At 41.5% G+C, this 288358-nt stretch overlaps 2 protein-coding genes and 1 pseudogene across 5 annotated transcripts; 2 read left to right on the top strand and 1 right to left on the bottom strand.

Annotated features, from left to right (window-relative positions):
* Positions 1 to 38301: 38301 nt before the first annotated feature.
* On the top strand, positions 38302 to 38847 carry LOC115839441 (ferritin light chain pseudogene; annotated as a pseudogene).
* A 44743-nt stretch (positions 38848 to 83590) lies between these two features.
* Positions 83591 to 206997, top strand: USP47 (ubiquitin specific peptidase 47). 4 transcript variants are annotated; one of them, XM_070046142.1, is made up of 29 exons: positions 83591 to 83853; positions 124812 to 124871; positions 130852 to 130992; positions 134620 to 134733; positions 136142 to 136280; positions 141437 to 141533; positions 145535 to 145680; positions 146233 to 146312; positions 148278 to 148427; positions 172280 to 172375; positions 172461 to 172613; positions 174994 to 175161; positions 177095 to 177226; positions 177670 to 177746; positions 178336 to 178391; positions 180441 to 180553; positions 181575 to 181679; positions 184134 to 184341; positions 186564 to 186679; positions 188703 to 188822; positions 190520 to 191297; positions 196257 to 196432; positions 196795 to 196875; positions 198197 to 198312; positions 198676 to 198794; positions 201040 to 201170; positions 202671 to 202718; positions 202809 to 202939; positions 203765 to 206997. In XM_070046142.1, exons 1-29 carry the CDS (start codon positions 83815 to 83817, stop codon positions 203937 to 203939), a joined length of 4065 nt encoding a protein of 1354 aa, XP_069902243.1. In that variant the 5' UTR covers positions 83591 to 83814; the 3' UTR covers positions 203940 to 206997. The 4 variants fall into 4 exon arrangements, with proteins under 4 accessions (XP_069902243.1, XP_030687265.1, XP_060159483.1 ...); XM_030831405.2 differs by having other exon boundaries at positions 130852 to 131055; XM_060303500.1 differs by lacking the exon at positions 124812 to 124871 and adding an exon at positions 98804 to 98880 and having other exon boundaries at positions 130852 to 131055.
* Positions 206998 to 212485: 5488 nt separating this feature from the next.
* DKK3 (dickkopf WNT signaling pathway inhibitor 3) lies at positions 212486 to 260567 on the bottom strand. The gene is made up of 8 exons (XM_030831410.3): positions 260408 to 260567; positions 259564 to 259810; positions 253201 to 253338; positions 250006 to 250089; positions 217480 to 217572; positions 216207 to 216351; positions 214893 to 215049; positions 212486 to 214068 (listed from the first exon to the last, which is right to left on the bottom strand). The coding sequence occupies exons 2-8, from the start codon at positions 259774 to 259776 to the stop codon at positions 213849 to 213851; spliced, it is 1050 nt and encodes a 349-aa protein (XP_030687270.1). The 5' UTR covers positions 259777 to 259810; positions 260408 to 260567; the 3' UTR covers positions 212486 to 213848.
* Positions 260568 to 288358: the final 27791 nt, after the last annotated feature.

Genomic DNA, 288358 nt, shown 5'->3' with positions numbered 1-288358 from the left:
TTAATTTCTATTTGACAATACTCAAAGGATTTCAGTGGAGGAGGGGAAGGGAGTTCTCACTATGATATATACTAAATATTCAAAACCACCCTTTCTCTGTCTCTCCTTGGTCTTTGAAAAACCAAGAATGTTTATAATACAATAATGAAATAAAAATAAAGTCATTCATCAAGAACCCTGTATTTATTTTCTTTACGTCTGAAGGTTGTTAAATCCTAATTATCCTGAACTATTTTCATACTGCTAAGCAGCCTCCACTTATGATGTCAGTAATTAATATTCAATTTGCCTAGAGCTTTCAGATTTGCATGTTAATTATTGATTTCTTAATCACCATGATGGGTATTTGAGAGCTTTTAGAGAACAATGACATTTCAGTAAATGTTACAGAGTGATCATCTCTGTAGATTGGGGTTTTTAAGAAAATATTTTGCAATTTTCAGATTTCCTCTCCACCTGCAGCTCTGATTCTTTTCCTGAGGCATCAGCGTAAGCTTTGCACTGGTGTTATTGATAGAATTATGAGTATGAATCTGGAAAGGGGCAATGTTATCCTTTATGGTCTCAGCCTAACCATCCTTCTACTATTGTCCTATCTCTAGCAGGCGCAGATTTGGGAAAGTTAATTATAGCTAGTAGCTTTTAAATTGCCTACATGAATCCACTTTCTAAACAACTTTATACAACATTTTAAACTTATTTATTTTTTTATTTTTGGCTGCGTTGGGTCTTCATTGCTGCGCGCGGGCTTTCTCTAGTTGCGGCGGCGAGCGGGGGCTACTCTTGGTTGCGGTGTGCGTGCTTCTCATTGCGTTGACTTCTCTTGTTGCGGAGCACGGGCTCTAGGCACGTGGGCTTCAGTAGTTGTGGCACACGGGCTTAGCTGCTCCGCAGAATGTGGGATCTTCCCGGACCAGGGATCGAACCTGTGCCCGCTGCACTGGCAGGCAGATTCTTAACCACTGCGCCACCAGGGAAATCCCTAAACATTTTAAACTGAGGACATCATGCCTGCAGTTTTCCCAACTCAAGAGGAAGCCACATGCTTGACCGTGTGTACCTCCATTATCAGCTTTATATTCTCTTCCATCCTTTTCCTGAAACATTTCTGCCCCATACTGGGATCTAAGCCTGACTTTGAAGTGGTCCAGCATAAGCTTGATAGAGCAGCCGCTTTTAAATGGCTCACCCAGTGCTCAATCCTGACCCTCTTCTCACTTACCTGCTGTGGGAGATTGTATTGATAGCTCCAATTCTTCATCCTCCCTGGATCTATTCCCTTTCTTTGTGATGTTTCAATCTCTCCTCTGAAAAAGGTAAATAATATTCCTGTGCCCACGCCCACTCTGCCCTCAGCTTGGGTTCTGTCATGTGACTCACTTTATCAAAGTGAATGTGAATGGCCTGAATGAACAAATATTTGAAAAGTGCTTTTTCTGCACTTGGCTAAGAGGCACCGTCTGGATCTTCTGAATCTCTGACATGCCCTCAGCTAACTCCCACCTCCATCTAAGGAATATAAAAAAATTCAAGTTCTTACCCCTCTTGGGGCAGCAGGAATTCAGTAGGGTTTTCTATGGTCTTCTCTGCCCTGATACCCATATTTTATTTTCTTGCTTCCACACCATGGCAGCAAGGGAATTACTGAAAAGCTGCCACCCTCTAGGATTCCCTTGACTCTCAGATGCCTCATATTTTCTAGAGGTTACAGCCCCTTCACAAACAGTTTGGAGCTAACACTGGTGTCAGCTGAAAAAAATGCACAACCTAAAAGTTGAGAGTTATGTTTTATTCAGCAGACAAAACTGAGGACTTAAGCCCGGGACTCAGCATCTCAGATAACTCTGAGGGACTGTTCCGAAGAGGCAGGGGAGGAACCAGGATATATAAGAGTTTTTGCAACAAAGACCAGGTAGTTGGAACATCAAAAGATTACTATTAATTAAAGAAAACCAGATATCTCAAGGTAAGGAATTTAGCACTTTTCTATGTACGGGAAGATGCAAAGTCTGGGCTCGTTGAAATCATTCCTTTGATGGGCACCTCAGCTATCTGGGACGAGTATCCTGTGCTTCTCACCCTGAGTCTCTTCAGAGTGCACCATCTAGGGTGGCTGCAGTGGCTGACTGCTAGATGGGGGGGGGCAAATCCTGCCTCTATCCTGAGTTCCCTCAGGGCTCACCACCAGGGCAGCTGTAATGTGATGGCTGCCACATCCTTTGTTGACTGATACGGCAGGTGGCATTTTTAGTTCACACTGGGGACCCTCAATGACCCTCACCTGCATACACTCTCATCCTTCATTCCCAACTCTTTTCTCTCTTCAAGTACAGAAATTTTTCTTTTCCTCTAACAGTAGAAATACAGAGAAAAGGGAATTGGCTAGCCAAGTATACTTTCAAACCAATTTCTTATGTCAAGATAATTCATTTTGCTTTTGTTTTCTTTCCATGCTATCACCTCCCTTCCCTGAAGGCCAAGGTCTAGTTTCAGTGATGGGAAGGACAATAGAACAAACAAGAGAACTGAGGCAGCAACAGCAACAGCACCAGCAGAAATCAATTACTTCCCCATTTGTTCATTTGTATATCAGACAAATGAGTGCCAACTCACAGACTGGTGTGATCCAGGTGAACTGACAAGTCACCTGAAGTATCAAGCCCAAAACAGGAGCTCAAAAAGAGTATCAGGGCTTCCCTGGTGGCGCAGTGGTTGAGAGTCCGCCTGCCGATGCAGGGGACACGGGTTCGTGCCCCGGTCTGGAAAGATCCCACATGCTGCGGAGCGGCTGGGCCCGTGAGCCATGGCCGCTGAGCCTGCGCGTCTGGAGCCTGTGCTCTGCAACGGGAGAGGCCACAACAGCGAGAGGCCCGCGTACCACAAAAAAAAAAAAAAAAAAAAGATATGCAAGGGCGGGCCAGAGAGATACCATCACGGCCACAGCTTGCCATTTCAACACGCTCATGCCTCAACTGTGCTGAGACCACACTTTCTCCTTCCTAATGCAGCTGTGTTCATAAGCCACTGTCTAACAATCTTGAGGAGTCTGGAAGGGATCTGCTTTGGTCCTCCAAATGGAATATGAACCAGCACTCATGGCTTTTCTGAGTTTTGCCACATTCACGTGTCTTAGGGATGCTTTGGTCATATAATTATAGGTACAAATATTTCTATCCCACCACTCTCACCCGTTATGAGTCCTCTCCCTTTAACAGAACCACCCTGATATTTTGAGGGTTTCAATGATTAGAAACAAGCATTTCTGATATTAATATATTTATCACTTCTACATCAATATAATAAAAGATGGAAGCAAAGCCATATCCCAGCTTACAAGGTCCAACACATAAAAGGATAAAATAGGATCCCCTTCCCCTTCCAAGCCAGCCTCCTATAAGTAGTTGAGGTTTTTCCTTTTCTTCCAAATTAGTCCTTAAAGCCTTGTCCACTTTTCCTAACTTGGATCTCATGACCACTCCCAAGCTTGGTCAGATGCCTCTTCCTTCCCTGTGCTCCGTGACACATCATGCATCTTTCTGTCACTCTACTTCCAATTTTTTTTAAACTCACTGTTTATAAGTCTCACTGGACTGTGAACTCCTACAATGAGGAACTATGGCTTTTCGTCCCTTCTCTATCTCATTCATCTCTGTAACCCCACGACCAACCTAGCACAGGGCCTGGCATAGATTAGATTTTAGGAATACAAAGTGGTGGTCAGAGCACACTTGAAGTAATTGCGGTGTCTCTGATCTTTGCCCAAAAATCTGGATCAGAGGACTTCCCTGGCAGTCCAGTGGTTAAGACCATGCTCCCACTGCAGGGGGTGCGGGTTCGATCCCTGGTTGGGGAACTAAGATCCCACATGCTGCGTGGCATGGCCAAAAATTTTTTTAAAAGGAGAAAAAGACAAAAGTCTGGACCATGACTTTGGTTGGGGACCTCCTTGGTACAGCTGTAAGAACCTCTTAGTGATTTCCTGCTGTTGGCCTTTCCCCATTACCCTGACCATAAACTGAAGCTCCCATGTACTCACATGGTTCTAGTATTGACCTGGACTACCTCTACTCAGCCATGAGTCTCAAAACCCTAGAAGAAATATCTGGAGAAGAGGAAAAGGGAAGTATTTGAGTAAGTACAGCCTGAATACCAGTCAGAGACAAGCTGTGGAAGAATAAACATCTTCCATCTAAAAAATGATGCGCAAGCACTTTGTGCTGCCTCAGCTGTGAGGCAAGTGCAAGGTGCTGTCTGGGTCAAGGATAATCATGATTTCTGCTGTCTGGCCCACTGGAGACAGGATCCATGACCCCAGTGCATCTTTTCCATCTTTGACATATATTATTCCATGAATTTTTGATGTTTCAATCTGTGTACTTTGGGGAGAATAGTGGTAATTACAAAAGAGTACTTTCCATTCTCTTGGGTATGTGATAGATGGCTGGTTTCCAAGCATGTTTCCCTGCAGTAGGGGGACACCGAGGGGGCATTATGCTGGCTGTGAGCAGTTCTTACATCCACCACTTCTGAAAGACAGACTAAATCCTTTCAAGATAGAAAGGTGTGGGTTTGCCTCTTCCCCATCTTGGCAATTATCCTTTGGCTCCTCCATTTCATACAGTTGTGGAGTGGTTATTTGGGATTAAAGGAGCAATTGAATCTGTACCAGAAATAAGTTTGAGATTCCTCGCCTCCCTGACAAACGTGTTATTACTGCCTGCGCAAAGGGGCATTTACCTGTCTGTCAGAAATACACTTTGTTTTCATTTTGTGTGAAATTCTCTTTTACCTCTGAAAATGCATCTGTGAAATCAAATGAAAGCTTCCAGCAGATATTTCCCAAGGGGAAGCACAAGTCTTCACCCTGCTCATGTGAGTCCTGGCCTCTGAGCAGTACCATCTGCTAATGAAATGCAGTCTTGGTCCACGTGTTTTAAAAATAGAACCCCATGGATTGCCTTCATTTCCAAGGTCCCCACTGCTGCCCTGATTCACACGCTACTTAAGAGATTCCTTTCCTGAATGTTCTCCCTAGTTTTTCCAGAAGTAAGTACTTTGCATTTAAAGGGGGGAAGCGTGGTAGCTCTGTGACTACCCTACCTAATTAAGATCCCGGGGCGTGGGTGCTCTCTTGTTTCTGAAATGTGCTCAGAGCTAGCAGCGCATCATCCTCTGGGTGACTCATCCAGTTTTCAGGCTATCATCTCTCACGCTTCATGAAAACCTTGAAAGTGTGTTGTCAAGAGCCAGCTCCAATACGAGTGGTAATACCTACCTAGAGCTTTCGGTCTGCAGACTGCTTTCACATCCACTACCTCTTTTGAGCCTTTTAACAATCTCAGGAGGTGATGTTTTCCCACTTTCCAGATCAGAAAATGAAGGCTTGGTGAGGATAGGGGTCTTGCCAAAGTAAAGAACACTATGGATGGCCTAACCCAGCTCTCCTGAGTCGATAGCCCAGGCTTCTTCCACTGCCAAAGAAAAACCATTACTAATTAGACAAAAGTTATGGGACTGGGGCCTGGACCCAGGTATGTGTTGGGTATGTCCACAGTTTCCTGGGGGTTCTAACATGAAGACAGGGCTGAGACCAACTGCATTCCCCCTTACATCCGTCCTCCAGACTCAGCCCTGGGCTCAGGGATCACAATGGAAGTAATCACTTTTCATGTCAGAAGAGGCTGGGGCTTTGTGCATGCGGGTGGGTGGGTGGGTGTGTTGGGGGAGGGGACAGGAGGGGGGTCTAATCCGCATATGTACCAGAGGAACTCTGAGAAGTCAGAGAAATGGGGTCCCTCTTCCTTAAGTATCTTATGCTCACTAAGAGAAACAGTGAAGGGGTTTTAGAGAAAGGTGATCAGGTTATAACCACAAATTTGACTGACTTTGCATATTGTACATTGATTTTATGTCATGAGTTTCTCAGCCTCTGCACCATTGACACTTGAGGCCAGATAAGACTTTACTGTGGTGGCTGTCCTGTGTATTTTCGGATGTTTGGCTGCATCCCCAGTTTCAACCCATTAATGCCAGAAGCAGCCCCCTCTTCCCCAGTTGTGACAGCCAAAAATGTCTCCAGATATTCCCAGATGTCTCCAGGGGAACAAAATCCTCCTTCCTTGTTGACAACTACTGTTTTATTTCATTGTTAAATGTACACATATCTGTCTCCCCCTAACTGTGGGCTACTTGAAGTCAGGGGCTATGCTGTCTGTACTCGCCTCTCTAATCCCCCAACCTGGCAGCATACAGTAGAGACCTTTCAATTCACAGTGGCCACTTAAATTAACCTGTTGTTCCCAGGGTTTGTACTTCACAGTCCTGGTCCCTTGGCCGTAGTTCATTAGAGAAAAGGTGATGCCTAATTCAAACTCAACCGTCGATTCTCCCTCTTGTTGGAACTGAGACTGATGGGCTCTGTGTCAGCATGGGCTGGTCTTTTGCACAGATGAGTTGGGAGCTGGCAGCAGTCTCTTGCACTATCACATGAACTGAGACACAGAGAAAGCCAATCTTCCAAGAAATAAGAATTAAACCTAGTCAAGCAGAGGCTAGGGACTAGATGCAGCACCTCTGGGTCCATGATGGTTTTTCAGACACTGGCTGCATACCTGTCCTTGGGTTCTAGGAAACATCCCTCCATCTTTATGACAAACTCCCTTTCTGTAAGTAAAATAGCTTGACTTGGATTTTGATACTTGTAATCAAAGAAACCTTACTAATACATGGGATCTGGCACTGCGTAGATAGGCAACAAATTTTGTTTAATTATTTGGTGAATGAATCAATGGGCCAGCAGCCAAAAACAAGAGGTAGTGAGAGCAGCAAGGCTTTCTCAGTCACAATAGCACCACTGGTCACCAGGGGTCCACTGGGACGGAGAAATGGCTCTTCCCTCTAGAATTTGCCTGGCCCTCCCTGGAAGCAGAGGCAGATCCAGACACTAGGAGAGGAGGAGTTCCATGGAAGAGTGAGATGTGCAGTAATAAAACCTGATAGGGTGTCGACAAGAATCCAGTCCTCTGGGATTCTAATTCAAACCATTGAGTCTTTCCAAGCTGGGCTCAGCCTGGGGTAATAGGGTTCCAACTGGCCTACTAAGAATCTAATCATTTACTCAACCACAGCTGCGGCTCCTACAGCACTTCAGGGAAACTCCCATTTCTTAGTTTCCTCCCCCCCCCCACCCCGCTACACCACAATGCAATTTTGTTCCCAGAGCCCTAAGAGTCTCCCAGGATGAGCTGAGATTCCTTCTGGATGTGAGTCTGCCACAGACTGGGATCCGAGGAAAGCTCTCCCAGCCTCCCGTGGGCACACCAGGATTGCATTCAGCTCTAAAAGGTAAAGGACACCTAGTGAGGGGACCAAGCTGAGGTCCTGTGTGACACTGAGGGCAAGCAAACATACCCCTGCATGAGGTCAGGCAGGAGAGACACAGAGAGTCCCTGGCCTGCTGAAAGGTCAGCAGATGAGTCTAAGTGGTGGGATTGATTTCAGTAGTAACCAGCAAGGCTCCACATTACTAAGTAACAGTGGCTACTGACTGTGGCATCAAATAAGTGAAGTCAAAACCACGATGGCTATTATTCAGAATAGCCAAAAGATGGAAACAACCCAACTGTCTATCAGCAGATGAATTGATAAACAAATGTGATGTACACACACAATGGAGCATGTATAGAGTATTCTCCCTTAAAAAGGGATGAAATTCTGGTACATACTACATATATGAATGAACCTCAAGGACATCATGGTCAGCGAAATAAATCAGTCACAAAGAGAAAAAGTTTTATGGTTCCTCTTAAGCACAGTACCTAGAGTAGTCAAATTCATAGAAACAAAGTAAATGGTCGTTGCCAGGCGCTGAGAGGAGGGGGTAATGGAGAGTTGTTGTTTAATGGATATGGTTTCTGTTCGGCAGGATAAAAAGAGTTCTAGAGATTGGTTGCACAACAATGTGAATGTACTTAACACTGCTGAAACGGTTAAGTGGTAAGTTTTATGTTATGTGTATTTTACCACAATTTTTAAAAAACAAAGCATAGTGGCCAAGCGTGTCACCAACATGCCAAGGCTGGAGAAACTAGACAACTAACATCTGCTCACTGAACAGACAGCTCTTTGTGAAAGGCTCTTAGCATAAGGCAAACACTGCCAGCTGAGTTTCAGGAAAGGGACTTCTCTGCCTGGGGAGTTTCTCTTGGACAATGTTTCCCTGTAAAACCTCCAAGGCATTTGCACGGCATGTTTCTGAGTCCGTTCTTTTTTTTTTTTTTTTTTTTTGCGGTACACGGGCCTCTCACTGTTGTGGCCTCTCCCGTTGCGGAGCACAGGCTCCAGACGCACAGGCTCAGCGGCCATGGCTCACGGGCCCAGCCGCTCTGCGGCATGTAGGATCCTCCCGGACCGGGGCACGAACCCGTGTCCCCTGCAGCGGCAGGTGGACTCTCAACAACTGCACCACCAGGGAAGCCCTCTGAGTCCATTCTTGCTGATCTGTTGTACCATCTGAGGCTGTCTCGGGAAGCTGTGACTCAAAGGCAACCCAAAGAGGGTATGTAATCCTCTCCATTAGCCTTGTAGGTATGGGCTGTCTCTGTCACCAGAGGATCCTAGGAGTTGGGGGTCACAGAGCAGAGACAGACAGATTAATGAACTTTGACAATGAAAGTGCTGGATACCACTGAGATCCCAGGGTATCAAGGTAGATGTTACCATTTCCGTATATTGAAGAGATAAATTTTGGTTGTGAAAGCAACCTTTGGTAGGTTGAAAGAGTAGCCCATAGGAAAGTGGACGGTCAGGAAGAAAACACCTCCTTGGTAAGGACTACCATCCAGAACCATGACGGTGGGCAGCCAGTGGCATAAACAGTCTCCCACAGCCCCACTGAAGCCTAGGCAGGAGGATCCCTCTAGGAATTCCTCCTTTGCTCAGCCTTCCTGGGATACCCCCAGAAGAGTGAGCCACTCCTTCCCAGGGACCCCAGCACTTCCAAATTCAACAGCATCTGGCTTGTTCCATAGGAGGGCCTCACAGACGCAGGGATGAAAGGCACGAGCTCTATACACATTTGTTGCAGGAATGAACCACTGAGGAACACAGGTCCTGACAGCAAGGGACACATCTTGGGGGATCTTTGTCCCCTGCCCCAGCTCCCACAAAGGGAATTACTCCAGCTGACCACAGAGAAAGCCTGAAGGCCTACAATGCAATTTTGACACAAGCATTTCTAATGTGGCAAGTGATCTATACCATGTGGCATCTCTGCCCCAGCATCAAAGCTAAGGGAACCAACCATAGAGCCGAGCCAAGCATGGCACAGGAAGTCCCCAACATCATTACACAGAGTGTTCACAAACCCCTTCAGGTCTTGGACGAATAAAACTGAACCTGAGCACCGTGCCCTTTTATAAAGAGGGTTATAGCAGCACCATGCTCTACATATCGAGGGTTCCTGGTAGTGAAGACTCTACATTCCCTCCCAAGGGCCTGTCTTTCCAATACAGCATCCTAGGAGCCTGCCCTAGGGAGGAAAGTTGAGTCTCCCATCCTGGTCCACAAAGAAGCTGGTCTTTTAGAAGAACAATCACAATAAGGCTGTGTGTCGCATGAACTCAAAGCAATGACTTTTAGAGTGAGACAGCTTGATTCCACCACTTATTGACTCTATGAACTTGATCCTCTCTGTGTCTCAGTTTCCCCGTGTGTAAAATGAAGATAATAATCCCAACTTCCCAGAATTTCTAAGTACATTGAAAGACGGCTTGCACCAAGCCTGGCTTATAAGACTCAGCAAATTTCAGGTTCCCCCTGCCCCTCTGGGCTGACTCTCCCTCCTCCCACCCCCTGATGTGGACCCCATATGGTCCTCTAGAGCACCCTACACAGGCTTCCTTCCCCTACCAGGATAGTACTTGTTTCACCGAAACTCCAATTTCCCCAGTTTCTGTCAACAGATAACCATCAAGACCTGAGGCATCCTTGGGACCACAGGTCTGTGAGTCCTCAGCGCTTACCTGTAGACTCTGCACATAAAGAGGAATCACCCAGAGGAGGATGCAGGGGGTGTGGAATTCTCATAAGGGAATATTGGGGATAAGGAGACATTCAGAAACTCCCAGGAACAGTCTCCCATCCCATAAGCACAACAGGACAGCCTTTCAGCAGCGAATCCACAGCTGAAAACCCTTCCACTGACAGGCTAAAGTGATCAGTTTTTCCTGAATTCCCCCTCTCCCATCCTCCTTCTTCCAAGACAGCATTTGAGGGTGGATGACTTGCCTATTTGCACAGTAGTGCCTCCCAGTCTTATTGCAAATTAAACATGCACACATTATAAACAAACAATAGATGCTTCTAGAGCAAATATACAGCTTTCAGACCCTTCATAAATTCTTCAAGAGGAGCTCTTTGCGGTTTATAGCCTCAATACAATTTTGAGTGAGTTACAGCCCTGTGGGGATGTCAGGAAGGAGACCGCTCACTTAGGGGGCCCTGAGAGTGAGATTCTCCACTCTCCCGTCTTGCTGCCAACTTGTTCAGGGTTGGAGTGGGGTGAAGGTCCAGTCTCACCCTGGCCCACACTCACTTTTTCTCCATGCCTTTTGATTTCTTATAAGATTCTCTTTCTCTAGCAAGCTCAGAATTCACCCCTGCTCGCCAAATACCAGGATTCTGGGACTAGGAAAATTGTATCCACTCACCTACTGTTACTGCTTTGAAGTCTCACTTAGGGATACCAAGGCCCAGAGAGGTTAAGAAACTTACCAACAAGCGGCAGAGCCAAGACCAGAACACAGATCTTCTGACTCCCAGCTCAGTCCTCTTCCTAACACATTGTGGATCCAGGAATCTGACTTAAATGAAGGGGCTTTTAAATACTTGGAATACTCAAAACTCTGGATAATCGTGTGCTGTAAAGGGCAGGAAGTCAGAGCAAGAAGCTGAAGCCCAGCTGTGGCAGATAGAGTTAGGATGCCAAAACACAAATCAGGAGCTAATTGGAGGGAACAGAACAGGATGGGGTGTGGCCAGGTTCTCATTCCTGAAGCAGGACATAGGAAACACGTGCAGGACCAGTCGCAAGCAGGGAGATGGACAGGAAGCACAGGGGTTTCCAGCACTGAATCCGGGAACGAGTTTACACTTAGAGCATCCCTCACTTCCATGGACTGAGTTTAGTGTCCTTGTAGAATCTGTACCTCACACCAACAATTTGCTCTGCGTCTTAGAGCAAGTCAACAGAAGCACCATACAAGCAGGTCCTAAGCTCAAGCGGGTGATTTCCAACTCAGGAGATTGCCCCATGCCACACAGAGAATGGCATCTCGAGGTCTTCTGTGGGCCTCATGTGACCCTGGCAGGGGCAGGCTCCAGCAGAGATAGGTAGGTGCTTGGATAGTAGCTCATGCCCTACCTTGTTCAGATGAGGAAACCAAGACTCAGAGAGGCCGGCTTGCTGAAAATAACACAGGTGGAAACCAGAAGACTCATTTAACTCTGGCCTTCAGACTCCCATTCCCGTGTTCCTCTACCCCACCAAGCTTCCCCTGAACTACCTCCATGGCCTTGCTGCCTTCCTAAACTACATGTTATAGGTGATGATGTTTTTTTAATTAATTCAGCTTTATTTTTTGAGGATGTTGTCAGTGTCACAATACCCCTTGAGAACATTGCCAAAACTCTAGAAGTCGTCTCTCTCTAACCCTCATGTGCATAGAGTCTGTGGAGAGGTGAGAGAAAACAGGCAGTGGTAGAGAGCGGAGGTCAAGGTGAGTGAGTGACTTTCCATGCATTGTGGTTGCCTGGCCTTTCCCCTGCTTCTTGTAGGATCACCTCTTGTGGGAGGAAGGAAGCACCATGGAGATAGTTCCTTTGTCTCTTCTTGTCCCCTCCCTGGGTATCCCCATTTGACTCTAGACAGCTAAGACTATCTTTCCATAAGGAAATAATCTGTAATAGTGAAAAAAGCAAAAAGAAAGAAAGGATTCTAAATGACCAAGAGTCAAGAAAAGCATATTATATTATTAGCTAGGATAATGTGTAGCTATTATAAGTGGCATTTATGAAGTTTATAATGTGGGAAAATACAGTCTGCAAAGTCTTCAGTACAGAATGTAACAAATACATGAGAACTAGAAACAGAACTCTGCATAGGGAAAAGGCTGAGTTAGAAGCGTAACTAAGTATTAACCATGGATTGTCTGAGTAGTAAGACTATAAGACATTGTCACGGACAGAATGTTTGTGTGTCCCTCCCCCCTGCCCCCTCCAAATTCATATGTTGAGACCCTCATGTGATGCTAGTAGGAGGTGAAGCCTTTGGGAGGTGATTAGGTCATGAGAGTGGTGCCTTCAGGAATGAGATTAGTGCCCTTATAAAAGAGACCCCAGAGAGTTTTCTCACCCCTTCCTTCATGTGAGAACACAGCAAAAAGATAGGCATCTATGAACCAGAAAGCAGGCTCTTACCACATGCCATATCAGTGGATACCTTGATCTTTGACTTTCCTGCCTCCAGAACTGTGAGAAATAAATGTTTCTTGTTTGAGCCACTCAGTTTATGATGTTTCTGTTATAGCAGCCGTGTCATATTTTTTCTCTACTTTCTGTTTCTCTAGTTTTCAACTTTCTATAATGAATATAAATTTTATAACAAAAAAAACTGACTTTATTTTTTAAACTTTTCTTTCCAAATGGTGCCAAAATTTTAGAGAACATAGAGTATAGTGATTAAGACTCGGCTCAGATAGACTTGTTTGACTCCCAGGGTTAATTGCTTGTTGTTTATCCCTCTGTGCCTCCATTTTCTCTTTCAAACAGTTCGGATAAAAAATAATGCATGCCTCATGTTGTCCTCATGAGGATTAAATGGGATAAAGTATGAAAAGCACCTTTCCCAACACCTGGCACGTAATAGGTTCTTCATAAGTGTGTAGCAACTATTACTGTTGTCGTTGTTATTGTGCTAAGGCCAGTGCACGAGCTGGTGGTCAAGAGCACACAAAGGGTCAAGAAAAGCCTGGGTCCCCCCTGTGGGTGGACTAGACCCTGAGGATAGTAAATGAAGATGGCAGTGCTAGAGCAAGCTTTCCTAAAGAGCTACCGGCTGGTCTGCGGTGAGAAGTTCCTGTGCAAAGGACATTGGCCAGTTAGCAGAGTCACCGTTCCGCTTCACTGTGAGTTTCCTGACTCTGGACCTTCTCAGGACAGAATTACACTTTGTGGGTGGTTTAACTGTATATAAAATTTCCCAAGGAGGAAGACCCCCCCCCAAGTTGTTTTCCAGACACGTACGTGTTCTTTTGATTGGAACCTAAATTCTTACATTATAAGGACTGTTCCTGCAGCCAGAAGCATTCACCAATAAATGATGAGAGATCGGACAGGATAACAATAGAATTCCAAATAGCAGTTGTGTTTCTCTGAAGAACATGACTAGTCTGTGTCCAAGAAGTTCCATTAGCTCTTGGCATTGAGGATATGTGACTTGGAAAATAGCAGTCATTTTTTCCAAAGTGACAGATTTCCTTAAAATAAATGAATGGATTCCCTTTATCCAGGTCCTGAAAATCCTGTCTGAGCAGATTCTAGACCATCACCTCTCTGGTCTGATGATTGTATTATTCATTTACAGACAGTCTTGGATTATTCGATGCATAGAAGGTCCTCCATGGGGGCAGGCCCTCCTTGCTGCTTATAGACCTTAAGTATAAAACCGGTATCTAGAGTGAAGATAAAAATCAGAGGATTTATACCGATAAAGCACCTAAGCAATGCCTGTGGAGACTTATGGGACAGAAAGTTACTGTTTGCAAGATATGTTGATGACATGCTGTTGGTTTAAAATAACTATGAGTCCACTGAGCCCAGTGCTTTCCGCCATTTTTTAAGCTCAACGGTGAGAGGATCCTCCAAATGAGCCTGCATTCCTTCAGAGGTATCCAGGACACTTCGTGCATATGTCAATCAGTGGCGCTCCAACCCATTATTAGGCTATCCATCCCCGTGAGAAACTGAGGGAGCAAAGTCCCAGAGACTGAGGACTGCACATGTCACCTCCTTGTCTTGTTTCCAGGTGGCAACATCTCTGGATACATAACCTCCACCATTTCTCCCATTTCCAGTGCTGATGGAATAAATGTTTATGAAGAGTAGAATCCATTTTATGGAGTGCAGGTTTTAATGAATACAGCTGTGTGTTTACCCCCAATTTATCCGCTGGTTTTTGGCAATAAAATTTGAATGCATCTGAAGGAGATTTTCATAGTTCTATAAAGAAAGGCAGCTTATAGCATAAAAAGCTTACAGCTTTTCAGAGAAAAAAGAAAAATTGAAGCTGGGAGTGGTTTAAAATATTTGCTTGTATCTCCTAGAAGAAATGAACCATCATATCCGTGCCCAGGGTCTTTGAGGTCTGTAGCAGGAAATCCTCCTACTATTTGACGATTCCATTTCCGCGGTGACTGGCACTTTTCAGAAGCAAAGTGATTGCTTTTCTTCTAGATTTCTTTCAGGCATTATCGTTATTATTGCCATCACTGCTAGATTAGGCACTAGTTTTGCCTAAAGCAACAAATCATCAAAAATGCATAGCTTTCAAGGCTCTCCCTAAGTTACCAGTACACCTATAATGAATCTTATATTATCACTGTCGCATTTTTATTTCTATCAGACCAGAACTCTCCAGGGATCCGAAAAACTCCCTCCACCTTTGTGAGCAGAAAAGCATTTCAAGGCTCCATAGATTTCTCCCAGAAAAATCAAAATAGTATTGCCTGGAGAATTCAGACCCCATGTTGCTTTTGCCTGAAGTAACAAGAATATTTCATTCTACATTGCCTTTAATCCTCCTCCCGGCTGTGAGAAATTCTACCATACTGGAATGGAGACCTAGATGCAATGTACAGTGGGCCCTCAGTAATGTGGGTCAACCAGCCGAGGGACAAGTCCTGTGGTGGGCAATACTGTGAGCTTGTGGAGGTAGGGACCCAGACTCACTTGTTCTCCAACCTCCAGCACCTAGTAGAGGATCCTTGAATGCTTGTTGAAACTCAGCGAGCTCAGTTAAAAGAGGCTGGTTCCGGTAAGAGCAACTAGATAGTTGAGGACTCAGGGTCTGACAGGTAGAGTTTGTTTTGCACTGACTTAGGCAAGGCCAGGCCATGATGGAGTGTGATGTGGGGGAAACAGGACAGGGCGTGATGAGTACCAAAATGGAAGAGCTTGGTATTGGGGGAGATGCATACAGAGAGGTGATGGCAATTCTAATGATCCCTCTACTCCTAGCAGGACTTCAGCCGGTAATTTGGAAGAAAGGAGATTTCAGCACCTCTCCACCAGCACCCCTAGCTGAGAGGGGAGAAATGAACTGGGTGTTAAGTTCCAGCCACAGAGAGTTTAAGTCGGGCCCCAGTCACGGAGACAGATTGTAATACAGGGCATGACAGCCAGGCAACTACATCCGATACTGAATCAGGCAGTGCCAGGACTGGTGGCCTCTCGAACAAGCAGAGTTCATCATTGGCCCTCAAACGTCAAGTCTGGAAGCGTGACTTAACTCCAAGCTCCCCAGGGATGGATGTCAGGCTACTAACGTAAGCTGTGTCCTGGTCAGGAATGGCTGAGGATTTATGAGGTCTTGGAACTGCAAGTAGGAGGAGCTGAATGAGGCCAAGACACAGCAGAGAACAACTTGCTGTTCTTCCCAGTTTCTACCAAGGGTTCAGAGGCATGATAGTTTAGGCTCAAATTGAACGAAAACAGTACATTCTGGCAGAATGATTATTAAAAGATGGTCTTGGCCTGATTTCTTTTCTTTGTTAACTGAAGGAAAAGAGCAGGTTGTACGGTATCTTTTTCTAGGTAGCCGATCTAAGGTCTCGATTCCTTAAGTGTCTGACGCAAGGTTGAGGGAGGTTGGTAAGTAGGTTGGATGTGTCTTGCTTTGGGGAATCTTGTCCAGTGTTGACTGTGCTGCCTCAGTGTAACCAGGCAACCAGATGATTTTATCAAGACGGCAAAGGCAGGAAAACTGGTCAAGTTCCACATACGAGTGCTCTGGCGAAAGGTATGCTGGGGGCTTCCGGGAGTAGATGAGGAGAGGAAGGAGGAAAGAAACCACTCACAATGACCATGGCACAGAGAGTAGGAGAAAGAGAGGACAGAGGTCATGATGGAAAGAGGAAAGGAGACTTTCTCATTCAAGATCCCAGGTGTCCAGGGATTAATTATGTATATGCCTCTTGCAGCCAACTGAAGTCTAAAAAAGGACACAGAATCTTTATCCTTCTCTCCTCCCACCATCATCCAACTCTGAGTCTTTAAAGATGATATTCTACACCCATTGTATCAGTTGCGGTTCAATCAGAAAAAGAGAGTCCTCCCAGTTTTCCAAATAGGGAAGTTTTTAACATAGGGAATTAGACACATACACAAACAGAAGCAAAGATCGGGGTAGCAGCTGCCACAGTTCATGAAATGAAGAAGTGGTCAAAGCAGGGAAGGAGCTTCAGACAACCTCCGCTGTCCACAGCTCAGAGCAAGTGACATAGGAGATCTCCCAGGGGTGCTGCTAACTTCAGGAATGACAGAGAAGCCTCAGTCTCAGCTACCTGCAGCAGGTGGATCACAAGAACTCACTTGGAAGTTTCTATAAATCTCATTTTTGCCCCCTTCCCATCTGTCCATGACTGTGCCAGAGAATAATGGCTTCTCCTGCTCTGCTGTCCTCCAACTGTCACATGAATTTACAGAATCTAACCCAGACCATTCCAGAAAGGAATTCTAGGAAATGTACTCACAGACTTCTCTGTAATGATGATGTAACGATGAAGATAATGCAGAAGCAGACAATCTGGCACACCCACTGAGGATGGGGATTTTGCCAGTTTCTTTATCCTTGGCGTGTAACTTGTAGATTTGAAATTTATTGATTCCGTTTTGAGTCTATCTCCCTCCACATTGGGTGCTTGAAAAAGTGCTAGAGATGACTAGCTTATTTATTCGCTCATTCCCTGAATATTTGCTGGACTCTTACTCTGTGCCAGGTGCTGGCCCTGCCCTCAGAGGCTTATACTCTAATTAAAGAGTACGTGACCACAATAAAGTAAACACACTGAACAAGGTAATTTCTTTTCTCACAGCTCTACTGAGATATATTTCACATATCATAAAGTTCACCCATTTTAAGTGAGCAATTCAATGACTTTTAGTAGATTTACTGAGTGGTACAACAATCACCATAAATCAGTTTTAGAACGTTTTCATCCCCATAATAAGATCTCTCATGCCCATTTGCAGTTAATCCCAGTTCCCACTCCCAGCCCCAGGCCACCAAGAATCTATTTTCCGTCCGTATAAGTTTGCCTTTTCTTAACATTTCATATAAATGGAATCATACTGACCATTTCAATTTGAGGTAAATACATGATTTAAATGAACCAGAGAGATGTGATAGAGTAGCTGGGCAGTAGAGAGGTGCACCTTCATTTTGGATGGTGGGAGAAGGCCTCCTTGAGAAAGACCGACATTTGAGTTGATATACCTTTTCAGATACACCAGGCATATATTGTCAAGAGCATGAGGTAGAGACTATGTTAATTGGTATAAACTACACTAAATATATTCAAAAACACCAATACACTAAAATCATGGTTTGGAGATGATGTGAGGGTTACGTGGCAACACTTATGCCCAAGGAGGGTGTGGAGGGCACATGCTGGTGGAGAGAACTCAGGACGAGGTTGAGTGACTCAGAAGAAAAGGGACAGAGGGCTCTATTTTCTTTATAAATGACAAGGTCCTTAGATTCCATTGACAAATGTGGCCCAACACCTACTAGAATATTCAGACATAAAAAAGAGATGGAACCAAACAAAAGCATCTGCCTCAACTCCTCCTTTGCCCCAGGGGCTAAGCCAGGAACAGCAAACTTTCAGCCCTCAGAGCAGCATGGGGGGGGGCAGGGGTTAAGACTTTGGAACTAGAAGTTTTTCCAATCTCAGTTCCTACACTTCCTTGCAATGTCATTTGAGTTGTTGTCTCCTCATCTGCAATATGGGAATAAAAACTCATCTTGTTGGAACTTCTGGGGGATTAAATATGCTAATATAGGTAAGTGATCAGCCCAATGCCTAACACATCATAAGGCCTCAATAAATGATATGATTTGTTATTTTGAAGGGAGGGGCTGCAGGCTCAAGATCCAGGTAGGTAAAAGGTGATGTGAGGTTATACACTGCTTGGTAGATCAATTTTGTTTTAACTACTTTAGCCACCACATTTACATAAAAAGACAGATAATAGTTCTGATACCAGGCAGAACTTAGTAAAAAGACTTGTCTCTTGGAAGCAGCCAGGGACAGGTGAGACTGAACATAATTCTGCAAACTTATGAGCTTAGAATACAAGGTGACCATGAGCTTGAGAAACCCCAACCCACCCAGGGAATGGAGGTCTACTGGGTATCTACTGAGATGGGATGGGGGCTGGAGCCAATCTTATCTTAAGGGTAAGAGACCCAACAGATGTCAGGGTTAATGAACTTGTTGTTGTTGTTATTATTATTATTACCACTTGTTATTTTCATTCCCCCACCCCAGCTCAATTTGGCAGATGAGAAAACTAACCGATAAAAGCTAGGCAGACAAGGAGATTGAAGGTTCAGGAAGCTTCAGACTATGAAAAGCTAAGAAATGAGGCAGGGGGAGGGGGGCAAAAACCAAGAGGTCCCATAACCTGGGGAGTCTGGGGCATAGTCATCACCACATTCATCACCATTTCCCCAAATTCCCTTCTAGGACTTTTTCTGAGAACAGATAAAAACCCTAAAAGGATTGTCCTCAGCTAATAAAACCCAGTAACAGGATGAAAATAGTACCTACAGTTTCTGCGGTGAGTCATGGCTTGCATAGAGTCTTATCTCAGAATTCTACTCAGCAAACAATTCAAAAGAAATAAATACAAGGAAATATCCATCACTTAGCCCCAAGGGTTTCCAAAGCTGATATTAATTAGTACTGACAAAGAAAAACCAGCCTAAGAATTGCCTGCCAATGCAGAGAACATGGGTTCGAGCCCTGGTCCGGGAAGAGAGAGAGAGAGAGAGAGAGAGAGAGAGAGAGAGAGAGAGAGAGAGAGGATGGGAGGGAGGGAGGGAGGAAGGAAGAAAGAAAGACAAAAAGAAAGGAAAACCAGCCACCAACTATCTTTCTGCTCCATTTTCCAAGGGGACTGTTTTCATTTCTTTTCCAAGTCTGGAGAAAAGACTCGGAAGGAGTCTTTTGAGGAGGCCTGCCATGTAAGATTGAGCCTAGCCCTAAAGGAAGATAGCACTGGCCTCCTCTGAGAGGGGAGATAATTGGAAGATGTTCCATGAATAGTAGACACAGAAGAGCACGTTATCCACTTTCAAGAGCAAAGCCTCCACAGGCGTCAGAACGAGGTTTAAATCCTGGCTCTACCACTTAATCAAGTGAGTTAATTTCTCTGTGCCTCATTTTCCTTCTCTGTAAAGTGGGACAAATAAGAGTTCCTGAATTATAGGGTTGTAATGAGAATTAAAAGAGATGATTTATGGAGAGGTGTGGCCAAGATGGCAGCATAGGAGGACACTGAGCTCACCTCCTCCCACAGGCGCACCAAAGTCACAACTATTTACAGAGCAGCTGTCAGTGAGAATGACCTGAAGACTAGCAGGAAAGATTTTCCACAACTAAAGATGTAAAGAAGGAACCACAACAAGACTCGTAGGGGGTCAGAGATGCAGTATAGTCCAGACCCACATCCCTGGGAAGGCGACCCACAAATGGGAGGATAATCACAATTGCAGAGGTTCTCGCCAACAATCGAGGGGCTCAGGCCCCACATCAGTCTCCCCAAACCAGGAGTCCTGTACTTGGAAGACGAGCCCTCAGAAAGGCAGACTTTGAAAGCCGGTGGAGCTTGCCTACGGGAGAGCCAGAGGACTGTAGGAAACGGGAACTTCGCTCTTAAATGCACACACAAAATCTCACACGCTCTGAGTCCCAGTGCAGAGGCAATAATTTGTAAGGAGCCTGGGTCAGACTCGCTTGCTCATCTTAGAGAGCCTCCCAGAGAGGCAAGAGTCAACTGGGACTCCGCCTGGGAATATAGACACTGGCAGCAGCCAATGTGGGGAGCTCATTCTACCACGAGGACACTGGTGCTCGCAAGTGCCATTCTGGAGTCCTGTTAGCACTTACCCGCCCATCAGCGGGTTGGTACCAGCCTTGGGCCCCCCAGGCCCCACAGCAGCTGCTCTGGCACCCAGCCTCATCTACCAGTGGGCTGGCACCAGCCCTGGGAGCCCACAGGCCATGCAGCCAGCCATGTCGGGACCAACTCCACACCACCCCCCATCAGCAGGTTGACAGTCACTGCATGAGGTGGGCCCTGGCAGCCAACTGGGCTGAGACCCAGCCCCACCTACCAGTGCACCCACAGCCCCCATCACAACAGAAGGGCCCACTTGGCCCACATAGGTGGCCCTCACTCCTACAACATATGGCTCTGGCAACCAGAGGTGAGTGCGCTCCTGGGCCCCATAGGACATCTCCTTCATAAGACCACTTTTCCAACATCAGGAAATGTAACAAACCTACCTAACACATAGAAATAAACAGAGAATTAGGCAAAATGAGGAGACAGAGGAATATGTTCCAAATGAAGGAACAAGACAAAACCCCAGAAGAACTGAGCAAAGTGGAGATAAGCAATCTACTCAATAAAGAGTTCAAGGTTGGGCTTCCCTGGTGGCGCAGTGGTTGAGAGTCCGCCTGCCGATGCAGGGGACGCGGGTTCGTGCCCCGGTCCGGGAAGATCCCACGTGCCGTGGAGCGGCTGGGCCTGTGAGCCATGGCCGCTGAGCCTGCGCGTCCGGAGCCTGTGCTCCGCAACGGGAGAGGCCACAACAGTGAGAGGCCCGCGTACCGCAAAAAAAAAAAAAAAAAAGAGTTCAGGGTAGTGATCTCAAGGTGCTCAGCAGACTAAGGAGCCAGATGGATGAACACAGTGAGAAGTTTAACAAAGACTTAGAAAATATAAAGAAGACCAAACAGAGCTAAAGAATACAATAATAGGGACGGGGGAAGAGTTTGCCGGTGGTCGAGGGAGGGAAAGGAATGATCCGTGCAAAGCTATGGAGACAGGAAATGGTGAGAAGTTGGGGTTGGCTAAAACCTGGTAAGGTAGGAAAGTGGGAGGAGAAGAGGTTGGAGAAGCAGGACAGGAAAAGATGATAAAGATCCAAACTAGAGCAGTGGTGCTGAAGGTAAGGAGGAAGAAAAGAAGGTAGGAGATATTTCTGAGGTTGCATCATCAGTTCTTAGCAACCAAAAGACTGGTTAGCAACCAAAAGGCATTGGTTAGCAACCAAAAGAAGGGATGAGAAGAAGCATCAAAGAGGGCTCTCTGTAATCAACCTGGAGGACTGAGTAGGTGGTCGCTCCATTGATGGAGATGAAGTCCTAGTAGGAAGAGCAGGTGGGGACCTAAATTTTCAGCTTAATCTGGCATGTGTTGAATTTGAGATGCATGTGGGGACCTTTCCAAGCCACTGTAGGTTCCCAGGCAAAGATATGTCTAATATGTAACTCTGTTGGAGCTCTGGGACCATGCTGGCTAAGGTTTACATCCTTCTTTCTGATAAGTGACCATGTCCAGTAGCCAACAGACCTGCAGATGTGTCTGGGCTGGACAGAGGGTTTGAGCAATCATCTTCAAAATGCAGTCCCTAAAGTCATAGGGTGGAAAAGGCACTCCTTGTACCCCATAGCTCCCAGCCAAGCGAAGAGCTTGATGAATCACAGCCACTGGGTTGACTGTCCTGGCACCGCTCTCCTCCCTACCCACCTCATCTTTTCTATCATGTTCTTATCTTTCTTCCTTTCATCTCCTCCTGCTTCTCCTTTGCAGCTCCCAGTGAATGCTTGATGAATCCTGGCTTAGCGAATAAACTAAACCCTCTACTTAGAAAACAAGCCTTAGCTTTTATCTTCCTTTGTGGGTTTGGGTTTTGCTAGAATCAAAGTAACATTAGCATGATTTGTTTGAATTAGCATGAAGACTCCTAATCTGCTCCTTTGCAATATTCCATATTTTAATAACTTTAGTAATTACTCCTTCCTTTTTTTAATTAAGAGCTTAGAGACAGAGACCTTGGAGAGGGACCAAAACAGTGGAGTTTAGTATTGTGGAGAAGAGGAAGAAACATTTGCATAGCAGAGTCAATATTCAGAGCCAGCTAAGAAGCATTTGGATTTTATTTAATTCTCTGAGCATTACTGTGGACAAAGCCCCAAATGCTAGAGATACAGATGTAGCAGGAGATTCTTTCATCCTGTTTGGGGTCCAACTAGGATGCCCCAGGTTGCACTCTGACAACAACAGCATAAATTCCATAACCATATCCTCCTGGCAATGTTCCTAGCAGTCTTTAGAGCTTGGGAGAGGCCCAGAAGACCATCCTGGCTTACCGCACCGTTCCAGCTTCAGGGAGGGGCTGAGCAGAAGTTCCTGTTGGGGAGTTGCTTCCACCCACAAAAGAGGCTTCAAGTTCTCAGCTCCAGTAGCAGCCATGTGTTTTAAGGTATGTCTTCTCCACTGGACGCTAACCTAAAGGGCCTAGCTGAACCCTCAGGACCCTCAGGCTAACCTTTTCTCATTTCCCGTTTCCCAGCTCTGCAGAGGTGTGGAAGCCATAACAAAGGAAAACTCTAGCTTCTGGGCATGGGGCGGGGGTGGTGGTGGGAGCCCGGAGGCTTCGCAGAGGAGAGCCTTCAGAGGGGCACAGTGCTGTGCCTGCTGGCACAGGGCTCTCTCTTGAAGCCAGATTAGAGCTCAGAGGTGGAGGTGGGCCTTCTGCTTCTGCTTCTGCTTCTGCTCCTGCTTCAGCCCAGCACAGACACAGTCCTTACACAGCATGTCTTTCTGTTTGCAGCCCTGATCAGGAATAAGCTGCTCTGGGATTGCTTCTGGGGTTGCCCGCCTCTTGGACCCAGACTCACTTTCCTCTTCCCTCCTGGGACCCGTCTTCAAGAATGGAGCAGCTTTTATTTTGAACTCTCACTCTCAGAGTTTTGTTAAGCCCTTTTCCCTCAATCACACTATACCTACTCTTTAAACAAAATCTATCTTGAGTGACTCCAGACGGCTTTGCCTTTCTCAGAGAGACCCTTCAAAGGATTCCACTGCCACCCTGCTAAGGAATGCCAGCCTCAGGGAGTCAGAGGTGGCTTTCTGCATCCCTCCCACTGAAGAAGAGAAAAAAAATGCACAAATTCAATCTCTAGTGAGCTGTACCCCTGGCAGGGATTCCAAACCCCAGAGATAAATCTGACGCACCTCTGCCTCAAAAAGTCACGATCTTTTGAGGAATCTGACATGGGCAATAACACATTTATAAGGTCAGCTGACTAAATGTTAAATATAGTTCAAAAAGTCCTCATTAGTTCTAACTTGTTGAATTGGGGAGAGTTTCACAGAGGAAGTATTTGACCTGGTTCTTTGAGGATAAGAAGGATTTAATAGATAGATAATAAGGGAAGTGGCATTCTAGGACAGGGGTGCAGAATGAGCCAGCCAGGGAAGCTTGAAAATATAAGCTTTACTTAGGGAACAATGAAGGGTTCAGTGTTGATAAAGAGCAGGGTTCATAGCAGGCAGGACAGGAAAAGAAGCTGAAGTGTCTAATGACACAAGGCCTTCGGTGCTGTGGGAAGGAGCTGGGTCTTTATTCTGGAGGGGTTGGAAAAGCTCCATGGCAGGTTTCTCCAGAGAGGACTGATCTGATCCTTCCGCAGATGAAGGAGCTTTAGGAGGTTCAAAGCTCATCCATGGGAAGGATGGAGAAATTAACAACAGGCCACCATCTTGAAAGCTATTGCTACTGGCTCTGAAATGAGAGACAGAACCAAGATAAGAGCAGACACACATAATTCTGCATACCATTTTGGGAGAATTTAAAGGCTCCCTTGAAGCCCAACTAAGGTCACCAAGTTAAGACTTCTACTATAACGAGACCCACCGATGTTCAACACTAAGGCCACAAAGATGAATAAGACATGGTTCCTGCCTTCAGGGGGTTTGCAGTCTGGTGAGGGGGATCAAACATATATTCAGATAGTGATACCTCAGCTAGTCAGTTACGGGACCTACTGTACCATCTCTCCTATATCCTCAAAAGGCCCTGTGACCCCCCAAAAAATGATTAAAAACCACTGCTCTAGAAATGTGTCACCTTCATCAATGTTTCTGACTCTTGGTTTCTGTTTTTATTCCTTCTCTAAGTATTAACTTCCTATTAAAATAAAAACAGAAAAAACAGGGTCCACAACATTAAATGGGTGCTGTGAACATCATTACATTTTATTTGTAGTAAAAACCCAACATATAAATTCAGCTCTGGGTCTAAGTTATGCTGAAACTCTGAAAGACATTTTCCCTGCCCATACCTGACCTCATTCTCTGGTAACACACACCATTGCAGAACCTACTCTCTAATAGCTGGTGCTTCTGTGAATCAATTTTAATTTGGACTTTAGCTTCTGCAGCAAGTGCCTTTGAGGAAGCACCTTCCTGAGAATGCCAGCTTGTACCTTTCAGTTATGGCCAGATAATGAGGATGGAGGCTTGCCGGCCGCCCATTCCATTTCTATGTGGGTGGTGGGGGACAAATGTGATATTTCTGAGCAAATGACACGTTCAACAAACATTGAAAGGGATCACCACCTGAAACTAGTATAATTTTATATATCAGTTATATCTCAATTTAAAAAAAAAGGATTATATTGTCCAAACCGTGGCTGAAGAAGATTATGCCACTTCTCCGTGGAAGACATGACTTGGAAGCCAAACTGGATTTTCTATGATATCCCAGTATTTATGGAGTCTACATAACAGAGTATTTAAAGGTGGGATTGGACTGGAAAACCTAGAACATGTGTTTGCTAGAAGAAGAAAAGAGTCTCTGACTTCAAGAAAATAGGCAGTCTGGTTGGGGGCATAAAATACGCATATAGGAAAAAAAGAACCTACTTGACAAAGGGACAAGGAAGTGTGTGTTCAAAGCAAAGTAAATTATTTACATTAGGGGAAGGGAGGTTGTAGGAATTCTGAGAAAAGAGCTGCCACTGTGTAAGGAAGAGCATAAAAGAGGGGGCAAAGGAAAGAAACGGTGTGCTACACGCCACATACACTCACATTTAATGTAATTTCCTTTCTTCTAACAATTAGGGACTGTGCCAGATATGAGACCAGGTCGTTTCATATATATTTTCTGTTAATCCTCACAACTGTAATTCAGGTAGGGATTATTATTCTCATTTCATGAATGAGGATGACTGAAGCTCAGAAAGAGTAAATAACCTTCCCAGAACACAGAGCTATGAAGCAGCTGAGCCAGAACGAAAGCCCGGGTCTGCCTGACTCCAAACACTAAATTCTTTTCACTTCACACAGTGTCCTTACAAGCTATTAGGACAATGTAGATGAACCCCAAAATTATGATGCTAAGTGAAAGAAGCCAGGCACAAAATGTCACATAGTGTATGACGCCACGTATATGAAACATCCAGAACACGGAAACCTATTGACACGGAAACCTAGCAGTTGCCAGGTGCTGGGGGAGAAAGGAATGGCGGGTAATTGCTTAATGGATACGGGGTTTCCTTTGGGGGTGATGAAAATGTCTTGGAACTAGATAGAAATGATGGTGGCACAGCTAGTGAATGTACTATGTGCCACTGAAGTTACACTTTAAAATGGGGGATCACTCATTTTATGTTATGTGAATTTTACCTGCATTTTTAAAAGCTACCGGGAAAGAGAATTCAAGGAGACAAAACTAAGGAAATGAAAACCCCCTCAGCATATCTGGGGAATAGTGAGCTGCCTGAGCCAAGTGGAACAGCAGGATGGACCAGAATTTTCTTCTCAATTCAAGTTAAGGATTTGGATAAAGGTGTGAGTCTCTCTCCTTAGTTCAGAGTTAAGAGTTTCCAAGCACAGACACCCGTGTTTCTCAATAACGGTAGACAGAGGTGCCCAGGACGGTCCAAAATGACCCTGAGAGTATTTTGGTGTTATGAGGGGTAAAGGCCACCCCGATTGTCGGTACCCTGAATTCAGAAGACACCATATTCTGTTTGATCATTCTCAAGTGACCCCATAGGTTCATGAAATATGGTCATTTCTAGGTTGCTTAGGAGAAACTGAGTTTCTGTGAATCTGAACTATATGGAATAATCTCTTAGCTAATGACCAAGACCCAACCTCCCACCTCAGCTGGGCTTGTTCTTGGCATTGAAGGTATAGAAACTCTCATGAAGGGCCTAAGGGGTCACTTGAGATTTTTGATTTGGATTTACTGCCTTTTATGTGGGAAGTGATAGGCACTAAGGCAACCCATGAAAATGGGGGCTTAGACACAGCCCCAGGCAAGGGTCGCCATCTAAGCAGCAGTGAGCCTGGATGCAGGACCTATCTCAGAGCTTCACTGTCCTTTCAGGCACTTTGGGAAAGGCACTTTGGGCATGTCACTTCACATTACCCTCAGAAGTCTTTGTGCTATTGACAGTGGCTTCTGTTGATTTGGAGTTTCACACAGCAAAATGACCCTTTCAAACCCTTGCAACCTTTCCAGGAGCGAGAAGATGGTGAGTGTGAGTGAGCACTACAGTTCCCCTGCCCATCCTTCCTCACTGCTACAGTCAGCTCAGGGAGCCCTGCAGGAAAAGACATGTTTACCCTGGTAGACTTGTAGCTGAGTTTCCTCCATAGCATAGGCTCTCTTCCTCAAAGGGCCATTGAGAGGGGCTGGACGCAAGAATTAAACTCCTCAGCTGCCCATTTCTACCCAATATTGGGGTCATGAAAGTGCTCAGAAGGGTGCTCTTCCTAAGGATCAGCTCAGAGTTGTGCAGGGTGCCAACTATGACACTGAAAGTCACATTCTGTGTGCAGTGTGGTGGCACACAAAGGATTCCATCTAGAGCCTCATGCATTACCTAGTCAAGTGCTCCATGCAATAACTGCCCTGAGCCCAATGAGGTATAATGTGTTGCAGCCTGGGGAATGCCTGAGAGGACCTCAGCCATCCCAAACGAAACACCTGCTCAAGTGTTCTATGCCATGCTCAGCAAAACACCCCCTGAAGTGCTCTGAGCAGCACCTAGTGAGAGGTCCAACACGGTGCTAAGTATGATGTCTAGTGCCCAGCAAGTGGTTCCCAATGAAAAGCCTTCAAATCCCAGAGGAAGCCTCTCTTCTGCCCACAACACCCCAGGCAGTCCCCTAGGACTGGCCCGCTGGCCTCCTGATGACTCCAACCTCACTGCAGCCTCTCCATAGCATCCTGGGGTCCTTAAAAAGCCACATAATATCATTTGATCAAAACAAGCAACTTGGGCTTCCCTGGTGGTGCAGTGGTTGAGAGTCCACCTGCCGATGCAGGGGACGCGGGTTCGTGCCCTAGTCCGGGAAGATCCCACATGCCGCGGAGCGGCTGGGCCCGTGAGCCATGGCCGCTGAGCCTGCACGTCCGGAGCCTGTGCTCCGCAACCAGAGAGGCCACAGCAGTGAGAGGCCCGCATACCAAAAAAAAAAAAAAAAAAAAACAAGCAACTTGTTCCAAACCTGAAGATAGCCAAGAACATATGAAACCCCAGATACTAATGTAACAGACTTTTGTTTTATTTTGAGATTCTTTTTTACATTGTTTTAAAAATAGCATGCAATAAATACTCATTGTAAAACAAAACAATACAAGCACAGAGTACAGAAATCAAGTATAAAGTGAAATTCCCTGTTTCCTTTCCTCTCCCTCCCATCTCCCATCAAACCTTTCTAGAATTAGCCACTGTTCATTTGGTTTGTGTCCTTTCAGATATGTTCCATGCATTGTTCAAACATATATATGTATATAATTCTCTCTTTTAACACTTATTGGATAATACTTATTCATTCTTCTGAAACATGTTTTTTTTTAATTTAATATAATGTGGTCACCTTTCCACATCTCTGCATAAGTATTTGCTTCATCATTTTTGATTAATGCATATTATTCCACAGTAGAGATGTACTATTATTTATTAACCAGTCCTCTGTTGATGGCATTTAGAGCATCTCCACTTTTTCACTGCTACAAACAACACTGAAATGAACGTCCTTTAAATTCTGACAATACCCTCCAAAAAGATTATAACAATTTACACTTGACACAATTGACAAAAGAGATGCAAATCTTTCCATTGCTCTTGGAAAACCATCAGTCAACTCCACCTTAAAAGTTCTAGGAGGGCTTCCCTGGTGGCGCAGTGGTTGAGAGTCCGCCTGCCGATGCAGGGGACGCGAGTTCGTGCCCTAGTCCGGGAAGATCCCACATGCCGCGGAGCGGCTGGGCCTGTGAGCCATGGCCGCTGAGCCTGCACGTCCGGAGCCTGTGCTCCGCAACCAGAGAGGCCACAGCAGTGAGAGGCCCGCGTACAAAAAAAAAAAAAAAAAAAAACAAGCAACTTGTTCCAAACCTGAAGATAGCCAAGAACATATGAAACCCCAGATACTAATGTAACAGACTTTTGTTTTATTTTGAGATTCTTTTTTACATTGTTTTAAAAATAGCATGCAATAAATACTCATTGTAAAACAAAACAATACAAGCACAGAGTACAGAAATCAAGTATAAAGTGAAATTCCCTGTTTCCTTTCCTCTCCCTCCCATCTCCCATCAAACCTTTCTAGAATTAGCCACTGTTCATTTGGTTTGTGTCCTTTCAGATATGTTCCATGCATTGTTCAAACATATATATGTATATAATTCTCTCTTTTAACACTTATTGGATAATACTTATTCATTCTTCTGAAACATGTTTTTTTTTTAATTTAATATAATGTGGTCACCTTTCCACATCTCTGCATAAGTATTTGCTTCATCATTTTTGATTAATGCATATTATTCCATAGTAGAGATGTACTATTATTTATTAACCAGTCCTCTGTTGATGGCATTTAGAGCATCTCCACTTTTTCATTGCTACAAACAACACTGAAATGAACGTCCTTTAAATTCTGACAATACCCTCCAAAAAGATTATAACAATTTACACTTGACACAATTGACAAAAGAGATGCAAATCTTTCCATTGCTCTTGGAAAACCATCAGTCAACTCCACCTTAAAAGTTCTAGGAGGGCTTCCCTGGTGGCGCAGTGGTTGAGAGTCCGCCTGCCGATGCAGGGGACACGGGTTCATGCCCTGGTCTGGGAAGATCCCACATGCCGCGGAGCGGCTGGGCCCGTGAGCCATGGCTGCTGAGCCTGCGCGTCCGGAACCTGTGCTCCGCAACGGGAGAGGCCACAACAGTGAGAGGCCAGCGTAACGGGAAAAAAAAAAAAGAAAAGAAAAAGTTCTAGGAGGCAGGAGGCTCACGATTCAAGTTTCAGGCTGAGAGTCGAGGCGTCCGTTCTCGTTGGGACTGGCTGTTGCCTTCATGTCTTGCAACATGTAAGCTGGAGTCCAGTTCTTGGCACTTTCCCTCAGCCTGTGTGTCCGACCCCTCCTAGCTGCCAGCAATGAAGGCCTGCCCTCAGCGCATGGGAGGCAGGCTTGACGCACACGGCCATCAGGATTTGCAGGGCTTCTGCTGCCCTTAGCCCTGTCTCCAGAGATCCTGTGAGTGATGGGGCCTCCTTAAGTGAGCACAGAGCCAGAGCCATCTCCAGTTCCCACAGATCAGTCTGTCTGTCTAGCAAGCTTCTGTCCTGGCCCCTGGCTTTGTCTTCAGCTCCCACTTGGAAGGGAACTCAGCTGGCCGTGGCCCCTCCTTCTTCTCCTCGCTCCTCTCAGCCCTGCTTCCTGTCAGCCCAGCCTTAGCACCAGCATCTTCACCACCAATAGTCATGCTGAGATTCTTGAGATGCCCACTCCTCTACCTGCTGTCTTGGATGGATCAGAATTCACCTCATCTCTAGAACTGAGTATTTGGACAACTGACTACTCTGCCTTTTATCACAGCTGCCCAGGCATCCCTCAGCCCAGACATCCCTCTGTGCTCCCCTCCCTCCTGCAATGCCAAGGCCTCACCTCACATTTCATTCATTCATTAAACAAATATTTATTATGTGCCATGCACATTTTCTACCAAATTGCAAAATTCCTAAAATAACTTACATATACATCAAGCTCTGTAATTCTACTGCAATATGGATGGCAGGTTATTGAAATTTTATAAATGTATTACTATAGACTAGACATAATCAGTCCTTTTTCTGGAATAGATGCACTCCTAGGCAGTTACAATTATAGTACTCCATCCCATTCCATTGATATTGTATAATAATAGTCAAGATGTGTTAAGTGCTCAGTTTGTGTTGGTCTAAGATGTGTGCACGCGTTAATAATCCTCACCACAAAAACCCTGCGAGATAAGTACTATTGTCATCCCCATTTTACAGGTGAACATCTGAGGCTAAATGAATCACCTAAGTTTACCCAGGCTGTAATTAACAGAGCCACTGTCCAAACCCAGGCATTTGACACCAGAGCCCGCACTCTTAACCACTATGTCATTCTGCCTCTCCGTAGCAGTTTTCTACATCAGATCCTTGGGCAAAAGTCCAAAAAGTTCATCAATGGCAGCTTTTGGGAAGCCTGAAAGATGAAGGGTCCAGGGCATAAAATGAGAGCAACAGTCCTGGGCTCTGGCCAGTGGGACCCCTTAGAAGTTTGGTGATCTACAGGCAGTGGGCACCAGTGTGTCTAGCATGTTCCAATGATGTGATGAGAGAGATACTCAGAGACTGATGCTGAGGACACAGAGCTCTCTGTGGTGTCCTTCGTCCAGGGGTCCTGCTGATGAAAGGTGGCTGTTCAGACTTTTTTCAAGCCTTGTCATCTTCAAGATTCACTGCATGGTGGTTAAGGGCACACATAAAATTTAAGGGCAAGGACTCTGGGGTCAGAGTGTCTTGGTCCATCCAAATCCTGGCTCTACGACTTTATAGATGTGTGACCTTGGGATAAGTTACTAAACATATCTATGGCTCAATTTCTGGTGTGCAAGATGGTGGAAATAATATCTTTCTCAGAGAGTTGTTGTGAGGGTTTAGGTGAAGGAATTCATATAGAGTACTTAAAAAATACCAATAAATGTGAACTATTACAATATCATCGCAAAGACTGGCTGACCACTTTGGAGCAGCTGAGGCAGTGAACATAAAGCCACAACAAAAAGATTTGGTCTTATATAAGTGTGAGGCAAGGTGCATTCAGCACGCGGGAATATGGCAGTAGAATGGCAATTTGAGTGAAAATAACTGTATTAGTCTGCTAGAGCTGCTTAACAAAGCACCACAGACTGAGTGGCTTAAAGAGCAGAAATTTATTGGCTCTTATTTCTGGAGGATGGAAGTCCAAGATCAAGGTGTCAGCAGGGTTTGTTTCTTCTGAGGGCTGTGAGGGAAGGGTCAGTTCCAGGTCTCTCTCCTAGGCATAGATGTGTCTATGTATATCATCTCTCCTCTATGTATGTCTCTGTGTCTAAATTCTCCCTTTTTATGAGGATGCCAATCATATTGGATTAGGGTCCACCTTAGTGACCTCAATTTTAACTTGATTACCTCTGAAAAGACCGTATCTCCAAATAAGGTCACATTCCGAAGTCCTGAGAGCTAGTGTTTCAACATATGAATTTTCAGGTGATATAATTTAACCTACAACAATGACTAGTAAAAATAGTTATCATTTATTGGGTGACTGCTATGTCACACTATAAACTCTGACTCATTTAAAACCCACAGAAATACAAACAGCTCATGCAGCTCAATATCAAAAAAAACAAACAATCCAATTAAAAAATGGGTGGAAGATCTAAATAGACATTTCTCCAAAGAAGACATTCAGATGGCCAAAAAGCACATGAAAAGATGCTCAACATCACTCATTATTAGAGAAATACAAATCAAAAGTACAATGAGGTATCACCTCACACCAGCCAGAATGGTCATCATCAAAAAATCTACAGGGCTTCCCTGGTGGCGCAGTGGTTAAGAATCCACCTGCCAATGCAGGGGACATGAGTTTGAGCCCTGGTCTGGGAAGATCCCACATGCCGCGGGGCAACTAATCCCGTGTGCCACAACTACTGAGCCTGCACTCTGGAGCCCGCGAGCCACAACTACTGAGTCCATGTGCCACAGTTACTGAAGCCTGTGAGCCTAGAGCCTGTGCTCCACAACAAAAGAAGCCACCACAATGAGAAGCCCGTGCACCGCAACGAAGAGTAACCCCTGTTCTCTGCAATGAGAGAAAAAGCTGGCGTGCAGCAATGAAGACCCAACACAGCCAAAACTAAAATAAATACTTTTTTTAAAAAAAAAGATCTAAAAAAAAAAATCTACAGACAACAACTGCTGGACAGGGTGTGGATAAAAGGGAACCCTCCTAAACTGTTGGTGGGAATGTAAATTGGTACAACCATTATGCAGAACAGTATGGAGGTTCCTTAAAAAACTAAATATAGAACTATCACATGATCCAGCAATCCCACTTCTGGGCATATATCCGGAGAAGACCATAATTCAAAAAGATACATGCACCCCAATGTTCACTGCAGCACTATTTACAATAGCCACGTCATGGAAGCAACCTAAATGCCCATCGACAGATGAATGGATAAAGAAATTGTGGTACATATATACAATGGAATATTACTCAGCCATAAAAAGGAACGAAATTGGGTCATTTGTTGAGACGTGGATGGATCTAGAGACTGTCATACACAGTGAAGTAAGTCAGAAATAGAAAAACAAATATCGTATATTAACACATGTATGTGGAACCTAGAAAAATGGTACAGATGAACCGGTTTGCAGGGCAGAAGTTGAGACACAAATGTAGAGAACAAACGTATGGACACCAAAGGGGGAAAGCCGTGGGGGTGGGGGGATGGTGGTGTGATGAATTGGGCGATTGGGATTGACATGTATACAGTGATGTGTATAAAACTGATGACTAATAAGAACCTGCTGTATAAATATATATATATATATATATTATTCAAGTCATAAAAAAAGATACATGCACCCCAATGTTCATTGCAGCACTATTTACAATAGCCAAGACATGGAAGCAACCTAAATATCCATCAACAGAGGAGTGAGTAAAGAAGATCTGCTACATATGGAATATTACTCAGCCATAAAAAAAATGAAATAATGCCATTTGCAGCAAGACGGATGGACTTAGTGATTGTCATGCTGAGTGAAGTAAGTCAGACAGAGAAAGACAAGTATCATATGATATCACTTATACGTGGAATCTAAAAAAAAAATGGTACAAATGAACTTATTTACAAAACAGAAATAGAGGACTTCCCTGGTGGTGCAGTGGTTGCGAATCTGCCTGCCAGTGCAGGGGACATGGGTTTCAGCCCTGGTCCGGGAAGATCCCACATGCCACGGAGCAACTGAGCCCATGAGCCACAACTACTGAGCCTGTGCTCTAGAGCCCATGAGCCACAACTACTGAGCCCACATGCCACAACTACTGAGCCCACATGCCTAGAGCCCATGCACCGCAACAAGAGAAGCCACCGCAATGAGAAGCCCACCCACCGCAACAGAGCAGCCCCCACTCACTGCAACTAGAGAAAAGCCAGCACACAGCAACAAAGACCCAACGCAGCCATAAATAAATAAATAAATTTATTTTTTAAAAAAACAGAAATAGAGTCACAGATGTAGAAAACAAACTTATGGCTACCAGGGGGGAAGGGGGGAAGGGATAAATTGGGAGATTGGGATTGATATATACACACTACTATATATAAAATGGATAACTAATAAGGACCTACTGTATAGCACAGGGAGCTCCACTCAATACTCTGTAATGACCTATATGGGAAAAGAATCTAAAAAAAGAGTGGATATATGTATACGTATAATTGTTTCACTTTGCTGTACACCTGAAACAAACATTGTAACTATATTATACTCTACTCCAATAAAAATTATAAAAAAATAAAAAAGAAATAAAACTCACAGCAAATCTTTAGCTATCTACTAAGAAAAGAGAGATTCAGATTTTGCCAAAGATTAACCAGTGGAGCCAGGATCTGGTTCAGAACTGTCTGATTTCAAGTTCATGCTCTTTAAATGCCATGTAATAGTGTTCTTTTTCGTTGTTTCCTAACTAGCCAGTGACTTGGGATCATTCCTGTGAAGGTGGAAGGGCTTATCTAATCCCTGTGCCCACCTCTGCAGCTCCTTTGCGTGGAAGGGGGCTTAGTTATGTTCCCATACAGATCCATGGGGACTCCAGAAAGTGATAGACTGCAGAGCAGGAAGAAGCCTGTGATGTCATTCAATCCATCCCCTGCTTTATCAATGAAGAATGAGTTATTTGCACAAGGTCACACAGGAAGAGGGGAACAGTACTGAATCTGTTCTCTACTCAACACTGCCTTAAGCCAGAAAAAATCTGAAATTTGCTAGTTGATCTGATTTATTTAGCAGACTTAAGCCATTTATACAAAATCAGGAGATTAATCTTTGTTAATCAAACACAGTCTGACACCGTACGAAATAGCTGAGGGTAGGTCTGTCATGCAAACATCCTCCAACTTTAATTACCAAATGGCTGGAATGATGGCCAGCCCCTCGCATTTATCACAAGAAATATTAAACTTCTTAGATAACGTATTTTCTATGCCAATGTTTTGAACAATAAGAAGAAAGGGAAAAGGTAATCTGTTCTTGTCACAGGAATTTTTACATTAAAAAAAAAGAGAAACACATCAAATTTCTACATCCATCCTCCAGACCATAAATGTGGTGTTTCTCCATAATAGGATTCACCTTCTCTCAATCACCAGCTCTGGGGTATAACCACCTGGCTGGCATCTAGGGCAAATGTACTCTGCCATGCTGGCTTTCTCTGTCCCAGAACACAGTCCGAGTTTCTTAAGGGCATCAATCAGGCAAAACGTCAACAGAATTGAGACAGCAACACAACTACAAGGCTGGTAGTGACAGGTGTGATTTCATGAAAAGAGTCAAAGATCTAGTTCCAGGCCCAACTCTGCCTCTTAGAAACAGTACAACCCTGGGCAGATTCCTTTAGCCTTCTAAAACTCAATTTCCCCATCTTTAAAACAGGAGAAATAATTGCCTGCATGACAGGCTGTGAGGCTTAAACAAGATGAGTGTTGAGAAAATGCACAGCCCAGAGGCCGACATACAGTAGGGCCTCAAATCTTTTTTTAAATTCGAAGTGTATGGCAAATAATTTTCTTCCCTCTAAAATTGATCTGGGGTAATCTATTCCTTCCCTTATTCATACACAAATAAGGAAGGAATTGAGAATATCATGGGTTCTAGCATGGCCAATCTTTGTTCTAATGCTGCCACCTGCTGCTGGACAGCCAACATCCCATGCTACTATTTCAAGGGGGTGCTCTGAAATACATGGGGGAGTCTATGGGATGCAACTAGACAAATCCCTCCCCAGCACACTTCCCTTCATCTCTGTCCTTCAGATCTGGACCAGGGGCACACCTGACTTATCTGACCTTGGGGTTACAGCCAAATTTCCTTGGCAGGAGGGACTTTGCAGACAGAGGATGACATTTTCCTAATAGGTCGCGTTTTCCAACACTGGGAACATGAGGACAGCCCTGGGCTGAGCCGCACCGAAGTCAGAAACTAGTATGCATAGCACGGGGAGATCACCTTGGTGCTTTGTGACCACCTAGAGGGGTGGGATAGGGAGGGTGGGAGGGAGGCTCAAGAGGGAAGGGATAGGGGGATATATGTATACATATAGCTGATTCACTTTGTTATACAGCAGAAAGTAATACAACATTGTAAAGCAATTATACTCCAATGAAGATGTTAAAAAAAAAAAAGTAGTATGCAGACGTGTTTCACTGAAACTACATAATGTTGGCCCATTATATGTTTCATAGAATTCAAATTATCCACCAATGCTTAAATATCAGATTTCACCTGAAAATGTGAACTTTCAGATTGTTAAAAAATCTAAGGATATGGCAACATGGGACCCACAGTTAGCGGAAGCTGAGTAGCAAACGTCCCTTTAGCCTGGAGCATTACCTCCAGGTTCCACTGCATCTCCTGCTTGGCCTGCCTCACTTAGTAAGGGTACCTTGTTGACCCCTGGCCCGGCTCTGCACAAACTGTCGTCTCCCTAATCTCAACCACAAACCCTGTAGAGAGTAGGATGGCTAAATAGAGTAGGATTGATTTATACTTTCAAGTAATAATAATTAGTAATTAACAAGCATTTAGTCTACGTCAGGCACAAAGAAGAGTATTTTGACCCTAACTTTCGAACTCAAAGATATTTTCATCCCATTGTGCATTTAGATCTGACATCCTTGCTCTATGTATTTGCTTTGTGCTCTGGGCCAAGAAATATAAAGTCACTAACACATCCAATTCATAATAAATATTACTTGCAGAAATAATCTATCTAAAACAAAAATTGCAATGGCAAAAGCTTCAAACAAGAAAATCTATTATTGATTTTTAAATGACTAAAAGAATCACATCTTTTAGGTATTACTGAAAACAGTAAAATTTGAACTCAAAATTTTGATCTGATAATTTGATCCAGGGGAATTGTACTTATGAAAGGTAATGGCCTTGGGAATTCCCCAGCAGTTCAGCAGTTAAAACTCAGAGCTTGGACTTCCCTGGTGGCCCAGTGGTTAAGAATCCATCTGCCAATGCTGGGGACACAGGCTCGAGCCCTGGTCTGGGAAGATCCCACATGCCGCAGAGCAACTAAGCCCATGTGCCACAATTACTGAGGCTACGCTCTAGAGCCTGTGAGCCACAACTACGGAGCCTGCATGCCACAACTACTGAAGCCTGTACGCCTAGAGCCCGTGCTCTGCAACAAGAGAAGCTGCTAAAATGAGAAGCCCGTGCACCACAACGAAGAGTAGCCCCCGCTCACTGCAATTAGAGAAAGCCCGGGCACAGCAACAAAGACACAATGCAGACAAAAATAAATAAATTTAGGGGGAAAAAAAAAAGACTCAGCGCTTTCACTGCCGGGGCCCCTGGTTCCATCCCTGGTAGGGGAACTAAGATCCCACAAGCCCTGCGGTGTGGCCAAAAAAAAAAGAAAAACAAACAAAAAGTTATGGCCAAAAAGAAAACTCACAGTAGCAAAAGTTATAACCAGTCAAGCTAGGTAGGAAAAAAAATGCTAATTAGTTGAGTCTTTGTCGAAAAATATATATGAAAAAAAATTGACCTTCAGACAAATAATTTCAGTAAAATAAAAATTTTAATTGGAAAAAGAAGTAAATATATTGCACAGAAAATTGTTGATGACATTATATTTGGCTTACTAACTTCCCCTCTCTATGCAATACCACAGAAAACTCATGTCAATAACCTAGCGTGAATCTGACCATGTATTTTTCCATATTTATATAATCTCACACCTTCATATTCAGAGTGGGAGAAGCTTTTCATTGTTTCTCTTATAAAAATTGAATCATATTATCTTTTCTTGACTTTTTAAAAAATAGTTATTTATTTATTTTTTGGCTGCATGGGGTCTTTTTTTTTTAAGATTTTTAGAAATTCCATGTAATGTCTGAAACATTTATATTGACATATTTCCATACAAATAACCCAAAGAAAGTTTAGTATTAGTTGGGTTTTTTTGTTTGTTTGTTTTTTTATACTGCAGGTTCTTATTAGCCATCAGTTTTATACACATCAGTGTATACATGTCAATCCCAATCGCCCAATTCAGCACACCACCATCCCCACCCACTGCCGCGTTCCCCACTAGGTGCATGGGGTCTTTGTTGTGGCACGCGGGATCCTTTGCTGCGGCGCGCGGGCTCAGTAGTTGCATCCGAGGCATGTGGGATATTAGTTCCCCGACCAGGGACCGAACCAGCGTCCCCTGCATTGCAAGACGGATTCTTAACCACTGGACCTCCAGGGAAGTTTTCTCTTATAAATATTGAATCATATTATCTACATTTCCTGGCACCTTGTTTTTCTCACTTAACAATATCTTAGTCTTGCAGTGCACTCGGCAGTCCCCCGGCTCTGTCCCTTGCTTCCACGGTGTTTGGCCGGATTAGACCCAGCAACGCCCCTTCCTCTAGCCTCCAACCACCCTCCAACCCTTTTGCCAGTCGCAACCTCGGGAATCAGCCACTCAGCTATCCTCGGCTTCCGGGACCAGCTAACACCATTTTCTGAGCTTAGCTCCTTATTACCCGTTAACATGAGCTTCCAAATTCGTCAGAATTTTTCCCCTGGGGTGGAGGCCGCTGTCCATCGCCTGGCCAACGTGCCCCTGGGGGCCTTCTACACTTACCTCTCTCTGGGCTTCTATTTTGACCGCGACAATGTGGCTCTGGAGGGCATGGTCCACTTTTTCCATGAATTGACAGAGCAGAAGCAGGAAGGCGCCGAGCGTTTCTTGAAAATGCAAAACCAGTGCGGCTGCCACGCCCTTTTCCAGGACGGTCAGAAGCCATAGCAAGATGAGTGGGGTAAAACCCAGGACGCTGTGGAAGCCGCCGTTCTCAGGAAGCAGGAGCAGAACCTGAACCTGAACCTGAACCAGGCCCTTCTGGATCTGCATGACGTGGGTTGTGCCCACGCAGACCCCCACCTCTGTGACTTCCTGGAGAGCCACTTCCTAGATAAGCAGGTAAAAGCCGTCAAGAAGATGGGCGATCACCTGACCAACCTCCGCCGGCTGGCTGGTCCCCAGGCTGGGCTGGACGAGTATCTCTTTGAAAGGCTCGCCCTCAGTCGTGACTAGCGAGCCTCTGGAGCCCAGCGGCCTCTGAGGAGCCCCTCTGGCGTCAGGGCTTCTGCCTGCAGTCCCATCACTGCAGCTTCTCACAGCTTTCTTTTTTTTTTTTTTTTTTTTTTGCGGTACGCGGGCCTCTCACTGCCGCGGCCTCCCGCGTTGCGGAGCACAGGCTCCGGACGCGCAGGCTCAGCGGCCATGGCTCACGGGCCTAGCCGCTGCGCGGCATGTGGGATCTTCCTGGACTGGGTCATGACCCCGTGACCCCTGCATGGGCGGGCGGACTCTCAACCACTGCGCCACCTGGGAAGCCCTCTCACAGCTTTTTAACCGCCCTGTAGCCCTCTCCCAAGCCTTGGACCAAATGGGAAAAATAAAGCTTTCTGTAGCCAAGAATAAAGAGAGAGAGAGAGAGAACAAAAAACACAGTAGCTTACAGAAATCCTTTCAAATCAGGATGGGTTCATTTGTATAAAAGAAAGTCTTCAAGAGAGCGCTAGGTTGAAGAAAAGATATATTTTTATTTTTAGAAGAAGTTGCCAGATCTCTTTCCAAAAGGACTGAAATAATTCATATTTCCTTTGGCAAAGTATGCAAGTACCTTTTTCTCTACATCCCAGTAGTTGGCACTACTGTTTCTTTCTAACAATCAGGTAGAGGTAATGAATAACCTCATTATTACTTTAATTTGCATTTATCTAACTACTAATGAATTTGAGCACCTTTTCGTATGTTTACTGGCAACTGAATTTGCTCTTCCACAAAATGCCTATTTATATGACTGGGCCATTTTTTATGAGATAGTTTATCTTTTGCTTGCCTTGTGTAAGAGTTCTTGGTATATTTCCATAACAAATCTTCTACCTGTCACTTGCATTACAATTATTTTTTCCAAATTCGTCATTTGTCTATTGACTTTGCCCATGATATCTTCACCATACAAGAGTGTGAATTTTTATATAGTTAAATATGATTAAGCTTCTGCTTAAAAGGGTCTTTCCTCATCGCTAGCAATTCTCATAAAATCCGGGAATGTAGTCTCCCAGAATATCTTGCAAGATATTATATTTTAATTTTTTTATATTTAGTTTTTACATATATCTTTAATTATCTATTAAAGATAGATGTAAAAACTATTTATTTATTTTATGTTATTTTATTTTTTATCCAAAATGTGTTTATTAGGATGGTTTCCCATTCATCTTGATTCTGGGGGCTTTTAGTGCTGCTTCATACATAAGATAGGGGTCCAAGTTTTTCTTCCAAATGGATAGCCAGCTTTGCCAGGATCATTCATTATAAAATGTATCCTTTTCCCACAGAACTAAACTATCAGTTTTCTAATACAGATGATGCTTATACATTTCAGGATCTATTTCCAGATTATTTATTTTATTCTACGGATCTAGTTACCTATTCCTGTGCCAATACAACATTTAATTTATAGTATGTTCTGACATCTTGTAAATCCTCTCTCACTAGTCTTTTTATCATATTTTTCTGCACCATCTTTGGGCATTTATTTTTCTATATAAACTTTAATATTATTTTATTGAATCCTCCTCACTCCAAAGCCACTGGAATCCTAACTGCATAAAAAAATGCATTAAATTCATATATTAATTTTGGAAGAATTAGCCATTTTAATATTGTCTTCCCATCCAAAAACATGGTATTTCTATTTGTTTATATCTTGTTTTGTGTCCCTCTATAAGACACACAACTTCTAATGAATTATTTGCTTCATATAAGTCCTATACCTTTCTTGTTAAATTTCTTTTTATTTTATACTTTTGTTGTTATTATTTTTTTAACGTTTCCATTTGTAGCTGTTTATTTTTATAATAGATAAAAATTGCTGATTTTTATATATTTATCTTGCAGCTAGACAGCTAGCCAAATTATCTTATTAATTCTAAGAAGTTTTTTACTACAGCTTCCTGGATTTTCCATGTATATAATCATATGGTCAGAAAAAGAGATTGTTCTTCTCCTCTTTCCCAGTATTTTTACCGATTATTTTATGTTTATTATATTTGCAAGAACCTCCAAGACAATGTTAAATAATACTGGGGAGAGTAGGCATTCCTGTCTAGTTCTTGGTTTGAACTGAAATGGTTTTACCATTTTACCATTTAGGATAATACTTGCTGTTCATTTCTGGTAAATAATCTTTATTTTATTCAGAGTATTTTTCAGAAATAGTTGATAAATTTTCAAATGTCTTTTCAATTGATAAGTTGATTTTTTTTCTTTAGCTTGTTGATTAATGGATTATGCTGATAGATTTCCAGTACTGAACTATATTTGCATTCTTGGAATAAACTGTACTTCTTGGGCTTCCCTGGTGGCGCAGTGGTTGGGAGTCCGCCTGCCGATGCAGGGGACACGGGTTTGCGCCCCGGTCTGGGAGGATCCCACATGCCGCAGAGCGACTGGGCCCGTGAGCCATGGCCGCTGAGCCTGCACGTCCGGAGCCTATGCTCCGCAACGGGAGAGGCCACAACAGTGAGAGGCCGGCGTATCGCAAAAAAAAAAAAAAAAAGGAAAAAAAAAAACTGTACTTCTTTTACTACTCTTAGATACATTAATAGAATCTATTTGCTAATATTTTAGAAAGTTTGCATCTACATTCATACATGATCATTGTCTAAGACCTAGACTAGTTTATAAAACATTTGAACTATGTATTCTTTAAAAATAAGGAAAAAAACTCAATTGTGAATCTGTCTGGTCCTGTTGCCTTCTTCAATCTTAGCTTTTTAATCGCTTTTCCAACATCATGTTTGGTAATTGGTACATTTATATTTTTCACTTCAGTTTATTCCTTTGGGGGATTTATATGTACAGTTATTTTAATCTCCATCATTTCCAATTTTACATACTTTTTCGTCTCCTTTTTCTTTAATCTTAGAACCAGGGTTTGAACTCAAGTCTTTCTGCTTCCAGCCTGAGTCCTCATGCCACGGCTCCATACTATGCTCTTAGAGGTTAATTAAGGCTGAATCCATAAATGTAAATTATTTTGACTTGTTTAATTAAAACAATCAGTCAATTGCAAAAGTTAGATTTATACAAATTTTAAATTATTCTAATTTTTACTTAAGATAGCTATCTTGGCATAAGCAGAATCATCAATAACATGGTCATGCTTGCAAGATCTCAGGGAATTTGAATTGTCTTCATTTAGCAAGGAGACTCATTGTTTCCTTCATCCTAAAACTAATTTTTGACCAGCACCAATAATTTCCATAGAAGAAAGTGAAACCCACTTTATCTGAGACTATGATTACTATTTAATTCTTGAAAATGATGTTCAAACTAACATGAAATTTCATTCACTTTAATAAAATATTACCTATTTAGGAAGAAGCTTTACTGTTATCTCTAGGGATATATTAATATCATTAAAAAGAACATACGGTTGAGAAAATTGCATGTACATTTATAATTTTGTTCCCTTCTGAGTATGAAAGACTATTTAATTAAGATTATTACTATCTTTAAAGCTTTTTCTCAAAGGAAATGTTCTTCATTCTAAGCTACATATCTTCTTTGGAGGGAAAAAAAGGAATTTTAAAAGAAATCCTGAAATACTCTGAGTGCATATGCTCTGGTTATACCCAAAGGAGGACTTCGTTTCTCCTTCCCTCATTATATTTCTGTAGTATAATATAAATCAGGGTTGCTTGCATGTGCTTGCTTTCTTTCTCTCTCAGTGACAATTTTTTTCATGAGCCAACTGGAGAGATAAACCAATTCTTCATATAATCCAGGCAAAAACAAAAGAAAAGAGTTGGGGGGGTGCCAGGCAGGAGGGTACAGAAAAGTCCACCCTCTGGACTTGGACATGGACACATGTTATTGCTCAGACATCCGTTTTGCTTTGTCCTCAGTATAAACATTTTCTCTGCCTTCACGGTCAATCTACTTCAATTAGTCCCATGCTCTTCTGTTACCCTTCCACCACAGAGTTCCACTTCCTGACTTCTATTGTCCTATGTATAATCTGGTCTCTGCTGAAACTGTTCTCCCAAAGGCCACCTTCCCTGTGGCAAGTGGAACTGTGCCCCACCCCCCCAGAAAAATTCATATGTTGCAGTTCTAACCCCCAGTATCTCAGTATGTGTCCTTATTTGGAAATAGGGTTCTTGTAGATATAATTAGTTAAGGTGAGGTCATCCTGGAGTAGGGTGGGCCCTAATCTAATATGACTGGTGTCCTGATAAAAAGGGGAAATTTGGACACAGGCATGCACACAGAGAGAACGCCATCTGATGACAAAAGCAGAGATTGGGGTGTTGTGTCTACAAGCTAAGGAATGGCAAGGTTGCCAGCAAATCACCAGAAGCTAGGGGAGAGGCATGTAACAGTTTCTTTCTCATACCCTCAGAAGGAACCAACCCTGCCAACACCTTGATCTTGGCCTTCTAGCCACCAGAATTGTGATTCTATACACTTCTGTTGTTTAACCCACCTAGTTTGTAGTTCTGTCATAGAAGCCCTAGCAAACTAATACTCTCTTCGTCCAAATTTAATGGTGTTGGGCTTCCCTGGTGGCGCAGTGGTTTAGAATCTGCCTGCCAATGCAGGGGACACGGGTTCAAGCTCTGGTCCGGGAAGATCCCCCATGCCACAGAGCAACTAAGCCCATGTGCCACAACTACCAAGCCTGTGCTCTAGAGCCCACGAGCCACAACTACTGAGCCCGCATGCCACAACTACTGAAGCCTGCACGCCTAGAGCCCGTGCTTCTCAACAAGAGAATCCACTGCAATGAGAAGCCCATGCACTGCAAAGATGAGTAACCCCTGCTCACCGCAGCTAGAGAAAGCCCACACGCAGCAACGAAGACCCAATGCAGCCAAAAATAAATAAATAAAAATTAAAAAAAAAATTTAATGGTGTTTTCTCTTTACTCATCTACATTAACTTCTCATTTCAATTGATAACAGTGGCCACCAAGTCCTTGTGAAACTCTCTCCTTATGTTACAAAATCATTATCCATTGATCTTCCATTGTATCTTCCTATCTTTTTCTCTGACTTCTCTTCCTCCACCCCCCCAAAAATGTCAGTGCCCCCAAGTGTCTGTCCACAATCATTCCCATTATTATTAGTGGTAATATTATTAGTGGTAATAAATTTTTTGAAATATCTAGCTTTTATTGAACATATGCCAGGTACCATTCTAAATATTTTACATATATCATCTTATTTAATCCTCACATCTCCTCCAAGGAAAATGCTATTTTCTATCCCATTTTACAGATGAGTAGACTGAGGCTTAGAGAGGTTAAGTAACTTGCCCAAGGTCACACAAAAAGTATGTGGCAGAGCTAGGGTTCAAACTCAGGTCTCTCTGACCCCAGAGTACAGAGTTGTTTTCACACTGGTTCTCATTCTTTCTCCATAAAGAATAGACCTCCCTCCTTCCTCTGAAATCTTATGGAATTCTACTGCTTTGTTTTCTATTCAATACAGACAATCTTGTATTCTACATCTCCAGAGCCATTTCCCTCCCATTCTCTAAAGTCTGAACTTCCACCTCAAACTCCTCTTGTCCAAAACTGAACTCTTCCCATTTCCTTCCAAATATGCTTTGCCTTCTGTACCTGCTATTCGTTCCACAATCTCCTCAGCCACCCATGCTTGGAAACTTCATAGTATTTTTTTTAATATTTATTTATTTGGCTGCACTGGGTCTTAGTTGTGGCACGCTGGATGTTTAGTTGCGGCATGTGGGATCTACTTCCCTGACCAGGGATCGAACCCCGGCCCCCTGCGTTGGGAGGGCGGAGTATTAACTGCTAGATCACCAGGGAAGTCCCCATAGTATTTTCGATTCATGTCTGTCCCATGTTTCTTTTTATAATCAGTTGCAAAGTTGTGCTAATTCTACCCAAAACTTCTGTCCAGGTTGCCCACTCCTCTCCATCCCACCAGCCTGAACTAACCTAACAACTGCATAATGTCCTCCACATCCCATCCTTTCCATCCTCCTGTCCTACATTCTACATCCAGCTCCTCTTAAAACACTCATCTCATCAGGTTGCACTGCTGCTGCACTGCTCACTGCCTGCAGAATAAGGTCCAAACTTCTTACACAGACCATAACGACCCCTACGATCTAGTTTCCATCTATCTTTCCAATCTCTTTTGTGCACCAAACAAAACTTGTGGCAGTTCTATACACACCCAGGCTTTTCTGCCACAGTTCCACGTGGCATGTTCCATCTCTAATCCTTTAAGTTTAGTGCAAATTTCTTGCTCTAAAATTCAGCTTCAGATCTTTCACTGGCTGTTGAATAGTTCTCCCTCCTCTGAACTCGCTTTACAGTTTATTTATATTTATCCTGAACCATTATCAGTTATTGATCTAGAGGTCTGATATCCCCCACCAGACTATGAGTTCCTAAAGGGCAGGCACCGTGATTAATCTCAGAATTTTCCACAGCACTTAACTCAGTATTTAGCATATGGTAGGTATTCGGTAGGTAATCACTGGCTTAGTTTTTAAAGTCTCTATGTAAATGAACGTATTAACCAAACTGACTATTAGACTGTTTGAAATTCACAGAGTTCAGAGCAGCTAAAGCCTGAAAGTATATTAAAATCACCAGGAGAACTTGCTCACCTGGGTCCCCTTCCGATCCAGTCTGCTTTGTGTTCCTCTGGAACACTCCAGGCTAAACCATGTCACTGGCCCCAAAGCCCTTTCCTCACCATTCCCACCACACCTTGGAAGTTCATAACAGGTCATTATCCTTCTTCATGTCTCAAAGTCTACAAGATGCTAGGTAGATGCCTAAACCCCTTTGCAGTGATAGCAAGACAACTGGTGTCAAAGTGCTTTGAACTCAGCAGGACCCATTTACCCTGTTGTTATGAGCATCCCTCTGCCAAGAGGCCACCTCTTGGAGGCTTCTGCAAGTCACTGAAGCCTGGTTGTTTAGCAAGTCCATGGGAAAGATTGGAGAAAAACCTCAAAGTTTTCATTTCCAATCCCAAGACATGGGAAAGCTGGGTAATCTCAACTGACCCTTCACCTGGGTGTACAGCCAGGGAGAGCCCCAGGGCCCGATGAGAAACAAGAGCTTATCTTGTCTCTGCAGATTTGAGAATCATGGGGTGAGAGTTATGTGAATGGCAAAGTTTCCAGGCAGGACAGAGAAAGAGCTAAATCAGAGGATCAGAGAATCAGAGCTGGTAGTTTGAATTTTTAACCGGGTCTAGTTACTTTCCCCAAGGCAAGTGGTCAAGAAACTATCAGAAATTCTATACTAGCTCCACAATATTATTAGATAGTGTCATTGTTAATATTCACATGGCTAATAAAAAAATGTAGTTTGTTGAGCACATGCTGTATACCAGGCATGTACTTTATTCTCTATATTTTATACCACTTGGCCCTCATGCTGCCCCTGTGAAGAATTATGACTATTAGGAAACTAAGGTTCAGAAAAATAAGTAATGTCCCAAGGTCACACAGCTTCTAAGGGACAGACATTCCAAGGCAGAGTGGAAAGCAAGAGCAAAGACACAGAGATGAGGAAAAGCAAAGTATTCACAGAGACCTGCAAGTAGTTGGGTGTTCCTGGAGAATAAAGCATGAGAAGACCATGGAGAGAGGAGTTGCCCTTGTATTCTATGTTAGGCAAATGGCTATCTTGCAGATAATTGGGTGCCTTTGAAGAGTTTCATGCAGGAGAGTAACACATGAGACTTTTGATTTGAAAACTGAGGTGGAGAATGGATTGGAGGGGACAGCTGAAATGCAGGGAGATCAGCTGGAAAACTGTGCAGGTAATCCTGGAAAGAGGTGATGACACCTTTGTGCCTTCTCCATCTCTTGGATGATGGAGGGAAAGCGGTGGAACAGAGAAATACTTGGAAGATAAATCAGTAGTCTTGGGAAAGTATCGCATAAGGTTTCAGCTTATAACATCTCCAACCTCTTCAACTGCGCCTCAGACTCTCATATCCAATGTTCTGTGGATGATTCGTGAGTATTATGTCAAATTATGCAGGGGACACAAGAATGAACAAAACAAGGTTTCTGATCACTTTCTAGTTGGGACAGATAATGCCAATCAACACAAAATTACCTGGTAGATAAAAGTGTTATGCAGACAATTAACAAAAGGTGATATGATAGGGTTTGGGTACCTTTAGAATGAGTGGTCAGGGAAACCTTTATGAAGAGACGCCCTTTAGGCTTGCTAATGAAACAGGAGGGGAGGGGGCAGGGGACAACCTTTAAAAGAATGACATGGCCATAGGACATGACAAAAACTGTTTAGAACCAACTAGGTCCAAGATGGCAGAAGATTCGACTTCCAGTGGACCTTAAGCCTCATTATACACTCATTGTAATACATTAGCATGCTAAATGATACACCCACCAGTGCCATAACAGTTCTGAGGCTGACCATCGAAGTCCAAAAAGTGGGCAGTGGCCCAATTCCTGGAAATCCCTGGCCTTTCTCCGAAATAATTAGAATAATCCTCCCACTCATTAGCCTATGAAATTACCCAGCCCATAAAAACTAACCACACCATATTTCAAAGCTCTCTCACCTTCTGAGATGGCTCACACTCAGCCTGTGGAGTGTGTTTCTCTCTAAATAAATCCATGTCTTACCTGTCACTTCATCTCTGAATTCTCTCCTAATGAAGCAAGAACCTTAAATTCACCGGGAACACTAAGACCATATGAAAAATCAAGGGAAAGAAGTGGCTTCCTGGGTTGGAAGAATCCAAAGCAGACCAGTGCAGCTGGAACAGAATGGGCAAAGGAGAAAAGGGAACAAAAGTATATCAGAGACGTAGACAGTGTCCAGGTCACGTAGGACTTTGAAAGTAAGGTTAAGGAATTTAGATTTTATTTGAAGTATCATGGGAAGCTGGAGGAAGGTTTTAATCAAGGGACTATTTTTACCTAATTTAAGTTGCTAAGTGATTACTCCGGCTTCATTTTGTAGTTGTTCATTGAGAAATGGTGGTCGCTTGGAGAAAAGAGAATGGATCAAGTATCTGATTTGGGGTTTTTTTTTTTGCGGTACGCGGGCCTCTCACTGTTGTGGCCTCTCCCGTTGCGGAGCACAAGCTCCGGATGCGCAGGCTCAGCGGCCATGGCTCACGGGCCCAGCCGCTCCGCGGCATGTGGGATCTTCCCGGACCAGGACACGAACCGGTGTCCCCTAGCATCAGCAGGCGGATTCTCAACCACTGCGCCACCAGGGAAGCCCAAGGATCTGTTTTGATAGATTAAACGTGGAAGGTAAGAAAGAAAGAGTCAAAAGTGACTCAGGGATTCAGAAGACTGTGAAGGAGCAGTTTGGCAGAAATCAACAGCTGGGTTTTCGACACGTTGAGTCTGAGATTTCTTTTAGAGATCCAAATGCTAAGTAGGCAGTTGGTAATACAAGTCTGGAATTCAGGAGAGAATCTGAGGATAGAAATGTACATTTCAGAATGATCAGCCTACAGATGGTATTTAAAGTCGTAGGACTGAATGAGATGTCTTAGTGAATAAGAAAGAACAAAGAGGCCGAAACAGAGCCTGGAGACACTCAGACATTTAGAAGTCAGAAAAAAAGAGGAGACAGAAGAGGGACATTGAGATGGAGCCAATAAGTGGCAAGAAGCCAAAAAAGAGTGTGATGTTGAAACTGAGCAGAACCCTGCGGGGTCCTCCCAGGGTACAAATCCTTTCTGTGTCTCCCATTTCTTGTAGGAAATAGGCTTCCTTCAGCTTCCTTGACCTTACCTGAGTTCCAAAGGGCAGATTCAAGCAGTTGCTTATCAGTGAAGGGAGGGAATGCAGAAACAAAGGAGGAGCAGACTTGAAACTAAAGTGCAGCCTTGGGGCAGGCTCCTGGTTCCTCCTCAAGGAATATACATAACAATATCTTTGAGTTCTTCTGCTGAACTAAGCCCCCCACCCAGGTGAAGGATGGCAACTTCACGCTGAGGGCAAGATTCCTGGAGCACCGCCCTGTTACCTCAACATCAACCAATCAGAAGACAGTCACACACTCTGCAGCCCTCACCCCAAATTTTCCCTGTAAAAACTTCTCTCTGAAAACCACCCGGGGGGTTCAGGTTTTTGAGCACTAGCCATCCTTTTCCCTTGCTTGGCCCTGAAATAAAACTTTCTCTGCTTAAAAAAAAAAAGAAAGAAAGAAAGAAAGAAAAAGTGAGAGGAAGAATTATTTTCTCTGCATATCTTTTTATGTAATTTGAATTTCTATCATGTGCCTGCATGGCTTCCATTAAGTGAGATCCAAGGAAATACTTTGCTAAAAGGCCGCACAAGTAGAGACCCCTGTGGCACTGCCATCTCCCCAGCACAGAGGAGGGCCATCTCACACAGAGGGGTCCTCTGGGCAGCCATAGAAGAGGACGGGGGTAGTTCTCTTGTGACTTCCACATCCTCTCTCCACATCTCTCCCACCTCTGTTCCTTCCCCGAACAGTCTTAGACCATCAAGGGCCGCAGATTATGACCTTCCTAAACTGACTCTGACAGAGAGCTCATGAGCTGCAGGATGTTCTGCACTGAAACTTTCCTTTGACCAAACTGAGTAAAAGTAAGACTGCTTTCTAGGGAGCAACTTTTCTGCTCAAACAAAAAGAAAAAAAGCAATCGCCAGGAGAGGACATTACTTTTATTCAGATACACGGCACATTCTTCTTGCTTTCTTTTTTTTTTTTAAATCATCTTTTTTGCTTTACAGTGGTGTGTTAGTTTCTGCTCTATAACAAAGTGAATCAGCTATACATATCCATATATCCCCCAATCTCGTCCCTTTTGCATCTCCCTCCCACTCTCCCTATCCCACCCTTCTAGGTGGTCACAAAGCACTGAGCTGATCTCCCTGTGCTACGCGGCTGCTTCCCACTTGCTATCTATTTTACATTTGGTAGTGTATATATGTCCATGCAACTCTCTCACTTCGTCCCAGCTTCCCCTTCCCCTTCCCCTTCCCCTTGTTCTCAAGTCCATTCTCTACATCTGCGTCTTTATTCCTGTCTTTTCCCTAGGTTCTTCAGAACCTTTTTCTTTTCTATTTTTAGATTCCATATATATGTGTTAGCATACAGTACTTATTTTTCTCTTTCTGGCTTGCTTCACTCTGTATGAAAGTCTCTAGGTCCGTCCACCTCACTACAAATAACTCAATTTCCTTTCTTTCCTTTCTTTTTATGGCTGAGTAATATTCCACTGTGTATATGTGCCACATCTTCTTTATGCATTCAACTGTCGAGGGACACTTAGGTTGCTTTCATGTCATGGCTACTGTAAATAGAGCTGCAATGAACATTGTGGTACATGAATCTTTTTGAATTATGGTTTTCTTAGGGTATATGCCCAGTAGGGGGATTGCTGGGTCGTATGGTAGTTCTGTTTTTAGTTTTTAAAGGAACCTCCATACTGTTCTCCATAGTGGCTGTAACAATTTACATTCCCACCAACAGTGCAAGAGGGTTCCCTTTTCTCCACACCCTCTCCAGCATTTATTGTTTGTAGATTTTTTGATGATGGCCATTCTGACCAGTGTGAGATGATATCTTATTGTAGTTTTGATTTGCATTTCTCTAATGATTAGTGATGTTGAGCATCCTTTCATGTGTTTGTTGGCAATCTGTATATCTTCTTTGGAGAAATGTCTGTTTAGATCTTCTGCCCATTTTTGGATTGGGTTTTTTGTTTTTTTTGATATTGAGCTGCATGAGCTGCTTGTGTATTTTGCAGATTAATCCTTCGTCACTTGCTTCCTTTGCAAATATTTTCTCCCATTCTGAGGGTTGTCTTTTCATCTTATTTATGGTTCCTTTGCTGTGCAAAAGCTTTTAACTTTCATTACGTCCCATTTGTTTATTTTTGTTTTTATTTCCATTTCTCTAGGAGGTGGGTCAAAAAGGATTTTGCTGTGATTTATGTCATAGAGTGTTCTGCCTATGTTTTCCCCTAAGAGTTTTATAGTGTCTGGCCTTACGTTTAGGTCTCTAATTCATTTTGAGTTTATTTTTGTGTATGGTGTTAGGGAGTGTTCTAATTTCATTCTTTTACATGGAGCGGTCCAGTTTTCCCAGCACCACTTATTGAAGAGGCTTCTTTTCTCCATTGTAAATTCCTTCCTTTTTTATCAAAAATAAGGTGACCACATATGCGTGGGTTTATCTCTGGGCTTTCTACCCTGTTCCATTGATCTATATTTCTGTTTTTATGCCAGTACCATACTGTCTTGATTACTGTAGCTTTGTAGTATAGTCTGAAGTCAGGGAGCCTGATTCCTCCAGCTCCGTTTTACTTTCTCAAGATTGCTTTGGCTATTCAGGGTCTTTTGTATTTCCATACAAATTGTGAAATTTTTTGTTCTAGTTCTATGAAAAATGCCATTGGTAGTTTGAAAGGGATTGCATTGAATCTGTAGATTGCTTTGGGTAGTATAGTCATTTTCACAATGTTGATTCTTCCAATCCAAGAACATGGTATATCTCTCTATCTGTATCATCTTTAATTTCTTTCACCAGTGTCTTATAGTTTTCTGCATAGAGGTCTTTTGTCTCCTTAGGTAGGTTTAGTCCTAGGTATTTTATTCTTTTTGTTGCAATGGTAAATGGGAGTGTTTCCTTAATTTCTCTTTCAGATTTTTCATCATCAGAGTATAAGAATGCAAGAGATTTCTGTGCATTAATTTTGTATCCTGCTACTTTACCAAATTCATTGATTAGCTCTAGTAGTTTTCTGGTAGTATCTTTAGGATTCTCTATGTATAGTAACATGTCATCTGCAAACAGTGACAGCTTTACTTCTTCTTTTCTGATTTGTATTCCTTTTATTTCTTTTTTTTCTCTGATTGCTGTAGCTAAAACTTCCAAAACTATGTTGAATAATAGTGTTGAGAGTGGGCAACCTTGGCTTGTTCCTGATCTTAGTAGGAATGGTTTCAGTTTTTCACCATTGAGACCGATATTGGCTGTAGGTTTGTCATATATGGCCTTTATTATGCTGAGATAAGTTCCCTCTATGCCTACTTTCTACAGGGTTTTTATCATAAATGGGTGTTGAATTTTGTCAAAAGCTTTTTCTGCACCTATTGAGATGCTCATATGGTTTTTCTCCTTCAATTTTTTAATATGCTGTATCACGTTGATTGATTTGCGTATATTGAAGAATCCTTGCATTCTTGGGATAAACCCCACTTGATCATGGTGTGTGATCCTTTTAAACGTGCTGTTGGAGTCTGTTTGCTAGTATTTTGTTGAGGATTTTTGCATCTATGTTCATTAGTGATATTGGCCTGTAGTTTTCTTTTTTGGTGACATCTTGTCTGGTTTTAGTCTCAGGGTGATGGTGGCCTCGTAGAATGAGTTTGGGAGTGTTCCTCCCTCTGCTATATTTTGGAAGCGTTTGAGAAGGATAGGTGTTAGCTCTTCTCTAAATGTTTGATAGAATTCGCCTGTGAAGCCATCTGGTCCTGGGCTTTTGTTTGTTGGAAAATTTTTAATCACAGTCTCAATTTCAGTGCTTGTGATTGGTCTGTTTATATTTTTTATTTCTTCCTGGTTCAGTCTCAGAAGTTTGTGCTTGTCTAAGAGTTTGTCCATTTCTTCCAGGTTGTCCATTTTACTGGCATAGAGTTGCTTGTGGTAATCTCTCATGATCCTTTGTATTTCTGCAGTGTCAGTTGTTACTTCTCCTTTTTCATTTCTAATTCTATTGATTTGAGTCTTCTCCCTTTTTTCCTTGATGAGTCTGGCAAATGGTTTATCAATTTTGTTTATCTTCTCAAAGAACAAGTTTTAGTTTTATTGATCTTTGCTCTTGTTTTCTTTGTTTCTATTTCATTTATTTCTGCTATGGTCTTTATGATTTCTTTCTTTCTCCTAACTTTGGGGTTTTTTTTTTCTTCTTTCTCTAATTGCTTTAGGTTTAAGTTTAGGTTGTTTATTTGAGATGTTTCTTGTTTCTTGAGGTAGGCTTGTATTACTATAAACTTCCCTCTTAGAACTGCTTTTGCTGCATCCCACAGGTTTTGGGTCATTCTGTTTTCATTGTCATTTGTTTCTAGGTATTTTTGATTTCTTCAGTGATCTCTTGGTTATTTAGTAGTGTATTGTTTAGCCTCCATGTGTTTGTATTTTTTACAGATTTTTTCCTGTAATTGATATGTACTCTCAGAGCATTGTGGTCAGAAAAGATAATTGATACAATTTCAATTTTCTTAAATTTACCAAGGCTTGATTTGTGACCCAAGATACGATCTATCCTGGAGAATGTTCCATGAACACTTGAGAAGAAAGTGTATTCTGTTGTTTTTGGATGGAATGTTCTATAAATGTCAATTAAGTCTATCTGATCTAATGTGTCTTTTATAGCTTGTGTTTCCTTATTTATTTTCATTTTGGATGATCTGGCCATTGGTGAAAGTGGGGTGTTAAAAGTCTCCTACTATTATTGTGTTACTGTTGAATATCAATTTCCCATTTTATGGCTGTTAGCCTTTGCCTTATGTATTGAGGTGCTCCTATGTTGGGTGCATAAATATTTATAATTTTTATATCTTCTTCTTGGATTGATCCCTTGATCATTATGTAGTGTCCTTCTTTGTCTCTTCTAATAGTCTTACTTTTAAAGTCTATTTTGTCTGATATGAGTATTGCTACTCCAGCTTTCTTGTGATTACCATTTGCATGAAATGTCTTTTTCCATCCCTCACTTTCGGTCTATATGTGTCCCTACATCTGAAGTGGTCTCCTGTAGACAGGTTATATACAGGTCTTGTTTTTGTATCCATTCAGCCAGTCTATGTCTTTTGGTTGGAGCATTTAATCCATTTACCTTTATGGTAATTATAGATATGTTCCTTTTACCATTTTCTTAATTGTTTTGGGTTTGTTATTGTAAGTCTTTTCCTTTTCTTCTGTTTCCTGCCTAGAGAAGTTCCTTTAGCATTTCTTTTAAAGCTGGTTTGGTGATGCTGAATTCTCTTAGCTTTTGCTTGTCTGTAAACGTTTTAATTTCTCCGTCAAACCTGAATGAGATCCTTGCTGGGTAGAGTAATCTTGGTTGTAGGTTTTTCCCTTTCATCACTTTAAATATGTCCTGTCACTCCCTTCTGGCTTGCAGAGTTTCTGCTGAAAGATCAGCTGTTAACCTTATGGGGATTCCCTTGTATGTTGTTTGTTGCTTTTCCCTTGCTGCTTTCAATATTTTTTCTTTGTTTTTAATTTTTGATAGCTTGATTAATATGTGTCTTGGCATGTTTCTCCTTGGATTTATCCTGTATACGACTTTCTGCACTTCCTGAACTTTATTGACTATTTCCTTTCCCATATTAGGGAAGTTTTCAACTATAATCTCTTCAAATATTTTCTCAGTCCCTTTTTTTTCTCTTCTTTTTCTGGCACCCCTATAATTCAAATGTTGGTGCATTTAATGTTGTCCCAGAGGTCTCTGAGACTGTCCTCAATTCTTTTCATTCTTTTTTCTTTATTCTGCTTTAAACGTCCTTATTAAACGTTTGTTGTATTTTTTTGCATTCTATTTCCAAGATTTTGGATCATCTTTACTATCATTACTCTGAATTCTTTTTCAGGTAGACTGCCTATTTCCTCTTCATTTTTTTGGTCTGGAGGGTTTTTACCTTGCTCCTTCATCTGCTGTATGTTTCTCTCTCTTCTTATTTTGCTTAACTTACTGTGTTTGGGGCAACGTTTTTCCAGTATGCAAGTTCATAGTTCCCGTTGCTTTTGTTGTCTGCCCCCAGTGGGTAAGTTTGGTTCAGTGTGTTGTTTAGGCTTCCTGGTAGGGGACTGGTGCCTGTATTCTGGTGAATGAGGCTGGATCTTGTCTTTTTGGTAAGCAGGATCACATCCGGTGGTGTTTTTTGGGGTGTCTGTGAACTTATGATTTAGGCAGTACATGGCACATTCTACTCCTATTAGCTTCACACGTTTTTTGCCCCATGCTTCTCTGTTTTTTTCTACTGTGGTTCTGTGATGATGCTGATCCAGGGGGCAATTTATAGGGGATGATACAGCTTTGTCAGAAGGAAAAGATATCCTCCTCTCCAAATGCTATTTAGCAAGCCTTTGCTGGCAAAATAAACAGGAGGGATAAGATCTGTCTGACACAGGGAAGAGGGGCTTCTGAGGGTGTAGCATTGTTCTTGGTTTTGGCTGACACATTGACCAATCATCCATGCAGCATAGAAGGAGAGTTTGGGTGCCACTGTTCAGTGTTTATGGCACATGCACACATAACCAAGTACGCCCACCTAAAGTATTCTTCGCTGATTGTAGCTTTTCACTCTTCACATATACCAAGGGACTCAAAGGCTATGTGGACTAGTGGAAATCCAGGCAGAGTAAGCATTTCTACCTTGGAATGACTGTAGAGGAAAAGAAAAGGAAAAGGAAAGACCCACAACTTTATCTCTTTCACAAGCTTCACTTCAAATGAGGTTTGACAACTAAAGTCATCATTAAAATTTTGGAAATTAGTGTTTACCATAATCAGAGAGTTGCTTCTAAATTGTATGAAGAACCAAAAAATCTGACAAGTAATACATTCTACAAATTGAAAGTGCTTTAGTCAGTTTTCCAGTGAGCTCACAAAAGGAACATTTGCGCCCACCTCTAACGTGTTTTCGTGTTTATGAATGAGAACAGAAAAATATTGTATATTATGGAAAACATAAAAACCATATTTAAGGGACTTCCCTGGTGGCACAGTGGTTAAGAATCCTCCTGCCAATGCAGGGGACACGGGTTCGAGCCCTGGTCCAGGAAGATCCCACATGCCGCGGAGCAACTAAGCCTGTGTGCCACAACTACTGAGCCTGTGTGCCACAACCTGAAGCCCGTGTGCCTAGAGCCTGTGCTCCACAGCAAGAGAAGCCCCTGCAGTGAGAAGCCCAAGCACTGCAGCAAAGAGTAGCCCCTATTTACCACAACTAGAGAAAGCCTGTGCACAGCAACGAAGACCCAACGCAGCCATAAATAAATAAATAAATTTACTTTTTAAAAAAAAACATATTTTAAAAAATAATAACTTTCCAAAAACAGTTAAGACTATATGTGATGATATATCTACTCTCACATTTGTCAGGTAGCTGTAAAATATTGTTCATTATAACACATGAATAATGTACATATAATATTTAAGATCCCACATTCCCAAACAGTGAGCTTTAAAGAAATACTTGGAGTAACATAAATTTTACTGCTTAAACAGCAGCAAAAAAAAAGCCTAGGCAATGTAATCAGCAATTTAAGCAGCCATCTATTTGTCTAAAAGTGCTCATATTTCTAAACTGCATAATGCTTTCGAATAAGCACAGTATTTAATTTGATAGCTAAGGGTCAAACTCTGAGTCTTGTTTAAATAACTATTTCTCATACGGTAAAGAAACCTAAACCCAGGCTGTCTACAAGACACCAACATTTTTAGAGAAAAATAAAATAAAATATGGTGATTTTTATAAAAATCCCTCCTTGTAAATCAACAATGAACATTTTTTTTTACTATTCACTTAATTGTTTCCTAGAAATAAACATTCACACTGAGGATTATTACTTTAAAAAAAAACACACAACTTTTTTTTCTGGAACAGTAGACAGCTAATATTACTATTTTCTATTCTTACTGAAGATGGAGTTCAGTTGACATTGCCTTATCTGGATTTGCTGATAACTCAATGTTAACATCCCAAGAAATTGTTGTTTCCCTAGTTCTCCAACCCATTTTCTTCCAATTAAAACAATAACAACAGAAACCATTCTAAAATTCAAAATTATATGTATGTACTTGCATGTGTGTATATCATGCTAGGAATTTTTTGTTTTCATAGTACAAATATCACAAATATAAAAGCTGAAAAACTCTGCTTTGTATTTTGGATTAGCTCATATTCCTAAGTAATTTCTGGATTTAAACATTTCTCTTTGTCTCTGTTTTTATTCTCACTAAAAACTCTTTAGGAATAAAAATGCTCACTTTTCTTTTTTTTTTAATTTATTTTTGGCTACATTGGGTCTTCGTTGCTGCACGCAGGCTTTCTCTAGTTGCGGCGAGTGCGGGCTACTTTTCGTTGCCGTGCGCAGGCTTCTTATTGTGGTGGCTTCTTTTGCTGCCGAGCACGGGCTCTAGGTGTGCAGGCTTCCATAGTTGTGGCTTGCGGGCTCTAGAGTGCAGGCTCAGTAGTGGCGCACAGGCTTAGTTGCTCTGTGGCATGTGGGATCTTCCTGGACCAGGGCTCGAACCTGTGTCCCCTGCATTGGCAGGTGGATTCTTAACCACTGTGCCACCAGGGAAGTCCCCAAAATGCTCACTTTTTAAGAAAAAGAATGAATTCAATTTTGTCTGAATATATTTTATCTCATCTGTTTCTTGCAACTTGTTGCAAACACATTTTCCCATCTGGCTATAATCGCTAAGGACTTTAATCATTATACCTAAGTCTCCATTATTGTCTTCTTTAAGGCTCACAGTCTCCAGAACATTTTTAGGAATCATATGAACTCCATCGTTAGCCTCTAGCATGTTACAAAATACACTCCCAGGTCCTTTTAGCCAAGACTTGTTTCTTCTAGTCAAACTCAAATCCAGAGGCTATCTATCTAAACCTACTTTCTTTCTTTCTGAAGAGCAAGCGGACAACTCTGGTTGCAGAACTAAAGAAGTCTGACTCATCTTCTCTTGGGTGCCCACATGGCTTCTGATTCTCTTAGAGGATCTTAGGTTCCTCTGGGTCTGGTAGCTGTACTCTTGAACTGTTTCTCCATGTAAAGATCTCTGCCCAATTTCTATAGAATCACAAAATGCTGACCCCCTTCCCCACTTTTAGCTCTGACATGCTTAGGAGCTGTTAAGGACAAATAACTACAGTGACTACTGGGGACAAGTCCAAAAATTTTTTTAAGTCTTTTGAGTTAGAAAAATCTCTTGACTGTGATCAAAACTGCTGCCTATTTTTTCAGGGTTTGAGAAGCCTTCTTATCTTTCAAGGTCTCCACCCAAAATTCATCTTCTGAGTTACATGTTTTCAATTCCAGCACAGATGGATTGGGTGACAAAGGAAGCTCTATGTTATGAGGACAGCTATTTATTTCAGGGATGGCAACTCCTAATACAAGGCCAACAATGATTTCCTTGTGTGCCTTTTCTGCTTTTTGGAATCTGCTAGGATCCCATCATCACAACAGTATGAAACAGTTTTAAGATCTTCACTGCAATTGTCTCTAGAAGTACTGGCTACCTGGTGGTTACTGTTCCTCTGGACAGGCAAACATATAAACATTTACACAGCTCTTTTGGCCTTACCTTGATTTCACTTTCTGGGGGAGAGATGAGGTTTCTATAAAAGCTTTTACTAGTTATGTCTGACAATGAGTCTTGGCTAAGATTTTTAAAATGTGTTTTCTTCTTCTTTCTTTTCTTATCAACAACAGATAAGACTGAAGATGAAAGAGAAAAGGTTGGATGCTGATAAATGTAATCTTTTTTTGGTTTGATATTGCCTAGACCCTTTTTGTCATATTTAGAATGTTTGTTTTTAGGAGTTTTACTCTTTTTACAAGACAAGGCATTGGAAATGTTAGACATGTTTTTCAAAAAATTCAGATTTCCTGAATATAGCATCATATCTTCATTTTCCTTACACAGCTGAAGCTTATTTTGATGATTCATGGGATTTTTCCATGTCTTATTTGATTTTCTAGCTGTATCTTTTCTATAATGATGACTTGTTCTGAATTTTGCCTTATAGTCACTGGTTATCACACTGGTGCTCACCTGGTTACAATTGACGAGACTTAAAATAAGATAGACAACAGTAAGCTACATTCATCCATGTAATAAACATTTAAGTGGTCACTGTATGCACACAGACCTACACTAGGTATTATCTATGGTCGTACCTCAAGGAGGTTTGTTAGAGAAGGGGAGATATAGGTCCTTGAAAAGGAGAAAGTCAGTACTAAATGAGCAAATACATAATAGGTGGTAGGACCAAAGACTGTTATATCTAAAAGTAAATCGTAAGTATTCTCTTAGTGATATTATACATAGTCCACATTACAATAATTTCATTGCAATATAAATAGTATTAGATATGTCTAGCAAAACTGTAAGATGACTCAGCTGTAAGGGGTAGTGACTTGATGTACTTTAGGTAGAAATGGTTACTTTCCCAAGCATGTGCTCTAAAGTGCAGGGAAAAGAAGGTTCCTGTTGTCAATTTGCCAATTTAGTGAAGTTTAAAGAAGGGAATGTTTCTGTTTGATAAAATGTATCAAAGGGGTATGTGATGTTTTGATTAAGAAAGCAAAGGACCAATGATGAAACTTCATCTGCATCTAGGAGAAAAGTCATTTTAAAGCTACAGACATATCAAGTCACCAAAACTTAAAGGTGCCAATTTACAGTAACAAGCTGTATCCACCTAACACTGTATCATAAAACCAACAAAGCCATGTTCTGCTGCTAAGGTACTGGTAAGTATCTACATAAACTTCCCCTAAGAACTGCATATTATCCATAATAGTAATTTACTCTTGTATAGTTTGTTTCTGCTTCCAAAATGCTTTCACATCCCATAGCAATAAATGAGAAAGGATGCTATGCGTTGTGCCAGATGCAGCTGTAACGTAAGTTGAGGGAGGAAATGTCTGGACAATTAGGCAGTGGTTGCAGGCAGAATAGCTTTGTCTTTAGCACATTGTATTATGTAAAGATAAATCTCAGACTATGAAGCCGGCCTCCAATCAAAACAAAATCCAATAAGGCTGACAAAACAACTAAAGGACAAGGCAAGAGAAGCATGCTGGGTATGTGAATCAAACCTCTCCCAATTGACCTACACAATAACAGAGAAGGAATAAAAATAGAACACGAGTCTAGATTCCACTGGTTAATTTAAACTGCTTGTCATCTCATCTTTAAACCTACCCCTCCAACTCATGAGGTTGGCAACACATAAATAGAGTGTGGTTTACAGAAGGGACCTAAGCCACACGGCACGTCTCCATAAACAGAACTGATTTCAGAACAAAATAAACAAACAAAACCCCATGAAGTGGGCTAAGCAACCTCTTTCTTGGGCTCTTTCTCACCCTGTCTATTACCCTCCTATTTATAGGTCTTTAGTCTCCCCACCTGAACCCCAACTGTTCAGACTTCCCAACCCCCCACTCCTGTGGCTTAGAAACAGGAAGAGATCTTCAGTGAATCAACTGAGATCAGATATTCTTAACCAAAGCTTAACACATACAAGCAGATGTCTGGAAGTCACCTTAGAAGTCTTTTTCCTCTAATTTTTCATCCTTTGAATCTATTCTCCTATAATAATCCCCACACCTGGACTCCAGCCTCTGAATAAACACCTCCCTTGATTGTAAATCAAGGCCTCCTGGGGCATCTCATTCCATTTCTGGACTGTTCTAGTCATTAAAAGGTTCTCAGTCATGTTAGCCCAAATTAGCCCCCTCCAGTTTCTCCTCACTTGAGAAATATAACACAAGTCCTCCTCCCACTAGCCTTTCACTTCTTTTGAAGGCAGCTGTCACCTCCCCACTGAGTGTTATGTCCCTGCAGTTCGCATATGCCCAAATGCTCCTCATAGGGCATGATCTATAGGATTCTAATCATCTTGCTTCTAATCATCATTCTCTCTTGGACATGTTGGAGCTATCAATAAAATCCCTCTTCAAAAGTGTTGCCCAGAATGGAACTCAGTATTGCAGGAATGGCCTACAAAAGGCATGAGAGCCTTTGTTATCTTAAAAGAACTACAGTCACCAAGGTTCATATGAACAAAAGAAGGGTTTCTGTTGTTTTTATCAGAGTTTGGTTGTTTTTTTGTTTTGTTTTGGGTGTTTGTTTGTTTGTTTGGGGAGGGGTGTTTGTGAGGGAGGTGGGGAAGAGTTCGCCATGCTTTTTATTCTGTGATTCTGGAATTAAATTTTAAAATACAAATGAGAATCAACTATGTGCAAAGCTCTCTACTAGGGACTTTTGGAGAAACAAATGAATAAGATCCAGCCCTGAAAGAGTCCACATATCATGTCCCGCCCCTTGTCCCCTTCCCTTCAGGGAAATCACAATTACACAGGGCTTTTTGATAAGGTGGGCTTATCATGTTAGAACACCTGGTTGGGGATAGGTGCTTGACCTGACCTACAAACAACTGTTGATGTCTGTTCCCTGGAACCGCAGAAGTATGTCATACGCTTGTATCACTGGTCCCAGTGACGCCCCTACCACACCAGCCTTGTTCTTGCACCCTCTGTCTCCTCGTTGCAGTCTGAGAGCCTTCCCTGCCTCTCAAAACACAGCCTCCTCCTTCTTCTGCTCAGATCCCAGGACATCACACATCTAGTATCCATTCTCCCGGACCCTGAGGTCAGGAAGGAAAGGCAGGCTTCTCTAGTCCCTGCCGATGGGAGCTCCTGAACACAGGGGGCTTCTTGCCACGGCACGTTGAGCACTCCCAGCTCTCTTTGTCGTAGCAACTGTTCACTGCCGAAGGGATGGGAGGTTTGCAGCCATCCCATGTGATTAAGGGTGTACAAACAGAGGCTATTCAGCTCTACCAGGCTGCCTTTTATAGAATCACAGGACTGAAAAGTCTTGGAGATCATCCATTCTGCAGTTTACACAATGAGGGAAGCCCAGAAAGTTAACTGACTCATTTGAGGTAACAGAAAGACCCTAGTTATGAGAGTATGGACTACCCTGATTCCCAGCTCAGCACCCCTTCCACTGAAGGGTGTTTTTGAAATCTAAATACTTTCTGTGTATTTGAAGAAGTGACCTAGGAGTGCATGTGATTCTATCTCTTCCCCTTAATATTTTAATAAAGACATTTCCTAAAAACTAAACGCCCACCACACTTAGTGTAGAAGATGTTTCCCTTCTTCACTGTGTATCAAAAAGCTGTGACAGAGTACTGGTCTCTCATGCCTTCCTCGGGCAGAGGGTGAGGAATCGTAGCACAGAACTTGGTTGTCTTCGATTTTCTGCTCATCAGGACCATGCGACAGCCTGGGCTCCCTATAGCCCTAAAACCAGGGAAAAGAGGCAGAGGGGCAAAGCTGCGTCTCACAACCTGTGGCCACGCCCCTCTCTCACTTACCCTGCCGGCCTTTCCAGGAAGAAAGGAGCACAGTAGGCTGGGAATGACCCTGGGGCTGTGACTCCACCCTGGGTAAGGCGAAGAGGCTGAGCCAAAGCACCTGCGGCCAAAGGCCCCCTGCCGTGCCCACCCCAGGCCCCACCCTCTGACCCTGAGGCCCTCCCCATTCCCCTACGCACCCTGCTGTCCTGCTCTTCCACCCATTCCTGCCCCATCCTTCCTCACCCCAGCCTGCAGTACTCCCCTCCCCCAGAGCTGCCCCACACTCCCCAGATACTCCCTGGCCTCCCCTTCTGCCTCCAGCCCCAACAGGAAGGTGTAGAGAGCCCCACCATTGGTACTATACTGAAAAACAGGAAGTCAAACTCTTCCCTGGAAGTTCTTGGTTTGAGTCCCTTATGGTAAAACATTTGTACCACCCATGAGTAAATAATTAAATATAACAATATGAGCTAACAGAGAACTTAGTATGTGCCAGACTCTGTTCTAAGTAAGTTACCATTATTGTACCCACTTTACAAATTGGGAGACTGAGGAACAGCATGGGTTAAAAGTTTAAGACCTATGGATATACAGATGGCCAAGAGGCACATGGAAAGGTGCTCAACATCACTAATTATTAGAGAAATGCAAATCAAAACTACAATGAGGTATCACCTCACACCAGTTAGAATGGCCGTCATCAAAAAATCTACAAACAATGCTGGAGAGGGTGTGAAGAAAAGGGAACCCTCTTGCACTGTTGGTGGGAATGCAAATTGATACAGCCGCTATGGAGAACAGTACGGAGGTTCCTTAAAAAACTAAAAATAGAATTACTATATGACCCAGCAATCCCACCACTGGGCATATACCCAGAGAAAACCATAATTCAAAAAGACACATGCACCCCAATGTTCATTGCAGCACTATTTACAATAGCCAGGTCATGGAAGCAACCTAAATGCCCATCGACAGATGAATGGATTAAGAAGTTGTACATATACACAATGGAATATTACTCAGGCATAAAAAGGAATGAAAATGGGTCATTTGTAGAGATGTGTATGGACCTAGAGACTGTCATACAGAGTGAAGTCAGAAAGAGAAAAACAATTATTGTATATTAACACAAATACGTGGAATCTAGAAAAAATGGTACAGATGAACCCGTTTGCAAGGCAGAAACAGAGACATAGACGTAGAGAACAAATGTATGGACACCAAGGAGGGGTAGGATGAATTGGGAGATTCGGATTAACATATATACACTAATACTTATGAAATAGATAACTAATGAGAACATGCTGTATAGCACAGCGAACTCCACTTCACTGTACAGTAGAAACTAACACAACATTGTAAAACAACTATACCCCAATTAAAAAAAAAAAGACCTATGGACAAAACAGAAAGTGGTAAATCCATACTGTGGAATACTACTGAGCAATAAAAAGGAATAAACTACTGATACACTCAGTAATGTGGATGAATCTCTGAAACATCATGCTAAGTGAAAGAAACCAGACCCAAAAGAGAACATATTCAATAATTCCATTTTTTATGAAATTCTAGAAAAGGCAAAACAGTAGCAACAAGAAGCAGATGAGTGGCTTTGGAACTAGAGATAGGGCAGGAAGAAACTTTGTGGAGTGATGGAACTGTTCCAAAACTTTATGGTGATGGTGGTTGCACAACTGCGTACATTTACCCAAACTCATCAAACTGTACACTTAAAATGGGTGATTTTTGTGGTATGTTAAGTGTACCTCAAAACACTGCCAAAAAAGAAAAATCAAGAGGGAAGAAGAAGGACAAACAAGAGCCCTGGACAACACCAAGGTTGAAAAGACAGAGAGCAAACAGGGAAGGAAAAGAGGAGTCGTCAAAGAGGTGAAAGATGGCCCAGAAGCCAAATGAAAAGACTAGTGACTGGTGTCTTGTAGGTGCCGAATGAGTTCTTGTTGAATGAAAGAACAGCGGTGTCCAGAGGGAAGATGTGGTCAACAGGCCACAGGGAGGTCATGAAAGATGAACTCTCTAAAGAGGCCTGTGAGGGTTAAGCTGGAATTAGGGAGAGCAGCCTCAAGAGGAAAAGTCCCCTGGTTTTCTCAGCTTTAGTGTTCTGAGACCTTCCAGAAAGAGAGATGTAGGAACTTGCTGTGCTATCAACAGATAACCCACTCTAGAGTTCAGCTCATCGTAATAGAGTTGTAAGAAAAACAATGGAATATTTGGCTCATTTGTGATATTCCTGTTTACAAAATCCATCATGGTTTTTAAATTATTTAAAACATTTATTTAATCAGGTTCAATTATATGAAACAGTTTGAAATGTTTTTAGTACAGCTTGACCAATGGCTTGAAGAGGGAGTTAATGATGATGGGTCCCACAGTCTGATCTTTTGTGATACAGACTCAAGGCCTTTGAAGAGTGACAATCATAGAATATATGGCCTCTGCGGTATGAAGTTCCTGACACTGATTTACATTGGTAGGAGAGCAGTGGGCCGTGGTATTCAGCAAAGCCAGCCCACAGGGTAGGCCTTCCAAACCCCATGCTCTGGCTTGCAGGACCTGAGTCACAATGACTGATGAAAGAGGGTGTTGCCCGAAAGTTAAGGGCTGGTAGGCTGATTAATGGTCTCAGCATGAAGCTGCGAGCCTCTAACCCTGACAGATCATTAGCTCCCAGAAAATGTCCAGCCTCTGGAGGTCATGGTTATTATTACAAACTAATAAATACATGAAACAGAGCAAATGGCCTTTTTATGTGCTGGGAATATTTAAAACCTAAGCTGCATATTTCCATGCATATAGATTGCCGTTGGTAGCATAAATCCAACCTTAGCTTTCACAAAGTGGGAGCAGCGACCCTTAGAAGAGCCATACTTCACCGTTAATGTTGCATTAAATTTTAACCACTGCAGTCATGGTTAAGGAGATATTTTCATTATAATCTGGTATTTTCAGGACTTTACAACTTAACTTAGTTCAACACTCTCTTTTGGCAAATTGATTACTTTCATGTTGGTTTCTTACTCAAAGGATATAATGTCTTAACTTTGATAAAACAGTCAGTTCTTAAGGTTACTTAAATGACAGAGAAGGTAAAATCCTCAGACACAGAGTAATACATATTATATGAGAAAAATATTAAGCTCCTGTAGGAAGGAAACATTGTTCAGTCACTGTTCCCTTGTTATTAAGTATAATATGTTCCAGTGAAAAAATACAAATAGTACCACTATAAACTGATGGTATGTAAAAAAGGAAGCCAAAAGCTACTGACGGAAATCATTGGCTATTTCTTTAATTTATACTTTATATCTTCCCAGAAAAGAAGTATGAACTGGCTAACGAAAAGAAACAAATAGAGTAATGAGGAGAACGATCAAGGAAAAAAAAAGGGCAGACTGCGACTATTCCAGTAACAGGGGCCACTTCAGCTATTGAGATGGGGCCAGGGATCGAGACTCTCTGGTACTAAGGTCCAGGGGGAAACTAGATAACCTGAGGAACTGTCATCAGAAAGGAGAAAATTAAATTTTAGAAACCTGTGAAACGTGAATCATGTCCCATTCTCTTTGACCGTTAAACTGTACCATCTTAGTGACACTTTGCTATGAACTGAATTGTGTACTCCCCTGCAAATTAATATTCTGAAGTCCTAACCCCCAATGTGACTGTATCTGGGTAGAGTCTGGAAAAGGTAGTTAAGGTTAAATGATGTAATAAGGGTGGGGTCCAATCCCAAAGGACTATGGCCTTATAAGAAAAGAAAGAGAGGGCTTCCCTGGTGGCGCAGTGGTTGAGAGTCCGCCTGCCTATGCAGGGGACACGGGTTCGTGCCCCGGTCCGGGAAGATCCCACATGCCGCGGAGTGGCCGGCCCGTGAGCCATGGCCGCTGGGCCTGCGCGTCCGGAGCCTGTGCTCCGCGACGGGAGAGGCCACACAGTGAGAGGCCCGCGTACCGCAAAAAAAAAAAAAAAAAAAAAAGAAAAGAAAGAGAGAGACTTCCCCCTCTCTCTCTCTCCACCATGTAGGACACAGCAAGAAGGCAGCTGTCTGCATGCCAGGAAGAGAGTTCTCACCAGAACCTGACCATGCTGGCACCCTGATCTCATACTTCCAGCCTCCAGAACTATGAAAAAATACATTTCTGTAATTTGAGCCACCCAGTCTATGGTATTTTTGTTATGGCAGCCCAAGCTAACTAATACACACTTTGGCATAACCCATACTATCACCCTTAAGACATGAGAACACAGCATGCAATCAGGTGTCTGGAAAACTGGGTCTGATCCTGGCTCTGTACCTCCTTGCATGACTTGTCAATGTAGAAGACAGCAGGATCGAATTAGGTATTTTTGTCTGTCCTATAAACTGCAAAATAATAATAATTGATAAATAAATTTGACTCTTCCTCAATGTCATGAAGTAAAGTTATAGGTTTTCCTTAACAAACTATATGGTAAGTCTATTCTTGTCAGTCTGTTTTTAACAAGTTAAAAAAAAAAGCAGGGAATCTACATAGATGTTCAAAAATAGGAGACTGTTGAATTAACTTATGGTGCTTTGACTGCATAACTATGAACTCTTGTTTTAGGAAATTTTGAAAAATATTTATGATGTAATATTAAGTAAAAAATTTAAATAAGACATACTCTGATTACAATGACATTTTAAAAACTATAAAGGTAATGTAAAAATGAGAATAGTAATAGGTAGTTGAAATATGAGTCACTTTTGCCTTACTAATTTTATTTTCTGAAATGTTGCTAGACGTTCTTTTTTTATCACTTACAATTTAAAAAATAATTTGAAAGCACCTACGGGTATCTTCTGTGGAGAAGTGTCTTTTATTACCAAATTGACTGACTTTTGTTAGTTATGAAGATTCCAATTGTGATTAAAGTTTCATTTGATTGATAGGACTACTGTTATTTTAAATACACAGTCAGAACGGCTAAAGAGAAACAACCAAATGTTTTGGTTTAAATGAGCTCTGAAAGCTCTAATTTAGCTAAATACTTTCAAAAGACAAGGTCAAGATGAATGTTGTGGTGATTAGATATATTCATCTCACTATAAATGTCAAGACTGTCCGGTGTTTCAAGATGAAACTGAGATGGTATTCTTAGAAATAGGAACGCAATCAAACCCCACAGAAGCTGGATCCTGTTCAGTAAGCATGAGTGAATAGCAAAGTCCTCTTATGATTTATTCATTCATTTAGTCAATTAACATTTACGAATCACTTACAGGGTAGTGATTTAAGGCATGGGTTTCAGAGCCAAACTGCCTGGGTTTAAATCAGGGGTCCCCAACCCCCAGGCCGAGGACCAGTACTGGTCCGCGGCCTGTTAGGAACCAGGCCGCACAGCAGGAGGTGAGCAACGAGCAAGCGAAGATTCATCTGCCGCTCCCCATCGCTCGCATTACTGCCTGAACCAGACCCCAAGCCCCAGCCATGGAAAAATTGTCTTCCATGAAACTGGTCCCTGGTGCCCAAAAGGTTGGGGACTGCTGGTTTCAATCTCCACTCCATCACCTGCTAGAGTTCTAATCCTGTGTATTAGTCAAGATAAGTTAGGTTTGTTATGGCGTTTGAGTCTGTTTGGGCTGCTATAACAAAAGTACCATAGACTGGGTGGCTTATAAACAAAAACTTCTCTCTCACAGCTCTGGAGGCTGGGAAGTCCAAGATCAAGGCACTGGCAGATTCAGTGTCAGGTGAGAGCCTGCCTCCTAGTTCATAGACAGCTATCTTCTTGCAGCATCCTCACATGGCAGAAGGGGTGAGAGAGCTCACTGGGGTCTCTTTTGTAAGGGCACTAATGCTATTCATGAGGGTTTTCCCCTCATGACCTAATCACCTCCTAAAGGCCTTACCTTCAAATACCATCACATTGGGGATTAAGTTTCAATATATGAATTGGGGAGGTGAGGGGCTACTAATATCAGTCTATAGCAAATGGTAACAGATCGAAACCAAAATCTCAGTGACTTAAATCATCAGGGTCTATTTCTCACTCATACTACATTTCCACTGTTAGGGAGAGGGGGCTGTACTCACATAATCACTCAGAGATCCAGAGTGATGGGGACTAGAGTGTCTTGCAGCTGTGTACGCACTTCAGCTTTTTGAGCACTGGAGGGTCTCATACCAGCAATTAAATGCTTTAGCAGGGAACTGACCCATAGTACAGAAGTGATGCATATCAAGTCTATTCTTAGCTTATTGACCCTTCTTAGTCACAAGGCCATCTAACTGCAAGAGGGTAGGAAAATGATTCTCCCACATGCCTAGAAAGATGAGACCAGGGAAAGTGAGCACTAAAAGACTCCTGACATCTTGGGCAAACTACTGCATCTCTTTGTGGCTCCATTTCTTCCTCTATAAAATGGAGATAATAACAGTGTCTTGCTTATAAAGTTGTGAGGATTAAGATAATACACATAAAGCACATTTAACACCTAATATTTCATGAATGCTATTATTATTATGTACTAGTCATTGTGCTAAGCAATAGGGACAAAAAGATGATTAGACAGCTCTCTCCACCCTGGGAGTTCACACATTAGCAGAGACATATAAGTAATAATTCCACAGGAAATCTGATTAATACAACTCGGGAAAATTATCTTGGTTCTGATTACTCAGGAATGCAGAAAGGCAGAGCAGCATGGGAAAATGGAACGTAGGCTGTGGAATCAGGCTTTTCTTGGTTTGACTCTTGGCTTGGCGACTTACTGGATGTGACTTAAACAAGTGACTTGACCTCGGTATCCTTCCTGTAAAACAGTGAACTCAAAAACATTCACCTGCGGTTGGTTACAGGATTAAATGTGAAGCAGGTAGCATAATGGATAATTAACAGGAACTACGATCTAGAATATATTCTTCAACATTCTAGACAGAAACTGTTTCCACCATTCTATTAATTTCAAGTCAATAAAAATACATAGAGCGCCTAGGTGCCTATCCAGACTCACTGGGGAAAATTAATTTAGGTAGCTTTTCTTTTTCAGGCCACATCTGTTTAAAGCAAAAAATGGAAAATAAAAATAAAACTACATGATCCACAGCAATATATTTCTTGACCTAACCCTCCCCCTTTTCCTGTACCTATTCTCTCCAAAGTCCAGCCGCACCCAGATTCTTCCCAATTGTTTTGCAATACCCGCCCAGGGCATCTTGTGGTTTCCCCCAAAACTAGTCCTCTTTCCTTCCTCTCCTTCATCTTCCTGCATTGAGCCACTAGAGAGGGCTCTCCAGCTCTCACCAGCTCCATGGCCCACTGACAAAAATGCATAAGATGGTCCATAGAGAGGAACATGGGATGCTCTGCTGTAAATCAGTGGTTGTGTACATCCTTTAATTATTAACTTGCAAACAATAAGTTCTCAAGCTCTACACCATATTACTATGAACACCTATCTCTGGTCAAGAATCTTCACTATAAACAATCTTTTCTTTTGCATAGTAGTTCAGCTTTTAGCACAATCAGGATGAGCATTCACTGTTAACCAAAAGTTAAGTTACAAATCTGCCCAACCAGATGACCCCACTTCTATCACAGGTTTAAAGAAATAGCTTCTAGCACCGTAAAAAGATAGACAGTTGGTATTTTCCTTAAATGTAAATTCCTAATAAATAATTATCTAGGGGCTTCCCTGGTGGCACAGTGATTAAGAATCCACCTGCCAGTGGATTCGAGTCCTGGTCCGGGAAGATTCCACATGCCACAGAGCAACTAAGCCCGTGCACCACAACTACCGAGCCTGTGCTCTAGAGCCCATGAGCCACAACTACTGAGCCCACGCACCACAACTACTGAAGCCCGCACGCCTAGAGACCGTGCTCTAGGAGCCACCGCAATGAGAAGTCCTCACACCACACTGAAGAGTAGCCCCCAATCGCCACAACTAGAGAAAGCCCGCGCACAGCAACGAAGACCCAACACAGGCAAAAATAAAGAAATAAAATAAAATAATTTTAAAAAATAATTATCTATATACTTTTCTACTGTATAATCCCTAATATCCTATAGACAGTCAATAAATAACTAGCAATAGCTTATATATAGTGATGGCTGAGGGAGGGGTGTTCATACTCTTCCCTTACACTACCCCTGGGCACTGATAGCCACCAAAGACCCCACATGTTGCTTTTGCCTGATGTCCTTGGCTGCCTCCTCCACAGCACAGTGCTGCTCTGGAGCAGAATCCTAGGCCTTTGGTTGAGTCTCAGCTTCCCCACCTATGTGTTTAATCTGGAGAGAACCTAAGGCTCCCCTGGTCCCAGAAACCTGGTATGTCCCAGGATGGCTTTTCTGCCTCTTCAGTGTCAGCCAGGTTCACAGTCCCTCTCCTCTTGTCCCTGAGAAGCATAATGGAGCGCCCCCAGAGGAGGGGAGCCCCAGTGTACCTGGCTAGGATGAGGCTGTTGTTTCTCTCAGTTGGTTGGTGACCAGGCCCTCAGCTACTCGGTCATCTGATCTAAGATATTTTCTGCTTCCTTCCTAGAAAGATTTCTCTCATTGGACCTGCAAATGTCTTCCCTTCATCCTTTTTTTGTGAGAGATACAGCACATGTGTGCAAGTGTACGTGTCTGTGTGCATGTTTAATTTAGGGCAGTGTCTAGTTCTTTTTCTCAGTCTCTATTTATATTATGTTCACTTAAAAAATGTGAACTCATTTTCATGATTGAATTTTCCAGTTTGTAGCACACACCTTTGATTTTTAAAATTATTCTCATTTATCCACTCAACAGATATTTATTCCTGCCAATTTGGTGACAGTGATGGGTAAAATAGCTCTTACAGAACTTATATTCTATTGGGATTGATAAATATTAAACAACTAATAACATAATTATTTAATTATAGTTATGTTAAATACAAAAAAGGAAGAAAATGAATTGCTAAGAGAGAATATGACACAGTACCTAACTTCATCCAAAGAGGGAGAAAGTCTTCCTTGAGGGTGTGCTGATTGACTGAACTCTGAGGGGTAAGCAGAAAATTACTGGGCAAAAGAAGTGTGTGGGGTGGGGGAAAGTGCAGTAGCAGAGAGCATCCCAGGAAGTTGAAACAGCATGTGCAAAGGCCCTGGGGAAGGGAAAAGATAACTCCTCTCAGAAACTGAAAGAATGTGGCTGAAATGCAAACAGTGCCCAAGAGGAAGCTGGAGCTGTCAGGGACAAGATCATGAGGGGCTTGTTGGCCACACTAAGGACTCTGGTCTTTACCTTATGGGCTGTGGGAAGTATTAAAAGATTATAAGCAAAAAAATGACATGATTCTTTTTAAAAAAGATTATTCTAACAACTGGATAGGAAAGGTATTGCAGGGAGGGAGTAGAATTAAGAAGCTATTTCGCTAGTCCTCACAGAGATGATAGCTTGTGGCAGTGGAGATGGAGAAAACTGGGTAGTTTAGAGATATATTTAGGAGGTAGAACTGACAAACAACTATGGCCTGAAAATTCAAATCAGTAGATACTGAAGTTTAAATTTAAGTGTAAAGTTTAAAAAGGGAAAAAACTTAAGTTTCAGGGAAGTCTTTATTTAGAAAGGGTGGCATGGATTACTTCAAGAGAGTAACATTTATGCAGAGACTGAAGGGTGCAGTGGTAAGGTCAGATTTTATATATATAAATTTTATTTTTATAAAATGTAATTGTTTGTAAATTACACATTCATTTCCTATATCTTCATATAGATATGAATATATATTCATACTACATCTATGAGAATATGTCTACTCAAATGTGCCCTTAAGAACAGTGAGGAACTCTGAGATGTTCAGGTCATAATCCTGTAGAACACTGGGCTACACGGAACAGACTACTCAGCCCAGTTGATTTGCTTGAGAAATAATGGATGAAGTTACAGAATGCGTTTATATTACATAATTTAAATTCTACCTACAGACTTAATGCTACTCTCCTTCTTCTTCATTCCTGAAAGAAGAAGGACTTACAACCATTGAAACCATTGGTTTCCTGGGAAGCTGGGCACAGACACAGCAGCTGGAGAGAAACATCTCTAGCTGTCTTCATTTCCTTCAGTCTTCTGGAATCCGAATCTTTCCTGGCTCTGGAGAAGGCATGAATAGTGAAAGAGGAGTTGTGGCCATCTGGTACTTCGGCGAAAGTGCCATCGGATCGTGAAGAAAGCTCTGGGCTAGGAGTTAGGAAATAAGAGTTTTAATTCCAGTTCTAGACGTGGTCCTGGAGTGCCTTGAGTAAATTACCTGGCCTCTCTGGGCCTTGGTTTCTCAGCTGCAGGATTTGGCCTAGTTTATGTCTGGGGTCCCCATAGTACTCATTCTATGATTCGAAGAGAGAACATGAAGGCACCTACATAACATTTCACAGACATGGTTTCTTTAATCATTCCTTAATTCATTTGACAAATGAGAACCCACTATGTGCCAATATTATTGCAAGCACCAGGGAACAAAAGCAAACATCCTCATGGAATTTAGATTCTAGGGTCTGTAGTGGCTTTTATACATACATGGGTCATCAGCAATAGCATCTTTATTATTATTATTTTTTCTTGCAGTACGCGGGCCTCTCACTGTTGTGGCCTCTCTGGTTGCGGAGCACAGACTCCGGACGCGCAGGCTCAGCGGCCATGGCTCACGGGCCCAGCCACTCCGCGGCATGTGGGATCTTCCCAGACTGGGGCACGAACCTGCGTCCTCTGCATCAGCAGGTGGACTCTCAACCACTGCGCCACCAGGGAAGCCCAGCAATAGCATCTTTAATAAACAGCTCAAAGAAGTTTCTTGTTTTCGTTTTTTAACATTAATGAGGGAAAGTTTGTTCTTTCAATACTTATCTCAGACTCCACCTCCTTCCTCCAGGAAGCCTTTTCTCTGAAGACTCAAGTGGGGCTGAGTAGTTTCTTCTGTAAGTCATAGCATTTTGTGCTGTGCAATATATACATAACTTGTACGTGTATTCAAGTATTTATAGACATAAGTCATTCCTATTGAAATTCTACATTGGTGTTGGTCATCTCAATCAGACTCTAAACTCCTTTCAGAAGTGACCACTTACCTTCAGGCTCTCAGCACAGTGCTGGGCCCCTGGAGGTGCTTGGTGTGCACCGTTGGCTCTGAGTTGCGGGAATACATGGGGGCTGAAACTCGGCGGCCTCACTGATTTTCTCAGCAAGAGTCTTCAGAGCAGGATTATGCCTCCAGCTCAAATCTGACTCCTAGGCTGTTGCCAGGTTTCCTCGCTCTGCCTCACCTTTCCTGCCATCCCAAGGCTCAGCCTTGCTCGGGTCCTGCTTCCACAGCAGGTGGTGCATATATTCCTGGAGGCGCAGCTCCCAGCACCGAGACCACCAAGGTGGGTGGATACATTCCAGGGAATACCCTAGAAAACGTCCTGAGGTGTGAGAAGAAAATATTAGAACACACACGCACACACCTACCTATTTACTTTTTATCCAAAAAATAAGAAAAATTAAGATTTACTGACATGTTATATGTGAGTGACATCCGCCCTTCCACTTGGCGTGCGCGTCTGATGGCCTCTCCGCACATACTTGGAGGTCCCCGGGTCACTTGGAGGAGGTGGAAGGGGACCTTCCACAGCAAAGTGGGGTGGGTCACTGAGGATTCAGTGAGGTGGATTTATACATTACGTTATGTGGCTTTAACTCACCTGCCCTCACAAAATAGAAAAGTGGCTTCAAAAGATTCCTACAAAAAAACGACCGTTGGAACATAATGCCAAAGATATTGCATACTTACGCGGCATTTAGTACACACCAGGCACTGCCCTAAGTGCTTTATTAATTCATTTAACCGTCACAAAAACCCTGGGAGGAAGGGACAGTTTTTATTCTCATTTTAAATTTGAAAAAAAAAATACTGGGTCATAGAGAGTTTAAATAAGTTGCTAGTCAATGGCAGAGCCTCAGGTCACCCCAGGCAATCTGTCTCTAGTCCGTGTTTTAATGTGATGCTCCTTGAAAGCACGAGGAAACAAGAGCATGACAGAGCAAACACTCTTCCTCTTCTTGGTACAATACCTCAGACATCTTAGGAAGCTAAAAGTCTGACCAGTGTGACTGTCAAAGGTATTTGAAATACAGATTTGCATTCACTATCGTTAGTGATCAACTTTCCCTAAGTTGTTTATTATGTCTGAGGCTGTTAGCCAATAATAGTAGGAATGTAAGTACATAAATAGATAGATAAATAAATATCAACACATATTAGTGCTTTATTAAATAAGCACCTGGTCAAAAAAAATTTGGAGACCACTGCCCTAGAGACTAACAAATAGCTAAACAACTTTCTGTGAAGGTTCGGAAGCTTACACCCCAAATTATTTATTGTAGTTATTTTCTAAGAAATGAGATTGTATACACAAAACAGTTTTAAGATAAAATTTCTGCTTATTACCTCTAGACTTAATAATGTTGGAATTTCCCAAACTACCATCAAACATTTTATAAGGAAAAGTTAAAGAACAGAATTTATTTATATGTCTCTACCAATAACCCCAAAGTGCCTAACTTCTTAGTGTGACACTTTAGATCTTCCATGACGTTTGTGACCCTCTTCTCCAACTCAGAGTGCCGTCTGTTGGTTTTGCCTTCCAGGAATCTCTTCTCCCTGGGGCCTCTACTGGGCTCTCAGCACTTGGTTCCTGCTTTGGCCATTGCATTAGGCATGTGACCCAGTCTGGGCCAATCATAGATAAAGGGGTTCCTTTTTCTCACTGTGACACATCCTACCGGTCATCTGAGGCTCCAATGCCATGAACTGACAGAATCTATTTCCCTACACACTCAGGACTTTACACAAAATCTATTATATCTTTTTAACATATCTGTTTTAATTATGAACAGTGCTGCCACATGCAATTGTGCAAGTTGTGCGTTGCGCACAGATGCCCAATTAAGGGTGAATGGAGGCTGAAGCCTGGCCCAAGCACTGCTCACCAAGCTGTGAGCCCCAGAGAAAGCTCCCCAAGAGTAGGGAACATTCTTGCTCATCTCTCTGGCACAGCTCCTGGCAACATGTCTTGTCAGAAGACTCTCAATAAATATCTGTTGAATTGAATTTCAGAGTACGTTTTCAGACAAAAAACCCTTACATGCCCCATCATTTTTAATCTTCTTTATTCAGTTATGCAGGAAATCAGTCACCACATGGACTGTATGCTCTCTTAAGCATCTATCATAATATCAAACACCTCAAAGCGAGAGAGAGGCATGGACATATATACACTACCAAATGTAAGGTAGATAGCTAGTGGGAAGCAGCCGCATATCACAGGGATATCCGTTCGGTGCTTTGTGACCGCCTGGAGGGGTGGGGTAGGGAGGGTGGGAGGGAGGGAGACGCAAGAGGGAAGAGATATGGGAACATATGTGTATGTATAATTGATTCACTTTGTTATAAAGCAGAAACTAACACACCATTGTAAAGCAATTATACTCCAATAAAGGTGTAAAAAAAAAAAATCAAACACCTTAGGGATATTTAGTGGAGATTAATTTATTATGATAAAAGACCCTTGCTCATTTTCTGTTCTTTTCATTATGTTTTTTTATCTATTTTATGATCTACTTTCTAAGTGTTATTTATTATATTTTATCTTCCAAAGAGCCTTGTATGACTGTAGTGCTTACACACATGATAAATTTTGAAGTTTTTGTAGTTAAATCAAATGAGACATTGAGTCTGGTTAAGAATTTTTGGTTCCTCATAAACAGCAGTGCCATATACACTGCATGAACGCAATAAATGTTGATTATTGACAAAAATTGTGATGATTATTGAAGTTAAAAATTTACAATCTGCCTGCAGATAAGTAAATGAGATAACAGTTGAAGTTTCTGAATTTTTTTTTAAGTTGAAAAGATTGCCTAATCCGTGCATGTAAAAAATTCTATGAACAACTAACATCCAAGTGTCAATTACAATTTTTCCTACTAAGGGACTCATGTAAGCCAATGAGAAAATATTCCTTTACTCACTTGTACTGCTCTGTGAAAGGTCTGAATAGACAAGTTTTGATGAAAAACTGCCTGCTTCATAAAGAGAGAGAAGAGGAAAAGTAGGAAAGGAATAACAACTGCTATTTATCTTTTTTTTTTTTTTTGGTGGAAGCACGGAGTCCTAACCACTGGACAGCTAGGGAATTCCCTGCTATTTATCTTTTTAAAGAAAAGGTTCACTTTTAGGGCTTGTAAAAAGAGATTGATAATCTTCCAGAAAAGAGCAACTATAAGGATTAAATAACTAAATCTTTAAAAATGATTAGAAAGTGAAATCAGTTAGTCTAGTGAAAATCATCAAATAATTGAAAGACCAATTTCAACATTTAAAATGTGAAAGATCAAGCAACAAAGATCATTTGCTGAAAATTTAAAAGAAAGGCCCAGAGACTTTGAATCACCAGCTTAGTTAAAAATTAAAAGTTGGGGGGGTGGGATGAATTGGGAGATTGGGATTGACATATATACACTAGTATGTATAAAATAGGTAACTAATGAGAACATACTGCATAGCACAGGGAACTCTACTCAATGCTCTCTGGGGACCTAAATGGGAAGGAAATCTAAAAAAGAGGGGATATATGTATACGTATAGATGATTCACTTTGCTGCACAGCAGAAATTAACACAACATTGTAAAGCAACTATACTCCAATAAAAATTAATTTAAAAAGAAAAATAATACGAAATAGAAATTTGTATATACACAGTTGAATGAGGAATGCATTAAACTGCAAATATGTGGATCTATATTTTAAAAAAATTATAAGTTGGTGATTCATTGCTTTGTTCCACTGAAGATAAATTATACTTAACCATCAACAAAGAAAACACATTCTATTGAAATATTTCTATGTGTTAAAATCTATTCTATAGTGTCTATAGAAGCAAACAAGTCTTTACCTATGATAAAAGACTTTGGAGTCAGACTTCTTGGATTGGAATCCTAGCTCCACCATTTATTAGCCTTGTGACCTTGGCAAATTACTTCATTTCTCGATGCTTGTTTCCTTGTCTGTATAATGGGCATGATAATTGTACCCAACTCAGCAGGTTGTTGTGGGGAGTAATGAGACACTATGTGAAAGTGTTTATTTAATACAAGCCCTGGACCATGGTAAACACTTAATAACAATTTGTGATTGTTATTAGAGGTATAATAAAGGACTTATGAGCCAAAGCAGACAATAAAAGACCATGAAAGTTTTCAAGTATTGAGCATCTACAATGTTTCAGTCACCATGTTAGTCAATTTCCATACCTTATTTTTAAATTAGTTGTTTTAAAATTATATAAGACAAACATGTCCCCCAGTAAAATAATTAAAGGAACACAGTGTGATTTAATGTGAAAGTGAAAAAGAAAAGATCCCAGCTAAACTTGACATTGCCACTGACAACCTCTATTCCAGGAACTCAGAGATAACCAGTATAAATTTTCTTTTTGGTGGGGTAGTATCATATGCCACTAGAGATTTCATACCCACGTCAATAGAAAACACCTTGGCAAATATATCAATGGTGGAGACATAAATATTAGAACTTACAACAACCAAAGACAAATTGACCATGATACGTCCAAGCTTTCTCTAGGGTTTTGCAAATGCTCAAATTTCAAGGTCAAAGAATAAGGAGGAATCTAATAAAATAAAACTGGAGCCATGGCATTAATCTTTTGAAATGATTCCATAAGATATTTGCAATGGAGTAGTATTTATAAATTCGGTGGTTTGATAGATCTCAGTATTCCTTGAGAATCTCAGGGGCTTGTTGTAGTAATTACTTTATAGAATTACAAGGATTAGGAATAATGTATACAAAGGTGAATTTTATTTTATTTTTTAAAATATTTATTTATTTTATTTTTGGCTGTGTCGCGTCTTAGCTGTTGCATGAGGGATCTTTTGCTGCTGTGTGTGGGCTTCTCTCTAGTTGTGGCCGCGGGCTTCTCTCTAACCGCGGCCTGGGATCCAGAGAATGCGGGCTCTGTAGGTGTGGCGTGTGGGCTCAGTAGTTGCGGCGCATGGCTTCTCTAGTTGTGGCATGTGGGCTTAGTTGCCACACAGCACCTGGGATCGAACCCACATTCCCTGCACTGGAAGGTGGATTCTTAACCACTGGACCACCAGGAAGTCCCAAAGTGAATATTTTATAATAGTATTGTCATGAAACAGCAACAAAACTCAGAGATGCAAGGGAAAAGATAGTCATTAAAAATTTTTAACTTGTGCATAGCAAAATATAAATAAAGTTAAAAGACAAAATATCAGCTGGAAGAATATTTGCAACAAATGGCTAATTTCCTTAATATAAAAGAGCTCTTATAAATCAATAAGTAAAAAATGAACAATCCAACAGAAGAATATTTAAAGATTGGCACTTTATAAAAAAGGAATTATGTTCCTAGAAATTATGTTCCTAGAAAAGATGTTCTACTTTACCTGTCACTAAAGAACTGCAAGTGTAAAAAACTGCCATCTTTACTCTCAGATTAGCAAGACTTATAGGGACATAAGAACTCATTTAAATTTTGTAGAATATGAATTAATGTAAACTTCTTTGAAGGCAATATATATCAAAATTATACATGGAGTGCTACATACCATGAGCTGTTCTGGTCAAAACTGCAAATATTAAGTTGGTAAATGCCAAGAGTCCACTTTATTACTCTCAGTTTCTAGTTGAGAGCAAAGAGGTTCAGAGAGGTCTTACATGGAGAGCTTGGATCTCAAAACAGGTCAGTCTGGCTCCGAAGTCACATCACAGTAACTAAAGATCTTCTTTTTAACTCCATTAAAACATAGTCATGGTGAAAACCTCCATTCACATTTACAAAATACTTTTAACATTATTACTAATAGTTCCAGTTATAGTGGTGAACATTATCACTAGCTCTTAAATTGTATCATATGACTTTGACTATAGGGCTTTATTTATTTATTTAATTAATTGAAGTATAATTGCTTTACATTGTTGTGTTAGTTTCTGCTGCAGAACAAAGTGTATCAGCTATATGTAAACATGTATCCCCATATCCCCTCCCTCTTGATCCTCCGTCCCACCCCCCCATCCCACCCCTCTAGGTCACCACGGAGCACCGAGCTGAGCTCCCTGTGCTATGCAGCAGCTTCCCACTAGCTAGCTATTTTACACATGGTAGTGTATATATGTCAACGCTACTCTCTCAGTTGACTGTAGGGCTTTTTAAAAGTCACTTAAAACATAGAAATGTTTCACAAAGGGTCCTAAAATGTAAAAGAGGAAAGAAATACCTTAAGTGTTACCATGACTATTTTAAAATACACTTTTTATCTTGGAATAATTTTAGATTTGCAGAAAAGTTGCTAATACAGAACACAGAGTACACATACACCCCTTCCAGCTTCCCCCATGATTAACATCTTACATTACCATTGTACATTTGTCAAAATTAAGAAACTGACATTGGAACATTAGTAATCAAACTAGAGACTATATTTGGATTTCACCAGGTTTTCCATTTATGTTCTTTTTCTGTTTCAGGATCCCATAGAGGGTACCACATTGTATTTAGTTGTGATGTCTCCCCAGTCTCCTCTTGTCTGTGACAGTTTCTCATTTTTTCACTGTTTTCTCGAGCTTAACTGTCTTGAGAAATACTAGCCAGATATCCTGTAGAGTGTTCTCCAATCTGGGTTTTTCTGATGTTTTTGTCATGTTTTGACTGGGGTTATATTATGAATATTTTAAAGTGAAAGAAAAAAGAAAAGTAATCCAAAAAAAGTTATAAAGAAAACAGTCCTAGCACTTTTTTTACATGAATCTCATGTAAAAAATGTCATTAATTCAACAAAAATTTATTAAGCACCCACTATGTGCCAGGCACTGTTCTAGGCACAGAAGATACATTAAGGAAACTAGTCTAGAGTGAATGGTCATGAAAGGCCTCTTTGAGAAACTGACATTTGAGAGGTCCAAATAACAAGATGGAACTAGATAAGGGCAAAGATTTGGGGGAAGAACATTTCAGGGAAAGGGAATAACAAGCCAAAGTCTCTGTAGCAGAGGTAAACTTGATGTATATTAAAAGCTTCAATAAAAGCAGAGTGGCTTGGTCACTGGTGTAAGAGGAAGAGGATAGATGAGATGAACAAGGCAGACAGGGCTGGATTACATTGGGTTTTATAGGCCATGGCAAGGAATATGGATTTTATGCTGAGTGAGATGGGAATTCTTTGAAAGTTTCAACTAAGAGAAAGACATAATCTGATATATTTTTAAAAGATGATTCTGGATGCTGTGTGGAGTAGAAATTGTTGGGGGATAAAGTAGAAATCAGGAGCCAGGAGTTAGGAGACAAATGCTGTAGTCCAGGCAAGAAACATGGTGATTGCAATGAGATGGGCAGCAGTAGATATAAAGAGAAGTGGTTGGATTGGGATATATTTCAGAGGAGGTAGCAACAGCACATAGTAATGAATTGAATGTAAGATCAAGATTCTCAAGTTTTTGGCTTGATAGACTGAGGATGGTGTAATCTGTTGAGGTGGGGAGAACTGACAGAGCAAATGTTGCAGGAGGTATAGGTGGGGGAGACTTGGAAATCAAATGTTTTATTTAGGTCAAGTTAAATCTGAGATATTTTGAGTTATTGAAAAAGTAGATGGATATATGAGTTTGGAGCCCATGGGAGAAGTCAGGGCTGGAGACATAAAATCTATATATAAAATAAACAAACAGGGCTTCCCTGGTGGCGCAGTGGTTGAGAGTCCGCCTGCTGATATAGGGGACACCGGTTCGTGCCCCGGGCCGGGAGGATCCCACATACCGTGGAGCGGCTGGGCCCGTGGGCCATGGCCGCTGAGCCTGAGCGTCCGGAGCCTGTGCTCCGCAGCGGGAGAGGCCACAATAGTGAGAGGCCCGCGTACCGCAAAAAAAAATAAAAAAAAATAAAAAATAAACAAACACATAAATATGTAATATCAGTAACTTTATTTACTAGGAAGAGTAGCCATACATCCCTGTTTGTTCATTTATTTATTAATCAATTCATGCATTCATATACTTATTCCACAAATGTTTATTGTATACCTACCAACATATCAGGCTCTAGTACAGTCATGCCAATGGCATCTAAAGAGAAGAGTGTGCAGCCAGAGAAGGTGGGTCATGGCAAGAAAATACTAAAACTTTTAAAAATATTGATTTTTATCTAAAAACAGAAAAAAGTCTTTCAAATATTTAATATATAGATCGACACTGCCATCTCACTTCTAATGAATGAAAAGTGTGAGTTAGGCATCGTGGAGAATAATTTGGAGATTTCTTCATTTTCTTTGTTTTAATATATTGTGATTTCTTCCAGTTTATGTGTGCTGGGTTAAGTAGATTTACCAATTACATTATTATTATTATTATTATTATTATTATTTTTTCTTTTTTGCAGCTCCGGACACGCAGGCTCAGCGGCCATGGCTCACGGGTCCAGCTGCTCCACGATATGTGGGTTCTTCCCGGACCGGGGCACGAACCCATGTCCCCTGCATCGGCAGGCAGACTCTCAACCACTGTGCCACCAGGGAAGCCCACCAATTACATTATTATTTCATTAAATTAACCCCCACGAAAATGGAAGTAGCTAAAAAAGATTTCTGGAAAGAAAACATGAGTTGGAGATAATAAAGCAGGCCTAAGCAAAAAGATGACGATAGAGATGACACATCTGCTGCTAGCGTGAGCTCTACAGAAGCCATCTTATTAACTAGTGGGCATGACATTTTGAAATCAGAGATCTGGAAATATTTCCATTATGTGATTTTGATGCAAAATGACGTATGTGTGCTAACCAAGGCTGGGACTACAGTGAGCAAGTGAGGCATTCACCTCGCACACGGAATTTAAGGGGATGCCCCAAAGCAGCAATCAAGATAAATATCTAAATGCAATATTTTAAAAAGTCAAAATTAATGCAAAAACCTATGATAAACAAAATATCAAAATTTTAAGTAAAGACAAGGTCAGTACTCTTAAAAAAAACCTTATACATGTACACTAAAACTTGAAGACAGAATTTTGCAACTTGTTAAAAGAAATCTTCCAGGCAATGCATTCCAAAGAGTTTTGAAAATATATAACAATGCAACTTCTTCTGGCTGACATCAGGGAAGATAGAAAGTTACTAGCTGAGTTTCAACAAAAACTTTTCATGGTTGGTGGACGGAGGTGATAAAAATGGATACTTGCATTAGAAGAGCAGCCAAAGATGTACTTCTTCCATTAGGATCTAAATATCTTTGTAAGTTATCTTTTTCAGGTTATGACAGCCGTTAAAACAAAGTACAGAAATAACCTGAACGTTGAATCACACATTTTAATAACCATTTCATAAAGTATTACAGATTTTTAAAACCACTGAAACCTAGTCAATCATATTGCTTCCATTAAATATTTTTAGCAAGAATAACAAGGATTTTTAAAAAGACAATTAATATAGAAAATAACTCTTACAGTTACTTTAAATGTTTATTTCATCTTCATCCTTTTTACGCTTTAAAAATGCTTTATGTCATACACAACAGGAACACAACAGGACGTGTATATAACTTACATCAGTATACAGACTTTTTTTTTGTAATAGGGAAGTGCAATCAAAAAAAGTTTGGAGAGCACAGGTACAGGTAGTTAATGCCGTGGGTGTTAGGAAAGTGGCAGGATTATATTATCTCAGCGTGCTGTAGAATCGCTGTACCACGGAAGTCTTCGTGAAGGACACCGCACCAGGTTTTCATAAACGGAGGTTTGAGGAATGAGCAGGATTTAGAAAAATAACTATTGCAAAATTTGTTGCCTATAAAACAGAGCACAGTGCTTACTGCCAGAGGAGATTAAAGTACTCTAAAAACACTTTTAAAAGGAGATCCTAGGTCCAAACTGCAGCCCTGCTCTCTGAAGCTATCTCAGCCCCAGACTTGAACCTGTCGGAGAAGGAAGTTCCCCGAAATGGCCCAGGAGAGTGCAGCTCTGAAGGAGGGGGACTGGAGGGAGAGTGATACCACTTTTCCGAGCCATGGGCTGTCCCCTCCCCTAGCAGGAGGCCAGCCGTGAGGTCCCTTGAGCTGTGCCCTCGGGAGGGTGGGGAGAGGGGAAAAGAAAACGCAGTCCTTTCTGGCTGGGACCGTGTCTGAGCGCAGAGGCCAGGGGGCGGGGGAGGGGGGGGGTCTGTGAAGAGGGGATGAGTTCAGGTGCTTTTCTAACGGGGAGGGAGAGCAGTGTTGGTAATAGGGCCAGAGGAGCGGCTTTAGGCTCGAGTCTCTTCCTGGTGGGCAGGGAGTCCGAAGAACCCAGGAAGGCATGGAGGACCCTAAGGCCTGGTCCTTTCCTTGACGGCAGAGGGAATCCCGAGATGGACAGTCCAGAAACCCCCTCCGGAAAGCATTTTCTTGGCCGCTCAACTAACTTTATACATCCCGAGGCTAAGAGCTGAGGTAATTAGATGCGAGCGACAGCTGTCTCGGCACCTTGGGCGCCAGGCACCTGGCTTGGAGCCCGACAGCCCGAATTCTCGCGAGAACGGCAGCCGCCATTTTTCCATTGATTGCGGCGGGCTGGGGGAGGGGCCGACGACGAAGGCGGCTGCGGCGGCGACGACGGCGGAGCCTTGGGTCGGTGTCTGCGCGCTGGTGTCTGAGGCCCAGGCTGAGGCCTCCTCGGTAGCCCGAGCGCAGGCGGTGGTGAGGATGACGGCCGCTGCCGTTTTCTCCTGAGCTAGAGCCGCCGCTACCCTCCCCCTCCGCCGGCAGGGCGGAGAGGAGCGGCCGGAGTCTGAGCGATGGTGCCCGGCGAGGAGAACCAACTGGTCCCGAAGGAGGTGAGGGGCCAGCGGAGGAGGCTAGGCCCGAGGCCTGCGGCCGCTCTAGGCAGCGCAGGCCGAGGCGAGGGGCCGGCTGCGGGCCCAGCTCGTGGGCCGGCCCGCCTGTGGGGGAAGGAGGTGTTGGGGGTGCGTGGTGGGTGCGGCGAGCAATTGGGAGACCCGACTGGGTCTAGGGGGCCGGGGAGCGGAGACCTCTCCCCTTGGGTTTCTGGGGCTGGACAAATAAAGGAGCGCACTGGAAGGAATCGGGTCCTGCTTTGGGGGAGAAGGTGGCTTCTCAAGTAGTTATTTAACACGTTGAGCCAAGGTAGAGAGGTGATTTCAAAGAAAACATTCTGCAACACTGGCTGACGGGCACGACAGGGTGACGGTGCTGCTTCTGGTTTTGACAGTGGCAGTGTATAGCTTTCAGGGCTCGTGAAATCTACACCCAGCTTGAGCTTCGTGGGAGGGCAGTTAACTGCTACGACTTTTTTGAACAACTGTTTCTTACTTGGTAGTACTATGGGCCTGCCTAAATGGGGCTTCCCAATGATCGATGAAAAGTAGTAAATGCGACTTCCACGTAAAGGTAAGAGATAGCGAAGCATTACCATATGGAGAGCTGAATTACTTTTTGTAGTTGGGCTGTGTACGCCAGTTTGGGTGACTTCTTAAATTCTTAAAAGCAAGTGATATGAGAAGGCTTGACTTCTTGGCTTCTCTTGAATAGTAGGAGAGGATTAATGGTAGAATCCAGCACTGGCCAGGGAATTTCAACATATTAATAGTATCTCTGTTGGCTTTATAAATATCTTCAGGGTATCCAAACGTGTATTTTTAACTGGTTGATCATCAGGCGAATGCTTTGGATTTTTAGTTCTCATATACCTTAAATAGAGGCAAGTGTCCGTTGAAATTAGCTATGTTGGATCTTGATATTTCTGAGTGATGTTCTTAAAAATTCTTCTTTTTTTTTTTTTTTTTTTTGCCTTTTTTGGCTGCTTTATAGCAATTTGTTGCTACTTGACCAAGCTCCGACACTGCAAAAGTGTTATTGGAGTTGTGTATGTATGATATGAATATTTCCCCAACATTATCAGATGATTGTTTTGCAAGGACAGTTTTTTTTTAAACTAAGTTATCATGTGTCAGTATTTATTCATCAAGCACCACCAACTCTGCAAAGCAGGTAAACAGATGAGTTAATCAGAATTCTTGCCGTGGGAGCTTTTAAGGCTACTAAGGAAGGTAACACTAGTATTCGTTGAACTCCAAGTAAGGACTAGGTACTTTTCTACAAAGGTAACTCTCATGCAGGGATGGAAGTGATAGGTGCTATGAGAGATATAAAAATGAATTTTCTTTTAGAGCTACATAGTGCTGGTTTTCATTCCTATGAAAAGCAAAGTTAGTCCTTTCTTTATTTTTTTAATTAATTAATTTATTTATGACTGCATTGGGTCAGGCTTTCTCTAGTTGTGGTGAACGGGTTACTCTTCCTTGTGGTGTGTGAGCTTCACATGGTGGTGGCTTCTCTTGTTGCCTAGGCGCGCATGGGCTCTAGGCGCGCGGGCTCAGTAGTTGTGGCTCGTGGGCTCTAGAGCGCAGGCTCAGTAGTGTGGCTCACGGGCTTAGTTGCTCTGCGATATGTGGCATCTTCCAGGACCAGGGCTCGAACCCATGTCCCCTGCATTGGCAGGCGGATTCTTAACCACTGCGCCACTAGGGAAGTCCCCTTTCTTAATTTTTTGACCATTAGAAAATATAATATAGGTGGAACTTTGCTTTAAGAAAGCCCAATATTAGGTTTATTTCCCTAATAATTTGATTTATAGAAAACATGGTATAAATAAACACTTTCACAGGAACATACCTGAAATGCTGCCTTTACCTTTTGGATTTTAAAGATTAAACGCCTCTCCTTTAAGACTAACTCCCTTACCTGAGGCTTCAAACTCATCCCCACTTACAACATTTTTTTTTTTTTTCCCCTACTCTTTCTGGACCACATGCCTTTATTTTCTGTTCCCTAGACTCATCTTCAGTCTTTTCTTTTTCCCTGACTCCTTTTTTGATTCCTGGAAACTTGCACAGTACTCTCAAATCTCAAAAGTCTGTCACTTTTTTAGCTAGCTAAGTAATTCATTCTTTTTTGATGGCCATACTTCTCTTCTTGAATTCTTGCCTGCTTCTCTTCCTTGAATTTTCTTTTGCATTTGATACTTAAAAAAAATTCCTTGATTTTAGTAATACTGTACTTTGGGGCCTTTTGCCCCTGCCTGTTTGTACTATCTGACCACTCATTTAGTCAATCTCTTTCTCTTTTTTCCTGTGTCCTTAATTGTCACTTTCGTCTCATCTTTGTCATCCCTTGTCTGGTCTTTTTCAGTAGGAGTAGAATTATATAGTGCTAAAGCTGAGAGAACACATAGTGATCATTTAGTAACTTATACCCCTTCACTTCTATAGATGAGGAAATGAGGGCCAGAAGATTGAAAGTGACTTGTTCAGGGTCACATAATGAGTAAATAAATGACAGAGCTAGGACTAGAACTCACATCCCCTTGATTATACTCTGTTTTACACATCCCTTCATGGAACCTAGAAGCTCCGTAAAAGTAGTATGTAACTCTCTAAGTCCATTTACTATGTGAAAATAAATTACAGAATTTTAAAATGTCTTACTTCTGTTCTACTGGCTTATTACCAACAATTTGGCGGGCTTTTCTTTTTTAGAGAACCTCTGACACTAGATTTAGATATTCGTTAAATGTGTGCATCCATGTGTGTGCACATGTGTGTGTGTGTTGTTGAACGAATAATATGTTATTCTGGTCCCTGAAGCTCAAGGACAAGTGTACCTTAGAGGACTGCTGAAGAAGGCAGCTTAGTGTCATGCAGGGCTTGGCAAACTAGTCCCTGGGCCAAATTCAGCCCACAGCCTGTTTTGTTTGGCCCATGAGTTAAGAATGATTTTTACATTTTCAAATTGTTGAAAAAAAATCAAAATAATAAAAATAATCTGTGACACATGGAAGTATATGATATTTAGATTTCAGTATTCATAAATAAAGTTTTATTGAAACACATTGATGCCCATTTATTTACTATTATCTATGGCTGTAGCAGAATTGTGTAGTTGATACAGATGCTGTATGCAGGATAAGTTTGAAACTATTTAGCTTGGTGTTCAATGCCTAGTACACTTTGATTCTGGCCACAGTCTGCCCTTTCAGCTTATCTCTTCTTCCTCAAAACAAGTTTTTAATGCAGCCAAACAGGTTTTTCTCTGACTTGCTTTTCACTTCTATTTGTGCTAACTCTTCTTTCCTACTTCTGCCCACTGGTACAGAACATTCATACACATCTTTCCCTCAGTACCTCATATCTCATTTATTCTAAAAAGCCTTTTCTGACCGTTTAACCTTAAGGATTTCTCCTTCTTAGAAGACTTTTATATATGAATAGAATTCATTTGGCAATTAATAAATAGTGCTTTGTGACATCTATTATGGTCTCAGACTGTATTTTATTATTATTCATTATGGATTTCTTGACAGCAGAGATCTTTGTGTGTGTCTGTCTCTTTCTCTCTCTCTCTGTTTTTTTTTTTGGTATGTATTATAGGTCTAAGACAGTGTCCTTTCTGAAGGACAGTGATCTTCAGTAATATTCATTGATATGGTTACAGGGTTGCAAGGAAACTTAAGAGTTCTAACCAATTTCCCCTGCTTGGATATTTTCCACAACATCCTTGGCAAACTGTTTTCCAGCCTTTGCTTGAATACCTTCATGACATCTCTGATAACATCTTTGTCTTAGAAGAGATCTGTTTTAAGTTTTTGAGTTGAGAGAAGTCTAGATCTCTGTAGCTGCCATCTTTTGATAGTTGCCCCTGAACAACAGAGAAATCTTAAATCATTTTGCATAGGACAGCTTTTTCTCATTGTTGAAGAGGGGGGAGGGGAGGAGGACTGAGCATCCTCAGTTCTTTGTTTCTCAGTTGCTTTCTTTTAGACATAATCCAGTGTTTTTAATATTTCTCCTAATTGTTGTACCCAGAGGAGAGCAAAGTGAGTGTGGTCTGTTCTTTGTGGTAAATAACAAAGCATTTCACCTCACTTTTTCACTCTACTATATGTCTTTGAATTGTTTTATATTGATGTTGACTTTGAGATCTCTTTTAATGTCATTCCACTTTCATTTATTGCATCATTGTTTTTATTATTCTGTTTCCTTAGAAGGATTTGTGACATTAATATTTGTTGTGTACTCACTGTACGTTACTGTATGCTGCCATATAGGGAATATTTAGATAAAATTATTTTTTCCTCAAGTATTTTATAGTATAATTAAGGATAAAAGGTACATATTACTAATAGTTTTAAAATAATACTTTCACTGCAATACTTAAAGTGGCGTCCAAGGAGTATATAAATGTAGAAAGGACAGAAAAATGAAAGAAAAAGAATATGTAGTTCCATATCTCAGTAGATTTTTTTCTGCCTCTCTTTTCCATATAATAAACACTACTTCTATCTGGAACTAATGATGATAATAATAACCAAAATTTATTGAGCATTTATTATATGTCACATACTGTTGTATGTGCTTTGTGTGTATTAACTCATTTGAACTTCACAATGACCTCATAACTATATCAGGGCCGTTAATATTGAGAGCCCTCAAAACATTAAAACAACTTGTTTTTCATCTCTATTGTCTGTTTTTTTAAAAAAATAAATTCAATTAATAAATATTATGGAACATGTCAAATGAGTATTCTTTTAATTTGTATGGCTTCAAACTTTGATTGTAATTTACACATTTATATCTACAGCCCTGACCTCTCTTCTAGTTTCGGATTTCCACCTGCATACTGGATATCTCTACTTGGTTGTACTTGGACCTACAGATTAAATATGTGTAATATCAACCTCATTTCTCTTTCCTCTCTTCTCATGTCCTCCTCCCAGCATAATTCTTTCTTTGTATTCTCTTGTTCAGTTAGTGTCATCATCATCTGTTTATTTGCTTAAGTTGGAACATTTTTTTGACTCCTCCTTTTTCCTTTTTTCCATATATAGTTAAATCGTCACTTGAAAAATATCTCTTGTATCCTTACCTTTCTCTTCGTGGCTCTGCCTCTATTTTCTCATTCAAATGTAGCCCTTTTAAATGGTCTGTGTTCTTCTAGGCTCTTTTCTTTCGTAACCGTCCTCACCACAACAGCCATTACTTTCTAAAACACATGACATTATGACTTACCTGTTTTAAAGTTTATAATTATTACCCTCTGATTGCAAATTGAATACTAGGTAATATTAATAAACACTATGCACCAGAGACTGTGCTAAACAATTTACACACTTACTTAATATCTATAAAGCCCTTTAAGCATCTCTTATCTTTCATTATGTATTTTATAGATAGAAAGTAAGGCTTAAAGAGTAAGTAACTTGGGCTTCCCTGGTGGCGCCGTGGTTAAGAATCCGCCTGCCAATGCAGGGGACACGGGTTCGAGCCCTGGTCCAGGAAGATTCCACATGCCGTGGAGCAACTAAGCCCATGCGCCACAACTACTGAGCCTGTGCTCTAGAGCCCGCATGCCACAACTACTGAGCCCACGTGCCACAACTACTGAAGCCCACGCGCCTGGAGCCCGTGCTCCACAACAAGAGAAGGCACCGCAATGAGAAGCCTGTGCACCCCAACAAAGAGTAGCCCCTGCTCGCCGCAACTAGAGAAAGCCCACGCACAGCAATGAAGACCCAACGCAGCCAAAAAAAAAAGAGTAAGTAACTTATTCAAAGTTGTATAGCTGTTTGTTTCTAAGTCATTGTGGCCTTAATCAGTAGGAAAGTCCTTCATAATGTAGCCTCAATTGATTTGTTTTTTAAAATTAATTTTTGTCAAAAGTTATACGTGCACATATTGAAAAGAGTTGAATAACTCTGCTCTGCAGATTCTCCCTCCCCTTCATTTTGGGCTCTCCGGAGGCAACCACTTGCTACTCATTCTTTTGATATTTATCTCCATATTTCAAAATAGTATGCCTGTAGTTTTCCCTCGTGATTTTTTCAGTTGAATGGATCGTCTACGGACTTCCCACAATGGAAGATTCGGTTTACCACTATCCCCAAACACAGACACACTTCTCAATTCTGCCCAATCCTTCCAATATTGTCATATTGCAAGTTGTTTGGATACATCAAGTTTCAAAGTTTATATCAATGTCACTGTATTCATAGTTGAGCCTTGTAGTTTATTGTGATGATTTTTCCTTCCTGTACAGTATTTTGTTTTCCATGAGTTAATATTTTCTAAGAATTTGCTTTTGCTTTGTTTTCTATGTATTTATCATTAATTTAACCAAGTGGTTCTCAATTGGGGGCAACCGAGAGGATATTGGCTATGTTGGGTAGGTGAGGGAGGGCAGGAGTGTGCTACTGATATCTAGCGAGCAGAAGCCAGCTATGCTGCCAAGCATCATCCTGCACTGCACTGGACCGCCTCCCACGACAAAGAATTATGTGGTCCAAAATGTCAATAAAAACTCTGATTTAGTCCAAACTCTCAAGTGTATGAGTCTTCTCCTTATGTTTACAACTACCAATTTTTTGATGAATTTTCTTGAATTGCAGCTGCTGTCTTAGATTTGCCTTTACAATCATTTTAGAAGTTTCCGTCAGGTCTCTCTTGTATTAGAGCTCCTGGTTCTGTATCTGATGTCTTCATCTTTCTTTGTGTTCTCATTTTGGAGGACCACTTTCAATAGCTTTCTGGATGGGCTATAATTTTTTCAAGACTTCACATGTCTGAAAATGTTTCTACCCTCTTGCTTTATAGATAGTTTGGCTGGGCAGAGAATTCTCAGTCAGAAATAATTTTCTCTCAGAACTTTGAATACATTGCTCCATTGCCATATTGTTTTCAGTATTGCTGTTGAGACATCAGATGCCTAGAAGATTTTTTAATTAATTAATTAATTAATTTTTGGCTGCGCTGGGTCTTCGCTGCTGTGTGCGGGCTTTCTCTGGTTGCCGTGAGCAGGGCCTGCTCTTCGTTTCGGTGTGCAGGCTTCTCATTGCCATGGCTTCTCTCTGCCACGGTTTCTCTCGTTGCAGAACACGGGCTCTAGGTGCGCGGGCTTCAGTAGTTGCAGCACGCGGGCTCAGTAGTTGTGACGCACAGGCTTAGTTGCTCCGCGGCATGTGGGATCTTCCCGGACCAGGGATCGAACCTGTGTCCCCTGCATTGGCAGGCAGATTCTTAACCACTGCACTACCAGGGAAGTCCCTGCCTAGATGATTTTGAATATTACTTTTCCTCTCTGGAAGCCTGGAGAACCTTTTCCCCTAGAGTTCTGAAATTCCTGTATTATGTGTACAGGTCTGTTTTTCTCCACTTCTCCTGGGTTCAGGGTAGTCTTATTCAATCTGATATTTGTCTCATCAGTTCTGGGAAATTTTCTTAAGTCATTTCTTTTGTTTCTTCCCCTTCGTTTTCTCTGTTCTCTCTCTTGAATTCCTATTATTTAGGTAATGGGTCTACTATCTTGGTTTCTCTAATTTTCTTCTGTTTACCTCTATTTTCCATTTCTTTTCCTTTTTCCTCTGTTTTCTGGGAGATTTTTCTCAATTTTATCTTCTGATTCTTCTACTAAGGTTTTATTTCTGCTATCGTGTTTATAATTTCCAAGTACTCTTTTTTTTCTGAAAAAGTTTTAATATATCCTGATATATCCTGTTTTTGATATCCTATTTGTTTTATGGATGCAGTGTCTTATCTCTCTTAGGAAATTATTGATACTTCTCTGCATATTCTCTCTTTTCTCCAAATTTCCTTTTTCTGTTTGTTTGCTTTGGGCTTTGTCTTTCATATTAGATGCTTTTTTTAGATGTCTGGTATTCCTTGGAACTCAATGCTTATTTAGAAGAGGGGCCTTAAAAAGCTGAATGGAAGCTCTGCCAGTGGGTAATTATGGTTTTCCCTGTACTTTAGATATGTGTGGTTAATTTCCTTGTAGACTCCCAGTGACACGTTTTTCCCTTGTGCTGAATTGATTTCCCAGAAAAGATCTCTGATCTTTTGCTTGGAGAGAACAAGCTTGGGAGCTGAGTAGGAAACGGGGTTGTGGGTTTCATCATAAAGTACATGAATACCGTTTCATTTAATTCTCCAGTTTTCAGTGTGGCAGCCCTCAAATTTGATTGCACCTGGCATCCTCTAGTCCAGAGATACCTTGTTTTATGCTCTTCTGAGATTGCTTAGTCTTTTGCCCGGAAGGGTCAAAGAGTAAAAGAGAGAGGATCTGGGAGTTCTGAGTGCTTCTTAAGCAGACTTTAATCTCTTATTCTAGCTTGGACTTCACTCTTGCTCCCAGAGTATCGGAAACTGCTAGTTCCTGAGCCTTTTCTGGTTTTTTTCCCCTTTTTCTTTTTAAATTTTTATAGAAAGCTTGAAAAAAGAATACACAGAGTTCCCATATACCTGTCACCAAGCTTCTCCTCATGGTAACATATTTTATAACCACAGAACACTTATCAAAAGTAAGAAATTAACTTTAGTACAATACTATTAACTATACTACAGAATTTATTCAGATTTGACCAGTTTTCCACTAATGTTTCTTTTTATTCCAAGATCCAAATTCAGAGTCCCACATTGAATTTTGTTGTCATGTCTCCTTAGTTTCCTCTTATCTGTGACAATTTCTCAGACTTTCCTTCTCTTTCATGACCTTGACATTTTGAGCAGCACTAGTCATTTTTGCAGAATCGGCCTCAATTTGGGTTTGTCTGATATTTTCTCATGATTAGATTGAGGTTATTAAAGAGAAGGCTGTCACAGAAGTGATATGTCCTTCTCTGTGCATCATTTGGCGGGGGGCGGGGGGGGGGGACATGATGCTGATGTGTCCTACTGTGATGTTAACCTTTGATCACTTGGTTCAGGTGATTCTGCTAGGTTTCTCCACTGTAAAGTTACTATTTTCCTCTTTAATAATTGCTAACTACTTTGAGACCATGCAGATATCCTGTTTCAGCTTAAACTTCTGCCCAATAGTTTTAGCATGCATTTATAGATCTTGTTACTGTTGCATTCTAATAGTGATTTTCTGTTTCCCTCATTATTTCTACATTTATTAATTGGAATTCTTTTGTGAGGAAGAGTTGTCCCTTCTCCCACATTTATTTACTTAATTATTTATTTATGTCAGTATAGACTTAAGATATTTATTTTATTCTTTCGATTATAACCCCAAACTATTGTTATTTATTTTGTTGCTCAAATTGTTCCAGTCTTGGCCAGGGGGAGCTCTTTCTGGTTGGCATCTGTGCTCATCCTTGCCTTTTGAGCACTTCTGTACTTTGTGGCACCACATAAAGCTTCAACCCATCTTATACTTGCCCTGCCCCAACCCTGCAATCAACCACTTCTCCAGAGAGTTTAGGGGTCTTTTGGTATAATTGTAACTGTGGTATGTCCTGTAAGCCAGGTGTCTTTGTTTTTCTAGGCTAATGTAGGTTTCAGTCTTCTCAGGTGTAATTGTCACTACCACTTGTTCTGCTTTCTAGCTTCTAAAATTGTGTTTCTGGTTTCCTATGGATTTATGCTCTTTAAAAAATTTCTTTATTCTTGTTTCAGAGAGGTTTTGGGAAGCTTTTGAGCTAAATGCTTGTATTCAATTTGTCCTCTTTGACCAGAAATTCTTAATGTTTTTGTTATCTCCTGCCCCAAGCCAATTTTGTTTTAGCCACATTCAACCACATTAGTTGCTGTTCCCTGATGTGCTGTATGCTTTCGTGTGTCACTTGCCCTGAGTGAATAATATGAAATGTTTTTTAATACCTGCTTTTTAGGGAGTTTTAAATGGGTGAACTTTGATTTTACGTGAAAACTATTTAAGTACTTTATTAAGTACATTTTTAGGATTCTTGCCTCTTATTTTCCATTTTTTGGATTAGTCACATAAATGTTTTGTGTCTTAGTACCAAATATTGTAAATTTTTTGCCAAAATGGAGGGGAGAGGCTTAGTGCATTTCTAGAGTACTAACATACCATCACCATCATAGCCCAAGTTGAAAGAAAAGATTGTATTGAAAATAGGGGGTTGTGTAGCACAGGGAACTCTGCGCAATATCATGTAACAACCTAAATGGGAAAAGAATTTGAAAAAGAATAGATACATGTATATGTATAACTGAATCACTTTGCTGTACACCTGAAACTATCACAACATTGTTAATCAACTGTACTCCAATATAAAATAAAAAGTTAAAAAATAAAATAAAATAAAAAGTTATTGCCCAAAAAAAAGAAAAAGAAAGGGGGTTGTGAAAAACATAGTATTAAATATACATTAAAATACCTATTGTAAATTTAGGTTCCAGAAGACATCGACTTTAAAAACTTGATTCATTGGTATTAAGGACCTTATTCAGTTCAGGCAACATGATAAGTGTCATGATATTCAGAGGCATATTCTTTTATGAGGCTTATTACACGGAGTGTTCTGTCTAGGTATTGCTGCTTAGAATCTAATTTTGTACAAACATTCTCCACTGTAAATGATGTGCTTTTTCACATCAAGATTCTTAAAGAATGTATTTTTCCTGAGCCTGCTTTTCTGTCAGTATAATGGAAGAAGGGGTGGATATAGGTGTAGTGTAAGTGAACAGATGTCTCCTCTCTGCTCTACTGAATACTTCTGTTTACTTTGTCTCAGGGTGTGGGAGCAACAGTAATTGCCCTGTTCTTTTGTTTAATGGAACTAAACTGAAACAAGCATACCTAAAGTAGCCATGGACAGGAACATTTTCATTGACATAACACTGTTGCTGCAATCCACTGTCGAGAGTGTTGAGAGATTACTGTTTTTATGAAACTTACTGAGATATATGTCTTGAATTTGTTTTTTGTTGTTGTTTGTTTTTGGCCATGCTGCACCGATTGCAGGATCTTAGTTCCCCCACCAGGGATAGAAAGCAGGCCCTGGCAGTGGGAACACTAAGTCCCAACCACTGGACTGCCACGGAATTCCCAATATGTTTATTTATTTGTTTGTTTGTTTTGGCCATGCCATGCAGCTGTATTGAATTTTTTATGTTTTTAAAAAGCAAGCTTTTAAAATCCTACCCAACCAGCAAAACCTAGCCCTTCTTACTACTATAAGAAACTTTTCCTGATTCTCCTCTTTCAACCTGATAGCATTTTTCTAACCCTGAAATCCCATAACACTGTAACTTTTGACATTTGAAAAATTATAAGTTAATACCTTTATTATTTGTGTTAATACCTTTATTAGAAGCTCTTCAAAGTCAGGACACAACAGTCAGAGTGCCTGGGTTCAACTTCCAGTTTTGTGACCTTGGGCAAGTTATTTAACCTACCATTACCTAAGTTAAATGAGGATACTAGTAACTACCTCCTAGGGTTGTTGGGAACGGTTAATGAGTTAATACATACAAAGTGTCTTCCACTTAGTAAGCACTCTTATAAATGTTATCTGTCATAATAAGTGTTACTACCTTCATTACTGTTATTACCTTCATCCTGTATTCTTCCTAGGGGCCAGCATAATGTACTGTACATTGTTGTTGTCCAATATGTATTGATTAAATAAAAATGAAGTCATTTTAGTTATTAAATATGCTTAGTTGTTTGAAGTCGGGGATCTGATATGACCTGTCAGCATAAATCCTAAATGATTGTTAGATTTGACAGGTTCTTTTATATTATCAAGTAAGACCTGTTTTTACTACTTTTTGATAGTTGAAACATGTGACAAAGTACAAATGAAACTTTTTAGTCTAATGAGATCCTAAGAAAAATTGGTTTAGTATATATAGATATTTGTTGAAATAACTTACTAGATTAACAAGTTATTTGTGTATAAGTTTCAGTATGAAATGTTATTTTAAAGCAGGATTCATGTTAAGAATAGTTTGTTTCTGGGAGAACTTTATGTGTTTGATAATTCTGATTTTCAAAAACTCTAGAGTATAACCAGTTGACATGGATAGAAGAACCAATTAGCCTGTCTATTTTTGTCAGTTGTATTACTGATTGTGCTTTAGATTTGGTGCTGTGTAATTGACTGCTATAAGACTTGCAGAGTCATTCAAATATTAGCAGAAATATAGTGGCTTTCCAGTAGAGAAAAACTTAGGGCTAAGTGACATAATTAAGAAAAAAGATCTGGAATTTAAATCTTTCTGTATACAGTGAGTCCAGTACTTTTGGTTTAGCTTTAAGGAAAACCATGAACCTCATTTATCACCTAAGTGAAATTTTCTAGTATAACCAAAGCATTGTAATTTGACTATAAATACCTTTCTTGTTTCAAATGATATTACCTATTTTTATTTCATCATAAATACGCTTTAATTATTCTTAATGTAGATTTCCATAGTTCTGGATGCTGTCGAATTCATTCAGTTAAGCATTGAGTTAGTAGCTGCCAAGAACCAGAGAATCAAAGATGAATAAGGAATGTGACCTAGTTCTAGTTGCTAGTCTAGTCTGGGAGACAAAAATTTGTAATGAGGCAAATGCATAATTTGGAAATAAAGTGGGCCCATAGAGGAGGGAGCTACCAGCTTTATCTAGGGGATCCTGTGAGAATGTAACACTTAAATTAGGTCACAAAGGATGACTTGACTGCCAAGTAAAGAAGGAAGTAAGAGCTTTTAGTTAGGAGAAATGGCATTTAAAACACACAAGTCTGTAATGCATTTTAAAAGTGGCAGAAAGTTTGGGGTAAATGCATGGGGTGCCTGGGGTTGAGTGAGAGAAGATAGTTCTGACAGATCGTGTTTTAAAATTCTGAAGGCTTTGTATGCCTAAAAAGAATTTAGGTTTTTATTGTGCAGAAATTAGTGGGCAGGAAATGTTTTTTTGGCAGAAAAAGTTAACAAATTTGTTTGTAATTGTTACAAACAAATTCAGTGAAACTTGTTTGCTGAAACATTGTTTACTTGCATGAATGTTTTATATCGCTGCATTAATATTAAACATTTACACACAAACGAAAATGGGGCAAGGCAGAATTTGCTATAATACTGATTCTCTCACCTGTTTTTTTTTTTTTTGCATTTGCAGTCATATAATTAGGTACTTTTTTTTGTTCTTTTAAGAATAAAATGTTTCCCTTTCATAATGCATCTTAAGTGCATTCTCCACATTTGAGTCATCCTGGCAGGATATCCTCTGGCATAATTGTTACATATTTGATATGGATAACACACAGGTAGGTATCTTCAAATAGGCTAACTAGATAGGCCTCATTTGCCTCCAGAAATGTGCCAGTAGCTACACTTTGGTAGTGTAGATCTGGTTTGAAGTCCTGAACACTTGCAAGTGAGAAGTTCAGTGTACTTCAGGGACAGCTGCAGTATGAGGCTTGTAAAAATGTGGTTTCTTCACCTTTTCAGTATAAGACATATTCTTGTGAGTGACTTTAGTAGCTGGTTGCTTTCTTGAGTGCTTTACCACTGGCTTTTTACAGGCATTTGTCTTGATAGGAGCCATAGTATAGAGAACTCCCTGTTTATACCCCCCTTCTTTTCGGCAGCTCAACAGGCTAAAGTGGCACTGGTGCTAGAGTGATGACTGGTGGCGGCTGCAGCAGCAGCAGCAGCAACTGAGAACACCAGAAGGAGTGTTAATAGGGGATTAATGAAATCTTCCCAAGGATTTCCCCAGTGCTCCAAATTCAGTTGACTTTAATATTTTACTGAGAGGAGCTCTTGATTACAACCCCAGTTCCGGGTTGCATTAGAAAGTAGAATTTTTGTATGACTTACCTGGTAAAAGATACGTATTGCTTTAGTAAATATATCAATACATAAACTATCTATGAATTCATATACATTTCTTCCATTTTATAGATATAAAATGTCTACCGTTTTATGTGTTCAGGTATTTTAATTTTGTTGCCTTTAATTTTACGTACACCAAGTTGTATAATTTATTACTTTATTTATAGCACTTTGTGGTAATGAAAGGGAATTGGTGAAAAATTAGATACCTAACAATGAAGTCTCTTATTAAAAGACATCTAAGGGATTTCCCTGGCAGCCCAGAGGTTAAGACTTTGCCTTCCAGTGCAGGGGTTGCTGGTTCGATCCTTGGTCGGGGAGCTAAGATCACACGTGCCTCGTGGCCAAAAAACCAAAGCATAAAAACAGAAGCAATATGGTAACAAATTCAGTAAAGACTTTAAAAATGATCCATATCAAAAAAAAAGACATCTAAGAAATATTACTGCTTTAATTTTGACATCTTAAATTCATGTCTTGAAATATTTACTGTTACATTATTTACCATTAACATAACACAAGTATGATTTTTAAAATTCTAAGAAAAATAGACAGTGATGCAGAAAATATTTCTACAATTCAGTAATATGATTTAACAGTGGAAGGGAAGTAGTAGTTAGGTATTACAGCTCCTTCATTTATAGGGGAGGAAAACATGAAGGCTGTAAAAACCCCATAACTTACTTAATGTCTCACGTAGTGGAAGAGCTAGAATGAGACTTTTTTGAAAAAGTCAAGTTTACTGAGGTATAATTTATATACAGTAAAATTTGTTCCTTTAAGGCATACAGTTTTATGAATTTTGACAAACTTATACAGTTGTATAACCACCACCACAGTCAAGATATAGAACATCTCCATCACCTTAAAAAAGTTTTCTCATGCCTCTTATAATCAACCCCACCTCCCACCTCTAGGCTCTGCAACCACTGATCTGTTTTCTGCCCTCATGTTTTGCCTTTTCCTCATATAACTGGAATTCAAATAGTATGTAGCATTTTGAGTCTGACTTTCATCCAGCATAAAACTACGATGTTTATCTATGTTATCTGTTGTATCACTAGGCTTCCTTTTTATTGTCCAGTGTCACAATTTTTTTATCCATTTATTAACTGGTGGACATTTGGGTTATTTCCAGGTTTTGGTGATTCTGAATAAGCTGCTACAAATATCTGTGTACAGCTTTTTCTTTTGGTAGACATATGTCTTCATATGGTAAGTGCGTGTTTAACTTCGTAAGAAACTGCCAAACTCTTTTCTGAAATGGCTGTACCATTTTGCATTCCATTGAGCAGTGTATGCACATTCCAATTGCTCTGCCTCCGTGTTGGTACTTGGCAATGTCAATATTTTTGTTTAGTTTTTTAATCATTCTAGTTAGTGTGTAGGGATATCTCTGTGGTTTGAATTTGCATTTCTTATTGACTAGTGATGTAGTGTATCTTTTCATTTACTTGAAGTTTTTTATTAAGCCTGCTTTTAAAAAATCATTTTATTTGAATATTACATATTTAAAGTTTTGCTAGTACTGATAGGAGAGAGAAGTAAGAAGAGTACCTATTCTCAAGGAGTTGATGATTTACATAGAGAAAACTGGTAATTGTGTTAAAGAGTATGGCTGTAATTTTGACAGGCTTCTTGAGAAAGGGGGTCATATATTAGCTTTCTGGTGGAGAGGATAATGGTTTGGGAATCAGAAAATGCATTGGTTTGGCTTTGCGTTGCTTATCCTTTCTGGGCCTTTCTTTTTTTTCTTCTTTCTTCATCTCTGAAATGAGGGAGTTGGACTAGATAAGGTATAAGATTTGTCTCTAAATTATAAATCTACATAAACTGTTTGGTAGTAGTTTTTTGCTTTTTTTTCAGTAGTAGGTTTTGTGGGTTTTTTTTTTTTTGCGGTACGCGGGCCTCTCACTGTTGTGGCCTCTCCTGTTGCGGAGCACAGGCTCCGGACACGCAGGCTCAGCGGCCATGGCTCACGGGCCCAGCCGCTCCGTGGCATGTGGGATCTTCCCGGACCGGGGCACAAACCTGTGTCCCCTGCATCGGCAGGCGGACTGCCAACCACTGCGCCACCAGGGAAACCCTGTTTTTTTTAAAAAAAAATAATAAATTTATTTATTTTTGGCTGCACTGCGTCTTTGTCGCTGCGTGTAGGCTTTCTCTAGTTGCGGCGAGCGGGGGCTGCTCTTCATTGCAGTGCACGGGCTTCTCATTGCAGTGGCTTCTCTTGTTGAAGAGCACGGGCTCTAGGTGCACGGGCTTCAGTAGTTTTGGCACTTAGGCTCAGTAGTTGTGGCTCGCGGGTTCTAGAGCGCAGGCTCAGTAGTTGTGGCACACAGGCTTAGTTGCTCCATGGTACGTGGGATCTTCCTGGAACAGGGCTCGAACCTGTGTCCCTTGCATTGGCAGGAGGATTCCTAACCACTGTGCAAACCAGGGAAGTCCCTCAGTAGTAGGTTTTTAAATTATGTAAGAAGGCTGTGCAATCAGAAAACAAAGATCTTTGCAGATCTTTCCTGTCTGATGAAATTTCTGTTACCCAAAAAAGATCATCTTCTGAAATTTTAAATAATATAAATTATAATATAAATATTATAGTTGAGAATTATATATTTCTTTTTTTAAAACACTTAAAAAAATTAATTATTTATTTTTGGCTGCATTGGGTATTCGTTGCTGCACACAGGCTTTCTCTAGTTGTGGTGAGCGGGGGCTACTCTTCGTTGAGGCGTGCAGGCTTCAGTAGCTGTGTCTCTTGGGCTCTAGAGCGCAGGCTCAGTAGTTGTGGCTCACGGGCTTAGCTGCTCTGCAGCATGTGGGATCTTTCTGGACCAGGTCTCAAACCCATGTCCCCTGCATTGGCAGGCGGGTTCTTAACCACTGCGCCACCAGGGAAGTCTGAGAATTATATATTTCTAAAGTCTGTTATAAGGATGGTAGCTGACAGTTCTATGATAATACATTTTGTATGATACTATATTATTATTATTATCATTTATGGAGCATTTTTAAGATGTTCTCTTTTGATCTTCAGAAAAACTCTTTGTGAACCATGAGAGTCAGAGATAAGTGACTTGCATAGGATTACACGGCTAAAAGAAAAGTAGCCACCTTGACCTAAGGGTTCTAGCCTAGATCCTTTGCCTCTGCACTACATTGCTCTTTGCACTGTAGACCATTCCAGTAGGAAATAAAATCTTTAAATTGTTTTAAATAACCTTAACATTTTTTTCAGTTGTATAGTTTCATGTTCAGGGTATTATAAAATTTATTATCCATGCTTCTAAATAAAAAGCATGGTAACACATAATATAAAAATCTACTTTGATTTAGTAGTAATGCAGTAGAACATTCAAGACTTGTAAACAAGTCAGTTGTATCACAAGCTGAGTCACTGCTTGTCAAGAACAGCCTACTCACAGAAGAAAACTTAGCTGTAATCAAAAATAAAGATAACAGGAATAGTAAAGGATATATTATATACCCTCCTGAGAGTAGTTTAGTTTCTAAGTATAGATGCCTTAACAGTGGGTTACCCATTAACAGTAGTAGAACGACTGTTAAAAGGAGTATGGCAAAAGCGGGAATGGTGTTAGGATAGAAGTGAGAGGAAAAATACTATTATCATAATTTTAATGACACAAATATATTCAACATTATGAAGTCATCAGAAAGCTTGTATTTCTTAGGAGATCTGTGTTCATATGTGACCTTAGGTTTCTTAATTTGTTGTTCATCTGTAAAATAAGGACCTTGATCTGATGTCCAAAGGTTCATCCATCTTTAAATATATGTATTATAGTTCTGTGTGTGTGATGAGTCATCTGATTGATTGCTTCTTAACTATCAAATGAAATATGTTGATCATAGTTAAATAGATTGTAAACTACTCTTTTAAAGTGCTGAAACTTTACACTGTTACTTTTCTACTAATCAATCGAATGAGTACTTGATGTAATCTGTTACAAGAAAAAATGTTACAGAGTTTTCAGAGTTTTATATATTTAGTTTTCTAATTATATTATGGGGGTTCTGGGAGCTTGATTTATGGGTATTTTAGAAGGAAGTGGAATGCAGGATTCTGAGGGACACCTAATACTAGAGCACAAAGGCAGGTATGAAACTGTATTTTTACAGAATTTTAAAAACAAATGTTATATGTTGACAGGCAGTTGATGTTATCATGTTCTATATTAGTTTAAGTTCAGAAAATCCATTCCATGATATATTAAATAAGTACCTGTTAATATTGCAAGTTAGTTTATCACAGAATCTGTATTTAAGTAAAATAGTAAAGTAGAATGTACTTACAATTTTTTTATGCCTTGAACTAAGCTTTTAGAATAGGTACAAAGTCATCTTTTAGAAAATTCCTATATGAAGATTTGAATTTGAAGAAACAATATATATGAAGAAAGCAGGTTAAAGCAGGGAGTGATTATTATCAAACTTCCTTTAAATAGTAAAAGCCCTTGCAGTAAAAAAAATTTCAAAATTTAAAATCATTTTGGAAACTTTTCAGAGTTTCCAAAATCAATTCAATTTTTAAAAATTTACTTAGAAGTTTTAAGAGCACACTATGCTTCCAAAAGCATCAGCTATAACATATTATGAATTATTTTCCTGAATGAATATATTTTGTTTAGAGAATTCCCTAAAGGACCTTAGACTTTCTGCTTCTGTGGTTTGTTTTTGGTAGTTAAGATTTTAAAGTACCCGTTTTTATTTCTAAGCTAAGTAGAATCACACTTAATCTGCTTATGTTTCTTCCTACACAGTTGTTGTGGTCTTTATTCATGTTCATATTGTATCTTTATGATTTTCTGAAGTATTTACGTATTCCTGACTAATCTCCTCAATTCCTTGGACATATTTGTTTGTTTGTTTTGAGTATATTAAGAAGAAGAGCTAAATTCTGTTTTTTAAAAAACTGATACAAACCTTAGATATGTGAAAGAATTTTTTTTTATTAGAGATTTGAGCTTAAAATGAAATATTATGAAAAGCTATGGTTAAGAAGACTGAGCCATTTGGGGGAAGTTATAGAGGATGCTAGTGAAAATGGACTTAACGTGGATACTAAGAAAGTTTTGAATTTTTGTTAGTAAAATGTCATTTGTATCACTTTCTGATTGTAATGATTAATAGAGATGTTTTATTATAAAGGCTTGACTGTTTAGGAATGCTAAACAGAAATGGGAAATGTGACATATTTAAATGATATACTATTAAAAGTTTCAGAATACCTACATATACATTCTTAGTCATTTGATTACTTTCCATTCTATACAGTAATGTCTTTAATGTTAACTTTTGAATGGAACAAATCATCTGTTTATTTTGATGATTAAATTATTCTATATTTGGCCAGTGAGAGCCTTTTCAACTGGTTCCTGTGTCCTTTTGACATATCCCATCAATGTTGGAGGATGTCCTTACTTTCTGGCAGTGCAGGGCATTCCAAACTCTTTGTGTATTTTCCCAGCCCTAACACTAACATCAGCCATTTCTACAAAGACCTATGGACCCTTTTTGTGGAGAATCGTATTGAGAAACCAAGATCTGGGCATTAGATGTGTTTATTGCTACAGGGATGTCATTGCTTCTAGATACTCTCAGTGGAAGGAGGTAGAAAATATGCACAGACATGTATATAAACATGAAATCTGTTTTTATTTCTATATCTGTTTCTCTGTAAATGTATGTATATATACAATCAAATCATCTGTAAGTCCTTAATCCATAGGCAAAAAAATTTTTTTGGTTTACAAGAAAAAAGGGAAATTTATTTCATGCTTATACATATATTTATATATATCCATAATATATTTTATGCATATTATGTGTCTGTAATACAGAACCATTGGAAACCCAATTTGCAGACAGTTTTGCTGCTTCCACAAATTTTGGTCATAAGTTCTCTATTTAATTTTTTTTTAAAAATATATTTATTTATTTATTTATGGCTGCGTTGGGTCTTTGTTGCTGCGCGCGGGCTGCGCCGGGCTTTCTCTGGTTGCCGTGCGTGGGCTTCTCATTGCAGTGACTTCTCTTGTTGTGGAGCACAGGCTCTAGGCGCGTGGGCTTCAGTAGTTGTGGCTCGCGGGCTCTAGAGCACAGGCTCAGTAGTTGTGGCGCACGGGCTTAGTACCTCTGCAGCATGTGGGATCTTCCCGGACCAGGGCTCAAACCCATGTCCCCTGAATTGGCAGGCGGGTCCTTAAGCACTGCGCCACCAGGGAAGCCCTGCTGTGCTAGTTTTGTCATTTGTTTTCTGTAGACTCAACATTCTGTTTGCTGTACACACTAGGAGTATAGTCCTTGGAATCTCCCCAGATCTTTTTCATGTACTGTTGTTCAGGAGTGTCTTGGTTATTCTTGTAGTTTTACAGATTTGTACAGGTTTAAGAATCAGCCTGTTAGTCCTCCCTCCACCCCCAACACACACACACACACACACACACACACACGCACGCACGCACTCTTGGAATTTTGATTGGCATTACATTGGACCTATAGATTAATTTGGGAAAGTTAACTTTTTTACAGTATTGAATCTTCCAATTTATGAACATGACACATCTTTCATTACCTTATCATTTATTCAGATCTTTGTTAATTTCTTACAAAGCGATGTTATAGTTTTTTTCATAAAAGGCTTGCAGATTTTTGGTTAGATCTATTCCTAAGTATTCTATAAGATGCTATTGTAAATAGTTTTTTTACTGCATTTTAAATCTGTTGTTGGTTTATTGGTTTTTTAATGCATAGAAACTTTGATAAGCTATTATTAATGGTAATAATTTATATGAAAAGTATTTTGGGTTTTCTAGGTAGACAGTCATGACATCTGTGTATAATGACTGTACTTCCTAATCCATTTAGGTTGTTTTTCTTTTTCTTCCTTGTCGAACTGTCCCTTTGGTACAGTGTTGACTGGAAATAGTGACTAGTGTGCAACCTTGTTTTGTTCTTAAAGTGAGAGCTTTCATCATTTTGTCATTAAATATGTTTGCTGTAAATTTTTGTAGATGCACTTTATCAAGTTAAGGAAATACTCTTCCTATTTTGTTATGCATTATCATGAAAAGATGTTTATTTTCAGATGAATTTTCTGTATTGTATCTGTTGTCATGATTTTCTCTCTTAACCTGTTAATGTGTGGCATTATGTAAATTGATATTTCCAATGTTAAATGAACCTGGTTGTGATGTATTATGCTTTAATACATTGCTAGATTCAGTTTCCTAATACTTGGTTTCACATATTTTGCAGTTTTCATGAGTGGTATTGTTTTATAATTTTCCTTTCTTAATATTAGTCTTTTTAGAGTTTAATATCACATGTTAGCCTCATAGTATGATTTAGAGAGTGTTCTTCATTTTCTATAGCTGTGAAGAAGTTCTGTAAAAATCAAATTACCTTTAGAGTATTTGGAAAATCTTAGTAAAATCATCCAGGCATGGAAGTTTTTCTTGTTCTTATTGGAAGATTTTTAACTACTGACTCAATCTGTTTAATGACTTGAGCACTATTGTGGTTTTCGTTTGTTTTCCTTTGAGTTTGTTTGATGACTATTATTTTTCTGGGAGTTTATCCATTCCATTATGTTTTCAGATAAGTTGGCATAAATTTGCTTGTGGCATTCTTTTATCTTTTGTTCTTGTTGTTGTTGTATCTAATAGTTACATCCCCTTATTATAATATTTTTGTGCCTTCTCGTTTTGGGGGATTGATCTTACCAGTGGTTTGTCATTAATTAGGTTTTGTTGTTGTTCAATAAAATCAGCTTTTGGCTTTGATAGTTTTCGTTATAGTATTTTTATTTTCTATCTCATTAATTTCTGCTTTTATCTTTTTATTTCTCCTGTTCTGGTGCTTTAGTTACATGACATAGATTTTGTTGTTGTTTTTGTTTTCTGCTTCCTGGAGACCAGCCACAGCCCCAAATGCCAGATAGTAGCAGAGAACTGACTATTTTTTCAGCTCTAGATTTTTGTAGTTCTTCCTGGCTTTTTACTCTATCTTACCTCTGACTAGTACCACAAAGGCTCACCTATTTTGCCAGGAAAGCTCCCTGCTTCTCCCCTGCCCCCCTTATTCTGTACAAGTTTGATATGTTTCCATTATCATTTGGTTCTAAATATTTTCTATTTTCCATTATTCTTCTTTGACCCATCAACTAGTATATGTTAATTTTGTAATTATGTGATTTTCCTAGTTGCCTTTTTGTTACTGATATTTAATTCAGTTGCATTATAGTGAAAGAAAGTGTTCTATATGATACCAGTCTTTTGAAGTTTATTGAGACTTGCTTTATAAAAAAGCCGAGTATCAGGTCAGTTTTTATAAATATTCTGTGTGTGCTTTGAAAATATATATATTTGCAGCTGTTAAGTATAGTCTTTGCATGTATCTGTTATATGAGCCTTGTTAATTTTGGTGTATGTTTTTCTGTAATATTGTTAATTTTTTGTTTTTGGTTTTTTTGGTCTATTAAACCTATCAAAAACGTGTATTAAAATCTCACACTAATATGTTGGATTGATTTATTTTTCATTATACTATCAGTTTTTGCATTGTATATCTCAAAGCTGTTTTATTTAATATATTCAGGCATTTAGAACTGTTACATCCAGGATAATCCCCCATCTCCAGATCCTTAACTTGATCATATCTGCAGTCTTTGCCATAGAAGGTAAAATCTATAAGCTCTTGGGATTAGGACATATTATCTTTAGGGACATGATTTAACCTATTCCATTATTGTTGTTTCTTTTTCTTTTCTTTCTTGGCTTCTTTAGGTTCAAATGATTTCTTTCATTCCACTTTTTTTCTGTTGGTTTGGACATTATATACCGCTTATATTCTTTTAGTGTAAGTGTTTTTAAAATTAACTAATTTAATATGCACAGTTACCAAAGTCTAAAATTAATCATCTTTAATTTCCTCTTGAATAGTGTAAGGATGTTAGAATGCTTTAATTCCAGTAACACCCTCACTTGTATGGTATAATTGTTATATACTTTAATTCTCTCTTTTTTTTTTAAACATAGAAGACATTGTTTAGTTTACCCACCTATTTGTCACTTCTTTTGCTCCTCACTTTTTAAAATTGTGATAGTATACACATAACATAAAATTTACCATTTTAACCATTTTTATGTGTGCAGTTCACTGGCTTTAAGTGCATTCACATTGTTGTGCAAACATCACTACCAGCCATCTGCAGAACTTTTTTTTTTTTTTTTTTTGCGGTACGCGGGCCTCTCCCTGCTGTGGCCTCTCCCATTGCGGAGCACAGGCTCCGGACACGCAGGCCCAGCGGCCATGGCCCACGGGCCCAGCCGCTCCGCGGCATGTGGGACCCTCCTGGACCGGGTCACAAACCCGTGTCCCCTGCATCGGCAGGCGGACTCTCAACCACTGCGCCACCAGGGAAGCCCTGCAGAACTTTTTGTATCTTCCCAAATTGAATCTTTGTATCCATTAAGCAATATCTCTCCCTATCCTTCCTCTTCCTCGTCCCTGGCAACCACAATGCTACTTTCTGTCTATGAACTTGACTTCTCTCCTTCTTATATAAGTAGAATCATACAATATTTGTCCTTTGTGTCTGGTTTCTTTCTCTTACCATAGTGTCTTCAAGATCCATCCATGTTATAGCATATACCAGAATTTCATTCCTTTTTAAGGCTGAATGATACTCCATTGTATGTTTATGCCCACATTTTGTTTATAATGTCATGCGTCAATAGACATTTGGGTTGTTTCTATTTTTTGGCTATTGTGAATAGTGTTGCTATCCTGCTAAAACGTATACTGTTTTCCAGTGGAAGCACCATTTCACATTCCCATCAGCAGTGCACAAGGGCTTCAGTTTCTCCACACCCTCCAACGCATTAGTGGGAGTTTTGTTTGCTTGTTACCGGTTTTTGGTTTTGTTTGGTAATAGCCATTCTAATGGGTGTGAAGTGGTTATCTTGTATTTTTTATTTGTATTTTCCTAATGATTGGTGATATGCTTGTTGGCTCTTTGTATATCTTCTTTGGAGAAATGTCTATTCAAGTTCTTTGCCTATTTTTTAACCAGGGTTTTGGGGTATTTGTTGTTGTTTTGGGGTTGTTAGAATTCTTTATATATTCTGGATATTAATACCTTAACAGATACATGATTTGCAGGTATTACCTCCCATTCCATGGGTTGCCTTTCTGCTCTCTTGTCCTTTGGTGCACAAGCATTTGAATTTTAATGAAATCCAATTTATGTATTCTGTTGTTATTGTCTCTGCTTTTGGTATCATATCTAAGAACCATTGTGAAATCCAATGTCATGAAGCTTTTCTCCTATGTTTTCTTCTAATAGTTTATAATTTTAGCTTTTGCTTTTAGATCTTTGATCCATTTAGAGTTAATTTTTGCAGCTATTTATTTATTCTTGTATCCCACTCCTTTGTCAAAGACAAAATAACTACTTTGGGACCAGAATTTAAACACTGAGTAAAAATGTTACTACCAAAGAGGGAACTAGATCTAGTACAGAGACATGGGAGTGAGGAAGTGACACAAGACTCAAGAGAGGGAATATGGTTTTTCAAAGCTGAAATCCATGAACAGTCTTTTTCTCCATGCCTATGATTAGCTGACAATATATTGGATTGGCCAGAAAAGTTCATTTGGGAAACACCCGAACAAACTTTTTGGCCAATCCCATATAAGCACTTTGTTTAGACATTGCATGTGCATTGAGCTTGGTGGTGGTTTTTCTAGAAAGTTGTCCTCCTGGTGACATGATTATGGCACCATAATAGTTGTTTAGTAGAAATCAGGTATGTCTCACTGTTGTCAGGCTAGATCAGAATTCATCTCTTACTCTCTAGGATTACTTTTCCTTCTGCCCATGATACATTTTTTTGAAAGGTTACTGTGAAATATAATTTTCCGTAATATAAACAGGAAGACAGAAGAGGAAACATCCTCTCTTTCATCATGAACTTTCAATGAAGTTCTAAGAGCATATGATGCCTCAAGCTTTTGTAGTCTTTTGTGATGATGAGGATACAAGTCTCTCATAGGTCTAAGAATTGACCTGCCTCAAACGAGTGGTTCTCACTTGGAGTCTCTTATGTGGTTATAGACAGATGTTGACTGGGATTTTAGACCTTAGAAAAGATTCTTAGACAAAAAAAACACTGAGTGCCGAAGCATAAAAACTGGTAAAGAAGAAAAATACCTTTTTAAGGGTTTCTTTAATGAGGATCTACTGGTCATAAAAATCTTTGGTTTTGTATTCCTAAAAGACATTTTTGCTGTATATAGCATTCTGGGCTACCAGTTACTATTATTTAGAAGATTAAGGGTATGCTTCAGTCTTCTGGCTTCCATTTTTGCTGTTGAGAAATCAACTGAAAATCTAATTGTTTTAGTTTATTTAAAGGTAATCTCTCATTTCTCCCTGCCTGCATGTAAACTCTGTATTTACTTTGCTTGAAATTTGTTGGGTTTCTTGAATCTGATTTGGTATCCTCCATTGGTTGTTGAAGTTCATCATGTATTTAAATTTTCTCAACTTCCATTCTCTCTCCCTTCACCTGGATGTATCCTTTTTACTGTATCCTTCATGCCTCTTTTACTCTAATGTTTTACGTTGTTCTGTCACTAAAAGTTTAGAAAATTTTAGTTCTATCATATGAGATTCATTAATTCTTCAATATTTTAAATACATTTAAACTTTGTGATTTTTACTTTTATTATTATATCCTTTTCTAGGAATTCTGTTTGTTACTTTTAAAAGCCTGCTGATTGCCAACGTCTACTCATGAATTCAAAGTTCTTTTTTATTTCTTGAAGCATTTTTCTTTTATAATGTTGCCAATAGTTTCAATGTTGAAACTTTTATTGTATGTCATCTGCTATGTTTTATTCTTTGCTGACTCTCACTCATGGTGCCTTTTTTCTTATGTATTTAGTGATTAAAAAACAATTTTGAGCTGTTCATATGTCTTGTAATTGTGAAAATAATTTTTATGGAAATTATATGAGCTTTGGAATACAGATGGCTTCTTTCAGAAGAAAATTGTGATTGTTTCTGCCATGTATCTGGGAGTACTACTGTTGTGGAACCATTTTCAAAGTAATTCTTAACTTGTGGGTTTTTTTAAATACCACACAGATAGTGTGAATTGGGGCTGCAAATCAACATGAGGGCCAGTCTGTGACTACATGTCCTCAGGAGTACCACCCCCACTTCACTCCAAGGTTTAAAACAGGCAATCATCTTTTAGTCTCTAGGAGAAGAGAGGTGGAAGAGTAGCAGGATAGGCAGATGTATTATTTTTAAATTAAACTTTTAATTTTGAGTTAGTTATAGTTTCATCTGTAGTTCTGAGAAATAAAAAAGAGGTATCATGTACTCTGTATCCAGTTCCCCCTAATGGCAACATCATGTAAACTATAGTGCAATATAACAATAAAGGTATTGGCATTGATACAGTCAAGATACAGAACATTTTCATCTCCACAAGGATCTGTCATGTTGCCCTTTTATAACTACACTCACTTCCCTCCCACTCCCAGCCCCTCTTTGATTCCTGGCAATCTCTTAGCTGTTTTCCATTTCTATATTTGGTCATTTCAAAAATGTTGTATAAATGGAATCTTACTGTATGCAACCTTTTGGACTTGGCCTTTTATACTTAATATATAATTCTCTGGAGGCTTCTCTGGGTGTCCCATGTATCAACAGTTTGTTCCTTTGCTTATTAATGTCCTTGGTATGGATGTACCACAGTTTGTTTCCATTCAGCTGTTGAAGGACATCTAGATTATTTACGGTTTTTGGATATTATGAGTAAAGCTGCTATAAAATTCATGTATAGGTTTTTGTGTGAACATAATTCTTCATTTCTCTGTGATAACTGTTGAATAGTACAGTTGCTGGGTTGTATGGTAGTTGCATATTTAGTTTTTTCAGAAATTACCAAATGGTTTTCTAGAGTAGCTGTACCATTTTACTTCCCAGCAGGAAATTATGAGAGATCCAATTTTTCTGCATCCTTGTCAGCATTTGGTGTTGCCACTATTTTTAATTTTAGCCATTCTGATAGGTGTGTGGTCATATCTCATTGTGGTTTAATTTGTATTTATCTAATGGCTAATGATGTTGACCATCTTTTTGTGTGCTTACTTGTCATCTGTTTTCTTCATTGAAATGTATCTCATGATTTTTGCCTGTGCTCTAATTATATTGTTGCTTTTTTATTGTTAGGTGTTCAGAGTTCTTTACAGTATAGTCTAGATACTAGTCCTTTGTCAATTATGTCGTTTGAAATATTTTCTCCCAGTCAGGAGCTTGTCTTTTCATTCTTTTTTTGTGTGTGTGTGGGATTTTTAGTTCCCTGAGCAGGGATTGAACCTCGGCCCTTGGCAGTGAGAGTGCTGAGTCCTAACCACTGGACCGCCAGGGAATTCCCTGTCTTTTCTTTCTTAACAGGGTCTTTGCAAAATAGATATTTCAGTTTTGATTACATCCAGTTTATCAATTTTTCTGTTTGTAAATCATGCTTTTGGTGTCAGGTCTGAGAACTCTGCCTATTCTTAGCTCTAGAAGATTTTTTCCTATGTTTTTTTTCTAAAAGTTTTATAGGTTTACATTTTTCATTTAAGTTCATGATCTATATTTAGTTACTTTTTGTATAAGGTGAGAGACTTAGGTCCAGGATTATTATTATATTTTTTTGCCCATGGATGTCCAATTATTCCAGTACCATTTGTTGAAAAGACACTCTTTCCTCCATTGAGTTGCTTTTACACCTAGTCAGAAATCAGTTGGGCATATCTGTGTGGCTCTCTATTGTATTCCATTGATCTCTATGTCTATTCCTCTACCAATACCACACAGTCTTGATTACTCTAGCTGTATGATAAGTCTTGAAATTGAGTAGACAGAGTCCTCTCACTTTATCTTTTTAGTTATTCTAGTTCCTTTGCCTTTCCATATAAGTTTCAGTATATTCTTGTCTATATCTTCAAAAAAACTTGCTGGGATTTTGATAGGACTTGCTTTAAAAACTGTATTTTTGTTTGGGAAGAATTGACATCTTTACTATGTTGAGTCTTACAGTGTAAGAATACATTTTGTTGCTTTATTTATTTAGATCTTCTGTTGTCCTATTATGAGCAGAGAATATACTCTATTTGATTGTAGTTCTTCTAAATGTGTTAAAATTTGTTTTATGACCTGGGATATGGCCTGTCTTGGAATATGTTCCAAGTGCATCTGGACAGAATGTATATTCTGTCCCTTTACAAATGTTAATTAGGTTCTGTTGGTTGATGGTATTGTTGGTTTTTTTCTGTGTCCTTGCTTATTTTCTGTTTAGTTGTTGTAGCAATTGTTGAGAGAGTTGTTGGAGTCTCCTAATTATTGTAGAGTTATTTTATTATTTTAGTTTTACTGGTTCTGGCTTCACAAATTTTGCAGCTGTTTGGTTCATACAAATTTAGGATTGCTATGCCTTCTTAGTGGATGGGCCCTTTTATCATTATATGTTTCTCTCTATCTCTGATAATTTTCTTTGTTCTGAAGTCTACTTTAACTGATATTAATTTTTAAAATTAACTCTTGCTTTCTTTGATTGATGTTTGCATGGTACATTTTTTCCCTTTTTTACTTTCATACTAAATATTTTACATGAAATATATATCTTATATGTAAATTTATTTTAAAGTGTTTTATGTATATCATGTATTTGACATAGTATGTATTATCTATGTACATCTTTGTGTGTGTAGGTGTGTGTGTCTGAGTTTCTTCGAGACAGCATATAGTTTTTTTTTTTTTTTTTTTTTTGTGGTATGCGGGCCTCTCACTGTTGTGGCCTTTCCCGCTGTGGAGCGCAGGCTCAGCGGCCATGGCTCACGGGCCCAGCCGCTCCGTGGCATGTGGGATCTTCCCGGACTGGGGCACGAACCCGTGTCCCCTGCATCGGCAGGCAGACTCTCAACCACTGCGCCACCAGGGAAGCCCGACAGCATATAGTTTTAATTTACCCTCCTAACTCTCTTTTAATTGGTGTGATTAGGTCATTTATATTTAATGTAATCATTAACATGTTAGCATAAACCTCCCATTTTATTTTGTTTTCTGTTTTTCATTTTGCTGTTATCTTTCACTTGCCTTCCTTTGTGTTATTTGAATATTTTTTAAAATTTCATTTTGATTTTTCCATACTGATTTTGATCATATCCTCTTGTAATAGCTTTTTTAGTGGTTCTTCTGTGTATATACAAGTTTATCACAGTCTACTGGTGTCATTATTTTATCAGTTTAATTGAAATGTAGAAACATTACCTCCCTTTATGTCTTGTTACCCTCCCCTGTCTACAATATAATTGAATTAAATACTTTCTCTACATACATTTATAACCACATCAAGCAGTCTCTTAACTTGTGCTTCAACTGTCAAACATATAATAAAAACTGAAGAGGAGAAGGAAAATGTATTCTATTTAGCCATATTTTGCTAACTGTGTTCTTTTTTCTTTCCTGATGTTCTAAGGTTCCCCTTTAATCATTTCCTTTTTTGTTTAGAGAACTTCCTTTAGCCATTCCTTTAGGGTATTTCTACTGGAGACAAATTCTTTTAGCTTTCTTTTATCTGAGCATGTCTTGAATTCTGCTTGGTTACAGAAGCAATTTCTGGGTCATTCTTAAAGGACATTTTTCTGGTTAAGGGCTCTTGGGTTAACAGTTATTTTCTGTGAGCACCTGAAAAATATTGTGCAACTTCCTTCTGGCCTCCTTGGTTTCTGATAAGAAAGTTGTCCCACTTTTCTGTTCTCTGTGTGTGTGTATGTATGGTTTTTTCCTCTCTTTGTCTCATTTGTGATAGTTTCTATTGCTGTGTCTTTAAGTGGTTTATATAATCTTTTGTTCAGTGGTACCTAATCTGTTAACCCCATCCATTCTATGTTTCGTCTCAGACATTGTACTTTTCATCTTTAGAAATTTGAGTTGGATTCTTTTTTAAATTTCCTTTTTCTATAATTGAGTTTATTAATCTTTTCTTTCATAGCATTTAATGTTCAAGTCATGCTTTTTTATAATTGAATTTTTATTTTGGGTATAGCTGATTTACAATGTTATGTTAGTTTCAGGTGTAGAGCAGAGTGGTTCAGTTATACATATACATATATCCATTCTTTTTCAGATTTTTTCCCCATATAGGTTGTTATAGAACATTGAGTAGAGTTCCCTGCACTATACAGTAGGTCCTTGTTGGTTACCTATTTTATATATGGTAGTGTGTATATGTTAAGCCCAGACTCCTAATTTATCCCTCCCCACCCCCTTTCCCCTTTGGTAAACATAAATTTATCTTCCAAGTCTGTGAGTCTTTTTTTTTTTTTTTTTTTTTGCGGTATGCGGGCCTCTCACTGTTGTGGCCTCTCCCGTTGCGGAGCACAGGCTCCGGACGCACAGGCTCAGCGGCCATGGCTCATGGGCCCAGCCACTCCGTGGCATGTGGGATCCTCCTGGACCGGGGCACGAACCCGTGTCGCCTGCATCGGCAGGCAGACTCTCAACCACTGTGCCACCAGGGAAGCCCTGTGAGTCTATTTTGTAAATAAGTTCATTTGTATCATTTTTGTAGATTCCAGCTATAAGTGATGTCTTTCTCTGTCTGACTTACTTCACTTAGTATGATAATCTCTAGATCCATCTATGTTGCTGCAAATGGCATTACTTCATTCTTTTTTATGGCTGACTAATATTCCATCGTGTGTATCTACCACATCTTCTTTATCCATTCATTGATGGACCTTTACGTTGCTTCCGTGTCTTGACTGTTGTAAACAGTGCTGCAATGAACATTGGGGAGCATGTATTTTTTGGAATTATGGTTTTCTCAAGATAGATGCCCAGGAGTGGGATTGCTGCATTATATGGTAGTTCTGTTTTCAATTTCTTAAGGAACCTCCATACTGTTCTCCATAGTGGTTGTACCAATTTACATTCCCACCAACAGTGTAGGAGGATTTCCTTTTCTCCACATTCTCTCCAGCATTTATTGTTTGTAGAATTTTTGATGATGACCATTCTGACCAGTGTGAGGTGATACCTCATTGTAGTTTTGATTTGCATTTCTCTAATAATTAGCAATGTTGAACATCTTTTCATGTGCTTTTTGGCCATCTATATGTCGTCTTTAGAGAAATGTCTATTTAGATCTTATGGCCATTTTTTGATTGGATTGTTTGTTTTTTTGATATTGAGCTGCATGAGCTGTTTGTATGTTTTGGAGATTAATCCCTTGTCAGTCACACCATTTGCAAATATTTTCTCCCATTCTGTGGGTTGTCTTTTCATTTTGTTTATGGTTTCCTTTGATGTGCAAAAGCTTTTCAGTTTAATTAGGTCCCATTTGTTTTTGTTTTTATTTCCATTCCTCTAGGAGGTGAATTGAAAAAGATCTTGCTGCAATTTATGTCAAAGAGTGTTTTGCCTGTGTTTTCCTCTAAGAGTTTTATAGAATCTGGTCTTACATTTAGGCCTTTAATTCATTTTGAGTTTATTTTTGTGTATGGTGTTGGACAATGTTCTAACTTCATTCTTTTACATGTAGCTATCCAGTTTTCCCAGTACTACTTATTGAAGAGACTGTATTTTCTCCATTGTATATTCTTGCCTCCTTTGTCATAGTTTAGTGGACCATAGGTGCGTGGGTTTATCTCTGGCCTTTCTATCCTGTTCCATTAATCTACATTTCTTTTTTTGTGCCAGTGCCATACTGTTTTGATTACTGTAGCTTTGTAGTATAGTCTGAAGTCAGGGAGCCTGACTCCTCCGGCTCCATTTTTCTTTCTCAGGATTACTTTGGCTATTCAGGGTCTTTTGTGTTTCCATACAAATTAAAATTTTTTTTTTTCTCTAGTTCTGTGAAAAATGCCATTGGTAATTTGATAGGAATTGCTTTGAGTCTGTAGATTGCCTCGGATAGTGTAGTCATTTTGATTGATTCTTCCATTCAGGAACATGATATATCTCTCCATCTGTTTGTGTCATCTTTAATTTTTTTTCTTCAGCATCTTATAGTTTTCAGAGTACAGGTCTTTTATCTCCTTAGGTAGGTTTATTCCTAGGTATTTTATTCTTTACAATGGCAAATGAGAATGTTTCCTTAGTTTCTCTTTCTGATCTTTCATTGTTAGTGTATAGAAATGCAAGAGAGATCTATGTATTAATTTTTTATCCTGCAACTTTCTGAATTGATTGATGAGCTCTAGTAGTTTTCTGTTAGCATCTTTAGGATTTTCTATGTATAGTATCATGTCATTTGGAAACAGTGACCGTTTAACTTCTTTTTTTCCAATTTGGATTCCTTTATTTATTTTTATTCTTTGATTGCCATGCCATTGCCAGGACTTCTAAAACTATGTTGAATAAAAGTGATGAGAGTGGACATCCTTGTCTTATTCCTGACCTTAGAGGAAATGCTTTCAGCTTTTCACCATTGAGTATGTTAGCTGTGGGTTTGTCATATATGGCCTTTATTATGTTGAGGTAGGTTCCCTCCATGCCCACTTTCTGGAGAGTGTTTATCATAAATGGGTGTTGAATTTTGTCAAAGCTTTTTCTGCATCTATTGAAATGATCATATGGTTTTTATTCTTCAATTTGTTAATGTGGTGTATCATACTGTTTGCTTTAGAAGAGTAGGTGTTAAGTCTTCCCTAAATGTTCAGAATTCCCCTGTGAAGCCATCTGGTCCTGGACTCTTGTTTGTTCGAAGTTCTTTAATCACAATTTCAATTTCAGTAGTTGTGATCGGTCTGTTCATATTTTCTATTTCTTCCTAGTTCAGGTTTGGAAGGTTGTACCTTTCTAAGAATTTGTCCATTTCTTCCAGGTTATCCATTTTATTGGCATATATTTGCTTGTAGTAGTCTCTTATGATCCTTTGTATTTCTGTGGTGTCAGTTGGAACTTTTCATTTCTAATTTTATTGATTTGAGCCCTCTCCATTTTTTTCTTGGTGAGTCTGGCTAACAGTTTATCCATTTTGTTTATCTTTTCGAAGAATCAGCTTTTAGTTTCATTGATCTTTTCTATTGTTTTCTTCATCTCTATTTCATTTATTTCTGATCTGATCTTTATGATTTCTTTCCTTCTACTAACTTTGGATTTTGTTCTTCTTTTTCTAGTTGCTTTAGGTGTAAGTTTAGGCTGTTTATTTAAGATTTTTTTTGTTTCCTGAGGTAAAATTGTATTGCTATACACTTCCCTCTTAAAACTACTTTTGCTGTGTCCCAAAGCTTTTGGATTGTTGTGATTTCATTTTCATTTGTGTCTAGGTATTTTTTGGTTTCTTCTTTGATTTCTTCACTGATCCATTAGTTGTTTAGTAATATATTGCTTAGCCTCCACGTGTTTGTGTGTTTTTACAGGTTTTTTTCTTATAGTTGATTTCTAATCTCTTGGTGTTGTAGTCCAAAAAGGTGCTTGATATGATTTCATTTTTCTTAAATTTACCAACGTTTGCTTTGTGGCCCACCATGTGATCTATCCTGGAGAATATTCCATGTGCACTTGAGACGAATGTGTATTCTGCTGATTTTGGATGCAGTGTTCTATAAATATCAATTAAGTCCATCTGGTCTAATGTGTCATTTAAGGCCTGTGTTTCCATATTGATTTTCTGTCTGGATGATCTGTCCATTGATGTAAGTAGCAGTGTTAAAGTCCCCCATTATTATTGTGTTACTGTCAATTTCTCCTTTTTTGGTTGTTAACATTTGCTTTATATATTGAGGCACTCCTATGTTGAGAGCATAGATATTTATGATTGTTATATCTTCTTGGGTTGATCCCTGATCATTATGTAGTGTCCTTCTATTTCTCTTGTAACTGTCTTTATTTTATTTTATTCCATTTTTTAAAATTTTTTAAATTATTTTTTTTGTACACGTTTAGTTTTATTGTAACAGTTTTTTAAAAATTTTTATTTTTGGCTGTGTTGGGTCTTTGTTTCTGTGCATGGGCTTTCTCTAGTTGTGGCGAGAGGGGGCTACTCTTCATCACGGTGCGTAGGCTTCTCATTGCAGTGGCTTCTCTTGTTGCAGAGCATGGGCTCTAGGCGCACAGGCTTCAGTAGTTGCAGCATGTGGGCTCAGTAGCTGTGGCGCATGGGCTCTAGGGCAATGAGCTTCAGTTGTTGTGGTTTGCGGGCTTAGTAGTTGTGGCTCGTGGGCTCTAGAGCACAGGCTCAGTAGTTTTGGTGCATATGCTTAGTTGCTTCTCAACATGTGGGGTCTTTCCAGACCAGGAATTGAACCCATGTCCCCTAGATTGGCAGGCAGATTCTTAACCACTGTGCCACCAGGAAAGTCCCGTAACAGTCTTTATTTTATAGTCTGTTTTGTCTGATATGAATATTGCTACTTCAGCTTTCTTTTGATTTCCGTTTGCATAGGATAACCTTTTCCATTCCTTCACTTTCATTCTATATGTGTCCCTAGAACTGAAGTGAGTCTCTTGTAGACAGCATGTACATGGGTCTTGTTTTTGTATCCATTCACCTATCAGTGTCTTTTGGTTGGAGCATTTAATCCATTTACATTTAAGGTAGTTATCAATATGTATGTTCTTCTTGCAATTAAAAAAAATTATTTAGGATTTGTTTTTGTAGCTCTTTTTTTTTCATTCCTCTTTTGTTCACTTGTGATTTGATGACTATCTTTAGAGTTGTGTTTGGATTACTTTTTCTTTAAGTTTGTGTATCTAGTGTAGATTTTTGGTTTGCGGTTACCATCAGGTTTTGATATAGCAGTCTCTATATGTATATATACAAGATTGTTTTAAGTTGCTGGTCTCTTGATTTCAAATGCATTTCCAATATCCTGCATTTGTATTCTCATGATTGCTGATTTTTATATAATATTTTTGTGTGGACTGTTTCCTACTTTTACTGTATGTTTGCCTTTACTAGTGAGCTTTCCCATTTGTAATTATCGTTTTTCTAGTTGTGACCTTTTCTTTTATGCCTAGAGAAGTTCCTTTAACATTTGTTGTAAAGCTGGTGTGGTGGTGCTGAATTCTCTTAGCTTTTGCTTGCCTGATTTTTCCATCAAATTTGAACGAGAGCTTTGCTGGGTAGAGTATTCTTGGTTGTGGGTTTTTCCCTTTCATCATTTTAAATATATCATGCCACTCCCTTCTGGCCTGCAGAGTTTTTGCTGAAAAATCATCTGATAACTGTATGGGGATTCCCTTGTATGTTATTTGTTGCTTTTCCCTTGTTGCTTTTAATGTTTTTTTCTCTTTGTCTTCGATTTTTGTCAACTTGATTAATATGTGTCTTGGCATGTTCTTCCTTGGGTTTATTCTATATGGGATTGTCCGCACTTCTTGGAGTTGAGTGAGTGGTTCCTTTCCCATGGTAGGGAGGTTTTTGACTATTGTCTCTTCAAATATTTTTTCAGGCCCTTTCTCTCTCTTTTCCTTCTGGGACCTCTATAATGTGAATGTTGATGCATTTAATGTCATCCCAGATGTCTCTTAGACTGTCCTCATTTCTTTTCATTCTTTTTTTTTTTCTTTATTCTTATTTCTTTATTCACACCACAGCTGTGATTTCCACCAATCTCTCCTCCAGGTCACTTATTCATCCTTCTGTCTCATTTATTCTGCTATTGATTCCTTCTTATTTATTTTTCATTTCAGTTATTGTACGGTTCATCTCTGTTTGTTCTTTAAATTTTCTAACTCTTCGTTAAAAATTTATTGTATCTTCTCGGTCTGTGCCTCCATTCTTTTCCCGAGATGTTGAATCATCTTTACTGTCATTACTCTAAATTCTTTTTCAGGCTGATTGCCTACCTCCACTTCACTTAGTTGTTCTTCTGGGGTTTTATCTTGTTCCTTTACCTGTAACATATTTCTCTGCCGTCTTATTTTGTCTAACTTTCTGTGTTTGTGATCTCTGTTTTTCAGGCTGCAGGTTTGTAGTTGCACTTGCTTCTGGTGTTTGCCCCTTGGTGGGTGAGGTTGGTCCAGGGGCTTGTGCAACTTCCTGTGGGATGGACTGTAGCTGCCCCCTGGTGAGTGGAGCTGGTTCTTGTCCCTCTGGTGGGCAGGACCATGTCAGGGGGTATGTTTAGAGGCAGCTGTGCACTCAGGACAGATGTTAGGCAGCCTGTCTGCTGATGGTGGGGCTCTGTTCCCACCTTCTTGGTTGTTTGGCCTGAGGCGTCACAGCACTGGAGACTGCAGGCTGTTTGGAGGGGCCAGGTCTCGGTGCCAAAATGACCACCTCCAGAAGAGCTCACGCAGATGTGTATTCTCTGGAGTCTCTGCCAGCAGTGTCCTTGCCCCCACAGTGAGCCACAGCTGAACCCTGCCTCCCCAGGAGACCCTCTAAGGCCCGCAACTAGGTCTGGCCCAGGCTCCTATGGAGTCACTGCTTTGCCCTGAGTCCCAGTGCATGTGAAACCTTGTGTGTGCCCTCCAAGAGTGGAGTCTCTGTCTCCTCCAGTCCTATGCAGCTCAAGCCCCCCTGACCTTCAAAGCCAAATGCTCTCGAGGCTCCTCCTCCTGATGCCAGACCCCCAGGCTGGGGAGCCTGACGCTGGGCTCAGAACTCTCACTCCTGTAGGAGAACCTCTGCGATATAATTATTTTTCAGTTTGTGGGTCGCCCACCTGGTGGGTATGGGATTTGATTATATCGCAAAAGCCCTCCTCATACTGCCTCGTTATGGCTTCTTGTCTTTGGATGTAGAATATCTTTTTTGGTAGGTTCCATTCTTTTTTGTCAATGGTTGTTCAGCAGTTAGTTGTGATTTTGGTGTTTTTGTGAGAGGAGATGAGCTCAAGTCCTTCAACTCTGCCACCTTGTCTCCACTTGAGTTGAATCTTTAATATATCTTTCATTTATTTCCTTTGCATTCTTTCCTGTACCTTCTTAAAATGTAGAATATAGTTATAAACTTTTTATATTCTTGTCTATTAATTATATCATCTGTGTTATATCTGGGTAGGTTTTCATTGATTGATTTTTCTCCTCATTATGGGTCATCATTTCCTACTTTGATGCATGCCTGTTTATTTTGGATTGGATGCCAAACACTGAATTTTATGTTGATGGGTGCTGGGTATTTTTAATTTCCATAGATATTCTTGAGGTTTGTTCTCTGACAGAGTTTTAATTTACTTGTAAACATTTTGATCCTTTTGAGGCTTGCTTTTAAAAAGTGTTGTAAGTTTGATCCAGAATAGCCTTTAGATTAGGCCTAATTTGGTCCCACTACTGAGACAATACTCTTCTGTGTACTCTTATCTGAGCCCCGTGTATTATGAAATTTTTTTCACTTTGGCTGGTGGGAACTGAAGTGAGCTCCAGGGATTCTTTCCTGTGGTTCTTTCCCCTGCCTCAGGTAGTTTCTTCACATGCATATGCTGGTGAGTACTTAGGGAGGACCACTACATATCTCTGGAGCATGCTATTTGCACATCTTTCTTCTCTTCAGTATTCTTCTCTGTAAATTCTAGCTGGATTGACCCACTTGAACTTCTAACCTTATCTTTTCAGCTCAGGAAGATTGCTGAACTTTAACTGGGTTCTCTCTCCCTGCACTGCAGCCTGGAAGGTAGCTTACCTTTTTTGTTTGTTTTCACAGGGATCACTGTCCTGTGTTACCTGTTATTTAATAATATTTTTAAACTATTGTTTCATATATTTCATCTCTTCTTTTTAGTTGTTTAAGGTGGAGAGGGTAAATCCAGTCTGCTGTTTCATCTTAGCTCATAATGGAAGTTTTTTGGAGTTAACAATAAACAAGTAAAATATAAACAAATATATCAGGTGGCTATAAGTATACTATGGAGAAACCTGAAGGAAGGGAGATGAAGAGGATTGCAATTTTAAATAGAATGGTGAGAAGAGGACCAGTTTGAGAAACTAGCTATTTTGGTTATTTTTTGCTTTATAATAGCCTACACCCACACTTAATGACTTTTGCTCATGGACGTGCAAATTGGGCCAGGCTGAAGAGAGACAGCTTGCTCTGCTCTGCTAGGCGTCAGTTGGGGCATCTGAAAGGCTGGGGTCTGGAATCATCTGAATACTTCCTCACATGTATGGTTGTTGATGCTGGTTGCCAGATGGGATCTCAGTTGGGTTGTGGCTAGAACATATACACATGACCTTTCCATGTGGCTGCGTGGCTCCGATACAGCATAATGGCCAGGTTCCAAGGGTGAGCATCTGAAAGAAAGCCAGGAAGAAGCTGTGTTGCCTTTCCTGTTTTCTAGCCCAGCCTTGAAAGTAATGTTATGTGTCACAGGAAGTCACTAAGGCTGGCCCATATTAAAAGGGACTGGACTTAAACTCCTAATCTTGCTGGGAGGCATGTCAAAGAATTTGTGGCCACATTTTAAAGCCATCACAATGATACTTGAGAAAGGATATCTGAAGGAAGAGCATCCCAGGTACAGTGTACAGAAATGCAAAGACTCTGAGGCTGGTGGATACCTGATGGTTTAGATTTGTTTATTTTGAATTTCCCCTGTACAGTGTCATCTCCTTGAGGGCAAGGGCTTTTGTTCACTGCTATTTTCTCAGCACCTAAAACAGTGTTTGACAGATAGTTGTAGTTTAATTCTTATTTGTGGAAGAGATAGCGTATTGGCAGCAGGTATCAAAAAAATCCTAAAAATGAGTACATAACCTTTGATCTAGAATTCTTTCTTTAGGAAATAAACTTTAGGGAAAAAAATTGTACAAATACGCAAAGCTGTAGTGAAAATTTGAAGGTGTCTAAATGCCCATTAATAGATTAGTTAAATAAATTATGTTTTGCCTATATAATGGAACACTGCAGTTTTTAAACTAAATGTTTTGACCCAGAAAGATGAGTGAGTGTTGAGGGAAAAGGAGCAGAATTCAAACGATGGTGTTCGGAATGATCTTTTTTGGTTAATAATCTTTATATAATATATGCATAAAATGGAGAGGGATCTAATAGGATGTATATCAAATTTTTAATAATTGCTATAGGAGTTATTTTAGACTTGCTTGTCAAAAAATATGTATTACTATTATAATAGAAATACATTTCTATTGTAAAAGCAAATGAGGTAAAATTTTTTAATTGATATAGAATAGTATCTAAGCTACTATGAGTGATAAAAAGCACCTTTTAAAACAGTATGTTAGGTTCTTTTTATTAATTAAAGAAGGTGGAGGAAAACGAAATTTGTACAGAAGAAGTTTGGGATGTAAAATCAAGATTTTTCAAGAGATTATCTCTTGATTATAGGTTATCCTTATTTCCTTTTATATATTTCTGTATTTTCTTGATTTGCTAAAATAAGCTTTTAAAATAAGGAAGAGATAGTAAAAGAAAATAGCTGTAGGGGGTAATGTTAAGCAGCTTTACTTTAATAGTATTTATAATGTGAAAAATCTAAATGCATAAGGTAGCAAGATCGGGGATCTTTTGGTTTCCTTGCAGAGTTCCTTTAATGGTCTCAAAATAGTGACTTAGAAAGAGAAAGACAAATACTATATGATTTACTTATATGTGGAATCTGAAAAACTGAACTCTTATCAACACAGAACAGATGGGTGGTTGCCAGAGATGGGGGATGGGAGTTGTGTAAATAGGTGAAGGTGGTCAAAAGATACAAACTTCCAGTTATAAGATAAATAAGTTCTGAATGTAATATACAGTGTGATGACTATAGTTAACAATACTGTATTGTATATCTGAAAATTGCTAAGGGAATAGAACTTAAAAGTTATTATTACAAGGACAAAAAAGTTGTAACTATGTGAGATGATGGATGTTAACTAAACTTATTGTAGTAATTAATCATTTTGCAGTATATACATATATCAAATCATTATGTTGTAGCCCTTAAAACTGCTACAGAATTATATGTTAATTATATCTCAATAAAACTAGCAAAATATGACTTAGAACATTTGACTTATACACAGTTCTGAAGCTCCTACTCTTTGTTAAAATGTGGTTGTTTTCCATGTTAATATTATTTTTTATCACCATAATGTAGGTTTTCAGTAACCTTACAAGAGTAATTGAGGGGCTTCCCTGGTGGCGCAGTGGTTAAGAATCTGCCTGACGGGCTTCCCTGGTGGCACAGTGGTTGAGAACCTGCCTGCCAATATAGGGTACACGGGTTCGAGCCCTGGTCTGGGAAGATCCCACATGCCGCGGAGCAACTAGGCCCGTGAGCCACAACTACTGAGCCTGAGTGTCTGGAGCCTGTGCTCCGCAACAAGAGAGCCCATGACAGTGAGAGGCCCGCGCACCGCAATGAAGAGTGGCCCCCGCTCGCTGCAACTAGAGAAAGCCCACGCTCAGAAACGAAGACCCAACACAGCCATGAATGAATGAATGAATGAATGAACGAATGAATGAATCTGCCTGCCAATGCAGGGGATACGGGTTCAAGCCCTGGTCCGGGAAGATCCCACATGCCATGGAGCAGCTAAGCCCGTACGCCAAAACTACTGAGCCTGTGTGCCACAACAACTGAAGCCCACGTGCCTAGAGCCTGTGCTCCCCAACAAGAGAAGCCACTGCAATGAGAAGCCCGCGCACCACAACGAAGAGTAGCCCCCACTTGCCACAACTAGAGAAAGCCCGTGTGCAGCAACGAAGACCCAACACAGTCAAAAATAAATAAATAAATAAATTTATTATTTTTTTTTGCGGTACGCGGGCCTCTCACTGTTTTGGCCTCTTCCGTTGCGGAGCACAGGCTCTGGACGCGCAGGCTCAGCGGCCGTGGCTCACGGGCCTAGCCGCTCCGCAGCATGTGGTATCTTCCCGGACCAGGGCATGAACCCGTGTCCCCTGCATCAGCAGGCGGATTCTCAACCACTGTGCCACCAGGGAAGCCCTCAATACATTTATTTAAAAAAAAAGAGTAATTGAGGCCTAAGATTAAAACTACAAATGTAATTTATGAATGAAATCTTAGATGATATAGTAATACTTTAATTCATACATATTTTGTTGCAAAAATGTTTTTAGGTTAATTGTTCTCATTTCACTGTCTTACCTCTTTATTTTAAAGAAATAATTTGTAATTCATTTTGTTCTTACACACCATAGGATGTGTTTTGGAGATGCAGACAAAATATCTTTGATGAAATGAAGAAGAAATTTTTACAGGTAGACTGCTGATGTAATTGCATTAGTGTGATAATCAGCAGAGCAAGTAACAGCATGTTAGTATTTTTATTTAATAACAAGGCATGTCTTAAGTTTTATGCTTGTTTGGCTATTTTATTTCTACCTGATTTTATTTATTTTTCATTTTGTTTATTTATTTATTTTACCTGATTTTAATAATAAGAAAGTCACCTTAAATGAATGTATGTCTGATAGTACCTTGTCTTTAACAAGTGAATGAGGTGGAAAACTGATACAAAAACTATAGAACGTTTAGTTTTGACTTTTGGGTATAATAGTTGTCTGTTTTTTACGGATGTATTTATTTTCTGAAATATTAATAGTGCTGGGATTAAGTTAATAATTTACAGAGTCAAAACCCAGACATCTTATTTGAAGAATTAAATAGAACTGTTACCTTCCTGACAGCCTGTATGCACTACAAACCTAAACAGTCCTGTGATGTAGCATCCCATTCTAACCTTTACTTAATATCTCACTTTCCTCAGGTCCCTTTAGCTCTAAGTTCAAGGTTCTTTATTTAATCTCTTCTGTCCTCTTCAAGTGATCTCTGGCAAGAGGCCACGTAGAAAAATATCATGTAATATTTTAGGGTTTGCTGGGGGAGTTGGAGTGGAGTGGAGGGAGGATCTTAAAAATAAAATAATCTTTTTCTCATGTAAGTTAAGACTCCCAGCACTACTTGTTACTTGTTTAAGTAAAAATGCACAGTCTGAATGAGGCTGATAAATTTAATAAACTTCAGTGAGCAAAAATATTTATACCATCAATTTTTTTTTTTTAGTCTGTGGCAGTATATTAGCCGTGAGCTGTGGATACCCAGAAGGGTAATGCTCTAGCGCTTATAAGCTCATAGCAGTTTCTTTATCAAGTAGTAGATAAAATGGACTCTGTGTGTGTGTGTGTGTGTGTGTGTGTGTGTGTGTGCACGCGCGTGTGCGTGCATTTTTAAGTTTGCAACCATAGTATTATCATTTGTAATAACACTGAAAGGAAGAAAGTCTTGAGAGAAAATGGGTTGACTATAAAATTTAGAGGTAAAGAGGTCCCTTTGTAATGTTTTTAAATTATTCATATTAATTTTTTTCTTAGAAAAATCTTAATCTTGTTAACTTTGAATTGTGTTTGATATTGTTTTCTGCATGCTAATGCCATTCTAAATATATGCATTAATTATACACCTTGTTTTGTGTTTTTTTAATAAGAAACACGAAGTATTTTATTATGAAACAAAAATTATGATGTTAACTTCAGAGAACTCAGATTTGAACTTAGAACTGTTTGGAATGCCAAGAATAGGAGACAAGATAACTTGAGAGGCCCTGAGACTCCTTAGACAGAACCATCTGTGTTGACCACTTCTAGATGTTCCTATAGATGTTTCTTCCTTTGGAAGAAATCTGTTTTCAGTGTTTTTATCCCAGTATGTTTTACCTTTTGTAAATAAGACTATCATTTTTGTTTGTTTTGTTTTTTCAAGGATTCTTTTTTCAGACTTTGCTTGGAAATCTGGCTTTGTTTCTGCATAGAGCACAAAGACAATACTCTCTTAGCATATAGTGTTAATGTAACTGCTGTTGACTTTACCCTTTTTCTCACAAGTGTAATATTGCTATGAGTTGCCCACCAAATAAGTAGTTTTAATTTTATACTTTGTACCTTTTTTGTAATTGGCCAGATTTTCTGTGTAGGGAACTTTGTGCCCTTCTAATAGCTCACCTAATACAGATGAAATGTTTTCCCAAGTGGGACATGCTTTAGGCTTTTCTAAAACTTTGCATTTGTTTTTTCTTACCTGTTTTCTCCTATTCATTATAGAACTTTTACTGACTCAGAAATTGTGCTCGCTTCCCTAAATTATGATGTGTCTTCAGATGCTTTACCTTAATGTTGGGTGTAGTGCTTAAATGGAACCCCCGCCACCAACCACCATCACTAATACCACCACCACCACATTCTTCCCAACTAGCACTTGCATGTGCTTAAATTTATTTAGGTGTGTTTCTGTTATCTATTACTGTGGAACAGCCTACGCCAAAACTTAGTGGCTTAAAACAACTAGTTTATTTGCTCACAATTCTGTGGGATGGGATTTGGGCAAAGGCTTAGCCAGTCAGTTTTTCTGCTTCACATGGCATCATCTCGGATCATTACTTGGCTGCACTGGCTGGTGACTGGCTTTGGATGGAAGGTCCAAGAAGGCTTTTCTTATCAGGCACCCCAGTGCTCCACTAAGTGGCCACTTTCTCTCTGGGTGGATTGTTAGGGTTTTAACACAGCATGGTGGTCCCAGGATAAATGGATTTCTTTTGCCTGGCTGGCATATAAGAGGAACATTCCAAGAGCTGCAAAGGCAGAAGTTTCCTGCTTTAAATCACACAGTATCACTTCTGTCACATTCTGTTGGTCCTAGTTGGCCACAAGGCCAGCCCAGATTCATGGGAAGAGAAAAAAGAAGAAGAGTGGCAAAGAATTTTTAGCCATCTGTAATTTACCTCAAGATGGTGATTTTTTTGCTTTGGGCATAAGTAGGACCAATCAGGGGTAGAACTCCAAAGAAATTAAGAAGAAAGAGGACACCCCTATTTTCCCAGTTCTAAGAAATACTTTTTTACATTTAAGTATTGTGGAAATCTGTATGCTTAGTATAATATTGTAGAATTTCTTTTTCTCTTGAAAAGCTATAATAAAAAGATTGGTACAACTTTATTGATGAAATCTTAAAATTGGAAAAAAACAGTTTTTTCTAATTAGTTCCCAAATTGGGAGGCAGGGGGAGGGAAGAGATTTTGCCTCAGTGTAATTAGTGTGGGCAATCACGATAACAAAAATTCAGATGTAATCTATGGATGATGGCTATGTAATAGATTAAATTAGGACTGAAAAATGGGCCCTGGAGGTTGAGGATAAAGTAATAAGATTTACACGTGGCTAGCTTAGAACTTTAAAGGTCAGAGTTTTTCGTTTGTTTAAATTATCCTAGAATTGAATTCAAGAGTAATATGTGATTGGCCCAGAAATTCTTATAGGAATCTTAAGAACAAACAGAGGACTGCACAAAGTTTTATGTAGGCATTCATCACAAAATTATTTCTAAAGTGTAATAAAGTCTAGCTCAAGAGTCAGTAAAATTAAATTGATGGAACAAATTATTATTAATCCATGTAATAAAATATTATTCAGTTGTTAAAATGATGAGTTAGAAAAAGTTTGACAAGGAAAGGTTACATGATATATTTATAAGTAAAGAAAGGGGTTTCAGGGCTTCCCTGGTGGCGCAGTGGTTGAGAGTCCGCCTGCTGATGCAGGGGACATGGGTTCGTGCCCCGGTCCGGGAGGATCCCACATGCCGCGGAGCGGCTGGGCCTGTGAGCCATGGCCACTGAGCCAGTGCTTCCGGAGCCTGTGCTCCACAACAGGAGAGACCACAATAGTGAGAGGCCTGTGTACCGCAAAAAAAAAAAAAAAAGTTTCAAAACAGCATGTATATCTAACTGAATGTTTGTGTTTAAAAAGTGTGCATGTATATGTCTGTTTGTGCTTGTGTAGGAAAAATATTTGGAAGAATATAGACCAAAATGTAATAGTTATCTCTGTGTTATGAATTACAAATGATTTCCACTTTTTCCTTTATACTCTTCCTATTTTGTTTTTTTTGGCTGCGCTGCGTGGCATGTGAGATCTTAGTTCCCTGACCAGGGATTGAACCCACACCCCTGCATTGGAAGTGCAGAGTCTTAACCACTGGACTGCCAGGGAAGTCCCTATACTCTTCCTATTTCAAAAAAAGGAACAAAATTACTTATGTGCAATGCACAGAAAAGAAAGCTATTGTCATTAAAAGAACAAAAGGCATACATAAGATTAAATTTTGTGTTTACAAGAGTACATTTAGCCTTCAGATGAGATTCCATTGGGGTAATATTACCCACATCTGGGTGTGGAAGGAGAGGAGGCTGGAGTGCCTGTACCTTGCACTCACTTATTTAAGGAAAGAACCAGGAACTGCTGATGGCCATATGTTACCATATCATCATTCTTATGTATACTGTAATGTCAGCACTTCTGATTTCTGAATTCTTAGGTAGAGTTCTCTTGCTTGGACCGTCAACTTCAGCTTATCTGAAGCTTTAAAATCTGGCAGCTGTAGTGCTTTTCACCTGGAAAACTCGAGTCTGCCTCTGAAATATACTGTTGAAAGTGTAAAAGCGGATCTTTTGTAGTTGAAATTGATTTAGAGTTTCTCGTTCCTTTATTGTGAACCAGAGTTAAAAAGGGTCCACTTTATGTTTCTCAGTTTGAAATTAAAATGTGTAAAACCATCTATTACAAGTGTTAATATAACACCTTAAGCTTATAGCTGAAGGCTTTTTTGTTCTTTGTTATCCTGTTTATTTTATAAAAAATGTATTCTTTTGTTTTTAAATGGGTTATTATTGGTAATTAAATATTTTGACTTGTCTGAAATATAGTGCTAGCCAATCTTAAACATTATACTTCTTTTATAGCAACTTATTTCTGTTTTAAACTAATTGGATTAACCTTAGTTTAAGTAATCTCTTACAAACCCAAAATTATATATGGCAGAAACAAATTATAATTGTATTACCCTGCCAAACAAACAAAAATACCTTGTGGTGGTCCTGTCTTCAATACAAGTCAATGATAATAACTGTTCTTATTTAAAAATGGATAATATAGAAGTAACAAAAGATTGAGGTTAATATTATTGTGTTTTTTATAAAAAAAGGTGAGAAATACATTCTTGTATACAGTACCAGTTTGTACAGTTCATATTTGTGCAAAGCCTTTTATGGGGATAGCGAGAGGTCCCTCAGATAATGACTGCTGCCCTAGACTTTGAGGGAAAGCAAGAGATTTACATGATCAGATTTGCATATTAAAATACTGTTCTGGATTGAAGGAAGATGAGATTGGAAGAAGCTATTGCCACGATTTTAAGATAAGATTCTCATTGCTGCAGGCAGGATTAAAGAGGAAAGGAATAGTTCAAGATATATTCAGATGATAGAAATGGTAGAATTTGGTGATTATGTGAGTTGAAGAAGAGGGAAGAAATGAGGAAGGTGCTCCTCTCTGGTTTCAGCAGCTGGTAGATGATGGTACCATTAATTGAGTTGGGCATTACAGGAGGAGGGAAAGAACTTCTTTCACCAAAGTGCCTGATGTAGCCCACTACTGCTGTGGAAGAGTCGTGTCCTTCAACAGCTTGAGAGAAGGCATAGCTTCTTTGAGAAAGTCTCCTTTAAAAATTTTTTCTCTGATTTATATACTAGATAAAAAAGAATGAAAAAATTTGTGACCCTAACTCCCCTCTACGTTGGTAATTGAAAAGTATTTTTTCCTTGCTTTCCTTTACCCCTCTGCTGGCTGATCTATTTGGGTAAGCTTGTCAGCTCCTAACACACTGATAAATGGGGCTTTTGGACTTTTGGTCTGTGGGTACAACAAAGTAAAGGTCAGGATGCCTGATTGCTTTTATACTTTAGTTATGGATTTTGCAATCTTATACAATCCTCATTGCATTTCTACACAGCTCTCTTTCTGTTTCATCAGGAAACCCAGAAATGCTTGATTGGACTGTGCTAGCATAGTAGTGACACATTTTTAAGGATCAGATTTTGTTATTTTCAACTGAAAATTGCTTAAGTAAACTTGTCTTCATGGGCTTGTTGATCATTGATTTACAGCCTTAAAAGGTGAAAGCAAATACCCACAAGAGCAATGGTTGATTCTTAAATATACCCCAGTTTTTCCAAAACAAACATATATGGTGCTTTATATGTTTGACATATCCATTAGAATATATTTCAGCCATAAAACAGTAGTATTCACACAGAGAAAATAGTATTTTGTGGGCATTTTTTTCATTTAATCATAGAAAACATAATTATATATATATTTTTAAAGATAAATAGTATATTTTTTTAAATTTCAGGTAGAAAATGCTGCTGAAGAACCAAGAGTCTTATGTATAATACAAGATACTACTAATTCAAAGACAGTGAATGAACGGATCACTTTAAATTTACCAGCTTCTACACCTCTCAGAAAGCTCTTTGAAGATGTGGCCAACAAAGTAGGCTACATAAATGGAACCTTTGATTTGGTGTGGGGGAATGGAATCAATTCTGCTGATATGGTAAAACTCTAAACTGAAAGCATCTTCTCTTAAGCTGCTAATAATATTATAGTCATTATTGTTGTTGTTTTTAATAGTATACTAAATCCTGGAACCCTTCTTAATATTGTAAGCAGGACTATAGAGTCTGTGCAACTCGATATTTGGATCCTCTTCATCACTTTACTTTCATTCTAGAGTCAGCATTTGATTATCTTAAAGTTTGCACAATGTCATTTCATTAGTTTTTTTATTCATGTAAGATGATTATCATAATATTGTGTCATCTATGGAAAATTTTCCAACATTTACTGAATGGGATATTCATTTTAAATATTTAAGTGAAAAAAGCAGGATATAAAATCATATGTATTTTATAATCTAATTTTTGGAAAAGAAGAGAAAATGTATATAGAAAGAAAAAAGTAATAGAAGGACTTACACTCCAATATTAACAGAGATTATGCACCAGATAGAGTGGTAAACACCTGAACAGGAGGGTTGGTGGTATCATGACTTCAACTTCAAAGACCTCACAGTAAAGTTTTAGAGACAGGTATATCAAAAAATAATTACACTAAGATGTTTTAAGTATTATTAAGTATCATTTATTAGTTTGCTGTAAGTGCAAAGAGGAGGCACTGACCAGTTTTGCGTGGGAGAGTGACAAAGGGGAATGTTGAGTTGGATCTCATCTGTATTTTAGAATAGTATTCTAAATAGTCTTTTTTCTTTCCTCTCAGTCCAAATTCACCCTGCATACGATTGCTAGAATTATCTTCAGTCATCTTAAATCATAGTACTCCTGTCACCTTCCAGTTTAGAAATCTTTAATGACTGCTCACTGCCCTGATTAAAAGTCATATTCCCGGGCTTCCCTGGTGGCACAGTGGTTGACAGTCCGCCTGCCGATGCAGGGGACACGGGTTCGTGCCCCGGTTTAGGAAGATCCCACACGCTATGGAGCGGCTGGGCCCGTGAGCCATGGCCGCTGAGCCTGCGCGTCCGGAGCCTGTGCTCAACGGGAGAGGCCACAACAGTGAGAGGCCCACGTACTGCAAAAAAAAAAAAAAAAAAAAGTCGTATTCCCTAAGTTAGCATTCAAGACAATTGGTCCTTTAAATCTAATCTTAGCTCTCAGATATTGGACTAATTTATTTTCTTAACACAAAATTTCATACTTCTCTATCGCCGTGTTTTTGCTTATGTTACCTCTTCCTGTCCTATACCATTGCTGCTCTTAAGTTTTCCAGGAAAATACCTTTAAAGGCAAATGAATGTGTATCCTGATGGTATTTGGAGGGCATAGTTTTAATTGGCTCTGCAGAAGAATAAAAGATGTTGGGTGTTGCTTGATTTGCCTTTAAAATTGATGATATTTTGCCTTCTATTCCATAATATATTTATGATTTTTTAAAATGTAGAACTAGTGTTTTTAAATGGGAAAAGAATCTGAAAACGAATAGCTATATGTACAACATATGTATAATCGAATCACTTTGTTGTACACCTGAAACTAACCAACATTGTAAATTAACTATAATATAAAATAAAAAATTTTTTAAAAGTCTACTTACAAAAAAAAAAAAACCCTAGTGTTTTAAATTAGCCAACTTTCCCCCTCTGAAATTGGGCAGTAAAATTGGTAGTCCAACAAGTTATACAAAGAGAAATGATATTTAATCTGAAACTTTGAATATTCTCTTTTACATTACTGTATAACTTCTAGTGTTGCCTCTTTTTCGATTTAAAGGATAGTTCTATACTGTCTGCCCAAGTCCTGTTTATCTCTTACTTTTAAGAAGCCTTACTTGATGTTTCTTCATGCCACTTTAAAAGTAATCTTTCTCTTTGTTCTCCTATTGCACTTTTTATTCTGCTATGCCACTTATAGTCTTTTTATCATAGTTGTTATTCATTTGTGTCTTTCCACTTGATAGAATATATTTTGATGTCTAGGACCTCATAGTATTAGTTTTGTATCCTCCAAAGATACTATCCCTAGGCACTCAAAAAGTGTTTGTTAAATTAACATCTGCTATAGCACTGTGCCAGGATTAAGTATTTTTCTTTCTTCAGCTGTGACTGTTCTTAAGTACTTAATTTTTGTGTCTTAATATGCCTACCGTACATTTCTATGAGTATACTCTTACCTGCTTACTGTACAATGCTGCATGTATGCTTCTTTGAAAACCTGATTCATTTATCTACTCACCATCTCATACACACAGAGACACATTTATTGAGGTAAAACCCCTATGTGTTCTAGCTGTATCATCTGATCTTTTATGCCTGAGAGACGCTGAGAGATCTGGTTCCTGCCAGAGAATATAAGGGACCCAAAGATACCTTTCTTCCTTTCAAGTGGCTTCTCTTAGCTTCTGGTTCTCTGTCCTGTTTTTCTCATGGATTTCTAGATGTGATCCAAAGTGAGATGATATGTTTATTTTATTAACACTTATTTTGTGCTTACTGTGTAGCTAGTATTGTTCTGATACTAGACTTTATACAAATATAACCTCATTTAATCCTTTTAACCACACTATGAGGTAAGTGCTATCCCAGCCTCATAGGTGAAAAAACTGAGTCATGGGGAAGTGAAGTAACTTGCGCAGAGTCACACAAATAGCAAGTGGCAGAATCTCTTATAGTTAATTTTTTTGTCCTTAATACCTGTGCTTCTGTATAACATTCATTTTGTAAGAAAGGCATCTCCATAAAGTAAGTCCTTCTAAGGAGATATTCCTCGTGTCTTTGAAACATTAAAAACATTTCTTAATGAACAAAATAGTTTTAAAACAAAAGAATAGGGCATTCATCCCATCCCTCATTTTTCTCAACAGTGGCCTGGAATGTTGGGTGAGTATGGCTTGGAGCATGCAGAGCTCTGTCTCTCATCCACCAACTGGAATGTATCAGAATGACAGCCAGGGTTTAAATTGCCTACCAGATAAAAGAGTTAGGTGAAGACTAAACATGTTAGATGTTTAGTTTTCAAAGGAGTGATCACTTCTATCACCCTGGGATCCTCTGAATCCTGACAGTGGACTTGAAATAGGTATCATTTACTAGGACAGGCTTTTCCTTCGAGGGTCTTTCTGAAGGTACCCATTTTTCAATGTTACATAATTGTTTGGGTTGGGTTGCTTAGTGTGTTTCCTTATGTGGGAATTCTCATTATATTCTTATATCAAAACATGTTTTTACAGTTTTTAGTGATATAAAATAATCTTTAGTTAATTTTCATGAAAACCCATTGAATACTATATTGCATACATTTTAGAGAACATCAAAACAAATGTTTACAATACTTTTTTGTGTAGTACTTCAGTTTTTTAGATGTTGGGAAATGTGAACAGCTGGGATACCTGTCAGTATATGCCCTGTCACTGGGCTTAGCCATCCCAGTTCCTGAATAGATGAGTTAATTCCAAGCCTAGATTAACAGAATTTCTCAGAATCTTCATTTAAAAAAATACTGTTTAAGCCCAATAATTGTAGATATGTGTCTATTTACATATTACTTGTTTTATTATTATAATTAATGTTTCTCATAATCTGAGATATCTTATTTTATGCCTGTAGGCTCCACTGGATCATACCAGTGACAAGTCTCTTCTTGATGCTAATTTTGAGCCAGGAAAGAAGAACTTTCTGCATTTGACAGATAAAGATGGTGAACAGCCTCAAATACTGCTGGTAAACGCTTTAGAAAGCCCTATAGTCATAATTTTTGTGCACTGTCACCTACTACTTGGGAAGCAGTTTTCCAAAGGAAGGAGGAGAGATGTGTTTTGCAATTTATGTATAATAAATTATTTTTCTGTTTTCTGTTGGCTTGTATGTATGTTAACGTGGTTACACTGGGCATCCATAGCACTTTGTGTATATAGTCTCTTGCCACACTGAGAATCACCACTAGAACAGGGATGGGGATGGGTCTAGGATCTCCTACTGTGTTTCAGTGGCCTTTTGTTTGGTTAAGCATTTGCTTGGTTGGTGTAAATCTTCGGCAGTTTTGCCCAGGTTTTCTGGTAGAGGAACAGACCCCCAGAATTATCTACTCTGCTGGTTTTGCTCTCACTCCCCGTCCCCCACCCCCCATTTTTTTTTGGAATGACTAGTTTGTAAATTCTATGCTTTATTTCTGTTCTTTTAGTGTTTGCTGCAATTCATATTTCAATAGCCTTTCCTGTCTGGTTCAGTGGCTTTAGTGATCGTCAAATCTAGTAACTCCCAGTTTGAGAGAGATTCATTGAAAAAACCTGGTCTGATTTACCTTGCTGCTTTACAGACTGAGGAAACTCACAGAGTTTATGGACTTTTTCAGAACGCTTCTCTTTAATGAAACTTTCCTCAGGAAAAGTTCTTCTGTTTGATGCTTTTCATTTAGAAGTCTATTGTGAATTAGAATGCCTCTCTGGACAGTAGACAGTAATTAAACACAGGATATCCATACAGAAGCAATGCCAGAATATGTTCTGACTTTCCTTAATCTCATTGTTTATTTTTATGACATCATGAGAAGATTTTGATTAGTCTGACATTGAAACTAAATTAGCTATTAATTTGGGGATTCATGTTTTAAAATGCTTAGTAATTAGTCTTCAGCTCTTAGTTGCTTGTGCTGATTTTATATCCCTTACTCCTTTTGGACATCTTCCTCATTAATAGGAAGTTTCTTATTGGAGACAATAGGAGACTATCCATTTCATTCAGTACTTATTGAGTGTCCCCTACCTTTCAGGCCTACTTAGCAAGGGTGATGTAAAAATAAATGATAAACTCTGTCATTAAGGAGTTCACAATTGTACTCTGATTAATTAGTACCAGAAATCTCTCTCATGTAAACAAAATTTGAAAAAGAATTAAATAAATTTGAGAAAGTAAGAACTTTGGAAGGAGACCTAAGCATTTTTCCAAAGTGTGTTATATTGGGCATCTTTCAAACCTTCCTACAGGAAATAGTGAGGGTATATACTTTGAATGTCTTGGTGGTACCAGTAATGCCTTGTCTTTTTTTCATTGCCTCAGGAATTAGTATGCCTTTTTTCATTGTTTTAGCAATATTTACCACTCAGTAAATATTGGTTATGCTACATTTTAGGAGGATTCCAGTGCTGGGGATGACAGTGTTCATGACAAATTTATAGGTCCACTTCCAAGAGAAGGTTCTGTGGGCTCTACCAGTGATTATGTCAGCCAAAGCTACTCCTATTCATCTATTTTGAATAAATCAGAAACTGGTAAGATATATTATTGTTGTCGTTGTTGTATTTTCATAAAATCATAGGGCATTAATCCAGAGTAATCTTAGCAATCTCAAGCCTAATCTTCTCATTTTATGGATTAGAGAAAACAGACCCAGAGCAAGATCACTAGTTAGCAGAAGCCAAGTTAGAACAAGAATGTGGTTTCCCTTTCCCTCAACCCATTGTTATTTTTACTGTATTGTTACTGCCATTATTTAGTAAAAAATATTAAATATTGGATTTTGAAGGAAGACTTTTTCTGTTTGATAATTTTCTATCTTGAATTTAATCTTAAATTTTTGAAGTTGACTTCCTCTGGAAAGGAATGTATCTCCATGTGCATTGGAATAGACTATGGCAGATACTTTCATGTGGAAACAGATGGGCCAGGCTTATTTTATCAGAACTACTGTGTTATCTTCTAGTTTAATCTAATCATATGTTTGAAATTAATCATGTAATTTAAAAATTCCTGTTAGCTTTTTTCTGAATATGTTTAAACCTATATTTTTGAATTTTTTTTCAATTTATTGAGCTAATGGAATTGCTTTATTTATGCAGTTTTATATTTATATATAAGACTGGTTAATTGCCTGAAAATATAATCTGGATACTTTCACATATCATTTTATCTTAAAACAAACATTTTCAGTAGGTAGTATTCGTGTTAAAAGAAATGGAAACAGGCTTAGAGAAGCCTTTGATTATATAGCTAGTTAATGGTATTTCATGTTAGGTATGGCTTCAGAGTGTTTACTCTTAGAACTTTAAAACAGAGATGACTGTAAATATTAGACACAAATATCTATTATAAAAAGAAAACTGTAGAGTAATATTGTAGATACTGTTTTAATTTGTTCTGTAATCTTCCACTTACTATATTTTGTAATTGAAATGTAGAATAATTTCCTCATAGCTAATCTTTTGTACAGGCTTAATGGTGTATTTGTTCTGAAAATGGTAAAAGCTGGTCGTGTTTGGTATTTAGGATCATTTATGTCAATAGAACTTTTTGCAGCAAACTACCAAGAATAAAAGAGAATGACAAAGTATCTTTTCTCATTATACTGTCTAGAGTATAGTGACTCTCAAATTTTTATTTCTTTAAAAATCATTTTGAGATACTTGTTAAAAATGTAGGTTCTGAGGCATTACTCCTCCAAATACTAAGTTAGTTAGCTCTGCAGTAGACTGGATAAATTGCATTTTTAAAAAAATAGATACCCTAGATTATTATGAGATAGTTGGAATACTTAGAGAAAGTTCCAGATTTAACAAGTCAGGATTCTTGAAATTTTTGCTGTGTATTCTGACAACCAACTCAGTCCTTATGCAAGAAGTATTTACAGAACTCCTACTTTGTGCTGAGTACTGTATGGCTCTCTGATGCCTGTAAATTCCTAGAGACTAAAGCATACTTTAAAAAAAAAAGTTCTCCTATAATACGAATGTAATACATGTTCGTTGTCATATTGTAAAATGAAAAAAGTGGAAATCACTGACAGTACTATTAACAGAAACTGCTTTAATGATTTTGCTTATTTTTGTCTTATCTTTCCTTCATCTGAATGCTTTTAAGAAAATGGGGAAATCATGTTGCGAGCAGACTTTTAATATATATTTTTTCGTGTAATACTATATGAGGAGCATGTTTCAATGTTATTAAATAGTATTTTAATATGGGTTTTAAGTGGCTGAAGAATAGTGTTTCATTATATGATTTAGATAGTTAAACTGTAATTATTACCTATGTTATGATGAACATACTTATGCATAAGTTTTCATTTTCATCTGTGATTATTCCCTTAGAGTAAGTTCCTAGAAATTGAATTACTAAGTTGAAATTTATGAAAAATATTTTTAGAGGACTTTGATATACATTGCCATGTAATCATAGTCTTCATTCCCAACTATTGTTCCTCATACAGCTCTTTTCCCTACCAGTACATTTTCCTCCGGTGTTCTGGGGTACTGCCTTTGTGAATTAAAATAATCTGTACAGGGGCTTCCCTGGTGGTACAGTGGTTGAGAGTCCACCTGCCAATGCAGGGGACACGGGTTCGTGCCCCAGTCTGGGAAGATCCCACATGCCGCGGAGCGGCTAGGCCCATGAGCCATGGCCGCTGAGCCTGCGCGTCCGGAGCCTGTGCTCCGCAACGGGGGAGGCCACAAGAGTGAGAGGCCCGCGTACCGCAAAAAAAAAAAAAAAAAACCTGTACACATCCAAAGGAGCTGGGGTTCAAAAAGTGTTCTTTTTAAAAAATATTTATTTATTGTTTATTTGTACCAGTTCTTAGTTGTGGCACACAGATCTTTGTTGCTGCATGCGGGATCTTCATTGTGGCACACAGGATATTTAGTTGTGGCATGTGGGATCTTTTTAGTTGTGGCATGCAGGATTTAGTTCCCTTAGTTCCCTGACCAGGGATCAGACTCGGGCCCCCTGCATTGGGAGTGCGGAGTCTTAACTACTGGACCACCAGGGAAGTCCCAAAAAGTGTTTTGTTACTGACTACTGAATTTGCATTCTCCTTAAGAAATTATTGTAAATGTACAAAATGTTTTTATTGAAAAATGCTCTCATGATTTCAACTCAGGGCTGTAAGAAAACATTTCTCCATAATGCAGTGAGGCTGAGGACTTAACATATTCTTTCCTGTTTCCCTTGCCTACCAACTGCTCTGGTAGCCAGCCACTGTTGATAGGAGATGGTTGGGGGTCGGGGGGACTTTAAGGAATAAGGAGTGGATTGAAGGCTGATGTGGACTCTCAGGTGATTAGAAACCACATGACTGAGGTATTTCATCATTTAAAACCGAGATATCTTTCCTTGGGCAGTTTCTTTCACAATTCTTTTCGTTTTATTTTATCTACTTTAGGAGTTGGCCAGTTTCATTCTACTTCATTTGACCTGTTCGAGTTCTCGTTCATTTCTTGTTGGTTCTGTTCATGATTTCTTTCTGCATTTGCCCTCTGCAGAATGGCATGTGTTCTTATGTTCTTCTCCCTTAACTAGCTTGTACTTACAATATTGATTCATAACTATTTCAGATAGAGGACCCACTTGATAACATTTATCATTTGAAATTTGCTGATTTAGACAACGCATAATGACAAAAGATTTCTATTCAATAACATTTTATCTTACTAATCTCACTAAAACCTTCATACTTTTGGAAAATAGTTGTACATTTATTTGAGACACTGTTCATTCTGTTTACATATGGTGCTGAGTCAGGTACAAAAGACCATAGGTTTCTATATGATTCTTATTGCTAGTGGTAAAGTAAACAGCAGTGGCAAAAATTATTACTCCCTCCTTCCCTTAAACCCCTCCCCCGCCACCCTTTTTTAAGCCCAGGGAAGGGAAACAAAGTCATAAATAAATGATACATGATTGGTCTTAAGGTACACAAAGAACAATAGCAGTATTCATTTACCTTTTAAGGCTGCAGGTAGAGTGGTTGTCCCTGACTGTTGAGGAGTTGGGGGAAGGAGATGGAGAAGAAGGGAAATCCCAGGCAGCCTCAGCTGAGAAGAAGGTGCAGGACAACCTGGTCTCCTTGCTTGAGTGCTCTCGTTTATGGGAAAGAGTCCGTTTATATAACCTAAGAATGAAATAATGCTTTTTATTATTAATAATCAGTCCAGATATCTTACAGATTTGTATTACTTGTAAGTCATATGCACTTCTCCCTCAAGTGCACCTGCTGCTATGCTAAGCAGTAGGATAGATAGAGAAATCAGATTTGACCCCTCCCCCCACAGTCTGTTGGGGAAGCCATACAGGTAAATAAACAGTTATAGAACAGAGTAGGACAGGGTGTTGTGAGCACAACTCAGGTGGGGCATGCTGGTTAGGAATTGAAGCAGTTTATAAGTATATAACAATGTAAAGTAAATATATAAACATATATACATAGTATTCTTAAAGATGAAAGGCACTAGAAATCAAAGCTGGAACCTTAGTCCAGAGTGAACGATAGGTAACTACTTGGTCTCTTCTTAGAATTGTGCAAGTGCAGATAGCATGGAATCTATTCCTCTTTTCCACAACTGACCAAGGTTCACTGTGCATTTGTTGGTCCTTTCATCACCTTCATTAGCAATATAGTTTATCCACAGTGTTTACTATTTCTTAAGATATTTTTGTTAATTCTTGGGAAATTGAAAAAGTATTTCAAAAAGCTTCAGTGAACGCCTTTGGCATGTATTGAGAAAAGATTTACGTTTTTTTGAGATAACCAAGTCTTTCAGTATTAAGTGGGAGTAAATAAGTTTAATTATTAAGCAATGTGTTTACCACATTTTACTAAAATAATGAGGTATAATAAAATGATGAGGCTGATTTGTGTGCTATGTGTACCTCATAAACTGGGCCTGAAGTCTACTTCAAAGGAGAAGTTCCGAAAATGTTCTCAACAGTGGTAGCCATTTCCAATTAGGTATATAAAACTAAGTACTTAAAATAGTTCACTTGACTTTTGAATGCATGTAAGTTTCTCCTTTCCTTCTCCCCCTCTCTCGGTTCTCCCCTACCTCCATCTCTGAGTTCTCTTCTTACTTTAATAGTCACTCTTTGCATAGCGTGCTGATCTGTGGGATTTCATACTTCATGGCTTTGTTAAAACAGTGGAAGTCACTTTGAGTTTGTATACAGTGAATTTATCTCATGTTGTTAATTCTTGGTAGAAATTGGTTTATGGGGCCTGATGACTGGGATAACTGGTTCGGTACTGTCTTCATTTGTTGGGTATATATGATGTTTAAAGTGAATATGTTTATACTTTTCCATTTTAATACACAACTTTTAGATTTGGTGAACAAAGATGATTTTTGTCAAAAAATACTTTATTAAACATAACCCTCTTAAAGTTTTATTAAATGCTATGTAATATCCATGTGTATCTCTGGACGTATAGCAATATGTCCAAAGATCCTGACTTTTTCTGAGAAATAAGGTTGACATAGTGCACATATTAGCAAAGAGGTCTTTCTTAGGTGCTGTTGAAAAAATTGAAATAATTTCCAACTGTAACCTTAACCTCTCAATTTTTACTGTGTAGTAAATTCTTGTTAAGTTTTCTTTTCATTAATTTTTTGATGTAAATGCTGATTTATGTATATTTGTGTGTGCTTTTTTTTTAAAGGATATGTGGGATTAGTAAACCAAGCAATGACTTGCTATTTGAATAGCCTTTTGCAAACACTTTTTATGACTCCTGAATTTAGGAATGCATTATATAAGTGAGTATTCAAAAAAATTCTATAAATAAAATTGATTTAAGAATGAAAATATAGTTTTTAACTAATTAAGTCTGTCTTCCTTCTTGCACTTATTTGTTAAGTTTGGGGCATCTCTCACTTCTTAAAACATACCTTGAATAGTAAATAAGGAAAGGATCTTATGAGAGACAGCATATGAAAAATTTGTGGGGAAAGAGAATCAGAAGTGCATAGACAGCAAAAGGATAAAATTGATAAGATTTATGTTTAAGATAAATTATTGTATTTAAGCTTCCTCACTTTTAGCTTTAATGCCTTTGTGAAGAAATAAGTTATCTGCTTTTGGAGATAATCTGGATGTGTAAACCATATTCTTTTTTTCCTCCACCTCTCAATTTAAGAAACAAAGTTGTCTTTTTAAACTTGCAGATTTTGTTTTTTAATTAAAATACAATGCAGCTGTTCCGGTGTTGTGTGTGTGTGTGTGTGTGCGTGTGTGTGTGTGTGTGTATTAGAGAGAGAGAGAGAGAGAATGTATTTTTAAAAGAATGTATATATATCAGATACTTTAAAATGCTCTATGGAGGAAGTCCATATTTAAATAAACCCTAAAGTCAGACATTTATTTTTATGAGTATCCTATTATAATACATTTAATACACTCTCACTTTGTGTATTTCTTTACAGTATACATAACTTATTTTTTAAGACATTTTAAAGTACAAATAAACTGATTTTTTTCTCCTTTTTGTGTTACTTTTGAGTAACATCTTTGTAATTACTGTAAATATGTATTTAAACTATTTTTGGAACTTTTGATATTACAAACAACATTATATTACCATTGCATTCATATGTAAGCTCATCATCTGAATTTACTTGTAAAAATTGGCCTGTTTTTCATTCAGCAAGTATTTGTTACCTAGTGTTTATATGCTAGGCATTTGGTAGAGAGAGATGAAGTTAGAAATAAGATCTTTGTTTTTAAGTAATTTACAGATCTCTTCACAGTAGCAATATATGTATGTATAAAATAGTTTAAATAACATTTAAGGATGGCTAAATACCATGAGAGTTTAGAGAGAAGGGAGATTAATGAAACTTGGAGAAGTGGCTTAGAAGAGCAAGTAGAACTTGAGGTAGGTCCTGAAGATAGGTATGGTTTGGCCAGGTAGAGACGAAAAAGAGGGCCTTGTAGACAGGAGGACTTTCAAGAGCAAAACTGAGTAATAGTAAGTGCTACCTAAATGTTTGTTATTGTTAGTTTGTATCAGGTACTGTTCTGAGCACTTTACATATAGACTCATTTAATTCTCATGGTAACTGTATGAATTATTGAATACATGCTGTTATCCACATTTTACAAAGGAGGTAACTGAAGACACAGAGAGGTTAAATAGTTTGCCAGAGGCCACACTGCTAGAAGTAGCAACCCACTAGATGCCAGAATTTCCATTACCCTGTTCGACCTGTATTGTAGTTGATGCCACTAAGTGCGATATATTGCAGGGGCCTCCAGGAGATCTGCATAAATGGAGTTTTTGTCAGAAGAAGATGGAAGATGAGGTTAATAGATGAAATCTAGAGCTTGTCCTCAAAACTAGAACAAACTCAGTAGTCCATGATAATGTGCCTTCTCTGGGGAGTGTTGCTTAGGAACAGGGACCCCAGGAGCTTAACCATGAGTTCCACCCTGGAAGAGGTCCGTAAACATATAGCTCTGTGGAAAAGAGTAAGAGCATAGCCAGATTGATTGATTCAGCAAACATATGTTGCACAATTATTGTGTGCCAAGCACTCTTTTAGGCACAGAAATTACAGTGGTGAATAAGACAGAGTCCCTCCCTTAGACCTTCTGTAGGTCAGCCAATAGAATGAGCTCATTTCACAGTCATGTATGCCATGAAGAAAATCACGACAGTATGGAAAGAATAACTGTCAAGACGTAGGGTGAGTAGTTACAGAGGGCCCCTCTGAGGAAATACCATAGAATAGACTTGACAGGAGTCAGTCCTGTGAAGATACAGGAGAAGAACATTCAAGGCAGAAGAAACCGTAAGTGCAAAAGCCTTTGAGGAACAAAAATCCATTGTGACTGGAGCCCAGTGAGTGGAGGGGGAGTGAGAGATAAGATTAAAGAGGATGCCTTAGAGATTGTAAAAAGAGAATGAAGCTTTTTGCAGGTGGGGAAACAAAGCCCAAGAGCCTGATGGTGTTTCATAATGTAGAACTAAGGAAGGAATGGCTCCTTTAAGAAGCTGGACCTCGCTGGGCTACAGACAGGGTAGCACTAGCATGAAGGATAGAGTTCTGTTTGTTTATTTTCTTCACTTGCTACATAAGAGCCGGAGAGAACCTACCACTTTAGGTGTGTAGGCATGAATTATGGAAAATTTCAAAATATTAAAAAATAGTGAAATAGTATAATGAATCCCTCTGTACCCATCACCCAGCTTTGGATATTATCAACTCATTATCAATCTTTTTTGTCTATAATCCTCCATTCTGATTATTTGGAAGCACATACCCAATCATATCATCTGTAAATTATATCTCAGGTCACTGCTAAGATTTCCCTGATTGCTTCATAATATCTTTTTTAAACATTCTGTTCAAATCACGATCTAAACAAGATCTGTGCATTGAAATTGATTGATAAGACTCTTAACTTAGAAATGCAAACCAAAACTACAAAGAGGTGTCACCTCACACTGGTCAGAATGGCCATCATCAAAAAAAATCTACAAACAATAAATACTGGAGAGGGTATGGAGAAAAGGGAACCTCTTGCACTGTTGGTGGGAATGTAAATTGATACAGCCACTATGGAGAACAGTATGGAGGTTCCTTAAAAAACTAAAAATAGAACTACCATACGGCCCAGCAATCCCACTACTGGGCATATACCCTGAGAAAACCACAATTCAAAAAGAGTCATGTACCACAATGTTCATTGCAGCACTATTTACAATAACCAGGACATGGAAGCAACCTAAGTGTCTGTCAACAGATGAATGGATAAAGGTGTGGCACATATATACAATGGAGTATTACTCAGCCATAAAAAGAAACGAAATTGAGTTATTTGTAGTGAGGTGGATGGACCTAGAGTCTGTCATACAGAGTGAAGTAAGTCAGGAAGAGAAAAACAAATACCATATGCTAACACATATATGGAATCTAAAAAAAGAAAATGGTTCTGAAGAATCTAGGGGCAGGACAGGAATAAAGACGCAGATGTAGAGAATGGATTTGAGGACACGGGGAGGGGGAAGGGTAAGCTGGGACGAAGTGAGAGAGTGGCATGGACATATATACACTACCAAACGTAAAACAGATAGCTAGTGGGAAGCAGCCACATGGTACAGGGAGATCAGCTCAGTGCTTTGTGACCACCTAGAGTGGTGGGATAGGGAGGGTGGGAGGGAGATGCAAGAGGGAGGGGATATGGGGATATATGTATAGGTATAGCTGACTCACTTTGTTGTATGGCAGAAAGTAACATAACATTGTAAAGCAATTATACTCCAATAAAGATGTTAAAAAAAAAAGACTCAACCTATTGACTTTTAATCCTCTTCGATCTTATTTCCACATTGCAATTTATTCCTTGTATATATATATATATATATATATATATATCAAAAACTGATGGCATTTTTCCTATAGTTTTTCACAGTTTGCATTTCGATGGTTGAGTGTCATTTAATATTCTGTTCCCTGTATTTTTATGAGTTAATAATTAGGACAAGAATCTTGACCAGATTCAAGTTCATCAGTTACTTTCAAATGACTTTTGCGTTTTATTCATGTTGCCTTCTTATGCCTTTTCTTGTGAAAGTCTAACTTTTTTCTAAATTTATGAATTAGAGAAAGACTAATGTTTCATTAGATATTAATAGCTTCGGTTAATATACAAAGCCCTCAGAGTTAACATCTTAACATTTGTTATGATAATATTAATTATGCTTTAAAGAATAAAGATATTTTGTAGATAATTTTCAAACATTTCATTTCAATAGGTGGGAATTTGAAGAATCTGAAGAAGATCCAGTGACGAGTATACCATACCAACTTCAAAGGCTTTTTGTTTTGTTACAAACCAGCAAAAAGAGAGCAATTGAAACCACAGATGTTACAAGGAGCTTTGGATGGGATAGTAGTGAGGGTACCAATTCTCTTATAATGATAAGTATTTGTAATAGTCAAAGGAATTCTGAGACCGTATTATAAACAAATGACACATATTAACATCTTAATTAACTTTACCTTAAACCTTTTGATTGCTTTTTGCTGGCATTTAAAAATAACTTATTTTGAAAATTTAAGCTCTGAGGCATAAATTTTTGATCAATTAAAATTTTCTTGTAAAGTAAGTTTGGTTATACTCTATTTTTATGTACTCAAGCTAAAATTTTAAAAGGGTGTTGGCTTAGATTTTTATTATCATATTTCTTGACTCTACAGTGAAAAATAACAAAAATAGCAAATATTGTAGCACTATAGAGCATATGCTATTTATAAAGTGATAAGCTCTTGTGATTCTTTTCCTTGTGATTGCCTTTTTATGACTATAATGTATATTTTGTGTTCTTTTTAAATTTAGCATTATTTTATGTAGACTTTTCCATATTTCTGACAATTTGCTTTTAAACAACAAATTAATGCTACATTACACTAAGTTAATAGCTCTTTTTAATTAAATTTTATCTTAAAATAGCTTGGCAGCAGCATGATGTACAAGAACTGTGCAGAGTCATGTTTGATGCTTTGGAACAGAAATGGAAACAAACAGAACAGGTAATTTATCTCTCAGGTTGAGGGGAGTGTTTTCTAATAAATTATTCATTACCTTACAGTGACTTTATTCTATTGGAATGTTTTAAAACTTGGGCATTAGTCCAGTTGTCAAAGTACTGACAGTTTCCTCATCTTTAAAATAAGTTGGGCCCTGTGATCTAGATGATCTCTGTTTAGCTAAGAACTAGGTAATTCATACATGTGTGTGTGTTTTGGGGATGATTTTTGGACAGTATTTTCAGATATTTGCTAAGTAAATTAGATGGCTTATCTGTTACACATTATAAAGTATACATTGTAAAGTATATTCATCTAGCATTACCTTCTTTTTGACCAGTCAGGTATAGGCATGCTTTTGACACCTACGATCCTTGTTAATCTGACCCTATTCTTCTTATCCAGTGGAAGGAGGAACAGGTTAGAAGTGGGAGAATATTAGATATATCATTGGGGTGAGACGTAAGGCTGAACTGGATGGGGCTCAGGACTCAGTACAGAGGAGGGTTTATGCTAGGTGTAGTGATAGAAGATCACTAGAGGTAAAAAGGGGGAAGAATCTGGAAGGTAGCCTGGAGGATCTACTCTCTGATTGGAACTATTATGATGGCTTGGACTAAAGTTTTTCAAACTAGATTGTGATCCATTCACTTATGAAATAAATTTAGTGAATCAACACCAGCACTTTTAAAAAAAGGAATAAAATTGAAAAGTATAAGAGAAGCATCACATAAGTAAGGGTAAGTATTGTTTTATGCAACTTTTGTTACAGTTATATGTATTGGGTTGCGGTGTACATTATTTTCTTACTGTGGGTTGCTATCAAAACTGCTTGAAAAACACTGGATTGAAACACTTATAAATGCCCTCTCAGGTAGAGAAGACATAATCAGATATAACTGGGGCAGGTGAATGAAGAAAGCTTCATTAAATAAATAGTATTAGAGTAGACAGTTATGGTGGATCCTAATTTGAAGGCTTATGAATTTTAGATACTTGAAGAGGTATAAATTTATGAAAGAGGTAAACTGTAATATGCTTTCCCTCTTAACTGTTCTTAAGAGATATTGGAAAAAATTTTAAGTTCATTTAGTGATCTAGTTTCTCTTCATTATAGGATTGTATTTTCATAACTTTATGTAGATGGTATTGGGGTGTTTCTTTTTCATAGGTCTGAAGGTACCCTTCCTCCTCGTTACATCCCTATGTGGGTCAACACTTCTATTAAGACCAGTTAGGGCGTTCCTTCTGAGTTCCCAAGTTTGGGTACAAGAATCTTGAGGCAAGACATTCACATGGAGGGTCCTTACTTAGGGAGTTACCTGCCTCCTTTGAGTCAGAATAGCCCCAGTTGGCTAAGTTTGGGGAGTAGGTGAGAGATCCATTCTTTTAGGTGAGGATATTTTGAGGGAGATGGAGTTTAAGATTTTTTTTTCAATTTCTGTACATTTAAAAAATTACAGTATATTTTTTCTTTAAATTGTTTTATGTATATTACTGAAAGTTAAAAAGTTTTATTTGTACCTTGAGATAGAGGATATGATTTTAGGATTCAGAATATTGCGAAAGTGGTGGTAATATATGTAAACCTATAAAAGTAGCCAGTTGTTTAGCTGTGTGATTATCAGTATGCCTAAAATAATGTCATGATGTATTCTCATCCTAATGAAAAGATAATACGGGGCTTAGTAGTGAAATCAGTAATCAGCTTATCAACAAAACACATTTTAATAGTGGGATTTTTAGTAATGTGAGAATTGAAATAATTTTTGCACATTCTTAATTTATTTTGTTTTTGTTAAACCTTTATTTTTTTCTGTAGAATTTAGATTAGATAAATCTTAAAGGTTTCTAAAACTTCAACAGTAAGAATGAATATCCTTTTGAAAATCATTCTAAAAGACATAAAATATTGGTAACTTACTTTTAAGGAACGCTTTAAAAAATATAAATGTTCTTATTTTTTAGGCTGATCTTATAAATGAACTGTATCAAGGCAAGCTGAAGGACTACGTGAGATGTCTGGAATGTGGTTATGAGGGTTGGAGAATCGACACATATCTTGATATTCCATTGGTCATCCGACCTTATGGGTCCAGCCAAGCATTTGCTAGTGTGGTGTGTACCTTTCAGCTGACTGCTTGTGTATCCATACACAGAATACATAATAGCACAGTGGTATAATATATCCTAAGGTAAGTATCATCCTAGATACACCTTCTTGGGTTGTTAGACATTCCTGCATTTAAACTAGCAAGATCGAGAAGATTTTTGACCCTTCAGTGAGTCCTAATAGTGCATGTATAAGAGGGGAAGTATATGCAAATATACTGCCTCATGGCTCAATCTTTTATTCTTTCTTAGAGGTGACTAGATTATTTCACTTTCTTTTTTTTTTTTAAGCTCTAAACAATCTATTTTATGAATGGTACTTTTTTTTTTTGGCCTTGCCGTGTGGCTTATGGGATCTTGGTTTCCCGACCAGGGATTGAACCTGGGCCCTTGGCAGTGAGAGCATGGAGTCCTAACCACTGGACCGCCAGGGAATTCCCTGTAAGTCTACTTCTGTGATTTTTTTTTGTTTTGAGGGTATTGTTTTGTTCCATTGGAAAAATAACCTCTGGATTTTTTGACAAACAGAGGCCACATTTTTTAAAGAAGCATCCCTATTCTAAAATTTAATTTTAAAATGATGCAGGTATTATATAACCACAGATAATTTGAAGACTCAGAACTATATATAATTAACTTAGTTACTTATATATTGAGTATCAAATTGGGCAGTTAAGATTTTCTCATTCCTCCTTTTGTTATCTATTTTTAACTGCGTTTTGATAATTTTATTATTGCATTTTATTCTTAAGTTTGCATATTGAATTGCTTATACAAAGGGAGAGTCTTGGAAGGAGTTAATTTGACATTTAAAATTAGAGTTCAGAAACATTTATTTGAACCTGTTATGAGCCAGGGGAAACTTTCAAAGCTAACTAAGATATCTGAAAAAGTAGAATTTCATCATGATGTTGCTTTGGATCTTACTTATGCTGCAGTCAAGCCGATGGTGGCTGCAGCTAAAATCAGTGTTCTTAAAGCTAGTCCATACTTTAGCCTCTAAAATAGTGCTACAAGTATGGTTTAGTACTCTGGTCTCTAGGACAATTGATGCCCTTTCTTTTTTTCTCCTATTTTTATATGACTTAAGGAAATAATCAGCAAGAAGTTATGGAATCAGTCAGTGGAAATCCAAAGGAAAAGACTTTCTGGATAGTGGAAGATCAGGCGTCCTTTGTTTCACTGTTTTTCAGTCAGCTTCCTGAATAGATTTGAAAAATTTTGTTAAGTGCTTAATAGTACCCTTTGTAAACTGCCACTCTGGGTATATGAGATTGGCATTGCTTTGAGTGGCTAGTTTTATTTTTCATTTTTGTTTTGTTTTTACTTTATTTATTTTGACAGTTTAAGGTAGAAGTGACATACTGAAAAATCATTAACATATGTGTTTCAGTGACTTATCTCCTAGCTTATTTTAAAATATTGGCATTTCTTTAACAAAATATACTAGGGAAATAGTCAGTAGTCCCAAGTGATATACACTATTTTTTCTACTTTATTTATGAAAGTATTTTTTATGTAAGATTTTTCACATATATGTTCAGTTTAGTTTTTCCTTTTTTTACATATTTATTGAATGTTGAGAAAGCTAGTTTTATTTGTGTTATGTTGGAATCTAATATTTGAGTATTCAGCAAATATAATTGCATAGCTAAATCTGTATGTTGTAATTTATTCACCTGCTGAATCGTCACCACTCTCTTCAGTACATTATAGACATAGCAGTGGAATGATTTGGAGGACATTTTTGGAGAAGTGAAAAAAGTCACATTTCTAAATGAAATTCTCCAAATTCTCTCCTGCACTGATACATGGATGACGGTGGTGGTGGTGGTGGAGTTTATTCAGTGGGAATTGGAAGTTACAGCTATGAAGCAGTATGTGAGCAGGTTTATAACACACATGCGCTAATAGGGCTTGCAGAAGGGAACCTAAACCTTCCTAGACTTTGCTGGAATCTCTTGAGGGAAATTACAGCAGGTGAAACTACCCAAGATAGGGGTTCTAAGGAGGATACTACCTTCAGAGAACTTTAGTTAGAGGTAAGTGGTTTCCCTTTATTTTCTGAATTCAAACTTATAACCTACACTTGTTAAACTGCAGAAATCATCATACAGCATCTAAATTTAGTGTTATATCACTGCTTGCCATTGTGTATTTTGTTAGTTCTATGTGTTTTAAAAAGAATTTGGCATAAATGTGATTGTAAATGTCTAGTTAAAAGAAGCATTATAAAATCTCATTCAAACTCTTATAATATTTGGCCTTAATTTGAGTTGAACTCTTTTAAAATTTATTTTTCTACTTTTATTAAGGGTCTCTGGTATGTTTGCCGTATTGGCTGTGTATACATATACACATAAACATACTTGAATACATGCACACATAAATACACACATGTACTTACGTACAATACAACATTGATGGTTATATGTTCTGCTTATTATATATTCTGTTTAGTGAGCCATAATACTATAGTTATGTGTGTTCCATGAGGTTAACACCTGGTGTTTAATTTCAGATAATTAAGTGTGAAGTTCTGTTAAAAATGAAAGTTGTTTTTTTTTAAACTTCATCTGAAACATCCAATTTCTATAGTTGTTTTATCTCCATGTTTAAATAAACTTGAGAATAATATTTAAGGTTAAATTAGAATGGAGTTGCCACTTAGTTAATTTATCATTATAACATCTGTAATCAATTTTCATGGTTATTTTTCACCGTGATTGATAACAGACTAGTTTTTTAGTAAGTGCTAGGAATCATGTATAGTTTTTTTTTTTTTTTTTTTTTTTTTTGCGGTACGTGGGCCTCTCACTGTTGTGGCCTCTCCCGCTGCGGAGCACAGGCTCCGGACGCGCAGGCTCAGCGGCCATGGCTCACGGGCCCAGCCGCTCCGCGGCACGTGGGATCTTCCTGGACCGGGGCACGAACCCGTGTCCCCTGCATCAGCAGGCGGACTCTCAACCACTGCGCCACCAGGGAAGCCCCCTCACGTATAGTTTTTTAAAAAGCTTTTCATCCTAATATTTTCTTTGTTGAATCATTTCTTAGTTATTATAACTATAATATTTATTAAATTTCTGGTCTTCATTCTACCTGGCCAAGTAGTGAAAAGGGTTATTCTGCCATTCTGTCTCTCAGATTGAGTTCTATTCAACACTAGTCTCCAATGAGATTTAATAGATGTTTGGGAGAAGGCTTCTGATTAAATAAATTTGGGAAACTGTGTAGCTGTAATTCTCTGTGGGAAGTTTACAGTGCGTATTTAATTTTAAATGCCCTGAGTGTTCCTGTAGTGGAGAAATTTGTTTAACTAGGTTTAACCAATCTTATACTTTCTCTGTGGGACATGTCAGTATTTCAAGAGACACTAGGATTCTAAGGAACGTAGTTTGTGAAGCTCTGCATTAGATTAAGGTGATTTAAGGAAGTCTCTACTTTGTTACATTAACATTTATGTCCTTGGGACCTTGGGGGGGAGTGAGAATACTAAAATATATGTTATAATTTCCTGTTGTTTCACATAGTTTGTTATTAATCCTGAAAGATTATATATATTAATCTTTTAAAAAACTTGATTCTCAGTGATTTATTAGGTAATTACAACCTTTTATTTTCACTGATTAGAGCTGTCTGCGTGAAACCAATCTCTCTGAACTTTATAATCAAAGAAACCTTGAATCTGCTCATTGCCAAGCATATTTGAGAATGTATTATTATAAGAAGATACTCCTAAATACATTCTAATGATACATAAAAATTGGAAATATTTTTATTGGTGAATTATGAAAACATTTTATAAACAAAAATGATATAGCCTCATATGTTTGACATTAACTAGGGAAGCTTTTCTACTTAATAGTAAATTTTATTTATTTTTAAATTTTTTTAATAGTAAATTTTAAACACTATCTTGTTATAGATACCCTTTGTCATGTATTTATTGAGTTGCTTATTCTGTGGCAGGCACTGTTCTAGACCATTTATTTTAGGGTAGTTTTATTTTCTTTCGGGATAAGTACATTTAAGTATCTGTTTATTATGACAAAATGTCTGAAATTGGATTTAGCTGTATAGTTCCATATAGTGTCTTTGGAAAGATCAGATTATGTACTTGTTCCCTAAGTAAACACAATTTAACTATCATTTTAAAGTTTTGAACAGAAAATTGTTAAATTCATAAGTATTTACAAAATCGTAAGTGTTCCAGGTATTTAGTGTACACAAGTTTATATCATAAGTGCTACCCTGATTTAACACGTAATTTGGACATTCTTATATGGCTGGCTTAACCACATAACTCATTTGGATGGTACAGTAGTCCAAATTTGTCCAAATATGTAAGCATCACATAAAGAAAACTCTCTTCCACAGACTCTATCCTCATTTTTCCAGGAATTTGTGTGGTTGGACATAGTGGGAACCAGTTTAAAAAGTGGGGACTTCTGCTTTCAGGATGATGGAGTAGATGTACATTGCCCTATTCCTCCCGCTAAAACAACTGAAAATCTTGAACATTATATATAAAATAAACATAAGAAGACTGAAAGGTGGAGAAAAGGCATAAAGACTAGGGACCTCAGGATTCAAGGAATGACATGGGGTGAGTTCCCTGGGTTTTCTTTTTGCCTAATATTTCCCAAACTTGAAGATGATGGCAGGCTGGAAATAGCAACTAGCACAGACTAGTAAGCCTGCTCTCTCTAGCCAAAAGACTGGGAAAGACAGAAAAGGTAGCCAGTAACTGCTATGCTCTAGCCAAACACTGCAGAAAGACTATGGCCCCAACCCTGACCCATGCCAGCCAAGGCTGAGTGGGGAGCCTAGACTTCCACCCTTATGAAGTTGTAACAAGGCTCTCCAACCCCCTGCTGGGGTGATTTCAGAGAAGATTGAGTAGGGAGGCAGGAGTTTCTTCCCTGCTCGACAGTACTGAACCTCCCCACTGCCATTCTCCCTTTCCCCTGGTTAACTGTCATTAGAGACCATGTGGGGAGCCTGGCCTTACACTCCCACCTAAACAATAAGGAGGTGCTCCTTTCCCTTCCCACTGGAGTAATGTTAGAGGAGGCCTAGGTGAGAGTCAGGACTTTCACCGCTTCCCAGGAGTAAGGAGGCTCTCCCCCTCCTACCTGTGGTGTTGGTGGAGGCCACAAAGGGAGCAGTAATGAGATACTCCTGCTGTCACAGCCCAGGTGGTGTCAGCGGAGGCTTACTGAGTAGCCAGAATCCCTACCCTTGCCAGCAGTAGTGAGGAACCCCTCCCCACCACCAGTTTCAACATTGGCCAAGTGAAATTGGACTTCTACTCCCACCTGGCAGTAATTGGGCAGGAACCTTTTCCCCAGCTGGAACAGTGTCAGAGGAAGCCAGCTAAACTGGAAGATTTAAAATAGGGTCCAGAATATCATAATACCCCACATATTAAGGTTTCAATTAAAGAAATCATTCTGTATTCTGAGAACCAGGAAAATTTCATTTTGAATGAAAGAAGAGAATCAAGAGACATAAACACCAAAATAACAGATGTTAGAATTATCTGACAAATATTTTAAAGCAGGCATCATAGAAATACTTCAGTGAGAGTTCCTAAACCCACTTGAAACAAATGAGAAAATTGAGAGTCCTGGGGAAGAAATAGCAGGTATAAAAAAAAATGAAACGGGAATTTAGAACTGAGAAATGCAAGAACCAAACTCAAAAAGTTAGTGGATAGGCTCAACAGCTGAATGGAAGAGACAGTGTATAATCAGTGAACCTGAAGATAGAACAATAGAAGTTACCCAATCTAAATAACAGAGAAAATAGACTGAAGGGGGGATAAAGATCCTCAGGGACCCATGGGACTATAACAAAGGGTCTAACATTTGTGTCACTGGAGTCCTGGAAGGAAAGGAAAAAGAAGGCAGGGCTAGAAAAATGAAGAAATAATGACTGAAGACTTCCCAAATTTGGCAAAAGGCATAAAGCCACAGGTCAAAGAAGCTGAGCAAACAACATAAGCCAAAAGAACTTCACGTCAAGTTCAATTATAGCTAAACTTTTGAAAACTAAAGACAAAATATCTTGAAAGCAGTGAGTGAGAAAAGGTACTGTTTCTACAGGAGAAAAGCACTCTGATTTCTCATAAGCAGATTTTTCATCAGAAACTATGGAGGCCTGAAGGCAGTGGCATATTTTTGAAGTGTTGAAAGAAAAGACCTGTCAACTAGAGTTTTATACCCAGTGAAAATATTCAGGAATGAAGGGAAAAATCAAGACATTCTTAGATGAGGGAACACTAAGAGAATTTGTCACTAGCAGACCTACCTTAAAAAAATGGCTAAAGAAATTTCTCTAAATAGAAAGGGAATGATAAAAGGAAGGTATATTGGAACATTAGGAATGAAGAAAGAACATAGTAAGCAAAAATTTGGGTAAATGCAGTAGGCTTTCCTTGTCCTCCTGAGTTTTCTAAATTATGTTTGATAGTTGAACCAAAATTGTAACACTGTTTGATGTGGTTCTAAATGTATGTAGAGGAACTATTTAAGACAATTATATTATAAATGGGAGAAGGTAAAAAGACATAGAGGTAAGCTTTCTGTACTTCACTTGAACTGGTAAAAGGATGGGACCAACAGACAGATAAGTTTTGTGTATGTAATGTAATACCCAGAGCGACCACTGAAAGAGATAAACTCAAAAGCACTGTAGATAAATCAAAGTAAAATTAAAAAAAATTTTTTTGGTCATCCACAGGAAGGCAGGAAAAATAAAACAAAACAAAAATTTAAAATAGCATACTTATTTACATGTAAATGGTCTAATTATACCAAATAAAAGGCAGAGGTCAGCATATTAGATTAAAAAAAAGTGACCCAACAGTATGCTAGCTACAAAAACTCCCTACAGTATATTGGTATAGGCAGGTTGATAGTAAAAGGATTGAAAATGTTATACCATGTAAACATTAATCAAGATAAATGAGGAATGGCTATATTAATATCAGGTAAAGTAGACTTTGAAGCAAAATTACTAGAGACAGAGAAGGGCATTATCTAATGATAAAAAGGTCAAGCCATCAAGAAGACAGCAATCCTAAATGTGTATGTACCAAGTAACAGAGCTGCAAAATACAGGAGGTGAAAGCTGTCCTACCTGAAAGGAGAGACTGACAAATCTGCCATTATAGTTGGAGACTTCAATGCCCTTCTCAATAATTGATAGGTAGAATCTCTAGACAGAAAATTAGCAAAGATATGGAACTTAACAATACCATCAACCAACAAGATCCAACAGACATTTATAATATGGTCCACTCAGCAACAGCAGAGTATAACATTCAAGAGCCTGTGGACTACATACTAGGGTAGACCATATCCTGGGCCATCATACAAACCTCAATTTAAATTAAAATCATAGAGTATATGTTATTCAGCCACACTGGAGTCAAATTGGAAATCAACAGAAAGATAAGTGGAAAATCACCAAACATTTGAAAACTAAACAACACACTTAAATCCATGAGTCAAAGAGAAAGTCTCAAGGGAAATGTTTTTAAAAATACTTCGAACTGAATGGAAATGAAAATATAACATGTCAGAAATTTTGAGACACAGCTGAAGCAATACTACTGATAGGGGAACTTAGAACACTAAATGCTGCCCTTTAGCAAAAATTCTTAACATTAGAAAAAAGAGGAATTGTTTTGAATCAATAATCTAAGCTTCCACCTAACCTAGAAAAAAGAGCAAAAGAAACCCAAAGCCAGCAGAAGGAAGGACATAATAAAGAAAAGGACAGAAATCTGTGAAATTGAAAACAGAAAATTAATAAATGAGAGCTATTATTTGAAAACATCAATCCGATTGACAAACATTTAGCAAGATTGACAGAAGGGGAAAAAAGATAAGAAAAAATTTTCCGGTATTAAGAATGAAATTAGTACCACTACAAACCTTGTAGATATCAAAACGATAGTAAGGGACAACTCTGCAAACATAAATTTGATAACTCAGATGAAATGAGCCAATGCCTTGAAAAGCACAAAGTACAACTTATCTAATATGACTTGAATAGCCCTGTAACTCTTAAGATATTAAATTCATAATTTAAAATCTCTTAGAAAGAAAATCTATAAGTTGGAATGGTTTCACTGGAGACTTGTACCAGGCATCTTTAGCACAGTGAACACCAGTTCTACACAACCCCTTCCAAAAAACAGAAAGGAAAGAACCCTTCTCAGTGTATTTTATGAAGCTAGTCTTATCCTCATACTAAACCAGACAAAGACAGTTAAAACTACAACAATAACAACAACAAAAAACAAGACACCAAAAAACTATGACCAAGCCACTATTCTTTATATATATATACACACACACACATATATATATCTTTATTGGAGTATAATTGATTTACAATGTTGTGTTAGTTTTTGCTATACAACAAAGTGAATCATCTGTATGTATACATATATGCTCATATCCCCTCCCTCTTGCATCTCCCTCCCACCCTCCCTATCCCACCCCTCTAGGTGGTCACAGCACGGAGCTAATCTCCCTGTGCTATGCGGCTGCTTCCTACTAGCTATCTGTTTTACATTTGGTAGTGTATATGTGTCAGTGCCACTCATTCACTTTGTCCCAGCTTACCCTTCCCCCTCCCCATGTCCTCAAGTCCATTCTGTACGTCTGTGTCTTTATTCCTGTCCTGCCCCTAGATTCTTCAGAACTATTTGTTTTTTTAGATTCCACATATATGTTAGCATATGATATTTGTTTTTCTCTTCCTGACTTACTTCAGTCTGTATGACAGACTAGGTCCATCCACCTCACTACAAGTAACTCAATTTCATTTCTTTTTATGGCTGAGTAATAGTCCATTGTATATATGTGCCACATCTTCTTTATCCATTCATCTGCCAGTGGGCGCTTAGGTTGCTTCCATGTCCTGGCTATTGTAAATAGTGCTGCAATGAACATTGTGGTACGTGACGCTTTTTGAATTATGGTTTTCTCAGGGTATATGCCCAGTAGTGGGATTGCTGGGTTGTATGGTAGTTCTATTCTTAGATTTTTAAGGAACCTCTGTACTGTTCTCCATAGTGGCTATATCAGTTTACATTCCCACCAACAGTGGAAGAGGGTTCCTTTTTCTCCACACCCTCTCCAGCATTTATTGTTTCTATATTTTTTGATGATGGCCATTCTGACCAGTGTGAGGTGATACCTCATTGTGGTTTTGATTTGCATTTCTCTAATGATTAGTGATGTTGAGCATCCTTTCATTTGCTTGTTGGCAATCTATATGTCTACTTAGGAGAAATGTCTATTCATGTTTTCTGCCTATTTTTGGATTGGGTTGTTTGTTTTTCTGATATTGAGCTGTATAAGCTGCTTTTATATTTTGGAGGTTAATCCTTTGTCAGTTACTTTGTTTGGAAGTATTTTCTCCCATTCTGAGGGTTGTCTTTTCGTCTTGTTTATGGTTTCCTTTGCTGTGCAAAAGCTTTTAAGTTTCATTAGCTCCCATTTGTTTATTTTTTATTTTATTTCCTTTTCTCCAGGTAGTGGGTCAAAAAGGATCTTGCTGTGATTTATGTCATAGAGCATTCTGCCTATATTTTCTTCTAAGAGTTTTATAGTGTCTTGACTTACATTTAGGTTTTTAATCCATTATGAGGGTTTTTTTGTATGGTGTTAGGAAGTGTTCTAATTTCGTTCTTTTACATGTAGCTATCCAGTTTTCCCAGCACCACTTATTGAAGAGGCTGTCTTTTCTCCATTGTATATTCTTTCCTCCTTTATCAAAGATAAGGTGACTATATGTGCATGGGTTTATCTCTGGCAAGCCAGTATTCTTAATGCATACAGATGGGAAAATCTTTGTCAAATTATTACCAAATAGAATTAAGCAATATATAAGGAGAATTATATACCATGTCTAAGTAGAGTTCATTCTAGGGATTCAAGGCTTGTCAGTATGTAAAAAATCAATGACTGTAATCTAGCATATTAACAGAGAAAAGAAGAAAATTCACATGATCATATCAATTGACTTAGAAAAAGTACGTGACAAAGTTCAATATCCACTTATGATTAAAAAAACTATCTGAAAACTAGTAATGGAGGATAATTTTCTCAACCTGGTAAAGAATGTATTCAGAAATGTAGAGCTACCATCGTACTTCATGGTGAAAGACGGAATATTTTCTCCCTAAAACATCAAGGTTATCTAGGCAAGGATGTCTGCTGTCACTCTTATTCAGTTCAGTACTGGAAGTCATAGCCAGTACAGTAAGGCAAGAAGAGGAAATAAAAGGCATACCAATAAAAGGAAGAAATAAAATTGTTCCCCCCCTTTTTTATTTATTTTTATTTTTGAATTTTATTTATTTTTTATACAGCAGGTTCTTATCAGTTATCTATTTTATATATATTAAGCATATATAGGTCAATCCCAATCTCCCAATTCATCCCACCATAACCACCACCATCCCCCCGAGCCTGCTTTACCCCCTTGGTGTCCATAAGTTTGTTCTCTACATCTGTGTCTCTATTTCTGCCTTGCAGACTGGTTCATCTGTACCATTTTTCTAGATTCCACATATATGCATTCATAAATGATATTTGTTTTTCTCTTTTGATTTATTTCACTCTGTATGACAGTCTCTACAAATGACCCAATTTCATTCCTTCTTATGGCTGAGTAATATTCCATTGTATATACATACCACATCTTCTTTATCCATTCGTCTGTCGATGGGCATTTAGGTTGCTTCCATGACCTGGCTATTGAACATTGGGGTGCATGTGTCTTTTTGAATTATGGTTTTCTCTGGGTATATGCCCAGTAGTGGGTTTGCTGCGTCATTTGGTAATTCTATTTTTAGTTTTCTAAGGAACCTCCCTACTGTTCTTCACAGTGGCTGTTATCAGTTTACATTCCCACCAACAGTGCAAGAGGGTGCCCTTTTCTCCACACCCTCTCCAGCATTTGTTGTTTGTGGATTTTCTGATGATGCCCATTCTGACCAGTGTGAGGTGATACCTCATTGTAGTTTTGATGTGCATTTCTCTAATAATTTGTGATGTTGAGCAGCTTTTCATGTGACTCGTGGGCATCTGTATGTCTTCTTTGGAGAAATATCTATTTAGGTCTTCTGCTCATTTTTGGATTCTGTTGTTTGTTTTTTTGATATTGAGCTACATGAGCTATTTATATATTTTGGAGATTAATCCTTTGTTGATTCGTTTGCACATATTTTCTCACATTCTGAGGGTTGTCTTTTCATCTTGTTTATAGTTTCCTTTGCTGTGCAAAAGTTTTTAAGTTTCATTAGGTCCCATTTGTTTACTTTTGTTTTTGCTTCCATTTCTCTAGGAGGTGGGTCAAAAAACATCTTGCTGTGATTTACATCAAAGAGTGTTCTTCCTATGTTTTTCTCTAAGAGTTTTATAGTATCCAGTCTAACATTTAGGTCTTTAATCTATTTTGAGTTTATTTTTGTGTGTGGTGTTAGGGAGTGTTCTAATTTCATTCTTTTACATGTAGCTGTCCAGTTTTCCCAGCACCACTTACTGAAGACACTGTCTTTTTTCCATTGTATATCCTTGCCTTCTTTGTCGTAGATTAGTTGACCATAGGTGTGTGGGTTTATCTCTGGGCTTTCTAGCCTGTTCCATTGATCTATATTTCTGGTTTTGTGCCAGTACCATATTGTCTTGATTACTGTAGGTTTGTAGTATAGTCTGAATTCAGGGAGTCTGATTCCTCCAGTTCCATTTTTTTCTCTCAAGATTGCTTTGGCTATTTGGGGTCTATTGTGTCTTCATACAAATTTTAAGATTTTTTGTTCTAGTTCTGTAAAAAAATGCCATTGGTAATTTGATAGGGATTGCATTGAATCTGTAGATTGCTTTGGGTAGTATAGTCATTTTCACAATATTGATTCTTCCAATCCATGAACATGGTATATCTCTCCATCTGTTTATGTCATCTTTGATTTCTTTCATCAGCGTCTTATAGTTTTCTGAGTACAGGGCTTTTACCTCCCTTGATAGGTTTATTCCTAGGTATTTTATTCTTTTTGTTACAGTGGTACATGGGATTGTTTCCTTTATTTCTCTTTCTGATTTTTCATTGTTGGTGTATAGGAATGCCAGTGATTTCTGTGCATTAATTTTGTATCCTGCAACCTTACCAAATTCCATTGATTAGTTCTAGTAGTTTTCCGGTGGCATCTTTAGGATTTTCTATATATAGTATCATGTCATCTGCATACAGTGACAGTTTTACTTCTTTTCCAATTTGTATTCCTTTTATTTCGTTTTCTTCTCTGATTGCTGTGGCTAGGACTTCCAAAGCTATGTTGAATAATAATAGTGAGAGTAGACATCCTTGTCTTGTTCCTGATCTTAGAGGAAATGCTTTCAGTTTTTCACCATTGAGAATGATGTTTGCTGTGGGTTTGTTGTATATGGCCTTTATGATGTTGAGGTAGGTTCCCTCTGTGCCCACATTCTGGAGAGTTTTTATCATCAATTTGTGTTGAATTTTTTCAAAAGCTTTTTCTGCATCTATTGAGATGATTATATGGTTTTTATTCTTCAATTTGTTCATATGGTTTATCACATTGATTGATTTGCATATATTGAAGAATCCTTGCATCCCTGTGATAAATCCCACTTGATCATGGTGTATGATCCTTTTAATGTACTGTTGGATTCTGTTTGCTAGTATTTTGTTGAGGTTTTTTGCATCTATATTCATCAGTGATATTGGTCTGTAATTTCCTTTTTTTGTAGTATCTTTGTCTGGTTTTGGTATCAGTGTGATGGTGGCCTCATAGAATGAGTCTGGGAGTGTTTCTTCCTTTGCTATATTTTGGAAGAGTTTGAGAGGATGGGTGTTAGCTCTTCTCTAAATGTTTGATAGAATTCGCCTGTGAAGCCATCTAGTCCTGGACTTTTGTTTGTTGGAAGATTTTTAATCACAGTGTCAATTTCATTCCTTGTGATTCATGTGTTCATGTTTTCTGTTTACTCCTGGTTCTTTCTTGGAAGGTTATACCTTTCTAAGAATTTGTCCATTTTATTGGCATAGAGTTGCTTGTAGTAGTCTCTTAGGATGCTTTGTATTTCTGCCGGGTCTGTTGTAACTTCCCCTTTCTCATTTCTAATTTTATTGATTTGAGTCCTCTCCCTCCTTTTCTTGATGAGTGTGGCTAAAGGTTTGTCAATTTTGTTTATCTTCTCAAATTACCAGCTTTTATTTTTATTGATCTTTGCTATTGTTTTTTTTTTGTTTGTTTCTATTTCATTTACTTCTGCTCTGATCTTTATGTTTTCTTTCCTTCTACTGACTTTGGGTTTTGTTTGTTCTTCTTTCTCTAGTTCCATTAGGTGTAAGGTTAGATTGTTTATTTGAGATTTTTCTTGTTTCTTGAGGTAGGCTTGTATAGCTATAAACTTCCCTCTTAGAACTGCTTTTGCTGCAACCCATAGAGTTTGGATCATCGTGTTTTCATTGTCATTTGTCTCTAGGTATTTTTTGATTTCCTCTTTGATGTCCTTAGTGATTTCTTGGTTATTTAGAAACGTATTGTTTAGCCTCCATGTGTTTGTGTTTTTTACATTTTGTTCCCTGTAATTGATTTCTAATCTTAGAGCGTTGTGGTCAGAAAAGATGCTTGACATGATTTCAATTTCTTTTTTTTTTTAATTTTATTTATTTATTTTATACTTATTTATTTTTGGCTGTGTTGGGTCTTCGTTGCTGTGCACGGGCTTTCTCTAGTTGTGGTGAGTGGGGGCTACTCTTCATTGCAGTGCATGGGCCTCACTGCAGTGCCTTCTCTTGTTGTGGAGCATGGACTCTAGGTGCGCAGGCTTCAGTAGCTGTGGCACGCGGTCTCGGTAGTTGTGGCTCGTGGGCTCTAGAGCACAGGCTCAGTAGTTGTGGCACACGGGGTTAGTTGCTCTGCGGGATGTGGGATCTTCTGGGACCAGTGCGCGAACCCATGTCCCCTCCATTGGCAGGCGGATTCTTAACCACTGCGCCACCAGAGAAGCGCGATTTCAATTTTCTTAATTTTGCCAAGGCTTGATTTGTGACCCAAGATGTGATCTGTCCAGGAGAATGTTCCATGTGCACTTGAGTATACATTGTAGTCTGCTGTTATTGGCTGGAATGTCATATAAATATCAAATCTATCTGGTCTATTGTGTCATTTAAAACTTGTGTTTCCTTATTAATTTTCTGTCTGGATGATCTGTCCATTGGTGTAAGTGAGGTGTTAAAGTCCCCCACTATTATTGTGTTACTGTCGACTTCCTCTTTTAGAGCTGTTAGCAGTTGCCTTAATGTGTATTGAGGTGCTCCTATGTTGGGTTCATATATATTTATAATTGTTATATCTTTTTCTTGGACTGATCCCTTGATAATTATGTAGTGTCTTTCCTTGTCTCTTGTAATATTCTTTATTTTAAAGTCCATTTTATCGTATATGAGGATTGCTACTCCAGCTTTCCTTTGATTTCCATTTCCATGGAATATCTTTTTTCCATCCCCTCACTTTCATTCTGTATGTGTCCCTAGGTCTGAAGTGGGTCTCTTGTAGACAGCATATATATGGGTCTTGTTTTTGTATCCATTCAGCGAGCCTGTGTCTTCTGTTTGGAGCATTTAATCCATTCACGTTTAAGGTAATTATCGAGATGTATGTTCCTATGACCATTTTCTTGTTATGGGTTTGTTTTTGTAGGTCCTTTTCTTCTCTTGTGTTTCCCACTTAGAGAAGTTCCTTTGCATTTGTTGTAGAGCTAGTTTGGTGGTACTGAATTCTCTTAGGTTTTGCTTGTCTGTAAAGCTTCTGATTTCTCTGTCGAATCTGAATGAGATCCTTGCTGGGTAGAGTAATCTTGGTTGTAGGTTCTTCCCTTTCATCACTTTAAATATATCATGCCACTCCCTTCTGGCTTGTAGAGTTTCTGCTGAGACATCAGCTGTTAACCTTATGGGAGTTCCCTTGTATGTTATTTGTCATTTTTCCCTTGTTGCTTTCAATAATTTTTCTTTGTCTTTAATTTTTGTCAGTTTGATTACTGTGTGTCTCGGCATGTTTCTCCTTGGGTTTATCCTGCCTGGGACTCTGCGCTTCCTGGACTTGGGTGGCCAATTCCTTTCCCATGTTAGGGAAGTTTTCGACTATAATCTCTTCAGATATTTTCTTGGGTCCTTTCTCTCTCTGTTCTCCTTCTGGGACCCCTATAATGCGAATGTTTTTGCATTTAATGTTGTCCCAGGGGTCTCTTAGGCTCTCTTCATTTCTTTTCATTCCTTTTTCTTTATTCTGCTCCGTGGCAGTGAATTCCACCATTCTGTCTTCCAGGTCACTTATCCATTCTTCTGCTTCTGTTATTCTGCTATTGATTCCTTGTAGTATATTTTTCATTTCAGTTCTTGTATTGTTCATCTCTGTTTGTTCTTTAATTCTTCTAGGTGTTTGTTCTTTAATTCTTCTACGTCTTTGTTAAACATTTCTTGCACCTTCTCGATCTTTGCTTACATTCTTTTTCTGTGGTCCTGCATCATCTTCACTATCATTATTCTCAATTCTTTTTCTGGAAGGTTGCCTATCTCTGCTTCATTTAGTTGTTTTTCTGGGGTTTTATCTTGTTCCTTCATCTGGGACGTAGCCTCTGCCTTTTCATCTTGTCTATCTTTCTGTGAATGTGGTTTTCATTCTAGTGGCTGTAGGATTGCAGTTCTTCTTGCTTCTGCTGTCTGCCCTCTGGTGGATGAGGCTATCTAAGAGGCTTGTGCAGGCTTCCTGATGGGAAGGTCTGTTGGTGGGTATTGCTGGGTGTTGTTCTGGTGGGCAGAGCTCAGTAAATCTTTAATTTGCTTGTCTGCTGATGGGTGAGGCCGAGTTGCCTCCCTGTTAGTTGTTTGGCCTGAGGTGGCCCAGCACTGGAGCTTACAGGCTTTTTGGTGGGGCTAATGGTGGATTCTGTGAGGACTCATGCCAAGGATTACTTCCCAGGTAGGTCTGATTCATTCTCCTATGGGGTCACTGTTCCTTCCCCCTGGGTCCTGATGTGCACACTCTGTGTGTGCTCTCCAAATGTGGAGTCTGTTTCCCCCAGTTTTGTCAAAGTCCTGCAGTCAAATCCCACTAGCCTTCAAAGTCTTATTCTCTGGGAAGTCCTCCTCCCATTGCCAGACCCCTAGGTTGGGATGCCTGATGTGGGGCTCAGAACCTTCATTCCAGTGGGTGGACTTCTGTGGTATAATTGTTCTCTAGTTTGTGAGTCACTCCCCCGTGGTTATGAGATATGATTTTATTGTGATTGCGCCCTTCCTACCGTCTCATTGCGGCTTCTCCTTTGTCTTTGGTTGTGGGGTATCTTTTTTTGTGAGTTCCAGTATCTTCCTGTCGATGAGTGTCCAGCAGTTATTTGTGATTCCAGTGCTCTCGCAAGAGGGAGTGAGCACACGTCCTTCTACTCCGCCATCCTGAACCACTCTTACCTGCTCCCCCACCTTTTTTAAACAACATAATATTTTGTATAGAAAACATGAAGACATTTACCAAAACAAAACCCTAGAACTAATAAGTGAGTTTAATAGGTAGCAGGATATAAGATAAACATACAAAAATCAATTGTATTTCAAAAATACTAGCAATGAAATGTGGAAAGTGAAATTAAAAATACAATACCATTTATAGTTGTGGGGCAAAAAAAGCCTTAGGTGTAAACCTAACAAAATATGTACTGGACTTATGTGCTGGAAACTATAAATTCTGAAAAGAATATTTAAGTAAAGGGAGAGACATACTGTCCTCATTGATTGGAATATTCACATGGTAAAGATGTAGATTCTCCCCCAAATTGTATAATTTTAATGAAATTCCTTTCAAAATCTGAGAAGATTTTTCAAGCTCATTCTAAAAAAAATAGCTAGAATAGCTAAGAGAATTTTGGAAAAAGAATAAAGTAGGAGAAATCAGTCTCCTTGATCTCAAGACTTATTATATAGCTACAGTAATCAGGACTGTATGGTATTGGAGGAATAGACAAATAGATCAGTGGAACATAATAGAAAGCCCAGAACTAGATCCATATAAACATGCCCAGCTGATTTTTTTTAGAATTGCACAGTGCAATTCAATTCAGCAAGGATGGTCTTTTAAACAAATGATGTTAAAACCATTGGGAATTCGTATATACAAAAATGAACCTTTACTTAAACCTTACAGCTTGTAAAAAAATTAACTCAAAATGGATCATAGACTTAAAAAAAATGTAAAGTTGCAAACTTTTAGAAATAAAACACAGGAAAAAATCCTCTAGAAAAAGGGTTAAGCAGTGAATTCTTAGACTTGATACCAAAAAGTGCAATCCACAAAGGGAAAAATTGACAAGTTGTATCTCAACAAAATTTTAAAACATTTGTTCTTTGAAAGCCCATGTGATGAAGGTAAGAGAAGCTACAGACTGGGAGAACATATTTGGAAACCCCATATCTGACAAAGGACTAGTATCTAGAATACATAAAGACGTCTCAAAACACAATAGTAAAAAATGATAACAGTCCATTTAGACAGTTGGCAAAAGACATAACATTTCATGTAAGAGGATATGCAGATATCAAATAAATACAGGAACAGATGTTCAACATCACTAGGGAAATGCAAATTCAAACCATAATGAAGATAACACTCTCTACCAACAGAATGGCTAAAATAAAAAATAATGGCAGCACAAAAAGCTGACAACAGTGTGGAGGAACTGGATCACTCATGTTTTTGGTGGGAATGTGAAAAGTTACAGGCAGTTTCTCATAAAACTAAACATGAAATTATCATAACCTCCAGCAATTGTACTCTTGGTTATTTATCCCAGAGAAACAAAAACTTATCAAATATTCATAATGTCTTTATTTTTAATATTCTGTAACTGGAATCAACCCAGATGTCCTTCAACAAGTAAATGGTTTAACACACTGTGGTACAAACAAACCATAGAATACTACTTAACAATAAAAAGGGACAAACTACCGATACACACAGAAACTTGAATGAATCTCCAGGGAATTATGCTGAGTGACAAAAACCAATCTCAAAAGGTTACATATGGTTCCATTTATATAACATTCTTGATAAAACAAAATTTTAGAACTGGGAGATGGATTAATTATTGCCAGAGCTTGTAGATTAGTTGGCACCAGGGGAAGGATGGGTAGGTGGTTACTATAAAAGGACAACATGAGGGATCCTTGTGGTGTAGGAACTGTTCAGTCTCTTGACTATGGTGGTGGATATATAAGCCTATACAGGTAATAAAATTGTAAAGAACTTACTACACACACATAGACAGACAAATGAGTACACTGAAACTGAGAAAATTGGAATAAGATTGGTGGGTTATATCAATGTCAGTATCCTGATTGTGATATTATACTATAGTTTTGCAAAATGTTATCAAATGGAGAATGGCAAAGTGTACAGGAGGCTCTGTATTATTTCTTATAATTGTATGTGAATCATCAGTTATCACAACAATTGCAATTAAAAGTAGATGGCTTAAGTAAAAGTAGAGTTCTTTTCCTAGTTTAAAAGAGAAAACTATATGTTCTGGGAAAGATAGTTGACTCTCTGTAAGGAAGACATGTAACTGTATTTCAATAGCACAGAATTGCTAAGTCGAAATCAGTTAGAAAATAGTTATCAGTAGTGGTTCTAATTTATCTTCCATAGTTCAGTCTGAAAAGTAAAGTATTATATTTTAGCAACCATTTCTTCATTCAAGCGGAAGTAGATGTTGAATGATGGAGAAAGAATTATATATATAAGTTAAGAGTAAAAATAAGTGAGAGGATTTATATACCATTCCTTGGTTCTATCTTTTGATTGCACTGTACCTAGATTTTCTGTATTTCTTACTCAGAGAACTAAGGATGTAAGACTTCTCTATGTTCTATTCTGAACGCTGGAGATCAGGGTCTAAAAAACTCTGCACAATTACACTTTGTATAATATATAAGGAGGTGTAAGCTCTAGAAAATAAAACTATTGTCTTCACTCTGGAATGATGAAAAACAATCACAGTCAACCCAAAGCTAGTTTGGAAACATGACACAAGAATAACATACTCAAGAGGACAGCTCATGGTAAGCAGTATAGTTTTTTTGTGTGTATTAATAATGGCATAATGTTTATTATATTTTCCATTTTTATGATCCATAACTTATTTTTTTGTTATCTAAAATATAGTTTGGCATGATTTTTAGTTATCTTGTACATCACATTAAGTGAAGACAAATGTATATAACCACATTAGCCCATAATTTACATAATTGTTGAATGAATAGATGAATTGAAGCTAATTTTTATGACTGAATAATTTTATTTATAATTATTCTGGGGTCAACTTTTAACAAAATGAATAAGAAGCTAAAGAAAATTATTAATATAGCTTTAACTGTTTTCTAAATCTAAAGGAAAATGGTGGCTACCTCAATCTCCATATCTCCACATATCCTCCCAAAACCATAGGCTAGAAGGAACACAAATGAAACCCAACTAACCCATACTTTCTGGATTGCTAGGAGACAATGACATGAACTTCAGATTACCTGAAAGTAGCAAAATTATCAAGTGCCAGTGGAGCTTCCACTACTGCTGCAAGTCTGTATATGTGGAGAGTATGAAGTGGGATGCTTTAGAGACTATGAAACAGAAGAGAGGGGACTGGAAGACTTAAACAAAATGAAGACAGAATCACCCTCAAAAAGAGAAAGTACAACAGTATGTGCCAAAATAGTGAACACAGACTGGGACTTGGTAGTTTATAGTACCAGCTACCAGGAAGGAGTTTTAGAGCGTGTAGTAACTTAGGAAGTGGCAGCCTTAGAGGAATTTTGCTTCTAGAGAAGGAGATAAACAGAGAAGGGGTGATGCCACTGAGTCCTAGCAGTGAGGAGAAAACAAGAAGAAGAAGAAAAATAAAGTGTTCTGCAAAATGAAAGAAGACACCAACCTCTTTTCCCCCATTACCCATTCAAGAAATTACACTTCACTAAGTTGACAGAAGGTACTCACAAACTAAAGAACGCTGTCCACAAAATGAGTAAGGGAAAAATCAAACTTACACAGCAGCAGTGTTGGAAGAAAACAGAAAATATGTATTAAATCATTTTCAGCTGATGAAAATCTATACACACACAACCTCAAAACCTTAGAAAAATAACCACAAAGTAGCATACTGTAACACAGTACTCTAGACTAAGTTAAGTATTCTCAAGCAAGCAGAACAGAACTTGGTATCCAAAAATTTAAGGAGAGAAATGGATTAAAGAAAAAACCAAGCAAACAAGAAATGCAATGCAAGCTGATCAAACTCAGGAAGGAAATTTAAAAAAAGACAAGACTACATTAGAAATGAAGAATTAATTATAAAATGCTCAAGAGAAAATAGAATGGAATGAAAATCTAAGGAAGAACATAGAATGAAAATGAGATAAAGAAGTAAAAATTAGGATCTCAGAGCAAGTGATGGAAAGGAAAGGCTGGCAAAGGAGGTCCAACATAATTGGAATCTGTGAAGAATAAAAATAACTCAGTAGAACAAAACTTATAAACTATAATCCAGGAACACTTTCTGGAAATAGGGTAAATTTAAATCTACCTTTTGAAGGACGCACCACTGTACCTAGAAAAATGGACCTGGAATGATCAACTGAGACATATTTTAGTAAACTGCTAAACTTGAAAGACAAATGGGGCTGGCATCATACTTTTGAAGAGCAACATGCAAATCATGGCAATAGAATGGCAATTTCAAGAAAATCAAGAAAAAGTACAGGCCAAGGATTTGCTATCCAGCCAAGTTCTTCTTCAATTATTATGGCAATAGAAAATCAACTTTTGAATATTGAAGAACTCATAGACCATTGTATCCATAAGCCTTCTTGAGGAGATTGTTGGAGGATGATCTCCATCCACCCAAGAGACCACTGGGGAAGCTTCAGCAAAAGGACCGTGAGCATTTAATATACTAAATTGTAGAATTAAGGACTAAATAAAACAAGGGTGGGGACATGGAAAAAAGAAAGTATGAAATGTTACATGTTAAACAACGTACAGAGAATACCATTCTTAAAAAAGGAAGAGAGTGAGAAGGGAAAGTAGAATGAGATCATAGACTTAAATAGGTGGGAGACCAAGGCTATCATTTAAAATCGGCCGACCAGACACTAAAAGCTTAAGTAAGGAAAAGGAAGGATTAAGGGCACTAACAAAAGTACATATAAATGCACTAGAAAAAAATTACTAACCTTCCTAAATACCAAAAGAAAATGTAAAAAATAGCAAAAACACCATGTAGAAAAAGAAACACAGTAAATATTACTTAATAGAGTAATTAAAATATACAATAGTGACTGAGATGAAACAAAACATCAGTCATATTAAATATGGATGGGCTTAAATTGCCTATTAAAGGCAAAAGATTTTCAGGTTGGCTTATAAAACAAACATATTAAAATTTGGTTTAAACAAGAATCCAATAGTGGATGCTAAACTAAGGTGGAAAGTTCTTTAAAGCATAGTAGTTTTGTATGGTCTCCAAGTGTCTCCTTACAAATTGCTTATTAGCCACAAGAGGAAAAAAATAATAACCACATAGTGAAAAAACTGGGCAACACCTTGACCACGTGATTGAAGTTAATATCACCAGTAAGGATGTTAGGGACATCTTGCCCTTTGACTGTGATACCCTTAGAAGAACACATCATTACTTACTTACATTAGTCTAGTAAGGAATGCATAACCTGAATCTAAGGAACATCAGACAAACCCAAATTGCAGAACATTTTTATAAAATAACTGGCCTCTTCAAAATTGTTAATGTTATGAAAGAAAGGCTTTGAAACTGTACCCGACAAAATGAATCTGAAGAGGCAGACAGCCAAATGCAGTCTGTTTTCCTGGATTTGATTCTGTACTGGATGGGGAGAAATACTATAAAGGACATTATTAGGATAATTGACAGAATTGGAATATAAACTGACACAAGTACTTTACCAATATTAAATTTTCCTGAGTTTGATAACTCTTCTGTTTATGTAAGAATATGTTTTTTCTTAAAAAGTCACATTGAAGTATTAAGAGGAAAAGCATGTATGAACCTACTCTCAAGTGGTTCGGAAAAACACATAATGTGCGTGTGGGTGGGAGAATGATAAAGCAAGGTAGCAAAATGTTAAAAGTTGGTGTGTCTAAGTAAAACGTTTAAGGGAATTTTCTTTAAACTTTTCTCCGGGTTTAAAAGAAGAAGAAGAAAAAAAAAAAGATAGCTCTGGCTGTGAACTATAAGCCAGAGATCAATACGTACATATAGCTTAGTTTAGTAAAGTAGAATTTGAGTTACATAATGTTCTCACTCTCCCTTTACCCTCCCCCTGCTTTTTGAAGATATTGAGTGTTTTAACAGTTCAGTAATCCATTCGGAAAGCTCAGCTGATTTGGTATCAGTCTGTGTTAAGCTATAGATGTGATTGCTCTTAAAGCTTTTACCTCTCATGTTTTTAAAGAATTTGCCTTTTTCGTACTTAAAAATATGGGAAAAAATCCCCAAAAAATCGTTTTCTAAATGTGTCCTTTCCTATGACCTCCTGTAAAACACTTGATTATGTGGAGAAAAGCCAGCTACTTGGTCCCCCTCCCTACCCCATTGGTTCTTCTTGTGTTCTGAGGACCAAATAGGAGATGGATGAAGTTAGAAGCATTTTGTATATTTTTTCATATTTTTTATCTTATTCCAAAATAAGCTATACAAAGCAATATGTGGATAGTAGTTTTTGTATGCTTTGCTAGCTGTTTTACAACTAAGTCCATTTTGCTAGATCAAGCTCCCTTATCTTTTGAGGAACAACTTGTTCTATATCAAAAATTTTTTGAAGATACTTTGTCTTAATGATTCCACTTCTTCTTCTTTGTATGTAATAAATATTGTCGGTAGTTCTACTTAGACCATGTCTGAGGAAAAGAGATGACATCAAATGAAATTGTGCAATCCAATCTTGTATGTTGTATCAACTAAAATTTTTTAATTGTGAAAAATCAATGATGAAAAATTACAATAAAAATTTTATGCCTACTGATTCTTCAACAATATTCATACTGGTTTCTTCTGTCTTAAAGCTGTATGGAGAAAAGAGAGCTACATGGTTCCACTAGGTGAACAATCCAGCATCTCTCATACGTTTTCAAATGGAGCAGTAGCTGACAAGCAGTGAGAAGGTTGCACAGTGGTTTTCAGTCTTTATAATTAGTGCAGTGGTAGCTTACCGACTGACCCTAAATGTAGGGGTTAAGGATAATTATTAGATTTTTTAATGTACAAATAGTGTAAATTCTTCAGAGTGCTAGGTTGTTAAATGTGCAGTTTAAAATTGTCTCCTTTTACAAGAAGGATGCAATGACACATGCAACTGCTTTTCTAAGAAGTATGGAATTACTTTTTAATCTAAAGACTGAGGATTTCTATTAGATTATTTAACCAAAAATCACAACATAAAGTCTATGAAAATTAGGTAGAAATGACTAACTGATGTGCAACACTAGGCAATGTAGAGCTCATACAGAATGAAATAAAGTAATTTTTTGCTAAGTGTTTATAATGATAACATCATTTTGCTGTTGATACTTTTTTTCTGCCTTTTTGCATTTTGAATTCCTAATTTTCTTGCTGTTCTACATATAAGTATTTTGGTAATTGCAGTGTTTTTATATTCAGGGCTTTGTCGTTAACATTATAATACTTTACAATAATTATAAAACAATTTTTTTTTTTTCTAACTAGGAGGAAGCATTGCATGCATTTATTCAGCCAGAGATCCTGGATGGCCCAAATCAATATTTTTGTGAACGTTGTAAGAAGAAGTGTGATGCACGAAAGGTAGATGCCATTTAGAAATTAATACTTAATTATCTGAGATAATATTCAATATTCAATAGATTCCCCCCCACACTTTTTTTTTTAGGGTCTTCGGTTTTTGCATTTCCCTTATCTGCTGACCTTACAACTGAAAAGATTTGATTTTGATTATACAACCATGCACAGGATTAAATTGAATGATCGGATGACATTTCCCGAGGAACTAGACATGAGTACATTTATTGATGTTGAAGATGAGGTGAATACTTATAAATTATACTTCAGATATTCTTCTTTGATCAGAGTAACTTGTGATATTCTTTGAAATGACAAAAAGGATATTAAATTCTGGAATTATTTCTTTAATTTGTGTGATAATCTTACGTTTCATAACTTTCTTAGTTATTGAAACATACCAGTCGAGAGATGGGCTGCACTTGTGTTTCTGGCACATGATAAACATAGAACAGATATATTGAATGAACGAGCAAACTGGGTAGTATGGCCTTAATTTCTTGTTTTGTCTTAGTGTCTTTTTCAAGCATTAAGGTTTCTGGGTTATTCTCCCTTAAGGTTTACCAGCTCTTAAATTGGCTAGGTTAGAAAGCTAGGTAATAAAGGTATTTTTCTGTGTTTCTTTTTTAATTAGTTTTATTTTTAAATTAAAACTTCTAAAATAAAAAATTTAAAACTATTTAAATATAGTTTGAGAATGGAACTTTGAGGGCACACATAAAGCTCATTAATTTCTTCCGCTCATTGACCTCCTCCAATTATCTGGTTCCTGTATCCTAATCCAGTAAAAGATTCATAATGTCCCACTCTGTTCTCTTGGAAACTCTTCTGATTTAATTATTGGGAATATTTACAATGACTTAACATAGTTGTTACAGAGTGATAAATCTTTCTTATTCTCAAAACTGCCATGAAGTATTTTTTTCTGATTGGAATTCATCACAATAGTTAAAAATACCTTTTCCCAGAGGCTTAAAAATAATTTTAAACATTCTCAAGTTTTATTTATGCTCTTAAGTACTAAATGGCAAATGTTTTCTGAGCCTCACTTTCCTTGTCTGTAAAGTAAGGATGATAATTGCTTTTCATAGCTTTTATAAGATGAGATTGCCTTAAAGTAAATGTTCATTGAATGGTACCTGTGACCAGGTAACATTCTCTGAAAGGTTTAATTTGAAATAATATCTCAAACACCTGTGCTTAAGCTAGGAAGTCTGTCCAAAGTATACCAAACTTTCAAGGGAGATTCCTACTCAGAGATGAGTATTAGATGGGTTTTCTGTATATTCCTAATGTATTTCTTACAAAGGGAAGTCTTTTCCAAGGGAAGAAAACTGAGATACAAAGTTTGACCAGAACTTTTAGGAAGTTTTAGGTCCATTTCTTGGAAGAAGAGAAGATGTTCTGGCTTAGTTAAAAGGAGTTTCAGGGATGATCTCTTTGGACTTTGTGTAGAATTCTCAAGTTGGTTTTCACCTCCATTTTTCCTTGAACCAAACTTTCTTGAGGGATGAAGACTGTATGTTAGGTGCAGTTCTTACAACAAAATTCTTGGCAAGAAGTTGGTACTTACTACATATTGCTTGGTTAATTCAAGAACTTATAGGCAATGCCTTAAACATATCAAGTGCCTACATCTTAGAGAAGAATTTTCAAACTCTGTATCTAAAATATTAAAGGAGGGGCTTCCCTGGTGGCGCAGTGGTTAAGAATCTGCCTGCCAATGCAGGGGACACAGGTTCAAGCCCTGATCCGGGAAGATTGATCCCACATGCCACGGAGCAACTAAGCCTGTGTGCCACTACTACTGAGCCCACGTGCCACAACTACTGAAGCCTGCACACCTAGAGCCCATGCTCTGCAACAAGAGAGAAGCCTGCGCACCTCAACGAAAAGTAGACCCCGCTTGCCGCAACTAGAGAAAGCCTGCGCGCAGCAATGAAGACCCAACACAGCCAAAAATAAATAAATAAGTTTTTAAAATAAAATAAAATATTAAAGGAAAAGGGAGGAAAGAGTTGTTTGAGGATTTCTAGGAAGAATTCTTTAAATTTGTCTGAAAGGGATTTAAAAATCATAAAAGCATGGAAAAGTATTATTTACTGTTGTTACATTTCCACCTCCTTTAACTGGAATATAAAGTTCTTGAGGATAGATACAGTGTCTTGTTTTTCTTTCTAATTGTCTGTAATACCTAGCATAGTGATAAACTGAATTGACCTTTTTGTTCAAGAAAGGAGATGATATTCTTTTGGGATTTGAGAACAACAGAAGCTCATTTTGGAGCATAAGTTCTCTGCTTTTATGGTTTTGATGAAAGAAATGGTAATTTTATATAGTTACTTTGCAGCTGTAAACATAAATGGGGTTTAATAGAATTCTGAAACACTAATTTGTTGTATTAGAATTTTAAGGTTGTTAATAGAAATGCTTTTAAAATACACTTTTGTTTAATTTTATTTAAGGTCTCACTTTTTAAGAGAAAATAAATTTGCTTAAAGTAGAATAAGTATTTTTATTAACAATAGCATCATAAATTATGTGGAAAAGCAGCATATAGATTGAAAGTTTTATATTTTCCCTTTATTTAGCTTATAATTGTAAGATAATTATGTTTTATTAAGAAATCTCCTCAGACTGAAAGTTGCACTGACAGTGGAGCAGAAAATGAAGGCAGTTGTCACAGTGATCAAATGAGCAATGATTTCTCCAATGATGATGGTGTTGATGAAGGGATCTGCCTTGAAAGCAATAGTGGAACTGAAAAGATTCCAAAACCTGGGCTTGAAAAGGTACTTTTTGTAATTTGTGGTTTTTAGTTGAAAGAGAGAGTAAGGTAATCTCTGAGCTGCTATATAATTATCTTTAAAAGAAATTTAATTGCTATTATTTTTATGCATATATGTGGTCATAATTAAACTTTAGAAAAAAACTACTTACAGGTGGGAGCATTAATTTCTGAGAGGCTGAAGCAAGCTGAGTGGTGGTATGGAAAGGGTACTAGTAGTGAGGAAACCACTTCATTTTGCCTTTAAAGTAGCAACAAGCCTCTAAATCTTTGTCAGAGTTTTCTCATATCGCAAAACGAAGGCATTAGACTAGATCTGTTAATTTAAAAAATTCTGGCTATGGGACCTTTCCTGAAACAATAAGAGAACTAATCTTTTTTAGGTAGGGGACCCCTCAGTTTTCCTCCCCTCCCCATGACAGCCCTTAAGGGACTTCAAAAAATGATACAATTCCATGGATTATCATTTGAAAACTACAAGACTGGATAATATCTAGGATAGAATTTTTTTGTTACTAGGTCAGTGATTTTTAAGATTTTGGCAAACCATTTCTTTAATGGTTTTTTATCAAATGGTTCTTTATCAAACCATTTCTTTAATGGTTTTATCAAACCATTCTATCAAACCATCAAATGGTTCTTTATCAAACCATTTCTTTAATGGTTTTATCAAACCATTCTAAAGCAAATTTGTATAATTTGCTTTATTGAGGGGAGAATTACAGATCAGATGTCTTGAGCATGGTGTGAATAATGAATCACCAGTGTGAAGACTGATCACTAGCTCAAGTCTTACAGAGTCGTATTAAATATAGGGGTTTTTTAAGGCAGTATTTAAGAATGGAGTTTCACTTGCATAAATCTGTTTTTAGATCAAGACCATTATTCTCACCACCATTACCACTACCCTTTACCTTTTAAAATTATCTGTTTCTTTCAGGGCAGACAGATGAGGTGTGAATTGCTGTGATGAATAATATAGTGGATACATTATAACTTAGTGTAAAGAACATTGCATTCAAACAAGGGTTGGAAAACTGTGGCTCAAGAGCTAAATCCAACCCCCAACCTGTTTTTCTATATAGACAATTATGTCTATCTTTTTTTTTTGTTTTCCTTATCTTATTCCACTGGATAGGATTTCCTATACAGTGTTGAATAGGAGTGGTGAGAGAGGACGCTCTTGCCTTATTCCCAATCTCAGGAGGAAAGTATTCAGTCTTTCGCCATTAAGTATGATATTGGGTCTAGATTTTTTATAGATGTTCTTTATCAATTTGAGGAGGTTCCTCTCTTCCTAGTTTGTTGAGAGTCTTTATCATGAATGGGTTTGGATTTTGTCAAATGTTGTTTCTGGGTTCAGTTGGTAAGATCATGTAACTTTTCTTCTTTAGCGTGGTTTACGTAGGTTGATTTTCTAATGTTGAACCAGCTTTGCATACCTGAGAGATATCAAATCAATAGATCACTGTATCACAGATATTACATAAATAAATTAGAAGATGTTCAAAATAATTATATACCTTAGCTCTTTTATAAAGGAAGTGGAATCTTATTTGAAATTTTAAAAATGTTATTTGGGATTTATTGATTTTGATGTGCATATCAGAACGGTCTCATGTTTAACACCTCTTTGTAAAATTTCAGACTGTTATTTTCTTTTTACATAAATATATAAATTTGTATTTCAGTTATACATTGTTCTAGAGGTTATAGCATAATTAAAATGTGAAGGAATACACTGAATGAAACTTGTGGTATATAAAAATTATGTGATGAATTACCATTTTAATGATCTTAGAGAAAAGTTGACTTGCCATAAATACAGAGGACAACTAACATGTTAGTTCCCTATGTTTTAGTAGAGAATAGGAAATATACAAATTAGGGTTTTGTGTTTTTCCTCTGTGCTGAGTTACTTTTATTCTTTTCTTTAGAATTCTTTGATCTATGAGCTCTTCTCGGTTATGGTTCATTCAGGGAGTGCTGCTGGTGGTCATTACTATGCTTGTATAAAGTCATTCAGTGATGAGCAGTGGTACAGCTTCAATGATCAACATGTCAGCAGGGTAAGGAGGGATTTTTTAAGATTATTATTCTGAAAGACAGGAGTAGGGATGTTTCTCATCAACAGCAGGGTTTATTAAAAATGAGAGACTCAGTCTGTCCGTTGAAGCATACCAAATCATTAAGACATACCAGATGTCATTCTTTTGTTTTTGTTTTCAGTAAATTTCCTTTGTTTCTTTATTTTGTTTTATTTTGGGCTTGCTGAGTGTTTGCAGAGCTAGACTCCCAGTTTTCTTCTTGCCCTGAGCCTTCACATGGGCTGTCTATTTAAGAGCACTAGAAAAGATTGGCCATTAGTAGCCACTGATTATGATTACATTTTGTGAACTGTTATCTGTGTGGTCCATTTAACTCTGAGGTTAAAACTTGGGTTACATGTTGACATAAAGGTAATGGTGTTATAGATCTTACCAAAAAAGTAAGTAATGTTACAACTTTTTAGATAACACAAGAGGACATTAAGAAAACACATGGTGGATCTTCAGGAAGCAGAGGCTATTACTCCAGTGCTTTTGCAAGGTAAATAACTTCCTAAGTTTTTCTGTTTATAAATTAGAATTATTTACAGCTTTTCAACATTTTTTTATCACTAAAAAGGTTTAACCCAAGGGTCAACAAACTATAGCCTATGGGCCAAATTCAGCCTGCCTTCAGTTTTTGGAAATAAAGTTTTATTGGAACACCATCATACTCATTTGTTTAAATACTGTATGTTGATCTTTTCCCACACAACAGCAGAGTTAAGTAGTTTTAGCACACAGAATAGCTCACAAAGCCTATGACTTTTACTATCTGGCCCTTTTCCAGAGAAAAATTGCTGACTCCTGACTTACCTGTAGTACTCATTCTAGGACAAAGGTTTTTTGAAGATTTTACTACGTTACCAAGAAAAGATACAGGATTTTCTCATAAATATGTCGGTAAAAGCAAAGTAGTCTCCTTTTTTTCAAGAACGTTTAAATCTGAACCTGTACAAGAACAGCTACATGATTTTCTAATTGTTTGAAACAACAAAAAAACTACTATTTAAAATAAATATTTGATGCTAGGAAATGGAATCTTTACAATCTACTTTTTGTCCCTATTAATCTTTTTTATATTTTACTAGCTCCACAAATGCATATATGCTGATATATAGACTGAAGGACCCAGCAAGAAATGCAAGTATGTTGACATATAGTTACTTGATTTTAGTCTGTGTTATAAACCAGTTTTTTTGCAAGTTTTATAAACCCAGATAACTACTTTTAAATGATAGGACAATTAAATTTTTTTAATGTGTGGAAGAATTAATTATAAAGACTGTTATGAGATAATACCAACTGGTAAAAGCACTTGGAAAAAAGTTGAACTATTTTTTAATACACTAAGAGACAAAACTTACTCTGCATTGCGTACGTTGGATATTTATTTGCAGTAAGATTGTATTATATGTAGTTTGGTGCAGTGATGATAGTCTCCAGATCTGTGTAGCAGCCATAACTCACCATCTGCATGTCCCAGAACAAGTTATTTAACTTTTCTAAGTCTTACTTTCCACACATGTAAAATGGGAATAATTATAGTATTTTATAGGATTATTATAAAAAATTAAATAAGATAAAATTTTAAGTATTTAGTGTCATACTAGAGTTAAACATCTTTGCTTATTTGCTTAAAAAGCAAGTAAAGTTTTATGAGGCGAGTATGCATCCTTTATTAGATTTTAATTTTATTAGGAATCCTAAAAATAATCCTGTATACAAAGCATGTGGATTTGCCTTTTTTTTTTCCTTTCATAACTGCTACTTTAAAAAATTACAGTTCCTGTGTTTTCTTGGTAACTCTGATCGTGACTGAGATAGTATTTGCACATAGGTATATAAAGCATGTGTGTGTGTTTGTGTGTGTGTGTGTGTGTGTGTGTGCATACGATATATACACAGGTGATGTGTTTGCTCATATTCTTTTCACAATTAATATAATCATTGTCTTTGATTTCAATATATTTCCTTTGTTTAGAAACTACTATACTATGAGTAAATCTATTTTAAGCAGTCTGATGTTTTTGTTTACATTTTCGTAAACTCTCATCAGATTGTGAATTCAGTTGGTGCAAGGCTTAGGACTTATTTATCTTTTCACCAATGATATAATACAGGGTCTGTCATATAGAGGCTGTTCAATAATTTACTGTGTAATTATAGGAAAGAAAAAAGGAAATTATAATAAGTCATTTCAGAACAGAGATTTCAGAGTAGAAGTATTCATTCTACTTTACACATAATGAAACTATACCCTAAAGAGTAATTTGTCCAAGGTCATAGCTACCTGGAGGCAGAGCGAGGTTTCTAGTTTGTGTATCCTCTGTGACACCCAGCATTCCAGATATTACATGTAGTACAGTAACTCAGCTTTCTTTTATCCGCTCCCCACAGCTCTAGTTTTGTGGTGAAGCACCAAGGGGCACTGTATGTATGATATGGAATATTTTTTAAATTGGAGCTCATTTCTGTAAACAGTGGATTTTTACCTTCCACAGAGGCATGATTTTTTTTAAATATAAATTGTTCTCCCTGTTTAATGCCTAACAATCATTGGCTTTATTAAACAGTGTTATAGTCTCATACTGTCACTTCGAATACTTTGAGTTACATATGAAGTTCTTTGATTAGAAGGCAGCTAAAAGACTACTTTGAGAACAAAGGAAAGAGAATCATATTAGTGAATAATAATAAACAAATAAATACCATTTGTAGTAGTAGAGCATCAACAGTATTTATTACATTTCCTTATATCCCAGGTAATAACTCTATGTGGTAAGGTGCTGTTAATAAGCTGAAGAAACCAAGGTCTGGAGAAGTAAACTTGCCCAGGGTTATACAATTTGATGGTGATAGCACTATTTGAAATCAGAAGTGCTTTTATTTTCAAGTTTAAGGGAGGCTTTTTCATTCTAAAAATCTTAATTTACATACCAGAGTTGTCTGGAGCCAAGAGGTATACAGATAAAGATATGGCTTTTTTGAGACCTAACCATGTGTCATTATCAACTGCCTCTTCACCCTTGTCTGGAAGAAGCTCATGTTCCAAGTTGAAAGATTGATGTAATTGGGATATATTTTGATAACAGCTATAGTAGAAGTGTATACTCTGGGAACATAGTAGAACAAAATTAAATAAAGGAAGCTCAGTCTCAGTGGCACTGTTTTACCCTGTTTTTACTATTAATAGAATTTCTAGAAGTAGATGAATATCCAGAACATATTAAAAATTTGGTGCAGAGAGAGAGAGAATTGGAAGAACAAGAAAAGAGGCAACGAGAAATTGAGCGCAATACATGCAAGGTTAGATTTCCTAATTTTACTTTTAATTAAAAAGTGCTATTGAACTTTGCTTAACTGCAGTTCTCATCACTGACTCATTGGGTTGATTCTGTAGATAGTTATGCCATCATGATCATTAAACAGTATAACCAACTATATTACTGAGGTAAAATGATTTCATTTTATGCATAAAAAACCAGTAACATGGGCTTCCCTGGTGGCGCAAGTGGTTGGGGGTCTGCTTGCCAATGCAGGCGATGTGGGTTCGATCCCTGGTCCGGGAAGATCCCACATGCCACGGAGCAGCTGGGCCCATGCACCATGGCTGCTGCGCCTGTGCTCTGGAGCCGGTGAGCCACAACTGCTGAGCCCATGTGCCGCAGCTGCTGGGACCCGCGTGCCTAGGGCCTGTGCTCTGCAGCAGGAGAGGCCACCGCAGTGAGAAGCCTGCATGCAGCAGCAAAGACCCAATGCAGCCAAAAATAAATTTATTAAAAAAAAACAAAAAACCAGTAACATAGTGATAATGCTCAGTGCTGCTGAGGTTACAGTGAGATGAACATTGTAACATTCTGCTACAAGTATAAATTGATAAAACCTTTCTTCCTAGAATTTGAGTAGGATTTATCAAGAGCCTTAAGCAAATTCATATTCTTTTATATAATTCTCTTAAGAAAATATTACCTAATGAGATAGTGACAGATGTGGTAAAAATTTTGACCACAAGGACATTCTCCACAGTATTTTCCAAATTACAGAAAAATTGGAAACAACTTGAATATATATCAGTAGGAGAGTGATTACATAAATTGTGATACATGCTTATAAAGAAACATACAGTTGTTAAAATTAATGATTTTGAATTTTTTTATAACATGAGACAGTATCAATTATTAAGTGAGATAGATAGACGGAGAATGATCCCAATTATGTTTTTTTTTAATTATAATATTTTTGACTATTAGGAAAGAATACTGTCTACAAAAGAAGTAAGTTCGATTTATGACCTGTTGAGTTAATGATGATATTTTACATTTTCTAGATAAAATTATTCTGTTTGCATCCTGTGAAACAAGTGATGATGGAAAATAAATTGGAGGTTCATAAGGATAAGACATTAAAGGAAGCAGTAGAAATGGCTTATAAGGTATGTTTAATTGCACTGTTGGCATTTAATTATTGATATTTTACGTAACAGCATTAACATTTTCCCAAGTTTTTATTATAGTCAGTAGTAATATAAGCACTTGCAGTAGCTTTGATAGCCCACTTAAATCCTATGTCTCTTAAAGAGTATAGTTTACACCTCTTTTCTGGAGTGTGGTCCATTGCTTTTGAGAACTTTCTCACTCCGAAAGCCAGTTAAAGCTTTCTAAAACTCAGAAATAGAATTAGAAACAAAAATATTTATTTATTCTTTATATTCATTTAGCAGATATTTATTGAGTGTCTGCTATATGATGCATTAGAGAACTTGAGTGAACAAGACCACATGAGGTGTTAGAGGTACCAGAGTGAGCAAAACAGGCTCACTGCCTTCTTGGAGTTTACAATCCCACTGGGGAAAAAAACAGACAAAAAATATTTAAACACCACAGTTTTCAAATATCTTATTAGATGCCATAAAGTAATTCAATAGTATATTAAGGTTATTTAATCTGAGACTTAAACCATGAGGAGACAGCTGTGCAAGAAGTTGGGGAAGAGTACTTTAAGTAGAGGTAACAGCATGTGTAAAAACTGAGGTGAGGAAGTACATGATTAAGAAGCTGAAAAAAGGTGCATTGTGTTTAGATCATCTTGATTGAGAATAGAGGCACATAAAATGAAATTAAAGGCTGTGTAAGAATAGAAGTTTGCATTTTATTCTAAGAATAATGCAAATTTATAAGTGGGTTTTGAAAGGCAAATAGAAAAAGAAGCATTCTTTAACCGGATTATTCTAAATGTCATCTGTTATACTTGACAGAATTTTTTGCCCTTTCCATGTAAACATTAACATCATTTGACTAAAGTTAAACAGTCATTACCTAGAGAAAAAATTGCATACTACGTCATTTCATTTATAATTATATGTAGAACCAATGAAAGAAGTAAAAATAATTCACAAGATAGCTGGCATTGTTTCTCAAAGTGTGATCCAGCACAACCTGCACCAGAATCACATTCCTATTAAAAAACAAATTCCTGCAAATGAATCTGAACTTATGTTTTGGCACCTGGGATTATGCATTTTAAACAGGTACCTCAAGTGGTTTTTAGACAAACACAGTTTGAGAACTTGTATTGTGTACCTGGTCTTTCATAGCACTTTATCAGTACTGAAAATTTACATTTGTGTGACTATTTTAATTAATTAATGTCCCTCACTAAACCGTAAGCACTTACAAGGGTGAAGAGTATTCTGGTTTTGTTCACAGTTGCATTTCCACTACTTTTGCCTGGTAAACAGGAGAGTCAAAATTGGAGGGGGGAAAAAAAATTGGATGGGTATGTGAATGAATAAATGAATGAACAAATAATAAAATGGATGAATGGCTCTGGGTTCACCTGATTAAAGTAAAAATCCGTTAAACATAATGGTGGACTGCAAGCAAAACAATAGTGAAACCAAATTAAACTAAAATGGAGAAAATGTCTTTAAACAGTTTTACACAGTAAGGTCAATCAGTGATAGCACTAAGGGTAGTTTATATTCCATCAGTTTTTAATGTAGGAAGAAAAAATCTTGTCTTAAAAAATAGAAAGTTTAATTTCACAAATGTAAAGAGTGAAATAGAAAAGAGAAATAAATCGATCTTACATAAGAAAAATAAAGCTCCATTTGTGGGAAGTGAGGGATGGAGGAGTAGAGGGCAATGGGGACATACCAAGGCTTACAGTAATGCTTTCTTTAAAGTTGTAATCACAAACCTCAGATGAGTATTGAATACTTCTAAGCAATCCTACTATGTTTCTCCAGGAGGTTCAACTCCCACTTAAAGTGATGTTGCATCCAGGGTATGCCATCTACTAGTGACATGTACTAGAGGGAAAATTTTTGACAGAAATTCCTGTGCCCAATTTGTTGGTGTTCCGGAGGCTAAGATTGAAAGGGATGGTTCAGAGAGGAGTCGGGTAGCACTTGGGAGACAGAAGCTATGACCTTTGTGGTGTCTCTACAAGGCATGCTATCCTCCCTTGCTTAGGGAGATCTTTACTAGATACGTTAATTACCAGTTTTTCTCCAAATTGTATTAAGATAACAAAAGATGCATGTTCTAGTTGGTTGTTTTCCCCTCATGTTTCCAGCTGACTGGTTATAAAGCAATAGCTTACAGTGCATTAATTTTGAGTACATCTAAAGTTTAGAATGTTAACTTTTGTAAAAACAAAAAAGTCTTTAAAATATGTTAGTGCATAGGTCGTATAATTTGAGGGATAATGAACTATGGTTATTTTAAAATACCCTTTAAGTCGTGCCTTTGAGCTTTGATGCAAATCATAAATATATGGATTTTATTGTTTGTTAGGACCTATTGTTAGTACAGTTACACATCAGACTAAAATATCAATACTATATATTTCTTTTTCTTTTTCCTCGGATGTTATATTCTTTTAGATGATGGATTTAGAAGAGGTGATACCTATGGATTGCTGTCGTCTTGTTAAATATGATGAGTTTCATGATTATCTTGAACGATCATATGAAGGAGAAGAAGATACACCAATGGGACTTTTACTGGGTGGAGTCAAGTCAACATACATGTTTGATCTGCTGTTGGAGACAAGAAGACCCGATCAGGTTTTCCAGTCTTACAAACCCGGAGGTAAGGAATTTCATGGTATTCTGAGTTGTAAAGGACTTAGAATATTCATAAGAAAGTTTTTGTTTGTAGAAATTATTTTTAAATTTTTTACATGTTCTTAAAATGTAGAATAATTCTGATAGGTTGGGAAGTAGTCAGCAACAAACCTGGAATTAAGTTCTAGATTACTTTCCAAAAAGCTATACACAAAATTTAAGAAACAAACAACAAAACTACTGGCTTATAGTCTTCAGTGGGATTTTTTTTTCTTCTCCAGTACTAAATCGTCCTCCCTCCCTACCTCTGCGCCTGCCCCAGCCTCTCTTTTTATAGAGAAGACCCTGGTATATTCCCATAAAGTCTCAGAAGTAGAGTCTCTTTTTCAGGGTCTCCTTGAAGACCTTATTATGGTTATGGTTTCATAACTCAAATTCTGTTCTTCTGTGGATCTTATACACCTCCTTTTTATGAAGGCTCTTCTTTCCAAAGTAGATTAAGTGTGGTATTCTTTCAAGAGCTCCTTTAGTCAGACTCCGCTCTCTCTGTAAAGAGTCCCTTTGGAGCATTTTCTTGCAGATTTTTTGTTTTTTTTGTTTTTTGCCTGCGTTGGGTCTTCGTTGCTACGCGCAGGCTTTCTCTAGTTGTGGCAAGTGGGGGCTACTCATCATTGCGTTGCGTGGGCTTCTCATGGCAGTGGCTTCCCTTGTTGCAGAACACAGCCTCTGGGTATGTGAGCTTCAGTAGTTGTGGCACGCGGGCTCAGTAGTTGTGGCTTGTGGGCTCTAGAGCGCAGGCTCAGTTGTGGCGCACAGGCTTAGTTGCTCTGCGGCATATGGGATCTTCCTGGACCAGGGATCGAACCCATGTCCCCTGCAGTGGCAGGCGGATTCTTAACCTCTGCACCACCAAGGAAGTGTCTGCAGATTATTTTTGAACTAGACTGTAAAAACTATGATAAAAATATAACATGGGTCAGCAAAAAACCCACTTTTTAAAAAGAGAATTCTAAATGTCATTGTGGATTGTAAACCTTGTAAAGTAATCTCCTTTATTCATTAATAATCAAGACTTTAGCAGAATATTTATTCAGATTTAGATTAGTAACATTTGGGGGAAAATGGAGTATTGACATATACTACATATAAGAGATTAAAACAGTTAAGCTGGAGAATAACTATCTACTAAATCCAATGTTTGAAGATCATTTATTTTTCTGGTGACTAAAAGTTAAGTTATATAATGATCTCCTGAAAATAGGAGAGGAGAAGATGGCTTTAAATTGTAACATGGGGACTTCCCTGATGGCACAGTGGTTAAGAATCTGCCTGCCAGTGCAGGGGACACAGGTTTGATCCCTGGTGCAGGAAGATCCCACGTGCCATGGAGCAACTAAGCCCATGTGCCACAACTACTGAGCCTGTGCTCTAGAGCCCGCAGGCCACAAGTACTGAGCCCGCATGCTACATCTACTGAAGCCTGCATGCCTAGAGCCCATACTCCGCAACAAGAGAAGCCACTGCAATGAGAAGCCCACGCACAGCAACAAAGAGTAGCCCCCACTCACCACAACTACAGAAAAGCCCGCGAGCAGCAGCGAAGACCCAATGCAGCCAAATAAATAAAATAAAATAAAATAATAAGTAAATAAATTGTAACATGAAGAATTTAAGTCAGAAAACAAACATGTAATCCAAAGGGTTTCTGCTGAAATTTCCATAGGATATAGAGAATATTATTTTGAGGAGAAGTCGTCTTTGATTATGAACAAGGTCTTGAATTGTTTAATGAAGGTTGTCAAAAGCAAGTAGGGCTGCTATGTCCCCTTTAGTATTTGTTGTGCATTCTCTAGTTATTTACATTTATTTAGTGTTGTGGTTTTGGTCTGTATTTTGGAACTTTGGGTATGTACTTTTAATATGCTTGATAAATTTGGCAGTGGTGTTAATGTTTTATAAGGAAACAAAGCAATTATTTTTAAAAGTCACATTTTGACTTTTGTCATTTTTTAAAGAGATCTATAAGAACTTTTTTATTAGCTTCATTTTTTATTTCTTTATATATATTTGTAATGTGATAAACTGTGAAAGTTTTAACATGTATAACATATACATCTACCATCTTGATAATTAGAAAAATATTTTCTTTGCCATCTATTAGAAACACATTTAAAATGCATTGCTCATGTGAAATACCTTTTAAAAAATAACCTCCAATTGGGTTTTTATGTTTTTCCAATGGGACAGAAGTGATGGTGAAGGTTCATGTTGTTGATCTAAAGGCAGAATCTGTAGCTGCTCCTATCACTGTTCGAGCTTACTTAAATCAAACAGTTACAGAGTTCAAACAGCTTATTTCAAAGGTAAGTTTTAAAATTGGTCAATGAATATTTTTAAGTACCTGCTGCGTACAAAGCACTGTGTGATAGTTACAAGATGTAGGAACCAATATTTACCTCAAGGAGCCAGTATTTATAGCTAGGAGACAACTGTGGTTAGGAGAGAACGATGCTGCATATGGAAGAAACAGATTGACTTAAGCGTGGAGGTAAGGAGTGTGAAGCAAGTGCACATAGCAATGATATGTGTGCTTGGCTGGATCATTGTGAAGTACGTGCCTGGAAAACAAGTTCACTTTATCTCATGGAGGGTTTTTAAATGTAAACTCAAAAGTTTGGGCCCTGTTTAACGTAAACAGTAGGAAGTAGGTTGGTTATTTTTCTAAGTACAGCAGTGGTATGATGAGAGCTCTGCTATAGCGTGGTAATTCTGGCAACACTAGACTAGTGTTCCCAGTGGACTGAGGGAGGACTCAGGAACATAGATGAGGAGGTTGTTGAAATAATTCAGATGAAGCCGTTATGACCAGAAATGAGAGAAGTGGCGATTGTAAGAATGAATATATAAATAGAATTGGCAGCACTTGTGATTGGTAAACATTGGAGCAAGGCAGGAGCACAGAAGACCTAAGGAGTTTCACTCTTGGGTAACCAGAAAGACAGTGATAGATGAATAGAAGTAGAAGAGAAAGGTGATGAATCAAATATTAGCCACATTATGTGAGTTAGTGGTAAATAGCATAGGCTCATTCAGAATTTTTGAACTGGAAAAATACGATGACGAAACATTCACATTTCCTTAGACAAAAAAACTATTCCACTCTAGAGAAATGGTTATTATCCTTTCAGGGGTCTTGTACACTATAGAACATTGAGCACACAAACATAGGCAAAATTAACCCCAGGTTAAGATTCCCTTGGTGTGGTCGAAATTGTTCAGAAATCGCAAGTCAAGGAACTTCCAGTTTCCATTCATTCATTTTATGGTAGTATTGTCTTTTATCTCATCTGGGTTTTTTTAATGCCTATTTTAACAGGGTTGTTGTGAACATGAACAAAACAAATAAATGCTCTTTTTGTGGGAAAAAAAATTGTAAAGTATTATATAGAAGTTCGTTTTTAATTATTTTTATGTTTGAAAAAAATGACTTCCAACAATTTGCCAAAGTAATAATTGGAGGAAACAAATCATACTGTGAAGTCATAGTTTATGATTAAATTACTTATAAAAAGACAGCATTAGTGTAACTGCTCTGTATTACAGTTTAATCTAGAATATGAGCACTGAGGTAGTACAAAAGAAACACATGCATTTCCTTCCCTGAAGAAGCTGATAATTTTGTTGGGGAAAAATGTGTCTAAGAATAAAGACAGTGAGAAAACAGGATGCCAAGAAATATAGTGTTTAAAGTATAACAAGGATGCCTGAGAATTAGTTATCATTAGCTGTAAAACAAAACATGTTTTATAAAATATAAATTATTTTTATCTGCTCATTTCATGAGAAATTTATAAAATAACACCAAAAATTTAGGACATGGAATTTTAGAAAACTTTAAAATTTACCTACTAATTTAATCTCATTTTACACAGAAGAAAATTGATTTAGTAAAAAAAGTATTAACAACTATTCACAGAATACAGAAGAACTCATCCAAAGTCAAGAAGTTAAACAGGTGTTGGTTTGACATCAGTTCTCAAAGTCAGTTACTCAGTTTCTTTGGAATCAAATCACCTCGTTTACTTCATGAGTTTGGGAGAAATAGAACTTTCAGTGAAAAATTGTTACTTTTAAAATAGTTTCAGAGCATACATTTATAAGTGATACTCTGTTTTCCTAATTTACATCATAATTAATGGATGGGACTAATAATTTTTCCCATAGATTCTTTAAAAATTTGTAAACCTCTACTAAGATTATTTTTCTCTTAATTTTCTTTCTGCTATTTTTAAGAAGAACTCAGCAGTGTCTCATTTTCCCATATTTCCAAGTCAAGCAGAATTATTCTTGAAAGAGCACTTTTTAATTAAATTACTTTCATTATAGGCCATCTATTTACCTGCTGAAACAATGAGAATAGTGCTGGAACGCTGCTACAATGATTTGCGTCTTCTCACTGTGCCCAGTAAAACCCTGAAAGCTGAAGGGTTTTTTAGAAGTAACAAGGTATGTCTTTTATTTTTTCATGACTATTTTCTATGCTGCCACTCACCATCTGTCTGAAATTTACTTTTTGGGTTCTCACATCCTCCCAATAATTACCCTCCTTTTGTAGTCAGGTCACATCTTGCTTCTCTGTCTTCTCAGTCAGTCTTGCTGGCTCTCGTCTTTGCCTTGTTCATGCACCGCCCCTCCTGGAGTGTTTCCCCCTCTTCCTACAGTTTGTTTCAAGTCCAAGATTAGTCCTCCTCCTTTGGTGGAGCCTTCATGACTAGTTCTGGTCACAATGATTATGTTCTCTGAATTTTGTTCATTCTTGAGCTTCTCCCATAAAGCAGTACTTCATGGTGAAAGTCTGAAGCATGCCTAGTGTGGAGAAAATTACTATCTTGGATTCACCCCACATTATTCCCTTTTCCTACTCATTTATCTCTGTAAGAAAAGAGAAAGTTCATGTTGATCTCTTTGTTTTTATCTCTTGATATCATTATGTGTTCCATCATTTATCATTTTTCCTATGTTTTTATTCCTAATGCCTTTGGTTTACTCTGGATTAATTGTATCAAATTTTCCTCATTTGCTGTCTTTCTTATTTATCACCATTTCCAGTCTCATTCATCTTAGGGCAGTTTGGTATTTTATCATATTTAGCCTCTTTTTTTTTTTTTTTTTTAGTATTTTATTAATTCTGATGTGTAATTTTTATTCACCCCTAGTTTCTTCCAGTACTTCTGTGTGGTGTTTGTGTGTAACATTAAAATCGCCAATCCACCCTAATACTGTTTTAGGGTAAGGAGTGGGAGGGATCTAACTTTATTTTTTTCTTTAAATAGTTAGCTGATAGTCCTGATTTATAACATTTATTGAATAATAATCTTTTTATGTAAAATTCAAAATACTACTCATAATTGCCTGATTTATGTATATGCATTTCATTTTTTTAATTTATTGTGGAAAATTTCAAACATATGCAGAAGTGCATGAATAGTGTAATGAACCCTTATGTACGTATCACCCAGCTTCTATAATTATCAAGTCTTGTTCATGTATATTTAACTAACTACTTCCCCCAGATTATTTGAAAAACATTCCCAGCATCATATCATTTCATCTACAAGCAATATGAATTTATATTTCTAAAAGATGAGAACTCTTTTTAAAAACATAACCACAATTACATTATTATACCTAAAAAACTAACAGAAATGCCTTAATATCAACCAATACCTAGTCAATATTCAAATTTCCCTGATTATCTTTAAAAAAATTTTTTTCAGTAAGATTTGTTTGTTCAAATCAGGATCTAAATAAAGTCCATAATATCTCTCAAATTTATTTTAATCTAAAGATTTCCTTACATGTTTGTTTCCTTGCAATTAATTTGCTCTAGAATCAAGTCATTTGTCCATTAAATTTTTTATATAACCTGGATTTTGGTGTTGCATTCCCAAGATGTTTTCATACATTTTCCGATAAACAAGATATTTGTTTAGCAGTTTTATGGCTAATTACAAAGACATATGAACATAATATTTATTTTATTTAGTCTCCAAAAACAATGGGCGTGTCCTTTAGAAACATTATCATCTCAACTTTTATAATTTATTGTGCACTGTCTTATACTGATGCGATATTATTCTTATAATGAATGAGAATGTCACCAAAATTAATGATGTAATATAACTCTTTGACTTACTGTTCAGGTGTTTGTTGAAAGTTCTGAGACTTTGGATTACCAGATGGCCTTTACAGACTCTCATTTATGGAAACTCCTGGATCGGCATGCAAATACAATCAGATTATTTGTTTTGTTACCTGAACAATCTCCAGGATCTTATTCCAAAAGGACAGCATACCAGAAAGCTGGGGGTGACTCTGGTAATGTGGATGATGACTGTGAAAGAGTCAAAGGACCTGCAGGGGGTCTAAAGTCTGTGGAAGCTATTCTAGAAGAAAGCACTGAAAAACTCAAAAGCTTGTCACTGCAACAGCAGCAGGAGGGAGATAATGGGGACAGCAGCAAAAGTACTGAGACAAGTGACTTTGAAAACATTGAATCACCTCTCAATGAGAGGGACTCTTCAGCCTCAGTGGATAATAGAGAACTTGAACAGCATATTCAGACTTCCGATCCTGAAAATTTTCAGTCTGAAGAACGATCAGATTCAGATGTGAATAATGACAGGAGTACAAGTTCAGTGGACAGTGATATTCTTAGCTCAAGTCATAGCAGTGATACTTTGTGCAATGCAGATAATGCTCAAATCCCTTTGGCTAATGGACTTGACTCTCATAGCATCACGAGTAGTAGAAGAACTAAAGCGAATGAAGGGAAAAAGGAGACATGGGATACAGCAGAAGAAGACTCCGGAACGGACAGTGAATATGATGAGAGTGGCAAGAGTAGGGGAGAAATACAGTACATGTATTTCAAAGCAGAACCCTATGCTGCAGATGAAAGTTCTGGGGAAGGACATAAATGTATGTACTTAAAAAGAAAAAGGCTCCTTGAAACAGCCTTAATTTTTTTTATCAGTTTATTTAAATTTTTAGTTAAGAATCAGCTAAGAGATGCTTTGTCCTAAGATTACCTGTAGCTTCCTGGGTTATAAGATTATCCTCTCTCTCCTTTGCTTTCAGTTTTGATGCAGTTATAGTAAACGGTGTCCTTAGACCTGTGCATTATGCCTGTGATGGTAATGATGTCACAACTTTTGTGAGATGATTTTAAAAAAAAAAGGAAAAGAATTAAAAATTTTTTTTAAAAGGAAAGAAGTATGATAACAGTACTAAGTAAAAAAAAAAAAAAGAATTAGTTTAAATAGTAAATAATATACCAAAAAAAGGCCAGACACTTTAGAAAATTTTATATTCAGTGCCTAGAAAAATTTTTAATTTGTGCATTCCTTCCCTTTCCTCCATCACCTAATCCAAACTGCACCCTTCCTACACCCCGTGAAAAGTACACAACCGGAAAAGTCAGGGAAAGGAAAGGGCCTTCTTTTGGTTTTTTTTTTTTTTTTTAAGTTTCTTTGAAGGAAGCTTCAGGCAAGATATAAACTAGAAATTCTGAATTACATAATCTCAGAAGGATGGAAGAGATCTGTCAGTTTGGGCATTTGGACAAACAACAAAAACATATCAACATTGGTGAGATTTAAAATAATAAAAGAATAAATAAAATATAAGACTAAAACCAGCCAGAGAATTAGCAGGACAAGCAGGTTCAAGATACAAAATCTTTCTTCAAGTATAAAAGGGAAATAGCTGAAAACCTAAATACTTTGCATTAGTCTGAAAGGCAAATATTAATATTACCCATTATATTTTTATATTTTAGTTTTCAAAACACTTTTTTGTTCTCACTTGAAGCTTTTCTGAAATTAATAAAGCAAACAATGATATCCTCATTTGACTGATAAGAAAACTGAAACTCATAGAGGGTGAATGACTTTCCCAAAAATACATACATATCTAGTAAATAGTGGAACCATTACTAGAGGTTAAGGCTTCTAACTGAATGCATTTGCTCCTATTACTTTGGAAGAGAGGCCCACTCTTCATCAATCCATTTATACACCCACACAATTATTATTTCCTGAATACATGCCAGGTGCCAGGCCATATGTATTTGTCAGAAGTAAGGATGACTAAGATGCAGCCTTATGCTTCATCTTGTGGAGAGAAGGTGCACAAACAACCACTGTATTAGTTAAATGCTAGGATACTTGTAGTCTCAAAATTAGATCTTTTAAAAGGAAGTGGCGGGGCTTCCCTGGTGGCGCAGTGGTTGAGAGTCCTCCTGCCAATGTGCGTCCGGAGCCTGTGCTCCGCAACGGGAGAGGCCACAACAGTGAGAGGCCCGCGTACCACACAAAAAAATAAAAAAGTGGCAGAAATCATAAATCAGTAGTAAAATACATAAATTTGTGGTTTTAATTAATTAGGTCCAAATAACAATGTAATTATTTGACATCCATACCTATATCTTGCAGAAACTCAAGTGCGAAAATGTGGATTAGTGAGTTAAAATGGAGATAGAGAAGCTCTATTATAGTAATGCTTCATTTATATTTCTATGGAGTTTTTTTCTTATAACTCTTATTAACATGTTATCTCATTTAGTTCTCAACAGCTGTGTGAAATTGATATTGTTAGACACTTTTCACTGATGAAGAAACTGGCTCAAACAAGTTAAATAATTTGCCTGAGGTCACACAGTTAGTTAGTCACACTGCTGGGATCAGATTCAGGTATTCTGGTTGTAAGCCTAGTACTCATACCTCCACCTCCTCACTGCTACCACTGTTGCTTACCTCACGTCATAGTACAGGAAAAATAGCTAGTACCTACTCTGCTTTCTTACCATCCTCAACCCTTCAAGGGCATTGCAGAAATTAAAAGTAGCTTCTCTTTGGAAAAAGGTTAGAAATTTCTTTCAAGGAGTTTGTTTTTGAAAGATGTGCTGAAAATTAGACTGCATGAGAGTTTCAGTGGTAGGAAGGATTCAGTGGGAATATTTAGAATCATAGTCTAAAGGGTCCCATTTCCATCTTAGAATGCTTAATGAAATCTTTGCAAAGGAGATTGCTGGCCATTTTAACCTTTTTAGAAATCCATTGTGGGCTAATTTACTAGCATTCATTGAAATAGTATTCAAGATTTTGTATCTTGAACCTGCTTGTCCTGCTAATTCTCTGGCTGGTTTTAGTCTTATATTTTATTTATTCTTTTATTATTTTAAATCTCACCAATGTTGATATGTTTTTGTTGTTTGTCCAAATGCCCAAACTGACAGCTCTCTTCCATCCTTCTGAGATTATGTAATTCAGAATTTCTAGTTTATATCTTGCCTGAAGCTTACTTCAAAGAAACTTAAAAAAAAAATGTGATGAAGAGAAACCATTTTCTACAAATTACTTAGGCTTTCAGAAGCCATACAGAAGGTTTGTTTGAAAAGAAAAAGTGAAAATCCTGGAAAATGCCTTTTCATGTTTAAAAATCTGGCTTAGGGAAAAGGGAGTGGGGATGATAGCCAGCAGCCTAGTGTTTAAGGAGTCTCTAGTAAGACTGCTTCGTCACAGTTCCACAGGGATCTGAAAGTAGGTGCCTGGGAAACATGGATGATACGTAATAATACAAGTTCTTCAGAGTGATGAAATGGCAAGGTAGAATAGCTAAACAAAGAATTTGATATCTGAAGAGTGGTATACCGTGCACCGTCTAGACAACTCATTTAGATAATTACCAAACAGCACTTAAAATGATAGTCTTTAAGTGATTCATTATAATCCAGGAATTGTTTCAGGGAGTATAGAACCTGTCTTTGAAAATACTGTCCCAGTGTGACCTAGTTGTAGTCTTCAAGCACTGGGATATAAACAGGAAGGCCAAAGTAATAAAAATGGTAGTGTATTTGCACTGAAACTTTTTTGTACAATTTTGGCTACCACCTCTTTCAAGAAATACATAAAAGAAAAGAAAGAAAAAAGAAAAGCCTTTGAGGCTATTTTGAGGTTGCACTGTGAAGAGACTGAACTTTTCTGTATGAAGGGGTAGATAGGAAAAATGATATGATGGTATTCTGTAAAACTACAAAATAATTATAGCTCATCAGTTAAGCTAACACTTTGTCAGTGCTATGTTAAGCATTTTACATGTATTGACCCAAAAACACATTATGAGATATAAATACTGTTACCTTCATTTAATAATAGAGGTAATTGAAGTACAGAGAACTTAGGTCAAAGTCACAAATCTAATTTGTGAGGAGGAACCAGGACTTCATTCCAGCCAGGCCATGTAACTCTAGAACACTTGGTCCTAATCACCATATTGGACTATATCAATAACCAACAAACATTCATGTCTTCCTATGATACAACATTACTAGGAGTTATGAGAGAAACCAAAATGACAGTGATAGCTTTTATTTGAGTAATGCCTTAGAATTTACTATATTTGTCGAACAACAATCAATGAGACTGGCGTAATAATCCTGTGAGAAAACGGAGGCTCAGAAAGATTGGATGACCTACCTACAGCCATTTATTTATCAGACTGAAGTGGCAAAACTGAAATCCAGCCATAGGCTTCTCATTTCTAATGAAGAAATTTTTTCATTACACCCTTCTCTCAAGAAATTTAGTCCCTCTCTGGATAATAGAGTTTTGTTTGCCAAAAGCTAGATTTTAACATTTAGGAGCATTCCTTAAAGCTTAGAAACTGACATTTTAAACAAATTAAAAGAAATGCTGCCTCAAAAGATATATACAGTAAATAAAGTTCATCACCTTATCTATGTTTTCTAATTCATACTTGTCACATTTTCTCTAGTGAACCAGTATTTTATAACCAGGAAAATAGTAAATAGACATTATTTGAAAAATCCATTTAGAAAAATTCATCAACCTGAGTTGGGATGACCTGAGAATGGAAATCAGGAGTGTTTTAGGGTTTTATCCTTAACCTTTCATGTAAATTTCACAGAAAACTGAGGTCTGCCCTAGAGAGAGCCTTAGGGCTGCAAAGAGACCATGGGCCTGAGGCTGCATGGCAGCTCTTGCATTCTGTACTGCTTTGTTACAAGAGAAAGATAAATGAGTGAAGTTTTTGCTCTTTACTAGAATATGAAGACCAGAGTAAATAGAAATATATTCCAGAAGTATCCTCATGAGTGGCTTATAAAGGACAAAATATTAATAAGCATTAGAAAAAAAGCCCATGAAAGATAATACTATTATAATGCCAACAGAGCTTAAACTGAAGCTTGGAGGAGGTGGGAGTTTCTGACCCATTTAGATATTATTTCTGTTACAGTCCAACCAACCACATGATAAAACAGACATCTTCATATGCTAGTCTTGACATTTTTCTCTAGTAGAAATCCCAGAACTAGATTTACTAACAATTTTTGAGGCGATTTATATATATATATATGAAACTATTCTATAAACATATTACCTCATTGAATTTACAGTGAGATACTGTGAGGTAGGTACTGTTATTAGCTCCATTTTTCAAATGACAAAATGCAGGTACAGAGGCTGGTGGCTTGCTCTGTGTCTCACAGCTAGTAAGAAAGCAGAAGAGGTAGGGGTGGGACGCAGCCAGAGCCCACACTACTGCTGTGTAGATCTAGAAATGTGTGTATTTGAAGAGAGTTCCTATAAGTTTGGTTTTTAATTCAGCAGCCAAAATAAGTAAGCAAATAAGCACTTAAATATCTCAGAACATTTAAAGCTGTCAGATTATCCTTAGCATATGCTCAGTGCCCACATTTTTGTCCATTCAATGTAGTATATTAGCTAAAAGTCAAATAACTGAAAAGGTACTTTTTCCTGCTTACAGTATAATAAAAAGTATATGATCTGCTTTATTTATACTCTAAGAGGTTTCTTTTACCTTTTTTTTCTGTTTTTTGTGTGTGTGTGTGCTTAGGGTTGATGGTGCATGTTGATAAAAGAATTACTCTGGCTGCTTTCAAACAACATTTAGAGCCCTTTGTTGGAGTTTTGTCCTCTCACTTCAAGGTCTTTCGCGTGTATGCCAGCAATCAAGAGTTTGAGAGCGTCCGGCTAAATGAGACACTTTCATCATTTTCAGATGACAATAAGGTTGATTAAAATAATTCTGAATAATTAGAGTCTATTTTAAATGATAGATTTGAGAACATCTTGCACTACTTCCAAATAAGGTGAAATGGATACCCTAAAAGGATAATTTGTCCCTGAGGTTTAGTGGTTATTTGGCTTTTTTGTTGTTGTTTTCTCCATTCATCTAACAAACATTTGTTAAATGTTAACTGTGTGCCAGTTAGTATTCTAGGCACTGGGGAATCAGAGGTAAAAGATATACCTGTTTTCAAACAGCCCAGAATCTAGAGAATTGGGAGAAAAATACTAAACAGTTGAGATGAAAATGGGTAGTTTATTCTGCTGAGACCATACGTCTAAAAAAAACTGTTTTTAATTTGTAGATTACAATTAGACTGGGGAGAGCACTTAAAAAAGGAGAATACAGAGTTAAAGTGTACCAGCTTCTAGTCAATGAACAAGAGGTAAGTAATATACTTACAAGCAATGTAAGGTAACTTTTGATGGTTATTAAAAACATACAGTGCACAGATTTGATTACTAGACATTTCTTTTTATCTCTCTAAAGAAGGGGATAGCAGACTTTTTTTAGGAAATATTTCAGTTGTACAGGCCATACTGCCTCTGTTGCAACTACTCAGTTCTGCCAATGTAGTACAGAAGCAGACACAGACAGTACATAAGCCAATGGGGGTGGCTATGTTCCAATAAAATTTCACTTACAAAAACAGGCACCAGATGAATGTGGCCCTCAGGCCATTTTTGTCATCCCCCTGGTCTAAAGTATTGCTACAAATGCTGGAAGGGCAAACATTTTCTGCTTTTAAAAGGGTTTGTTTGTGCTTCTGGGAATGATTGTAAAATGCTACAGAAGGATGGCAGTTGACTACTTTTTGTGTTCAGAGAATCATTTTTAGTATTTAACTAGCATTATATATAGTGTCTCTTTGTGCTCTAAGTGCGTACAAATATTAACCCTTTTAATCCTCATCAATTAACTCTATTATAAAAGTACTGTTATTCTCATTTTATAGATTAAGAAACCGAGGCACAGAGAGGTAACTTGCCCAAGGTCATATAACTTGTAAATGGTGGATTAAGGATCTAAGCCAGCTATGTTTTTCGGGGAGTAATAAAATATCTTAGTTCCTGTGATATATAAGGTTGTGGTGAATACCCAGAAGAATAAGGCAAAGACACTATTTTTAAGACATTTATAACATCTCAGTGAAGACCTAGACAAATGTGAAAAACAGCAAATAAGGGGATAATGTTTTCATAAAATGCCTTCATTTGTTCAACAAATATTTTATTAGGCATCAGTCATATCTCTTATATGTGATCCATTACACTCATTTTGACTTACATCTTTCTTCTGAATTTGGGGTTTGTGAATACTGTATCTCTTTTGAGACAGTCAGTGAATGTATTTGGAGAATTAGTATTCATTTCTCTCATTTTACTCTATAAAGGTGATTCTTTTTACTTTCAAAAGTATGGTCATTGTATTACAAGAAGAGAAATATGAATGTATTATCATATTTAATCTCCACAATGACTCTGGCTCTGGTTTAAAGATGAGAAAACTGAGGCACAGAAATGTTAAGTAAGCTTGCTCAAGATAGCAGAGCTTTAGTAAGTAGTGGAGCCAAGATTTAAACCTAGGAAGATAAGACTCCTAAACCCAGTCCAGTAATTGTCACACTATAAAGTGCAAATAAAACGTCTTGTTGATCCTTATTTTAATGTAATTCAGGGTCTAATTGTTTATGTTTATATTCCTAGCCGTGCAAGTTTCTGCTAGATGCTGTGTTTGCTAAAGGAATGACTGTACGGCAATCAAAAGAGGAGTTAATTCCTCAGCTCAGGGAGCAATGTGGTTTAGAGCTCAGTATTGACAGGTAAAGTAAAATTACAGTGTCATCAGCAATTTGAAGAAAGACAGTGTGGTCAATTGATATGGATTGGTATAATTTTCTAAAACTAGAAGAATTTTAAATTCCTGTACCATTCAGAATTTTAGTACTGCAGATTAATAGAACTAAGCAAAAGTATTAGCATTTGTTTGAACTTCCTCTGTAGGATACTAAATTTGATGTCTTGAGAGCTTTTCATTATATTTTCCCAAAATTTTAATGAATAACCATTTGACTTTTGTGTTTGAACATAGTTCATTTTTCTTTGATGTGTCAGATTCATGTCATTTTTTTTCAAGTTAAGAATTTCAAAGTATAATAGTTTAAAATGTCTTATCACATTTGTAGGTTTCGTCTAAGGAAAAAAACATGGAAGAATCCTGGCACTGTCTTTTTGGATTATCATATTTATGAAGAAGATATTAATATTTCCAGCAACTGGGAGGTTTTCCTTGAAGTTCTTGATGGTATTATCAATATTTTTGTGGAGAAATATCAGGAATTCTCTAGAAATAATCGAAGTTATCATTTTTTCAAATAATGAGTTTCTTCTGTCTCTTCTCTGGGCATCATTTGCCTTTTAAATATTTCTTCTTTTCTCTAATTTTAAGAATATGAATTCTTCCTTTCAGGGAAGTTGCAATTTCAAAGTTGTATTTTTAGTACCTTTTACAGAAAGTAAAAGTTTCTTAGCCATGTTTGTTATTTAGTCTCTTTTTTCATTGTGACTTGTTTTGAGGCTGTGGTATTAATGATTTTTCAGAGATTTTGAGAACAGTGACAATATTAGTTTTCTAGGCTGGTACAAAGTACTACAAATTGGGTGGCTTAAACAACAGAAATTTATTTTCTCACAGTTTCGGAGGCTAGAAGTCTGAGATCAAGGTGTTGTCAGGGTTGGTTCCTTCTGTGGGCTGTGAGGGAGAATTTGCTCCATGCTTCTCTCCTAGCTTCTGGTGGTTTGTTGGCAGTCTTTGGTGTTCCTTGGCTTATAGATGCATCCTCCTGATCTCTGCCTTCATCTTCACATCATGTTCTCTGTGCGGGCTTTCCTATCTGTGTCCTGATTTCCCATATTATAAGGACCCTAGTCATATTGGATTAGTACCCACTTTAATGATCTCATTTTAACTTGATTACCATTGTAACGACCCTATTTCCAAATAAGGTCACATTCTGAGGTACTGAAGTTCAGGACTTCAACATGTCTTTTGGTGGGGGACATAATTCAACCCATAACAATGTAACAGTGACCTAGAAGAGCAGTTCTGTTTGTCACACCTCCTGGTTTTAATTATCAACATTGGTACATTTTAATCTAATGTTTTTTGGAAGAGTTAGTGGGGGAAAAGTTGGCTTTTAGGAGATATAAAGGGAAACAACTAGTTCTATATTCTTTTGTGACTTTGCTGTTGCTTAGAAAGTTTTTGATTTTCCTTTTCTTTTTCCATAGAAATTAAAATATCATAAGTTCTGGATATTTTTATGTAAGATTATGATAGCTTTCAGAGGGTTCAATAATACTAACACCTCACCTATTTCAGGTCTAATTTGGTTTAAATTTCAATGTTTGAATTCTGATTAAGTGACAAGTTAAGTGGGGAGACAAGGAATAACCAGGACGCCATCTACCATGATTTGTAAGCAAGTGCTCCAGATTGTAATTCCTTCTCTGAGTATCTGGGACCTGAGAGAGTAATCACTGTTTCTGGGTAGGCCAAGAAGAGATGAAGGACATAGATGTCACCCTTATTAGGACGGAGTATATATTAGCAGAGATGGATTAGCCAGAACATGTCTCTGGATAGTAGGTCCTTACATCAGTATCATTTCAGTATATATTTTAGCATCGAAATACTTGAGTAAGATATGTCATGTGATTAAATCTAAGAAACATTTATTGACCTGTAATTTGCCAGACATTGCTGACCCTTGGTGCTATAAAAATGAATAAAGACCAGTGATTGCCCTCCAGATGCACAGTGTATGGGAGAGCCAGAACTACAAACCTGTAATTCCAAAATGATAGGTGTTAAGGACCAAATCAGTACAGTTGGCTCTTGTGTACATCAAAGAGAAAGGTGACAGCTGAGCTGGGTTTTGAAGAATCAGTAAGTTTGGGAGTAAATGAAAAGAGAAGGATTAATGATAGCTTGAGTGAAAAAAGAAGATAAACTTAAAGCTATTTGATTATGATTTTAGATTGTGGGGTAGAAGCCAACAGAGGAACAAAGATCATAGATGCAAAGAAGAGAGTAATTGGTCGAGCAGTGTCCAGCAGGAGTCAGAGGGAGTGGAATTAGGAGTACTGGTGGAAGGAGAGCTTGCAGGGGTTAGCGATTATCTTCTGAGACTTGGGGGAAGAGAATAAATATTTTATTCTCAAAAAATCCTTGGGATAATTGGTTTCTTTTATGCCCACTTTTTCTTTTTTATATTTATTTATTTATTTGGCTGCGCCGGGTCTTAGTTGCAGCATGCAGGATCTTTAGTTGTGGCATGTGGGATCTAGTTCCCTGACCAGGGATTGAACCTGGGCCCCCTTCTTTGGGAGCACAGAGTCTCAACCACTGGACCACCAGGGAGGTCCCCATGCCCACTTTTTAAGAATAACACTTGAAGTAAATCTTTTTGTTTAGTCAGGCAGTACAAGAAAAGGCAAATTATGAATCATTAGAGTAAATAGAATGATGGCCTAATCTTGCATATTAGGGGCAGAGAAGATGAAATCCATGTCACAACTCGCAGTTTTGTCAAGACGGTGGAGGCCTTCAGAGATGAAGTTGGATCCCTTCCAGGAGGTTGTGTTGGAAAGCAGTAGTGTTGATGAGTTGCGAGAGAAGGTAAGTTCATTTTAAAGAAAATGAACTAACATACATTTTTCTCTGTGGTGCATAAGAGACACCCTAGGAAGTGAGTGCCAGACACTGATGCAGCAACCTGTCTTTGTCTCTGTCACACATTGTGCCACACTACTCTTGTTTCTTAGGGCTGCTGATGCTTTGAAAAATTACCTTGGCTTCTGGCCATCCAGAAGTGAACCACCACTTTCTGTTACTTGGACCAACTTTGCCTTAAGTAGTTAGGATTAGTTAGAGGCACTAGAGTAAATTGCTGTATATGCTTAAAACCCAAATGAGGTAGAATCGAGTAGAGAACCCAGATGAAGATGTCTTCTGCATTTTTCATTTTAAAGGTGGGAATTCTAAGGATCTCTGGAGAAAGGGTGAATTATTCATAAGTGGTACTAGGACGGATGGCAGTTTGGGGAAAAATTTATTTCCATATTTCACACCAAACACAAAAATAAATTCTAAATAAGTTAAATTTATATTTTAAAATATAGTAAAATGATAAATGTTCTAGGTGAAAATATTGAGAATATTTTTATAATCCCAGAGAGGGAAAAATATTTGTAAGTATAATACCAAAAGCCAAAAAAGAAAAGATAGACAACATAAAAGTTTAAATCTTCTGCACAGTACCCCCCAACTGCCAAAAAAATATTTTTAAAGCAACCCATAAAGCTAAAAAACAATGGAAAAATATTCGAAACATATGTGAAACATGATGTCCAAATTTAAAAGGAGCTACAAATTAATAATCTGGACAGTCTAATTTTAAAATAAGCAAAGAACATGAATAGGCAATTCATAGAAGAAGAAATACAAGTTAAAATAATAACAACACTTTTTACCTCTTAAATTGGTGAAGATTTAGAATATAAAAAAATACCTAGAGTCATCATGGTTTGGGGAAAATGCAATATCATACACCTTTGATAAGTGGTTACATTGTTACATTTTTTTCAGGGTTCAGCTTGGCATTGTTTATCAACATTTCAGATGTGCAATTCTACATCTAAGAAATATTTGCAGAAATATGCAAAGAGATATTTATGGAGATACATATTATAGCATTGTAACTGGGAAAACCTAAAAACACGCTCAGTGTCCATCAATAGGAAATACAATGGTATATTTTTCAACTATTGAAGAGAATGAGGTTACTCGGTATCCTATTCTTATATAGAGACTATATAAAGTTATTATATAGATATATAAAACTGTTTATGAAATGTATTTATAAATGTGTGTATGTAGTTTATATATGCATAGGAAAGGTCTGAAAGGAATATACTAAATTGATATTTCTGAGACATGGTGTTTGCAGGTAGACAGAGGAGAGAATTCCACTTCCTGCTTTTTAAAAAATTTTTATCAAACATGTTACTTCTTTGAACAAAAAATCAAGGTATGTCTGTGCTTATGAGGTTAAAGGAAAATAACTTCTCAGCAAATTTACTTTTTAGATGAACTCATGTAAAATGTTTCCTTTTACAGCTTTGTGAAATCAGTGGAATTCCTTTAGAAGATATTGAATTTGCCAAGGTAAGGCCCTGAGAATGTTTAAATCTGGGTACTAGGGCTCAATAAACATGGCTAATGGTGTCATTTATTCATTCATTCTTTTCTCCTTAGGGTAGAGGAACTTTTCCCTGTGATATTTCTGTCCTTGATATTCATCAGGATTTGGACTGGAATCCTAAAGTTTCTACCCTGAATGTCTGGCCTCTTTATATCTGTGATGATGGTGCAGTCATATTTTATAGGTAACATTCACAATGTTTTGGTTATTTCTAGTGATACCACATTTTTGTTGTGCATCTTGTTTTTCATAAATAGCTTTACAATTGTTATGATATAGAGCAGCCCTGACCAGTGCAAGCCATTTATTACATTCTGAAATTCCTAGTAGCCACATTTTAAAAAGTAGAATGGTGAAATTATTTTAATAAAGTATTTCTAACCCAGTACATCCAAAATATTATCATTACAACATGTAAACAATATAAAAATCATTTACAAGATATTTTACATTATTTTTCGTATAGTAAGTCTCCGAAATATTGTATATTTATTATACTTGCCTCCCATGTCAATTTGGAGCAGACATATCTCAATAGGCACACATGGCTAGTGGCTGCCGGATCAGACATTACAGATATAGAGGGAAAAGAATAGTCATTGGAGGCTGGCAGATATGTGTTCAGATTTAGCGTTGTTATTTACCTAGATCCTCATCTGTAAAATGGCAACAATGATTTCAACCTTGCAGGATTTTATGAGAATTAGGAACTATTGCATTTTAAAAAACTGGCCTAGTGCCTGTTATAAATAGATGTTCAATAAATGATAGCCATTATTATACTAATAGTAACATGGAAATTATTCTTTGCCATTTTTCGAAGTGAGTGCCATGTTAATATAATAAACACATTAGAAATCTAGGATATCTTAATATATGAGGTTATTTAACTTCAGTGGTGATAATCAGATTTCATTTTCTCACTGAGCAGCTTTAGAGCATTTAAGCATAAATTAAAGGAGACAGATGGCTCTGCTGGTCTAATATGTCATTAATATTTTAAACGTAGGGATAAAACAGAAGAATTAATGGAGTTGACAGATGAGCAAAGAAATGAACTGATGAAAAAAGAAAGCAGTCGACTCCAGAAGACGGGACATCGTGTAACGTACTCACCTCGGAAAGAAAAAGCACTAAAAATATATCTGGATGGAGCACCAAATAAAGATCTGACTCAAGACTGACTCTGCTAGTGTAGCATTTTCCCTGGGGGATTTTGGTTTTAATTAGACGGTTCACTGCTACTGTGTAGTGTGCCATTATAGCCGGACGTGGTTAGGGGTAACCCAGTGATACCAGCACTGATTGGACTGCCCTTCACCAATCAGAAGCTCAGTGCCCAATGGGCCACTGTTTTGACTTGGAATCATGTTGTGCACTATAGTCAAATGTACTGTAAAGTGAAAAGGGATGTGCAAAAAAATAAAAACAAAAAGCAAAACCTGCTACTAGAAAAGGGGAAAGGGGAATGAGTAAACTTCTTTTCTTGCAGACAGATGTGCACATAGCCGCTAGTCAAACCAGCCTCAAACAGGATGCTCATAGCTTAATAATAAAAGCTGTGCAAAGGCCATGAATGAATGAATTTCTGTTTATTTCACTGATACACACATTACCTCATTGACAATTCGGAAGTAAATGCAACGTGTGTTGACTCTTGGAAAGCAGCAAAAATAGGAGCAGAAGAAAGAAATTCTTAGAACCAGCCGTAACCCAGTAAAGAATCGTGAAGTTGTGTTTTTATTTTGTTTTCTTTTTTTCGAAGTATTAAGAACATTATTCTAGATCATCAAAACATTTCCTTAGACCACTCCCAGCAGGTGGCAGCTCAAAATTGCTGCAATACTGTAATTATAACTGATTGTACGTTAAGTTATGGAGGTAGAGAATTCATTTCACTCATTCATTCAGCATGTAAATAAAATTGATCCTATTGAGTTATCATAATTGCAGTTCAGCTATTTCCCATGGTTATTCATTTCACATATCATTCATGATGTACATTTGTGTACATTGAGAAGTATAGCAGTTTATGTAAATGTAACCCTCAGTGGGGTTCCTCAGTGCTGGGTCCCATACGATTGTATTTGCCCTTGTTAATGAGGTTTTTCTGTTCAGCGGCTTCGATTTTTTCCTTTTTTACATTTATTTTGAAGATTTACTCCAAGTTTGAATCTTCTAAAACCCTTTTAAGTCCCACTTTAATTTTTGGAGTTGATACATAGTTACATGTAGTTTAACTTTGGGGAAACAACATCGTTTTGAATAAACTTGCTAGTAAGTCAGGTCATGACACAGGCTAATGCAGTCAACATGATTTCATTGCAAAGTCTATTCGAATCGGCAAGTTTTTGCTCTGCTAAATGCAACTATTCAATGAACATAATTCTACGTAAATTTTGAAAATGCCATCTAATTTATAAAAAAATCAATAAAAAGGTTTTGGTAAAACTTTTTCATGCCAGATGCTGTTTACAACAATGAACATGCCAATAAAACATTTGTTCATTCTGTTGTGTTATTTTGGTCATTAAACTTTTGTGGATGAAGAATCCGGGTTCAGAAGAGATTTGTTTTCTTTAAATACCACATTTTGTAATGTATATTGAATAATTATCTCATCTCTGTGGTAACGTATGTTTACAGTAAAGTTCTCATAAGAGAGATGAAAAGATGTTAATATTTAACTTTGGAGGATCCTGTCGATATTTCAGAGTCGAAATTTTACCCTTTTTTTCCTTTTAAGAAAAAATTAGAAAATAGTGTTAGCAAATGTTGGTTGCAGTTTGAATATAATGATTGAGAGTTCCATAATATCTTAAAAGTCCCTACGAGGGGAAAAAATTTTTTTCTAAGACATGTTTCTCACTAATTTTTATTCCATATAAACTCTGTAGCATTCTGCTAAATTTGATGGCGGTAGTGTTCTGGGTTTGCATTAGTGGAATTGGTGGTGTTCTCAGAGGAAAACTTGAAGCATTTGTGATGAGTTGTTTTTTCAGATCATTTCGATTTTCTGATGTAACATGACAGCTCTTTGGTTCTGATGCAGGCCAGCTTCCTTGGGATATAGGGGTCAGTAAATGTGCTTTCTGCTTTCAAGGACTGACTGTGGAGCAGAGGAGGCAGATTTGTAAGTAAAATGGGTTTGGGGCCGTGTTTGGTTTGGTTTAGTGTCCCTATAAGAGGAAATGGTAGAATCTTCATACCTGCTCCTCATTCTGTGCCTTCTGCCCTTTTTATTGTTTGTTTCGTGTTTGCTGTTTCTAATTGCAGGTGTATTACAAATACCAAGGGTAAAGAAAATATATATTTCATTATGGAAAAGAAAAAGTTAAAGCTTCTTGCTCTTCAGTGCCTGATAGAGAACACAATGTTGCACTTGAATAATTTCAGTAAAGGGGGTGGTGATTTCAAAGTGGATTTGTGGCAGTGGGAACAGTAATTTGCGGGAAAGAGATTAATGTGTCAACCTCCCCCAGACTCAGAGAAACAAGTGAGCACCTGTAAGCCAAAGGGCACATTAACTGTGTGTTCCCAGGCCTGGGGCAGTGGAACCTGGTGATCACTCATCTGCTGAATCTTCTGAGTCTGAGGCAGGCCACATGCAATAAAGAGTGACCCGTGTTCCCCATGGGTCATGCCAAGGTTTTGAAGAGTTTTTACTGTGGGGAAGATGAGTTTGTGTCAGCCAGGGACGCCCTGTGAGAACCAAGTACCTACATATCTAAGGCAGGTGCTGAAGGTCAGGGGTCCATTTTGGTGAAGAAGCCAGAGCTATGGTTTCAGGACTCTGCCTTGTTTATTTAGCTGGTCTGTGCAGTGTTTATTTAGCTGGTCTGAACAGAGGTTTGCTAGATGAACGTCTACTTCTCAAACGAAGTGTAAGTAAGTGATAGTAACCATGACAAGATAAAAAGAGTGAGGGACGGAGCCCTATACTAACTACACAGTGTTTGGTAATCTCTTTTGTAATGGAATGGAAAGTACTTTAAAACTCTTGAGAAAACAGAAAGTACTTTAAAATTCTGAGGAAACGGGGGTGAACTATGCCACAGCTAGAAAACAATCAAGTAGGCAGGCTACACTGTTAGGAATGATATCTAGGCGGAGAGAGGAGACAGCTATAAACTTCCAACGTGGTCTGAGGTAGAGTGCACAGCATCAGAGCACTGCAGTGTTATTACTAAATCTGGAAGTGACCTGTGAATGTATGGAATACAATAAAATCTTTTATTCTGATTCATTCGCTAGTATTTCCTTTTCAATTGGCTGTTTTCCTTCTGAATTTTGTCCCTTTGTTCAGCATCAAGACCCTAACCAGCTCTTGCACTTGTGACTTGCAAATTGTAGTCTAGAGTATATGGAATAGAAGATAATCTGAATTAGCAAGTTTTTTGTTTGCTAAATAAAAGTATTCCATCTAAACAATTCTGTGTAATTTTTGCAAAACGAATCAATATTTTGGTCACTAGCAGTCAAAAGCCTTCTAGGGCCACAAATCCTTAAATCCAGTGCAAAATTGTGTGTATGTGTAGTTTTCTAGGGGTCTAGTAAATGCTTTTTAAATCAGGTTTGCAAAGGAATTCATGGTCCAAATAAAGCTTGTAGCCACGTAGGCTTGGTGTACATGAAGCTGGTGTACAGAAGATGCTCCTTCAATGTCGTTCGTATGGGGAAAGGGGTACTACGATCATTTGGTTAGATATAGTGTTAATTTTCAAAACGTGGCTTTCAGAAACAATGCTTGACAAAATCAAGAGTGCGTTAAATCATGTGTGTCTGTTTAGAAAAGAATGCGACAATCACTAGGGGCCAAGCTAGGAGGGCAAAAAAGTGTTAGGGAGGGATGTGCTCCCCCTTCCCCGTGATAGCACCACCACCTACCTCCCCCTCACCAGTTAACCTGCACAGGAGAAGCTGGTCTTTTGACTGGTCAGAGTCTGAGAATTTACCAGGCCAGGGGATTATTTGTGGACCCAGGAGCCCTGCCTTAAAGGTGAGTACCGTGCTCCCCCTCTGCTGCCTTTGCTCCCAACCTGCCCCTTCCCCCAGTATAGAGGGCACACTTCATGTTCAGCCTTATAATGCTTTAAGCAACCCACTGAATTAGAAGGTATCATCTTGTTGAGATACAAATAATGCAGTGGTTCTGTTTTTCCAGTAACTATGCCAACTGTTTTGTAGAATGCAGTTTCGCACTGGAAGCAGACTTTGGGGGCAACCCTATAAATTTTAAGGCACTTTGCATTATTCAAACAATCTGACCTTGTTGAAGTTTTTTAGCCATTTGATTTAAAGCGCCTCCCCCCACCACACGCACAGTGGCTGCTGGATGTGCCACTCTGCTTGGAGAGGGAAGGAGGCTATGGTCAGAGCCCTCACTCCCCACTGGCTCTTTTCCACACCAGCTCTATAGATGGTGGAAGAGGGAAAAGAGCAGCCTTCTGTTGGTGGTGGTGAGGTTACTGTCCCCTTTTTACCTGGTCACCATGAACTCTCGTAGAAGGTAAGACGCCCTACGGGTCCTACCAGGCAAAGATTCAACTCCAAACAACAGTGGTGGTTCCTTATGAAACTTGACTATCTTTTGCCGACTTCCTGCTGGCAAGGGACATTCCTCTGAAATGCGTACCACGTTATCCCATGATGCCCTGGTCCCCACCAAGTCTTCAACCCTTAACTGCATGTTTCTTCCATGGCCCTGTCTCTGGGGCTGTGGGTGCAGTAGGAATCTATCTTTGCATCTGCCCTCCTCCACCTCACTGCTCCATCCAGTCGTCTCTCCCTGATGCTCCTCCTTCCATGGTATTAGTGGCAAGTCAATGTGTCCACCTTCTACACAACCATCCCCCTTTGAGATGTCAATGGCTCCCATACAAATTTTATTTTTTATTGAAGTATAGTTGATTTATATTATGTTAATTACTGCTGTACAGCAAAGTGACTCAGTTATACAAATATATATACATTCATTTTCATTATGGTTTATCACAGGATATTGAATTTAGTTCCCTGTGCTATACAGTAGGACTTTTGTTGTTTATCCATTCTATATGTACCAGTTTACATCTGCTAACCCCAAACTCCCAATCCATCCTTCCCCACCTCCCTCCCCCTTGGTAACCATGAGTCTATTCTCTATGTCTGTGATTCTGTTTCTGTTTCATAGATAGGTTCATTTGTGTCATATTTTAGATTCCACATATAAGTGATACGGTATTTGTCTTTCTGACTTCACTTAGTATGATAATCTCTAGTTGCATCCATGTTGCTGCAAATGGCATATTTTTTATGGCTGAGTAGTATTCCATATGTACCACATCTTCTTTATCCATTCATCTGTCAATGGACATTTAGGTTGCTTCCATGTCTTGGCTATTGTAAATAGTGCTGCTGTGAACATAGGGGTGCATGTATCTTTTTGAATTATAGTTTTGTTCTGCATATATGCCCAGGAGTGGGATTGCTGGATCATACGGTAATTCTATTTTTAGTTTTCTGAGGAACCTTTGTACTGTTTTCCACAGTGGCTGCACCAACTTACATTCCCACCAACAGTGTAGGAGGGTTCCCTTTCTTCCACACCCTCTCCAGCATTTGTTATTTGTGAACTTTTTAATGATGGCCATTCTGACCGGTGGTACCTCACTGTAGTTTTGATTTGCATTTCTATAATAATTAGCAATGTTGAGCATCTTTTCATGTGCCTATTGGCCATCTGTATTTCTTCTTTGGAGAAATGTCTTTTCAGGTCTTCTGCCCATTTTTTTGATTGGGTTGTTTGTTTTTTTGTTGTTGAGTTGTCCCATCCAAATTTTATGAGTGTTTCTCTGAAAGTTCCTCCCATAGGTTTTAGCCAAAGGAATAAGTCTAATTTCCCCTGCCTCATAGGAGGTCAGACAGGGAAATAACCTGTTTTCCAAACACTGCCATCTCCCAAAAGGGGGTTTCTTACCACCTCTCTTGTCGTCTTTATATAGGGCAATTGAGTTGCTGCTGCTGCAGTGGCATCTCTCAGCAGCCCCTGTTATGAGGTGCCTAGCTACACAGCTGTCGGCCCTCTGACTTTGGAAACCCAATCTGGCTATCAAAACAATCTCTCATCTAGTTGCATTTCTTGACTCTCTGGAGGGGATGCACAAACTACAGGAATACTTAACTGCCCTTTATCCCATGCTTCCCTCCCACCACAGCAGGTCCCTGGCCTCTCCCTTCAGCTCTCATCCTTCTGCCCTGCACCCCTTTCTCCTGATTGTGTCAAAAGCGCAAAGAACCAGGCTAGGGAGGCTAGAAAAGCCAGACACTGTGAGGAGTAAAGGAAGGGAGCAGAAACAGAACATGAAGAGGGGAAGCTGGGAAGAGTCAGCAGCAATCATTTTTGTTCCATCACAGTCCTCTTCCAGTTTAGTCTAAGGCCCTGTGGGTGGACAAGCCAGCCACTCACCTGGGCGGAAGGTGGAGCTCAGACTTGGAGCCTGCACCACACACTCAAACACTTCATTTTCTAATCTTGCTTTCCCATTGAGGGTGGGAAAGCGGGTGGGTTGGGATTCATAAAGCTGCATGTTGTTCCCCTCTTAGTTGTTTCTGGTTTCAAACAACAAAGACTAACAGCAACTTTATCTGTCATATTCCTGGTTTACTTTAGAAGGAGTCCAGAAATAGTTGACAGAAGGGCTGCTTTCCTCCTCAGCGTCATCAAGGACTCAGGCGTTTATCCTTCTGAGGTACGTAGAATAACAGCCCACAAAAGATGTCCATATCCCAAACCCCAGACCCTCTGAATATTTACCTTACATGGCAAAAGGGACAGCAGATATGATAAAGATTAAGGACTTTGCCATGGGAAGATTATTCTGGATTATATATGAGTCACTGGAAGTGAAAAACCTTTCCCAGCTGCAGAGATGGCACCAAAAGACCCAACCTGTTAATGCTGGCTTTGAAGATGAAGGGGGCCATGAGCCACAGAAAGAAAGCAACCTCTAGAGGCTAAAAAGGGCAAGGATGTGGTTTCTTCCCCAGAGCCTCCAAGAAGGCAGCCCTGCTGATGGCCTTGATCTTGATCACATGATCCCAAGATGGCTGCTGCAGCACCAAATGTCACATCCCAAACACCTGTGCTCAAAGGCAGGCAACCAGGGAAGGGGGTGGAGGGTGGGGATATACTTCCTGTAGGCCTCTTTCCTTTTGTCACTCAGGTAAAAAACCCTTCCCAGAAACTCTTTGGCAGCCTTCCCCTTACATTTCCAGGGCCCGGACTGGGTCATGTGGCCATCTCTAGCTGCAAGGGGGGGCTGGGAAAGCAAGTGTCCAGCTTTTTCAGCCTCTGTGATGGTGGGAGAAGCGCAAGGAAAGAGGGCTGGGATTAGCTGTCAGGTAATTGAAATGACAGCATCTACTGTGGCTTCCTTGGCAGGAACTCCAGATCTCGGGAAGGGCAGGCAGGAAGATGCAAGTACCAAAGTCCACCTAACCTTTACGATATTCCACTTAGAACCGTGAGTAGAGGAGCTACACCAGCATCTATATGTGAATTTCAGCCAAGAATTTTGCCAAGCCTCTCATGTTCTTTTTGTGGCTATGATGACAAAGTAGAACAGGATAATATACCTGCATATAAGCTCCATGAGAAAGTGACCTAGTTTTTATGTCATGTACTACTGTCTCCCTGGCACCTAACGTAGGGCCTGACATTTAGTAGGTGCTCAGTAAGTTTCTGGATGAAATTTCAGCCTCTTCGCCAAACACTCAAATTTACCTTGCCTTCCAGCCACTATGAATTACTTGCAGTTCCCCCTATATACCATCCCTCCTCCTTGCCTCCCTCCCTCTGCCTGTAGCCCAGAATGCCCTTTCCTATTCCTTCTGTCCTCCTGATATACTATCATCTTGGAAAGCCAGTTCCCATGCCAGCTCTCCCAAGCCACGTGCTCCTTCGAGGATCCTGTAACGCTCTGTTCAGATATAGGGTTGACTGCTTTCATTTTGCCAGTGCTGTGTTTAGTGTATCTCCCTCATTAGGCTGTGATGCTTTCAGGGTAGGACCCTATCTGGATCAACTTGGTACCCCTAGTGCATATCACAGCACCTGGTTCTGAGTAAATATCTGTTGAGTAATAAAGATGTAGAGTGGTCCTGATGATTCTGGACATTGAAAACAGCTAATTTTAAGAGATAAACATCAGTATATCCTGAGCATACTGTACTAGATATTGTTTTGACTTCTAGCTCTATCACTTAATCTTTTTGAGTATCCATTTCTTCATCTGTTAAATGAAGAAAATATTCATGGGTTCAATGAAGATTGAATTCATATGGGTAGACTGTCTAATCTGGTGTCTATCAGTCACCCAGCTGACCTTCATATATAGTAGTTTATTATTATGGATTATTATGGTCACTGAAGATCTTACTGTGTTTGGCCCAGAACTGCATTTGATTAAAGAAGCCTCCCCAGAAAAGAGGCATACACATTCCATTTACTCTTTCAGAGACAATGAAGCACTGACACTCTTAAGGACTAATTCCCATCCCAAAATGGTTAACATTTCTAAAATATTTTGATGCTAAAAGAGGTGTGCTTCCATTGTCTGGAAAATGTGCTTTATGGAAGAACTTTTTATTTTCTTTTTGGACAATGCAGGTCATTTCTATTTTATGTTTTCTGGCTGAAAGGAATGTTTTCAAAGTCAAAAGGAAAAAGAAGTCCAAGAGCTACAAAAGAGTAGTTTAAGTGATTTATGCTTGATTTCTAAATGCAACATGTGTTTATACATAATTTAAAACTTGAAGAAAGCATGCTTGTACAATTGTGTGTGACTTTAACATTTAATAACTCTGAATACGTGATAGAAACAGTCCATGACACTTGAAAATATCATTTATGGAACAGCATACAATTCAGTGCTCTTAGCCTGGATATTACAACCATATTTCACAAAGTCTTGCTTGGCTCGATTTTCTCCATGCAGTCAATATGGTCTTCAGTTGCTGGTAAGTGATTTTGCAAATTTCATTTATAATCCTGGCCCTAAGATTACCTAAGTACTGTTTCTGGCACATTAACTTACATATTATGCTCCGGTCATGTGTACCTTCAAAGTTACTGATATAACTGACTGCCACAGGGGATAGTGTCAATACCTCTGTCTCCACTGGAGTGATGGCCACCCACACTGGGGAGAACGCTGTTTTTCTAACAAACAGCAGAACTTTAATCTTACAGGGATGTGTGAACTAGTTTGACCTTAGTTCCAGGTGTGCCTCAAAAAAAAATCTCATTCTTCATCCTCGTAGCGGGTACTTTAGGTGGCACTGAGGCTGGTGGGGAGAGCACTGGGCTTGGAATCACACCTGGGTGACATCCTGCTCTGGTCTTCACTAGCTGTGTGACTTGGCAAAGCCACTTGACATCTCTGAGCCTCCGAGATCCTGGCAGACGGGGAGACCAATGCCCCCTTCACCAGGCTGTGGTGAGAGGACATGACACTGCTGCCCTGGCACAGAGGTAGGAGCTGAGTAACCCTGCTGAGAGGATGAATGCAGGTAACGTGGAGTGAGAACGTTTAACCTGCAGCAGCTGAGGGCAGCGCTTGCCTGTGCCCATGGGGAGAATGGCATGAAAGATTCACTTGTTGCATTTTCGCAGGTTTACGTTTGCAAAGCAGGGCATTCTTCTCCACATGTTTGAGAGTCAACATTACCCCAAAACCCATCGTGGGGAAATTCTGCATTCTTTTCCATCCCCTCCCCTCCAACTATTCTCGAGGCAATGTCACACAAAACGAAACGTGCCGTCTGCCAACCAGCAGAGGCGAAGCAGCCAATACTTTGGACCAGTTTAGCAGCCCTATTCTACCTTCAGCCTCCCACACCCTGGTCTTCCCCGACACCAGAATTGTGGTGCATGGGGGAGGGGGTGGGTGCTGGGCAAGGGTGCAGCCCCTCATGTGGTTTTAAGCCAGAGGGGAAAATGTACTGGGAAGAGGCCACGGAAAAAAAGCCTGGTGAGCTCACACCTAGGGACACAGCTGGGGAAATAAATTAACTACTTCTGTTGCATGTCTACCCACAGAACAGGCCTGGGTCTAAATCTCCTCTCCCTCCAGCAGCTCCGAAGCGGCCCCGAGCTCCCTGAGAGCCATTTCCACTGACAGGCTCCTCTCCAGGTTCTCCAGCTCCCGGCGCACCTCCTCGATGAAGCCGCCGTCTTCATACTCATCAGGGACGTCTCTGGGCACCAGGTTCGCTCCGTCCTCATCGCCGCCCCCGACGAAGGTGGGCTTGCACACATACACCAGGCTGTGGCTGTGGAGGGAGGGACGGGGGCGAGGCCCAGGCCCCCAAACTGAGGCCCTGCCCTCTGCACAAGCCCAGCTCACCTTCACGGCACCTCCTCTAACATCCTGCCTTAAAGCAGATGCTGAGGGAGGGTCACCTTTGGAGAATGTGCACCAAGGTGAGCTCCCCCACGTCGAGCCACAGGTCTGTCCTCCTGTCACGGACCCTCTCTGGCAGCCCTGAGGACTTGGCGGTCTGAGAGTTTACAGCCCCCTGCCCACCTGGGCCCCCAGGCAGCAGCAGCCCCTGCTGCACCTATGGGGAGCCCTGGGCCTTGTGGGCCAGGGCCAGGGTTCTGTCTGTTTCCCCAGCCACCCTGGATCCTGCTGGGAGAGAAGGCAGAGCAGCGGCTGCTGAGTGAGATGCGCACGGAGAACTTAGCCTCTGAGCAGGCCTGGTGCTTCACGTCTCTCCACGGCCTCTACTCTGCTGGCCACTCTCCCGGCTGCCCTCCTACCTCTCTGACTGCACCTTCTCAGTCTCCTCTGCTCTTTCATTGTGATGCGCCTGGGCTCCCTCCACACCCAGTCTTTCTTAACGTCATCTACTGAGGAGGCTTCAACCCTCACACAGATGAACCCAAATCTGTACCCCTGGCCACACCTCCTGAGCCCTAGTCCTATAGATCCGCTATTGGACCCTCCATCTGGAAGACCCAAGGACACCTCCAACTAAACCTACCTTAAATTAAATCCACATCTTCCCCCCACCCTGCTCCTGCTCCTGGGTCCCCACTGGGTGGCACCTCATTTGCTCTCAGCCCCCGACAGAAAGGGCAAGTGAGACCTCACCTATGAGGCTGGCAGAGGAGGCCACTGGCACACGGGCATCGGTCCAAAGCTCCATCAGGCTCCAGCTCCCAGGTGATGAGATCCAAAAGCCGGCTGGCAGGGTCGTGGCAGAGCTCACCCTCCACGGGCAGGGGTGTGCACACAGGAAACAACAGACCTGGAACCAGTTGAGGGTTACCCCTGTACCAGGCAGGCAGGCAGGCACCAAAGGAAGGAGCAGAGAAATGGGGTGCAGCCCCCCAGCTTCCACCCTGAACCCCAAAGTGGAGGTTGGGATTGAAGAGGTGGAATGGTAGGAAACCAGAATGATGGCATGGGCTCAGGAGGGAACAAGCCGGGAGGGCTGGAGCAGTTAGGGAGGACTGCCTGGAAGGGGTGGTCTTGTGCTGGGTTTTGAGGCCAGAGGTATGGAGAAATTAAGAGTAGAAAAAGGCACTGAAGTTTTTTTTGGAGGGGCAGGAATTATTATTACAAAACATGTTTTCAAAGAGAAAAAATCTGGAAGGATATAGATAAGACCTTTGCTTATCTGTATCTTCCAGTTTTCCTACACTGAAAATGTATTATTTGTATAATTAAAAAATGAAAGTAACTATGTTTATATATATATGGGCTGGTGAGAAAGGTTGGGACAGCAAGATTCCCAGATGGGCCAAGGAGTAGAGAGAAAAGGAGGACAGGTAAGCTGGACCCGGCCGAGGTCTTGGAAGGCCAACTGAGGAGTGGAATTGAAGTGACAGGACAGGAGCAACCGCAGCTCCCAGAGGAATGATACCCAGGGAGCCATGTCCTTGAGGAAAATTGCTGGGGCAGCAGGTACCAGGTGGACTAGGGCTTGAGGGAGGGGTTAAGGGACGGTTTCAGAAACACCCGTGGATAGGGAGAGCACCTGAGCAGACCTCACCTGGGAAGGGCAGTGAGAATGAGAGATGGGAGTAGAAGGGGGCCACTCTCAGGAAAGCGGACCAGGGCCAGGTGCTACCCTGAGGCCTGGGGAATGGGTGGAGTGTGATGGGGAGGGGGTGCCCTCATCCCACGCATCTGGGGGTATTCCTCCCTCCTTGGGCTCATGCATCCTGAAGGAATTTAATTTCCAGGCATCACAGGAGGAAAAGAAAAAGAGTGAGACAGAGAGCTGGTCTTCAGTCCCGGGAAGAAGTTGCGGTGCTGGGACACATACCAATGAGCATCGGGGACCCTGCCTAGGAGGAGGTCCCTGAAAAGGTGTGGTTGGCATGGACGGGGCCCCAGGAGGCCCAGTGTGCTAGAGCTTGGGACAGGGCTTGTCCTGCCCCCAGAGGGGAGTCCACCCACCTCTCTGGAAGGCACAGCACAGCCCCGGCTGGCAGTCCCTCTGGTTGTCACAGATGGTCCCGTTGCCGCCTTTGGTGGCCGTTCTGGTGCAGTGACCCCAGACGCACAGCTGGTCTCCACAACACTCGCTGTCCCGGGTGCAGAGCTGCAGCAGGGAGGGAAAACACAGGCGGCTCACGGACGTGAGGGAGCCCAGCCTGTCCCTGCCCCCAATCCAGAAGCCTGGAGACAGTGCAGGTCGGCTACCCCACATCCTCCTACTATAGACAGGAGGAAACCGAGCTCCTTGGTCTGGGGGTGTCTTAGGGAAGTCAAGGGGGTGGAGATGGGAGCTGGGCAGGAAACATGACACCTGGGGGAGTCCTACACAGCTTGAGATTTTATAAAGGATGGTTGCATCTTTTCGGTTCCCCCCCAGACTTGGCTTTGCCTCCTTTCCATTAGGTCCCTAATTAACGGTCAGGAAGGAAGATGGCTTATGGCCCACAGACGCAGGCAGCGGCGTGAATCTGATCAGCTGATTAAATTAAGGCCCAAGCCTGGACAGCCACAGGGACAGGAGGGCACTGGGTGCCTTGGACCTGGGGTCGCACGTGTGGAGTGGTGGCACCGAGCAGGCCAGGAGCTGCCTAACCACAGGTGGGGCCAGGCAGGGCGGCAAGAAGCCCTCTATTTTCCAAACTTGTTATCGTGCTGTGTTATTGCCTTAATAATGAAAAGGACCAGAAAAGCCCATATATGGCTTTGGCTAAAACATCTGTTGGGCAGAGGGAGTGTCGCTCTTCCCCGGCTTCCCGCTTCTCTGTGGAACCTCCATCTGGAACATGCTCTGGCTTCTTCCTGGGCCTCCTTCTGCCCTCTCTGAGCAGACTGGGAGAAAGATCTGGGGCGTGGGTTGCCCCTTCCCTGCCCAAGGGCTGCCGTGGTGTTGCCGGCTGCATCTACTGGGATGGTTTTCCCCAGGGAAGGGGCAGGGTAGGGCCTCCTCTGTCCTCCCTCTGCATCTCTCGTATCTGTGAGGCAGGCACTGGGGCCAGAAGCCACTGGGCGGGTAGGGTGACAGCAGGTCTGCAGATGGCTTCTGGTCACCCCAGGAGTCAGCCCCACTGGGCACCATGGACTGGCTGTTCCAAGCGTGGACACGGTGGGGCCCCATAGGAGGCTTCCAGGAAGCCCAGCTGAGAACTGGGGGCCACTGGCCTCCCCCAGGTCCCCTTTTCTGGGCCCCCATGGCCCTGGCGCTGCAGCTCTGGGGGCCTCTGGGCACACTCACTGTCTGCTGGTCCCGGCACGGCTGGCAGGAGTACTCGAAGCTGGAAAACTGGCAGTACCTGCCAGGCCCACAGTCCTCATCAATGATGCACTCCTGGGAGGGAGGGGAGGGGAGGAGAGGAGAGGGGAGGGGAAGAGGGAGCAGCTTCATCAGTGAAAGGCAGATCAGCTGACCCGCGGTGCCCTGGAAGGGCCAAGCCCCACTTTATCCCGAAGTCTTAGCCCACAGGAATGGCCTCCAGACTCCTCTTACACCCAGGCGGCCCGCCGGGCTCTCTCACTTCAGCATCCACTCCCTCCAGGCTGGCGGGGGCCCTCACCCACCCCGCACGCCCGGGCTTCTGCCCTGCAGGATGCCACACCCAGTGCACACAATCGAGTCTGCGTGCAGCCCTCCCCCTCACACACCCGGGATGGGAGCACAGAGACTCAGCCATTCTTCAAGGAGGAGCAGATGGATTTAATAAGAAGAGCTAATGAGTTCCAGGCCCAGGTGGCTGCACAGGAAGGGCTGGGGTCCAGGCCCAGTAGGGCCCTGCTGACAGTGAAGGAAAAGTGCTGCAGAGGCTGTGCAGCTGGGGGGCTGTCGGGGGGCCTCCTGGGGGTCCTGGTCTGGGGTCCAGGGCTGCCTGGCAAAGGCAGCTGCCAGCTTTGAAACCCGAGGAGGGTGCAGCTGGCACTCAGCCCTCCAGCCCAGGTGCCTTCTCATGGCTGCCAGCCCTGCTCGGCCGGACAAATGGAGGAGAAAGGGAGAGAAGGGATCTGTCCACCCCAAGGCCCAGAAAAGGGAGGCCACTGCAGCCCGGCCATGGTCACCCGTCACTGGCAAGAGCAGGGCTGCTTTAGCTCCGGGCCTGCTGTCAGGCTCCGGCCTGGGAATTGGCAGCTTCAGAGGGAGAGGAGGGCAGCAGAGGCGAGAGGCATAAGATCCACCACTGACAACCCGTCATGGTGCCAGCCCCGGCGGGCTCAACGTCCCCGGTCTACCTCGTGGCTTCCCCAGCAAGCAGCAGGGAGGGATTACTTTCCCCATGCTATCAACCTGGAAACTGAGGCTCAGAGAGGCCAAGGGGGCCCCCCAAGATAGAACAGCTATTCAGGGTAGGGGGACCCTCTCCACCACCAGCCCTTGGCTGAGGGGGCCTAGGGCTCCAGATGTGGCCGTCAGGGACCCACGGATGAGAAACTCTCCTGAGGCAGGTGTTCTGGGGCCCCAGCAAACCTTATGGGAGGGTCTGGGGGAGGGAGGGACCTGCCTCCCCGCTCTGACCTGGGCATGCTCCATGCTGAAAGCAGGTGTGGAGCCGGACCCAGAAAGGCCTGGATGCGCAAGCCCTGGCCTAAGTGGCCTGGGCTGGTCCCTCCCTCTGCTCTGTGAGCTGAGGCACCAGTGCTAATGGGTATGGACAGGAGACTGTGAACGGGGTCTTCTAGGGACCCCCAGGGCCAGAGCATGTGTGTAGGCCTGGGGGTCAGCAGGGAGGCTCTGGCCAGGTAGCCTAGGGAATGAAGCTTTGTCCCTGGGAAGTGACAGGTGTCCCCAGGCCAACACTGCAGGCCTAAGAAGATGGGTATTTGGTTCAGGGCAGCTGCAGGCTTGGCCTCTGCATAGGACTGTTGCAACTCCCGCCCGGCACTGACCCCCAGCCTGGCATACCTCAGAGCATGCGGTCATGCTCTGTTCACCAAGCAAAGCTCACCCAGCCAGGAAGACCATCAGTCCCACTGGACACCATCTTCCAACAGCCCCTTTGAGCGATGACGGGGAAGAGGCCAACCTGGAGACGTGGTACCAGTCACCCCCGTGTGCCAGGCTCTGTGCTCACCAGGGGCTCCAGAAGGGACCAGGGCTGACACCCAGAACAAGTGAAAAGTAATTTAAATCTCTACTGTAACCTCTCAAAAAGTGTCCAAGGGTAACCAAGCAGGACCCAATGGGGCCTTCCTGGGACAGACCCTCACCCCCACCCCATGTCCTCCGCCTGCCTCTTGTTTGTAGAAAAACTTTAACCTCCTAGGCCTTCCCTGAGTTCTGAAGAAAAAATTTAATCAGAGAAGTGAGAAAATGCAGAACCAAAGGAAAACAGTCAAGCAAGACAAAACAGTGATAGTTTAGCCATTAAATATGTCCTTGAGCCGTTTTGCAGTTACTGAAACCCCCAGCAGGTGGAAGAAGTTAACTAGATGCTGATCACAAGCCCACGGACCCCAGGCAATTGGAACCAGAAGACTGATGATGTTGACTCCCAGTTACCTTCCCACCCATCAGAAGAATGTCCGCAAGCTCATCACGCACATGTGCAACTCTCTCCCTCAACCTGTCTTTAAAAACCCTTCCCTGAAAGCCATCGGGGAGTTGGGATCTTCTGAGCTTTACTCCTTGCTTGGCCTTGCAACAAACGCTGCACTTTCCTCACCACAACCCAGCATCAGAAGATCGGCTTTACCATGTGCAGGCAAGTGGACCCAAGTTTGATTCAGTAACAAAAGGAGAGCACACTGCCCACCACCCTGCAAGATGACCTAAAATTGCTCTTCTCTGTGTCTCCCCAGCGTCCCACGCATCTCGGCCCACGAGCCCCCTCCCACGACTCTGCCCGAAGTTTCCATCACCACAGCAGTGCAGCAGCTCAGCAAGTAGGGTCTACCCTCCCAAAAGGAATCGATCTTGTCCCTGTTCCCAACCCAGCAACCCTAAAAGGTCGGCTGTTTTTACTGGTGAGAAAAACTGAGTCTCAGAGGGGCGGAAGGGCTGCCCAAATCAGGGGCTGAGCTGGGGGCAGGGCACTCAGTCTGTGTGACCCCAGAGTCCATAATAGCCTGAGAAGCCGACAGGTTTTTAAGTAAAGCACTCAGCCACCACGCCTTCCTCGACACAGACTCAACTCAGCCAGTTAAGCCAGAAGCGTCCTGACATTTCTTCCAAAACAGAATAGCAAGAGCTTGGGGTGGTGGGGGCAGGAGGGAGGGAGTAGAGGGCCCACAGTTATCAAGGCCCTTCTCTGAACCCGGCCACATTTTGAAGCATTGGGATGCAAACGTGAATAGGAGAAGGCCTTTGCCCTCAAAGAATTTATCATTCAATTAAAAAAAAAAAAATGCAACCCAGCAGAAAAGAGAGAAGGGTATGAACAGACAACGTACAGCCAGTGAAACTGCTTTGTCTCTTCACGCAGAAAAGATATTCGAGGGGCTTCCCTGGTGGCGCAGTGGTTGAGAGTCTGCCTGCCAATGCATGGGACACGGGTTCGAGCCCTGGTCTGGGAGGATCCCACAGGCCGCAAAGCAACTGGGCCCGTAAGCAACAACTACTGAGCCTGCGCGTCTGGAGCTTGTGCTCCGCAACAAGAGAGGCTGCGACGGTGAGAGGCCCCCGCTCACCGCAACTAGAGAAAGCCCTCGCACAGAAATGAAGACCCAACACAGCCATAAATAAATAAATAAATAAATAAATAAAGATGTTCGATTTCACCAATAATCAAGAAAATGCAACTTAACAGAGCTGGATACCACGTTTTCACTTAGAACAGAAACAAGAAGTTTGATACTATCTGCAGTAGGCAGAATACTCCCCCCCTACCCCAATGTCCACACCCTCATCCCTGGAAGCTATGGACATGTCATGTTACATGGCAAGGGGACATTAAAGTCACAGGTGGAATTAAGGGTGTTAATTAGCTGACCTGACATAAGGAAAGAAGCCTGGATTTTCCAGGTGCACCCAGTGTAATGGTAAGGGGCTTTGCACGTGCCAGGGAGCAGCAGGGTCAGTGTCACGGCAATGCCACATGCAAAGACCCTCATCCCCAGTTATCCAGACCTAACTGGCTTTGACTATGGAAGGGCCATGGGCCAAGGATCAGTATTTCTCCTAGACCTTCCAGAAGGAGCCAATACTTTGATTTCAGTCCAATGAGACTCCTGTTGGACTTCTGATTTATGGAAATGTACGGTAATAAATTCCTGTTTTTAAACCACTAAATATATGGTAAGCTGTTACAGCAGCAATAGGAAACTAATACATTGCATAATATCCCAAGTTGGTAGGGATTTGAGAAACTGAGCATTGCCAGATGGCAGTTAGGGGGTAATTAAAGTTGAAGTAGATGTTCTTTGCAGGCAACTCATCAGCATCTATCAAAAATGTAAATGCATAGATCCTTTGACCCAGTAATTCCCCTTCCAGGTGGCTATCCTCAGAAACACTCATCCATATGTGCAAATATCCAAGTACAGGGATGTTTAAGGCTATACATCAGTATAATATTTGTAATCCAGAAATAATGGAAATGCCCAATAAGAGGGGACTGATTAAATTATTGTACAATCATTTCGTGGGAAAATGGCACCAGGCAGACATTAAAAAGAATGAGGTAGTTCTTTGCACTGTGATGTTTACAATCCATCAGTAAGTAAAACAAGCAAGTGAAAGAAGCATGTAATCTCACTCCTGTAGAGCAGAATAACAATACGTGTGACACGCGCCTGGACCCCGCACAGCGCCTGGCATGTGGGGGCACCTGATGGATACCGCTTAGTGGATGAAACCACTTGTATATTACTGGAGCAAACAGGCTAACAAAATGCTGACCGTTAGCATTGATCTGGGAACCAAAGCAAGAAAATATGCACATTCCATTAACTTGGCTTCTCATTCCCCAAGAATCCTGTAGACTTGGAATTTTTACTACATATTTCCCTTTCCAGATCTTTAAAAGATATGAGCTGTGGGGGCAGGGGCGGACTTCCCTGGTGGTCCAGGGGCTAAGAGCCCACGTTCCCAGTGCAGGGGGCCCGGGTTCGATCCCTGGTCAGGGAACTAGATCCCACACGCTGCAGCTAAGAGTTCACATGCCGCAACTAAAGATCCCACATGCTGCAACTAAAGATCCCGCAATGAAAATCCCACATGCCGCAACTAAGACCTGGGGCAGCCAAATAAATTAAATTAAAAAAAAAAAGATATGAGCTAAGAGCCCCTGCTGTTCACAATTCTCCATCAAGCAAAGAACAGCTTCATCCTCAGGAATATCTTCCTTTCCCTAAACTGACTCCTACGCAGAACAAAGCATTCCCTACAGAGTCACAGTGAAGCAATTCATTTTTTTCTAGGTATGGAAAAATTTTTGGCATGGAACCTTGCCAAACACTTCTGAAAAATCCAGATACACTAAAGCAATGGTTTCCTTTGCAGACATGTTTCTGCTACCTGCCAGGGGCTCTGGCAGGTTAGTTCAGCATGACTGACCCCCAGGAAAGCTCGGTGCTTCTTTGTTAACGGTCTGCCAGCTCGCTTACTGTGGATGTGCATTCCCAGCAGCTAGAAATGCTGGAGATGCTCTTTGAGAATTGTGATCATACTGGAAACCTTGGAACTTCAAAGTGTAAAGAACCCCTAGAGGCCAAAAGAGCAGAAACTGAATTCTGGTTTTGCCACTTCACAGCTGTGACCTATCTCACCGGGCTGTGAGAATGCCAAAAAATTTTTAAAAAAGAAAGAAAAGAAAAAAATGAAGGGCTCATGTGAGCACCACGGAGCAGGTGGGATGAGGTGCTGGGGTGAGATGACAAGCTGAGCCTACACCAGCTGCCCACGGTGTTCTGGCACCAGGCCCAGGCACGGCCGGGTCACTGCTGCCGCCACTCAGCACCAGTTCTCCTGACTCCCCCCAACGCGGGCCTTAGTACCCACACTTCCCAGATGTGGAAACTGAGATTTAAGGTGAAGGATCTGTCCAGAGTCACCCAGCCCAGACGTGGCGTTGCAAGTCCAAGCCAGTGGGTCTGACCCTAAGGACAGGATCCTTCCATCTCCCCTCCTGGGAGGATCACCTCTCTCCCTTCAGCGCCAACCAGTCCCCTGTGCCTCAGTCCCAGCTTAGCAGAGCCCGCCTGGGACGAGGCCACAGGCCCCACACATCCCCGGAGACTCAGGGCCAGGGCCACGGCCCGTGGGCATCTGGGCCTCAAAGCTGGGTCACTTAGAGCCAGCTTCTTCGGAGGCTCCCCGGTCCCGGCCACTCGCTGTCTGTCCCCACCCCTCCCTCCCATCCTGGTGGGGAAGGCTGACAAACAGCCCAGAGGCCTGCTGTCAGGACCGCAGCCATTCAGAGGACGGGGGTGGGGGGGTGGGGGGAGGCTTTGTTGTTCCGAGGACGGAGCTATGTTTAGAAGGCGCTCTGCACAGCACTCTGCTCAGAGGCCGGCGCGGAGGCGGGACCGGCAGGGAACACGCTGGAGATCTGGCAGGATGCTAGGCCGGGAAATGGCCCTGGCACTTCGACACTACCATGAAATACTGGAAAATGGCAAAGGAGCCATTCTGCGTCTTTGATTTTCCATTTCAGAGTTTATCAGGGGAGGCAAAGGAAGGGGGAGAAAACAGCACAGGAACCCCGCGAGGCTTTCCTCGGCTTCTGTGTGGCGAGCGGCGGGGGGAGCTCAGCTTCTCTGTGGCCCTCCTGCTGCCACACTTCGCTTCTCACACTGGCCGGGACATGTTGTTCATGGTCCCCGGGAATCCAGACATTCTTATATCGAGAGGCTTAAAGGAGGAGGCCACCAGGGGGGCCCCTGCCAGGGCTGAGGCTTTCCACAGGCTCCTCTCAAGCCCATCTTCAGGGGAACCAGCCAGGGCACATGAAATGAAGGCCCAGGGGACCTCCACCAGCTGAAACTCGCTGGCCCTTGGAGCTACAGCCCCTGCAGCAGGGAAGGTTCAGAGAGCACCTGCTTGGGCTTCCATGGCTCTCTCTATCCTCACAGCCCCGTGAGGTCACTTCACATCCCCCAGCACGTGCCCGGCGCAGAGTTGCCATTCAGTTAAAAATACATAGATGAACCAAAGACCAGTCTCCACTTTGCAGGCAAGTAAACTGAGGCTCAGAGCCCAAGGTCATCGATGGAGTTGGAAACACTAAGATGTAAACCCAAGTCCATCAGACCCCCAAGCTGAGGCTCACTGACCTTCCACCACACCCTGTTGCCTCTGAATACCCAGGTACAGGTTGAATTATGCTCCCCCCAAATTCATATTTTGAAGCCCTGATTCCTAGTACCTGTGAATGAAAAATGTTGCCTGCCATATCAGTAAACAAAGGATGTTGCAGCCGTCAAGCCATCACATGACAGCTGCCCCGAACCATGAGCCCTGAGGGAACTCAGGATGGAGACAAACCAAAGGGGCTGCCCACTGCCAAGCCCTCAGCCACTGCAGTCACCCCCAACTGTGTACCCCGGGGGAATTCAGAATGGAGAAAAGCAGGGTACTGGCCCCAGACAGCTGAAGTGCACATCAAAGGAATGATTTCAGTGAGCCCAGACTCTTGCATCTTCCCATACATAGAACAGTGCTAACTTCCTTATCTTGAGATATCTGGTTTTCTTTAATTAATAGTAATCTTTTGATGTCCTGACTACCTGGTCTTCGTTACAAAAACTCCTATATATCCTGGCTCCACCCCCCCCTCCGCCTTGCCTCTTCGGAACACTCCCTCAGAGTGATCTGAGAGTCCTCTCTTCCGGGCTTGAAGTCCTCATAATGTCCACCAAATAAAACATAACTCTCAACTTGCAGGTTGTGTTTGTTTTTTTTTTTCAGTCGGCATACCTCAGAATGTGACCGTATTTAGAAATAGGGTCATTGCAGATATAATTACTTAAGATGAGGTGATTAGGGTGGGCCCTAGACCGATACACCTGGTGTCTTTATGAAAAGGGGAAATTTGGACACAGAGACAGACACTGCTGGAAGGAAGACGTTGTGAAGAACAGAGAGAAGATCTACAAGCTGTTCAGCCCTCAGAGGACCCACCTCGGCCAACAGCTCGACGTCAGACCTCCAGCCTCCAGAGCTGCGAGACAACACGTTTCTAGTGGGTCACCTTGTCACCTAGCTTGCTTTATTCTGGCAGCCCTAGGAATCTGACACCCGCCGCTCCCAACAAGCCTGTGGCCAAATCTCCTCTGTTTCAGACCTAACACACACATCCAGTCTCTGTCCCTGAGCTTCAAATCTCCCTCGGGGTGGGAGCCAGAGGTATGACAGAGGGGATGGGGTCGGTGGCGGGGGAAAGACACGGCACATTCTGAAGGATTTTTACCCCAGGGACTGGAGCAAGGTTTCTGCGTTGAGCCCAGAAACTTTCAACCAGCAAGTTTTGGGCCCCAGGCCCATGCTCTGGTTACAGAGTTTGGATGGATGGTCCTCTCCTGGTCCCAGGTGTGTAGTGGTGGTGCCGGGCCCTGAATGCTCCTGGGATGCGGGGATGGTACAGTCTGAGATAAACAAATGTCCCTCCCAGACGTGGGGCTGTTCTCTGAGCCCCGGCCCTCCTGAGCAGACTGTGGGCACCAACCGTCCTCATCTTCCCAGAACTGGGGGGGCTTCCTGGGATGCGGCCCCTGCAGTGCCAACACTGGGGAAGTCCCGGGCACTCTGGGAGCACACACCCTCACACCTCCCTCTCCGGGCCCCGTCGCTGCACTCAACGCACTCTGGTTACTCTGTGTCCTCCAGCCCCTCAAGGCCACGTGGCACCAGTGTACCTGGGGTTGGCATGAGGGTGAGCTGCAGGCTTTGGGGCCCCAGCCTGGAATTGAATATGGGTTCACTTACAAGCTGGGTGACCTTGGGCAAATTACTGAGCCTCTCTGTGCCTCGATTTCTCTGTAAAATGAGAATCCTCAAGAGGCTGTTGGACAGATGAAAAGAGATAAAATGTGCATGCTCTTGGAACAGTGCTGGGCGCCCACGACTCAACCCCCAGGGCGCACCTCTGTCTGCGCTCGTAACTCACTGCAGGAGCTCAAAAGGTGACCGTGGGAAGCCTTGAGTAAGCTTCTGAGCTAAGTTCAGGCCAGCAGATCTCATTCTAGAGTGAATACCTGTCCTACTGAAAAGACCCAGAATGTCAGGTGCAGCCAGGGCTCTCCATCCATCACCACAAGACAACCTCCTGCTTCACCCTGGAGCCCTCTGCTGTGGGGAGACAGGAGGGAGGAGGACAGGTGCACAGAAGTACAAGGGCGGCCCAGGGATGCCCAATTACGAGAGGGCATGCAAGCGGCCAGGAGACACGATTCAATCACCCTGGGTGCTAGGCATTTGGCATCCCTCATCTCATCTCATCGTCTTCCAAAGTGAGCAAGAGAAGCCCAACTTTACAGACCAAGGCAGTGAGGTCACTTGCCAAGGTCAAGGGTAAGAAGTGGTAAGGCGGGGCACTCAGCCCAAGAGTTCCATCTGACCCCGACCCAGTGCTCTAGGGAGAAAAGGGCAGACCCCAGCGAACAGGCAGCCTGGGGGCCCAGGCCAGGGGGCAGGAGGGAGAAGTGTGGGGCAGGAGGCCTCTGGGGGAGCCTGGGAGCTGCCAGCTCTGCCTGCAAGGGAGGGCAGGGTCTCCAAGGCTGGGCCCTGGTGCAGGTGCCCAGAGGGCTGGGAGCGGTGCTGAGAGCAGCGGCAGGCGGCCTCCCCTTCCTTCTACAGGATCTCCAAGTCAGCTTCCCCTGTTCCTCAGACTCCTTTTTTGACCTTAAGACCAGGTCAATCGCAGGAGCTGTGACACTCATGCACATTTGTCTCGAACACAGCAGGGTGCCCCCAGCCTCTCCTAGACGCTGCCCTGGAAACTCTCAGCCAAAGCTGCAAACCTCACCCAGGGCTGTGGCCTGACCCATGCTGCAGGGATAGCCCGATGGAAAAACCCAGGCCAGAGCCAGGAGCCGACGCCAACTATCATTATCCTAAAGTCCCAGCATCTGCAAAGGCCTGGGGCTCCGGGGCTGCTCCCACCAATACCTCTTCCCCAGTCACACAACCCGTGAAACAGGAAAATGTGGCCCCAGCTGGGCTAAGCACACGAGGTGTGGAGACCCATACCCCAGAGCCTGCGGTGCCCATATCACTCAGGACACGGTCCTGGAGTTCTCCTCTCCTCCTGGCCCCCAGCCCAGACCTCGGGCCCTCTGAGGAGACCGTCACACCCACAGGTCCTCAAGGACGGAGAGGGGTGTTCCAGACTAAAGCCTGTCCCACAGACAGGCCACAGAGACAGCCAGCCCCACACTCACGGAACTTCCCAGCACATTCTTTTAGCCTGAGCCATGTTGCCTCTGGGGAATTTCTACCCATATTTAATTCCAAAAAAAACGTATTCACGTGTCCAATCTGTGTCTAACCAATTGAGTGTTGTCACCGCCTGGGTTAGAAGCAGTGGAGTGAGCCCTCCACCCTCTCCCCATACACGTTTCTGAGGCTCTGAGTCTGCACGGCCCCTACCTCCCATTCCGAAGGCAGACTTTGAAGGTCTGACCTTCACCAAATACACACGGGACCCAGCTGGTACAGAAGAAGCCTGCTGCCCAAGCCGTCAGGAGCCTAACCGTAATTGTTCTGAGAGCTGCCCCAGCAGAGGGGCCCTGGAGGAAGCGGAGGTTGGAGATTCAATCATTGCCAGATTGGAGGAGACAGGCGGCCCTCCAGGCCCAGGGAGCATCCAGACCGCATCTGTGACGGTGGCATAATAACGAAGTGTGACAAGGGGAGAAGTGAATAAAAAACAGGTTATGTCCCCCTGTGACCTGAGAGACGGGGGCCTGAGGTTCCGGCACGGGGAGCTCTCTGCCTGCACCAGGCAGCACCTGGCACCGTGAACTGCCCCCTTGGCTGGAATTCTCACTCCCCCAGCAACCCTCAGACAACCAACCTGGCTCCTCAAGGCCCTGACACTAGATGGGGGGTGTCCTGGATGGGGCGCCAACATTCCTGCCACTGCAAAGAGATGTTCCTCACCCGTGCAAACCAATAACCTACACATCAGTGAGGTCTGAGTTCAGTTCACAAGAGGGCCAAGGATGTCCCGTGTCTGCATCTGCAGGGCTCAAGGGTCCTGGCAAATTCACCCAGGTTGTGAGTCCCGGTGAGACCTTCACCCTGAGGACACTCCATCTTGTAAGTCACTGTCTTCCCACCTTCTCTGCCTACGATGACCCGAGTCCAATCTCTGCACGGCACACAGAGCCCTTCACGGTCAGTTCCCAACCTGCTTTCCAGTCCAGTTTCCTGACCTCCCCAAGACCCGATTTTGGTCACTACTTCTAGAATGCCCTCACTTCCCCGCTCTGCCAATTCATCTTTAAGGAGCAACACAATGTGTCCTCCTCAGACACATCCCTGACCCTCCCCATTGGGCAGCGAGGGCCTGTCTCCCAGGAACCCCTGGCCCTCAGTACCCACCCCAGTGAAAGCCGGGTGAAGAGAGGAATACGTTTGGACTACAAAGACCAACAGGCATTTATAAGGCTTGCCAAGACTGACACTGGGAGAGCCAAGATTCAAACTGTGGAGGCTTCAAGTGTCTGTAATTGGTTTTTCTCTCTGAGGAGTGACCCTGTCCAGCAGCAGTCAAGGTGGCCGGTGGCTGGCTGGTCATTTGTGTCTCTAGGCAACCCAAGGCGGGACGTGCCTCAACTCCCAAAGCCCTCTGAGACCTTCACTTGAGTCACTGGCCTCGTCTCACCAGAGCACTTACAGCATCTTTGGATTGTTTTTTGAAATAGGTAGCTGGGGGGACTGAAAGGGCAGTCCCTCAACTATCCCACCCAACCTAGGAGAGCACCTAGGCTCACCTTTTTTAAAAAATTAATTTTATTTTTGGCTGCGTTGGGTCTTCGTTGCTGTGCGCGGGCTTTCTCTAGTTGCAGCGAATGGGGGCTACTCTTAGTTGCGGTGCGCAGGCTTCTCATTGCGGTGGCTTCTCTTGTTGTGGAGCACGGGCTCTAGGCGCATGGGCTTCAGTAGTTGTGGCTTGTGGGCTCTAGAGCGCAGGCTCAGTACTTGCGGCGCATGGTCTTAGTTGCTCCACAGCATGTGGGATCTTCCCAGACCAGGGATCGAATCCATGTCCCCTGCATTGGCAGGCGGATTCTCAACCACTGCGCCACCAGGGAAGCCCCAGGCTCACTTTTAATGAGTCTGATACAGTGATGCTGCGTGACTTTCAAGGCTGGGTCATGAGAGGCAACAGAGCTTCTGCTTCGCTCTTTCCCTCTTCAGATGCTTGCCCTCTGAACCAAGGCTCCACCATGCTGGGAGGAAGCCCAGGCTGTGGAGAGGCCGCAGCACCAGCTAATGTCCCAGGTGACAGCCAGAAGCGTGAGTATGAAGAGCTTCTAGATGATTCCAGCCTTAGCCACTGAGTCACCCTGGCTTCAAGTCAGAGCTCTCAGACTCTGGAGCAGATATGAACCATCTCACTGAACCGCATCCAAATTCCTAGCCCCTAATCCACGAGCGTAACAAATGATTGTTTTACACCAGGGAGACTAGGGTAACAGATCACCCAAGCACAGCACATCCCAAACTTGCCCTTTGCCTTGCCAATCTTCCCGCCTGGCACCCTGGTGATGATCTCACGGCTCAGTGGGTAATGCCGGCGTCTATACAGGGCTCGCTCCCCTGCTGTGGGCAGACAGGAAGCACGGCAGGCTGTGTCCTCAGCAGTGTCGGGCAGCTGTTTAGAGCGAGGAGGCCAACTCCATATGCCTCTGCTTGGTCACCTGCCTGGTGGCTGATTCTGTGAACTCCTTCGTCTCCACTCTGACCCTCTCTGGCCTTGGCCAGGCTATGGCCTCCTTGGTCTTCTTGGTTGCTCTCCAAGCCAGACAGGTTTGATGTCATTTTCCTTGGCTGGACGTCTCCCCTCACTGTTCAGGAGTCCAGCAGAGCTAGAATTCCCATGAATCCAAATGACTTTGCATAAAATACCAGTCCTTGTTGATGGTGAGTCTCCAAAGTAGCTGCTGACACTGCTCCCTGTGGCCCTGGTTGGTCTCTGAGGTAGAGGCCACCCCCCCCATCCCAGCCTGGACCCCGTGGTACTGGCAGGGGAGTCCACGGCAAGGGCCTTACACCTTCTCTCTTTTAACATAAACATTCTGAGCAATGAATGGCCACCGGAAGCAACATCTGGGACGTGATGGTGGGTCCTCCGGGGCTGTGCTGTGTCCCAGGAGACCAGGAGCGCCCCTGGACTCCACTGCGTCGGGGGCCTCGAAGGAGACACAGGAAGAGATGCCTTTGGGGAAGTGTGAGCAGCCCTCCCTGGAGCAGAGGACGGGGTCTCCCAGGGGGAGGGATCTGGGTGTCATGGAAGGTCTCCCAGGAGCCAACTCCCGGGCGTCAGGACAGGAGTGTCAATGGGAAGGCGCGTCTCGGTTCTTGTTTCCACCGGCTTCTTGGCACCGGTCCCCAGCACTGCTTCTGCTGTCCCCTCAGCCACCCTGGGCAAATTTCCATCACCTGCCTCTTTCTCCTTTCCTGGTTCAGGGCTGAAATTGCTGTGTGGCTCACGTCTTCATGCACATTCTGTATCCTCTCGCCTCCAGTCCTGCTGGGGCCTTGGCCACTTTCTGGGACACTTGCAACCAGAATCAGAGGTCCCGTCGGTGCTGGTACCTGCCCCAGACAAATAATGTTCAGCCATGGAGGGTGGCGAGCCGCTGCCGTGGCAGAGGTGTTCTGGGCCTTCCTGCGTCTGTGACTAGGGGAGGCCACGGCCAGTGCCAGTCACAGGCGAGGAGGATGCTCGCAGGGGGCTGCAGTGGGCGGGATCCATTCGGGGCCTGTGGGGACCAGAGATCTGTGTCCCCACCCTCACACAACTCCTCATACAGGCCCTAGTGAAATCACCTTGCTTTCAAACAAAGCAATGACCAGGATGAAACTTAAATCGCATTCACATTTACCTGCACCCAGCTAAGCCCGGTATGGTTCACACGATCGTGTGATTCCTTCATTCATTCACAGGAAAGGATAATGCAGGAGATGGAGGAGGAACAGAGTAGGTTTCAGGGGCAGGGGATGAGCGACTGCTTAGGCTTTCCAGTAAGTAAGCTAGTAGCTTCTGAGAGTGTCTCTACTGCTCAGTTACATTTTGATTCTATCTAAGACCCTCCCTCCATCACTGGGGATAGATGGAGTTTCTCCATATTTACTCACTTGGTTTCTTTTTACTCTTTTCACATGAGTTAGTGAGCTGACTCCGCCTAACCCAACCCCTTCAAATTGTTTTCCTTTGCCTTGGGAAGAAAGTCATGAATGTGTCATGTCCCAAAACACTCTTGGAGAGGGTGCCTATGTGAGATCCAGCTGCTCAGCGTAAAGCATTCTGAGGCCCGGTCCCGAGGTGCGTGTGCTGGAGAGAACGGGGGGGGGTGGTGAGGACTAGCTCGTCTTCCTTCTCTTGTCTATCCCAGCGGCTCGGGGCTGAGTCTGCAGGACAGCGGGTCAAGCCTTCTCCAAGGAAGAACAGACTGTGGGGGGGGGGTGTATGATCCCTCCCAAAACATCGAAAATCTCCAATGGGACGTCCTGTCTGTGTCCTCAAGCTGATCCACTGGTGAAAAAGCCCTCAGAGGGAGGCAGAATTCCGGAGACACGTCAGCAGGTGGCTCAGGTTGCCAAGCCCCAGCCAGGGCCTCGGGCCTCCCCCGAGGAAGACTCGCCTCCACCGGAGCCCTAAGCTGCAGGGGTCTGCAGACTTCCCACCTAGCCCACCTGGTGTCAAACGGCAGATCTGGGACCACCTGCACATTCCAACTCTGAGATGGACCCTGACCCTGCATTTTCAAGAGCCCCGCAAAGCCGGTGATCAGAAGTTTTTCAAACTTCAGTTTCCTGCGAACAGGTCTGCGAAGCCCTTAGGCTTCAAATACCTGAACGGAGGCTGGCGTTACTGGGGTCTGGAGGTCACGTCCCATCCACAGTGGGGGCGACCCCACCCCAGGGAATGCAACAGACAGATCCCCTTCAACAACCTTCCCTCTGCCAGGGAGGCCACGTCTAACTCTGAACGACTAAGAGGCCCCAGTGTGGGCACTGGCCCCTGGCCTTTTTAAAAACAGGGTCTTAACATTTTTCACGCCATGGACTCCTATGACAGCTTAACAAAGCCTACAGATCCCTTCTCAGAATAATGCATTAGGTAAATAAAGGAAAACACACAAGACTACAAAGGAAAATGACTGCACTGAAATACAGTTATCAAAATATTTTCAGATACAGTGTTTTATGGGCTTCTTTATTAACACACTGAGCAGTAGAACCTACCGGCTGGTCTGACAATAACCTTAATTTCTAAGTAGTGATGAGTGTAAATGCTGTTTCAAGTCATCTGCGACAGTAGTGAGAGAGCACAAAAATATGCCTGACTGCGACCGGTAACGGGAACTGCTAATGATACTGTGGTTTGTTGCCTACTTTCAAGATTGAAGGAAGTACCACTTTGATTTAAAAGTTGGTGAAAATCAAAGTGCGCTTCTTTTCCATGAGTTCTGTCCAGGTTAAGAAGGTGATTCTAATGCATGTCCAAGGTTAAGGGCTACTCCTTTAGTGCCTCCCGTCTAGCATCCTCTTTAAAAGATACATCTCAAAGGATTCCTTCAAGTTCTTTAAAAAAAAAAAAAAATGAAGAAAATGTAAAGTAACAGAAAACAGAAACAAAGTTGTTCCCCCCACGCAGAAAAAGTCACTTCCCCAGGCAACTGCTAGGCCATTGGAAGGGAAAACAGCCTGGCATCCCCCCTGGGCCTCAAATGGGTTTCTAAAGCCCTTGGTCCCCGCCTCTTTCCTGCTGTCAGCAATTATGCTCTCCCTCCCCCCAACAATCCCCACAAAGTTCACCACAGTGAGGACTGAAAAAGGGGCTTGTGGAATTGTTAAGCCTTCCAAGTTGAACCATTTGTGCTAATGAGCTTGGAAAAAGCCGAAAAACACATGCTCTGACCTCGTTCTGCTCACAAGTGGCCTCATCTTATTTTGCTTCATCTTCCTGCGATGGCAGGGGACACAGAAAGCTACAGCTCTAAGGGGGAGGCCGTGGGCCGTGGTCTAGGGAGAGTGGTCTGGGCACACCTAGGTTTTCTGCCCCAGACACCCTGGAGCCACCCATCATCATGATGGCCCCAGCGCTGCCTGCCGAGGTGCCGGTGCCGAGGAATCCACCCCCATCACCAGGTCTGCTCCAGCCTCTCCAAGCCGAGACCCCGGCCACGGGCTATAAAAGGGACACACTACCCCTACGGTGAGCCCCCAGGTCCACTTCCTCCTCAACACTCCTTGCTGGAGTCATTTAACATCATTTAACATCACTGGGCTGCAGTTTCCTCATCTGAAAAATGGGAATGACAAACCCAAACCAATTATGTTGCTAGGAAGATTAACAGCGACACGGGTGTCCACATATCATGGCCTGGACCAGGCCTTCAGTCACTATTAGTGACCTTCCCATCGGCCCCTTCTGTAAAGTAGCGTATGGTAGAAGAAGGCTAGGCTTTGGAGTAAGACAGACCTATTTCCAGATCCTAACTCTGCCACTTACTAGCTGTACAACCTTGGCAAGTCACTCTGTGCTTCCTCATCTTTAAAGCAGGGCTGGCACCCCCTGTTCTAGGTGGGTTTGGTTAGAGTTAAGGAAAATCACGTCTATGAAATGGTCCACAGTACCTGGCACATAGTAGATGCTCGAGGAATATTAGTTCTCTTCCCTTTCTCTCCCCCTCCAAATCCTAGCAAAGCCATCGGGGAAGGGAACAGCTCCGCCAAGGCAGGCACCGAGCATGACTTTGGTTTAGCCTTTCTGCAGGGTGTGTGTTCTCCCTGGAGAAGGTGGTCCCTGCAGACATCATGGGGAATAAACAGGACCCCAAAGCAATGGGAAAAGCAAAAGGCTACTGGGAGGGGGGTGGGAGGCTGACCGTAAGGCCTGCTTCTTGCAGGGCCTGAGAGGGATGGAGTCTGTTGGCCCCTAGCCACTTTGAGCCACCAGGGACCCGCTGGCCTGGGGAGCAGGCCTCCTCAGTCTGCAAAGCAAGATGTTTTTCCACCCTGACTGCTACTCACCAGGCAGTGGGCTCTCTCTGCTTTCTGTACCTGCTTCCTCTTCTGGGAGGCCATGAATTATGAGACTATGGAAAATTCAGACTGTGGCTGTATTTTCCACATCACATCATTGAAATGTGTCAGTGGCCAAACTTCAGATACAGGTGCCTGCCACCCACTTAAAATGCTCCTCCTCGGTGGCTTAGAACGTTCCCCTTCAGGGGCACGGGTCTCATACCCGACCAGTGGTGAGAGCAGAAGAAATCGGGTGAGAGATTCCACAGTTTCCTAACCCTGAGAGCCTCTCCCAGTGACTCCCAAGGGGCTCTGCCATTCTTGGGAGGGAAAGAGCCCTGTGTTTATGGCCATGCAGTGGTCCTTTTGTGATTCTGATTCTTCATTTTGAACATTTGGTGGGGGGTGTTCAATGACTCTTGGTATAAATGACAGGAATGGAACCAGGTGGTGGAAGGTTCGCAATAACTTCTTCAAAACCACCTCAAATTATGGCTGCAAACTTCCATGACTTTTTCTATCAGAAAGATATCTTTTTATGGAAAAGGCCAGTTTATATCTGGTTTCAGAGGAATAGGAACCCATTTTACCATTCAACCATCTACCATGACTTTGGGAATTTAACTTCTCTAAACTCCAGTGTCCTCATCTGTAAAATAATACCTACTTGTGGGTATTATTATTATGGTGGCGCAGTGGTTAAGAATCCACCTGCCAATGCAGGGGCTGCGGGCTCGATCCCTGGTCTGGGAAGATGCCATGGAGCAACTAAGCCTGTGCTTCACGAATACTGAGCCTGCGCTCTAGAGTCCGCAAGCCACAACTGCTGAGCCCACGTGCTGCAACTACTGAAGCCCATGCGCCCTAGAGCCCACATGCCACAACTACTGAGCCCATGCACTGCAACTACTGAAGCCCACACACTCTAGGGCCTGTGTGCCACAACTACTGAGCCCGTGTACTGCAACAAAGACCCAATGCAGCCAAAAAAAAACACGTACTTCTCTGTTTTATAAAAATTAGAAAATAAAAGATGTAAAGATACCTGGTGTACAGCCCAGCAAACAGTAGGTGCTCAATAATGTAGATGAACGAATGAAGGCAAGAAAAACACAAAGAGGACCATTTTTTCAAGCAAATAAAACTCATCTATGTATTTGTAGCTCTTTGCTGGGTCTTATCTTCAAGGCCTGCTGCTTCTGTTTATAGTCCCCAGCTTACTCCTTGGTCATACAGCTTTCATCTGTTAAATTTGTTCATTCAACTACTAAGCGCCGATCCCGTGTTGATACAGAAGTAAACAGGACAAAGCCCCTGCCTTCCCAGGGCTCACAGTCTTCTAGATACTCTCCTGGCCACCACTTCATCAACTTCGGATGGCTGCTCCCTGAGAAGCCCTGAGAAGCCCCTTCCCCAGCAGTCATCACCATCTTCTCAGCATTAGGCAGACCATCTCCCCGGTTACTAATCTTGCTAGGTATCACAAAAACGGTGACACCAAGGCCCTGCTTCCCCAACAGGAAACTCCATTATCAATGGCCGCTTGAAGTGCTGTGTTATCTCAAGTTCTGAAGCTCCATCTGGGCTCATTAGGAAATAACTGCTATTGATTAGTCGTGTCTGCTATGGGCGTGGCAGTGGGGAGGATAGCAGTGTATGTGCCCCATGTTTTCAACCCTGGTCTACAGGAACTCAAAGGACCCTGTGAACCCTGCCATTTATAATTCTGTAACTCAGTGAAATCTTGCTTTACTTACCTTTGGCACAAGGCCTGTCTTCACACAACAGCTTTTTCATCCGTTTGGTCTAGCACCTTAGCCAGTATCACCTGAGAAAGTTTCTCAGTTACTGGGTTTCAAGGGACGGCAAACTTACAACAAAATAAATACATGTACTAATGTATCACCCTCATATTTGGTAAATCACTGCTCCTAGAGGCCCAGGCAATTAGCTCAGAGGGGAGAAAGTGCCGGACACTTTCCATACATTGTCTCTTCCTTCTGAAACACCCTTAGGGCAGTCACTAACTCCTCCCCTCATGGGGCAGGAACCAGTGCTCAGAGCAATAGGGGAAGCTGCCCAGGGAGCAGGGATCCCAACCCCTGGCACTTCAGACTCCAAATCCCACTGCTCTGTGTTCCCATAAAATGTACCCACATGTCTTGTTTATTCTTTCTCTTCCAGGGGGTGGAGGTGAAAAGTGAAACTGACAGTGGGTCTAGACAGAGCGATGAGATCTGGGCAAACGTTTAGATGACTCAATCCTCATCCATCATTTTTCCTACAGTCTGCTGGGCATAGGACCAAGAGAAGACATTCCTGCCTGACTTGGGAGACCAGCTCAGCTCACCAGGTTTGGGGCATACTGTCAATTCCCTGAGAGCATTAAATACATACCTCTGCATCCCAAACCTTCATCCTGACCCAGTTCCCTTCCACTGGCTATGCCTATGACCCCAGAGCCCCTGTCCTCTGGTCCTCCTCCCAGGAAACCCTCCCGACCACCACAAAACCCTCTCCCTGGAGGCCTGAGCCCCCGCCAGAGCCCCCAGGAGTCTGCAGTGCCCCGAGGGAAAGTGGGAGCTCCCCGAAGCCTCAGGGATTCTTTCAGGAGACACGGTGCGGGATCTCACCAAGGAAGGTGTGGATGGGCAGGAGATTCCTAACGATCAGGAAAACCACATCTTTGGATCCTAGAAATGAATTTCCAAGGAGGCAGCCTGAGCCTGCCTACACCCAGCCGGGGACAGGGGGAAGTTTTCAGCATGTTAGCTAGAGGGGGGCATGAGTTAGTGTTTACTTACACCTCTGCTCAGTGGTGTCAGGTACCCCTCAAAGACACCCCCTGAGACGATGGCTGCCATACTGCAGAGGCTACTGGTGGGACCAGTGTTGGGAAGGCACTGCCTTGACCTAGGGCAGCAGAGCCCAGGGATTTTGGTACAGCCCTTCAGCTTACATTGGGCCCTTGGGTTCTCTAGTGCCTACAGTCACGGAAACCAAGAGGTAGCAAAACACCCCCATCTCACGCTCCACTGGTGGGAATGTACAATGGTGTAGCTGCCGTGTAAGAGTATTGGCAGTGCCTCCGAAAATTAAAAATAGAATTACAATATGATCCAGCAATTCCATTCTGGGTATATACCCCAAAGAATCGAGATCAGGGATTCAAAGAGAGATTTGTACACCCATGTTCATCGCAGTAGGATTCACAACAGCCAAGAGATGGAAGCAACCCAAGTGTCTACTGACAGACGAATGAAAATACACACACAATGGAATACTGTTCAGCAAAAAGGAAGGAAATTCTGACACATGCTACAATATGAATGAACCTTGAGGACATTATGCTAAGTGAAATAAGCCAATCACAAGAGGACAAATACAGTATGATTCCATTCATATAAAGTATGTAGAACAGTCAGATTCATAGAGACAGAAAGTAGAAGGTTGGTTGCCAGGGGGAGGGAGGAACGGGGAGTTATCATTTAATGCGTACAGTGTCTTAGTTCTGCAAGATGAAAAGAGTTCTGGAGACCGGCTGCACAACAATGTGAATACACTTACTACTGAACCATATGCATAAAAATGGTTAGGATGGTAAATTTTATATTATTTATTTTTTACCACAATTTTTAAAATGTTCCATTAAGAACATGGGTTTTAAAGGTTTGGCAATGGATAAGACCTAAGTAATTTGTTTGTTTTTTTCTCTTAGTACTGGCTTTCCACCTAGCTCTGCTGTTTAACTTCTCTGAGCCTCAGTTACTTCATCTATAAAATGGGATCAAGAGTGTATGTGCCCTGCATGGTTGTTGTGTTTATTATGTGAAGGGAAGCTGGCCAGATCCCAAGCACAGTGCCTGGCACACAGCAGGGGCCCCATCAATGGCAGCTCTTATGTTCATCATCGTCTATTACTATTATTGTCATTATGATCATCAATTATTACTGAGTACTGGATGACATCACAGCACTGATGAGCTGGTCTGATCGGTTACCAGGATTTACCCTGAAAAGGAGGAATAGGTGGCTTTGGAGAGAGGATGGCTAATCTGATCACTTTCGGAGTCTCAGTGACCAAACAAGGGAATGTTGTGGTCCTTGATGTTATTTTAAAAATAAATTGAGGGGCTTCCCTGGTGGCACAGTGGTTGAGAGTCCGCCTGCCGATGCAGGGGACACGGGTTCATGCCCCGGTCGGGGAAGATCCCACATGCCGCGGAGCGGCTGGGCCCGTGAGCCATGGCCGCTGAGCCTGCGCGTCCGGAGCCTGTGCTCCACAACGGGAGAGGCCACAGCAGTGAGAGGCCTGCGTACCGCAAAAAAAAAAATAAATAAAATAAATAAAAATAAAATGATACGGACTCACAAGCTCTGTGAGTTTTTCAGAACTATGCCAAAGATCAAGGACGGGCAGAGCTGCAGATCTCACAGTCAGCCTGAAAAAGTCCCAGGCTGGTCTAGAAGGATCCCCAGGCCCTAATAGCCAGGGACAGCCACCCACCTGCACAGGGAGCTCTTCAGCCCCTGACATGCTTGGGCTACTCAGAAGCCACAGAAATAGGCTTGTCCTGCAGCGTCAGCCTAATGAGATTTCAAGTTCAATCACTGTTGTTTATTTGACCTGCCTACTGGCACCAAGCAAAAGCAGCGTGTTCCACTTCTAAGACTCCAAGTTTCCAGACTCCAAGCCCCGAAGCCAGGCTTTTTGCAGGGCACAGACGACTCCGTCTCGAGTTTCAGCAGGATTAAGCAAAATCCCGTCCCTACCAACATCTCTGCCATCCAAACCACGTCTTCCTGGCTCTGTATCCCGGGGATTGCGTGGAGCCCCCCTATACTATACCGAGGCAGGGTATGTGCCTAACTCAGCATGTATTTCCAACTCCTTGGCTGGGCTCTCGAAACCCTTCCTGATCTAATTCCTGCCTCTCCCCAGCCTCATCTGCTACTCCCCCAAGCACACCTCCACCTCTGGCATTCTAAGCTATGCAGTGTTCCTCACACATGTTCCAGTTCCACCAGCCTCCTTGACTGTAAACAAAGAATGCTTCTGCAAGGAATGCCCTTCCTCCTCACAACTGAGAATTCCTCGACACCGTTCAAAACACAGCTCAACTGCTACCTCTTCCAGGAAGCCTGCCAAAATGTGTGAAGGGTCTGAGACTTTACTTGCAAGGGGACAAGTGAGCCTTCCACAGTTTCACGGCTGCCAGCAGAGAAGTCAGACTCCTGGGTCAGAGACAAAGGGCTTCATTGCTGACCGCACAGAAGCAGCATGAGCTTCATGTCTGTGACAGTTCCCCTCACCCCCAGGTCCCAGGGGGCAACATGGAGGGGCCCAGGTGGATCCAGTGCGTGCAGTGGGTGTGCATCACAGCTGACCAATGTCAAGCTTAGAGCACCCAAATCTCATATAATGGACTGCAAGCAAACCTTCCCTCTGCCAAGGAGGGAGAGCTGGCTCTGTCTTCCAAGGCTGCTTGCTGTACAAGCATCCTGGAAAAGACAATCTGAAACCAAAGGGCAATTAGCGCCTCTGCTTATAAAATGTGCAGAAACTCCAGAAACCAGGAAGGATTGTTTCCTGACAGAATCTTCCCTGGCTACCGCATCTAGCTCTCACACAGTGCTCCCACCATGCTCTGTCCACCACTGCCTTAGGAAACACGTATGAATCCATGTTGTAATGACCCGTTTACTTTGCTGTTCCACCGCTAGCCTGGGTCCTCTCTGCTGTTAGGGACCATCTTTTACATTTATCTGCCAGACACACATTAAGTGCTCAATGAATGTGCAAATAAATGGATGAGTTGAATAATTAACACAGGGAATTTTGACAGCCATGGTTTGGGGGTAATCAAATAATGATAACAACAAAGAGCTGACATTTACTGACTGCTTATTCTCGCGTTCTAGGCGCTGTCTGGTATGTTTTTACCTGGATTATTTTATTTTATCCTATATGGAAGGTACTCTGATGAATCCACTTTACATGTGGGGAAACTAAGGCTCAGAGCAGTTAAGGGATTTCACCAGTCACACAGCTACTAGCAGTAGAGTTGCACTCTGAGCCAGCTCTCCTTGGGCCCAAGACTTACCCATCCCGCTAAAGAGCTTCTCCTCTCAGAGGGCATCTAAGCTTTGGGGTGTTTGTGAAAGTGGCCAAAGAAGGAAGGAGGGAGTGCCTGCCTTTTTGGGTTTACAGGGGTGGCAGCAGTAGCCTGCATGTCACCATCACCTACTCCCTGGTGTGACTTGCAGCCCCTCAGCCATCACGGTGGACACGGAACGCACAGATAGTTCCTGCTGGAACCTCACACCTTCCTAATCTGTCCCACACTGGGCCAGATGGTATTTGGCCTTGGGAACAGCCTGGAATGCGAAACTGACCCTTCTCCCTAAAGAAGAGAGGAAGTGATGAGATAAATTTGTGGACCACTCTCTTGTTTGCTACAACTTACAATTCTCAAACAGCCATTCCCCTTGACCTTACTAATAATCAAAGAAATAGAAACAAAAAGAAAATACAGGTGGTCACCCAGTATAACACTCACTGTAGGTGAGGGAGGGTTGGTGAAATTATCTCAGAAATTGCTGCTAGAAGCAAAAATAGTACAACCTTTGGAAGGAAAACTGGGCAACATCTTTCAAAATCTTAGATAGGCACACCCTTTTTTTTTTTTTTTTTTTGCAGTACGCGGGCCTCTCACTGTTGCGGCCTCTCCCGTTGCGGAGCACAGGCTCCAGACGCGCAGGCTCAGCGGCCATGGCTCACGGGCCCAGCCGCTCAGCGGCATGTGGGATCTTCCCGGACCGGGGCACGAACCCGCGTCCCCTGCATCGGCAGGCGGACTCTCAACCACTGCGCCACCAGGGAAGCCCCTAGGCACACCCTTTGACACAGCAATTTAATTTCCAGGTTTTACACAAAGAAACACTGGCAATATTGTTCAAAAAGATAGATAGATGTCTATAGCAAAACTGTAAATAGTTCAAACGCTCTTCTTAAAACACTCAAAACATACAGAGTTCTACAAAGGAAAAGTCTCTGTAAAGTTCAATTCTTCCAGAGATATCTACTAGTAATGATTTTGTGTACATTTTGCCAAGCTTTTTAATGCATACTGTTTTTTTCTAAAAATGAGATATTTTATAAGCTATATATATAAAGTATATCTTAAATACATAGTAGATATACTGCTTTGCAACTGCTTTTTATGCACTTAACATTTTATTGAAGACATCCTTTTATACCAGCTTATACGAAACCTGTATGAAACTGGTTTATCAACTTCACAGTATTTTGATTTTGCATGTGGAATCACGAATTCCTTCTTGAAGGAGATTTAGGTTGAGGAGAGTACAATTTAATATAGCCAGGTTATAGCTCAAAAAAAAAAACACCTCCTACTCCTTAAAAACTGCTCACCCACAACAACGTTATTTATTTGGGGATTGCTTTTCCACTTCTCAGAATGATCCAGAGCTCTTCAATTTTTCCTATAATGTTTTCCTACTGGATTAAGGCATGAGGGCCTTATACCTGGCCAGAAATTACAAAACCAATGCAAAATATAAATCTAGAAACACAAATGGACCCAAGTGTCTGGTTGTAGGACTGTGGAACTGTACATTCACACGAGACTCTGCCAATCACTCTTAGAACCACAAGTATGTTGTTTTCTATAGAAACCAAGATACGTCCTGCCAACCCGGCCCCATCCTGGAACTTGTCAGCACCTGACCATCACCTATGCTTCTTATCATTCATTAGGCCCATCCTTCCTTCTATTTGTATCCCCAACACCCAAACCAGACACTTATGACTCGTGAGGACAAGAAGTGCAGGGTGAGTCAGGCTTGAGGCAGGGAACACGGAGTTTCTAGCAAAATGCATTACTCAAGAGGGCGAGGCAGAGCTCTAGAGAACTTAGCCCAAGGCCACAAACATCAGTGGGAAGAGGCCCGTGGAGTCCTGAAACACAGCCTCAGCTTCCAGGGAAATTCCACTCCTTTTTTGCAGTAGGTTGATGGGAACCAGGGGAGAAGCCAGTTAGAACCCAGTGTTAATTACCTGTCAATAATAATGAGCCTTATGCAAAGAGCTTTCATAAACCTTGCCTTACAAGACTCTCCCCCAATTCTGTGAACCGGGGATTAGCTTCACTGGATAAAGAAAGAAACTGAATCACAGAGAGCTTGTGAGGGTCAGGACAGCTTTGAACCCAGGTGGGCCTCACATCTTGTTCAGACCTCATTCTGCCCCCAGACTGACCGACAGGGAAGGTCTGCATTTTCTGGGACTTGGCCACACACCCCTGCCCGCTACCACACCCCCAGCAGGACTCTCCAGGAGGCTGGGCCTTTGGGAACTGACTGACGTTCTCTAAGGAACCCACGCCGTCCGCCAATGCACTTCTGTTAAACTAAACCCCAGTGACTCCTCGGCATGGTGCCCTCTGCAAGTCCATGAAATTGACAAGGGTGACTCCAGCCTCGGAAATCAGGGCAGAGGGAGCAGGCAAAGCTGACACCCCACGTGCATTTACTCTGTGAGGAATTAACAAGCTGGGGACAAGGAGAACCCGAGGACCAACAGGGGAAGAGGCCATTCAACACGCTTTCTCTGCCCACTCTCTTACTGGGTCTCTCTGGGCTTTGAAGTAACAGGATGCTTGCTGTTCAGTGCAAAACAAACAAATCTTGGAGAAGTTCAGCCACAGCTCACCATCCCTCTTCCCCCGGACTTGAACACAAATAACACTAAGCACCCTCGCAGCAGAGGAGACACTGAGTTCACCCTGGTGGAGAATTCCACTGTCATCGTCCACAGTCCGCTGTCTGCCCTGACCATTCTCTTGGACAAGGAAGTCGCGGGGTTACTCAAATCACGACTATCTGGGCGATGTGGGTAGTGAAATGTGTCTACCTAGGCCCTCAGAAGTCTCCGGCAATATCTTGGAGTTGGTTGTATGTGATTGAACCTGTAGGTTCCAATAAGGTATGTTCGGCTGGAGAAACAAACAGACCTGCTCTTTCATATCATATTCTAATGTAAAAACAGAAAAGACAACAAATGCACAACGTGCTAAGCTCTGTCGCTCTGAGCTGTATTTTAATGAGAGGACGCGTCCCTTCAAAATGGTGCCTTGGCTAATTGGGCCAGATCCTTCGTATTTGCGGACATGGTTATAAACAAAAGCCTTGCATGTGTGCATAACGGCCTGTCTGCTCTCTAGCTTCCAACAAGCCACTTTCCTCCTAACCCCTTGCGCGAAAGCAGCACAGCACCGGTCAGCCCACCCAGTGGCCCATGAAGGGGAGAGGCGGAGGGCTCCACACAAAAGCCTCACAGAAAGACGTCACACCGCATCACCATCGCCGGTGCGCTCAGGTGAAATAAGACATCATGTCCTTTTCCCCTTTCGCATGTGAGAGCAAAAACAGACCCACGCCTTGCACGTACTGTGTTAGGTTTTCTAGACGGGCCTATAGTGTTACCGTCTGTGACTTTCCGTGGGCCTCCTTGGGTTACCATACATATGAATACACACCCCAGCATGTGAAGAAAGGAAAATATGGGGGTGCTTGGTGAATATTTTTAATTGAATTCATCTGGGAGTTTTAAATCCTGAAAATTTAGCTCCTGTTTATAGTAGCTTAAGGTTGGAACAGCATGCAATTTTTGTCCTTTTGAGTGGCAAGCCTCCCTTTTCCACTTAAGAGAATGTCTCATTGGCACATAACGCATTTTCCAGAGCCAACTGTAACAATCATTAAATTGCCAAACTGTGGAATGGGACAGTGGTGATGACGTTCGGTTGTTCTCATGCCTTTGAAGGCAATCGAGTCTTTACGGCTTCCCACTCAGAAAAAGGAGCTCCACGTCTCTTTACGCTTGAGTCCCAGCTCAGTTGCGTTGGGACAATGGTAACCCAGGAACCAAAGAGGATTCGAATGGAAGGATTCTGTGGGCATCTGAGACCAGACCTTGCTTCTCTGACTGCTGGCAAGGCGTTTGACAACAAGCAAGGCTCTGGAGTGAGGTAACACACCACCGTTCCTGCCACATGACCTCCCTTTCGCAAGTACCTTGCAAAGTCTCCAGGCTGTTCTCTAAAGACCCATGGGATTCACCAGGCACTGGCTGGTCAAGCATCAGATGCCCCAGGTCACCCTTCTAGCCAATCAAATTGGAGCTCATTCTCATAGAGAAACTTGCTGAGTTAAATTCCAAAGGCCTGAGCAGGAATCTGGAAAAACTCAGTGAGGCTCTACCTTCTGGATTTCTCGGATATGTCTCTCCCTGTCACTCTCCTGCATTCTCAGGACCATCGTACACAGGGGTTCATGATCAACGTATGAACCTACATCTGCAGGCATGGGGATTCTGGGCCTCCCAGCTGAGCCTGGAACATGGACACACAGGCCGTGCAGACTCAGGAAAACTGCCACAAACTCAGAGGCTGCAGCACACAAGTGCAGGCAGCTGCTCCCTGAGCCGCGCACGCTCTTGGCATCTTTGAGGTGTGGTCTCTCAGTCACCCGCCACTCTCAGAGCCTTGGTTCTCCCCGTCACAGGGCTCAAAGCCTGACACAGCTGCCTCACTCGGAGGGCAGAGCGGGGAGCATGGGATGTGCACCTGGGCCTCCAGCAGGTACAGAGGTGCTCATAGCAGTGCTGTTGCCCTCTGGGCTCTGGGAAGCTCTCCAGAGCAAAACTATACTATCATGCAATCATATACCTTTTTTTTCTTGAACACAAAAGCTTTCTTTTTGTAGTCCACAGCCCTGAGAGTTGTGTTTCCCCTGCCCTTTCACAGAGACTTAAATCTGGAACATTCTAAAGCTTTTTCCCTCTTGGTACCATCTGTCTGTCCGGGTTTTTTTCTATTTTTCTGTTTTTTTTCTTCTCTCTCTCCCCACCTTCAAAAGCTGGTCTCTCCTCCCTCCTGACCTTAGTCAATCCTGTCTTTGTTTCACAGGCTTCTGTACTTTCAGAGTCGGGAGAGATGGTGAAAATCATTGCCTTATTTAAAGATGAGGGAAATGAGGTGACCTAGTTTATATGTGACAAACTCATGCTTCCAACCTCTGCCACTAAGTCTCTCTTCATTTCACCAAATGGCTTGCCCTCCATCAGCTCCCAGGTCCCTTGAATGGGGTGTCTCACCACCACACAAAGCTGACTGGACTCCCCCAGCCTGCAGTAAATGTCTGAGCACTGTGCCAAAACAAGCAAAAAGAACCCATCCAGTCAGCAGAGGGAAGGAAATAATAAAAACCAGAGAGGAAATAAATAAAATAGAGATTAAAAAAACAATATAAAAAAAATCAATAAAACCAAGAGCTGGTTCTTTGAAAGGGTAAACAAAATCGACAAACCTCTGGCCAGGCTCACTAAGAAGAAAAAAGAGAGGACCCAAATAAAATAAGAAATGAAAGAGGAGACATAACAACCAATGCCACAGAAATACAAAAAGCCATAAGAGAAAACTATGAACAGTTATATGCCAACAAATTCGACAATCTAGAAGCAATGGACAAGTTTCTAGAAGCATACAGCCCACCAAAATTGAATCAAGAAATAGATAATTTGAATAGACCAATCACTAGAGATGAAACAGAATCTGTAATTTAAAAACTTCCTACAAACAAAAGTCCCAGACCAGATGGCTTCACAGGTGAATTCTACCAAATATACAGAAAAGAATTTCTACCAATCTTTCTCAAACTCTTTCAAAAAACTGAAGAGGACGGAACACTCCCAAAGACATTCTATGAAGCCACCATCACCCTGATACCAAAACCAGACAAAGACGCCACCAAAAAAGAAAATCACAGGCCAATATCTTTTTTTTTTTTTTTTTTTTTTGCAGTACGCGGGCTTCTCACCGTTGTGGCCTCTCCCATTGCGGAGCACAGGCTCCGAACGCACAGGCTCCAGATGCGCAGGCTCAGCGGCCATGGCTCACGGGCCCAGCCGCTCCGCAGCATGTGGGATCCTCCCGGACCCAGGCACGAACCCGTGTTCCCTGCAGCGGCAGGCGGACTCTCAACCACTGTGCCACCAGGGAAGCCCGGGGCCAATATCTTTGATGAATATAGATGCAAAAATTCTCAACAAAATATTAGCAAACCGAATCAAACAACACATTAAAAAGATCATAGACCGTGACCATGTGGATTCATCCTAAGCTCACAAGGATGGTTCAACATACACAAATCAGCACCACATAAACAAAAGAAAAGACAAAACCGCATGATCATCTCAATAGATGCAGAAAAGGCATTTGACAAAATTCAATGTCCATTCATAATAAAAACTCTTACTAAAGTGGGCATAGAGGAAACATATCTCAACATTATAAACGCTATTCATGACAAACCCACAGCCAATATAATACTTAACGGTGAAAAGCTGAAAGCCTTCCTGCTAAAATCTGGAACAAGACAAGGATGCCCACTCTTACCTCTTCTATTCAACATAGTATTGGAAGTTCTAGCCGGCCATAGCAATCAGATGAGAAAAAGAAATAAAAGATATCCAAATTGGAAGGGAAGAGGTAAAACTGTCATTTTATGCAGATCACGATTCTATGTATTGAAAACCCTAAAGACTCCACACAAAAACTACTAGAACTGATAAACGAATTCAGCGAGATAGCAGGATACAAGATTAACATACAGAAATCGGTTGCATTTCTTTACACTAAAAATGAAATACCAGAAAGAGAAAGTAAAAAAAAACAGACCCTTTTAAAATTGCATCAAAAAAATAAATTACTTAGGAATAAACCTGACCAAGGAGGTGAAAGACTTACATGCTGAGAACTATAAAACACTGATAAAGGAAATTAAAGATGGTTCAAAGAAATGGAAAGCTATCCCATGCTCTCGGATTGGAAGAATTAATATTGTTAAAATGGCCATACTACCCAAAGCAATCTACAGATTGAATGCAATCCCTATCAAATTACCCATGACATTTTTCACAGAACTAGAACAAATAATCCTAAAATTTATATGGAACCATAAAAGATCCAGAATTGCCAAAGCAATCCTGAGGAAAAAGAACAAAGCTGGAGGCATAACCCTCTCAGACTTCAGACAATACTACAAAGTTACACTAATCAAAACAGCATGGTATTGGCACAAAAACAGACATATGGATCAATGGAATGGAATAGAGAGCCCAGAAATAAACCCATACACCTATTGTCAATTAATCTTCAACAAAGGAGGCAAGAATATACAATGGAGAAAAGACAGTCTCTTCAGCAAGTGGTGTTGGGAAAGTTGGAAAGCCTCATGTAAATCAATGAAGTTAGAACACACCCTCTCACCATACACAAAAATAAACTCGAAATGGCTTAAAGACTTAAATATAAGACATGACACCATAAAACTCCTAGAAGAGAACACAGGCAAAACATTCTCTGACATAAATCATACCAATGTTTTCTTAGGTCAGTCTCCCAAGGAAATAGAAATAAAAGCAAAAATAAACAAATGGGACCTAATCAAACTCATAAGCTTTTGCACAGCAAAGGAAACCATACACAAAATGAAAAGACAACCTACAGACTGGGAGAAAATATCTGCAAAAGATTCAACCAACAAGGGCTTAATTTCCAAAATATACAAACAGCTCATATAACTCAATAACAAAAAAACAAACAACCCAATTTAAAAATGTGCAGAAGACCTAAATAGAAGACCTATGTCTCCAAAGAAGACATACAGATGGCCAAGAGGTACATGAAAAGATGCTCAGCATTGCTAATTATTAGAGAAATGCAAATCAAAACTACAATGAGGTACCACCTCACATCAGTCAGGATGGCCATCATTAAAAAGTCTACAAATAACAAATGCTGGAGAGGGTGTGGAGAAAAGGGGAACTTCTTACACTGTTGGTGGGACTGTAAATTGGTACAGCCACTATGGAGAACAGTATAGAGGTTCCTTAAAAAACTAAAAATAGAACTACCATATGACCCAGCAATCCCACTCCTGGGCATATATCTGGAGAAAACTATAATTCGAAAAGATGCATGCACCTCAGTGTTCATAGCAGCATTATTTACAATAACCAAGACATAGAAGCAACCTAAATGTCCACTGACAGATAAATGGATAAAGAAGGTGTGGTACATATACATAATGGAATACTACTCAGCCATAAAAAAGAATTAAATAATGCCATTTGCAGCAACATAGATGCAACTAGAGATTATCACACTAAGTGATAAACAGAAAGAGAAAGACAAATACTATATAATATCACTTACACGTGGAATCTAAAACATGACACAAACGAACCTATTTACGAAACACACTCACAGACACAGAAAGCGAACTTATGGTTACCAAGGGGGAAAAGGGTTGGGAGAGGAATAAATTAGGAGTTTGGGGTTAGCAGATACAAACTAATATATATAAAATAGATAAACAACAAGGTCCCACTATATAGCACAGGGAACTACATTCAATATCCTGTAATAAACCATAATGAAAAGAATACGAAAAAGAATATATATATGCATACGTATAACTGAATCACGTTGCCGTACAACAGAAACTAACACAACATTGCAAATCAACTATACTTCAATAAAAATAAATGGGTAAATAAATATTAAAAAAAAAAGGACCCATCGACTACCAACCACAGCAACACCACCTAACAACGATGGGTACACTGCTTCTTTTCCTGTGCTAAGGCCACAAGGGGTGAGGGAATATCCTGGATCCCCTCAGAAGGCTGGGGATGCGTTCTGCACCTCAGAGAAGAACGTGCAGTGGGAAGTTTGCATAACGTGCCTGGGCACAGAGAGGCTGGCCCTCGCAGGCCCCATAGAGCAGGCACCATGTCACACGGCAGTTGCCTTGTCCTCTCCTCACCAGGCCTCTGCATCTGAAACCAGCCACCTCTTTGCGAAGATAAGGTACAGCTGAGTCACCTCCCGTCTGGGAGTCTGGACACCAGTGACTCGGCCTGGGTCATCCCCCAACCTACGCCAGGCTTTTCTTCTGTGAAATGATGTCTCTCTCCATGTTCAGAATCCATAATTCTCTAAAAAGCAGCCCACCTTTGGACTGAGCAGCAGGCCACTGAGTAGCGGGTGCAATCACAAGGGGCCCAGCGAGAAGCCTGGAGCAGGGGGACACCTTTCCAATGGGCCACTGGGTTCCACTTAAGGTTTTCTTGCTCTCAAACTGCCAGACCGGGGCTGGGATCATAAATGACGTGGGTCATGCCAGAGGTTTTAGGGTATTTTCAGGTCGGATGCACCAGGTCTTGTTACTAGGGACCCTGACCAATGCACCCGATACTTCAGTGTTCCCCTTCCAAGGCTGAGCCTCAGCCATGCAAATGACAACCGAATTGAACATGTCCTGCCATTTCTGAGGCAAAGTGCATATGGAGGCAGAGCCTGTTACCAGACTGCGGCTGTCTGGCCAGAAATGTAGGCATTGGGGAATCTTGGCAGAAACGAAAACAGGAGAGGTGCAGGGGAGCCAGCTCCCTCCTGCAGCCACTCTGAAGTCTGGGCCAGCTCTGGCAGGCTCAGCAAAGGAGTGTGTGCCTCGGGTGTGAGCACGGGGAAGATGACCACTCACGTGGCTCCTTTTGCCTTCTTCGTCGCCCATTGACGTAATGACCGTCTCTGAAAAGACCATCTGTCCAGTCTGGTTGTTGGTGATCTATAGGAGAACAAGTACAGTGAATGTGAAATAGGAGGAATTCTGGACAAATCCCACAGGTTGTTTTTTTGTTTTACTGTTTTCTATTTTCTGAAGCAGAAGCACCTGTCAAAGTAGACAGAATGCCCACTCCCTCCCCTCTTCTTAAATGCATTTTTTTTTATATTTATTTTTTAAATTTTCTTTATTTTTTTGGCTGCCTCGGGTCTTAGTTGCAGCATGTGGGATCTTTCGTTACGGCACGCGGGCTTCTCTCTATTTGTGGCGTGTGGGTTTTCTCTCTAGTTGTGGCACGCGTGGGCTCTGTAGTTTGCAGCACGCAGGCTTAGTTGCCCAGCAGCATGTGGGATCTTAGCTCCCCAATCAGGGATTGAACCTGCGTCCCCTGCATTGGAAGGCAGATTCTTTACCACGGGACCACCAGGGGAGTCCTGTCCCCCTTTCTTTCTGAGCTCCACCAGCAGCGTCAGACGGTGCAGCGATAAGAGATGTAACAGAGCCTACAGCATGGGGCCGAGGAGGTCTATGTAAAGCACACAGCCCGTCACCTCGCAAATATTCAGCGCTAGCTATTTTTATCATTCCTGGGGCTCATTTACTTGAAACTCAGTGTCAGCTTTCTTTTCAACTACAGGTCTGGGTATTGAAAGAAGCAGGTTTTAGCTATAGCTGCCCCACTTCCTGATTCTGGGGAACTGTTTTGTTTCATCAAAAAAGTGCTTAAGTACTATGGGAGGCCTGGCCCTGTATTCCTCTATCCGTTGCCTGCCTTCTGTAAACAGGAACAGGCACCTCAAAGCTGAGCCTTAGAAACCTGACGTGGAACCCAGGCTATTCCCACCCGATCCAAGGCCACGTCAAACCTCTGTGTTGGTGATAAAGACAGAAAGACACCCAGGAGCTAGGAGACCTGTGTTCTTTGAGCCCTGCCTCAGACACCAATGACCATCTAGTATGTAACCTGGAACAAATCATTTCTATTCTCTGATTCACAGTTTTCTCATTTCTAGGTCATCTTTAAAGTTCCTGCCAGCTCTAATGTCACAGGCGTCTGCAGCCAAAACAAAGTGGAAACTCTTAGGCTAATGTGCAATAGTGGATCAAATTCTAGTTCGAATTCCAGTTCTGAGGAGATAAGGATCATGTCTTCATCAACATACTTTATTTTTATCTAAATAATTCCTCTCTCTGGCAAAGAGATGATGTCTTCTTCCTTTATGCCAGATTTTTACAGGATTAACCAATGTTATATTTTTTTTAATTGTACAGTCCTATATGTATAGGTTGCAGGACTTCTCAGAGCCTTTATTATAGTAAGGTGCATTTTTGTATCTCTAGGAAGAGAAATATGTACAATGTTTTCCAAACATGTTTCACCCCTGAGCCCGTCTTTTATAAAGCATCACACAGGACAGGAGCTCCATGGAACCCGCTCGAGAACTACTACACAGTGCGGATACCGTAACTTTACTGTAAGAACAACAACAACAAGAATTTGCTGCTGGATAGCACTTCATAGTTTACAATGACCTCACATACTTTAAGTTATTGGACCCCCATAATACCGTAATGTAGATGTTGATATCCCTATTTGCTAAACGCAGTTAGTGAGGGTCATGAAATTGAAGTAAGTTTTTCAAAATCACACTAGTTACCGGTAGGACTCACGTTTGGGTATTCTGATATCTACAAGGAGAAAATATAAGAAGCAGCTGAAACTACTGGCTGATTATTCTCAGAAAGGATGACTTAATACTGGTTTTGACAAGAATAAAACAATCACTTTTGGAAACATTCTCCAGTCTTCAGACAAGCAATGAGAAAGGATTCTGCTGCGCAGGTGGCTCATTTTTTTATGCGGGGGGTACACTCTAGAGCTGGGCCATCAGTATGTAGCAGAAGAGCCACACAGAGGCTACTTTATAGTCAAGGCAATGGCCCATGAAAATGGACCCCTTTATCCTCTACAGCACAGAAGTGCTATTGTTTCAACCCATTACCTGGGCACTTGAACAAAAGCAGGTCTCTTTTGTGAGAGCCGTCATGGCCTTGCATGTAGGCATTGAGATGAGATCAGAGGTCAAGCTCCTTGATGCTCACAACAGCAGGTCAACTCTACAGCCTCTAACAATGACCCTGAACATCTGCACACCAGACTCTCTTCGAGAGAACACAGGCCAAGTGGTTTGCTCCCAAAGTCCTGCCAAACTCATATGGGAGACATCTCACACTAGGGGCAAGCTAATGTCACATTCCTCTAGGTTTGCAACATTTTCTTCCTCGAGTCAGACTGAGAACAAACCGCTTGCTCTTCGTGCAAGATATTGGACCAAGAGACACTTAAGATGTGTGGTAGGTTAGGAAACACTCTGCTGTAGAATTCTGAATGGATAACCAGCAAACAAAAGAATATTTCATCTCCTGGCAATAGAGGCTTTTTCTTCTGAAGGCTGAGTATTATCACATTTGCGGTCCTCCTAAGGAAATGGTGAAGATCTATTCACTACAGCATGAACTCTATTTCAACTCACTACTGAAACACGGATAAAAACCTGTGAAATAGGGCTTCCCTGGTGGTGCAGTGGTTAAGAGTCCGCCTGCCGATGCAGGGGACACGGGTTCGTGCCCCGGTCCGGGAAGATCCCACATGCCACAGAGCGGCTGGGCCCGTGAGCCATGGCCGCTGAGCCTGCACATCCGAAGCCTGTGCTCCACAGACGGAGAGGCCACAACGGTGAAAGGCCCGCATACCGCAAAAAAAAAAACCTGTGAAATAAATTCCTCAAATTCGATACTAGGAAAGTATCTCTCTAAACACTTGTTTGCTTCCTTTGAGACAAACGATAAAAATCCCTGAACATTCCTTTGCAATTGGACTGGCAGGAAGAGTAGAGTTATATTTACTGCTTAAATACAAAAGCAATTTATGTTTTTGATACATATCTTTCCCCCTTTAAATAGCTCCCTCACTCCCTATGGTTTTTAACATGTATTTTACTATCCTCATTTGTATTTTTTGGCTTGTATATCAAACATGTAAACAAGACCTTAGTCCTCTGATGGGACCAGGCGACGAAGAAAGGAGGAAGTGCTGGCCACGACCATCCTTACCTTGTGAATTTCTCGGTGGACGTGGATGGTGTTATTTCCAACCTTGGTTTCCGTGTTGGTCTCATTGTGATAGCTGGGAGGTAAGCGTGCCAGGTTCACTTCTGATGACGTTTTAGCAGCAGCCTCTTCTGCCTCCATCTAATTAAATCAATGGATTTAATGAGCAATATTGTTTTCTCTTGATACAAATCAGAGTCCATTAGAAAAAAAGAACCACTTCTCTTTTCCTCCTCTGCAATTACAGTGGTGCTGATGATAGTAGGTACCAGTAATTGAGTACCCAGTAGAACAAGACGTTGTTCTAAATGTCTACGTATATCATTGCCTTACATCTCACAACCTCCCTGTGAGGTGGGTGTTAACGGCCCCACTTTACAAGTGGGGCAACCGAGGCTCAGGAAGACTAGATAACTTCCCAAGACTCTCAGTGGAGGGCAGAGTCGAGATTTGAGAATGCCTCTGTTGAACAGTCTTGACCCCCGTATAGATGCTCTCGGTGCCACGCCCATCTCCCCGTGGCCTAATCGGGAGGTCACCCACATTTGTTCCCTTATGTGCCAACAACCACCTCTGTCTCTCTTCGAGAGCATTCTCTGGCTGCAGAAGTGTGCTCAGTCTGCACAGGCCCCACGGGTTAGGGAGTGAGCACTCCAGGGACAACCCTTAAGCAGTGAAGGACAGGCTACGGGGGTAAGTACCCCAGTGCCCTCTCCCCTCAGTGGGACGGTCTCTCTCCAAGGACCCCAGGGGGATTGAGCCCTAGTTGTCCCTAGCAGTAACCTGCTCATCAGCACAGCCTTTATTGCCTCTCTTCTTTTCCATCTCACTTTCCCACTTCCTCCTCGTGTTTCTGGGGTCACATCACAAATGAATTATTTGCTCCCAAATCCTTGTTGCAGGGCCAGGTTGGGGTGGGGACCCAACCTAGGACAGCCCCTTCCCCACTGCAGGTGGCGCCACAGCTATGTCTCTTCCCCACCCACCCCTTAAGTACAAGAGGGACCCCTGTAGAGGGTCAGGTGACTAGCTCCCGGGGTGCACCCTCCTCCTGGCTCTTCTTGCACAAGTGTCCTTTTCTGATGCCACGTTTCTCAGGCCACTGTCCACAAATCATGAGCTTCCATGACATCTATACCAGACATGTCAGTCAACTTAAATCTGTACTCAATTCCAGCCCCAGTCCTGATGAGTGGGCAGGTGACAGTGTGACCAGTCACAGTTGATTGGACTCAAACAGAGGTCATGTCATCGACTAACTGAGCCAACCCCACACTCTCTCTAGGAATTTAAAATGAGAGACACCGAGAGAAGTTGTAGCTGGTGCTTGGCAATTTTCCAACAGTGCAATCTTTGACTCTGGGCTATTCTTATTCCTTTAAAGGAATCCTCAAAAAAGATTCTATTTTAAAAATCACTGTCCTCCATTCCCTTACATACTACGTGAGGCCCCCTCTTTTCCTTTCTCTCCCATCCAGATTCGCTGACCTGGGTATACATGGGGAAAGAATTCCCATGTCTCAATGTAGCACAAAGACACTGCACCAGAAGTGTGAAGAAAGTCTGGTCAGCATAAAGGACCAGATAACCAACCAAGGACTTGGTCAGCAACCGCTGTGTTTGACCCTGAGACAACTCCTCACATGTCTGAACCCTGGTCACTGGCTCCGTCATCACCATCACAGTCGTCATCATCATCACCTCCATGCTTGGGCATCAGCTATGTCTGAGCCATTGCACCAGCTCCTTCCATACCTCCTTAAATATTCACAGCAACCGTTAAGAGGAAGTGTTATTACCCTCATTTTGCAGATGAAAAGAATGAGGTTGAAAAAGGGAAGGAATCTGCCTAAGGTTATCACATTCTTAGTAAGTGGCAAAACTCGGATTAGAACTCGGGTCAGTCTGACTCCAAATTATGTGCCTTTCCTGGTATGTGATTCTGCTTATACTTTTGCTGGGGAGATAGGAGAGCCCCACACAAGGCAGTTTGAGGATGATTATGACAGTCTGTAGAAGCGAGTCAGGCGTTCAAAGAAGAGAGAAAAAGGCTTCCAGGTGGAAGAGGAGGCATGATTGGGTTGGTCTCACAGAACAGATATGATTTGGATAGAAAGGAGCATAGAGGAGGCGAAACTGGCAGCCTGGATGAGAATGGTGTGTCATGGGCTAGGGCAGAGGGTCCATGCTGTACCCTAAATGGATAAAATAATGGATAATGAAGTAGAGACAAATTGACAGGTGAGTCCAGGGGCAGTTCTAATGCAGACAATGTTAGCCTGGTTCTCAACCGAGAGGCACCCCAGAGTCATGTCCAAACTTTTAAAAAATATATACATATCTGGATCCCTTCCAGACCTGCCGAATTAGAATTTCTGGAGGGGGGACCCCACATATCAATGAGCTTCCCAGATGATTCTGAGATATTCCCTCCCCTCTACTCGCCCTCAGGTAAGAACCTTTGCACCAAGCAATGGGGAGCCGCAGCAAGTTCTGAAGACTAGTTGGGAGATAATACAGAATCCAGAGAAGAAAAAGAACGGAGTCAGGGGACTAGCTACAAGCAGGCTGAGAGTCAGAAGTTTTATCTGGGGAGGGGCCTTCTAGGTGGTAAAGGCTCCAAATAAATCTAGAAGGACCAAGCCACTGAGAGCTGGCCACTAGGTTAGGCAAGAAGTTGTCCGCAGCATCGTCAGAAGGCAGCACAGTAGAAAGTGCCCGGGTTCTGGAGTCAGGTAATGGGGGGCAGGGGCAAGTCCCAGCTCGGCCACAAAGCAGCCACGTGACCTGGGGGCAAGACACCAAATATCTCTAAACCTCAGCTTTCTTGTTTGTAAAATGGGGATGATTCTACTTTGTTGAGCAGATGTAACGATTAAGGATCGTGAAATCTGAGCGCTTGGTACAATACAGTATCGGTCACCCTGCAAAGGTGTAATACTTGCATAACGTAGTCGTCTAAGAAAGCAGTTTTAGAAGAAGCTAGTTTGCCGGGGGATGTCTGGGTAGGAGTGGAAAGGGCAGGTAGTAAATAACATGTGTTCCAAGGGTTTGCCAATAAAATGGAGTAGAAATGGATGAAGCTAAGACAGGAGATTTAAGACTAAGAAAAAGGCTTCTTAAATTTAAGTGAGAGATCCTGAGATGTTTAGTGATAGAAAGGATACAGCTGGGAAAGAATAGGAGTCTGGAGATACTAGAGGGACTAAATCCGGAAGGAGAATGGAATGTTTCAATGCTCTTAAAATTTCTATAGGAATGGTAATCCTCCAGTTTGGCTTGCAAATAATTGACAAGTTACCAAATTTAGAATTTGCTCTGGGCTGAACAGATAGTCTTTATATAAAACCTTCTCCCCCTCAACCAGTGGTTATTTCAACAGAATGAGCTAAAGCTCTTTCATGGCGCCACAAGCTAAAAGTACAGTTTACAGTGGAAATTTCAACCACAACTATTACTGCCACTCGCAAGAGAAACTTAAGCCTGAAGCAACAGGACTTGTTTCACAGAGGCGGAAAGTGAATATTGTTTAAAATGGCACCTACAATTGGTTGAATCTGCGTGTCTGTTAAAGGAGCAGAGTAAGAAAAACTGGAGAGAGAAATTCAGGCTTGGTATTGGGATTCTTCCTAGGAATAGGTGAGGTGGTAAGAACATTCTAAAATATGCCAGTTACAGATGTGGCAATGGAGGGGCGGGGAATGGTTTTATCCTCACAATACTTTTATCAGTAACATACAGAATAATTAAACAGGAAAACAGGAACAGCCCAGACTGAACCATTGGAAGATTTGCTTCCCCTCAATAATGATCCTACAAGCAGAGTTAACCTTTTTCCCTTAAGAGAAATCAGCAGCTGAGTCAGCAGGAATATTTTAAATGTCAGGGAGTTACTTGAAAGCAGATTCGTGATGCAACTCTGTAAACTATGTAAACAATTAATGCATCCGGCCTCGTGTCCTTTTTGGCTCTTCTCTGGGACAGTAAGTAAACAGCAACTATCTTATGTTTATGAGATTTAAGAAGCTTTCTGGCAGTCTCTTTTAAAAACTTAATACTAACAGCCATAATCTATTGTGAATCTATATCAGACACTTGTGGTTCTTTTGTTATCATTCCTACTACTGTTATTAATATGATGATAATGAGAGCCATTATTTATTGAGAACCAACAATTTCCCATAGTCCTGACAACCACACGAGGGGGCAACTTATATTGCCTCAATTTTACTTAACCTCATTTTTATTTTATTTTATTTTTTGGCTGTGCTGCGCAGCTCGCGGAGCAGCTTAGTTCCTCGACCAGGGATAGAACCCGGGGCCACGGGCCCACGGACCACAGCAGTGAAAGCACCAAGTCCTAACCACCGGACTACCAGGGAAGTCCCTACTTAACCCATTTTAGACGACCAGAAAACTTGCTTTACTTACATCCTCTCATTTAATTCTCCCCATTACCCCCGAGGGGAAATGGACATTTCCTCCATTTCAGAGCCTGGATCCCATCACTCGTAAGCGGCAGAGCTGGGATGAGAGAAGGAAGGTTGGTTCCCACTGAGCGGGGTGGAGGTGCCAGCCCATGTCTCCCCTGGTGGCAAACTGCACAAGTCAGGCAGAGCCATGTCTGGAGGAGGAAGGCTGGGGCCCAGGCAGAGGCAACGTGGCCAGCTCCCTCGGAGTCAGCACCACCACAACGTCCCGCTGGCCGCAAACTGCTCTCATCAATGAAGAGACTGAAGGGGCCCTGCCGCTCCCTCATCCCCCCTCACCAGGGGCTGCCGGCAGAGGACCATGCTGCATGGGCAAGTTCACACTGAATGAAAACACACAGGTGACCTGGTCAGGCTCAGTGGGAATCCATGGGCAGGAGGGAAGCAAATGACCTGCTCTGGAACCAGAAGGATTGTGAGCTCAGTTCAATTTGAAGGTGCAGAGTGAAAAGACACTGGGGCCTCTGATGCTTCGGCGCCTTTCATTGTTCCATGTCATGATTCTTTCGCTTTCTCAGGAAACAGGAAGGCCACAGGTTTTAGAATCTGGCCTGTCCAGTGGATGTTCAGATACAGCTGCCCATGCAACCGCCTCCCAATCCAGTGTCCCCTTCACCAGTGTCCAGGGTCCACCAGGCTGACTGTTGTGGGCAGGAAGGGGAACTAACCCAAACCACACCGGGGTGGGAGGAGAAAGCCACCTCTCCTGGTAGACCAGAGCCAGCTTTGGAGACTTTGTCCAAATGCAGTGCAGAGAAGCAGGGATGTGGAGGCACCTGACCTTCCAGCCTAGACATCTGGTCCCTCACTGACTCCTTCATTGTATGGCTGGCTTCTCTCCAAAGACAGGCTGCAGCAGAGGCAGGCCCAAGAGGGGCCATGCCTACCCACCCCAGGCAGCAGGGTCCCCTGGCTGGGAGAGGTGGGCCAGCTGCACCTCCTGTCCAGGCAACCCTGGTGATGCTTGCATGCCCACCATAGAGGTTGCCATCCATAGTGTTTGGACCTGGGAGGCAATGGAAGGAAGAAGCCAAGCAAAGTTCTCCCAAGGTATCTGGTATCTGATAACTAACAGCTGCTATATATTGCGCATCTATTATACGCCAGGTGCTACACATATCGTGGATTTAATTCTCACGGGACACTGAGGTACAGGATGTTAAGGGATCTGCCCAATGCCACCTGCTAGTGAATGGCAGAAGAGGGCCCTGAGCCCAGGACTGACTCCAAAGCACTCTTGGGGTGGGGTGGGAGGTTGCCCTTCACACAGCTTCTCCTCCTCTCACCCACCACCCTCTGACAACTGACATTGCTGGGATTTAGGACTCCCAGTTTCCTTCTCTGCCCCACATGGCACTGGGGAAGCCCAGACAGATTACCAGCAAAGCTCAGGGCTCTTTGTCCCCACATGACACCCCAACTGTCTCTCGGGAAGATGGCACAAGCTCAAGGCCCAGACAAGCTGGGACTTGAGATGCCTGGAGCTTCCTCAGCAAAACCACAGCGCTGGAATACCAGGGGCCTTGCAAGCCTCCGCTGAGGACAGGATAAGGCCAGCTGCACACCTGAAGATAATTGCAAGGTGATGGCCGGCAGCCTGCAGGCAGGTGGTGACCCTCCGCTGCCCATGGGCAGGTCCGGCCGGAGTCTCTGGCTGGACAGACTCAGATCCAGAGCTTTTGGCAGGAAGGCAGAACGAGGCGGGAGTTGGGATCACCCCGCGCTGCCTTCAGATAACTCGGAATCTGCTGCCCGCCCTGCCCAGCCCTTTAGCGGACCTGAGGACCCTGGCCAGCGCTCGTATCACTGCTTCCCCAGCCCCCGCTGTCGCCAGCCTCGCGCTTCCCCGGAGCGCGGGCCCTTCGGGCGCACTCACCTCCTCCACCGCGCTGCGCAGTTTGTGCTGCGTGTCCTCCATCAGTTCCTCAACCTCGCGGAACATCTCGTTGAGAGTGGCCTCCTCCTGCGGGTAGCTGAGAGCCGGGCCGGGCTCGAACGAAGCCGGGGTCACTGTCGGAGCTGGCGCGGGGGCCGTGGGGACCGCCGCCGCCAGCAGCAGGCACAGCAGGGTGCCCGCCAGCCATCGCATCTCGGCTCAGCGCCCGCAGCCGCCGCGCCGCCGCCTGCGCGTGCCAGAACGCTGTCAGAGGCGCGCCGACCACCCTCTGGCCCGCGCCGCCCGCCCTCGCCGCCTCTGGCACTACGAGCCGGGCCCGCCCCCGGCGCCCCGCTTCCCGCACCCACTCCCAGATGGGAGGAGGCCGAGTCCCCTCTGGACGCAGCTACCTCGCACAGGGAAGACCCCCACCCGCTCCAGCCCCGCGCCCGAATCCCCTGCGTACCCCCTGGCGCATCCTCCGGCACAGGCTGTGCTCTGCCCCGCCCCCAGTGATAGCCCCTCCCGCGAGCAACAGAACCCGGGTGCCCCCAAGCTTACAACCCTCTCCCCTCACCGCCCTCCCCACCGGCCCCTCACCCCGGCTTGGTCCTGGGTTTGAGCCCTGTTCCCTCCTCGACCAGGTCAGAGCACAGCTCTGGTGCCGCGACCCCACTCCCACCCCATCCTTACCCGAGCCCCCATCTTGGGTGGTCAGAGAACAGCTCATCACCGCCCCCTCCCCATCGCCGGGGTCGGAACCAAGTCCTGAGCCCAGTCCCTCCCCCACCCAGGAGCTACCGAGATGAGCCACCTCCCTTCCCCGCCGCCGCCCTTCACCCACCCCGACTGGACCGAGCTGTGCTCCGGGCTGGACTTTCCAGGCCTCGCCAGGGGCTGCCTCGGGACTGCGGAGCTGGAGCGGCGCGCTGCGCGGGCCGCGGTGCGGGGAGCTCGGCGAGGATGCTGCAGCGCTGCTACCCTGGCGAGCCCGCAGAGCTCGCCCCGCCCGCCCCGCCCCGCGGGAGGGGCCGCGGCCCAGCCCGCCGCCAATGGCCGGCCCGGGCGCCGGCGACCTCCCGCCCCAGGCTGGCCTCCTCTGCCGCCGGCGCCCGGCTCTACCGGAAGCTGTCGCGGTCTGTTCATCACGTTGCCCCGCGGCATCCCAGTCCATTGTCGTCTCTGGCCCAGATTCTTGCCACAGTTTACGGGAGGCGAGGGGAAGGTGTTTTTTCTGGGTCCCACCTTGCCTTTTCCAAGCCATCCTCTACCCAGCAGGCAAGATAAAATCCAAGCCCCTTAGCCTGGCGTTCAAGGCCCATCACAAGCTGGCCTTAATCTGTCTGCCGTGGTTGTTTCAGTACTCCAGCCAAGAAAGCCCACTCCTAACTCCCGCAGTAGGTCCCGAGAATGTCAGCAAGTTCCTTAAGGGCAGCATAGCAGAGTGGTTAAGACCAGACACGGTAGCCAGACTGCCTGGTGTCAATCCCAGCTCTGCTCCTTAGGAGTTTACCAATCTGGCCAAGTTAGCAGATTCGTCTGCTCTCCATGTAGCCCAAATGTAAAATGGAGGTTATAGGAGGACAGCTAAAAAACGTTGCTCGCCATCTGGTTCTACAAGAACGAAGTCACTAGCCACTGCAGTCACAGACCTTCAACACCCCCTGAAAGGAGTTCAGGGCAGAGATCAGGAATGAGGCACTCTGTGCTCTGGGGAAATTGGCAGAACAGGCCTTCAGGAGAAAATTTGATGAACCCAAACTCTTGTATCATCCCATACTTAGAAAAGCACTAAAACCATTCATTAACACATCTGTTCCTCATGACCAGCAGCAACTTTCTATCGAGATGTGTGCTTGGTTGCATGTACCCCCTTTGCCAAAATCACAGATCTACTGACCTTCCCCCTTACCTCTTTGGAACAGTTCCACAGAGCTTTCTGAGAGGCTGTCTCACGGGCTACAGTCCTCACTAAGTCCCCAAAGAAAACTGAAACTCACAGCTCTCGTGTTGTCTGTTTTTAATTCAGTTGACAAGTAGTAAGGTACCTCGTAGGTAACAAGTATAATGTACGCAGGTAGGTGTGGGGCAGGCAAAAAGTGGGGTATAAATGTCAGCTATCGTAGTGAGAGCAGAACTTTGTCTATTCACAGCAGTCTCCCTAGTACCTAGAACAGGGAGCACTCACATAATTTTTGAATAAACCTGTGTTTTATTTGTCAAAACTCCTCCTATTTTTTCCTGTTACTCTTTCTGTCTGGACAGCCCTCCCTCCTCCCCTTGACCCCATCTTTCAAGACTCAGTGTCTCTCGTTACCTGTCCCTGCTCCATCCCATTTCTCCTCTAGGCACCCCCAGCACCACGTGCTTCCCCATGGCAGCCCTGACTTGCCACGGTCTCTCTAGTCACTGGCCCATTTTCCCCAGAGACCTCGAACTCCTAGGAGGCAGGGACTGACTTGCTCACCGTTGTGTCACCAGGGCCTCAGTTATAAGACACACTTGGTCCCTGAGAAATGGATGGGCTGGTCATTATATCAATTGCTAGTGATATATCAATATAGCAGTAACATTATGAGAACTCACAATGTGCCGGGAACAAGTATTAACTCATTTAATTCTCAAACAACCTCTGAGGTTGGTACTACTACTTTTATTCCCATCTCACAAATCAGGAAACTTTCCTAAGACCACATAGCTCATAAGTGGTTGAACTGGGATTTGAACCAAGGAATCTGGCTCCAGAGGCTTCACCCTTCACTGCCAAACGCCTCTGGCCAGGAAGTATGAGATGACTTGGGATGATGACTTGGGAGCATCTGATGAGCAATTTCTGCTGGTGACCACTTGGAAAACATGCGTTTGGGGGAGGGCGTTCAGGGCACGCCACCCCAAATATACCACTGGGGCACATTGACTATTTTGAACCGAAGGCACTTGAGAAACAGCAGATGTAGGAAGGGCTCTCTGACCTGCCCTTTTCTACCTACAAAAAGGCCATAAAATTTTTCATGAGAGAGGTGCCCTCCCTGTACCAGGAAGAGAACATCCTTATCACCAGAGAAGGAAGTCAATGCCAAAACGGATCTGTACAAACACACACTTACTAAAATAACCCTTATCTTAGTTTTTTCACCATACCACTCCCAGTCACCTCCCCACAATTCACTGTCCCTAGTCCAACCCCCTTTGCCTTGTCATTTCTTCACAAATCTATCATTTCTTCGTCTAAAAGGTACAGAAGCTTTCTGCTCTGGGTCACCTCCTCAAGTCTGCATTGACCTGTGAAGTCTCCCATGTACATGTAAAATTTTAATAAAATGTGGGTGCTTTTCTTCTGTTACTGTCTTATGTCAGTTTAATTCTTAGGCCCAGCCGGGGACTCTAAGAGGGTTGGGGAGACAATTTTCCTCCCCTACAGGGACCATGGCCTCTTTGTCATGTCCATCCAGCTGAGTCCACAGCAGAGTGTCAATCGGGAAGAAAGGATATTGGCGGCCTTCTTGGCATCGGGCACTGTGCACACCCTAAATCTATAGTGAGTTGCCTGGAAACTCAGAGAAGTTATACCCTCTGCCCAGACAGCAAGTGAACGGTTGGTCTGGAACTAGACTCCACGTGTGGCTGACTCTAAAACCAGTGCTCTTAGCTTTCCTTCTCATGACTGCCTTTCTTTGCAGACGTCTTCAAATCACTGTTTATCACCAAGATGTGGCTTCTAGCCATGTTCTCTTCAATTTCTGGGCCTCCGGGTTAAGCCCTCCTAAACATCCAGGGAAAGCCCCCTGACCCCCCCCCCAGCATCCCGTGCAGCCTGGCTCAGCTCTTCATTAGCTTTCTGAGGGTGGCCGATCCTGTGCAAAGAGCCTGGAACTGACTCTCCAGGTTCCCCACCAGGCACACACACTAGGAAGAAACTAGAGCAGAATGGAGACTCCAGCCCGAGGGCACACTTTGGACCCAAGAAAAGAGTTGCAGTGGTGCAGATATATAGAACAAACCATGGTCTTCCATTCCTCCCCGTTGCTGGCTTAAGACACTGGGAATTTCCCTGAATAAGACTTGTCTTCTATCTTATATCTTTTGCCCTGCAGTCTGGAGTTCTTGACTTTCAGAATGAACTTTTAAAAAAAAGAAAAATTTGAGCTGCTCCCAAGTGACAGGTGAAGGGCTATGTGTTTTCTCCTATGGGGTCTAAATTTTGTACTCTGAAAGGTATGAATATATCAATAGTGCCATGATTAAGTGAAACTAGCAAAAAAGAGAGAGATAAAAGGGAAAAGAGACAGGAAAGGTAAGAAAATCTACAGTCCTCAAATATAAGGGCTCCCCCTGCCCAGCTTCATCCAATCCCATCACCACCTTGAGGCAGGAAAAGCACTGAGGCAGCTGCAGAGATGGGCCCCAGCCAGACCGCACATGTTCTGGGCTCCTAGAAGCTTAGGGGCTGGAGTGGACGAGCCCTGTGCTTTGGGGGCCTGACTTAAGAAAGGGTAGCAGTCTGGATGATCACTGTGAGCGGACGGGCCTAGGGGCACAGAGAGCAGGCAGAGTTGTCAAAGGCTGTCCAGAGCAATCATTTTCAGGGTAAGGAACTATCTAAAATGCCACAATTTCCATTATATCACTGGTCTAAGCTCTATATCCATCAGGGACATTGTTTTTGCTTTTAGGGTGTTTGGAAACACTTCTTGGAATTATTTTAAAAGTCTAAGTCCTCACATTTTCTCTATTGGAGTCTCATTTCAGGGTTGAGGAAGTGGCAACAGAGACATTGTCACCTGCTGGAAATTACCTACAAAGTCAGCACCCACACAGCAATTTCAGGTCTAGCTGTCCACCCCACAGACACTCATGGCCATGTGCTTGAAAACACTTTTTAGCGTCTTCAGCAGAAGAATGGGTGAACAGGTTTCTACAAACAATAGAATACAACAGTTAAAGGAATGGACCAATATTTCTAGGCAACAACGTGGATAAATTTCAAAAGACAAATGCGGCAATTTGCAAAATGAGATGCACAGAATGCTATTTGTGCTTATTTTAAAAACACAAAACAACTATCTATTGTTTATGGATGCTACAAATATAGTAAAAAAAAAAAAATTTACAGAAATAGGCAGGCTGCCTGTGAGGTAAAAGGTGGGGGAAGAGATGGAGAAGGTCTTCAGTCACATTTGTAACATTTTATTTCTTTAAGAAAGAGAATGTAAAAAAAAAAAGAGAGAGAGAGAATGTAGCAGCGTGGAGGAATGTCGAAGCAACAGTGTCCAACGATTCACATCAGTTTAATGCTGCAGTTGATTAACTACACGTGGGCATATGCGTGTGTCTGTTGTATTATTTTCTGTATATTTGAAATAGTTTGTGAATAAATTGAAACAAAAGAAAAAAGCAAAAGGCAAGCCCCTCCCAAGCCCTATCCTGCACCCCCCAAAAACCAAACCAAAACAGAACACCTCTAAGAGCCAAACAGACTTTTCTTGGATCTGTTCTTGGCGGAAATGCTCTCTTCCCCAAGACCCAGCAGTGGCCCCCGTTGCCGTGAGGTGAGAGGGGGGAGTGGAGGGTCCACACCAGACCCAAATGGAGGGGCATTTCTCTTCATGAAATGCCCTTCTGTGTGCTCCAATGGTTGGGAGCTTTCCTCCTGGGGTGGGTGGAAGGGTGGGGGAACTGGAGTCAGGTAAGGACCCCGGGCGGTGGGTGGGGCTTATCTATCAACCCATCCCCCAACTCACCGCCATCACCAGGATAGGGAACAGTCTGCAAGCAAGGAAACCTCAGACACCCATGACTCAGAGGCACTCAATCTGGATAGGTGACTATTGTGTACCGAGTTTTTAAAGTTGAACCATTCAGAATAATTAATTAGACCAAGGAAGGATTTATTACACATTTCTCTTTTTTCTTTCCCTTCCATCTCAGATAGACTACACTGAACACAATTTGGAAACAAATGTGAAGAGTTGGCTCAGACATCATGTAGCTGCATGGCTATTTAATATCTGTTTAATATTTAGTAGCTGTTTTCCCTGCTGGAATGCAGGCCCCGTGAGATTGCCCAGGATGCCTGGCCCTGCAACCGTCTCCTGTCCTGTCCTGCTGATGGTCTGCAGGGAGTTCACACTCAATGAGGAAATCCTGAATGAATGCGAGCCTGATAGGGACTGGGCTCCCTGCCCACAGGAATCTACACTGAACAAAGAAACAGAAGTAAGCAGGTAATGGCCAGGACAGTAAGACAGAGGAAAAGACAAGCTGATTCTTTTCAGAACGTCCATAGTGGGATAGGGCTGTTCATCGCTGGTCCAGTCATCTCTGTGGGAGTGGGAGATCCTGTGGCGTCCTCACGCGTGACCCACCTCTCCCACCCTTTTGACTGGACCAGGATGGACACCTGTCTGAAGCTTGACCCATCAGATTCTTTCCTGGATTTTGAGGCTGCAGACACCATTGTTCAGCTGCTTGAGGACAAAAGCCAACATAGAGAAAGTCAGAGAGAGAGAGAGATTGAGGGAGAGACACATTTAGAGAAATGAGATCCTATAAGCTTGAGAGAGAGGGTGATGGGAAGAGAGGGGCTGCCTCACCCCATGATGTCATTCTGGTTCTGGGTTTTAGTCTTTCATGCGTTTGAAAGCCAGTAGCTGCCCCGTCTGCCCTCAGACCCTGTGAGATGTTTTGGGATTCTTCTCATAGACTTCCCTTTTTGTTGCAGCTAGGTTTCACAACTTTCTGTGGCTGGCTACCAAGCTGCCTTAAATGTCTGGGGTGGGGCTGCCTATATTTTAACAAGGCAATCCTCATCAAGGAAGGTTTGCATTAGAGGAGATGCATGAATTAGAAATAGAGGGCCACCAGGCCCAACGGGACAGGGAAATGTCAGCCAGGGGCCTCCTCTCCTTTGTTAGCCGCTCTGACCCACAGTGCCAGCCACCAGTTACACTGAGGCTTCCCAGCTCCTGCCTGGAAGCTGTCATTGTTCTGAAGATATCGGTGCCAAGATTTTTCTGAATGGAAACTCCATCTGGCCTTGGAGAGTGTTCACATGGATTCAGATTTTCCATGAGTAACAGCCACTGAATATCCAAAACATACATTTAATTTGCCAGGTTTCTGCGGGTGGGTGAACAAAAGAGACCCAGAGGACCATATTCCCGGCCATCACCCTTGGAACGCAGCCCCGGAGGGATGAGCCCCGAGCCTGGCTGTCTTGCTTTGCTGTTTAGCAGGTGGATTCGTGTGCTCTGTGTATCCTTACATGTGTATCTGAAGTGGGTGATGACTAAGGAGCAAGAGAATTCCGGTGGAGCCAGCACCAAAAGAGGAAGACAGAAGAATTGATCTTATTAGGCAACCATAGAGGAAGACTATCTGGAAATCTGTTTCTACCCAATTCTCTCCATTGCTTCAGGTCAAAATGGTGCGTTTATTTCTTCCCTGGAGCGACTTTCAATGCTGGCTCCACCACAGAATCAGCTGGGAAGCTTACTAAACAGTACAGATGCCTGAGTACCCTTTAGAGCTGCTGATTCGGACATATGAGAGAGGGCTCCTCAGGGTACCTTCTAGAACTGTCCTTGCTGAAGATCCCCTTTTCATCAAGCCTCACCCAAAAGCTCTCCTCTCATGCCATCAGCTTCTCCCCTGACCTGGGCAATGGCCAGTAGCACTTGCTTCCCTCTGGATGTGGTTGGAAGCTGCTAGAGAGTGGAAAGAAGGCTGGACCTGGAGCTGGATAGTCCTGAGTTTGGGTTCTGGCTCTGATCCTAACTTCCATGACCTGAATATCCCAGGATTCTCTAGCTTATGGGCACATTAGTGCCCAAACCACAGGGCTCTTAGCCCACACCTGCTGTCACTAAGATAATCTGGGAAGTCCCTAAGAGATGTGTTTGCACATCTGTGATTCAGTTCTGGTTTCCAGTTGCCTCCACTACCACCGTCTCCAAAATAGTTGCACCATCTTGAAGATAATGAGTCAAAGCTTAATGGGTGAAGAGCTCAATGGCATAGCCGGGTGTCTCCAGTGGGCTGGCCGCTGTTGGGTTTTGCTACATTAATATCCTTGCTGGTCAGCAGCAAAAAGGAATGAACTACTTATATGCACAAAACAAACGCATCTCGAATGCATTAGACCAAGTGAAAGAAGCCGGACTCAAAAGGCTATACGCTGATTCCATTTATATGATATCCTAGAAGAAAGCAGAACCATAGGAACTACAAACAGATCGTTGGTTGCCAGAGGCTGGGATGCAGGGAGGTGTTGACTGTAAAGGGGCACAGGGACCTTTGGGGGATTCTATACCTTGATAATGGTGGTAGACACACAACACCGTTATGCATTCGTCAAAACTGGTAGAACTGTCCACGAAAAGCTCTGAATGTAATGTACGCAAATTACACCTACATTAAAAGAAAATGGGGGGAAAAAAGAGATAAAGTAACTTGCCCAAGGTCCGAGCCAGGGATCCAAGCAGGTGTGTGGAACTCCTGGATCTGGACTTTGAAGTGCTCTGCAGCGTGTGCTCAGGCAGCTTGCAGGGGAGGGGGCACCTCTCAGGAAACACTCTGTCCTTGGTCAGGAATATCAAAGAAGTCTGCAGTCGGGGCATCGTGATGTGGGGAAAGGAACTGTGTTCCAGTCATGCTTTTGCTACCTTCTAGATTTATAATCTTGGATGATCTAATTTCTCTCTCTAAACTCGTTTTCTCATCTTTAAACTACTTTCTCTTTTGAAGGCATTGCTGTGTCATCGTAAAGGGCAGGGGCCCAGGAACAGCCCCAGTTCTGCGTTACTCTCCACAGGTGACTGGGACAAGTCTCTCCACGTCTCTGAGCCCCACTTTCCTCATCTTGAAAAGGAGGACAGGACCTGCATCTACCTCATGGGACTGATGTTAGCCTGACAGGCACTCAGCAAAGCGCCTGGCACTTAGCAAGCATCAGTGAATGTGAGCTATTATGATATGATCACCAGCCAGCAAAGCTCTTGCAAAGCGAGCAGGGAACAGAGCTTCCTTTGTGTGCGCTCAGCTGGGGCTGTAGGGGAGGCTGGGTGAGGGGAGTGTCCATGGAAATTTTGCTCAGACCACGAAGGGTTATGGAGGGTCTTGGGCAGACAGCTCTTCTCTGTTTACGCAGGCAAACCTTTTGTCTGCCTCGGTGCACAGTGCCGCCAGCATGGCTGGGTCAGAAGTTCACATCATAAACAGTACCCAGAACATGCTCCCATCCACGCTTAGGTCCTGCAGCTGAGGCTCCTACATTTTAAACTCTTTTTCTTTTCTCCCTCACAGTCGGCACATCCCTTCCTGCAATATGATTTCCATCCAGCTCCCTGATGATATGTGAGTAAGAGACAGATGAAGGGACTTGTCCAAAGTCCCACTGTTAGCAAGGGAAATTGGAGCAATATGGATAGCTACTGCTAAAATTATGTCTTCTCATTTTTATCCCTCTGTCGCTGTCACTCTCTGTGTGTTCTTTCTTGATCTAAAGCAGACACTTGGAATGGGTCTATTTGCTTAATATCTCTGCAAGGCAATAGCCCCTTGCCAGTTTGATTGTGCTCTTTTGGAAATTCACCGCGCTGGCCCTGAGGCTGACCAAGCGTGCCAGGCAGCACATGCTAGCACCCAGCATCTTTATGGCTGGAGTTCTTAAACTTTATCAAGCATCAGAATTGCCTGGGGTCGGGGGAGTGGGTCTTAAACACAGACTCCTGGACGGGGGCCCTGAACTCCGCATCTCTAACAATTTCCTGGGTGATCCTATTACTATCTGCCCAGGAACCAAACCTTTAGAATGTCTATTCATCACTGTTGTGGGAGATACTAAGTCTCACTTAGTATCAGAGAGATCAGAAGATGGGTGGTAGCATTGCTGGTAGCACCCTAGCCCAAGTAAAAGAGAGAGCGACTGGAGATAAAATCAAAAGGAAAATTGAAGTGTTTCCCAAGTTTTTTGTTCTACTTTCTGCCAGCAGCTATCACTAAACATTCCTGATGGGGTTCAAATTAAGAACCAAGAGAAGAGGAACTGGTGAAAGATCTGCTCAATAAAATGGACCATTGAAACCCAGAAATGCAGAGGGACAAAGAAAGATGTTTATAGAACATAACTGATAGTCAAAGAGCCGAGCTGAAAAGAACAGTGCTGAGTGTCACAGCCAAGGTAAGGTGAGGTCAGAAACAGGGAGAAAATAAAAAGGGAGCAGATTAGAAACAGGTTTGGATATGGTACCTGCCACAGGTTAGGGCAAGCAATGCAGGCTCAGGTCTGTAAAGGGTACATGGGGGCTAGAGAGCAGCCTGCTTTTATGAACTGATGGCTACATAAATCCTACAATAGACAGCTGATGCTTTAAAGGACCAGACAGGACTGAACAATTCTCTTAAAACTTAAGTGTTAGATGAACAGAGACATTATGTTTTAAGAATCACATTTGGTAAAACTACAATGAGATACTGTTTTTACCTTTCAAAAGAATGAAGCAGCTTTATCTATTCTCATTCATTCATTCATCCATTTATTCAACAAATATTTTTTGGGTGCTTCCATGTGCTAGGCTCTGTTCTAGGAGCTGGGAATTGAGATGAATGAAGCAGCAAAGCATCTGTTTTTACAGAGTTTACATTCCAGAGAATAGAGAGAGACCTTCAAACCTACACATACACACAACACACACACACACCACAGAGAGAGAGAGAGAGAGAGAGAATAGTTTATATTTTAGGAGGTGATAAATGCTATGAAGAAAATAAAACTGAGGACAGAGAAGAATGAGGAGAGTTGCTATTTTAGATGTGCTTTCGAGAGACCTCTGATAAGGTGACATTTGAGCAGACACAAAGAAAGTGAAGGATGGTGACTACAGATTCAACGCAATCCCTATCAAACTACCAACGGCATTTTTCACAGAACTAGAGCAAAAAGTTTCTCAATTTGTATGGAAACACAAAAGACGCCAAATAGCCAAAGCAATCTTGAGAAAGAAAAACGGAGCTGGAGGAATCAGGCTCCCTGACTTCAGACTATACTACAAAGCTACAGTAGTCAAGACAGTAGATCAATGGAACAGGATAGAAAGCCCAGAGATAAACCCATGCACATATGGTCACCTTATCTTTGATAAAGGAGGAAAGAATATACAATGTATATTGAATGTGTATTGAAGAATATACACCTCTTCAATAAGTGGTGCTGGGAGAACTGGACAGCTACATGTAAAAGAATGAAATTAGAACACTCCCTAACACCATACACAAAAATAAACTCAAAATGGATTAAAGAACTAAATATAAGGCCAGACACTATAAAACTCTTAGAGGAAAACATAGGCAGAACACTCTATGACATAAATCACAGCAAGACCCTTTTTGACCCACCTCCTAGAGAAATGGAAATAAAAACAAAAATAAACAAATGGGACCTAATGAAACTTAAAGCTTTTGCACAGCAAAGGAAACCATAAACAAGACGAAAAGACAACCCTCAGAATGGGAGAAAATATTTGCAAACGAAGTAACTGACAAAGGATTAATCTCCAAAATATACAAGCAGCTCATGCAGCTCAATATCAAAAAAACAAAAAACCCAATCCAAAAATGGGCAGAAGGCCTAAATAGACATTTCTCCAAAGTAGATATACAGATTGCCAACAAACACATGAAAGGCTGCTCAACATCACTAATCATTAGAGAAATGCAAATCAAAACCACAATGAGGTATCACCTCACACTGGTCAGAATGGCCATCATCACAAAAATCTACAAACAATAAATGCTGGAGACAGTGTGGAGAAAAGGGAACCCTCTTGCGCTGTTGGTGGGAATGTAAATTGATACAGCCACTATGGAGAACAGTATGGAGGTTCCTTAAAAACTACAAATAGAACTACCATATGACAGAGCAATCCCCCTACTGGGCATATACCCTGAGAAAACCATAATTCAAAAAGAGTCATGTACCGCAATGTTCATTGCAACTCTATTTACAATAACCAGGACGTGGAAGCAACCTAAGTGTCCATCAACAGATGAATGGATAAAGAAGATGTGGCACATATATACAATGGAATATTACTCAGCCATAAAAAGAAACGAAATTGAGTTATTTGTAGTGAGGTGGATGGACCTAGAGTCTGTCATACAGAGTGAAGTAAGTCAGAAAGAGAAAAACAAATACCATATGCTAACACATATGTATGGAATCTTAAAAAAAAAAAAAAGGTTCTGAAGAACCTAGGGACAGGACAGGAATAAAGACGCAGACATAGAGAATGGACTTGAGGACACAGGGAGGGGGAAGGGTAAACTGAGACAAAGTGAAAGAGTGGCATGGACATATATACACTACCAAATGTAAAATAGACAGCTAGTGGGAAGCAGCCACTTATCACAGGGAGATCAGCTTGGTGCTTTGTGACCACCTAGAGGGGTGGGATAGGGAGGGAGGGAGGGAGACGCAAGACGGAGGGGATATGGGGATATATGTATATGTATAGCTGATTCACTTTGTTATACAGTAGCAACTAACACAACAACGTAAAGCAATTATACCTCAATAAAGATGTTAAAAAAAAAAAAGGAATGAGGTACTGATGCATACTGCAACATGGGTAAACCTTCAAAATATTATGCTAGGTGAAAGAAGCTAAGCTCCGAAGCTCACATATGGTATGACCCTACTTATACGAATATCCAGAATAGGTAAACCCATCAGGACAGAATGTAGCCCGTGGTCACCCGGGGTTGGAAGGGAGGTGAATGGGCAGAAACTGCTTGATGCGTAAGGGGTCTAACTTCGGAGTGATGGAAATTCTTTGGAACTAGATAGAGGTTGCGGTTGCACAACATTGTGAATGTACTAAATGCCACAGAATTGTTCAGTTTAAAACGGTTGACCTATGTTTTGTGAATTTCACCTCAATACATTATCAGGGGAAAAGAAGTACAGAATAGCATGATCTCCAAGGTAAACTGCTAAGTCAAAAAAGTGTAGAACAGTGTGTGTATGTTCCTGCGTATCTAGCAGCATGGAATACCCTCATTCACCTTTCTGTACCTGATGCAATTTACAAATCGTGTGTGTATTCTCTACGCAAAAAATGTAAAGTAAATAAACGAATTGTTTTTAAACACAGTGCTGACTTCAGAGTCACACTGGGTTTGAAATCCCAGCTTTGACAGGCATCAGCTGTCAGCCTGTGTTACTCTCAGCCCCAGGTTTCATATCTGTAATGTGGGTACAATGACTGTACCTACTGCCCTGGGGTTGTCAGGTACATTAATGAGATGGTGCAGGTAAAGGGCCCAGTGCTTGGGATACTGTGACACTGAATGAATGGTGGGAGTGGTTCCTACTCATAACACTCCTGACAGCAAATGTGTGGGCTTTTCCCACACCAACCACCAGTTCTGCAACACCCTGGACACTGACTGGGTATCTTATGGCTCAGTTCAATCCTGACGCTATTCGCCCACGGTTAGTGCAGACCCTCAGGTTAAAGGCTCAGTTCCATAAGGCTGTCCCCATTTCTTTTTTTCTTTCTTTTTTTGAGGGATCTTAGTTCCCCCACAGGGGACTGAACCTGGGCCCATGGCAGTGAAAGTGCAGAGTCCTAACCACTGGACCACCAGGGAACTCCCTGTCCCCACTTCTGAACCAGTCACAAGTCCCAGGTCATCACCTGTACTTCTGACCAACTAGCTCTAAATTGGTGCTTCCCATGCCCCTCTCCCTCAGGCTTGACAGTCCGCCAGAAGAGCTCACAGATCTCAGAAAAGAGCTTTCCTTGCTGTTACTGGTTTATTTTACAGGATACAACACAGGAACAGCCAAATGGAAGAGATATGGCAACGTATGTCGGAAGGGGTATGAAGCATCTTTGCCTTCTCTGGGCATGCCACCCTCCCAGCACCTTGAAGCTCTCTGAACCAACCCAGAAGCTCTCCGAACTTTGTCTTTTAAGGGTTTTAATGGAGGTTGCATTATGGAGGCGTGATTGATTGACTCAACGGTCGTTGGTGATTAACTCAATCCAAGCTTCTCCCCTCCCCGAAGGTCAGGGGGTGGGGCTGAAAGTTACAACCCTCTAATCAAGCCCTGGTCTTTCTGGTGACCAGCTCTTATCCTAAGGCTCTCTAGGGTCCCCTAGCCACCAGTCATCTCAGTAGCATACAAAAGACACTCTCATCACTCCAGAGATTCTGAGAGTTTTTGGAGCTGTGTGTCAGGAACTGTCGGCAAAGACCAAATATATTTCTGCCATGGTATCGCAGGATATAAAGCAGATCCTTACAGAAGAGAGACAGAGCAAGAAAAACATTATTTAAACCCTGCTCCCCAAATCTAAGCATGCTTTCTCACTTTTGCTAGGTGCACTGGTGGAAGAGCCCAGGAGGTTTTTCACACTGTGAAGGGGAGGTCATGCATCAGGGGCACTGCTGTGATGCACTCTGAGGCTGGATGCGGTAGCCACAGCTGGCATCCTGAGCCACCAGGGCACACTGGAGTAATACCAAACCGTGACCAGGTGCACATGGAGTTACTTTAAAAAGGGACTGAGAAAGCCAGCTGACACTGCTCGAAAGTCAACTTGAGTTTATGGGGCGTGCCCTTCTTTGCTGCCCAGCCTGGCTGTACTCCTGAAGCCTGAGGTGGAGGCACAGGAAAAGCCTCGCGGTGCAGCCAGAGACTCCTGCAGCTGCGGCTGCTGAACACAGGCCCATCCTCTGCTTCCCACCCCCCTGTAGCCTGGGACCCAGCGTGAGATTCTTCCCCAGCCACCCGGACTTACTGCGGTGCTGCTCCATCAGTTTCCTGGGGGTCACCTGAAACACAGGTGTGCTTACTCAGCAGCTCACGGGAGGAGTGGAGAGGATCAGAAAGGATGCAGCCTTGGGTGACTCAGGTGGCTCCTGAGGGAGCAGGTCTGTAGCTCCTGCTTGGCCTCTGGCGTGTCAGGCTCTTACTTCAAGCACAAATGGTCCTTCCCTCTTTAATTCCTGTTGCGAGGCTTGGCTTTTGGCTCTCGGTTTGAAACTTTTTTATCATCCTCACTGGACCACGAGCATCTTGGAGGCAGGCGCCTCATCTTATCATCATTTAGTCCATTTGTGCAAGAGGGCAAGGCTTCCCCACAGTCAGCAGTGTCATTCCTGAGGGGCAAGAATTGGTTCTTGGGGGAGAAAAATATTCTTACGTTTATACATAAAGCACAAATGTACATACAGTATATAAATATAGAGTGTATCTGTGGTACTAAAATGTATGGGGGAGACAGTTAGAAAACATTGCTAAAACGATTTGTAGGGGAGAGATCAAAATAAAAAATGCCTGAGAAACCCTGGAGTATATAAGGAAGTCAGAATCTCCATCTCTCAAGACGGAGATCTTAATTCCTTTTCCCTGTCCTGCTGTGAGGGTTAAATGAGATAACGGGAGATGTGGCACACAGCAGACACACAACAAATGTAAGATCTGTTCACTCCGGTGGCCACCTGAGAGTGCCACTCTTCCAGAACCTGCTCTTTCCCAGTCTCTTTGGCTGCTCTATCAGCTGCCTATCTGTGCCCCTGCCCATAGGGTGTTGTAGGCACAGGTAAAGGTGCTTGTCATTTGGGTTTAGCAGGCCCCTGTAATTCACAGGCGAGGCAGGTCCACACCGAGCTAGGAAGTGCAGCCCTGGGCCCCCCTCCACTACTGGCCACAGTCCCTTTCCGGGGCCACCTCTCCCCTTGCTGGCTGGCAGTCCCTCCTCTGCGTCCAACCCCCACAGAAGGCAGGAGAAAAATCTCTGACAAGAGCACTCTCAAAAGGGCTCCTGTGATCAAAAAGACAACAAGCGATGGAGAGGATGGGGAGAGATTGTAACCCTCACACACTGCTGATGGAAATGTAACGTGGTGCAGGTGCTTTGGAAAAGTGTCTCAGTTCCTCAGATGGTTCAACGTAATGTTACCATATTGTCCTGCAATTCCACTTCCAGGTATAAAAATACCCGAGAGAAATGAAGACATGTGTCCCCACAAAAACTTGTACATGAATGTTCATGGTAGTATTACTCATAACAGGCCAAATGTAGAAACAACCCAAATACCCATCAACTGATGAATGGATAAACAAAGTGCAGTGTACCCATACAATGGAATGTTATTTGGCAATAAAAGGAAATGAAGTCTTGATAACATGTTACAACAGAGGTAAACATGATACTAAGTGGTTATTTATGTGCTTGTCTTGTCCCATCTATCTGAAGAGCTCCAGTGACTTGCCTTCCTCGTTCCTGTTTCTCCAGTTACCCAGCACTTGTTCTGGGGCATGTCAGAGTTTAGAACATTTTTACTAGATGAAATTGCTAATTATCACTTCCCCTGTTCCCACCTATACTGTGAGTCAGCACTTGTTCAAGATCACAAAGCTAACTCCCTTTAAATGTTCACATTCTAAATCTAAGTCCTGATATATTATACTATTAAGTATGCTCTCCGACTTGTCTATTTCATATGCCTCAGGACCTAATGCACAGTGATCCTTAGCAGGTGGGTAGAAGATATTAGCTGAATGGATAATTTAAACAATAAAAATGCTGCAGGAGTCCTGCACTGTTCAAAGCCTGCCTTTTCCCAGAGGGTTACTGTTCAGGGTGACAGGAGAGAAAGACAAACAAATCCTTGTGTTCCGTGAGCTTTCCTCCTCTCAAGACATCTGCGCAGGGTTTCTGTCTATGTGGATTGGGGAAGTGATGCCAACATTTGCAGAATCTGACTTACTTGTCTCAGGAACCAAGTGGGTCTACTTATATGTCTATGTCACGTTTATTTTTTCATTCAGTGAATAGTTAGAGCCTTACCAGCTATGATGCCTGGCTCTGAATATATACAAATGAAGCAGTCGGGGTCCCATTCTTAAGGAACAGAGACTTGTTTCACTTTTTCTTTTCATCAGCTTGAGAACCAATACCTAACAGCTTCTTCCTTTATTTTTTAATGTTTCCTACCAAGCTTAGAATAAACTCAGCTCTATTTTGTAGAATTGTCACAGGAGTCCCGAGGGCTTGTCTTTTACTTTATTTGTTTATCTTTTTATTTGACACGTGCTCATTGTGCTCAAGAGTAAGTCAGGTGGCCTCTCTGGGCCTCAGGCTGTTCTCAGATCCAGGGGGTATCCCCTTACCTTTCCCAACTCTCAGGGAGAGTGTGAGGGCCATGCAGAACCACGAATGCTGAAAGGGCTTGCAGTGAACCCAGCTGGATGGGCATGTCGTGTATAACTGTCATTCTGCCCTGGGCCATCATCACAATTTGAAGAGAATCTGGACAGAAGTCAGAGAAAAGAGAGACCGTTTTTATTTCTCAGTGGAAACACCTGCCTTTTGGGACATCGATTTAAAATGAAAACATTTAAAAGTATGCATTATCTTAAACAAGTCATTTCTCCTTCCTGAGTCTCAGCTCCCTCATCTATGAAATAAGGCTGTGGGACTAGATCGACAGGTTTCGAACTATGCTCCAGAGAAATTCTCACTGGGAAGAGACTCTTCTATCTCCACATCTGCAACTGCAGAAATAATTTTTTAAAAATTTCCCCTCATTTTACATATTTGGCTTCAATGTAGGTTTTCTGTTCTATTTTTTTTTAAATAAAAAAATCCTGGAGCTAAAACAAAAAGGAAAATAAACCCTACGGCTAAATAATCTGTAACGAGTATCCTCTGGCTCTGGCCATCCTGCTCACACACACATGGACCCACGTGCTACTGCTTAGCCTGTGTGCATTCCTCTTGTGTGTGTTAGGTATGTAGGAGGGCCTCTGGGTACTGAATTCCTTTGTAGGGGAGAACTGGTGTTGATCTGCAGCCTGCACTGCACGCAGAGATGACCATTTTTCATAGCAGCATTCCTGAGTCTGAATAACCTTTGGCAGCTGAAGGCGGAGAAAGAAATTCAACAACAAGTCCAGGGAAAACCTCTTCTTCCCAATGCTGGAATATGTTTTAGTTGCAGGTGACAGGGGTTGCTGGGGAGTGGAGGGTTATGGAAACAGTGCCACCTTGTGGTCCTGTGGTCACTTTCCCGAGCAAGCCCAGGCTGGTTGTTGAATGGCTCTTGGAGGGATGGGCTTCTGGAGGGATGGACTCCTGGAACCTGGGATTCTGAATTTGCTGGGAAGGGGCTTTCTGAGACCATAGCCTGGGTCGCGCCCAGGTCCCTTCCAGGCAGCAGGCCCAGGTGCCTGTCTCTGGAGCCCTTCTCTGGAAGCCACCACGCTGCTGAGGCCTGTGAGGGCTAAGGGGTAGATGTGTGATTGCTGGGGGAAGTGTGCTGTTGCTGGTGGGACAGCATCTGGATCTCGAAGACAAGGGCAAAGCCTGAGAGGCGATGGGACAATTTTCACAACTGACACGGCTGAGGCCAAGTTGGGAAGGTGGTCTACCAGGAAGTACATAGAGGGAGGGTAGGAGGTGGTATCTCCCTGTCCAGAAAGAAACTCAGGGTTCAGGCAAGGAAGAGAGGACTATATCCATCACCTTGACCTCATTCTGACCCGAACCCAGGACCCTGAATGATCAAATCCCTTGTCTGTCCCTACCCTTGCCCGCCCTTGGACTAGACCTCAGGGTGACAGTGATGAACCCAGCACAGACAGTATGGGAACTCACAGCCTGGTGCAGCGCTGTCTGGTACAAATATAACAGGAGCCACAGGTGCCAACCGTTTATTTATCCTAAATTTTCTTGTAGCCACATTAAAAGAAGGAAAAAGAAACAGGTGAAATTACTTTTTAATTATATATTTTATTTAACCCAATATCTTGTCATGTCAACATGTAATTAAAATAAAAATCAGTAATGAGATATTTCACATCCTTTTTTCTTTTTTCCTGCACTAAGTCTTAAAATTCTGTGTGCATTTCACGCCTGCAGCATGCCTCTCTCTGCCTCTCAGTATTAAGAGGCTGCTGGGACCTTCAGGACCCAGCCCTAAGGAGCTACTTCTCTGTCACTCGGTCACCAATGTGTCCTTTAGCCCAGGGCATGTCAGTCACTAATGCGGGGTTTGATGTCCTTGCCTATGAAATACGGGGCTGGACTGCTTGACCTCTGACGTTCTCCCTGAGGGAAGTGATGCCATCATAAAATGAGGCCTAGGCCTAACCCTAACCCTAGTCCTGCCCTGCCTCCCTCAGATAAGAGGCTCGGCTGTGTTTTCCAATGAGAGGGATGGCAGTCACTCGTGCCCGCTCACTGGTGGCCCTGTCTCCCCGTCCCAGCTTTCTGAGGATTGCCAGAGCCGTTCTGACTCCACCCAAAGACTCCAGCACTAAAGATGCTGCTGACCCTGTAGCTCCCAGAGAAGGACTCCCCAGGGCTCCTCTGGGGGCTTCTTACCTCTTTCCCGGGCTCAGGAATCTCTTGGGAAGAAACCTGCAGTGGACTCCTCAGACTTCTGGAGCTAGACAGAGCCCCGGGCTCCCCCAAGCACCCTGACAGAAGAACCCCTTTTGTGCAGGTCGTGGAGAAACTGTGTGAGGCTGAATTCGGAACAAGAGACCCCTCCCCTCTAAGCCTCTGAGCCTCCGCCAGGTGCCTGAACCTCCAGGAGGGCCCGTTCCCCCAGCTCCCCGACTGAGGGAAGCCATGACTCAGTGGGCTTAAGATGCTCACTCGGCATCTGCACATAACCGGAGCCAGGCTGCTCAGCTCACCCACAGCCCCCCTGGGCAGGGGACATTTCCCAGAACACAGCTGTCCCCACTCCTCCCTCCCCGTATTTTGGGACTCAGACTGGTTAAGCCGGAGGTGATGGAGACCATCGGTCAACTCCTGTCTGATTAACTGCAGCCCAGAGAGGCGGAGAGTGGCCAGGGCACAGGGCTGGTCAGCGGCAGAGCCTCCTGCCTCCCAGCCTGGGGCTCCCCCCTCACCTCTCCGCACCACCCCACCTCCAAACCCTGCCGCCCCCCCAGCTACTTCGGCTCCAGCCCCCTTCCCTACACACAGTCTCCATTTTCTGGCCACCGCAAGCCACTTCACTTCCCCAGAGGGCCTCCCTCCTGCTTACCTCCAGGTCTGGCCCCCAGGCGGCTCCTTCTGCCACAAATTCATTCCCTTTCCCCTTTCTGTGTGCAGCCAAACTTCTCATCCTCAGGGACAGGCCCAGACATCACACCTCGCAGTCACCCGGTTACAGCCACCTCCAAGATTGTGTCTGGTTTCTCCCGGTATGTCCAGGGCCTGGTACAGTTTAATGAGGGAGGTGTGAACGAGGTCCTGGATTCTGTAATGTTCCCATTCCCCCTTCCTCAGTACTGATGGTCTCGCCCTCCCTTCCATCCCAAGGTGTTCTCTCCCGCAGGAAGGGAGTTGACCTCGCTGCTGTGCCTCGGCCCGTGACCAGGTGGGGCCTGGGGGGTCTCTGATTGCCCCGCGTTGGTCAGCAGGGCCCTGTCCTCGTTTCTGCCTGACGAGCTGGTACTCACTGGCACTCTGCAGGTTGCCCAGGAGGTGGCGCCAAAGTGCTGCCAGTGATAGCCTGACGGGCGCCTGGATCCCTGTCTCCAGGCACCTGGGCTCCCATCCACAGGGCCAGAGCCCACACTGGGTTCCGTTGCCGTGACCAGGGTCCCGCTCTCCGACGACCATGGGGCCACAGCCTCCTTGACCGTGAGGGTCAGGAAGTCTCCGTTCATCACTGCTGCCCTGTGCTCAGTGAGGCTGGGCTCTGAGTCACCCTTTGTACCACAGCTCTGCCCAGGGCCTGGCACCGACTGTGCGGAATGGAGGGACAGAGGCCATACAAGGACTGACGAGGTCCCATGCATACTCTACGCTGGGCTTCTCATCATCACAATGACTTCAGTGTCCTAGGCTCGGAGGCTGGAGCTGACAGGGAACTTCACCATCATTAAGAGCCGGTGGGCCTGGAATGGGTTACGCGTTTACTGCGACATTGACCCTCAGGGGCATAACCTTGGGGGTGGCTGGGTGGGACCAGGAGGGCAGGACTCCTTGAGCCAGTTGCCCCCAGTAACGAGCAGCTTCACTCACTGTACAATTATTATTATCTTCTACATTTGCTCAGCGTGAACATGGTTGGGTAGCCACTAGCCACAGGTGACTATGTACATTTCAATGAATTAAAATTAAATAAAATTTAAAATCCAGTTCCTTAGTCACACTTGCCACATTTCAGATCCTCAGTAGCTACGCTACCGGACAGCCATAGAAATGAACATTTCCATCACTGTAGAAAGTTCTACTGGACAGCACTAGTCTAGTGCTTGCTCTAGACCCTTTTCTGGATAAGGTGTTCTTTAGAATCTCAGAAAGTTCTCCACTCTCTAGCACACTGTCTTCCACTGGTATAGTTGTTGCAACCAACAGAGAGATGGAGTCAGATAGACCTAGGACTAAATTCTGACTTTGCCACTTGCTGGTTCTGTGGCCTTGGAGAAGTCATGCAGCCTCCCTCAGCCTCTGTTTTGTCATCTGTGAGATTGGGATAATATTACCCAGTTCCCACAGTTACTGGGAGGATTAAATGAGGCAGAGCAGGTGAGTCACTGGACGCAGTGCCTGACATGCAGTTGTCTGGCCTGATCACCCCCCCTCCACCCCGACTTCATCTACTTGTATCCACTCACCCACAAGCCCTTATCACTGGTCTATACTGTGTCCAGACCTGTGTCAGGTTCCACAGCCTATTCACAGGGAACACAGGGCTTGATTCTAGAGGGAGATTGTAATCTAGGTGGGAGGGCAAGATAAGTGCCGTGAAGCAACCTGAAAACAATTCTTAGGCAATCCACAGGGCAGTGTGTCATCCAGTGACACAGGGCCGGATGGGAAAGGCACCGCGGGAGGTTTATCTGAGAAGGCCTCGTAGGGGCAGATGGGAGTCGAGCTGGTCTGGAAGGCGGGCGCAGGGTGTGGGCTGGCAGGGCCGGTAGCAGAGAAGTGACAGGAGAAAGGCGTTGTGGCAGCGGAACGGCAGGAGCAAAGAGAGGCTCAGAGGTGAGTCAGGGAGCGCCTGAGCTAACGCACAGCGAGGCAGCCCCGCCAGGGTTGTCCTGGAGAAATCAGGAGGGTTTGCTAAGACAATCACTCAGCTCTCAGAAGCCAGGCTGAGTTGCTTGGCTCTGATGAAGCCGGTGTTTCCCAGGCAGGTGGGGACTTGAGCTGAGAAATGGGCAGAATTTGGGGAAGATTGTGCTGAAAACTCAGTAAGAGGGTCTGTGAGGGAGAAGGCAGGGTGAGCGCAGCAAGGTGTGACACCAGAGGCCTTCCTGGAGGCAGCACGAGGCACCATTTACCAAGAGCTGTTAACATGCTGTGACCTCAGATTGCTGGGTCCCAACATGGCCAGCAGAAACGGCGCTCAGTAGCCCTGTACAAGAAGTCCACATTTAACTGAGAGTGACAGGGGGTGGACATCGAGAAAACAGGATGGAGGAAATGCATTTACAGCATATCAGAATCTGAGCCCCAGCTCCTCGCCCAGGTGAGGAAAAGAACAGGATGGGGGCTGAAGGTAGCAGTAAGGAGAGAGGAAAGTGTCTAGAGAGAGGCCTGGATGTCTGAGGAGTAAGGCTGGGCGCAAAAGCATCAGGCAGAAACATACAGACACATGCCCACGCACATGCCTGTATATGCACACACACGTCCACATGTATAACCCCCCACTTTACATATGCATGATAATCATACCCAAAGACCCTTAAGGAAACATGCCTACGCACATCTGTGCAAATACACGTGCATGCACACGTACAGGCACCCATTGACACACATGTGTATATACACATGTTCCCCTCCAACCCGGCCTATCCTTCCAAGGCTGAGCTGGTGCTGGTGTTGGGTTTACAACAACCAAGCCAGGAAGCATCTGTCCTGGGCACTGAGTGTGTTTCAGATGGAGGCTTCTCTAGGCCTTGCTTGTAAACACTATTTATTTTGGAAAGCCACTTCTCTATTTGCAAATAAAAAGTTGGGACATGCAGTATTGGATTTCCCTGATCTGACATTGACCTAGAAAAATGTGCTGGCAGGAACAGAAAGTACCATGCCCCACTGTGCTGGCAGGCACAAGTGAGTTTCACTCTTCTTGGCTTTGATCACGAAGGTTAAGATGCAAGTGAGGGGGGCAGGGCCGCCTCCCTGCCCGAGTGGCTCTCTCGCTGCAGACCTGGGGGGAGTGGATGCGGTGCTTGGGGGCTTCCTGTAGGCCTGTGTGCTCATGGCCTTGAAAAGCGGGCTGGCAGGGGGAATCAGAGCAGCTGGGGAGTGGGTGTCATAGAGGCCAGTGACAGCGGCCAGCATGCAGAGAGCGAGCAGCTCTGGCACATGCAAATCATGGATGGGTCCCGCTTACGGGGGTCCCCAGAGTTGTCATCAAGGAAACAGGCGACGCAACTTCAGCTCTGGGTGCGGTTTGAAATGGGTTCCTGTTGTTGGAGAAGGACAGGCTTCTAGGAGGCAGAGCTGCTTGACCCAGCTGCAGGTGAAGGTCATGGTCTGCTGCAGACCTGCGTGGGGTCTGGGTACTGGTTGCGTAGAGTAGAAGCAGAACCTGAGAGGAATGTCCAAGGCAGGAGTCCTGCATTGTGGTGGGAACATGAGCCCCCAGGGTCTCCGTGGGGGCACGGGCTCCTTGTCTGATGGGCATCAAAGTAGACCCAAGGGGACTTCCCTGGTGGTCCAGTGGCTGGGACTCCCTGCTCCCAATGCAGGGGGCCTGGGTTCGATCCCTGGTCAGGGAACTAGATCCCACATGCTGCAACTAAGAAGATCCCTCATGCCGCAACTAAGACCCGGAGCAGCCAAAAAAAAAATAAAAGTCGACCCAAGAAGCAAGATGCAATCTATTGCCTCAACCAAGCCACAGAATCCTTCTGAACCCCTCATCTGGGCCAGTGACTTAATTCTGGGCCTGTTAAGACCAGGGTTCACATTCCTCCCATCTTCCTCATGGCCAATCATGAGGATGAAGTGACATCAGAAATGTCACGGGCCCAGCCAGGGCCAGCGATAAAATAAGTGCTTAATACATTTGAGATCAAATCCCGGCTTCACCACTCACTAGCTGCGTAGCCTGGGACAGGCTATTCATCTGTGCCTTCATTTCCTCATCTGTAGAATGCAGACAATAATAAAATGCACCTCACAGCACTGTTGGGGATTAAATGAGTTAATATACATAAATCACTTTTGAACAGTGCCTGACCCTTTAAGAAGCACAATTACCATTTACTATGATATTAAATATTATTCTTAATCATTTATTCGTGTATTTATTCACTTATTCATTCAATGAGTGTCAGATACTGTTCAGGCCCTGGGAATACAGCAGCGAAAAAGAGACAACAAGCCCTGGGGTGGGTAGATTAGGACATGGCCCCCACAGACGGCCATGTCCTAATCCCCAGAACTGGTAAACATGTTATGTTACCTGGCAAAGGGAATGACGGTTGCCCATCAGCTGACCAGAAGATAGGGAGATATCTTGGATCACCCGGGTGGCCCTACGTAATCATGAGGGTCCCTGAAAGAAGAAGAGGGAGACAGGAGAGGCAGAGGCAGGGAGGACATGTATTGAAGCAGAGGTCGAAGTGGAGGATGGAAGAGGGCCACGGGCCAACGCGTGTGGGCCACCTCTACAAGCTGGAAAAGGCAAGGAAATGGATTCTCCCCTGGAGCCCCCAGAAGAGAATCAAGTTCTGCCCATGATGTTAGCCCAGTGAGCCTTCTGGCCTCTAGAGCTGCAGGATAATACATCTGTGTGGGTTTAAGTCGCTACGTTTGTGGGAATTTTTTGTGGCAGCCACAGGATTACTAACACACACTGTGCGTCACGGGGCTTACGTTCTTACGGGGGAGAGAGACAATAGGAAATAAATACGTGGTGTGTGGGACGGGCATTTCCTCTCCTTGGGGGTGGGGGTGGGGGTGGGGGGTGGGGGGTGGGGGTGGGTTGGGGTCGAGGTGGGGGCGGTGAGCCAGGCTGCTGAGCACAGGCTAGCAGAGGGAGCAGGGGGCAGGACAGGCTGGACGGGGCATGTCAGCCTGCACCCCACCCCCATCCCAGCCCAGCCAGGAGGGGCAGGGCGGCTCTGGCCCAGTGCTTCTAGGCTCTGGTCCTGGGCTGCGGAGCGGACTCGCGTGCAGTGCCGGGTCCAGCACTGGTGGGGCCTGCTGCCAGGAGCCTGGAGCCATCAGCGTGTTCTTCAGATGCCTGCTGGTGGGGAGATGAGGACATGTGATTTGTCAAAGTGAGTCAGGAGTGAAAGCCAAGGCCAGGTGGCCGCGTCGGTAAGAACCTCTCTGGGTTTCTGTAACGACAAGCTCTTGATTGAGCGTAATACAGAGCACCGAGGAGCCCCTCGTTAGGAGGCCGTGAAACACCTCTTGGGCTTGGCTTTCCTCTTGCCCGGCTGCTCACCGAAGCCTTCTTCTTTCATCTCCAAGGCCGTTAATTGGCAGCCTGAGCCCAGAGAATTACCTCAGGAGATGGCTGAGGCCTGGGTTGGATTCTGCCTCCTCAGCCCCTCCCTACTCAAGTCCCTGAAGTCTCCGCTGCATCCTTGAGCTTACGCTGAGCAGGGTCGGGAGGTCTTGAGGAGTCCGGCCCACCACCAGGTGGGGAACGGCTCATAGACCTTGAACGCATGGTACCTTGCGGCCTATGTTCGGGAATTCAGGTTGTGCACTGCTCAAGGGCACCGTATCTAAGAGGCATCCCCCACATGGTAGACGCACACTAATTTATGTGGGAGCACACTGATGGCGCAGAGACTCTAGGTCTCCAGGTAGGTAGCAGGGGGGAACCACCTTTGACCTGAAGTCACAGTGGCACTTGGGCCGTGCACAAACTCTCAACACAGTCTTGTGGGTTCTGTGCCACGTGCACTGCAGCTGCCTGTGCAGTCTTACCACCTGATGCCCCTTCATGCCTGATTTCCAGGCCCCTGAGCCTTTGAACCTGACGCTGTTGCCTCACCTGGGGGTGGGGGGCAGAGAAGGTCAGAGTGGAAGAGGGGCACTCAGAGTGTGTGTGCTGCTGGCCCTGAGTGTGCCCCCGTGGTGTGTGTGTACATGGAGCTAGGGGTGCTACCCACCAGGCAGAGCCATTCACGTCATGCAGAAATAAACTAACTCCATCTTTCGTTTTTATCCTGAAGAAGGGACATCTCTTCCTACTTTGCCCACAGGTGCCACCTGGGTCTGCCAGGCCCTTCCCTAGCTCAAGGGGACACAGCCTTTAGCGCCACCACCCATGTGGTGCCCTCCGTGCCCCTGGGTAAAGTGTCAGCTCTCTAGTAGCTACAGCTCTGTTCCCAGGATCAGCCTTGACCTGGACCCTGACTCATACTCATCTTAGTCTCTTAACCTTGGGGCTAGACCCAGACCTGTGGCCCTGCCTGGTGTCCACTGTGTCCGAGCCCCTTGCCTGCAGCCTACCTGCCCTTCAGAGTGCTCAGCCAGGGGCAAAGGCAGTGTCCAGCCACGGCAAGCAGAGAATTGAGTTGAGAAAACACTTCTGAAAGCAGACCTAGGGAAGGGGTGGGGTACAACTGGAGAGCATTTGCGATATGGCATCCTTTGACACTGTGGTCCCACTCCAGGAAATTTGTGCTTAAGAGAAAATCAAGGATGTGTGCACAGATTTTGCCAGAAAGATGTGAGTTGAAGCATTGTTTGTTCTAGCAATAGCTGGAAATAAACCAAATGAACATCACAGGAAGGAGTGACAGATCACAGGCAGCCCTCTGCTTTCATACACAGTGAGTGTTCCCAGAAATGTATCCAAATGTCAAATATTTGGAAGTTGGACACCTGCTTATTTTTAAAAACTAACAATAGCTTTTAAAGTTATGAGAGATGTCTGTATTCCCCACTGGCCCCCAAGTTAAAAACATTATCAAATCACTAAACATGCCTAACCCTTTAGACACAATCTTTAATAATATGTGTCTTAGTTTGGGTTTCCCCGAAAATAACACGAGACAAAAAATTGAATGCAGTGCAGGTAGATTATTTGAGAAGTGACCCCAGGAAATGCTGATTTGGGGTGGGGGTTTAGGGAAATGAAAAAGGGAAGGAGAGAAAGCCGAGAAAGGGTGATTCTTCCAGCAAGTTACCACTGTGGGCAACTGGAACTTACCTCTACCAGGGGCTCAGGGAAACCATGCAGAACATTCCTCTCCCCAGGGGTGGGGGAGTTGGGGTATTTATCCACCACCGCCCATCAGTCATTGGCTGCAGCTGCTCCTGAGGGTGTGGGCTTCCTAGCACCAGCCAGAGAAAGCCCTGTGGCAGAGTCCCAGGGGCTGGGGTGGGAAGCCATGTTGGAGTGCCCAGAAATGGGAAATGCTGAGGGGAGTCTGTTACAGTATGTGTCTAGATTCTCTATGTTTTTCTTTAATCTGTTCTTTTCTTTAACAATTCAACCTACAGGTGGCAAAGTAATTCAGAGGATATTCATTTGAGAATGAAGATTTCCTGCTTGATTTCCCATCTTTGTCACAGTTTAATAATTACTAGCATCAACATTTCTGTTTCTATTTCCCACTGGTTTTTATAAAATACTAAGTCCCAAGTGCAACCTCCAATTAAGTGCATAAAGAATAACAAAAATACCTAACACATATAAACACATACTGTGGGCTAGATTTACTTAATCCTTGCAGCAATGCTATGGGGTAGATATTATTACCGTTATTGTTGCTTCATAGATAAAGAAATGGGGGCTCAGGGAAGTTAAGTAATTTGCTCAAGGACATTATGGGCAAAGCCTGGCAATCTTGCTCCGGAGCGCATGCTCTGTCTGTGTGACTGCTAGAAATGGTCCCCCAGCTGATTGATGAAAGCCTGAGTGTGGCACATGACAGGGAGTTGAGGGGTGTCAGTATTAATGTATATAAATGTAGATTTTTCAAACTTGGATATATCAACACCATCATGGCACAAAACAGTTGATGGCTGTAGCAGGTCCAAATTTAAATCTGTTAACTCGGTTGGGCTTGAAACATTGTTTCATCATTTCCACAGGCTGAAATGAGTATTATTTTAAGACACATTGCACCAAATGAGGGAAATTCATCTCAGTCAGCTGGGGGGCTGCCTTGACCCTTTCCCAAGGGATGAGGAGGTGTTTAGCATCAGACATTAGGGTGGGGGGTTGCTTTGCCATTTGTTAGTGGGCCCCTTGTGCACACCATCTCCACCATCCTGCCCCAGAATCCTCCTTGCGGGGGGCTGGCTCTGTAGCAGTACTTCCATGCCCCTCAAAGTCAGGAGCACTGCCACTGTTCCAGCCACTCTTGAAGACCAGTTTCCCTCTACTTTCTGAGATCAATGCCTGCATCTATGTGAGACCACTGTCATGCCCCCCACCCCAAAACGCCCCACGTACTCCCGCCTCCCCTGCCCACCTCCACATGCAGGGACTCTGCCTGGAAGAGGGAGGGGAGGGAGGGGGGACTAGTGCAGGAGCCCCTCTTTAGGAAACCAACAGCAGCTCAGCTCTTGTCCTAGCCCCTTTATTTCTCCTTTTCTCCCATCGAGGAAATCTTTCTTTCTTTCTTCCTCCCTCCCTCCCTCCCTTCCTTCCTCCCCTCCTACCTTTCTTTTTTTCTTTCGAGACTAAGAACAACAGCTCTGCCTAGTGACTGTATACCTCCAAATCCAGTGTATTATTCAAGAGAAAGAGTCCTTTCTCTTCCCACTGTTCCGGTTATCTATTGCTGCATGACGAACCACTTCCAAAACAGCCACATAAAACATGC

The sequence above is a fragment of the Globicephala melas genome, chromosome 8 (assembly GCF_963455315.2).
Source record: "Globicephala melas chromosome 8, mGloMel1.2, whole genome shotgun sequence".
NCBI lineage: Eukaryota > Metazoa > Chordata > Mammalia > Artiodactyla > Delphinidae > Globicephala > Globicephala melas.
The sequence above is the reverse complement of the archived record's forward strand: the minus strand, read 5'-3'. Positions and strand labels throughout refer to the sequence as shown.

Excerpts from the sequence above, each read along its gene's own strand:
- USP47 (XM_030831405.2), top strand. The coding sequence starts at position 83,815 with ATGGTGCCCGGCGAGGAGAACCAACTGGTCCCGAAGGAG. Across the intron at positions 148,428-172,279 it reads GCCAAGCATTTGCTAGTGTG|GAGGAAGCATTGCATGCATT; the intron begins GTGTGTACCTTT and ends TTTTCTAACTAG. Across the intron at positions 198,795-201,039 it reads TTTCCTTGAAGTTCTTGATG|GGGCAGAGAAGATGAAATCC; the intron begins GTATTATCAATA and ends CTTGCATATTAG.
- DKK3 (XM_030831410.3), bottom strand. The coding sequence starts at position 259,776 with ATGCGATGGCTGGCGGGCACCCTGCTGTGCCTGCTGCTGGCGGCGGCG. Across the intron at positions 217,573-250,005 it reads AAGAAGGCAAAAGGAGCCAC|GAGTGCATCATTGATGAGGA; the intron begins GTGAGTGGTCAT and ends CCTCCCTCCCAG. Across the intron at positions 216,352-217,479 it reads CGTGCCGGGACCAGCAGACA|CTCTGCACCCGGGACAGCGA; the intron begins GTGAGTGTGCCC and ends TCCCTGCTGCAG.